This window comes from Triturus cristatus, chromosome 3_2, assembly GCF_964204655.1.
Source record: "Triturus cristatus chromosome 3_2, aTriCri1.1, whole genome shotgun sequence".
Classification (NCBI taxonomy): Eukaryota; Metazoa; Chordata; class Amphibia; order Caudata; family Salamandridae; genus Triturus; species Triturus cristatus.
The window spans coordinates 1,155,519,558-1,155,807,915 of NC_140584.1; the positions used below are offsets into that span (position 1 = coordinate 1,155,519,558).

Below are 288,358 nucleotides of genomic sequence, written 5' to 3' on the forward strand. Positions count from 1 at the left end.
ACTGAAACCTGTCATTCTATTTCACTCACAAACACTTTCACTCACTATTTAATTATATTTTTTTAGGTCCTGACGAAGCGCATCTGGGATCCCTTAAGGACCCATTCGTAAGCGCGAAACATGTTGACCATTCACCAGTAGGCTCCCCACTCACATTCCTGAGAGCAGCAGTTACTTTCCAGGATCTGCCCTCTTTTAATATTTTTTTCATTAAGAGTAGCTCCAGGATAACCATTTTTAATCATTTGCCAGGTAGGGCAGTGAATAAAGGTCTGAAACTCTACCCAGCAATTTTTAAACCGCACCACCCATTTGTTTTCCATTAGGCCCACACACACCCATGCACAACTGCGGCGTCTCCAATCAAAAGATCTCCGCCAAAGAGCCCTCTTGCGGGGCCCGTGGGGGACTGCAGCGCCACCCCCACGAGGAGCAACGCCCTATGATGAAGCAAGACACCCGAAAGGGTGTGTGAGGGCACTATATACAAAAGGAGAAATTCCCCACACCACTTTGAGAGAACAAACACAACCATAATTCCTCAGGAACAGTTACCCTCTCGTAATATACTAGCTTGTTCACTCAACCACATGAATTCAGTGCTTCGTAGTCTAGTGTGGACAGGACTTTAAGGGAAGAACCATGGCTGGGCTGGATCACAGCACAATGTTTATTTAGCAGCTCTCAAGATCTGCCAAAGGAAGCCCGGGGCTTATCAGAGCTTGGAAGAACCGGGAGTGCTGGGGTCGGCATTCTGTGGGGAGAAAACGCCGCCGCCTTTCTCCGAGGCGAAGCAGAAATGCCTCGGAGAAACGCAGCGGTGGTTTCAGATTCGGGGGCGTGTTTCTTTTTCTCTCCTCTTGCCATTGGCTGGAGGAGAGAAAAACATGCCTAAAAAAGGGCGTGGCTAAAAAGTGGAAAGAAGAGCACGGAACACGCCCCCGAATCTGAAAAAGACGGAGCCTATTTGGAGGGACGGCTCTCTCCTCCAATGGCTGGCCTCCGTTTAGGAAGCCAGCCAATGGAGGAGAGGCAAAAAGAGAGGCGGGCTAAAGAGCCACTCTCAGAAACATTAAATCTCCGACTTCCGGTTCTGCCTTCGGCAGACCGGACGGTCCTCGACCTAAAAAGAGGGCTGTCAACAAGGCGAGCAGTTGTGCAATTTAGCTATAAAGGATAAGCCTCTCTTTTAAACTAGGCATTTGGCGCCGCTCAGCCAATTTGGTAAATTTCAGCCGTGGTAGAGGTCAAATTACCAGATGACTGGCAAAAATAAGACTGAGTATGCTGAATACATGGAATTCAGCCGAACCTTCTGAACTGTAAGAGGCAAATCCCCTCACGCCTGTTTCTTTAAAGATAATACTGCACTCCTGACAAGTTACAATTAAGAAACTGGTCCAATGCTACAGCAGCGGTGCCAATGTATCGAGTTTCAGGATCGTTCTTTGCAGCATAGACCGTGTTTTTGTTAACGGTGATTGGTGTTAGGGCAAGGCGGTATTTGCGCAACTTACATGTTTATTGTCTGACCATGATTTCCATCTGCTGCTCTCAGTTTACAAAATACTTAGCGGAGACACATACACAATTTTGCACACTAAAATTTGGGAAACTATGTACAATATCCCTTGACCTCCCCGGCAGCTCTGTGCCCCCGCACACCTGCTCCCCTCCACTCTCAGTGTACTTTCCCTCCTAGGGCCGTGTGCAAGGTTTGCTTCACGCTGTGCGTTATTTAATACCTATATGAAGCGCCTACAATGTCTTCTGGACGCACCGTGGCTAGGGTTACATACTTTGGACGACGCTCGGTTTCTCTGCTTCTGAACAAATAGCACTCACCTGCGGGCGGCAGACAGGGGGAATTAAATTATATGGGGTGCCGTTGAGCCGCTCTCTTTCCCAGTCCCTGTCTCTCTGGCCTCAGATGCCTCAGCCTGCCTCGACCTCACCTGCCCTCAGAGGAGTCCCGCGCACTTTTTCCCAATGCGCATGAGCATCACTACCAGGCAGCAGACCCCAACCTAAAAAAAACAAGCATTGGCATAGCCAATAGGTCTCGCTTTTGGGACCTTATAAGTATTTAGTTGTGCAGCACAATATCCTTGGTGCAACAACATCAACCGTTTCATGGCTAAACACTTCTAAGGTCCCCAAGGCGAGACCTATTGGCTATGCCAATGCTTGTTTGTGTTCGGGGTGGGTAGGGTATAGGGCGGTTAGGGTGTATTTAGGGTTTAGGGGAGGTGAGAGGTATGGAGTGGTAAGGGTATATTTAGGGTTACGGGGTCCTGTAGAGGTATAGAGTGGTACAAGATTTTCAAGCTTTAGGGGTGGTAGGGGTATAGGGTGCTAAGGGATTTATAGTGTTATGGGATGGTTATATGAAAAACATTACATTTGAATATAGAGGGGTTCACAATTAAGATATATATATATATATATATATATATATATATATATATATATATATATATATATATATATATATATGCCTCCTGTTGCCAGAATCCAATTCCCCTCACAGGCGGAATAAACAGGTACGGACCACAATCGGCTTGGAGGATTTAGTGCTTTATTGTTTTAATGACCTCCACATATATATATACATACACACACACGCACACACAGACCAGGATAATAAAAGGAGGGCAAGAAATTGCCTTATTAATGTATACAAATCAATGTGCAGGACAAAAAAAACCAATAACTAACAACTAGAATGTTTTTTCAGTCCTCCAGTTGTTTAAAACAAATGTGGCTGTATTCCAAAGTAATTGCACACTCCACAGAGGAGGTAGTCTTTAGGGAGGTCTCACATGGAGGACAGCTGAGTCCTCTGTTTTTAGTGCATGCCCAAAGCTTTGCTTAAAGTATTCCACATTGGAAGACTCCCCCAAATGGTAGTGTGTTGCCGAACACACCCACCTCAGTAGGATGTGAGCTTTCTGATCCACAGGAACGACGATAATGTTCCCACACTCCCTAGACCTCTCCACAGCAGAATGATTTAACCACACCCTAGCGGCAGAAAGATAAAGAGAGATGTGGGGACCCAAAACGGGGAACAAAAGGTTTCAGATCCCCCAGCTGGTTTCCGTCCAAGGGTGAGAAGGGAGGAGGGACCTATAAGAGAAGATAACAGGGTATCATTAAAAACTGACCTTCTTTCCTACTCCGTTCACTACTCTCACACTGATGTACAAAGGTGTATGTATGTACTTAGTTCTTGTCTTACCAGCTGGACATCTCATTTAACTGTAGAAGGAATGACTCAGCAGCCGTAGGGACAGAAATTCATCCAGAAAGGGGTTGACTGAATGAAGGACACTTAAACCTCTTCGAGGACTAGAAAAGTACTGGTACTGTCAACTGGGGAATAGACTGCCCTCATGAGTCAAGAAGAACACTAGAAACACTTGTGCCCTAAACAATAACGTCCTCAAACGAGGCACACAAGGCACAGAGAATAAAGGCACTCTCTAAAAGGATTTCTCACAATAAGGTCTTAATATGCAGACTCTGATGTGAAGGCGCTCACCGCGCTTGTCAATGGCTTAAGGAACTGCCAAAAATGTAAAGAAGAAACGAGTATTTCACATCACTCACAGCGCGTTTCTCCACTTTGTAAACACGCAAATATATCACAAAGGCAAAACAATTGTAGAGCGCCTAGCGCGCGTTGCATCAGCCATTTCACTGAACAATACACCTCCAGCTTTTCGGGCACAAATAAACTAAGCAGAGCGCCAAAACATAATCCACTACTATCCGGGAGTCGGGGAGAAATAAACCAGAAACAAACAGCCTTGTCCTTCGTAACACGAGTACTACGGGAAGAGAAGGGGAGGGTTACCACCATAGGGGAGGCGGAATACAGTAGGGAACCAATCCAGGCAACAACGAGAAAAGCAAGCTTACCGCTCGGTAACAAGGAACACCATGAACGCGTTGCCAGCGGAGCAATCCTCTCGCTAACCAAGCGAACACGCCCTGACTCCTCCTACCAAGGAACCGCAATCACCAAACAATCAGGAGCACAGGGAAACAGGAACAGGGAAGCACTTGACCAGCAAGGAGACAGGATTCGGGAAACTGAAAGCCAAGCACTGGCTTCAGGTCGACGCCCATTATTTAAAGCAGGGAGCGTCTGCAAACTCCGCCTCCTAGTCCTCGAGCAGGGAGCGTCTAAAAAGAACATGCCTTCTCAATTAACTTTATTGTTCCCACGAGGCCCATTTGGCAAGACAAGAGGCTCGATGTGTAACATAGTGTCGAAGCGTTTGGGCCCTTTTAACTGTGAAAAAGTAGACACACCCCGGAAAAACGCACCACGCGGGAGTACTGGGTAAAACTACAGCAAAGCCGGAGACAAACTTCAATCCCGGGAGCATTATTGATTGTGTGCAATGCCTAAATAACCAGTTCCACAGGAAAACAAACTAACCACACGTTTGCCATGCAATCGCGGCACTCGCGCTTTAACTGTAAACATCTTAAGCTAAAGCGCGGGTGCCCTGATTGCTTCAAAAGTAAAGAAATAGAAAACAACGTTCCTTTCTATTTCTTTACTTTTGAAGCAAGCAGGGAACCCGCACTTTAGCTTGCGATGTTTACAGCCAAAGCGCGAGTGCCGCGATTGAAAGCAAAAGTAAATAAAGTGAAAAAATAGCGGACACACTTTTTTTTCTCTTTATTTACTTTGGTTTTATCGCCGCACTCTGACTTTAACTGTAAAGATCTTAAGCTAAAGCGGGTGCCGCAAATGGTTCAAAAGTAAAGAAATTGAAAAAAACCGTTTTTTTCTATCTCTTTACTTTTTGAGCAATCATGGCACCGTGCTTTTGCCTAAGATCTTTATAGTTAAAGCGCGAGAGCCGCGATCGAAACCAAGATGAACAAGCATTGGCCGCTAAAGCAATTAATGAGCCATGACGGCTGGTAGATAAGAAAGGCAGATGGCGGCTGGAGCCAAAGCTATGGAGAAGGGAGGGGGGAGTGGGAGCTGAGGAGCCATTAGATGCCAGCTGTGCACGTGCATGTGATCGTGCACTCAAGCTTTAGGCCAGCCAAAAGACTGTGGGTAGCACTTTGAAAATCCCACTTACAAAATATCTCGCACAGAGCAGCGCAAGCGCTAGCTCAGGCGAGACCTAAAAAGCGGCACGCAGACGCGAAGGCCGTGACATCTGGGCGCGCGTCTACATCATCATGGTCAGGTGACAGGTCAGGTGGTGTTTACAGTTTAATAAATTATAATGAGTAGGACGGCGGCCTGCCGCCTGATCATAGCAGCATAGCCTGCCTGTGCTTCCTTAAATGAAATTGATTAGAAATCGGCCGGCGAACACGCGTCGGAGCACCAGCATGAGAATCGTTGTGCTAACCAGGCCTCAGTCAGACCGAAAGGTGGCCTGATTGTGCTTAATGTAAGCTTTGGTCACTGTGTTCTGTTGTTGGGGCCAATTTGGACCGACCTTGACTCACGGTCGGTCCAAATCGGCCCCAACAACAGAACCTGCCCCCTGCCACACAAAATCGGCCCCCACCCCATCCAGCCTACGGGGGATTGCCCGGTGCCCGGAATGACCAGTCCGGCCCTGGGTGGGTCTAAGAAGCATGCTACTGGAAGTCTGCACATACTTTATAGTCACATTTTTTTTTTTTTTAAATCTGTTTTTATTGTTTTAAAGTGAACAAAAGAACATTCTTTGGCATGTGACACAATAGGCAAGCAGAGAGTTGATAGCATAGGCAAAGGAGCTCCCCGCAATAGAACCCCCAACCCCTGCGCTAGGACTTGCAATCAGTCTTGCGTGCGAGCGCCGCCCTCAGCGGAGCCAACCACAGTCTCGTTGACAGTCTCGTATTGGTCTCAACAGGAGTAACAGCATTAACCGTACCTCAACTGGGTTCCGTGACTATGCGTGGGCGCTACCCGCCTCATCCAGACAGTGAAGGACAGGCAAAATACCCGCCAGGTCCAAAGATTATACAAAACAAAACCTCAACAATGGCAGCATAAACTGTACAGACAGGCCCAATACCCTCCCGGTTGTCGTCTAGTCCCCCCGCCCCTCCACACCCCCCCCCGGGAACCCCCGTGTGTGCGTGTGTGTGTGCCCCGGTTGCGATCGGCATTATGCAAGTGTGGGTGTCGTGGCGCCAAGAGAGGCAGGAAGTAGCCGGGGCATGTCAGCACTGCAGGGGGCATCCCCCGTTCCACCCCCACCCGCGCCAGCGCCGTCCGCCACCCCCTGCGACTCCGCATCTCCCTCCGCACCCAGGTGCCTGAGCTTCCCCAGCAGCTGCTTCCAGCGGTCCGCCATGGGTTCCCTCCGCAGTCCCAATGTTTCCTCCCTCTGGATGGCGGTCCCCTCAGCCCCGGCCCATGCCTGAAACGAGGCGATCCAAGCCTGCACGCGCGGCGGGTCATGCGTTTTTCACCGTTTCGTGATGAGTCGCACCGCCACCACCAGCCCCAGATCAAGGAACCGCGACGTCACCTTATCTTTGCGCGGTCGCTTAAAGTGGTGCAGTATGTGTTCAGGCCAGTCAAATGGAATGCTACGACCCACACTCTCTAGTAGCAGCCCACTGACCGATCTCCAGTAGACACCCAACCGTGTGCAGCTCCACAGCATGTGTAGGAAACCCGCCCCCGGCTCGCCACACCTAGGGCACACCGCATCTGTGCGGTGAAAGTACCGATTGATTAACTCCGGCGTGAGGTAAGCTCTGTGCACGATAAATAACTGGATTTGGCGGAATCGCAAGTTTCGGGGTATACGCACTGGGCCCTTGAGTATCCTTTCCCACTCCTTGTTCTCTAGCGGTCTACCCAGGTCCAGATCCCACTTAGCGCGGAGGCGGTCCAGGCTGACGGACGTCAGTTCCCTCAGTGAGGCTGCGAACCAGCGTATCAAGTGCCCTCCTCTCCCCATGACATGCAGGTATTGCATGGTCAGATGCAGGGCGGGTTCCGAGGTCATATCCCCCCACTGGGCAGTCATGCCCGCCAGCAGCGAGCGGTGTTGCAGGAACCCCCCGGGCGGGAGCCCGTCCTCCGATACCAGGGTCTCGTATGGCACCAGCTCACCCTCCCGGTAGAGGTCTCCCAACGTGCGCACATCGGCCCCCCACCAGTCCGCTAGCATGTGAGCCGTGAGCACCCCCCCTCCACCAGGGGAGCCCTCAAGTGGTATCGCCGGCGCATACGGGATAGCAGCACGCGTGAGGAACAAGGCCCTCCGAAAACACCTGTGCGCCACCTCCAGGAGGAGTGGCAGCGGGCGCGCGACCCTGTGAAGGGGATGGAAGTTCCTCGTTAAGTGTTCCAGTGTGCAGGGTGCCAACCCCGAGGCCGTGTCATCCCTGCCCTTATCAGCAAGCCAGCGGGCCACCCATTGTAGTTAAGCGGCCAGATAGTAGTGCTCGAAGCAAGGGGCGGCTAGACCACCTCTGTCTGTTGGTAAATACAATTTCGCGAGCGCCAGCCTGTGCCGGGCACTACCCCAGACAAAGTCCCGCAGCAGCTGACTAAGCTTGCCAAAAAATGCGGGGGAGATGTACAGCGGGAGATTGGCGAAGTAATACAGGAGGCGGGGGAGCATGACCATTTTGGCCAGCGCCACTCTGCCTGTTATCGTCAATGGGAGCGCGCTCCAGAATCGTATCTGCGACCTGAGCGCCGTGACCGCCCTCCCCAGGTTCCCATCAAAGAGGTCGGCTGGGCAGCGGTAGATTTGGATCCCCAGGTAGCGGAAGGTGTCTGCCTTCCATTGGACCAGCGTGCCATCCAGGCAGTATCGCGGGTCGTCAATGCCGGCGTTAAAGGCATACAGGCATGACTTGGCGGCATTCACACGTAACCCCGAAATAGCGGCGAACTTCCGCAGCAGCCGCGGCAGCTCCTCCGGGACACGCCCCACATCTTGTACATAGACCAGCAGGTCATCAGCATAGAGCGACACGTGGTGGACTGCGTCCCCCAACTGTAAGCCATCTCCCAGTGTCGCCCGCAGAGCCACAGCCAAGGGCTCAATCGCCAGGGCGAACAAGAGCGGGGAGAGCGGGCACCCCTGTCGTGTGCCCCGGCCCACCGGTATCGCCTCCGAGACGTGAGGGCCCAGACGGACGCGGACCGTGGGTCGCCTGTACAACAGGTCGACCATCTGCAGAAATTCCCGGTCCAGCCCGTATCGCAGCAGCACCTCGGCTAAGTAACCCCACTCTAGGCTGTCGAATGCCTTCTCTAAGTCCAGGATAAGGCACCCTGCCCTGGGCCACCTGTGCACTGCCTCAGTCGCCACCCTGAAGTATCGCCGGAGGTTCAGGGACGTTGACCGCGCTGGGACAAAGCCATTTTGGTCGGTGTGCACCAGGTGGGGGACCACCGGCGCCAGCCGCTCCGCCAGCACTTTGGCGAGGATTTTATAATCCACATTCAGCATCGCTAAGGGTCGGTAGGAGCCTAGCTCCGTGTGGTCCCTGTCAGGTTTGGGCAGGGAGACCAGGAACGCCTCCCGCATAGAAGGAGGGAGCGACCCTACCTCCAGTGCCGTGTTATAGAGCTCTCTCAGCACTGGCGCCAGGGACTCGCGATACGCTTTATAATATTCCGCGGGCAGGCCATCCGGCCCCGGCGTCTTCCCAGATGCCATCGATCGGATCGCCTCCCCTATTTCCTCCAGAGAGGGGGGTCCGGCAAGATCCTCATTGTGTGCCGCCGTGACCTCAGGGAGCTGGATAGAGGCCAGAAAGTCCCCAAGAAGCACTTTATAGTCACATTTTATTAGGAGTATGTGACATTACTCAACAAAGCAAGAAAAAAAAGTCGAGGCAGAGGAATGCAAATCAATAAATAACTTCAGCCAGTGCTTGTCTGGGAGACAAGAGTGTGTGACCTGAGTTCAAGCCATAAATATGCCAAGGACAACAAGCACACAGGAGTAAATTGAAGCTCTGTCTATTTACCAAAAATAAGTAAAAATCTGTTCTCTCAGCTCTCCCATCCCTTCCCTCCCCCGCATCTCTAAGTGGAGGTGTCTCTCTAAGGTACCATCGGTTTCAGTAATTTATCATGGCTAGAGATGTTTGTTTTAATTCCTCTGCAGATTAATGACTACATATGATATATCATATCAAACACATATTAAACAATATGCAGGTTAAATAATACAAACATTAACAAAGTCTTTATGTATAGCGTTTAATCACTGAAACTGCTGGATAATGAACGGTGAGGCTATGTGCGTTTGTGTGAATGGATGAGAGAATGATTGCAGGAGTTGACTGAGATGCTGAGTAAATGTGGGCGGCTGGGTATACGAGTTGGGTGAATGACAGTGGCTACTGTAATGTGGATGAGTGAATGGGTAGGTGACAGAAGGCAGTGGTTGACTGAATTGTTGAATGCAAGTGGATGAGTAGTGAATGACACAGCATTTTGAGGAACACCTCAACCACATTTTTCTCAGGAGCCGTCATTACTTGTATCCAGTCTGTGTCTTTGGAGCGTCGTTAGATTTGGTGCTCGTCATTTTGATGTTGGGAGGACAAAAACATGAGTGACTGAGCCGAGACTCAAGCTTGTGACTTGGAGGCTACACACGAGATCGATGCAGCACATTGAGGTAGAGAGCATGGAGGCACCTACAGTTGGTGCCTGGAGTGGCACTGTCGCCAGAAGTAGGCAACAGTGGCCCAACTTCTAATAGGAAGGCTATAGCAGCCATGTGTAAAGCAACTCTTTAATTTATTGCCCGACTAGTCCTTTCTTTGATCAATCCGTTTTTATCATTTTTAACAATTCTTGCTACTGAAGGGCGTTACTTGGTTGGAAATAACATGTTAGGGCCTGGTACCCCCACAATGCTTGCGTATCAATGGATGTAGGTGTTTAGATTCAGTTTGTGCACTCCTGCCTGGGCTGTAGGGTCACACGGTGAAGTGAGAGCAGCGATCCTGCATTGAGTATGATGGCTGTGATTGAATGAATGAATGAATGAAAGGGCATTTGTAAAGAGCATGGCTACCCGGAGGCCACCCAGCGCTGAATGTGACTGCTCGGGAAGGGCTGAGGATGATTATGGAAACAGGAAAGTTTCCAATTGTCTTCAGAAAACTAGGTGGTTGGGTTCCCTCCGTAACTGGAGGGGCAGGGCATTCCAAAGTTTGGCAGCATTAAAAGAAAAAAGACGGCCGCCCCTTCTGGCCCTCTTGACTTTAGGGATCGATACCAAATGAAGGTCATTGGATCGGAGATTCCTGTTAACTTTATGTGGGCGAATCATGGGTGCCAACAGTGGAGGACCATTCCCTTGAAGGGATTTATGAACAATACAAAGGGCTTTAAAATTTACCCTATCCTTTACCGGCAGCCAATGCAGTGAGCGAATAGATGGTTTAGCTGAGGTACGATTGGATACGCCTGACAGCAGTCTGGCTGCACAGTTTTGGATCTTTTGTAGTTCAGTCATAACTAACGCTGGGGCACCCAGAAAAAGGGCATTGCCATAGTCAATCCTTGAAAGTATCACGGACTGGACCAGGAATTTCTTGGCTAGAGGAGGAAGGAGAGGAAGCACTTTCTAGCCATTCTAAGCAGGCCGAAACAGGTGGCCACTGTCTTGCTTGCCTGCACCTTGAACAACTGATCCTGGTCAAGCCAAATGCCCAGGCTCTGTATTTCAGTTTTAAAGACAGGAAGAGGGCCCATGCATACTGGCCCGGAGGACTCCAGTATAGCTGGGGAGGGGGGGGAGGGGTTGCCCAAGATCATAATCTCTGTCTTATCCCCATTCAGCTTCAGCTGGGAGGCAGTCATCCATTTAAAAACCTCAGTTAAACAAAAGAAAAGGGCCTTGTTCTGGTGGGTAGTTTGGTTAAGAGCCACAACTAATTGGGTGTCGTCGGCGTAGGTAACCATTTGAATTCCGAATGGTGCTATAATTGCTGCCAAGGGGGCCATATATATATATTAAAAAGAGTCGGGCTTAATGAAGATCCTTGGGGGACGCAACATAGCAAAGGTTGAGGTAGTGAGCTCACATCTCCATCAAAGACCTGGAAGAAGCGATCCTCTAAAAAGGAACAAAGGCATTTTAAGGCCGTATCAACTATTCCTATTTTTTTGAGGCGGTGGATAAGAGTAGGATGGTTTACCATATAGAATGCGGCGCTTAGGTCGAGAAGAATAATGGCTGCCGACCCTCCAGCGTGCACAATCTTTCTACCTTCCTCCACTACAGCCACCAGAGCGGTCTCCGTGCTCTGTCGTGGGCGGAACCCAGTCTGAGAGGGATGCAGAACACTATGAGATTCCCAAAAATTGGAAAGTATAGAGTTCACATATTTTTCTGCTATTTTGGCGATCCCAGGGAGAAGGGAAATGGGGCGGTAGTTACCTAACTCTTCCGGGTCTAGGTTGGGTTTTTTTCAACAATGACTTCACCATTGCCCTTTTCCACTTCGGGGGCACTATTCCTGTGTTAAGTGAGGAATTAATCACATCTACAACAACAGGGGCGACTGTAGATACCGCCTTAACCAAGATGTTCATGGGAGCCGTGTCCCTAGGTGAGCCACTTTTCACCTGAGAGAATAAGGTCGAAAGAGGTTCTGGAGAAAGAGGGGGGAGGGAATCCAGCGTATGACTAGTGGGATAGGCAACTTGATCATCGCGTACGTCCTCAGCATAGGGCATCGATTACAATATGTTATGAATTTTAGAGCTAAAGAATTCTGCCTGTTTATTACATCGTTTCCCTGACAAATCGGGGGGACAGGGATTTTAATTATCAAAAAGGCTTCTCTAGGGAAGTTAGAAGCCTGTAGAATTTTTACCTCATAAAAAGATGCTTGAGCCTTCTTTATTCCTGCTCTGTATTTACAGATGGCTATTCTAAATTCATTCTTCTTACTAGCAGAGAAATCCTTCCTCCACCTTCTTTCATGTACTTTTCAACATTATTTGAGATCCCGTAGTTCCGCAGAATACCAAGGGGATTTATGGGAACTACTTTTTTTCTTCATCAAAGTTTTGGGTAAGACCTGATTTAATGAGTCTTCAATCCGGTTGCAGAAGTCTTTATCCGCTGCAATTGGACAGGGATCGGGTACAGGTCTGGTCTTCTCCAATACCTGGATCCAATTATCTGGAATGAACTTAGACCAGGGTCGACTCAAAGTCATTAGAGGTTGGACTTGCGGGATAAGGCTCCTGGGAAACCAGGAAAGAGGAATAAGGAAGTGGTCGGACCAAGGGACAGGAATAGGATCATCTCCTATGAGGTTCTCCACGTTGGAGAACACAGCGTCAAGGCGGTGTCCTTTCATGTGTGTGGCTCTTGAGACCTTTTGCGGAAGCTGCAAAGTCGCAAGATCTGCTACCAATTCAACAGCAGTTACCGCTTTTGGGTCGTCGAAATGTAGATTAAAACCGCCTACGCGGATAAAATTGGCGGACATGTTGGCTAAGTTGATCGCTGTCTCTACCAAAACTTTGCAGAAGGAACCTTCTGCTCCTGGAGGACGATAAATCAAGATGCCAGAAACTGACAGTAGGGGGCAGAATTCAATTGAGAAATGCATATTCTCACAGTCTATAAGAGGGTTACCTAGTAGACGACAGGTGAAACAGTCTTTAAAGAGAATCGTGATGCCTCCACCCTTGTCCATAGCTCTGTCCACCCTCTGTATTAGATATCCCTGGGGGAGTGTCTCCACAATGTCTGGGTCTGAGCTGGAGTAAAGCCAGGTTTCGGTTAGAAATATTACATCTGGGGCAAGTTCCTGGAGCAACATCGAGATCTCCGTGCGATGTTTAGACATAGATCTACAATTAAGTAGATACATTTTATAGTGGGCTGGACAAGCGGTGGGAATAGAAGTAGGGGGGGAGAAAAGTAAAAGAACAGTGTGAGCAGCACTTAACAAATTTATCACACCGCATCTGATGGTAGCATTTGGCTATAGGTGCCCTATTAAGCTGGTGGAGCTGTGCGCTAGTATACTTAGTCTGATCCTTAGAAGAAGATACATGGGTCCTGGGTCCTGGGCCCGTTCGGGCCCGGACGGGCTTGCCGTAGGCGCGCCCGCTGGGTGCGTCCGCTGCGCGCTCGCGGCATCGCCTCTTCCGGTGGGGTGTGTAGAGGCTAGCCCGCAACCCTACCTAAGATGGCAGCCGCGCCTGTGTGCTGCGGGGCCCCGGGATTACCTAGAACACCCTCCTGAGAGCGAAGGTGAGTAAAGGAAGGCAGCGAGGTCCAAACAAGTGCAAATATTCTGAATAAGTGCAAGTAGAGTACAGTAAAAGCACTAATAATCAGTTTAAAAAACAGCGAAATTAGTAAAAACCACCTCTGCTCCCGGCTCAAGCCTCAGGAGTATCCGGCAGTCATCTGCGCGCTCACCTGTGCGACACCTGGTGTTTTCCTGACCTTACACCATGAGTGTGATAGAGCTGATTGTCAGGGGAACGTGCTGGGTCCCAGTTCAGCTGAGTGGGCTTGGGGCAGGCATGCTACGGGTTCCTGCCCCTAGGTCTGCTTAGTGGGCTGGACATTGGTGCCATGGAAGGGCGGTACTTGCAAGTGATGCTGTTGCGAAGCAGAACAAGCACCCCATATCTCCTGAGTGGCCACGGCCAGTGGTGCCAACGGTGGGTGGGCTTCCTGCCTGTGATGTATGTTGATTGAAGCATATGGGGCCCATTTCTAATACATAAAGTCAAAGGGTAGGTTTGTCTTTCTAAAGTAGTAGATGATCGCCGAATATGTCTACCAAATCCTAAGTTTGGATTGGTAGTATGTGTATTGCAGACAGGTTCTTAAGTTTATTTGTGGATTTTTAGTTTATTATCAAGTTTTTCTTCGATTCATCATCTCAATAACGACCGATAAAACCTGCCAATCTTAAACATTCACTGTGCTGTAATTAATTTGTTACACCATCATAATACACATTTTAAGATGCCTCTTGCAAGTAACTGGCAATTCTTTGTAAGAATGTCCTCCATCTGAAGCCAGGCCCCAATGTGTTAAGCTGATTTATAACACCAGGCCTGTGCCCAGGCCATGGGGCAGCCTAAGATAACTACTTTTTCTTAGTTTCATTTCATTATTCGTTTACTATGCAAATTGGCTTGTGTGTGGTCTAATTTTGTTACTTTCTTCAGTCTTTAGTATTATTTGCCCATATGTTAAACATGGATGTTCACTCGCTGGGAGCCTCTTGGCGCTATAGATATGAAACAGATAACAGATTCAGCTTGGTGGAAGGAAATATAGAGTGAAAATACAGGTTTTTTGTTTTTTCCGTTATTTCAGGTGGGATAGTGGTCTTGGTATGGAATGATCTAACACCTAACACAAACACACAAGTACAAAACACTTGAAAGTCTAAGTTTATTAAATGCAACTTTATTCTACATATATTACCTTCCCTATCCATATATATATATATATATATATATATATACACCTTTCATGTACTTCTGTTTCTTTATATTAATCACTTTGCTTCGATTTCAGCTTATCTAATCCACTACCCTAGATTTCACCCTATATCTCTTGCAATATATCCTCTACCTCCTCTGACTCATCTCAAACATCGCTCTACTACTCCCTCTAATGCACTACCCTGTTTCTCACCGTATACCGCTATCAATATATCCTCTACCTCAAATCTCTGACTGGTCTCAAACCTCACTCCACTACTCTCTCAAATGCACTACCCTATTTCTAACCATGTACCTCTATCAATATATCCTCTACCTCCACTCTTTCATTCATCCTAAACCCATACTCTTCCTTCCTCTACCCCTCTTTGCATCATCACTTACTTATTTTACTATTCAGATCTCCCAAACAATCATTTCTAAACCCTTCCCTCTGACTCTTCCCCCTCCACCTCACTCACCCTAAACCCCCTCCTAATGGTATGAACCCTCAAAAGAAATTCTAGACCCTTCCTTCTTCTATCCCGCCACTATTCCTTTTCAATACAAATAAAAGACTAACATCTCCACCACTCAAATAATTTCATTTTTCCCTAAGCTAATTCCCGACTAATCCTGTTTGGGTTCCGTAGTGCTGTGCTACCGCCAAAAACCACTTCAATACCTCATCAGGAGTAGCAAGTGCTATATAAATGCAAAGCCTTCCCTTTTCCATTCCTTCACTATCTTTTTCAATCCAAATAACAGGCCAACATATACACCGCTCAAATTCATTTCATATTTCACTTTACTAATTCACCACTAATCCTCTTTGGGTTCCAGAGTAGCGTGCTACTGACCAAAAAAGCGCTTTGATGCCTCGTCAGGGGTAGTAAGCGCTATATAAATGCAATTACAATGGGAGCTGCACCAGTTAACGAGGTGAAGATTGGAACTTTGTGACAGGGATATAATTACCAAGTTCCTGGCATTTGACCTGTCTTTTGCAGAACCGCAAATGTAACATGATATTATCAAAATGTAAAGGCTTTATTATTTCTCATTCACCCTACGAATTCAAGTATTGTTATTTGGGGAGTGCTGCTGCAAGGCACCTCACCCACCCCTGCTTCAACTGCCTATACATTTAAGCACCATGCTTTATTGGCTTTACTGCCAATAAATTAATGTTTATTAGTGCTATAGTTTGTAACAACACTGCAAATGGGCAGATTGCAAAATCTGAAATTCCTTCTGTGTCTTTGGGGGTTGGACAAGTACATGACATATGTGCCCAGAGTCCCCTTTTTTGTGTGAATTATATCTTTGACCAATCTAGGTTTTCCAAAGAGTAGCATGTTTTTCTGGGCTCTTTTGAACCAGTTTCATGAGCATTTCATTAGAAAAAAGGGTGCAATTTTAACCATTTACATAATATTGTTGTGTGACAACATAATGCGTTTGAGTGACACTATACAAGATGAACAAATCCCTTATGTCTGTTATTATATAAATGGTTGACATTACCCTCTGTTCTCCAATTCATTTCTTATAAAACTAATTGTTGTCCAGTTTCGAATGCAGAATTTGCCACTTCTTTTTCTTAGCTTGAGCATTACCCGATCCCAATTGTCTGCCATTTTAGCCCCGCCCCATTGATTAACATGTTAGCCACGCCCCTTCCTTTGCCATGTTAGCCCCCGCGAAGTTAAAGACCTAGTTGTGCCCCTGAACCACACTATGTGGCTGATACGGAGTAGTAGGCCGCGAGGACTCCAAAGTAGCAGACGCCCTCCTCTCGCTTCAATTCAAGAAGTTCAAACAGAAAGACTCATCACGTTCGAAGATTCTCCAGCACGGAATGATGGACTATGCAACATTGCTATGGAACTCGTTCCTCTTGAACCTGAAGTTCATATTGAGAATCAAAATGAAGTTCAAATTTCAATACGACCAAATACAGATGTCTACATCAACATGCCTCAACAATAGCAAACTACGATTTCCAGAAATCCTGATGCAATACCAACAACTGATGGAACTGCTTCTGGCTACTACATAAACTTTGATACGTTTTCTTTGGATCCAAGTGAACCTGAAACGATGCCAGCCCAAAATTCAAGCAAGGAGCAAGTTAAAGACTTTCTGAACTTTCTTAAAAAGACTTACCTGGTGTCACATTGGGTAGAACTATGGGAAATCGCTGGTATACTTTTCTTTCTTTTCTGGTTAGGCTTAGTAATAATTTTTAGCATGCTTATTAATGAGAAATACCTTCGACAAACCTCTGCAGCCCAAAAGGTGAATTTAATTTTATAACCACATCAATCATCTCATTGAGAACAAAGAGACTTGTCATCAGTGAACATTACAGCAGTTCTTATACCTGATGGTATAGTTTGGGACAAGGTTGATTTGGATATATTTGGCCTGACCGAACATTTAAAAATTCCTCATTTATTTAAAATGTCGTTGAGTGATATCATTACCTCAAGTACATTTTCTGATGATTGGGACTTTGAAACTGTAAATAACATTGTTTGATTTAGAAAAATCTGCTGCATTTTCGAATAGTGAAGCATTGGAAAACACACCTGATTTCAAATCAATGTATTGTTATCAACATTATGGTCATCATTATCTAAGGGATATTGAAGTACAATTTTATCTTCCCTATATACCGTGTCTATTTTTAACCATGTCCTAAGACCCTTTCAATAAAGTTGTTCACTTGGGCACTTCTTAGAGACATTTTTAATCTCACCACTCTCCGAGTACCCAACTCACAAAGCACTCACCTCACAAAAAAAAAACGCTCCGCTGTAATCCGGCATTGTAGCACAGCTGGGTTGCATTCGGCAACCCAGCTGGGACCCCAATGATGAAGCAAGCCACCAACTAGGTTGGTGGGTGAGGGGTCTTCTTATAAATCCACTGGATGTCTGTACTCTGCTACTAGAAATTGAGTCACCTGAAGTGGTAACGCTTCTTGTGGGTTCGTCCAAGTTGTTTCTACAATTATTTTGGGGAAGAGGACGCATCCCCTTCTTTTTTTCCTCACTCTCTTGTTGTTTCCTACATCATTTTTTGCATGAATCTGCTAATACTAGAAATGTTTTCACATATCACCAGTGGGAACATTGTCCAACACCGCCGAAAGGCAGTTCAAAAACATTTACACAAAAGTTTCCATATTTTTCAGGGTTTAATATGTCTGACCCAGCTTCATATTATTATAAGGTTGCACCAACATCAGCACAGAAAAATATGTTAACCAACACTAAACAGATTTACTCTGCTTCCTTTATTGCCCAGTTGTCTGAACAAGGTTACAAGTTATAGAAGGACACCATAGACTTAAAATCAGTCTGTGGTACTAGAGAATGGCACGTTCAGGGAATGGAAGCTTTGTTTAGACTAGAGCATAGGTACTCACAAACATTCTCTCGGGGGCCACATTTTCAGTGTGGTTTGTGGCCAAGGGTCGCATCTGTGGGGGCGGGGCTAGAGCAAAAAAAAAAAAAAACTGCAACCATGAATTTGAACACAGGCCCCTGCAGCGGACACATTTGCCCACTGAGCCACCAGACCCGGCATACACACATCACTCTCTCTCTCTCTCTCTCTCTCTCTCTCTATCTTGCTCTCTCTCTCCATCTATCTCGCTATCTATCTCTCTCCATCTCTATCAATCTCGCTCGCTCTCTATCTCTCTCTCTCTCTATCTGACTCCATCTATCTCTGTCTCCATCTGTCTGTCTGTCTGTATCTGTCTCTGTCTGTCTGTCTTTATCCGCCTCTATATCTCTGTCTGTCTCTATCTCTCAGTCTGTGTCTATCTGTCTCTGTTTCTGTCTATCTGTATTTGTCTTTATCTGTCTGTCTCTATCGGTCTCTATCTCTGTCACTATCTGTCTCTATTTGTCTCTCTCTGTCTGTCTCTATCTCTCCCTGCCTCTATCTGTCTCAGTCCAAACAGGAAGCTTTCCAAAAAGCCCTTTAAAAGTCAGCTGTGAAAGCGCTTGCAGCTGACTTTTGAAGAGCCTTTTGGAAAGGTTTCCGAGGGTGCTGTGAGGTCACAGATGTCGGAAGTAAACACAGAATATGGCTGCAGAAGCATACGTAGTGAATACCTATTTAATACGCAATTCGTATGCTCCTGCGGTCATCTTCTGTGTTAACTGCTGACCTCACTAGAAATGTAGACACGTTAAGGTAAGGTCCGCGGGCCGTACTATGAGTACCATGGGTTTACAGCATGCCTTATCCCTCGATTGATCATGTTTTTGAACGAGACAGTGCAGGATCAAGTCAACCCTAGGTAAAAAGGTTGACAAGATCCTAGAGGGATTCTTGGCATAACACTTGCTAGGTACATTCAGGTACATCTAGTTATGTGCTATCATGTGTTTTATGGTGTTATATATATTTATGATTACTGCAAGATGGTAGAACTTTACCATCCCTTTACTTTCGTAGTACTTCTAATCATATATCTCGGCTACTGTCTACTGGTTGTTGCAGCTCATCTATTCTACACTAGAATAACAACTGTTCAATTAATTCTTATTGAAAACACACAGCCTGTTTATTCTGTGTATCTCTCTGAGACAAACTAAGTGAGCACGAGTGACTGAGCGAAAGGTATCATATTGTTTCCACGATTCAGAAGGATCAGGGTTGTCATGTTCTGAGGTTGCCAAGAACTATTCTCTCCCCGATAAGAGGAGACTGTGGTGGCAACGTGAGCTAGCTGATACAGACAGGGAAACGTATCCGGTGGGGGTGCACCGAATCAGTCTACCACCAATCCCACAGTTTATGTTATCCAAACGCACAGATCCTGTATAGGTTATATAGGAACTACACAACACAAGTAGGTGTTATGATGGGAAATGTGTTTGTATTTTGAAATGTTTTGGTTGCCTTCTTGGTGTTTACAGAAAAGGAAAGAGAAGCACAATCCTCACCTCTGTCTCCTTAAGAGAAGTGAAAATTCTTAATGGGATAGCTAGAACTATTCCCTTATAGTCTTGTCTGCAATCTTTTGGCAGCTCTTTCAATAAGATCTTTGTGCCACCAGAAACTAGATGATCCTAACCACTAGCTGGTGTTGGCCCTGCAGTGGCATTGGTGACTCCAAGGCCTAAGCAGATCTCCAGACCGCTGAGACAATAGTAAAATCTGGCTTGGGGGTTTGGCTTTGGAACATCAGGGTTTTGTGGTCTTGTGGTGAATCCACTTTTACCATGGTAGGAATTAGTATTTTTTCTCTGCCAACTCAATTAAGCCTGGTATTAATAATAGGCTTTGGTGAGGCTCTGGGTTACATAATCACCATTATCATTTTCACAGATTCTTGAGTGGTTTCCATTTGAATGTTGAGCTTCAAAGCACCTTCTGCCGAAACATTGTGAAGAGCGGTGATGTTACCTAGCAGGGAGAACCCTGAAAGAGAACCTGTCAAAGAAGTTGGTGTGTAGAAAGTCACACAGTTTCCATCAGTCAGAGAAGAAGTTGGCACATGAGAGAGAGATCTGAAACAGCTATGCTTCTGTGGCATATGAGGTGGATCCAAAACCTCAGTTGAGTAGATTTCTTAGGCATTAAAACATCTTTCTTAAAGGTGATATGGATGCGTGCCTAGATACCATCTTAGGAGCTGTTAGCAGATTCAGAGAATGCAGTGGTATTTCTACAAAATCCTCTGGTGGGATGACAATCTTGAGAAACTGAAAGCCTCAATCGGCAAGGAACTCACTTCAGGTTAAGAACCTTGACACCAATTTGTAGATATTGATTGCAACCCTGAAGGCAATAATGCCAACATCGAACAATAAAGTGACGTCAAATGGAACAACAGTGTATGTGAAGGAGACATCAGACAAGAGTGTTTCGAAGTTGATTACTTGTCTGCCTGGTGCTGACACTCATGTTTCAATGGCAATAGCTTATAAATTATAAAGCAGGAGTGGGGTGCCGGACTATCCTAGCATCAGGCCACACCCCCATCTTAGGCGAAGAAAGGGCATTTTAGATGGTTTAGCTGCAATCTGTGTTCAGGGGAAGAAAGCCCACTGGGTGTTGGGGCCGACTCTTCCTTGCATCGGGTGGCCTTCCAATTCCCTGGCCCTAGAGAGTCTTTCTGTCATATAGGAGTGAGGAGAGGCAGACACCAAGAAAAAAAATAATCTAAACAAAAAGGAATATCTTATGCAACAGATGCCGGACCGGACTCCAAAACTATGGCCCTAAAAGTTCTTGAGGAAAAGGTAGTCTTCCTGCACCCATCCCTCACATCCTGCGGGTGCATCTGAAATGGAGATTTGGGGGTTATTCCAATTTGCCCAATTCACAGAGACAGAAAGCCAACAAGACATCTGGACGACATATTTTTACTGGTTTTAGACATCTATCCACTTAAGTCCTGCTAACCAGAGGGTTAAGTACTTATGCTCCCCCTTTAAACATGATCGAAATTGCATATTCTTAATTAATATATTTAACTTATGTATAAATCCCTAGTACATGGCACAACATGTACTCAGGGCCTGTAAGTTAAATGTCACTAGTGGACTGTAGTACCTATTGTGCTATCTACTACAGTGACAGTGGAAAACATGGCTTCAGGACAACCATTGCAGCCTAACTGTGCCAGTTTAAAAACTGCAATGTAATCTGTCAAAATAAACCCTTTTACTCTCAAAACTTCCTTTTTAAATATTATTAAGTCATCCCTATGTGGGCCTTGTTGCCCACAAGGCAGGGTGCTTGGTGTTTAAAAGCACGGCATATAGAAAATGAATGTTTACAAGTCCTTACAGTGACTAACAACCAAAATGTTTTCAATATGACAGGCCTAGCTTTCGTATGTAGAGAACCAGAGGGCAGATTAAAATACTAATACTGTATCTTGCGTATGGGATAGCTAGAAAAATAATTGTACAAATATTTATATAGTAAAACAATTTCAAATCAATTGTGAATTTGGATTTTTAATAAATATTAGGGGACAGTACTTTTAGAAAGTTATCTTTCCTGTGTCAGAAGTTCCTGGAGGCTAAATTTGTATTTGCTCTCCTGCTTCTACCAGCTAGTAGTAAGCATTTGACTAGGAATGAAAAAGGTATGAATATGCAGGGTGGCTAGGTAGCATCTTTTTTGACATTACAGTAACAAAATCCTTTTTGAGTATCAATCCTGCTTGACAGGTCTGCTGGGTTTACATCCAACACTAGGGTAGCACTTAAAAAGGATGGGTAACGGGATGCCAAATGAAGTCTTGTGTATCCACTGTCTGGTTAATGAAAAACCTGCCTTGTTCTACTTGACTTCTGTCTGAGTTTAATATGCATACAGTGACTGCCCTATGCTGAACTTTAGTGTTAGATGTCGAAGGGAACTAGGATTGCCATAGTGCATTCCCCACACACACTCACAGCTTTCAGAACCGAGGTTTATTGCAGCTGAGAACTTTCACCATCTTGAAAAGTGGTTAAGATTTGCCCCAAGAACTTTTCCCCCAATGTTTAGGGCATGTCCAAGAGTCATTCCCACCCGCTAGCTTGTGCCAGCCATAAATGTAGTACCCCAGACACCCACTTCAGAATACTACTGGAAGGAAGCTCAGGAAGAGGACAGCAGATTAAGGATTTGATATGCTGTCTGCAGTCTGAGAAGAGCCCTGAAGGACTAGACCTGCTCCCTCTTGTACCCTGGGCAAAGATGTGGACTCCAAGGGCCGTAAGGCTGCCCCCTGTTAAAATTACACAAAAACAAGCTACAAGAGGTCTTTTCCTGCAACTGTCCAGCTAATCAGTGGCCAGTGCTCCTGGGCTTGACACTGCTGCTTGGCCTCTGCACAACACTCTGTGACCCTCCAAGTACTTCCCCTGAATACCTGGAGGGTTTAAGAAATGTACTCCTGTGGGTGATTGGGATTTAAGGGACTAAAGTCAGAAGGTAAAAATCTTTGACCAGAACAAACCTTGTTGGTGTATCCGACCCACACTCAACTGTGGCGAGTGTCAACTTGTGATTAGGTCCCGGTCTACCGCAACCCTTAACTATCATTGGCACTTTGTGCTTCTTGGTGCTATATATAGTTTAAAGAAATCATTTCTCCAGTCCCCGTGGGATTTTTTGTCATTTGAGTGTCATTTTATTTATTAAATAGTGCTCTTTATTTCTGTTTCAGTTTGAGATTGTTGTTGTTTTGCATTTTGACTACTACTGTTTTGATAATGCATACATACTTTATATATTGCCCTAAGTTAAGCCTGTCTGCTATGTGCCATAGCTATGTGGGGATTCCGCTCAGGTTAATTAAGTGACTTTAAGGCTTCACCCTGACAAGGGTTGTGGTTATACCTTGAGGTGAGTAGACACTCATTCCAATTAATAATCCAATGTCTTACATTACTCAATCCTCAAAAGCCACACACCCTTGGATTTCCCTGTGTCTCTAGTTTTAAGAAATGTCTAGGGTTAGAACTTTTTTACCTTGGTGCCGGCTGACTGAGCCCAAATACCACAGCTACGCTCATCCCAAGCTTTGAATGTTTCCACCTGATGTTTTTGGGCCTTTTCTGTCTCGTGCGATAGGTCCACCCATACATGTGATACTGTTTTTATAGGAAAAATGTATGGGAATGTAAAATAGTACATTTGTTCTCATATGCTGAATTTCTCTAGAATTTTGGCTTCCAATTACAAGTCAGAGGCAAACGAACACATTTTAAAGACATGCTTTTACAAATAGCTGGAAAACTTAGGAGTAGTAACGGTAACCCTTACCCCTAAACTCAGATTCTTAGCTACATCTCAAAAAGGCATAGCTTTCCTTTTTTATGACATTTTTCTGAATAAAGTGATGTATGGTCAGTACACAATGACAAATTACTGTAAGGAGCTTTGAGTATTGTGGACTTTGACAAAAATGATATATTAGTTAGAAAGGTGTAATGATATATTAATTTTATTGCTAGGCCTTTAGTTTAAAAACTTGCAAATGAAAATCTGATGACGTTATTTCTTGTTTTCTACATACCTTCGTCACTTTTCTAATTCAAAGATTACTTTTTTGGAAAACCCAATATCAACCTGCATAAATGACCCAATGCAAAATTCAAATGTGTGTCTATTTTTCAGAAAGTATAGCTTTCCCACCTCTTTTGCCTCAGTAAGGTAGGTATGACTGCACGAACTAGAGATACTGACTACCTCTGTTGATGCCATTTTTAGAAAATACCTTCCGTTCTTGCACAACATTTTTCCCGCATGTTTTGTAAGGAATGAAATAAAAAAAAATTAAAAAGTACAACATTTTGGCCCAGTAAATCACAAACCATAAATACCTTTAAAATCCCCAAAGAGGACACATACTTCACTTAGCTTTCTTTTGTAGAAAAACGGCTATGAAGGCTAAACCACAAACTGACATAATTGTCAAAAAAAGGCTCTGGGGAGTAGTCCGCATTTAAGGGGTTAAACAGATGAGAAGTGATGTAATGGCATATGTAAAATAGGAACACAGTTGTAATCCCAGATTTCCCACTTAACAAAAACAGTTTGATCCTGGGAAAATCACTTATCACTCTGTGCCAAGTTTTTTTCTCTGAGAAAATTGGGAGCAGTTAAGACACTGGGTGCGCACCAGTTTTGGGTGGTGGGCAAAAGAACTAATCTTTCTTGTCCCATTTATTCGGTCTGTCTAATCCAATGAATTAATCACCTTTTTTGTTGGCAGAGAAGGTGAATAAATGAACTCTCTGGTGATACTGGAGGCAGGCCATGGAAAGACTAGATGGTCCTGGTGTTGTTTGTTCACCTTTACTGACCCTGATTTTACCAGACAAAAATGGAGAGCAGGTAAGTTATCATCGAATTACTAAATTCGAAGGCATGTGAAAACAAGAGCCCATGCTAGCTAGATTCCAACACATATTAGAGAGTATCATTAAGGTCTTTGTTAAGGTTTCTTTTGACCAATTATCCTAGAGCTAAGGTGTTCATAGTGCCGTTTGACTTTTCACAGTTGTGGGGAAGGCTAAATAATGAAAAATCTGTAAATAATGTATTTGTTTAACCATGGTTACCCCTTTACCATGCATCATTTTGTTACCCTCATAGTTTCGTATCAAGCAGGTGTCTCAATGCAGAAGTTTCCTTCTTGGATGCGACAGGTTCCTTCTTAATCAGTCACAGTGTGTACAGTATTTCTCTCACAGCAGTGTGATCAAAGGAGCGCCTGTACACTTCTGCTCACACGTCTAGACATATTCCACAACAGTCCTGTACTTTTCGGTAACATTTGATTTCAGTGGCCACGCAATCGCAGAAGAGTTTGCCCAGGTCATCTGCAACGAGCTTCATCTTCCCCTTCATCGCATGGTTTATGGCTTCCAGGCTCTGCTGCTCCAGCTCCCTCATCTGACGGTGAAGCGCCTCACTCTGCTCCTGTGTGCAGAGGACACATGTATCAACACGTATAGAGCAACATCTGCTAAATCTAGGCTTTTGTATCGGTGGTTGAGATTCTTCATCCACTTTCTCAAGACTCATACAACGTTCCAAATCCCAAACGACTGTCTGAGGCACCAGAAAACAGCTTGCACAATAAGAATTAAGGAGAAGCATGTGCATGGCAGATTCCAGCCATATCCAACGGCACACAGAGGGGTGAGGAGTAGGTGGGGCAAATGAAAGAAAGGGTCTGGAGACTATTAACTACCAGCACCGGAGATGTTAAAAGTGCATAACCTTTCCCAAATTACTAATCAAGCATGTCAGTTAACAAAGCTTTACCAATCTTAGTCTCAGTCTGAGGGAACAGCCATGCAGTAGTGAAGGGCACATCTGACAAAGCCCATGTGGCTGTCTTACAAAAAACATAAATGAGAATAAGGCAATAGAAGGCAACAGATATTATATTGGCACTCATTGCTTGCGCACTGAGCTCCTTGGTGTAAAGTCAAGCAATGTGGCAGAAATCAGATCTGTGGGAGACGATGGACTGAAAAAGCACATTGGCCTGCTTCTCCCTAAGAAGTGTTGAGAAGAAGTGGGAAACCCAATATACCCTGGACGGCTTGGGTGTATTCGATTCGTGAATAGAATAGTCAGGCAATGTTTGTTGAATATAACATTTATAAAATAGATTGCAGTTTAAATAACGTTTATTTAACCAGACGTATTGATAAATAAGATGTTAAGCGCAGACTTTGTGATCAAAACTAATTATCATGAGGTATAGTGACCACTACCAATGCGAATGGAACCTTCTCTTCGTGTTTGTCTATTGTATTTGGGATTGTTTCATCTCGCCCAATATACAGTTCTGAGATGAACTATATCACATTGTATTGTGTCCTATCATAAAATTACACAAATACACCGACTACGGATATTGTGAATAGTCCGAACTATGGTTAACATCCTTATTAATATGGAGTACCATAAGGGTGTCTCACTAAAACCAGGATTATTCCTCAACTTTATCCAGCAAATAGTCTTGAGGTGGATTACACCGCTTCTCATTATAAACCCTTATCAATCTTCTTCTTTTCAGCATTCATTGCTGGTAGAAGTGGGAGGCCGCTGAGCCAGCACGTTTTTTGATTGTGGGCTACAGAATAAAGTTTACATTTTATCTACATCACTTCTGAAGTAAGTGTAAAATGTTTTCTCTTTCCTCACTTTTTTTCTCTCTTTTTCTTTAAGCACATTTCGAGATGATGTAATTTCTTTTGGAGTTGCGTTGAGCTTTTCATCCCCTCTATTCACACAGATGTACCCTAGGTGGATACACTTAGCTTCTATATTCGTCTTCTTTTTTCAGCTACATGGGTGTTATTCTTTATCTTTAATCTAAAATCTTGATGAACATACGGTAATTGCTGGTTCATTCTGTGTTTATACAGGGGTCATTCATCTTTATACCAAATGTCCTGAAGATAGCCTAGCGGATGCATACAACATTAGACCGAAACGTCGACAAACACACCTATTTTTTAGGTCTCGCCTGCGCAACGCGCATGCGCTGCTTGGGAAAGAGACCGTTAGTAATCGGCACAGCTTTCCCGGCAAAAAACGTGCACACGTTGCATTGCTTCCAATGGCAACTCGTGCACGTCTGCCGATTCACTTGCGGGAGCGAGCAGCTGGCGCCATATGTTATCAATTATCGCGCCTTGCTGCTCGCTCCCACAAAGGAATCGCGCAGGCCCCCTCCTCTCTCCCCTCGCCCTGCTGCCGCGCGAGGCACGCGTGCTTGTGCTTGTTTTCGAATCATGTTTATTTCTAAATAGATTTGGAATTATGCCATACGTTGGTTTATCTCTTGACCCACAGGTGTAGTGGCCTTGCAGATTAATCCCTGGTTTTGGCGCTGACCCGAGGTGTGGATGTCCTGCTGAGCTGTCTTTACCAACACCCACTCAGTGGACAAAAGGCATGAATTGGCTGCAATTAAAGAGGGGGTTTGGGACTATTTCCTTTCTTTAACAGATGCAATGAGCTGCTTCCCAGCATCGATCGAGTGAGCTCTGCAATTGCCCATCTACTGAAGGAGCAAACCCCTCTGGCAACAGCATTCTTTGTGCAGCCATCCCTTATATAAATGCTGGAGGTGGGGGCGAAGGGGGGTGTCTCCGACAGTTTTAAGATCACGTCTCTTTGTTTACACCAGTGAATGGACAGGAATGTGCCCTGGGCAGCCACCATATACAATGGGTTCACTGCAGACATCTAAGGAGGACTTCCCTTTTGCAGGACCTCAAAAAAGGGACGTTTTGGGAGAGATTTTGCTGATTTTGGACTCTGTTTGAGGCATCACGCCTAAAGTCTGCCATCTTCCCATATCCCTGGGGCACAGTCTGGTCATGAAAAGACAATTTAACATGTGCAGGACTTACAGTTCATTGGTGTGAGAGAGAGCGACTGGACCCTGGTTGGTGCTGCCCATCCAATGGACTTTTTTCAACATGTGAACTAAGGTGACCGCGGCGGGAATGAGTTAAGCAGGGAATGAGTTCTGCAATGCTGCAGCGGTAGAGCAGTAGGGCGCCATGGCTGGCAAACATTTTCACCAGTTCTCGCTTCCTCATTCGTCGTGGTCTGGAACATTACTGCACCGAGGATTCTTGCCTGAGCAGGGCCGCGTTGCGTGCCTTCAAATATCTATCTACTGCCTTCACCAGATTGTTCTCCTGCATCAGCGTGTTTACAGTTGTAGGGCGCTATTCTGTTTCCTGGAGGGAGACGGGGCCAGGTCCCGGACATCTGGTGTGCGATTGCGGCCGATATAGCACATGACGGTGACAAAGCACTGACAGCACCGCCGTCGCCCAGCCATGGTTAGATGATAGCGCCGCCCTCTCAGATACAGCACATCAGAGGGCCTGCGCGGATCCTCGTTATCTACTGTTTCCGGGTCCCCTCTATCTAAAAGCACGTACCCCAATGTTGAGGGAAATAGACGGCCGCTGCGCAAAGTAGGATAATGCAAAGCGAGCTACGGAGCCTCTGATCGGAAGTTGTCACGCATCAGTATCGATTTAAATGACCTATGATGCAGCAGGACGACCCTCGCTCAAAGCCCCAGAAACCTATTACTGAACTTAATCAGCCTCCAATTGGCCTGTGGTGTAGGCCCTTTGGTGGGACGTTTTTTGTGCCTTCTTGGTTCCCACTGCAAGGACACAACATCAAAGGCTGTTAAGCCCTTTACATACATCTAAGCACCTTGACACCATGCACATTAAGGTCAGGCTGCGGCCCTGATAGAGGCAGAATGACAATGGCTGCTCCCAGCATGAGGTATGCCCCTCCCTCCCGGTGTGACAGAGCCCCCAAGGAGCTGCTGATGTGAAGTCATCAGCACTTTCTTTGCAGGGACCTGCAGCAGGGGAGAGGCCTGGAGCAAGTGTGTGGGGGACGGGGGCTCTTCAATTATTTTTGTCTCCTCCCCTGCATGGAACAGGCAGGGATAAATGAGTACCTGCTCTTATGCTTTGCCTTCCAGAAATCAATTCCTGCAGTCGAGGGCGAGAGGTTGTGGCCTTAACCCATTTGAAACTAGGAAACTGGGTTTGAGTCCCAGCATCGGCTCAACATCTGGGCCCCAAAAAATAATCTGACCGTCTGCAATGTTATCTGGTGCTCATGGAAAGCACTCCGATGTCTCCTGCCCGATTTTGTGCTGTATAAAACTGCCAGTATGTGGGGAAAGCAACACTTTTTACCCCTTATTTTTGCATTTACACACTAGCATCACTCCATTTGTCGGAAAGTTCTGTGTGATGCTAGCAGCAGGAAAAACAAAAAAAACAGATGCACTTTTCACCAGTCTCAGAGCAGTGAAGGGCCCCATCTTAAGTGCTGAAAAAACTAAAGTGAATATCTGAAAAGCCTAGGGTGAGTGTTAAAGGCAGGCTAGGTCTGTGCCATGTCCAGTTTCCCAGTGGACATTAATGAAACCATCCACAGAAAACTCGGGGATAAAAAATGTATTTACCATGAGTTCCTAGTATTTTTCATAATTCTGAGCTCCCAATGTATATTTTTCCATTTGAATCTTAATTTTCAATTAAAGTACTGGATCTATGAGCCCTTAAACACTAATTACTGTAATTGTTTAACAATATTTATCTCCATGATCCTAACTAAGCAGTGTGTCGCGAAATGTTGCGATCTGCGAATGTGGGTCACTTTTTTGGGCTGCCCGGGCCTAACTGTAACCCCAAACCTTATCATAATCGCCACATAAGGCCTACTACACTTTTGTTTTCAGGAAAGCTCAACTGCATGTATGCAACTTACTTGCGCTGCAGGTTGAGACGGGCAAGCGAACAAATGAACAGAGAGCAGAGCAAAGGGTCACGAGCCAAGGGTCAGCTCTGGCTCTAAGAGCTCGTGAACGACCAGTGCCCTGGACATGTTTGGCACGAAAATCATGCAACAAACGTGTAAAAACTTGATAATGTATCTTCAAAATAAAAAAAAGGTGTTTTTCTTTAACTGGTGGAAGTGTTTTAGTTTAGCACATCAGATTATATATGTGCATTGAGAAGTTTCCACTAAAAATGAGAGTTTTTAAACATGAACCGAGAAACATTCCTGCCCCCGGCCTGATGGCAATGCTATGACTGAAGTATGAGGCAAGCCACCGGTCTCCTATATGAAGCCTAGATTCTTAATATAGCCTGCAGTCTAGCATGCTCGTAAATTGCAACAGCGCATGCGTGTGACAAGTCCTGCTCCTTGTAAGCTAGGTCACAGATGATGGAACAATTGTGTACAAAATGTACCGACATCAGAGATTCAAAGATTTCCTAGCTGTGTTTTAATCTAGTGCAGACTGTTAGGTGTGTGCGGCATCGAAGCGCTGTAAGTTACATCTTTGAGTTACGAGTTACCCAAACTTAACTTTACCGACTTTCTCTAACTTGTAAGGCTGGCTTTTTAGGACATTGGTGATTTGCAGGTTGATTAGAGCAGGGGGCAGTCAAGGCGCCGAGAAATCTTTCCTTCTTTTCGTTTAAAATTGTTTTATTTTCAAACATCCAGAACTGTGAAAATGCGCGAATAAAAAACTATTCACCTAACGCACAGATTTAGAACTTCATAAGCCTCGACGTCTCCATAGACTCTTTAATGAACCTGCTACAGAAATTGGAGTGAAACCTGCAGTTTCAAATCCTGCAGGGCATATTCCGGTTTTATGTTAAACACACAATATCGAGTGAGTTGCATAATAATTCAGCAATTTTTCAGCTTGTCAAGGCAGTGCGCCTGTTAAAGTAAGCACTATAAAAACACACTTTAGTATAATTTTTAAGTGGGATTTTTTTTTTGGTGCCCAGAAATAGTATTGTATTACAGTTACTCATATTAAGATTTTATGAATGGAGACCGCATCAAAGTGGCACATTTGCAGAGCATCAATTAAAGACAATGGATGCTAATTACTTGTATCCTGCATGCAGGTAACATGTAATTTAAGAAAACCCCTAGTCTTTTCAGAGTTTTAAAGATTATAGTTCTCAGACACTGTACTTGAAGTAGTAAGCTGGGGTTTTTAGGTCTCGCCTGAATCAGTGCATGCGCTGGTCTGGGAGACATTTAGTGAGTGGGGGCTTTAGAAATGCCACCACAAGCTTTTGCTTGTGGCTTAAGGCTTGCTGTTACGCGCGCGTGCACGCGCACAGCCACCATCTGGCTTTCCTCGCGATCAGGCGCCATCTGGCTTTCCTCTCGCTTGCTCTCCAGACCAGCGCATGCCCCTCACCCAACACAGAGCGCGCCAATGCTTGTTGTTTAAATAGCGATTGGAAGGTAGATTGTTTATAGCACCATAAATATCCCATGTACTTAGAGCTAGACAGCATTCTTTTTCTCGAACTCGGGAACATGTAGGGCAGTGTCGGCCATACATTGTTTTACCAAAATATAACCGCAGCGGGTGTATTACCCAATTGAGCCTCCTCAGATGCTGTGGCATACTTGGTATCCGAAAAAAAGGATCTGAGCAACTGGGCGTTTCAGTGGGCGGTGATGTAAACTTTTCTGCTGTGGATGCCGTACCGTGCAACTTATTTGAAACTGAAAAGGGATGGCCAAATCACAATGTTATTTTAATATGTATCTTGTTACCAAAGGGCTTTGCACCTAAGCTCTTGCTTCCTCAACTTGTGGTAACTTACATACCATTGCCAGTTCTGGCTCGATCATACATTTACGTAATGTCAGACTCCTGTTACGTCTCCAAACGCCATTTGTCTATCCTATATGAGAGTTGTAACAGGAGGTCCATGTGTTAATCACGCCCAATAAAACAACCCAGATCCCTCCCTCCCTCCCTCTCCCAAAGTTAACTAACTGGGCATCACAGTTGGCATCCACACTGGTTGAGAAAAAGCAAGTATTATAGTACTTGTTGACAGGCAGCATTTACAATCAATATTTTCACTTTTGCACTTCTAATTCCCAGATCAAGGTACTCATTCTATCTGTTTGTCTCATTTCCACTTCCTTGGGCCGCGTAATGGGTATGATGTGGCGTGTTAATTGCACAAGCGACAAGCCCCTATCTATGCAGTAGTGTCTGCCGGGTCGACTGTCGTTTGTTTGATCCAGTCCCATGATTTAAAGGACTCCAGCAGCATATCCCAGGTCATGGCTACAGGTATTTTTCGAAGCCCTCGCAGTACCTCCTTGTGTATTGCTGCGCTCTCGGTAGGACTCCACTTCTCTACTTCCTATTTCAATGCCTCTATTGTTGGTGGCCTAGCAGCTTTCCACCTCCTTGTGAGGAGTCTTTTAGCAAGTATTCCCAGCAGAGACCACTGGACCAGAGTACTACACCACAAAGAGCAGCAAAGCGGATCAGGACCTCCTAAAACAAGCATTGGCATATGTAGGAGAGTAGGGTCTGCTATCCTATGGTCACCCCAAATTTTTGCTTTTTTGCTTCACTGGTTTTTGACATATTGAGGCTGTGGGCCTGCCAATCAGACCCCCAGTCTGCTGTTCTCTCTACTAAATTAAAACTATGCACCCTAGGTGCATAACCAATTGGAAGTGGATCACCCTGTCAGCCCCTGTACCAGTGTACACTAGGTACCCAGAGCATTGGTGTACCCAAGGCCTGCCAAGGGCTGCAGCATGTATTATGCCACCCCAGGCTTGGCCTAACAATTTGACACAACTGGCTGATCACTCAGCTGGGGTAAGTTGGTGTAATCACCTCTTACTTAGGTGTAGTATACCTATACCTAACCTTAAATGGGACACCTGGTAACCTATAAGTCACTCCTATGGCAGGCCTTAACAATCCTGAAGGCAGAGTGCTTGGTTCCATGTGAGATGGTGTTCTGGCATGAGCTGAGCCTGTCTGCAGTGGTCGGAACAACTTCCCTCTACTGTTTCCAGATATCGTCATACCATATACTCTTAAGTGCATTATGAACCTCGCGGTTAAATGCTATCTTTGGTTTGGCTTTATCAAAACATGTCGAGTAAGGTGTCATACGAATTGGAATACTAACCCCTCGCCAATTCTGGCGACGGGGTTAGCATTCCACCCTTCTAGAGGGACACGACATGTACAGTACCTGAAACCCGGGTAAAATCAGACATAGCCTCAGCTCCACAAAATGGATGCTGCCACCACAGACACAAGTCTGCCCTCCTGCTGCTGGGAGTCCTTCCAGCTTGGGAGGTGTGGACAAAGGGTTTCCTGCCAGGGGAGGTGCGTGCACCACCCCAGACAGGATTTTGTGTATTGGTCAGGTAGGGCTTGAAAGAAACCAGACATGCCTGTGGCTCACAAGGAGCCTCGGTGCATATGCCAGATCAAACCGGTCCTGGGGCACACCAGTCCCGGGCCTGGGGCGAGCTGGACAAAGGATTGGGGGTGTAACCACCCCCCTTCCTGGTCCCACCCATAGGGAGGGACCTAGCAGGTAGTCCGGCCCCTAGAATCCGCTTAAAGGTAGGAGCTGTGTCCTAAGACTTCAGACATCCTGGAATCAACTTAACACTAAGAAGAAGACGGGAACTTCGACGCTCTGCTGCACAGAGGACTGAAGCCAATCTCCCCTGTGGTCAGGGAGTGACCACCTTGCTAACGCAAGCACCATCCAGCGAATCAACGTCTGCTTTGCCGCCGCCTCCCGCCGGAGCCCGAGCCCAGAGACTGACAAGACCTGGACCTCCAGACCTCTCACCGCCCGATCCACAGTCCCTGAAAAGAGGAGACCCGTGGAGGCACCGAGACACGTGGAGCCAGCCATCTTGGAACGACTACGACAAGCTGACAAGTGCAACAACCGAGGCTCCCTCCAAGTTGTGCTTTGGGATCTGAGAAGCCCAACACCCGAGCAGCATCTGCACCAAAGGTGAGCCCTCCAGCATCTCCACGATCTGCGTGGGGCCCTTCTGCATTTTGCCACTCGACGCGCCTAACCGGTTGCTGGCCCGCTGGCTAGTAGCCATCTTGGCGACGAACTCTACGAAATATACCGCTGGTCTGGTTGCTCCAGACTGGCCCTTGCTCCCCTCCGAAGGAGCAGTCCCTCTGACCTTGCTGGTCAGAACCATCAGCTTATCTTGTTCTCCACAACAATTGCTTTTGCCAAGGCTTGTTTGCTTCGATCAAGTCGCCGACACCGCCGACAGCGAGAGCCTGCGTGGGACAGCTCGTGAACCGACTCCTGGACGTCGTCGACCACCAGGGACCACGTGGCTGCAGAGACAAGCTACACCTTTCTTCCTGTTTACACCCGACATTGCCTGGTACCCACCTGGTGCCACGCTGGTCACTGGCTAGTGACTGTGAACACTGTCCCCTCTGCTTACAGGTCTTCAACATCTCCGATCCACTCTTGGATCCACTGCATCTCTCCCGGACCGACCGCCTGCAGCACCTTTGTCTTCAGGCTCCACGGAACAGAGAGAAGAAACCCGACGCACTTCGAGGCCTATGCACCCGCTTCCTGTGGGTGAGGTAAAGCTGGCACCCCTGTGCCCAAGTGTAGTAATACATCTCTAGTGCCTGTGTTCCAAATCTTGAGTTCCTAGTCCATCCGGAAGATCCTCTTTGCAGTAACTTTGTACTTTTTACCCACCCATTGAAACCTATGGGAGCACGCGTGTGACTATCTGCTCTGCACACGCCACCCGTGGACCTCCTGGTCACTAACTGACGTTAGCTCCTTGTAGGCCCAGCGATTCTAGAGGCCCTAGGCCTTTTCCCTTTTCTGTTCGTGGTACTTATACCACTATTTTAGTATATGGTTCGAGTGGCCACCAGGGCCTATCCATATAAAGTGCAACTTCTGTGTATTCTGTGATAATCTTGTTTGACGATTTGTGCTCCTGTGCTCATAAAGAGACTAGGGGTTACTTTGAGAAATAAATACATATATATTTTGAATATATATCTGTGTGGTGTCCTTTCATTGGTATAAAAGGGGGTTACATTTGGTAAAACAGCTGGCTTAACACGTTTCAAGAGTTTAGCCTCAAAGACTGCTTAGCCTGCGCTACCACTAGGGCAGCTAGTCCGAAAAGGTTGACTTACAACCACACCATAAGGGTTGCTTGGCATGGTACAAGGTGATCACTTTAACTAGTGAGCATCATATACCAGGCCAACTTCTCACATTGGTGAGCAGCGGTTGGATTTGAGCTTGCTGTGTTTTACCATTGTAATCTCTTGGTTACCAATTGAAAGATCACATAGGTACCTGTAGGTACATATAAAACAAGATTAGATATACTTAAGTTCTACTGAACTTAGTTGTTGTAGAGCAAAGGGAGTAGCACACCCTGACTACAACTACTAGATAGGTTTAGTAGGTAAACCCAAGTGTAGGTAGATTGCAACACATCCACCCACACTTAAGAGCAATGGCCGGGGCAGAGGGGTCCACTGTACCCACCTCTGTTGAGAGTGACCCCCAGAGGGCACCATCCAGCTTTGCTACCCTTAATCAGAATGAGCTCAGGCATTTGGCAACTCTTAGAGGCCTTAAACAGCCCAAGAACCCTACCTCTGCTGAGCTCAGAGAACTCTTACAGAATGATGAGAATCAGAGAGAACTCAAGAAAGCTTCCCAGTTAGCCCCCTGAGGGTCAGGAACAGGAGGCCCCCCTTCTGAAGATGCTACAGAGGTACCCAGTTCCAATAGCCATCCCTTAGATGAGAATCATACTACAGGGGAGGAAAGTGGTGAGGATTGAGGAAATATGAATTTTGTGATCAGTTATGTCCCCTATCGTAGACCCCAACGGCTCCATGTACATGCTACACGTACATGTATGTTCCCTCTTGCTCCAGTTTTGAAGACGCAAATATATGTGCGTCCACCGTCAACATGTCCTCTTTCAGATCCACTATGAATGGGTCAGATATTCCTTTCCTAAGTATGAAAGGCCACCGACTTTATGTGGTTCACTTTCCACATTTTACAGATTCAGGCGAGTAGGCCCGAATTCTGTCATCAAGCCTTTTCCTGCCTTCTGCCTCTGAAAGCTCCAGTCTGAGCCTGCATCTGTGACCATGAACTTTGTCTTACTCCCTGCGCGGCTCACGGTGCCTGATCCAGCCCGTTGCCTGCCAAAAACTGTATTTCACCTTCAAGATTATCTTCTCCGCCCCTCATCCGATGCATTCCTGTCTAGTAGTTTAGGTACACATTCCTCCAGCTACTGTGCAAAGGGGCCAGGCTTCGCTGTCCTCATGCAAGTAATTCATAGCCCTGTTACCATGGAATATTCCTACCCCCTCGCATCTAGTATAGACACTTAGACGCTTGTACACGCACTAGTCAGTATAGTCAGTATAGAATAAGATTCTATCCTAAGAGACCTCTCTTTTTGGATAACACAGTTCTTTAAACATAGGATATTAGATATGATTTGGGATTAGGTTGACATAACCCCAGACTTTTGTCTCCACATGTAGAGCTAAATGTCAAGTCCCTTTCTCCCTCTAGTTGCACGTCAATCACACGTCATGCAGCTGCGCACGCATCTCTGCCAAATATTTCTGCTGACATTGCAGGATTCTCTTATGGATCCACCCACGTATGACCTCATGTATGATGACGTTGTCTAGTTACGCCTATTCTAGTTACACATGCATAGTTTATTTTTCTTATCAGTCGATACGCCTACTGCATTTGTTTCATTGTAATGTATTTTCTATAAAACTGCTTACCTGTCAATAATATATGTTCCTTCCTTCCTGAACTTTCGTGGTGATGGAATAGAAGGCCCACAATTCGAATTGTGTTCCTTTGTATAGGAATAAAGCCTTTTTAAACCCTCTAATACCACGGATTCTGCCTCTCATTTTACTGAGTTATATTTAATAGACTTTACCGCATAAAAAATAGTACCGGTTACGAAATATTTACCACATAAATTGGCGCCCGAATAGGGACACTTTCTCATCTCACGCGCCGGCGGTGCGTTGCAGGCCCGGTCTCCTGCCACAGCTGAACGGACAACAAAAACGCGTATCCGCAGGATTTCCTGTATCTCCCTCCGGCCAAGCGGGGACGACTGAGGCTGCGATCAACACCCAGACGAGGCGGTGAGAAGTGCGAAGTATCCCGACCAGAGCCTAGCTGAGAGAACAAGATCCGAGGTATCCAGAGACCCGCCAGGTTCCGAAGTTCCGAAGCCAGTCCGGTCCAGTCCAGTTTCAGTTCCGTTCCGAGGCCTTCCGTTCCGAGCTACCCGGTGAGTACCATTACCGGGGAGGCATTTAACGTGCACATAGTCTGTGCCGGTCAAGACGGGTTTGGGTACACTAATCCGGTCTGCACTGTTTTAGCAGTGTATCTGTACTGTTTAGCAGTATATATAGTATGTTGTGCATATAAATAAATATAAATAAGTATTATCTAGTATCAGTATAATGTCAGTAACTAGTTTTCTATTAGTTATCATTGTTCGTAAAACTGTTAAGTGTTAAATGTTTTAAATACGTTCTATATACTGTGGTGTGAATGACTGTTCATTATTGTGTTTTTGTAAAGTGTGTTCTAGTAATAAGGTCTAAAAATGGCACTCTTTTCAAAACTAAGACAGATCAAAACTAGAAAAGGTGTACTCGAAGAAGCCGTTCCTATCCCACCTAGGGACACTCCAGGGTACTTTATGTATCATAAGCATGGCCTAGATGCCGTATTATTTCTTGATTTATGGGTGGACTACACCAAAGAATTACCAGAGAGTCAGAGATGGCCCGCAGCTGGGACCTGGGATGCGGATTGCATCATGAGAGTAGAAGAAGAATTATGGAAAAAGAAAGCCAGACAGTCACAGAAAGATGCCATTGAATTATGGCGTAAAGAATCCTATAGACGCACGGAAAAAGCACTCAGACAGGAAGATAAGAGTAAGGAGAATTCAAATAAAGTCCGAGAAAATCTATTACTTGAGGAAGGTACCCGAGTAAAATCAGAACAAGTAGACAGACAAAGAAACGCTCTTATGAATGGTATGTATCCACTTCTGGCCGAAGGGTTACCTAAGGCTACTCCGGAAATACCAAAAGACTTGCCACCTACATTGTTTCCGATAAAAGCACATCCCAAGGGGCATCCTAGAACCGCAGAAGATGTTTTCCTTTCGTCCTATTTAGATGACGCAGCTCCCGAGTATGCAAATACCGCACCACATAGACCGCTTGCCGATGATGTGCATCGCCACGATTCTTCGTCTGTACCTCCACAACAACAAGCTTCGACACACATTCCGACAAGCATATCTGTTTCTACAGCTTTTCCCGCAACAACGGTTGCTGTCTCACCTTCAACAAATCCTTTCACGTCCAGCACCCCAGATGGTGCTACAGGAGGTACAACGGACATTTTCTCTACGCCACCCAGAGGAGATAAATTTTCCCTTAGAGAATTAGCACACCAACGTACGCCCAAACCAGCAACCCCCGACATGCTCAAGGAACTTCTAGTAGATTGTAGATATGATCCTGTGCCCGGTAAACGGGACGAAATGCTGCTGTCGTCATTACGTATTCGACGAGCTGCAATATATTTAACGAAGCTACCAGGAATGGCTACACATTTAGAAAATATATATCACTTTGTTCAGTCAGGACGAGGTCCTGAAAGTATTAGCAGAGCCATGGAGTACCAGAAAGTGGAGGTACAGGGACAACTGTTACGTTTCCTCATAAACTGTCTAATCAGAAATCAAGACCGACCAGGGGTAAATCCGGAAGAAATGCAAAAACTTGTCACTTGGGGTAAGAATATATCAGAAGGGAGACATGATAAACTGTTATGTATAATAGCTATGTACCGAAAGATCCGCAAGGAAGTAGAAAGAATACACGAAGAAAGATTAGAGGTAGACCCCACTGACCTAAACAGAGAGGAGGAGGAGCAAGAATCAGACCAAGTAGATACAATAGCTTATGTAGGTAGAGGAAGATCCCATAATAATACCAGAGGTTTTAACGACCCAATACGTCCAATACGTCCAGAATGTAATAGACATCTTCCAAACCCCATGCTACATACGAAATCTCCTGAACACTTATTCCAAGCCGCTGATAAATTACTCCGAGATCGAAGGGGATACCACGTGCTCGATTCCATGGACGAACAAGAATTAGCCAGGTCAGCAGTACAATGGGCAGACAGTCCCGGCGAATACAATGATGATGTACTTGCACACACATTTCTGAATCTAGACCCATATGAACAGCGTTTAGCTAGTATATACATGATTCAACACCTCCTTATATTATATAAAAACCAACACTCCGATCCAGGACCCTTACCTGACATATTGACAGAACTGCTCACGAATATATGGAGAGGGTCAGGTACTGATTTGATTAAGGAAATTCTAGAATCTCGAAATCAATATTTAAATTTCGTATGCCCAGAACACGTTCCAGTTCCCATCATGGGGAGAAAAATGTATCACATAGATAGACAGAATCCGTTACGCGAAGTACACCCAATTAGAGGTGCCGATGACAATTTTACACGCGTGTTTGTATACACGCCTATAACTAAACTAGAATTATTAGAAATGAAGAAAGTAGTACCCAGCCATGACAAAGACCCAGCAGGTTTCCACCGTGAGATAAAAGACATGTTACTCATGGGAGAGTATACCTACCCCGATATTATGAAAATATTAAAAGTCCTATTACCCGCCGGTGTTTATGAGAAACTCAAAGAAAAGGAATGGGAGGTGGGAGACCAAAAGATAGATTGGACAGCATTAGAAAACGAAGAAAAGGCCCGAGCTGCAGGAGCAGGGCTTGGGGATAAGACTACAGCATTAGCAGGATTACTAATACAGGTACTGCCACGTTTATTAACTACGAAAAAGGAAGACTGGGGTGCAATCTCAGCCTGTAAACAAAAACCAGATGAAGACACTAGTGATTTCTATTCCCGATTTGAAAAATGTTTTAGTATAAATAGTGGTATAAAAGCCAGTAGTGAGTCATATCCACATCTGTTTGTGACAAAATTAGTTGAAAATTCTCTGCTACAAGTCAAGAATAGAGTATTGAAATTCGAAAGTACCTGGCAAGGTAATACCCCATCACAGATGCTACAGATGTTACAATATCACCACAATAGAATTAGAGAAGAACAAGAACACGAACAAAGACGTATGAAAGACACAAAGATGAAAATGCTTGTTGCACAGTCAGTTCCAGCCGATAGTCATCAAAAGGGTGATTCCGCAGGTCCTGCGAAAGGGACATGCAACTATTGTAAACAACCAGGTCATTATATACACGATTGTCCAGTCCTGAAACATAATATTGCCACAGGTCGAACACATGAGAGACCACGTCCACCTAGACAGGATCAGAATCAACAGCAACTGCCTCAGCAGGCACAACTTAGGTTGGCTCCGCAACAAATAGCTCCGCAACAGGCAGCTCCACAACAGATCGTAGCACCACCACAAGCGCAGCCTGTCGCTGCAACTCAAGCAACAACACAACAGATGTATCAGTACGCACAAACAGATTATCCCGATTATCAACGATACTCATGAGATAGCCTAGAGAGGGAAGTTGGCTTACCCCTTATAGAGGTTCCTGTAGACCAAGAGGGACCTTATGTACATAGTGAACTATTAGGGGAAGACAGAAAATTTTTACTTGATACAGGGGCAAGCAGAACAACTATAAGACGCAGTGAAGTTCCAGGGGCACCCCTCTCAGGCTCACAAAATATTTCCCTTGGATTCTCAGGAAAACCTATAATTAATGACGTAACACAACCTCTTCCACTTACAGTCGGTCCATTAACACGTACTACAGATTTATTGCTTACTAAATCATGTCCAGAAAACTTGTTAGGTATAAAAACATTGAAAGCTCTAGGAGCCATAATATGTTGTTCTCCGGAAGGAGTGCGACTATTTTTACGTGACTTTAAAGGTCACTACGTATCCAGAGACATGGATCACCGACTGCAGAATTTACCTACACATTTATGGGCACAAGGCCCCACTGATGTTGGTTGCATGAACATTACACCATATCGAGTTACACTAAAGGCAGGAGTGGTACTACCACGAATGCGACAATACAAGTTACCACCAGATGCTGTAGTGGCTTTACTGCAAATCATTGACGAACTCATTACACAAGGAGTGGTTGTCGAAACTGACTCCAATGTATGTAATTCCCCGATAATTCCGATTCTTAAAAGAACGGATCCAAAAGCACCACCAGTATATCGATTGGTTATTGATCTGCGCGAATTAAATAAATGCATTGTACCACAATACCCTGTGGTCCCAGATATCTCCTCATTACTCACAGCTATTGACTCAGAAGCAACGTTTTTCACTGTAATCGATCTCAAGAATGCTTTCTTTAGTGTCCCAATTGATCCAGAAAGTCAATACTTATTCGGTTTTAGTTTAAATGGACGAAGTTTTAAATTCACACGCGCACCTCAAGGATTTACAGAAAGCCCCAGCATCTATAGCCAAGCACTGAAACGAGAACTTGACAGTATCCACATGCCAGTTAACACTGCCTTGCTTCAATATGTCGATGATCTGCTGATCACCGCCCGAAGCGAACATGAATGTGAAACAGCGTCACTGACGGTTTTGAAATTTCTGGCTGACAAGGGGCACAAGGTGTCCCCTTCCAAGCTGCAATTCTGTGTCCAGCGAGTTGTTTATCTTGGGCACTCGCTGTCCAAGGAGGGAAGGCAGCTTACACCCGATCGCATTCAGTTAATTGCTAACATGCCACCACCCAAGACACAAAAGGAGGTGCGGGCTTTTATAGGCCTCACTTCGTACTGTAGGCAGTGGATCCCTCAATATGCATTCCTAGCAAAACCACTCATCCAGTTGACAACACAGGAGGCAGCCACATCGACTGTCCTCCCTTGGACTCCAGAACATACACATGCCTTTGAAAGCTTAAAGAAAGCTTTATGTCAAGCACCTGTCCTAGCAACACCATGTTACAGTAAACAGTTTACACTCTTTGTTACAGAACGCGAAGGTACTGCTTTGTCAGTACTCACTCAGGAACAAGCAGGATCACACAAACCATGTGCTTATTTCTCTAGTACATTAGATCCAGTAGTGCAGGCACTTCCAGCGTGCCTAAAATCAGTGGCAGCAACAGCTTTAGCAATCCGACAAAGCGATGCCATAGTGTTACGACATCAATTGACAGTACAAGTACCACATGCAGTAGAGGTTCTCCTGAACCGCACACAAACACAACACTTGACTATAGCAAGACTCACCGGTTACGAATTGACATTGTTTCAGCCACACATAGAAATCAGACGTTGTAATACGTTAAATCCTGCCACACTGTTACCAGTAGGCGGAACAGATCCATTGGCACATGATTGTGTCGAAGTCATTACTATCACGACGAAACCCAGACAAGACTTGACAGACATCCCTTTGACAGATCCAGACTTGACATTATATGTAGATGGGTCATGTATGAGAACAAGTACAGGAGAGTTGGTGGCCGCTTACGCAGTCACAACAGACACTGAAGTCATTGAAACAAATTGTATTAACACTTTGTCAGCTCAAGCAGCAGAGCTCACCGCTCTGACACAAGCCTGTATTCAGGCCACAAATAAAAAAGTCAACATATACACAGATTCACGTTATGCATTCGGAGTCGTCCATGACTTCGGCGTACTGTGGCGAGAGAGAGAGGTTATTTAACTTCTCACGGTGCCCACATCCAACACGGACCCCTCATTCAAGCCCTATTAGACGTGATTCATCTACCTACTGCAATATCGATTATGAAATGCAAAGCCCATACAAAAGTTACCGATATCATTTCTCAGGGTAATGACCTAGCTGACAGAACAGCTAAACAGACTGCTCAGAATCAGACTCACACAACTGACATGACAAAGACAATAGTCCTGACACCAACACATTGCATGACAGTTAAGGATCCCGCCCTTGATGTAATTGACATACAGACACATGCTACACCAGAAGAAATAAAGAAATGGACTGAATTAGGAGGGATCCAAACAGATCAAGGATGGATGACGAAGGAAAAATCTATATGGTTTCTTCCCGACTCAATGGTCCAAGTCATCATTAACACTATACATAGTCCAGCGCACCTAGGAGAAAAAGCTATGCTAGACAGCATTCAACACATTTGGTTCAACAAACATTTACGAGCCGCAGCTAAACAAAAAGTTCGTACCTGTATGATATGTTGTCAGTTTAATCCAGGTAAAAGCATCCCCGTAGAACAGGGTGGATTTCAAACTCCCGATCACCCTTTTGAAGTCCTCCAGATGGATTATATCCAGATGGAACGATGTCGAGGATTCAAATATGTTCTCGTAGTTGTCTGTGCTCTTTCCCGTTGGACAGAAGCATACCCGGTTTCAGATTACACTGCCCCGACTACTGCCAAACAGTTAGTTCGAGAATTCTTCCCACGGTACGGTTTACCACGTGTTGTCTACTCAGATAACGGCCAGCCGTTCTCATCCGAACTAATGAAACACGTTTCCCTTCTATTAGGATATCAATGGAAATTTCACTGTGTCCGACATCCCGAGGCAGCAGGTCTCGTGGAACGTCATAATCAAACTCTGAAAATCAGATTGTCCAAAATATGTAGAGAGAAAGGAGTCGATTGGATAGTAGCCTTACCAGTTGCGCTCTTTTACATGAGAATGGTAGCACATTCTCGAACAGGGCTATCCCCGTATGAGGTGATCTTCGGTAGACCACCAAATATGTGGGGGACGCCTATACCTCGTAAAATAACTGACGTTGACTGTAATATGCTGACAGATTACCTGGCTTCCTTGATGTCTGCACTACAATCTTGTCGTTCACAGGTATCCGCAGCTTTTCCCGACAATACTGAGGCGAAGCCCCATGACGTGGTTCCCGGTGACCTGGTGCTGGTCAGGAACTTTGACCGGAAGACCCAACTGGATCCTAGGTGGAAGTCACCGAAGTTAGTTTTACTCACCACAAGGACAGCCGTGAAAATCGAAGGAAGAAAAGGGTGGTTGCACTCGAGTCATATCAAGAAATTTTATGGACTACCATCCAATGTAGAGACTCAACCCTGTATTCCCTCACAGACAGACTCTAAGCTCCCCTTTGTTGAGCAATCGAACTCAGAACTATATAAACTAAAATTGAGGTCCAGTAAGTCAGACAATTTGATTGTTTAAGTCCTCTCCAAGGTGAATCGGTTGAATTTGTCTCTGACATGTATCCTCTGGACCGGAATAGAGAAAGAAATAATCAAATGCTGCTCAAGAAGCATGCGTATTGTAAATCATTTCGTAGTCATTGTACAGTAACATTATTAATTTTGTTTTTTCTAAGTCTTTTGATCATCATTGTCAGCATCCTATTGCATATGTATTACCCTATTCCTAAGCATGCTTATAATATAACTGCAGAACATTCTTTTAGTGAATTACCTCCACATGAATTGTCCTATAGATTTGCGCTGCGCAATAACACTTTCATTAGTATGCTACATCATTCTCATCAAACCAGCAATGCCACAAATTGTTGGATATGTGGCCGACTCCCTCCCTATCAGAACTATAAGGGAGTTTTGCCCCTCTTTCCCTATCCGTTCACACACAATGGCTCCTGTGGAGCATGGTTTAGTTTGATCAATTCCCTAGATTCAAATTCCGCAGTTTATCAAGACAACTGGGTATGGGGAAACCTGAACTTAGTTTTGCTTAAAGTCTGCTACCCTAACAAGGAGGGACTTCCCAAAAGAACAGGAACTGATCTAGAAAATGAAGTATATGGATTAGGTAATTTTACGCTTAACCTCATGATCCTGAACGTTGAATCTGAAGCTACACCAATCTTGCCCGCCATGTCAGTATTCCCAGTAAAAGGGGAACTATGTATAAGAAAGAATGGCTCCATACACATGGGCCATAGTAAATGCACCACTGTAATAAAATTCAGTGATCAAGGCAAGTCTACATTTAGAGCTTCTCGTCATTCCTACTTTATATGTGGCCAGACCGCATATATACGCTTACCTTTAGATTGGGATGGTACCTGTTACATAGCATTCCTCCTACCACCTGTTTTCCTAGCTCCTCCTGATTATTACAGAAATACCCATTTAGTACACAATAGACAGCAGAGAGATCTCCCAATTGTTGATTACACTGAAACAGCATGGGAAAAATACACAGATTTCAATAAAGGTTTCTTTCCCTATATAGGTACAGTCACTAATAGTAAGCTGATACGTAGATTAACCAGAACCCTTGAAGCAGTAGTGAACGAAACTATTTCCGCCTTAGGCAATTTAACAGAAGAGCAGTCTGCTATGCGGATTGTTGTGCTTCAAAATCGTCTTGTCCTTGACGTCATCCTAGCTGATAGGGGCGGAGCTTGTAGGGTCATCGGATCAAGTTGTTGTATTTTCATACCAGAAAATTCGCCGTCAGTATATAAAGCTATAACCCGCCTTCATAAGATTGTAAGCCAGATACACCAGAGTCCAGGCACCTGGACTTGGTCCGGTTGGTTCTGGGGCGTGTTGTCAGCCTGGGGATGGAGAATGCTCTCCTTCCTAGGTATTGGCTTTCTCATACTATTCAGTTGCTGCTTATGTTTACAATGTGGGCCAGCGATTTGTGGTCTGTGTGCCACCTCGTGTATCCCACATCCAAGTTTTCGTTCGAGATCCCGGAAGAAGAAAGAAGAACAAATGATGCTATATGAACAGATCGATGGATTGATGAAGATCGATATCTCCTAAGGGTCCGAAGGGGACAAGGAGGGAATGAGGAAATATGAATTTTGTGATCAGTTATGTCCCCTATCGTAGACCCCAACGGCTCCATGTACATGCTACACGTACATGTATGTTCCCTCTTGCTCCAGTTTTGAAGACGCAAATATATGTGCGTCCACCGTCAACATGTCCTCTTTCAGATCCACTATGAATGGGTCAGATATTCCTTTCCTAAGTATGAAAGGCCACCGACTTTATGTGGTTCACTTTCCACATTTTACAGATTCAGGCGAGTAGGCCCGAATTCTGTCATCAAGCCTTTTCCTGCCTTCTGCCTCTGAAAGCTCCAGTCTGAGCCTGCATCTGTGACCATGAACTTTGTCTTACTCCCTGCGCGGCTCACGGTGCCTGATCCAGCCCGTTGCCTGCCAAAAACTGTATTTCACCTTCAAGATTATCTTCTCCGCCCCTCATCCGATGCATTCCTGTCTAGTAGTTTAGGTAAACATTCCTCCAGCTACTGTGCAAAGGGGCCAGGCTTCGCTGTCCTCATGCAAGTAATTCATAGCCCTGTTACCATGGAATATTCCTACCCCCTCGCATCTAGTATAGACACTTAGACGCTTGTACACGCACTAGTCAGTATAGTCAGTATAGAATAAGATTCTATCCTAAGAGACCTCTCTTTTTGGATAACACAGTTCTTTAAACATAGGATATTAGATATGATTTGGGATTAGGTTGACATAACCCCAGACTTTTGTCTCCACATGTAGAGCTAAATGTCAAGTCCCTTTCTCCCTCTAGTTGCACGTCAATCACACGTCATGCAGCTGCACACGCATCTCTGCCAAATATTTCTGCTGACATTGCAGGATTCTCTTATGGATCCACCCACGTATGACCTCATGTATGATGACGTTGTCTAGTTACGTCTATTCTAGTTACGCATGCATAGTTTATTTTTCTTATCAGTCGATACGCCTACTGCATTTGTTTCATTGTAATGTATTTTCTATAAAACTGCTTACCTGTCAATAATATATGTTCCTTCCTTCCTGAACTTTCGTGGTGATGGAATAGAAGGCCCACAATTCGAATTGTGTTCCTTTGTATAGGAATAAAGCCTTTTTAAACCCTCTAATACCACGGATTCTGCCTCTCATTTTACTGAGTTATATTTAATAGACTTTACCGCATAAAAAAAAGTACCGGTAACGAAATATTTACCACAGGATACAGAAAGTAGTGATGATGAAGGGAGAACTAGCCCAGTGCCAAGTATTATACTTGGCCCAGCTAAACTAAGGCTATTGGGGACTGACAATGGGTTTACCCCATTGGATCTCCCCAGTGGACTTAACACAGGGATTGGGAGGCAAAGGAATCGCTCAGGTGACTCCAATGCTTCTCATGGCTCTAGAGGCTCTCAAGGTCACTCCAGGAAAAGGATGACCACCCCTCAGAGGAGGGAACATGAGGCCAGAATGCAGGAAGCCTAGCTGAGGATCAGGAAGCAGGAGCTAGAAGTAGCCCTGATGGAAGAAAAACTGAACAAGGCTAGGCAACCTAGAGAGAGTGGGTCTATACCCACTGGTGGCAGCATTGTCCCTAAGGACAAAGATAGGGTCTTTGATAATAGGAACCTGTCTAAGGTTGTGCCCCCCTACAAAAGTGGGGATGACATCCACAAATGGATAACTGCTCTTGAGAGAGCCTGCAAAGTACAGCAGGTTCCTGAAGACCAGTGGGCAGCAATCCTCTGGCTCTCCTTTGAAGGAAGAGGCAGAGACAGACTCCTCACTGTTAGAGAAGAGGATGTCAGAAATTACAGAGTCCTGAAGAGTGTTCTGGTAGATGGGTTAGGCTTAACCACTGAACAATACAGGTTAATGTTCAGAGACACCCAAAAGACACAGACTCAGGACTGGTCTGAATATGTTGAATGTGCCACTAAGGCTTTGGAGGGTTGGTTGCTGGGAAGTAAGGTATCTGATTTTACAGGATTGTATAATTTGATGATGAGAGAACAGATTTTAAATAACTGTCAAAACCAGCAACTGCGTCAACACTTGGTTGACTCTGATCTGACCTCTCCCCAAGAATTGGGAAAGAAGGCAGACAAATGGGTCAGAACCAGGGTTAAGCAAAAGAACCAGAACCAGGGCCAAGGGGGTGATCAGAAGAAAACAGACCAAAAGGGTGGAGATCAGAAACCTAAAGACCAGAAGTCTTCAACAGGGCCCCAAACTACTGCTAAGGAGGGTGGGTCCCAACAGTCCAAAAAGAAGAAAGAAGGTCAAAAGAAACCCTGGTGCAATCATTGCAAAAATACAACTCACTGGACTAGTGATTGCAAAAAGGGTGGAGCCCCCAACACTGTTGCCCCTAAGGCACCTGCTCCCAGTACTACTGTTAGCAGTGTTGGTCCCCAGACAAAGGGTGTAGTGGGAATCACTATGGGAACTGAAGGAGATTCTGACTTAGACAGAACCCTGACACAGGCAGTCTTGATCTGTGATGGGGACATTGATTTGTCCCTGACTGTGAGCCCCAGTAACCTGGGCAAGTACAGACAGACTCCTTTAATTAATGACAAAGTGGCTCAAGCCTACAGGGACACATGTGCCAGTGTCACTATGGTGACACCAGGCTTTGTGGACCCTGGACAGTACATACCAGGTGAGAACTACCTGGTGACCAATGCCAGCAATGCCACTACTTCACATAGTGTGGCAGTTGTTAACTTCTCATGGGGAGGGGTAACTGGCCTCAAAAGGGTTGTGGTTAGTGCAGACCTCCCAGTAGAATGTTTGTTGGGCAATGACCTAGAGAGTTCTCTATGGTCAGAAGTGGAGTACAGGACTCATGCAGAGATGTTAGGTATATCATCACATGTCCTTGCTGTGACCAGGTCACAGGCCAAAAAGTGCCTCACTGAACCTCAGGTCTTGGATCCTGGAACAATGGACCAAGCACCTACCAAGAAGAAGAACAGGAGGGTCAAGGCTGTGCCTTCCCCCCTGCCTCGGAGTGGTGATCAGCCTTCCCAGGAAGCTGATCTAGAGGACCCTGAAGGAACTGTCCCTGAAGAGCTTGAACCTGATCAGGTTGAGTTTCTGGGGACAGGGGGACCTTCAAGGGCTGACTTGAGGCAGGCTCAGTTATCCTGTCCCTCTCTTGAACCCCTCAGACAGCTGGCTGCTGCGGAGGCTGCTGGGAATGCTCAAGGTACCCATAAAGTGTATTGGGATGAAGGGCTCCTTTATTCAGAGGCTAGAGACCCCAAGCCTGGTGCTACCAGGAGGTTGGTTATACCTCTGCAATTTAGGGGCTTCCTTCTTACCTTGGCCCATGACATTCCTTTAGCAGGACACTTAGGCCAGAACAAGACTTGGGACAGGCTTGTCCCTCACTTTCACTGGCCTCACATGAATGAAGATACAAAGGAGTTTTGTCGCTCCTGTGTTACCTGCCAAGCCAGTGGCAAATCAGGTGGCACAACAAAGGCCCCCCTAATACCACTACCTGTGGTGGGGGTCCCCTTTGAAAGAGTGGGAATAGACATAGTGGGTCCCATGGATCCTCCCACTGCATCTGGGCACAGATTTATACTGGTGGTAGTGGATCATGCCACCAGGTATCCAGAGGCAATTCCCCTTAGGACCACTACAGCACCTGTTGTGGCCAGGGCCCTGCTGGGAGTATTCTCCAGAGTGGGGTTTCCTAAGGAGGTAGTATCTGACAGAGGTACCAACTTTATGTCAGGATACTTGACAGCTATGTGGAATGTAAATGTATGTGTCTTGTAAAGCGCACTGCTGCCCTGAGGCGTCGTGGCGCTGTAGACCGCTGGGGAACCCGTCCTGGCTATCCCTGTGAGATGGTCCTTCCTGGGTATCTCCAAGGTGAAACCAGGCATCCCCGGCGAATGTGGGGGGCCGTTGTGGAGATGAGGCAAGCTAATGCCCAGAGTTGCCGAGTGTGTTCCTGGTTAGAGTAGGTACCGAGGCGAGAATTATCGAGTCCGTTTTGACCCTGGTCCACAACCCTGCCGCGTCGGGAATTGAACCCTGGTCCCTGGCCGATTCTCTGCTTGCGGATCTGCCGCCTCTAACCAGTGAGCCACACCTCTCCACGTGGAAGGAATGTGGTGTCAACTACAAGTTCACCACCCCTTATCACCCACAATGCAATGGGCTTGTTGAGAGATTCAACAAGACCCTAAAGGGTATGATCAAAGGATTACCTGAAAAGCTCAGGCGAAGATGGGACATCCTTCTACCCTGCCTTCTGTTTGCTTACAGAGAGGTCCCACAAAAAGGAGTTGGCTACAGCCCCTTTGAATTGTTGTTTGGGCACCCTGTGAGAGGCCCACGGTGTTTGGTGAAGGAAGGATGGGAGTTACCTCTCAAAAAGCCTAAGCTAGACATAGTGGACTATGTACTTGGTCTCCGCTCCAGGATGGCTGAGTATATGGAGAAGGCATCCAAAAACCTTGAGGCAAGCCAGGCCTTACAGAAAGCTTGGCATGACCAAAAGGCTGTCTTGGTTGAGTTTCAGCCAGGACAGAAGGTATGGGTGTTGGAGCCAGTGGCCCCAGCAGCACTCCAAGACAAATGGTCTGGACCCCATACAATCCTGGAAAAGAAGGGAGAGGTCACCTACTTGGTCGACCTAGGAACTCCCAGGAGTCCCCACAGGGTACTCCATGTTAACAGGCTTAAAGCATATGTTGACAGGGCAGACATGGGCTTGCTCATGGCTACAGATGAGGGACAGGAGGAAGAGAGTGACCCTCTCCCAGACCTGTTGTCTCAGAACCCTGAAGATGGCTCAGTTGAAGGAGTGACCCTTGGAGGCAACCTCACTGCCCATCAGCAAACTGAATGTAGACAGGTTCTACACTCATTTTCACATATGTTTTCCTTGATACCTAATCAAACTGACTGGTGTACACATGTGGTGGACACTGGTGACAGTCTGCCTGTAAAGAACAAGCTTTACAGACAACCTGACCACGTCAGGGACTGTATAAAGGCTGAGGTACATAAAATGCTGGAATTAGGTGTCATTGAACCCTCAGAGAGCCCCTGGGCTAGCCCAGTGGTTCTGGTCCCCAAACCTCACACCAAAGATGGCAAGAGAGAGATGAGGTTCTGTGTGGACTACAGGGGTCTCAATGCTGTCACCAGGACAGATGCACACCCTATTCCAAGGGTAGATGAGCTCATAGACAAACTAGCTTCTGCAAAGTTTTTGAGCACATTTGACTTAACAGCTGGCTATTGGCAAATCAGATTAGCTGAGGAGTCTAAGGCCAAAACAGCATTCTCAACCCCAGGTGGGCACTACCAGTTTGTGGTGATGCCCTTTGGTCTGAAGAATGCACCTGCCACCTTCCAAAGGCTGGTGAACCAAGTCCTTACTGGGTTGGATGACTTTTGCGCAGCATATCTGGATGACATTGCTGTCTTTAGCTCCACCTGGGAGGATCACCTGATCCACCTGAAGAAGGCTCTTGAGGCTCTGCAAAGGGCAGGCCTCACTATCAAGGCTACTAAGTGCCAGATAGGGCAGAGTAAGGTTGTATATTTGGGCCACCTTGTAGGTGGAGGCCAAGTTCAACCACTGGAGAGTAAGATACAATCCATCAAGGACTGGTCCCCTCCAACCACCCAGACTCAAGTTCGAGCTTTCTTGGGCTTGACTGGGTACTACAGGAAGTTTGTTAAGAACTATGGGTCCATTGTGACTCCTCTTAATGATCTGACATCCAAGAAGATGCCCAAAAAGGTTCAGTGGACAGTAAGCTGTCAAAAGGCATTTGATGACCTGAAGGAGGCCATGTGCTCTGCACCTATCCTGAAAAGTCCTGACTACTCCAAAGAGTTTATTGTCCAAACAGATGCTTCTGAGTTGGGTGTGGGAGCTGTGCTGTCACAACTTAATGTAGATGGTCAAGACCAACCCATTGCTTTTATTAGCAGAAGGTTGACCCCCAGAGAGAAGAATTGGTCAGCTATTGAGAGGGAGGCCTTTGCTGTGGTGTGGGCCCTGAAGAAGCTGAGGCCATACTTGTTTGGCACTCACTTCAAGATTCAGACCGACCATAAGCCCCTCTTGTGGCAAAATCAGATGAAGGGTGAAAACCCCAAACTGCTTAGGTGGTCCATTTCCCTACAGGGGATGGACTTTACAGTGGAGCACCGGCCAGGTACTGACCATGGGAATGCAGATGGTCTCTCCAGGTACTTCCACTTAGGACATGAAGACGAGACTGGTCAAGGCTAGTTTAATGTCCCAGCGTTTGGGGGGGGGTTGTGTAGGAGAGTAGGGTCTGCTATCCTATGGTCACCCCAAATGTTTGCTTTTTTGCTTCACTGGTTTTTGACATATTGAGGCTGTGGGCCTGCCAATCAGACCCCCAGCCTGCTGTTCTCTCTACTAAATTAAAACTATGCACCCTAGGTGCATAACCAATTGGAAGTGGATCACCCTGTCAGCCCCTGTACCAGTGTACACTAGGTACCCAGGGCATTGGTGTACCCAAGGCCTGCCAAGGGCTGCAGCATGTATTATGCCACCCCAGGCTTGGCCTAACAATTTGACACAACTGGCTGATCACTCAGCTGGGGTAAGTTGGTGTAATCACCTCTTACTTAGGTGTAGTATACCTATACCTAACCTTAAATGGGACACCTGGTAACCTATAAGTCACTCCTATGGCAGGCCTTAACAATCCTGAAGGCAGAGTGCTTGGTTCCATGTGAGATGGTGCTCTGGCATGAGCTGAGCCTGTCTGCAGTGGTCGGAACAACTTCCCTCTACTGTTTCCAGATATCGTCATACCATATACTCTTAAGTGCATTATGAACCTCGCGGTTAAATGCTATCTTTGGTTTGGCTTTATCAAAACATGTCGAGTAAGGTGTCATACGAATTGGAATACTAACCCCTCGCCAATTCTGGCGACGGGGTTAGCATTCCACCCTTCTAGAGGGACACGACATGTACAGTACCTGAAACCCGGGTAAAATCAGACATAGCCTCAGCTCCACAAAATGGATGCTGCCACCACAGACACAAGTCTGCCCTCCTGCTGCTGGGAGTCCTTCCAGCTTGGGAGGTGTGGACAAAGGGTTTCCTGCCAGGGGAGGTGCGTGCACCACCCCAGACAGGATTTTGTGTATTGGTCAGGTAGGGCTTGAAAGAAACCAGACATGCCTGTGGCTCACAAGGAGCCTCGGTGCATATGCCAGATCAAACCGGTCCTGGGGCACACCAGTCCCGGGCCTGGGGCGAGCTGGACAAAGGATTGGGGGTGTAACCACCCCCCTTCCTGGTCCCACCCATAGGGAGGGACCTAGCAGGTAGTCCGGCCCCTAGAATCCGCTTAAAGGTAGGAGCTGTGTCCTAAGACTTCAGACATCCTGGAATCAACTTAACACTAAGAAGAAGACGGGAACTTCGACGCTCTGCTGCACAGAGGACTGAAGCCAATCTCCCCTGTGGTCAGGGAGTGACCACCTTGCTAACGCAAGCACCATCCAGCGAATCAACGTCTGCTTTGCCGCCGCCTCCCGCCGGAGCCCGAGCCCAGAGACTGACAAGACCTGGACCTCCAGACCTCTCACCGCCCGATCCACAGTCCCTGAAAAGAGGAGACCCGTGGAGGCACCGAGACACGTGGAGCCAGCCATCTTGGAACGACTACGACAAGCTGACAAGTGCAACAACCGAGGCTCCCTCCAAGTTGTGCTTTGGGATCTGAGAAGCCCAACACCCGAGCAGCATCTGCACCAAAGGTGAGCCCTCCAGCATCTCCACGATCTGCGTGGGGCCCTTCTGCATTTTGCCACTCGACGCGCCTAACCGGTTGCTGGCCCGCTGGCTAGTAGCCATCTTGGCGACGAACTCTACGAAATATACCGCTGGTCTGGTTGCTCCAGACTGGCCCTTGCTCCCCTCCGAAGGAGCAGTCCCTCTGACCTTGCTGGTCAGAACCATCAGCTTATCTTGTTCTCCACAACAATTGCTTTTGCCAAGGCTTGTTTGCTTCGATCAAGTCGCCGACACCGCCGACAGCGAGAGCCTGCGTGGGACAGCTCGTGAACCGACTCCTGGACGTCGTCGACCACCAGGGACCACGTGGCTGCAGAGACAAGCTACACCTTTCTTCCTGTTTGCACCCGACATTGCCTGGTACCCACCTGGTGCCACGCTGGTCACTGGCTAGTGACTGTGAACACTGTCCCCTCTGCTTACAGGTCTTCAACATCTCCGATCCACTCTTGGATCCACTGCATCTCTCCCGGACCGACCGCCTGCAGCACCTTTGTCTTCAGGCTCCACGGAACAGAGAGAAGAAACCCGACGCACTTCGAGGCCTATGCACCCGCTTCCTGTGGGTGAGGTAAAGCTGGCACCCCTGTGCCCAAGTGTAGTAATACATCTCTAGTGCCTGTGTTCCAAATCTTGAGTTCCTAGTCCATCCGGAAGATCCTCTTTGCAGTAACTTTGTACTTTTTACCCACCCATTGAAACCTATGGGAGCACGCGTGTGACTATCTGCTCTGCACACGCCACCCGTGGACCTCCTGGTCACTAACTGACGTTAGCTCCTTGTAGGCCCAGCGATTCTAGAGGCCCTAGGCCTTTTCCCTTTTCTGTTCGTGGTACTTATACCACTATTTTAGTATATGGTTCGAGTGGCCACCAAGGCCTATCCATATAAAGTGCAACTTCTGTGTATTCTGTGATAATCTTGTTTGACGATTTGTGCTCCTGTGCTCATAAAGAGACTAGGGGTTACTTTGAGAAATAAATACATATATATTTTGAATATATATCTGTGTGGTGTCCTTTCATTGGTATAAAAGGGGGTTACATTTGGTAAAACAGCTGGCTTAACACGTTTCAAGAGTTTAGCCTCAAAGACTGCTTAGCCTGCGCTACCACTAGGGCAGCTAGTCCGAAAAGGTTGACTTACAACCACACCATAAGGGTTGCTTGGCATGGTACAAGGTGATCACTTTAACTAGTGAGCATCATATACCAGGCCAACTTCTCACAGCATAGCCAATAGGTCTCGCCTTTGGGACCTTTATAAGTATTTAGCGATGCAACAGTTGATGTTGTTGCACCAAGGATATTGTGCTGCATAACTAAATACTTTTAAGGTCACAAAAGCGAGACCTATTGGCTATGCCAATGCTTGTTGTATTATTGGATTGAAGGCAATGTTGTCTGTCTAGTCGGTCACATTTTCCTATGAATGTTTTGAAAAGGTGTTCACAATTGTAACAATGAGGTATTTGTAACATCGAATCATTGTAACTTCTGGTTGCATTGTGCTTTTTATGGAATATCATTTATCTTTCTGTACCCTTTGCAATTTTTGGCTAATATAAATTCATCCTTTGAATACATATACCCGTGTAAAGATTCTCCCTAAGAAGGGCAATTGTAGGCGACAGTCTACCAGAGGCTCTAACACCCAAGTAAAATTTATCGCAATGTCTTCTACTTGGAAGAACCCAACTCAGCATCTGGCATGTGATTTGTTAAAAAGAAGCAAAGCCCAATCACCTGATGGCATGAAAATTTTACAGCGCCTTAGGAAGGAATGACAGATGATCATGAAGAGAATGTGGCCCAAAGCTGGAAAGGGCATTGGAGAGAATCCTTGCTCCTCAGAGGGAAGCCACCATGTGGCTTGCTACTATTTCCACCCTGCCTATCCATACATCACATTGTTTCCACAAAGAAAAACATTCGCACAGGTGCAACACAAGTATTCAACTTTATGTACGTTAACACCCATGACATGAGCAAGAAAATCTGATTACATTCTTCCCTAATTCTCTATGCACACACAAACAAAATCTCGCTCAAGTCTACTTACAACTCCATCGATAAGTTAATCCTAGAGAACTACAATATCATTCTCCAACCTAATGCACACAAAAGGTGTGGTGGACTTATTATTCAGAAACCCTGTTACCACTCTCCCCTCTATTTGAATACCTCTCACCAGCCTCAGTTTCTCCACCGCCCACTACCAAGGATTTTACCATATATACCGGCCCTATTCATGATCAAGACTTACTAGAGCGTGGGGGGCGGAGCTAGTCGCAGCACAAGATGGCCGCGTGAAAGACGAGCTCCGCGAGCCATTCACGCTACACACTAATTATCCTCACATCCCCAACTGATATTACCTTATGAGCGAGTGAGAAGAGCAGAGGACTCCGGGGGCTGCTCTCCGGTGCTGCCCCTGCGTGCTGCACAGAAGGGGAAGATCATGACTGCAGCCTACGCCTCCGGCGATCGTGCTGATCTACACCCACAGGGGACTTCCGTGGCTGGCCGAGGACTATGCCTGGCGTGTGCTGCGGACACTATCGGAGGCTCCCACGCTGGGACACCACGTCGCGCTTTGATGGTTCTGCTGCCGGTGTCTGCTCCCCTGGGTGTCCCCCTCGGACCAGAGCCCGCTTCTCAACATTTCGGGGGTCACCTGCAGGCTGGGGCTAGCGGCGGAAGGGCCTATGACGGAGTGAGCATCCTGCACGGCCTGGTGTGCTGTTCCGGCTTCTCTTACAAGGTGAGGCAGGGTGCGGTTCCTTCTGGTACCTGCACGCTGGGAAGCCGACTGGGCTGCGCTCTGACACCGCAGCTGCGGGCGGTGCTCGCACTGAGGGGTGTGCTCCTGCGTATGGCCCCTGCGAGCTCGATAGACTCCTCCAGCCTGCTGTGGGCACTGTTTATGGCGGATTGTGGTCCTAGTTGTTTCTCCCTTCACCATAATACCTGGCTGCCTGCTTGCGGGGTGCGACCCGCTACTTAAGAGTCCTGCTGTACACCCGCGTCCGGCGGCTGCATTTCGCGGTACATCCTACGGGCCTGGGCACTACTTGACGGGCTTAAGGCTGGGTGTGTCCTGGGCCTGGCGGACGGATAGCCCACAATAGTGTGGTTTGACCTGGGGCAGCCTGAAACCTTTGCTGAGGACCCCCGTGGCATTGACTCACCGCCTCTCTGCAGGGGGATGAGCCGCGGTGTTCCTCCGCTGCTGGTGGCTGTCTCTCGGGACGCGGTCCCCCAGGCCGGATCCATACCCAATAAGTGGACGGTAACCTGGGAGACAGAACTAACGGGCAGATATCCCGCAACAACGTGTTGCCTTGCAGCTTACTGCTGTGGTGAGCGAGTCCCGCTGAGTCACTGTGGACTGAAGGCAACAGAGTGATCCCTAGCGTGTGCGCTGGTGTTTGCGGGGGCTTAGGGCCTATAGACATTCCAGAAGAGTAGTGTGAGAGGAGTGCCCACAGTCCTGCATCCCGACTATTGACTTGGTATAAGAAGAGCTTCCCAGCTATAGGTGGGAGTCGCTTTGAACCTTCCAGACCTATGGGAGGCTGTCACTTAAGCTTGCCACGGATTGTGCTACCGCAGGCCTGGTGCCTCGGGCTGAAAACCATACTTGAGACACCGCAGAGACCCCAGGCAAGATACTGAGCTAGAGTTCATCGAGAAGTGGAGTTTCCCCCGGGACGACCAGATACATTCCTGAAAGTGGGGACCTGGACCCGGTGACGCAGGCCTCAGGCAAACTCGACACCCTACAACACAGCGCTGCAGTGCTCTAGCAAGGTTCTGCACCCCAAATGGTGACACCATGGGCAATGTCGATAAGTTCTAAACAAATCTGCTCTTTGACCCAAAGAAAACCAGAACCAGAGAGACAGCAGCCTCCCGCTCGTCGGACGATCAGGCGGATGCTCCGGATGAAGAGCCTGGCGATGTGAAGCAGATGTTCGCAGCAGTGCAAAAAAGCCTACTAATGATTGACGGCAAGATTGACTCGCTTGTCTTCCGCATGGATAGAATGTCGGAGCGCCTCGACAAACATGCGGAGCGGATTGATATTCATGACGCGCATAGTAACTGATGTGAAAGAAGCGCAATCGGAAACGGACTTTATCCAGAAACAAATGGCTAAAGTGCTCTCGACACTCCAAGACAAAGCAGAAGATTTGGAGGCTAGGTCCCGTAGGAGTAATATCCGCATTACAGGCCTGCCGGAGTCTACCTCGATGGGTAATGCTGAACAGTTCGAATAAAAATTCCTAATATCCTTGCTGGGCCAAAATACCTTCTCCGACATCTCTGTTGTGGAGCAGGCCATCGGTCTCTTGGTCCTCGTCTGCCTCCTGGGGCTCCTCCACGTCCGATCATAGCGAAATTGTTAAATTACAGGGACCGCGATGCTGCCCTACAACGTGCCAGGGAACTGGGGGAGTTACGTCATGAGGGTTCTGCTATCTACCTTTACCCTGACTTTACTATGAAGGTCCAGGAGGCCAGATGACAATTTAGTACCCTTAAAAGGCGGCTTTGTGACCAAAACATTGAGTATGCACTGCTCTACCTGGCCAGGCTCAAAGTCACCCTAGACTGCAAGGCCCGTAACTTCTCGGACCCTAAAGCGCAACAAAAAGCCTTGAAGGATTTATCAAAGAAGACGGACCGAGATGTGGAGACGGAGCGATGCGACGCGACGAGGTTCCTGGAGAGGCGGCGGTTGGCGGCCTTGACGAGCAGGAGAAACCCAACTGTGGCGTGCTGGGGGTCCCCGGCTCTTGATTTGCTAGCCTCGGCCGATGGAGTGTTTGGCTGTTTGAACCTTGCAATGAACGACGAATTCTGGGTGGGTTTACTCTTCGACTGAATAAAGTCCGATACGGCAGCACGAAGGAACTTAAACTCTCGCAAGTATAGCTGTTTGCCATTTCATTGGCTTGATAACACTCCACTGTTGTTCTCACTATTATCAATGTTTCTTTTTTTGTCCCACTATTTTTCGAATCGATTGACCTACTGGGACAATGGGGCTCCATGCTTCCTTGCTGTGTTTAATGATTATTGATTGTCCAGGTAGTTTCGGATGCGCCATATAAGTTCAGATGGCGTGGCTTACTGTCAGTAGCCACTAGTAGTGCTCAGGTAACATCTACCCCTGCGTGTTACACACTACATGGCCTGTTGCCTTATTTACTTAAGGGGCAGGGGTGCGGGGTGGCTGATGTGCTAAGTTTGGGATTGCATGGCGTGGGTGGTGGGCGGGTCCTCTGTTTTGGGAATTGTTTTTGTTTGTATGTTTTAATTTGGTCACAGTGAAACGTTTGTATCTGGACTTTGCATTGAGAATAACTTACGCTATTGCGTTAGGCATGGGCCACTACACTACAGGTTTCCTAGGAATCCTTGCTGAGCTTTTGTGTCACTATGTAGTATATAGGTGATAGGGTGAGAATGCTGACTTTGGATATCAGATGGCTAAATGACCAGGGTAAAACTAGAAAAGTGATGGCGTACCTAGCTAGGCATAAAATAGACATTGCGTTAATACAAGAAACTCACCTCCCAGCTGATAGCCTAGCGCTCGCCCGCAGGAGAATTCACTGTGCATTTCACGCTGCTGGCTTCACCTCACATGCCCGGGGGGTACTCACGTGGGTTAACCCTAAAGCTGATTTCTCCCTAGAAGAAATACATACAGATACGGAAGGCAGATATACAATTTCTAAATGTAAGGGGAAAGGCATGGAATGTCTCCTAATTAATGTTTATGGCTCCAATTATGATTGCCCGCAGTTCTTTCAAAATCTCCTTGACTTAGCACGCCACATCCCACCTTTACCGGAAATCTGGGGAGGGGACTTTAACTGTGTGCTGCACCCAGACACTGACCGCTCAGGGGGGCCTGTCAGGCGACAGTCATTAGCTGCTAGATCGATAATAGCTACAATAACCAAACTGGGGTTGATTGATGTTTGGGCTCCCACTCGGGCGATGCGTGGGGGTGTTTACACATCACTCCGCTCCACATGATCTTCACACCAGGATAGTCTACTGGTTCCTGGCAGATTCACTGAGACACGCTATAAGGGGTTGTGAGGTACTTCCTCATTCGTAGTGACCACTCACCAATACTGCTTGATCTAGAATGCACTGCTAAGCGGCCACCTCCATTCACTTGGAGATCCCCCCCTTATGCATTACTGGACAAAGTCTTTAGAGGGGAAATGTTAGAGGCCATAGATGTTTTCTTCACTACCAACGTTGGCTCAGTCCTGCAGTTTACCACTATTTGGGAAACTTTCAAGGTTTACATCTGCGGAATCGCTATATCTAAGTACTCAGGGGTGTTGCGATCTATCAGAGGGCGTCTAGCCCCATTCAAATGGGAGCTGGCGGACTTGGAGCATGATGCTCTAGAGAGAGGCAATGTTCAGTACATGGATGAACTTAAAACTACGTTAGAGGAATATCACGAAGAGGCTGATCGGGAAGTTAAGCTAAGCAAATGGGGAAATATGAGATAGAAAGAACATATGGGGAAGGCGAACGCCCCGGTGCTGCGTTGGCAGCAACAATGAGAGGAAGGTGGGATAGTGCAAGCCCACTAGAGATCAGCCTAGAGTCAGGCGAGAAGACCAGTGATCCCAATGCAACAGCTGAGCGATTCAGGGATTATTATTCTGCATTATATCGCTCCAAGTCCCACGGCACGGACACTAACATGCAGTCCTATCTGGACTACATCAAACTGCCCTGGCTGTTAGACAATCACAGAGAGTACATGATGAGGCCTCTAGAGGCCTGGGAAATTCATGATGCGCTTACAACAATGCGGTCAAATGGCGCACAGAGCCATGACGGGCTTATGGTGGCCTTCTACAAGGAATTTCGAGAACAACTAACGCCTCATTTGATTTCTTTATTTGAGGAAATGGGCGAATGCCGCCCACGATGCGGGAAGCCCTGCTGGTCACCATCCCTAAGCCGGGAAAATCGCAGCTTGATTCCGCTTCCTATCGCCCCTTTCCCTTTTAAAAGGGGACACAACCATTTTTGCTAAGATTCTTGCGAATCGTTTGGCCCCCCTCATTCCATCCTTAGTTAGCCCAGAACAGGCAGGTTTCGCCCCCGGGCGCACATTAACACAATCTACGTACAGGCACTATTCAACACACTTAGCTCGATATTAAAGCAGCCGCGATCTTTTTAGACGCAGAAAAAGCTTTAGACTCTGTGGAATGGGATTTTATGTTGCTGGTGCTGGAACGTATGGGGTTAGTGAGCCTTTTTATTTACCTGGTGTAAATTCTGTATACTGCTCCGTTGGCCCGAGTGCAAGTGGGAAATATTGTCACCGCCCCACTGAGGATCTCCAGGGGTACCCGCCAAGGTTGTTCGTTATCCCCGCTCCTCTACGCGCTGGTCGCGGAACCTTTGGCTTGCGCCCTACGGGAGTATCACAGCCATGAAGGATTCGGTTCCCTGGTTATAACTTGATAATCTCATCTTATGCTGATGATACGCTCTTGTATATCCGAGATGCGGAAGTCAATCTCTCCACAGTGCTACGAGAGGTAGTAAAATTTGGGAAATTTTCAGGACTCAAAATAAATTGGCCAAAATCTACTATATTACCTCTTAACCCAGCAATGCTTCCTGTGGTACTGGATTACCCCTTGGCCTGGTCTGCTGACCCTGCCTGCCACTTGGGGATCCAAGTGCACACGAATTCGGAAATAGTTTTCAAGGAAAACTATGGTAGAGCAATAGCTAAACTTGAAGATGAGGTAAACAGATGGATCCGGCTCCCCCTCTCGCTCCTAGGTAGGATATCACTCATGAAGATGGTAGTTCTCCCAGATTCCTCTTTTTATTTTTAAATATCCCAATTGTCCTCCCAGCTCATTTCTTTCAGCACCTTAAGTCTCTGCAGGTTAAATTAGCTTGGGCCGGGTAACAATCCAGTGCCCAGTGGGACATTATCACTCTTCCTTACTCGATGGGGGCACTGGGAGACCCGAATCTGGACCTTTACTATCGAGCGGCTCAATGTTTGCATGCTTATTATTGGCTTCACCAACTCGCCCTCCCCCTCTTATCTACACATAGAGAAAGTTGCGGTGGCACCAGCTCATTTGACTACAGCGTTGTTCCGTGCAGCGACACGACGCACTGTAACTTTGGATTCCATAAATGCGTCAACACACGCCTGGCATAATCGCGTCAATCGCCAAATGCTCTCTATCCTTTACTCCCCTCTCATTCCCATTGAATGGTGCACTTGGCTTCCAAGTATTACAGAACTGGAGGTAGTGCGAGCCATGCATCACCTAGATATAGCAGAATTTGGGGACTTTTTCGCAGACGGGAAGGGGTTGACTGGGAAGAGCTGGCTGCAAATAAACCCAACGTCACCCCCCTAATAATATTCCATTACTACAGAGCCCGTAGGGCACTGCGGGAACTGCTAGGGGATGAACTGCTAGAATCACCGGAGATAGTACCCCTCACCACAATGTTACGCTCTGACTCCTCCTACAGACTAGTATCGCACATATACAACAAAACACAGGAACTACGCCGGAACCACTATGTTAAGCCTAGGTTGGAGTGGCAAATGGACTTAGAGGTCCAATTAGATGATGATACCTGGAAATACTGCTGTGAGGCTTCGCAACGCATTTCCTTGAACGGCGGACATCGTCTTATCCAATTCAAATTCCTTAACAGAATATATCATACCTCAGTTAGGTTACATAGGTTTGGCCTGCGTGAAACTGATAGATGTGAAAGATGTGGGAATGTGTGGCTGGCTTCTTACACTTAGCAAGGTTATGCCCCTTAATTGCTAACTTTTGGGTCTAAATATTGTCCAAGTTAGGAGAGATCACGGGCGAACCTATTAGACCAGATCCACTACTAGCTTTACGGGGCTTTTCCAAACGAGTCCGGAAAGATATAAGGCACCTAATATACATAGGTCTCCTCATAGCTAAACGAGTGGTAGCAAAGCATTGGGCGCAGGGGCCCCCACCTACCCTAACCCAATGGTCAAAAGATATGCTGTTCTGCAATACGCAAACTGAATTGTACAGTGAACTGCTTCCTCCAGGCCTCGAAAAATCATAAACCTGTTACCAGACCTGCAGGTCTAGTGACTTCAATAATCTACTTGACTAAACTGTAATGCGCTTGACCTATAAAATGGTCTCAAATTGCATGAGCCTAGGTAAATGTTATATCTCACGGAGTCACCTTTTTCTTATCACATATGAGAGCACCTTCAAATAAGTGAGTTCAGTATGTCTGCTTTATAAAGAACTAGGAGTGATTTAATAAGAGTAAATGTTTTCTCCATATATAATAAGTATCTGGTCTACATATAGGATACACATGAACCCTGACTTACTTCTTCACTAATTGCATTGTCATCAGGATGGGGTCAGGAACGTTTCTTAGTTCATGTTTGCATACTCTCACTTTGTAGTAGAATACTGTCATTTACAGACAGCACATTTTCCATTAAAATTACCACAACCTTTTCCACTGACATTCAGTTTTACAGATAAAACTATATAGGATACAAACTATTTGTGGAAATTGTGTTTAGCACACCACCAAGTAAAATGTACTGATTAGTATTGATCCTAATAACATTTTAGTTTCCATCACACTTCAGAATTAACTTTCCTAATTTGGAAACATTTGTATAGTTCATTTACAAGTTATTTAAATGTTGTGTCTTGGAAAAACCCAGACATTGTACTGCCTTTTTCCCCCCACTCTCTGCACCATTCTCAGACAATCCTCCAACTTTGCACTCAGAGAAAGAAAGGTAAAAAGGAAACCAATGATAAAATACGCAGCCATTTGTATGAATACATAAGCTGACTTTTGACGTATGTCTTTGAATGGGACAAGACAAAAACAAGATATAAAGCCATGGTTATTATTAATTCACTTTGCAAATGAATAGAACACCTGTTCTTGTCAGAACGTGTGAGTCGATTTTTCTAGGTCTGGTCACATTCCTTAAGCTTCCCAATTTACTACCTTCAATATCTTTCACATGACTGGATGGACCACTCGGCAGCACTACAAAAGCCCCAAACAAAGACAACACAAGCTTTCCACTGTCTACTCCGGATCCTTCAAAAATTGTTCCACAGAAAGTCTTTATGTCCATCATCTCTGTCCAACTAACTGTGCTGGCACTCTCCTTCACTCTCCTTCACTCTCCTTCACTCTCAGAACGATTGCTGAGGCCGAGAATTCCCTTCACATAAGGACAAAACCCACCCTACACCAGTAAGTGTATTATCCGGGAGGAGATATGGTGTAGTGGCCGTCAACTTTGAAACCTAGGATCTGGTGTTCGACTGAAAATTGTATGTTTGTGGGTAACCCACTTATTCATTCTTTCGTCTAGAACTGCAAATATGTTTAAAATGTAATAGACATGTTACATTTCAGGTCACTCTGCAATTCAAAGGTGTAAATCCCCAACTGTACTTAACTGCTGCCCTAATCCCCAATTTTATTATTAAAAGTCACAGAGGTGCAGTTACCTGTATTATGAGGTCAGAAACCCTTAACAAATATGTTTTTAGATATTTATAACTACATTTTTATTAGTAACCATGGTTTAGTCGCGTTAAACATACACCATGGGAAAATGAGGAGAAAGGTTCAAATCTGCACATAAAGAACACAGGAAACTATACAAATTAATGTTTTTGCCTATTTCAATGCACCCAAAATACGTTATTTGGAAGGATCCACTAAACTAGGAGTTGAGAATGAGGAGGGAGAGGTGATCTAGAGTATTCAAATAGGAACAGTGCTATTATCACCCAGCCGGAGGATGGAAACTCCCTGACACACTAGCTTTTTGCGAGTTTGAGGGTCCTCTTCCTTGCCCATCTCCGCTACTAACCTACATATCTTATTTAATTTATTTGAGCCACCTTTCTCTAGAACCTTTTCACTTATTCTGGGAAGGTTGGTGTTTCTGCTTACATTTGCAGGGACCAGCCATGATCTAGTACAGGATCCTCCTGCATTGCCTGCCCCTCTTTTATCTTTTATTTTGCTTTTCATGTTCCTTTTGTTTTTTCGGTTTGTTTTCTTCTGGGGGAGGAGGGAGGCCTTCCACCCTAAATACGCTCCCACCTCTTTTTTCCCTTTTATTCCCCACCCACTTCAAAAGCACTCTGTCATCCAGCGTTGAAGTGCAGGAGGGGAATTATCTGGCTGTGCACAGGACCCAAAACAAAGCTGCATATCCATGGAATTCCATGAAGGACCAGATTTCTAAAGGGGAAGGAAAAACAATGGTCTGTGGAAACGTCAAGCTAAGCTGGGCAGGGAGAAGAGCGCAGGATGTAATCAATCTTAGGAGCAGGGAGAATGAAAGAGGGAGGCCAAGGTATCCCAAGGTAAGTGCCTATAGTTGGTGCAGCCATCACAAAATGATTGAAAAAGGATGTGGTTGCTATTTGTTGTCCATATTTGTAGATCCCACTTATCTGGATATGACCCCATCAATGTGAATTTTCAAAAAGTAAGAAACAGAGATACCTTTGGTAGTGGACAAAAATGAACCCTTGTGCCTTCTAGAAGAGTCAAAATATGTTGATCCTCCACAGCACTCAACATCTACCTACAGCAACACTACAAGTAAAAAAATGACTTGTGGTTATGGCTCATCAGTCCTTAATCCTCATCCCCCGGGAGGTTGAGGCCCTCAACAAACTATAATTGGGCAAACGTCAGAACACTGTCCTCAAGGACCACTCTACAACCAGATAAAGTCCACAACCACGTGTTTCAATTCTTCTTTCCTCAGTTACTACATTTCCTGATGCCTGGTGATGGTCATTAATCTATGGAGAGCAAAATTTGGTTCTCATGTGTCATCTACGCCTTCCAACTCATGCAGCGTGTCCCTAACTGTACTCATTCAGCTGGCCATCTGGACCCCATCTTCTCCAACCTACCTGCTCTGACAGTCAACATGCCCCTCCCTATGACTTGGTCTGACCACTACCGGAGCTCCATGGCATTACAGGGAGTTGGACCCCCAGGACATCCCTCGTAAATCTATCTTAAAACACCCTTGGCATAAATTGGATACCGAGCAGTTCTGTGCCCTTCTGCTGAGTCAAACCCCTAGCCTCCCGGACAACCCCAAGAGGGCTGATGGTATTCTATCTGATTGGCTCACAAACTCTCTTGACACCTTTATTCCCGTCAGATGGACCCAGAGCAGCAGAATCTAGTCGGCCCATTGTACAACAATAATCTGGCTGCAGGCCGGAAAACGTGTAAAATCTGGAACGGGCGTGGAGACGGGACTATGATTTAGCCCTGAAAAAGCAATACCGAGCAGCTATCAAGAGCTACCATAAGGCTATCCAGAAGGAAAGAGCTGCATATTTTGCAGAAAAAATCTGAAACCGCAGCAACCCTACAAAATATATCTTTGCCTTGATTAAAGATTTATAATACTCAGGACAACCTACAGCATCTTCTCCTTCCTCTAATCAGCAATGTGAGGCCCTCGCTGCCTTCTTTATTAAGAAGGTTGACAACATCTATAAGAATTTCCCCCACACCCTGTTTAGTACAGGTCCTCCCCTCGGCCCAGTGGTGCCCCTATACTTTGTCTTCCCGGCGCTCTCTCAAGAAGCAATGTGCACCATCTGCAATAAACTTAAATTAGGATCACCAGTGGATTAAACCTGAGTGTTTTCAGAAACTTCTACCCCAGCTTCTCTCTCCTTTCTGCAGTCTTATTGATCTATCCATGTCCTCTGTGGTAGTCCCCCTGGCCTGTAAACATGCCAAAGTGTTTCCTTTGATAAAAAAAACCTATGTTGGATGCCTCTAAACTGGAGAATGTTCACCCCATCTCTCTCCTCCTGTTGGTATCTAAAATCACCGAAGCCTACATTAATTCCATCCTCACTGCATTTATCGAAGTTAACAATCCGTTGGACCCCTCTCAAAACATCTTCCGTCCGCGCCATAGCACTGAAACTGCCCTCTTGGCTGTAACAGAACATCTGAGGTGCTCTTTGGATGTTGGATGAACCTCAGCTCTGATCCTTTTGGACCTCAACGCTGAATTCGATACAGTATTCCTTCAGATCTCACTGCAGCGCCTGGAGGATATTGGCATCGGCTGTCCTGCCCTGGACTGGCTCGCCTCCTTTTTAGGTCTCGGATTGGCAGCGCATGCGCTGCATGCGCTGTCTCAGCGAGACTTAATGTAATGTGTATTGTGTGTGAAACTCTGTGTGATTTGTCATTCTGCTTGTGATTGGTTTAACCATGGCATGGTTGTTGTTCTCTTGCTTTCTGTTGGTTGGTGGTCCCATACCTCACTTCCGTTTTCCTTCCATTTAGCAGGAAGCAGCACCGACCAACTACAGTGTAATTCCGCTGCTGGCTGTTATCTACTCTTGTAAGCACTATTTTCGGGATTGAGTTTCTCCCCCTTCAGGCACAAGGACGTTTGTAGTCATGCTTAATGCTTCAGGTCGCGTCGTGTGCTACATCACACACTGTAGCTGCCACGTTTAACATAATACATCACACACTATGGCATTCCGCTGCTGGCTGTTATCTACTCTTGTAAGCACTATTTTCGGGATTGAGTTTCTCCCCCTTCAGGCACAAGGACGTTTGTAGTCATGCTTAATGCTTCAGGTCGCGTCGTGTGCTACATCACACACTGTAGCTGCCACGTTTAACATAATACATCACACACTATGGCAGCCACGTTTAACATAATACATCACACACTATGGCAGCCACGTTTAACGTAATAGTAAACGCGTTACTGGATTCTGTCTCCTCGCATGAATGGAGCTGCAGCCAGCGCCTCGCTCCTGGTGACGGTCTCTTGCATTCCTCGATTCAGCTGAAAAGCTGTGGAGCTCAGGTTACATAGCCGGAGGGCGAATGGGTTACTGTGCCCCACAGAAGGCCAGCAGGGCGCCTGTCAGCTCTCTCCATGACCGGCCGTGAGTCACGATCAGGCAGCCCTGGGCTTTTCATGTTAACTTTCTGCTGCTGAGATGCGTGGCTGGTGGCCGGGCATTTCTCAAGAAATAAAGGCTAATCTAAGCGGAGATCAGCTTCAGTGAAACTGCATCCATCCAAAAACCCACATCATGCGCCGTAGTCCAGACAGAGACCCACACGAGCTATAGTGAAGAATTCTTTCTCATAACTGCAAAACACTGAAATCTGTGACATATTCACTCTCTATACTGATCAGACTGCTCTCCTTTATGACGGGAGAGCTTTATCCCCCCTTCTGTATTATACTTTTCATCCTGTTTGCAGGACACGCTCTCGCTATTGTTGCCATTGTTTCATTTTTTTTTGTTTTGTTTGTGTTCTCTATTTAAACTGTATTTCCCCTGGTGTGGTCCGTCTGCTAGGCTGCCGACTTTAGTGCTGGAAACCAGGGTTCGAGCCTCGGTGTCGCGTCCACATCCTGTGATTCTGGGCAAATCACTTCATCTCCCCGTGCCTGAATATGTAATGTAAATACGGTGCTCATGTACAGCACTCCAAACCTTGGGTCGAGTTCGCGCTAAATAAAAGATGCAAAAAAAAAAGCGTCTCATCCGCAATGTGGGCACTTCGTTCTGCTGCCTCCGCCCCCAGTCCCATGAGATCGGCTCCAACAGAAGCCAGATACACGGCAGCTTGGAGCCTCGTGTTCCGGGAGCTGTCTGTGTGATTTCAGAGTCTTTGTATTCTCTGCTCAGTTAATTTGGGGGTTTAATGTTCATCTGGCTATGTCTTCATCTGGTCCCCTGGATACCAGTGCTCTGGTTGGCTGTTGAGGGGCTCAGGTGCACCAGCTCGACTCTTCAGTTTCCTGTATTCCAATGCCCTTACAGCTCAGGCGACAAACTGGAATGTCTTCTTTCTTTTTTATCGTATTGTGAAGACAGTTTTTAAGATACACAACATTGTTGACAACATAAGCAGGAAGACCCATTAGTATTTGGATACAATGAATAACATGTCCATCAATTCTCACAGAAGTCTGTCGTTGTGAGGAGGAGAGGTTTAATTTGGAAGGTTGGTGGGTATGGAAAGTCGACAGGCGAACAGCGTCCCCTGCAAAAATACAGCAGTTGAAGCGCAATTTTTTAATTTGCTTTCTTAAAAAAAGCCTATCCCGCTTTGTTCTCCCATGTGTCGAAACATCTTAGAGACATAGAAATTACACAATTATGCAAAATTATCATCTTCTGCCCAGTACATGCTGCACAACAGATTAGCACCATTGGTTCTGTCACTTCGCTTCACTGTATGCTCAATTGAGTCTAAGCACCTTGTCTACACTTATATTTTGTATTATCTACACTAACACTACACACCACATACACTCCATAACACATGGATTAAAGATTTAGGGACATATGTATGAAGGCAATTTTGCGATCGCAAACGCCGAAATTCGCCGAATTTCAGCGTTTGCAATCGCAAATCAGCAGTGTCCAATGTATGACACAAAACACCCCTCGCAAAATAAGGAATCGCAAATTTTGCGATTCCCTATTTTGCGATTACATTTAAGGAATCGCAAATTGTGATTCCTTAAATGCAATGTAAGAAGCACAGAAAAAGTGCAATTTTGATTTAAGGAATCGCAAATTACCACCAACTCATTTCAGGGGTGCAACAGGGTGTCCTTTTGACACCCTGGCACCCTTGAAATAGCATTCTCAATTTGCGATTCTCTAATTGAGAATCCCAAATTGAGAATGTCTTCCCATTCATTCCTATGGGCCTCTAGGCCCATAGGAATGAATGGGGAGGTATTCCTTAATTGCGAATCGCAATTTGCAATTCGCAATTAAGGAATATGTAGGATTCGCAAAATTTATTGCAAATCCTACATACATAGTGTTTTGCGATTCTCAAATAGCGATTTGCAAAAAATCGCTATTTGAGAATCGCAAAGTGACACTTTCATACATAAGGCCCATAGTCATTTACAACGACAATAGCTCTTAATTATGCAAATTCGAGACCTATTGCATTTCCAATGCTTGTTTATCTGAGAGGTCCTTCCAAGTATCTGTCCCCCCTTCTGCTCTCAGGTGCATGCTGTACGCCAGGGGGTTCCTCAGGGCTCTGCCCTGAGACATACTTTAACATCCACATCCAACCCCTGGCAGCAGTAGCCAGGAACAGAGGATTAACTGTGGTATCCTATGCGGATGATACACAGTTGGCAGTCGCACTATCTGACGACTCAGGGTAGGATGTGCTTAAATTCAATTATGATTTAACAGCTATCGCTAACTGGATGACTGCCAAAGGTCTCCAACTTAACACCAGTAAATCCGAGATCTTGCTGGTGGGTAAAGATCTGTTGAGTGAGCTTTGGGGGCCTTCCACTCCGCCTGTCCTGAAGCAGACAGTTCAAATTCTTTCAGTATGGCTAGACACCGCCCTAACCTTTCAGGCTCAAACGAAAGCGGTTGCCGGAGTCTGTTTTGGGTTCTTACGTGGACTTAAACCCTTGCTGGGCTTGTCTGATCCTAATATCTGACAGGTGATCATCCAGGCCACCATTCTATCCAGGTTGGATTATGCAAGCTCTCTTTATCTTGGGGCAAAAAGAGTAGAGGAACTCCCTCCCTGTGAGCATCAGAAGTATTCAAAGCCACGCATCTTTCCGCAAAGCCATAAAAACCTACCTCTTCTCCATATAATTGTTTATGCGTTCACCTGCTCTGCCTTTGACAGTTGTGTCTAGCGCTGGGGAGCCCCTTTGCTGGGGCAGCCGCGCACTTTATAACATTTACAACATAAAATAACATCTCGTTTTAGGGTGAAAAGTGCCATGGCTCTGGATTGACCACTCTTTTTCTCAATGGCTTCATTATTCCAAGAGGAAGGTCTCCAATGGGAATAAGGTCCTGGTGAAGGTACACCTCAAGGAGTTGTAACTATCATCAAATGGAAACAACCCCATGACCATCACAATGTTAGATTAGCAGAGATTGCCCAAGTGCTGCACATGTTCCTCTAGGTTAGTGCTGGAAAGTAAGATACATGACTGTAGGGAAAAACTCTGCTTTGTTCTATCCATCCCATCCTTCTGTTTATGACTCTAGCAAACCTTCATCCATCGCTGCTCTGGCAGAAGGATAATTGTCCAGTGAAGGACTCTGACACCACTTCTCCCCAGGATCTTGCACTCCTAACCCAATCTTGCTCCCACTGGAAGCACCAGAGTGCACAAGGATCAATGGTGGCCAGTGGACCCTCAACCACCTTCCCAGGCTGGTCAGCTTGGTCGATCACTCAACGAGAGCACCAGCATGTTATCTTCTCATTTTATTAAAATCTGAAATTTGTAAAACCTCAACTTTGAAAATGGCAGGAGAGGGCATTCCAAAACAACACTGCTGTCCACTTTTTAACAAGAAATCACCCATTTTTAATGAATTTGCCCTTTCTTTAAAAAAACACTATTTAAATAGCAATATTTTCTTTTATTTCTCTTGATGTGCATGGACATTAAGAGAGATAAAACAATCCATCACAGTGCCCCATCACCCATCTTGGGACTCTGTGGGGAGACCCATATGGGAGATAACTAAAACCACCCAATTGCAAGTTGGAAATGAGGAAAAATACAGCCCCTATCTTGTTTGTGTGCGCAACTGAGTGATATTAGTAAAATTTTTACTAATTTCTAGTGAGATTATAAAGGACATCTCCTTAAACATTTAAAAGTTCAAGAGTTCCTTGAAAGCACAATACAGCTAAAATCTTGCCCTCAGGCACATACTCACCCTGCACTCACACAGCACACTCCTCATCCTAGACTTATAAAGACTCACAGCTTACCCTGCACTCACCCAGACACATTGCTCACCCAACATTCAGGCACTATGCTTACCCAGTATTCAAATGCACTCATAAACGCACAGACATTCTGCATTCAAGCACATTATTCACTGTACACACACTCTGACATACTGCTTATTCCACACTCACACTGACACAAGTCACAATACATTCACACACCACTCAGTCTAAACTCTGTAAGCAATCACCTTGATCTCCCTATGCACATCACTCACTCTCCCTCACATTACTCTCACTGCACTCATTCAGGCAAGCAACTTAGCCATAAAGCCACACCCCAACAGTGCACTCACAATACATACTATTCAACCTGCACTCAAAATACGCTTTGCTCGCCCTGCACAGACTGAACACTTCCTCATTCTCACACAGGCGCACTGCTGGCGCTACATTCACACAGTTTACCTTGCACTTATCCAATCACTTCACTATGCACTTCTGATGACTCTCACTCCTTACAGCATGTACTATACACATTACTAACCCTGCACTCACTGTAAATTCACAAAGCTACATCCCTCACCCTACACTCGAGCTGGTATACTGCTCATCTTTACCTCAACATGCACACTGCTCGGTTATGCAAAGGAACAACTCTCACCCTACACTAATGCAGACACACCCATATCCCTGTACTAACAGAGGCATACAACTCACCATGCACCATGTCAGGGACATTGGGGAGGACTAGAAACATAATGACTCCTGCAAAGCCCAACCTGTCGGAGTAGGAGGAGAGCTGCCAAGGAGAATTCAATCTCACCCCTTTCTCCATTCTTGTTAGACTTAAAGCGACCCTTGACCTTACCTGGTAGGTCGCCCCCCCCCCCCCACTGCAGCTCCGCCTGCACCCCGCTGTCGACTACTGCCGCCGTTGAAGTCGAGGCCCTCCACCACCCGCAGGCTTCCACCTGCGCCTCATCCCTGGTGGCCAGTGGTGGCCTTAGGTTTGTATCCGCTCTGTTGTGCCTGTAACTGTCTGCCCGCTCCTCTTCTGTGCCCCCCTGGCCCCCGCTCGCCGCTTTGCTTCTGTGCCCCCTTTTGATTCTGTACCCCTTGCTAGCTTCTGTGCCCCCTTTTGATTCTGTACCCCTTGCTGACTTCTGTGCCCCCTTTGATTCTGTGCCCTATTTGCTGACTTGTGTGCCCCCTTTTCTTGATTCCGTGCCCCTTGCCTGTCTCCTTCCCCCGTCCCCGCCGCTGCTTCACCTGTGGCCCCGCCCCCTCCGCGCCCTTTCGCTGCACCTGGCACACGCCTCCCAGCTGCTCCTCCCTCCCCGCCTCCCCATATATGGCAGCCGCTGTGCGGCCGTGCCGCTGGCGCGCTGAAGGCGCGCCTAAGGCAAGCCCATCTGCGCCCGTCCGCGCCTGGACTGCGCCCAGCGCCAGAACACCTGCCCCCCGCACCAGCCATGAAGACCGCCTCCGCTACAATGCCAACACCCTCGTCGCTCTCAACCCAGGAAGAACCCACACCTGCTGCAAGGCCGCACCGAAGCGCACACACGGTCCCTTCGCCTGTCAGAACTGCAGCTTCTCCTGCCTCGAAGGCGCCGAGACACCCGCAACGACGGATCCCAACCAGCTCAGATGCATCCTGATCAACACCCGCTCCGCACACAAACACGCCGTCGAGCTCTGGGACCTACTCGACACCGCATCCCCGGACGTTGCCTTCCTGACCGAGACCTGGATGAACGAAGCCTCCTCTCCAGACATCGCCATAGCCATCCCTGACGGGTACAAGATCACCCGCAGAGACCGCGATGCCATCTTCTCCTCAAGCCCCCACATCGCCTTCAGCCACGCCTCTAAACTCACCTGGACAGACCACCACTGCATCCACTTCTCCTTCTGAAAACCCCTCACACACCACCGCACCCTTCAGATCCCCCGCCGCTGCTGGGCAAAGTGACTGAAAAACAACTACAGATAAGCCTCGCACTCAACCCACCGACCAACCCCACCAACCCCGACGATGGTGCACTCACCCTCTGACGCTGGATGTGCCAACACCCTAGACCCGCTGAAAAAGCACACAAACAGAGACACCAGCAAAAGAGCCAGCTGGTTCACCCCGGAATTTCTCGCTTAAAAGCGCACCTGCCGGGAATTGGAGAACATATGGCACAGAGACAAGACACCGGACAGCCGCGCTGCCCACAAAGACGCCATCCGCAACCACCACCACCTCATCAGGAACGCCAAAAGGACCTCCTTCTCAGACCGCCTTGACAACAACGCACACAACAGCACCAACGACATCCCGCCATCGCAAGCCCTGCGCGACTCCCTCACCACCTTCTTTCACCGCAAGATCACCGACATCCATGACAGCTTCAACCCCCGGACGACCCCTACAGGCCTTGACACACCGGACCCACCGCACCACACCAACCACGACTCCCTGACAACCTGGGCCAACGTGAGCATCGAGGACACAATCAAGACCATGGGCACAATCCACTCCGGATTCCTATCCGACCCTCTCCCACACCACATCTTCAACAAAGCCGGCAGGTCCATCGGCCCCACCTGCGCAACATTATCAACCTCTACTTCGAAACCGCTACCTTCCCTGAGAACTGGAAGCACGCAGAGATCAACGCCCTACTGAAGAAACCCAAGGCGGATCCGAGCGACCTCAAGAACGTCCGGCCCATCTCCCTGCTTCCGTTCCCAGCAAAGGTCATCGAGAAGATAGTTAACATCCAGCTCGCTCGTCACCTAGAATACAACAAAATCCTGGACCCCTCCCAATCAGGATTCCGCAGCAACCACAGCACCGAGACAGCCCTCATCGCTGCCACAGACATCAGGATCCTGCTAGACAACGGCGAGACGGCGGCCCTCATCCTCCTGGATCTCTCCGCCGCCTTCGACACCGTCTGCCACCGCACACTACGCACGCGCCTCCACGACGCAGGGATCTGTGACAAGGCCTTGGACTGGACCACCTTCTTCCTCACCCGCAGAACTCAGAAAGTCCACCTCCCCCCGTTCCGATCCGAAGCCTCCGAGATCATCTGCGGCGTCCCACAGGGATCCTCCGTCAGCCCGACGCTGTTCAATGTCTACATGGCACCACTAGCACACATCGCCCGACAGCACGACCTCAACATGAGCTCCTACGCCGACGACACACAGCTGATCCTCTCCCTCACCAAGGACCCTCTCACCCCGCCAAATCCAACCTCCACCAGGGAATGAAGGCCGTCGCCGACTGGATGAAGGAAAGCAGTCTTAAGCTGAACTCAGACAAGACGGAGATCCTCATCCTCGGGTCCAACCCCTCAGCATCGGACGACTCCTGGTGGCCCGCAGCACTGGGGACACCCTCGGCCCCTACCAACCACGCACACAACCTGGGAGTCATCCTCGACTCAAAACTCACCATGACCAAACAAGTCAATGCAGTCTCCTCCACCTGCTTCAACACCCTCTGCATGCTCCGCAAGATCTACAGATGGATTCCGACAAACACGAGGAAAACAGTCACCTAGGCCCTAGTCAGCAGCAGACGCGACTACGGAAACGCCCTCTTCGCCGGAGCCTCGTCCAAGCTCATCAACAGACTGCAAAGAATCCAGAACGCATCGACACGCCTAATCCTCGACGTCCCGCGCCGTGACCACATCACCCCCCCACCTGAGGAACCTGCACTGGCTCCCCGTCGACAGAAGAATCTCTTTCAAGCTCCTGGTCCACGCACACAAGGCACTCCACAAAACTGGCCCAGCCTATCTCAACAGTCGACTCTCCTTCAAAGTACCCAACAGGAAACTCCGCTCCGCTGACCACGCCCTGGCTTATTTGGTCCTGTGCATCCGCAGAACCACATCCGGAGGCAGGTCCTTCTCCCAACGCGCCGCCAAGACCTGGAACACCCTCCCCCTCAACCTACGACAAATCGAAGACCTGCTGACCTTCAAAAGACAACTCAAGACCCAGCTCTTCAACCAGTAGCAGCAGCACCCCCCCCCTCCCGCACCCCCATCCCCCCTCAGCACCTTGAAACCTTCACGGGTAAGAAGTGCGCTTTACAAATTATTTGATTGATTGATAAATGGGTGCAGGAGATTTGGAATTAAGAGAAAACAATGCAATCCTTGTAAGTGAAAGTATAGAGCATCTTTTATATTATGGGCAGTAATGAGGACACCATCAGTGAGGCAAGCAGGTAATTAGAAGCAAACCTAGCAAACTATGTGAAGATAACATTACAAAAAAAGAAACTGTGCAGGGAGGGGGATCCCTGGTTGGACACCGGCAGAAGAAGGAATTGGGGCCAAGAGAGCTGTGCAGAGAAGAAAAGAGCCTGCCCAGAGTGTATAATTGTCAAAGTAGACTGCAGTGATGGGGCAACTGAAGATAAGAGCAGTGGCGGCTGGTGACTGCAAAGAGTTGTGGGCCAGGAATGTAAACACAGATATTCATTTTCACCCAACACAGTAGTCTTCTTTTTATTGACCTTAAGAGGATGAAAGACTGAGTGGGGAGCTGAAGTTCAAACAATAGAGTCAAATACAGATCATTAGCCTTGTCAGACATCTTCGTGAATACAGAAGTCCAATGAGCCTTCAGAATCAGTTAAGAGGCAAGATTCCTGCGACTCACTAGATTCCCTTCAAACCTTCACCAGTATTACCCGCTTATGCTTCACACAAAATCTCATGAATGCACATTCATCTCTCCACCCATACACTCTCATTCTTCCACAGAACCATCCACAAACTCACCCATTCTGCCATTCACCCTCTTACTTGGACTCATTCACATACTCAATCAAGAATTCTTATCCACCACACCACTCATTTCCCTAATTCACTCTGCCTCACCCAGTCACTGTTGTACTTTCATTTATAAAAATATATTATTGTAGGCAGCAGGTTTATATCAGTCAATTCATGGTGTTTTAATGACCTTTCGTCAACCCACCTTATCATGCCTAGTCATCAGCTCAGTTACTTACTCAACCACTCAAGATCATTCACTAACCTACACACTTTACACACTAACCTATTCACATTCAACAATTCATTCACTTCCACCCACCTTACATAAATAACCTACCCACTCATATTCATCCATGCACATCAAGCTTCGCCTATCATTCACCCAATTCAATAACCAGTCATCACATTCACCTGCCCACTCGGTCAACCCTGTACATTCAATACCTCGCCCATTTACAGAAACACGCGAAACGCATCACTCATTGAGTGACCAGGTACACTTAGTGGCTCTGCTAGGGCTGGTTTTATTTTCCCAGCAGATTCAATCCAGATGTCCAACTGTCCAAACAATAAACATAGAAAAGCTGCACTGGAGATAAAAACAACCACATGTAGCAGTGGCAGGATAGAGTTTAACGCGGACCCCATTGTTGCTTCACAGGAGAGAGAGCAGCAGTTAGAAGGGGAATGCAGTTGTTTTAGAAGCCGCTGCTTATTTGGTCATGTTGCTGAAAAAGGTCAACTCACGTCAGCACGATCAAATCTGGGATTCTTGTGTCTGCTCGTACTGATTATAAAAGGGGCTCCGTTTCGGGCTTGAAATACACTAAATAAAAGGTGACCTGACACCACAGACCGATGAAATATTTGTCTGTGGCGTCTTTCGCGTGCTTCCTAAGCCCACCCTTTCCCATCACACACAGGGTGGATGTGGTCTGTGAAGCTTGTGGGCCACACCTTACCCTGTGGGGAGATGGCAAAGGGTGGAGTAACTCCCGCTGAGTGGCATGCAGGGCCGGACTGGGAACCAAAACCGGCCCTGGCAAAGTGCTCGAACCCCCCCCCCCACCTCCGGAGCTTGGGGGTGCCGCCCAGCTCTATGCCAGGGCCGGTTTTCGGCCGATTTTGTTACTGGGCCGCTTTTACAGCCATGCTGCAAAAACGGCCCTGTAGCAAAACTGGCCCCCACCCATGCGGCGCACCGGGGGATTGACCCGGTACCCGCTACGGCCAGTCCGGCCCTGGTGGCATGCAGATTTGAACAGCCCGGGCTTAAAAAGAAAACGCCCAAGGCCTGTTTTTCAAGCAGCGCTCTAGGGGAAGGTGGGCAAATGAGACTGACGTGACAGCGCTTTGCGAAAAGACAAGGGCTGTGCGTGGGTAAGCCCTAGCAGGGCTCAATCAGGCACATGCCCACACAGGCGCAGAAGGCCTTTAAAAATGCCAAACAATTCCTACTTTTCGGTCCTTCATTTTACTGCTGTTTATTTAAACAAGCTTCTATTACGAAGCCATAAATGGAGTGGGGGCACAGCCCCTGTGCCCTTATACAGGAGCCACTGCTAGATAAGAGAACCTTAATTGAAAGAGACTGTTGCACTAAGAGAATGAGACTACAACGAAAGAAACGGTGCCAGGGAAGTAGCAGTGAGAGGAAGGGAACAAGATCTGATATAGCTGTGACCATGGGACGCAGAAAATGCTGCCTAGAGTGGATGACCAGGAAAGACAGCAGTTGACAGAAAAATAACTGGATTGAAACAGTATTTATTGAGAGAGACTGCTGGGCATGAAAAGAGTGTCTTCCTAGCTCAGCAGTTTAAGAACTACCCCCACAACAATGAATTAGCAGTGCACAGCACAATACAATACTAAGTAAATATGTGGAGCATGTGCCTATTTTTTGCTTTTATTTTTTGGGGTGTTTTGTAAAGCGTAAATTGTTACATTATGATAACTCTGAAGCCCATTTCAGGGTAGATTAAAGGTGTGTTTCTCAGATTCTGATTAATCCCTAGCTGCTCCAGCATATTGTATGATTTGTGCCCCACCAGTGGCAGGCTTATTCATCATGTGCTGCACCGAAAGCGGAGGGTCTTTTTCGGGTTACACACGTAGTCCCATCAGATTAAAAACTGCCTGATCTGATGAGACATAGAAAGAGATGACATGAAATAGTAATGCCTATGTGATTTCAGTTCAAGCACTGCTCAAAAGTAGGCGTGAATGAATTTGGAGAGAGCAGCCTAGGCCGGAAGCCGCAGAACCCCTTAGTGGTGTTAGCACCCCACTAACATTTACACTGAAACATATACAAAGGTAAAACATGTCAGTTAACTGGACTGCACACTCGTGTAATCAACACTGGTGTTCCTGGTCTTTTAAAAATGTATGTTTTTCTACATTGCACTGTAAAGAAATAGGTGCTTTGAATTACTAATGTGGCTTCTCGGAGTAGTGCTGCACACATGGCAATCATTTGCTTTGGTATAAAACAATTTAGGAATTTAGGACTCCCTCTAAGACCTCCTTACCGGCAACACTCTGAATTTGCAAAGCTGAATCTAGCCCATCCCCTTTTAATTTTTGGACTTCTGATATAATTGGAATTCTGCCACCCTTGCATCCTGATTGTGCAGAGAGGACCCACCACTCCTTCAGCATCGTCACTTTAGTCCAGTGCAGAATCCCAATCCTAGACCAACGTCACTCTGTTACCAAGGAGCCCTAAAATATAACGCAGTGCTGTCTGCATCAAGCATGGTATCCGCCATGAAGCGGGAGAAGCAAAGAAAATTGTGGGAAAAAGGTATGGAGAGAATGCAGGTTCAAAGCACATCAGACTGTATGCCAATATTTGGGAGAAATGTGTACCAGATAGGGAATTATTACATGTATTTGTGAAATACACGTTTATCCAAGGGTTTGTTGGTGCCATATTACAAATGCTTATTACTCAACTCAGTGGTACACATAATCTGGTCACTTCATTTTCCTTAGGGGTTTTTTTTTTTAACTACAGCTTAGATTTACTTCTGCTCCTGTTCAGCAATCATGGTATTGCTGTCTTTTGAGTATTTGTTTTATGTGATTTGGTTTTCCGAACTGCTTTACGCCTGCCAGTCACAGACAGGAACTGTATAATTAAGAGCAATTTGGAGAAATCACACGTGTGTAAAAGAACAGGAAAGCGGCTTTCAAATGTGCACACAGGGAAGAATGTAATATGGAAAACTTTTCAATAGAGTTGGTTTATTATTATCTTATTTACCTTAAAAATGTAAGTAGTGAAATGTCCTTCCTATTGAATTGAATTGAATTGAAGAGAATCTTATATAGCGCATGGCTACTCGAAAGCATCCCAGCGCTCAACAAAGGGTAACCCAAGGACAGTAAGAATGCCATTGACTAGTCCAGAAGCGCGACTCTAAGTCCTCGGAAAGAGCCAAGTTTTCAACTTCTGCCGAAACACAAGTAGGCAAGGCTCCTGGCGAAGGACCAGAGGAAGAGAGTTCCAAAGTTTGGATGCATTTAATGAAAAGAGACGGCCACCAGATCGAGATCTATTAATTCGAGGGACCACTGCCAAGTTCTGATCATTGGAGCGAAGATTTAGGGAGGATTTGTAGGGAATGACCAAATTTTCCAAGATGGGAGGGCCTTTCCCATGGAGGATTTTATGTGCCATACACAATGATTTAAAAAGGACCCGCTCTTTCACCGGAAGCCAGTGAAGAGTTTTGAGAGCGGGTTTAGCTGATGTGCGGTGGTTGACACCCATTAGAAGTCTTGCCGCCGCATTCTGAACGACTTGAAGTCGTTTAGTCATGGAGGCTGGCGCTCCTAAATAGATGGCATTCCCATAATCTATCCTAGATAAAATCAAAGATTGTATTAGGATTTTTCTGGCCTTTTCCGGCAGTTGTGGGAGGATTTTTCGCATGGTTTTTAAAAGCCCAAAGCAGGTAGCAGTAATATTTCTAGCCTGAGTTCTAAACGTTAGTTCAGCATCAAGCCAGAGCCCCAGGCTTTTAATTTCTGATTTAGGAATAGGGCCCGGCCCCATACATGAAGGCCAGAAGATCACATTATCAAAACTGGCCTGTCGTCCCAGCAACAGCAACTCTGTTTTTCCGCCATTCAATCTGAGATGGGACTGGTCCATCCAACACGCCACAGCTTCTAAACAGTTGCGCAGCAACAGCGGCGACTGTCTAAACTGATTCAGGGAAAACACCAGCTGGGTGTCGTCAGCGTAACTCACCAACTGGACCCCGAAAGGGGGCACTATTTCCGCCAGAGGAGCCATATACACATTTAACAATGTGGGACTAAGGGAAGACCCCTGCGGAACCCCACACTGCAATGGAACCGGACCAGAGCAATAGTCATCCTCAAAGACCCTAAAGAATCTGTCCCCAAGGAAGGATTCCATCCACTTAAGAGCCTTGCCCGTGATTCCCATATTGCTGAGACGGGAAACCAGAATATGATGGTTGACCGTGTCGAAGGCGGCGCTGAGGTCCAGGAGGATAATGGCTGCGCTGCCACGAGCATCCAGAATCCTCCTGGCCTCTTCCACCACCCTCAACAAGGCTGTTTCCGTTCCCTGTCCTTTCCTGAACCCAGTTTGCGATGGATGAAGCAAATTATTTGTTTCCAGGAAGGAAGCTAATTGCATATTGACAAATTTCTCAGTCAATTTACTGATGCCCGGAAGTAGGGAAATAGGGCGGTAGTTGGAAAAGTCCCCTGGATCCAAACTGGGTTTTTTCAGCAAGGCCCTGACCATCGCTATCTTCCATTCTCTAGGCACCACAGCTGACTCCATGGAAGCATTCACCATGTTCACAATTGATTTGCTGATGGTGGGCAAAGCTGCATTTAAAATACTCATCGGGGCAGGATCGCGCGGGGAGCCACTCTTTATAGCATTCAGCAAAGTAGGCAGAAGATCCTCCCTAAGAGGAGAGAAGGAGGAGAGCCTGGGATGATCCAATTGATACTGAATAGCAGGTGACACTTGAAAGTCGATTGAGGATATTGGAGGAAGCGTATCAATGATCTTTTTAATCTTAGTGCTGAAAAAAGTCGCCAATTCTTCACATCGGCTGCCTGCTTCGTCCGAATCAGGCCGCGGGTCGGGAACTTTCATCAACGACTTTACTATTCTAAATATCTCCCTGGGAGCATTAGCGGAGGACTCAATTTTGCTAGCAAAGAAAGCAGATTTAGTGTTGGTCAGGGCGGTCTTATATTTCTTTAGAGCCGCTCTGTATCTGCTTTTCTTTTCCTAGAGGTGTAGAAAAGCATGTCTGGGATGCAGATTATTTTATGTCAGTAATTTTCAACCGATCCAATTTCTTTTCCAGCTCGGCATTTCTCTACCTCCCTAATTAAAGTTTGAACATGGCACTATTTTCTTATAACAGCTGAGGCTTTTGCAGTAGCAACATCTTTTAAATACAAGCATGCAAATAAAAGTTTATGCTTTTATTATAAAAATTGTAGTACCCGCACAAACATGCTTGCAAAGTGTGTAAATCTCGTCTGCTATTGCCGTTTCAAAAACAGTTTGTTACTTGGGTTTCTTCTGCAAATGGAAATAGTGGGGCGTGGGAGTCGCACCTTCAGGAAGAGAAATATCACACTTACTCTAGGCAAGCCATCAGGAGCGTTTCTCCTGTGAGCAGGAGATTCCTTTGTTTTGCGCGTTCCTTAAGGCCCCCAGCGCGGTGAAAATTACACTGTGCGCGGCAGCCCAGGAGCGCGCTCAGATGAAACATAGCCCCTAACCTTTTGCAAAGCAGGGCAAATAAATATCTCCCCCACTCTTTAGCAAGGAAGGGCAAACAAACTCTCAAAGCCCTTGGTTATGGTGGTGACCACATAAATACCTCTGTGCCTTATGCCTAGGTGTGGTGGTAAAGACAGACACTAACAGATAGGGAATGACACCACGGGCCAGATAACGAGTTTGGCTGTGCGACGCCAGGTCTGCGCTGCCGCCAAAGCGTGGTCAGACCACCAGCCAGATTTGGAGTTACCTCATGTCTGGCAGGCTTTGTTTTAGACGTTGGTGCGACGGTGCCCTGAAAATGGACACCACAATAGGAATGCCACAGGGTATGAGGCAAAAGTGGGCCATAAGACCCCCCCCCTTAGTTTAGTCCCCGCCATGTAAACCGTGGCAGAGAGGAAACTTGTAATATCCTTGACGGGAACGCATTTTGCTGCCGCCTGTTGCAACACCGTCAGGGAACTGCGGTACCCTGGCGGCTGCTGCAGGGCTGTGGCTGGTCCACATTCTGTGGACCAGCAGATTCGTAATCAGGGCCTAAATATTTTGGCCTTTGTGCAAAACACGAGGCAAACAAAGATGCTCCTCTCACACTTTGGAAAGACTGGGGTTTAGCAATAACAATCACAACGTTCAGTCAAGGTGGAGTGGCTTACATGCACACACTGGGGCAAGGCAAGAGGTAGAACAAAATATGCCCTCCAGTCCTTATGCAAGGTGGGGGCAATATACAAAATCTTCACACTTGAACAAGGTAGGGATGGCGAAATACATTCTATGTCTGAAGAAGAAGGGGGAGGGAGTTAAAACCAGCTGCCCAACCACCCTCTTTACAATAGTTACTATTTTGCCAGGGCATGTAGTAAATGCCCATGTCCCCTTTTGGCCACTGTATTTTGCAGCACAATGAGGTCCTGGTCAGGTAACCACTACCCTAATCACATGTCTCCAAGATACTAACGGAACAGCTGGCCAGCTGTAATTCTGTTTTTGTCCGCATTCACCCAAGGGTGTAATTAACGTAAAGGAGACCTGAGACAGGTATCTCAACACCCTATTCGCTTCAAAATTACAAGAGCAGGGAATGTAAAAAAATAAAACAGAATAAAAAAACGATTTATTTACAAAATTCAAGTTAAAGGGGGGTTTTAGTTGGCAGCGGTAATATATGTACAATCCCAAACTAGAGAGAAGTGAAATTAACAAGTTATGGTATGGCCTTAACCTGAGTGCCTATCCTAACCATCTAGCCTTGTTCACTCAACCTCCAACCACCCTGAAGGCAGCGTTTCCAACATGAAACGTTTCCACACATACAGTAAAACATCACATAATGTACGATATCACATATTACATCTATAATCACCAAACATGCATCCACATACATATTCAGTCTCTCATTTACATCTCATTTAAACCTGCCGCAAGTGACAGTAGGGTTATAACTTAGGATAGGACCTTACCTACCGTAGTTGCTCATTAAACCTATAATACAGTTCCACAGAGTTAGATGGTACACCCCCGGTCACAATGATATCAACAATATGTACATACATGAAACAAGAACCCTTTTAACAGCACCAGGGGCAAGAGCCACAATGTCAAATGTATTGTGCTTTTGGTACAAAATCAGCATATAATGCTGCACCGCTGGCCAGTGTTATGAGTCATAGGCGGTCCGCACACTATCACTCACACTCCCACACTCACACTGCACCGCTCTATGGTGAGACAGAAAACCAGCAAACTCCTTACGGAACGCTCTTGCATACATACGCACTCGGCACCCTAATGCGGTGCCACTGGTACCCAGCAGGTCAATGGATAACGCACTCTGCAGACTCCATGGCCTCAGCCTCCCCCAACCCTCAAGTTCACCCCAATTGTCCTATACCCCTGGATAGTGAATAACCAACCCCACCTCCCAGACACAAGACTGCACGCGGCCAAAGTCACTTAGTCTGGGTCCTCGGGAAGCAAGTTGGAATATGCAGCAAGTTTAATTAAGAGGTAGACAATGGGAGTTTGGCAGCCACTCGAGAAGTTCCCAAACAGGACTCAAAACACAAAGGAGTCGCGCAGTCTCTTGACCCGCTTCCAAACTGTCTTGTAAGCGTTCTTGCAACCCAGTCAATCTCTCTTGCTACTACCTGGCGCCAAGATGTCTTCAGGAGGGCCCAGGTGAGGAGAGGGCTCTTGGTCCACCTCCATGAGGGGCTAAAAGGGAACAACCGATGAATGGAGAGTAACACAGGGGAGCCTCTCGATAGCATTAGGCACCCCAACAGGTACACAATGATAAGGATCGTGCCCAGGCAATCTGGGCACAGCGTTGGGTGCGTGTTGGTATGAATCACACCAGACACTTCAGATCCCAAATCAGGATGAGGTTAGGGGGTGGAGTAGGGTTTTCCCTTTCACCACAAATGTCTACCCTAAATTGTAGGTCTGTCTGCCATGGGGCCGTGAAATGTAGTTTTTAATCTTTAGCGGGCCATGATCCGGGCCAGGAGGCCAAGTGTCAAAAACCTTGATCTCCTATCTATTTCACCCGACCCACAAATGGCAGAGGTCTGTTGTTCACAGTTGTTCCCATTGTATGCCCATGGTTTATGGCTGTTGCTGTGGAATGCACAGATGTGCTCCCCCAACCTCTGGTGTCCACTGGAGCCAGGAACAATGGAACACGAGACTCTGATAGTACAGAAATGCCCATGTTCCATAAGTAAAACAGAGTTGGAATGCACTCCAGTTCAGCTCAAGGTATGCAATGTAGAAAAAATGTTCAAGATCCATGTTTGCGTGCAGACCAGAAGAGTGCTAAGTCCCAATAGCCTGTGTATATGATAGAATTGTCTTGTGCATCGTCACGCACCAGCTTCAAGCTGCACTGCCATTCGACTTCCATTTAAAAAAGTCACAAAACAAGAAACCACTATTCGTTCAAGTAATCCACATTTATTCAATCTTTTCCATTCCATTTCAAAACACAGGCTCCCTGGGAACATGAGGTTTCATGAACTCTTATCAGAAAGAAATGTTGGACAAATCATCTGACGTAGAAGACTGTAAACTTTCACCAATTCATATATATTCTATTTTTGTTAGGATATTAATTTTGATTATATTTACAGTCTACTCGTTAGCATCAATTAATTTTTCTTCTTTTGTAGGAATGTGTTGGGAATGAGCCGTTGTTGTATGTGTATACGTTTTATGTATTTTCTTTATGTTTACTTCTTTGGTTAGCTATTGAGGGAGGCTTTTAACTTGATTGGTTGCCTCTGGAGTGTTCACGATGGGTTTAAAAACGAGCATTTTTTCTCACTCACATCCTTGTTGGTTTCACGAACTACAACACACCTGATTACAGCGTGGAAACACCGTGACGAGAGATTGCATATCGGTGACCATGTGAGTTGATCATTAAGTTTGTTCACAAAGTTTGGTTTGGCACGGGTTTTAGAAATACCTTATGTTTCTTTCTTTCACATTTAGGATATTATTTATTTTCGTAAGCATGGATTCTTTTATACTAAGCACGTAGCACGCTGGTGTTAGGCTCAGTGCACGAGGGTTATTGTGAGTTCAAGTTGTAGCATATGTTTTAGTTTAATACACAACAGATGTCTTTATTTTAGCTCGTTTTTCACATGTAGCGCGCAATCGTTTTTGTAAGCATGGATTTTCACACGTTGAGCACTCCACACGTTTGATTAATGAGGTGAAGTGCATGACGGTTGTTGTAGGCACTTTTGAAGCACAGGATTCTCTACAATTCTGATGGGCTTTCTTTCACGTTACAGCTACCCCCGAGGAAGGGCCCCTGGCCCTTAATGCATTGGGTTTTTATAACAGCATGGTCCCAGAATGTAAAGCGAATTCTGCCGTGTTTTGGGGTAAAGGCTGGGCATTTCTCAGGCATTTGATGATCAGAATTACGCTGCCTCTGTTTTGAAATTGAATGGAAAAGACTGAATAAATGTGGATTACTCGGACGAATAGTGGTTTCTTGTTTTTTTACTTTTTTAAATGGAAGTTGAATTGCAGTGCAACTTGTAGCTGGTGCGTGATGATGCACCAGACCATTCTGTCATATTCCATAAGTGGCATTTCTAAGTGAGTTATGCCAACATCACCTTTACCATTGGAAAGGATTTGGCGCAGCAAATCCATCGATAGGAAAGATCATGGATGCTGCTCCAATGCAATCCACTATTGCTGCCCGAAGTAGTGTCAACCACTTCCCCCATGTTAACCTTAGAGGAAGAACAGGCCTCATAGGTAGTGAAAACACATACAGGTAGTCCTCATTACCTGGGCCATGTGCGCTATTGCGCACACTTACCTACAATGGCAAGTCAGACACATCTTCCCCAGCACCAAAGGTTCACGTGCGCCCACATTAGTAAACAACTGCAGGCTGGACACGGGTTTAACATATATAGGGGTCGGTGTGCGCACACGCCTGCGAAGGTAGGCTGCACAAGCGATCTCAAGAACCATAGGTACAGGTGCGCACCCACAGCGCATTGCACTGGCAGGCCGCTCATAAGTTTACTCATTATAAATGCCAGTGCGCACACGCTGGTCTGCGATGGCCGACCGGCCCATGTTAAAGAACATCGAGTCCGTGCCACTTCCCAGCACTGGTAGGACGCGTGTTTTCATGCTGCATTTACAGTGGGAGTTTGTCCAGAGCCCGGAGGCCACACAAAAGAATCAACAAAACCCAGGTGGAAAAGCAAAACGTTTAGGAAAACGCTACCAGACGAGTATCAGGTCCAACAGCCAGCTCCTGCTGCACAAGGTAATCTCTGGTGCCCTACCCTGCTGCTTGCGACAGTACATATATCAGAGAGAAGCAAGACCCAAGATAAGTTTATCTGCCAGTTGAAATGGAAAGCATTCTTCCTAGAAAAACCTCACAATAAATACGAAGAATTAATTAAGTCCACACCTAAATCCACACAAAAAGCTTCAGTTTCAACAAAATAATTAGGATCTGTGAAAAAGCTGCAGAATTGAAAGTAATTTACCAACTACCAAAAAATCACAATCTTGTGGAAAACAGTTGTCCTTCTGGACAAAGAATGGTACGTGGAAAACATGTCATTGCTGATACACGAAAAATAATATCTAATGCTTTTGGAAAACCCTGCTCCCGAAATCAAGAAAGAGAGTGAGCTCTTAATTAAAAGACCTCAGAGTACATGGATTGATGAAGTAGGATATTTCTAAGACAACTAAAGGACTAATCCCAGGACTGTATGGCGTACTGAAAATTCAACTTTAACAGTAGTTCAGAACCTTTTGACTTGTGAGGACCCCCACTCAATCATTACTGTAACCCGGGGACCCTAACTGGATCACTATTGGAATCCGGGGACCCTGGCTTAAGCATATTCGATGATTTGAGCAGCAAAACAATACTCAAAAATAAATACCAAAAAAAGCATTTATCATACAAATACACAAATGATAAGATATTTGAGTTACTTCACAAATATAAAAAAAACAATCTTAATAGAAAGGTTTCTAAATTCAATTGAGGCCACTCATCGTCCATAAGATATTCTGTTTGATGCACTTGCACTGCCCGCATGAACCAATCTGAGGATACTATATACATTTTTTGCCTCCAATTCAAATTTGTTCACATTTACAGACTGTTTTAAAAATTCAATTTGTACAGTTTGCTTCTGTTTTATATACACTATAAATCTGTTAATATTATTTAATTTTCTAAGCATTTGCGGCTCCCGAGAAGGCATTACAGACCCCCAGCGGTCCATGGACCACAGGTTAAGAACTGCTTTATACTACTAGCCAAATATCTGGTTGATCATTTGAAATGGGGTATGAAACGGGTGCCCTCACTAATCAAAGATACAACAGATATCCTTTTGAATATTGATGACTGACCAGTCGCTAATGGTTGTACACTATTCACATATGATGTTGTCAACCTATATGGTCCCATACCACATGAGGGAGGAAAGGGGGTAGTGGAAACACTGATTGTAGAAAATCCTGAATTTTAAGAGAAAGGAATGTTTCTGATACAGTTACTTCATTATATTATATACAATTCCCAGCTCAAGTGTGCTGATTAAGTTCTATTAACAGATAGTCGAAGTTGTGATGGGCAGCGACATGGTCCCAATGAATGCAAATGTCTTCATGTACCATATCAAACAAAAACTGATATCCAATCAGCAAATGAAAGATCACTCAGCAAAATGGTGGCAAACTGATGACTCCTTAGGGTTATGGAGTGGCACCAAAGGGGAACTAAGAGTTAGAGAATTGCTGAATGCAAACCATGGCACGATCAAAATTATGTTAAACTCTGGCCAATGGGATGTGGAATAAGTATTAGTCATAAGAAAATCATCACATAACTATATATGTAGCCAACAGATAAAAAGAGTATACTGAATGCTGGATACTTTCATCCAAAAATCATTAACTGCAAATTTACCTTACAGCCAACTAATTGTGCTCAAATGAATTATTACCACAGTGAACAATATCAGTTAAGAGAAAAAGAAACATGCAATAAATTCTACAAAAGACAATATCCTCAAGTTACTGTTTTACAATAAGGATAACTGAAAGAACAAGAACACTACAGTAACGACCACAAACATTGCACTAAATGGAGAGAAAATTATTTTACCATACTCCAGACATGGTAATATAATAATATGGATAATGACGAGAAAATGGAATATTCGAGAAATGACAAGTTTAAATGACTTATACCATTCGAAAACATTAAACAGTCGATTTTGAAGGGGAATGCAACTTTAAATTTAACTAAAACAACAACTAGATAAAAATCGAAAGACACATTCCAATGTTTACAATGAGCACAACGCAATAAGGTTATCAAATACAACACCCCATCACTAGCAAACAAAATCAAAGTAAACCACTATGAAACAACTGCAACAAGCAATATAATCTATCTGTTGAACGTGTCTGGGTGTTAAACAGCCAGGATGGTTAAAACAAGAATCTCAGAGTGTAAATTAGATATACGAAACAAAAATGAAAAGTTGTCAGTAGCAAGAATGTTTGCAATAATGAGAGATGAAATCATACAACTGAAATAACAAGTCTCTGAAATTCTGGTTCAATCTAGAAGAGGAGTGAACACCAGAAAGAAATGGTAGATAAACATTTTGAGGCACTTCATCCAAAAGGTTTGAAAGATAAACTGTGGAAATGTGCTTGTCAAATACATAGGTCTTAGATGGAAGACTGTTACTTACTGAGACATTTTCCTGAGGCAGAATTTATTAGGATTTTGTAAACAATTGTATATATTTTGTAGTACAGTTTATAACTGGATTCTAATTTAAAGAGAAAAAAAAAGACTCTTCAAACATGACAATTAATAAAGAAAAATGATCTGTCCACTCTACACTATGCAATTTGTAAACCAGAGGTTTTCATTTATAATTTTTAAGCTGTCTGGCGAATGTAAAGTGAATTTACATTTAGATTTCTGTACTCCCCTTAATCAGGAGGTCAAGTGCTAGAGACATAATCCGGGCAAAGTGCAAACACTGGACGACACCTGACAATGTAGAAAACAAGAGGTAGGCTTTGAAGCCGCCAATGAGTAGACTGGGGGCACTAGACATACAGGGTGAGGACGGGTTGGTACAGACATACACTAGATAGACCGTTTTGTAAGTGAGGACTTGTATATATTACCTGACTCCCTTTTATAGCCTCGTAAGCTTTTTGATGTTCTCTGTACAGCTCGTGTCGGCGATCGACTGCTGTCTGAAAACGAGGCAGCTTTCTTGCAGGGTCGTCTGCCCCAAAGTTAGGAGATATTACCTGGGGGGCACATGTGACATTGTCAACAAAGACAAAGGGTTTGAACACAGATCTGTGGATGAAACACAAGTACAGCATTCAGGTTCTCAACTAGCTGACAGGACAGAAAGACAGGCACAGACTGTACGGTCAAGCAGTCTTCTCATATCTACAGGGTGCACTCATAGTGGACAAACCCACAGAACCTCCATCTCCCAGCGACTGGCAGAACTCAAATCTCCACACATTTACAGGCATAGGAGGCTCCAGCAGCTTGCCAAAGATGGCACGCCCATTTATTTCCCACTACTTTCTTTAAGTAAAAAAGGCATTTTTACAGAAACAGTGGTCTTTGTTGAATACAAATCATTGGCAGAAGACTGGGCTTGTTTGAACAATAGCAGCTTGATTTCAGTGGTGGAAGCTGATTTAGAGTAGGGTCAGGGCCCTCACTCATCCGCTGCTCCTGTTGGGTGCAGCGACAGAGCAAATGAATGGACTTTAGAATTGGAAGCATAGGTACTCATCATTCTGGACACCGCCAGCAAGCCCAATGTCTGCTTACCTAGCCTGCCCTCATTAATCAATAACCTGATGCTCCCAATGATCATAACCAGAAGAACATTCTATGTCATTATTTTCTTCCTGCAGCCATGTCTCTCCGTAAACAGTTCTACATGCACATACAATCACATAAGCACCTGTAACAGTGAGATAAATCGCATAGGCATGCAAGTTGACACACTCTCTGATAAGGATATTTAAAAACAGCTACATAGAAAGAAAGATGCAGATTTAAGCTGCAAGGCATATGTGTAGTGGGCTGGCCCCACATGTTCAGGTGATGAAATAGACGTAGCCGAGATGATTTTATGTAGTTTATTAAATCCATAAGTAGAAGTAACAGCAACCTGGAAAAGCACCACCAGGAGCAGCCTCCTAGCTGCTCAGCCCATCTTCCCAACTATCTCACACACACACACACAGGCACCCAAGCATTCCACTCACACTAACATTCTACGCGGAACACTCACACTGGCTGAGCAGGTAGCTACAGGATGAAAGGGAACATATTAACATGACCTGTTGATACTACACATCCTCTCCCTTTTACACTGAAAATGAATAGGACCCAAACTAAAATGAAAACAACTATACACAGAAATGTACAAAAGATAAAAACAGTCCATAAACCCAGGGATGAATGGTGAAATACATCACGAGAGGGAAAACATACACACTACAAAAGATGAAAACAGTCCATAAACCCAGGGATGCATGGTGAAATACATCACGAGAGGGAAAACAGACACACTAAGGAGGAAAGAAGGATGAACGGATAGAAAAACACACTAACACCATCCTCCTCCTTTAATAGTGAACAAATAAAAATATAAGAAGACTAAGAAGAGCTCACATACAACAAGTGAGCATAACACACATGACAGAAGAAGAGAGGAAACATAACCCAGACTAGAATACAATGGGTGGAACGACACCCAAGGAAGTACTCCTCACGTGACAAGACTGTGGCAAAAACACTATACACCACCCCTCATGTGAGGGGCACTGTGGGACTAAAACCCAAGTGAAAAAAAAAAAAACTATGTTTGGGGCTGAAACCCAAATGTACAGATTACATCACATGGGACTAACCCCCAAGGACTTGTGCAGCATGGGAATACAGATGCAGCACAGTGTGGCATCACACGAGGACTACCCACACACATGACAATGTAAAAGGAAGTATAGGGACTGACACTAAACACCAAAATAACAAAGGTGGGACTGACACCCCCTTTAAATTATGCAAATAGGACTAACACCCATTACTACTGACATAGGTGGGACAGTAATCCCCTATAAGCTGCGTAAATGTGAAAACACCCCATAACTCCACAACAAGAGGGTTGACCACAAAGGTGAGGAGACTAATAACAAGGAAATGGGGCTGAAATCCATCCCAAATGTAAATAACTGTGAACGTGGGGTCATGGGACTAAAACCCACTCCCATCCCTAGACAGGGATAAAATATCTGAAACATGGGGACATGGGACTAAACCCACTCCCATCCCTAGGCAGGGATAAAATATCTGTGACGAGGGGAAATGGGACTGAGAACCCACTCCCATCCCAAGACAGGGATACTATATCTAAATCGAGAAACTGCGTAAATAAGAGAGATGGGACTAGTACCCACTCCCATGCCAACAAAAATACACGTGTGAAAAGCAAATTAACAAAGATGGCATACAGCAATAGCAAGACATAGTAAATGCATAGATTACTTTTTCCTGTAAAATAAAACATTTTAGGATTAAATACAGTAGACATGCACCAAAAATGACAATGGTGTGCCTGTCACAGCAAACGTGGTCAAAGTAGGCAAACAGAAGTGTAAGTTACTGGTTGGATTAATGACAGGTAGGCCATATAACAACAGAAATAACTCCACTGTCACAACACTGGTGTTATTCAAAATCGATAATGTGCCATAAGTTGTGGCAATAAAGATCCTTTGAAGTGTGTACACATTAGGAATGGATATTCCTCTGTCAGAGCTGCACAAATATCTCTCGCGGCAAATACGCTGCACGAGGAGTTACATCATGAAAAACAACAGCACTAACAAGACTAAAGCTGGCCCACGACTAAGTGCAATGCTTAAGATTGTAACTGTGGTTACAAGCTGATCCCCAAAGACCAACAAGCAAGAAGCAAAAAGCCACGAAGAGAAGATGTTCCTCGCCCCTCGGGGTTGCCGGAAAGCTTCAACGTTATATAAACTTTATTGTACAGACAGGATAATGGTTGGCAGAATAAAGAATCATGGTTGGCAAGACACAGAAGAAGCCAGAGAATACATCGCGGTCTGCAGCAGGAAATGTAGTGAACCTTAAGATGGCAGCACGCACAGGAGACATATGCCGGGTGGCTCCTGGCACGCTCCTGCTTTAAAAAGTCCCAAGTCAGCTTTGAAGTCGGACATCACGAAGGGCTCTGTTCAGCAGGGAACAAAGACATCATGAATGGCTTTGAAGCTGATCCGCGCGGCATTGTGCTCAAGTTAAGTTGCACGTGGCAACTTTGAATCTTTAAACGAAGCGCAACTGTCATTTGTACTTGCCACGTAGTAGGAACAGCAAACACCAATAAAAACAAATTTAAACATACTCTTTCTTTAGCATGTAGTTCTCACATTTGCAGTAGGCAAAGAGACCTGGCGAAAACACTAGGCGCCAGTATTTCAAAATTAAATCAGCACACACACCGGTGCAGCGCTGGCAGGAGAAACGTTAAAAATGTGACACATCCAATCTCTCAGGAAGGCAAATGGTAGCATCTTAAAACAGTCACAAATTAATCTTACTGTCACTAGAAAGACTGCAATTAGCACTGGAGGCAAAAAACTGAAGAAGCCACTGGTTACCTTTGTTCAAGAGGCACTATAAATATTTTCAGAGGCACTGTAGACATTTGTAGATGAAATAAAAGTCTTGAAAAAGCGCACAGTCACAAATGAAAAACTTGGTGTCTTTCGCCAAACAGAATCTTTTAACCCCGCACTGGAGGCAGAAACATAAGCAGCCACTGACGATTCATGTGGCGTAGGTTCGTCTGCAAGGTGTAAGCAGGCTTGAAATCGTATTTACCAGTGTTGTGGACACAGAGATGGAAACACAGCACGCCTGGGCTGGGGCTGTCCGGTGTATTGGACACTGGTGGGGCTGCGAGGCATGCTTGACTGGTTTCCTGCTTGACTGGTTTCCTTTCCTTGAGTTTCTTGATACTTGTTTTTTCTTTTTGTTAGTAAATTTAGTAGGTCCTTTCCTACACGTAGTCTTGCTGTACTTCACATCCTTAGTTGGTATCCAACTACCTTTAGCGTGAGATGAGCTCCAGATCGTCGCTAAAAATGTAGTGGGCAGGCCCCACATGTTCAGGTGATGAGGTAGACGTAGCCGAGATGATTTTATGTAGTTTATTAAAGCCATAAGTAGAAGTAACAGCAAGCTAGAACAAGCCCCACCAGGAGCAGCCTCCTAGCTGCTCAGCCCATCGTCCCAACTGTCTCACACACACACAGGCACCCAAGCATTCCACTCACACTAACATTCTACACAGAACACTAACACTGGCTGAGCAGCTAGGTACAGGATGAAAGGGAACATATTAACATGACCTGAGAATACTACAATATGTTGAGCTGCAACATAATGGACGCAGAAAAGCAGACCGGCACAGACCATTGCACTTTTATCCATACAAATGAAAAGACTCACTTTTATGGACAAGAATATTTCACATGCAGAAATATGGAACACAAATATTTATGCACAAGAACTTTCACTGAATAGGCTTTGCATCACGTACAATAACGTCTCATTAAATGGGAAGAGCTTGGTTCACACCTAGAGGGGTCTGGTGTGGCAGTGAAGAAGTGCACGCATGGCAGTGCGGGGTCCTGGGGGAGCAAGGACACCATGCTGCCCGTGGTCTGGAACCCTCCAGAATCCATGCAAATTCCACTGGCCTTGTTTCGTAGGATATCCATGATCGTCTGCACAGTGATGTGACCTGAGGGGGCGAAGCAAGAGATCAGTCAGGAATTTACAGACCCAACTCCCAAGTATGTGCGACAGAAAATCTCAGTAACAGAGGAAACTAAAATTACCTCAGTAAGGGATTCAGAACTAGTAAGGGAAAGGGCATTGTTCCTATGCTGAGAGATTTCCAGTAGACTGTCCAGGACACCCTTGGCTGGTGCATGTTATAGAGGAGGGGTAATCCCCAAAAGGAGGGGTACAAAGTTCTCAAGTGTATGCATTTACTGGGCTTATCCATGTCACACTGAAGAGAAGACTTCCATCAGATCACAAGAATGCAAGAAATAACGTTTTTACCCTAATATGGAATGCTCCACTTTCCCCATGACCTATGTTGCGATGAGGGAGCAGGAAAGCGGGTGTCCTAGGATGGAAGTGGAAGACACAGGCTTACCTTCGTGCTCCTTGAGTAGTTCCTTGCCAGCACGGTATCTCTTCTTGGCTGCCTCCATACGGACTGGCTGAGAAACCAAGGAATACACTGCTGAGAAGTCAAAGACCCCTTGTCCATCCCACCAGCCCTGCTGCTGGGCATGGGACTTTAGCTCGTCATGTGCTGCAGTGATCTCGGTGTGGATTGTTAGCTGGTTGGAAATGTTTGTGGCTCCTCCTGAAAATTGATAACCAAACAAGTAGAAAAGAAACTGAACAACATCCATCTATCTGGCCAATCCCACTGCACACTTTACATCTAGACCTGTGCAGGCACAGGCAAAAGCACAGAAGCAAACAAGATGGAAAGGAGTCCTAACTGCCTTCTCCCTCCCCCTCCAAACTACATGTTGAGAGATCAGCAATTAATCCCAACGAAAGGGCGGTCTTCATTACAGAAGACATCAAGTATACCACAATAGAAGAAATGATTACTACTGGAAACATAAGAACCATGCTAACATGGGAGGAGCTTAGCTAAAGAAGAAGGCACAATAATTCTATCACAGAAAGATCCTTATGTCACAACACCACAACTCTAAGGAGAAGCCTTCTATCTATGGCAACCTCGATACCAAAGCCTGGATACACCACAACACTTCCACCATTAGAGAAAAGTTACAACAGGAGTGTCACAACAGTTCCACTATGGGGGACAGCCCAATTACAGAAGAGACCACATGCTGCCAATGAGGGAAACCTTACTACAGAAAAGCCATCAGAGAAACATTATCACAGGCGAGATAAAAACAGTGATACCATGGAGAGAATCTTTACTACAGAAAACAATGCACCCTCAGGCAAACCTTAGTACAAAAAGGCACAACAGTAACACGGGGAAGGAAACCTCATTAAAAGAGATGCCACCACAGCTCTATTATGGGAGGAGCCTTACTACAGGAAACATGGCAGTAATACTACAATGTGAGGAGCCTTACTACAGGAAACGCCGCACCTGTCCTATGGTGGTAGGAACCATATTACAGTAGACACAAGTTGGAAGCCTTATTCCAGGTGAGGCTACAACAGCATGACCATTAAAGTGTACATCCTAGTGACTCACAGACCCCTTTCCTGGTGGGTGGTGTTTACCTGGGATCCTCTTTGCTGCCCAGTACTTCCCCATCGTCTCCATCACCCAGGCTTCCCTTCGGTCAGTCAAGAGGAAGGTGTTGTGGTAAATGAAGGGGGTGGGCTCCTCGCGACAACTTCCCCCTTGTCCATACTTCTGCAGGAGGGTGGCGATCACATTGAGAGCCTCACTTGCTGAAGCTCCTCTTTCTAATCCCAATCTAGAACAGAAAAAAGCAGCTCAGGACACATCGACGCCTTCCTCCAGCACAATCCACTCTAGACACTAGGTGAAACTATCACCACCGTGGATGATACAGGCAGATCCTTCACCCCAGTGTTACAGGCAGAGCATTTACCATATGAATACAGGTATAGCCTAGAACCCATAGATAACTGCAAATCCTTAATACATGAATGATGCATACGTTCATTTTCATCTAAATTCCATGGATGATAAAGAAAAGGTTTTAATGGTGCATGAGTTTCCGTGTATGGGTAATCATAACACTGAATTATCTTGTCTTTAGATACAAGATGATAATGTGGGCCCTGAAAGTACAAAAGTATCTGTGCTTCTTAGGGATCAGATATGGAATCTAATAAGAGGGCACTCTAGTTAAACTCTAGAAAGGCTGATGGCCTACCCTCTGTAAGACCTTCGTGGACTATTTGTTTAGAACAGAAGGGCCATTTTATTCTGTTTAGACCGGCAAGCATAATTCTATTACTGCAGATTAAGTTAAGGAAAGACAGTTATCTTGTGTAGTCAAAAATACTGAGTAAATGTACATAAAAAAAGCACACAGAAAAGGCTATATTTTATTAGAATTGTGTTTGAATGTTTTATTAAAATATGCAAACATATTAGTAATGCACAGCAGGGACGTTAAAAAAATGCTGCAAAATGGAAGAAGAATAGGTGGTAGCAAAGATAGGTGGACAGTTGTTTAAAAACCAATGATGATGGTGTGAAATTTACAGTTCACTCAGTTTTGTAGTAATGTTCTACACATCATCCTCGTGATGGTAGGATGTCTACATGTTCCAGCTGTGGAAGAGACCTCAAAATAAGGCCTTTTTCAGGGCAACATTACAAGTTCTTTACAAAGTTACTGCATGCTTCCATGCACAGTGCTATGAACGCTAGTTTGGGTGTCTGGCTTCTAACAGAGGACCACAAGGAGCATTAGTTGAGAAAATAAGACACAATGGGTGTAATACATATTAAGGAGTAGTTTCTTTTCTGTAACTCCAGTTCTGTAGTAGGGGTATCTCTGTTATAGTCATAATCTAGTGAAAAGTCCCGCCCATGTGCATGGACCCCGGAGCAATAAAAAATAATCTCTAAAGGTGACAAATCATGCAGACCTGCATACACCTTTAAGAGAGAATTTAATTTAAAGACAGATAATGCAGCCTATACCCACAGGCTACACTGTCCAGTACTTCAACTAGAATTCCACCAACATCCACAAACAGCACTGCCTGTCTAGCTTTTCTCCACATAGGAAAAAACCCTGCCTCTACCAGCAAAAGCCTCTGGAATGATAGAGAGGAAGGAGTGGACAGACAAGCCCCATAGGCTGCCATTATGTGGCTTAGAACAGGATACTGTGCCTTTAAGAAAACTTTCCAGATTTCCAGAACTTTCCCCAGTATCCCAGAATGCCCAGCAGGTCCCATTTACTTTCAGTTCTTTTTGAAGGCGTAGCACGCCAGACCTGTAGCATTCTTCATATGAATAATTATCTCTCCACCGGGGAGGAGGGCGGGCGCTTATGACTATAACAGAGATACCCCTACTACAGAACTGGAGTTACAGAAAAGAAACTACTCCTTCTGTAGTAGGGGATCTCTGTGTATAGTCATAATCTAGTGAATAGAATGGCAAGCCCATCCCCACACAACAACAGCGGTGGAGAACAACAAGACAAAAAACCACTACTGTGCGAACAAATTTCGCAGCGAAGCCTGCCCAACCTGAGCATCTGCCCTGGCATCCGAGTCCAGACAGTAATGCGCAGCAAAGGTATGGACCGACTTCCAAGTGGCCGCCTTGCAGATTTCTGCAATAGGAACATTACGCAGCAAAGCCGTCGTGGCAGCTTTGCCCCTGGTGGAATGAGCCTAAGGCTTACCCCCTAAGGTCTTATTAGCCTTTTGATAACACAATTGTATGCAGGACACAATCCACCGAGAAATGGACTGCTTAGAGGTCGCAAGACCAGTCCTGACTGATCCATAATTAACAAACAATTGGTCAGACCTACGAATATCCTTGGTCTTATCCAGATAAAATTTCAACACCCTCCGAACATCCAGGGAATGGAGAGACCTTTCCGCTGGCGAAGAGGGATTCTGAAAGAACGTAGGTAAAGTCATGGTCTGGTTGACACGAAAGTCAGAGATAACCTTAGGAAGAAATTTAGGGTGAGTACGCATCACAACCTTAGCAGCATGAAATATAGTATAAGGTTCTTGACAACATAATGCCTGAAGTTCACTCACCCTGCGGGCCGATGTAATGGCCACTAGGAACGCCGCCTTCCAGGATAGCTGCTGCAATGAAGCCTTGTGAATGGGTTCAAAAGGCTCCTTCATCAGTCTGGACAGCACCACATTCAAGTCCCAGGAAGGCGAGGGAAGTCTGACGGGAGGAAACACTTTCTTCAAGCCTTCCAAAAAATCCTTGACCACAGGGATCTGAAAGAAGGAAGTCTGTGAAGGGCATTTCCTGTAAGCAGTCAAAGCAGCCAGATGAACCTTAATGAAATGGAAATTAAGGCCAGACTGCGCCAGATGTAAAAGATACGGAAGGATGACATCTTCCTTACATGTCGTCGGATCAAAGTTCTTGGACTTACACCAGATACAGAACCTCTTCCACTTGTGAGCATAGGATGTCCTAGTGGAAGGTCGTTTAGACTCCTTCAGTATGTCCATACAATCGTCTGGTAGATTCAGATGGCCATATTGCACTATTTCAGGAGCCATGCCGCCAAACTCAAAGACGAGAGGTTGGGGTGCACCATCCGCCCCCCGAACTTCGTGAGAAGGTCCGGCCTGCACGGCAACCGCATGTGAGGAAGGAGAGACCGGTGAAGTAGGTCCGTGAACCACCACTGCCTGGGCCACTCCGGGGCGATCAGGATCATCCGCTCCCTGGACTGGGACAGCTTGATGAGCACTGCCGGAATCAGGGGGATGGGTGGAAAAGCGTACAGAAAGCTGTTCGACCAATCGATCCATAGCGCATTCCCCAGCGTCCCCCGCTGGTAGTACCTGGATGCGAAGTCTCGGCATTTGCTGTTTTCGGCGGTGGCGAACAGATCTACGTCTGGAGTCCCCCACCTTGCGAAGACTTCTCCTAGTACTTCGTCGTTTATGACCCATTCGTGGTTTTCCTGAATCAGCCTGCTCAAGGCGTCCGCCTGAGCATTCTGCACCCCTGGCAGATGCGTGGCCGTAATCGTCAGTCCTCGGGCCAGCAGCCAGCGCCAGATCGCCTGCGCCTCCTGCGACAGAGTGCGCGATCTCGACCCCCCCTGCTTGTTGAGGTAATACATCGTGGTTGTATTGTCCGTCTGTATCAGCAGCGAGTTGGTCTGGAAGGACGGAAGGAAGGCCTTCAGTGCCAGGAAGACAGATCTGAGTTCCAGGAAATCGATGTGGTACGTCGATTCCAAAGGAGACCACTTTCCTTGAATCTGCAAGTCCCCGGAATGCGCTCCCCAGCCCTGGAGAGAAGCATCCGTCACGACACTCGTCGTGGGCATGTCCTTGTGGAAGGGAACCCCCTTGAGGAGGTTTTCCGCCGAACACCACCACTTCAGAGACTGAAGAGCATGCAGCGACAGTCGTACCTTGTCGTCCCAAGAGCCTGTCCTCTGATCCCACTGATCCTCCAAGCACTCCTGCAGTGGTCTCATGTGTAGCCGTGCGTGAGGCGTGAGGAAGATACAGGAGGCCATCGATCCCAGTAGAGAAGACACCTTCCTCACTGTCGTCGATGGAGCAGTCCTGAGGTCCTGGGCCTTCCGATAACCGTCTCTCCTCCGAAGGAGACACGCTTGCTGACCACGTATCGATGGAGGCTCCCAGGTACTGTATGCACTGGACCGGAGTCGGGACCGACTTGGACATGTTGACGTGTAACCCCAGCTTGTGCAAGAGAGCGCACGTCCATCGGAAGTGATCTTTCGCTTCCGAGAAGGATGAAGCCTTGATCAGCCAATCGTCCAGATACGGGTAGACAAACACCTTGTTCCTTCGCAGATGTGCCGCCACCACCGCCATGCACTTCGAGAAGGTCCTGGGCGCAGACTTTAGCCCTAAGGGCAGTACTGTGTATTGATAGTGATTGGCGCCGACTTGGAATATCAGGAACTTCCTGTGCTTCAGTGCTATGGGCACATGGAAGTACGCATCCTGTAGATCTATGGCACAGAGCCAGTCTCCCCGTTGCAGCTGAGGGTAAATCTGGTGCAACAATAGCATGCGAAACTTCTCTCTGCGAATCCATTTGTTTGCCTGTCGCAAATCCAGAATGGGCCTGAACTCGTTCTTGTCCTTCTTGCGAACGAGGAAGAACCGAGAGTACAGACCTCTTCCCCTTTGAGACAGAGGTACCTCTTCTACCACCTTTTTTCTCAACAAGATGTCTGCCTCCGCCTGGAGCTCTCTCAGCTGGAACCGAGAGCTGACCGGCGGAATCGCTGGAGGCGGGCTGATAAACCGAAGACTGTATCCATTGCAAACAATATTCAGCACCCACTTGTCCTGAGTAATTTTTCTCAACTCTGCCGGACAAAGTTGAATGCTTCCCCCCACTGGAGTGGGTAACGGTTGAGGGGGAAGTAGCCGCTCAGGGCCGAGACCCGAGACCCGGCCGGGCCCTTGGTAGTGGTAGTAGCCTGCTGGCCTCCTCTACCCCTCTGGCGCTTCTGGAAGGGCTTCCGGAACTGCTGCTGTTGGTGCTGCTGCTGTCCCGAACCCTGCCCACGCCCTCTGCCCGAAGACCCGAACCGCCTCTGGAACGGGCGCTTCTTCTTCTCGGCCTTCTCCAACCCGACGGCCGTCAGGGTTTCCGCCTCCGCCTTCATGCGGGGCATCTCATCATCCGCATGTTTCCCGAACAGGGTTTCCCCCGAGAAGGGCAGGTTGGCCACTCTGTGCTGCGCCTCTGGTTTGAGGGACGTCAGGCGCAGCCACGAATGCCGCCTCTGGTGGACGCCATGACAGTAGGCGTGGGCGGCCAACAAGGATACATCCGCCGCCGCGCCGATCACCTGATTAGAAACCAGCATGCCTTCGCGCACTGTTTCCAAGAAGTCCTCCTTCCTGTCCCGGGGCAGCAGGTCCGCATACTGCTGCAGGGACTCCCACAGGGCCCGGTCGTAACGGCCCAACAAAGCCCCTGCACTCGCCGCCTTCATGGTGGTGGCGGCGGTCCCACACACCTTCCTGCCCGCAGAATCCAGCCAGCTGCTTTCTTTGTCAGGCGGGACCGTCGATGAAGGGGCGGTCGCATGTTGTTTCCTCACCGCCGTCACGATGACCGAATCCGGCTTCGGGTCCACCCTCAAAAAGGTAGGGTCCGACTCCGGGGCCCTATACTTTTTCATGAGCTTGGAGGGGGCGGCCTTCGTCACCGCGGGCGTGAGGAACAGCTCCAACGCGGGTTCCACCAGTCCTGGTACCAGGGGCAGTAGAGGGCGAGACAGATGTTTCTTATGAAGTGTCTCGAATATCACGGACGTCGTGGGTGTTGGAACCGTCACCGTGATACCCAACTTTGCTGCCCCTCTCAACAGCACCTCTTGGAAAGAGACCAAATCGTCCACCGGAGACACCCTAGTCCCCGGCGAGTCCGACAGCGTCGGGGAAAAATCTCTGGTCGAGGATCGTGTGTGCGACCTGGACCTGTGCCTCCTACGGCGTCGTCCTGAGTCCGACGATGACCGTCCATGGCTCCGTGATCTTCTCCTCCTGAGAGAGCGGGAGCGCGACCTCTTCGGCTTTGGTCTGCCCGCCGGTCTAGCCGGTCCCGGCGACCGCGGGCGTCGTGGCTTCGGAGTCCCCTGCGGCGGAGTCGGGTACCTCGGAAGGGAAACCGACTGCGGGGGAACCGCTGGCAGCCCCAATGGAGTGCGTGGTAACGACCGAGGTGGGGGCGGCGGAGGCAGTGGCCACGGCTGTGGAGGCGGTGGTGGCGGTGGAGGTGGTGGTGGTGGCGGCGGTGGTGTTGGCGGTGGTGGTGGAGGCGGAGGTGGTGGGAGAGGAGGCGGTGACGTAGGCATCCGAGGAGGCGTATACACCACAGAGTACACCGATCCCGATGACTCCCTCTTCCTCGACGTCGATCTTCGCCTCGACGTCGACCTGCGCCTCGACGGCGACCTTCGCCTCGACGGCGACCTTCGCCTCGACGGCGATCTTCGCCTCGACGGCGATCTTCGTCTCGACGGCGATCTTCGTCTCGACGGCGATCTGTGCCTCGACGGCGATCTGTGCCTCGACGGCGATCTTCTTGACCTCGAGCGCCTCGACGTCGATCTCCTCTTCGACGTCGACCGTCTCCTCTTCACCGACGGCGAACGGCGATCTCCCCTCGACGGCGAGCGCCGACGCCGGGTCCGATCTCGACGCCGACTGCTGGACGGCGCCGTAGACGGCGTCGTCGCCGAAGATGCCGATGTAGTCGACGGCGGCCTATTCAGGTCCCTCGACGCCGACCGTCGACGCCGCTTCTCCCTAGAGCCCTGGGGAGACGGCGAACAGATGGTAGTCATCCTCCTCGACGCCGCCGTCGACGCCCTCGACGTCGGCGGGGAGTGGGAACGCTTACTGGTCTTCCTGCCCCTGGGGAGCCCCCCAGAGGCCTCAGTATGGGCCAAATCAGCCCCTCCAGACCCACCTGGTGCCTTCAGCCTTCTCTCCTCCAGAACTTGAAGCCTGATTTTCATTCTGTCCCTCAGGGTCCTGGCTGAGAACGAGTGGCAGATATCACAGTTTTCAGGCACGTGGGACTGGGGATGGCAACCTATACACACCTCGTGTGGATCAGTTTTAGCCTTTTTTCTACCACATTCCGGGCACTTGTCGAACAAGCCAGGCATGTTGACAGTACCAGCCACAAAGCACTTGAAAAAGTGACAAAAATTGACAAAAACTACAATAAACCCTTGAAAAGGGGAGAGCTCAATGCTCCAGGGTCCTGCTAGCAGGAGCCGGAAAAAAGAACTGAAAGTAAATGGGACCTGCTGGGCATTCTGGGATACTGGGGAAAGTTCTGGAAATCTGGAAAGTTTTCTTAAAGGCACAGTATCCTGTTCTAAGCCACATAATGGCAGCCTATGGGGCTTGTCTGTCCACTCCTTCCTCTCTATCATTCCAGAGGCTTTTGCTGGTAGAGGCAGGGTTTTTTCCTATGTGGAGAAAAGCTAGACAGGCAGTGCTGTTTGTGGATGTTGGTGGAATTCTAGTTGAAGTACTGGACAGTGTAGCCTGTGGGTATAGGCTGCATTATCTGTCTTTAAATTAAATTCTCTCTTAAAGGTGTATGCAGGTCTGCATGATTGGTCACCTTTAGAGATTATTTTTTATTGCTCCGGGGTCCACGCATATGGGCGGGACTATTCACTAGATTATGACTATAACAGAGATCCCCTACTACAGAACCTTAGATGCTATTAACAGCTATTTAAAGTAAATGTTCTATGAGGTCTAGCTTATGTTAGAGAAAATATTAGTGTGTTAATTTTTTTATGTGGCTCTTTGAAAAAGAAACGTAACTATTAAATACGGGAGCACACCTACTATTATTAGACTTCTGTCATAGGGTAAAGGGGTATGTAGTGCAGCATTGGAATTCTGGCAAGGAAATAGTACAGCTTAGCATAGATACTATAAGCTCAGTAATTTTCCCCTTTTACCCAAGGTAATAGTAAAAGATTGCATGCAAAATTACATTAAGAGTGCTCGTCTTTTCCAAATAAGTGACTCAAGGGGGTATGCCATCATTCTAGGTGGCACAAGCAAAGCTGTTGGATTTTGATTTTATCAGATAATGTACTGTTATATCTGCAACTAAGACTAAATAAATCATCTTTAATTACAATTCGGCTACTGGTGTATCTACTGAAAATAGGTAAAGGAAACTGAAGATTGAACTACTGATGAACCTAACAGCGCTAAGAAATATGATTTCAGACAGTAACAGAATGCCTTGTTGCCCCACAAGTGTCCTCTACATCGAATGGCCCCATCCAGGGCGTGCTTCTGTTATTTACATGGTTTGGTTTTCATGAGAACCTGCAGTGCACTGAGCATGACCATCTATGTTGTATTTTGAAGGATCGGTCAGTGCTTGGATGAAGGAACTGGCAGCGTTTTATTTACAGAACCTAGCAAGTGCTACAAGAAAAAGTATCTTCACAGCGAGTTATGTCAGCACATCACCAGTGTCCTATCTCATCGGACAGCCTACAGGCAGAGTATGGTTAACAGTCAGCTACATGTGGAAGATTAAACCTGAATTTAATTGGTAACCTGATGTTTGACCTGCGAGGTTGGTGGAGGTGGCACGCACCGACAGTATCTGTGTTCGGTGGCCTGAAGTGAAATATGGGTATGTTTCACTGTAGTTTAACCAGATTCTAGGATCGCCTGCAAGTATGAAGTGTATTGGAAATGGAGTTTTGGCTGACGCATTGTCTAGCAGCTGTTACTGATGCTCGAGCCGTGTCTTGCTTGGAATTTGATGCACAAGCCTGCAATTTTCTATCTTGTGAGTTGGCCTAGAGGGTGCGGGCATCCCCTTAAAGTTGTCATGAGGTTGTGTGAAAGCGCTGCGTGAACTAGCAGCTGCACCTCCCCAGTGCTGTCCACAACGCATGGAGTGCAACGACGTTTAGTGCACGCAAGCGACTGGAGCCAACCAGCACAGATCTTTCCTACGTGCCGCCATATTTCTTTCCTGGCATTTCTCAACCTCGCCGGGTACTGCGTAGTGGAAAAATATTTTATGATGCTTCCACGACGCACCGAGATCTCGTTGTCATAACTTACAATAGCACATTTGGCGAATGGTGAGACAGATGAGCCCTAAAACTGGATAACAGTGTTATACGTTGGCAATATTTTATGAGCCTCAAGGTCTAGAGTGTAGTAGCCACTTGTCACCGGGATGTCGTTTGGTACCCGAAATGAAAATTATGTGGATGATGATATGTGAGAGCCCTAGAATAGGCTCTTAGTGTTAAGTGTTTGGAACTTGGCCATATTCGGCAAATGGTCAGGCTCTGCAGCTTTTTCGATGTGTGATGTTGCATGTAGTTTCAGAACAGATTGCTGTAATTCATGTATGCTATTTAATCTTTTATTTTTATGTTGGCATTCTAAAGTCCATATTGCTGCCCAACAGTATGCTCACTTTGTGCCATGATGTCCAGGACATTACATACTGTTCATATTTGCTGCCTTTTTCTCATATTATTGTTTCCCTCAGTAGTATGCTTATTGTACCATGTTTACTTGAGTGCTGAATTCCTATGTGCATGTGATTTCTTTCTGGTGCATAGTTTGAAAGTGTGCAAGGACTATGGCTTGAAAGTTATCTTTTCTAAAATTCCCTGTGAGTGGGAATGTGGTGGTTAAAGATACCAGGTTATATGTTACATCCTCGCATGCGACCATCATTCTACTTGTTCTGATGTATCACATAGCTGTGCATGTTATGATCTGTGTTCTTATTCCATTCTGGAACTACGGGGTTGTGTCAGCTTGGGAGTCAGTTGCACTGGACATTCCTGCTGACCAGTCTGGTATATGTTGCTGTGCTGCTGAATAAATTACCTAACTCTTCAACTGGATTTTTTACTTGCAATAATTGGTGACGAGGGTGGGATACGCCTGTCAAGAACCGTGTGCAGCACAGGAGCGGTGTGTTCCTGAACCCACAAGAAGGATATGTGAGGTGTGCAGTGCTTTTTGACGCAAGGAACTGTGGTGTGCAATTTATCCACTTCGTTGCGGTTGAGGACTGGACTTGCGGTGGAAAATGTATACTGTTTGGCCACTGAGGGGAATCAGCGCATAAAATAACCGTAAGTGTGGAGCGAGCGCATTTTTTTTTTTAAAAAAAACAAATACCTGAATTTCATGTGCGAAAGCCTGCAAGGAACTAGGAACACGCAGCGCTGACAGAGAATTCCAGCACTGACTCTGTTTGAAGAGCATCAACGAGACGTGACGCACGCAACGTGGTGACGTCAGACGCAACGTGGCGGCCATTTTGGTTGCATTTTTGTGTATTTGAGGCTCCATAGCAACACTGATTGTGCACCATCGGAAACAATTCAGAGTTTCCTTTTTGAGGTAAAACTGAAAGAGTATTTCACAACTACAACTGGTATTTGAGGGTAAATACAGTGGAAAATGGTCATCGTGGTCCAAAGTTGAGAGATTTGTCCCTGGCTGGCTGGCTCACAAATAAGCTTTATTTTAGTGGGGGCCTCACTCAACGAAAAAGACAAAAAATGTTGGTATAACTATTTTAAAAAGTTATCCACACATACTTACATGTGTTATACCACATATTTAAGATGTTGTGATACTATTTAAGATGCAGTTTGGTCCGCATGCAACTTTTTTACCGTGGACAAGGTGGAAGGAAGAGTTTCTCAATATGAGGGCTATTGATGGAGAACGCATAGGTGCAGAGAGAAAAAAAAGTATTTTTTTACATTGCTTGGGATCTGAAGGACAAGTTATTTTTAGAGCTTTACCTCGAGTTACAGCTGCAGAGGGTGATGTTGAAGCCAATGTTTATAAAGAAGCTCTGCTAAGAATGGAACAGAGATTCAAGCCTACCACAAACAAAGCACTCAATAGGTTCAAATTTTATACCAGGGCACAAACTGAAAATTATTCTTTTGATGACTTTTTAACTGCACTAAGATCTCTAAGCATGCAGTGCAATTTTGGAAATATGTATGATGAGATGATCAGATTATTGTTCATTGTAAAAGCAAAAAAAACCAGGAACAATTATGAGTAATGGGCAATCCAAAACTTTCGGAAGCTTTTTCTACAGCCAAAGCTTTGGAACAGTCTCAGTCTGAAAAGTGGACGCACACAGTAAGGAATGTGAACAATAAGACTGAGAAAAGCGAAGAAGTATGTGCAAACGTTAAAAGGATCAGTGCAACAAAGCTTCCAGGTCAGGATTAAATACATCTCGCATGAGTAACAATGGGGGTTTGAGAAAATTTGACAGGGATGACAGAGCTGGAGCTTGTTATAGGTGTGGTAGTAGGACACATATGGTGTCTTATGGGGAACGTCCAACATTAAATAAGGAGTGTAGAAAATGCGGGAGAATGGGACACCGCACGTGTGTGCAAGGATCAAAGGAGAGGCGCACCACAAACACGTGGCAAAGTATCTTGCACTTCAGAAAGATGTGACAGTAGGTAGAAGTGTGAATGTTGTCCTGATGAACAACAAAGGTTTTGTGGTATCCATTGTAGAGGAAGTATCTAACTTAAATGACAAAGAGGATAAGTCTATCAAGAAAGCGCCCATGTGTACAGTGGAAGTCACAGGGGTAGAGGTAGAGCTCATGGCAGATTCAGGATCTCCATGGACCATAATTTCAAAACAATATTATAAGGAAAAACTTAGTGAAGCATATCATTTTAAGCACATTTTACCACCTGACATTGTAGTGGAGAGTTTTGATGGCTCTAAGATCGATATGGAGGGGTATTTCAAGATTTCCCTACGTTTTAAAAGCTGGGTTGCACTAGTTAAACTGTATATTGCTGTTAAAGGCGTGAATGTCTTGGGTTGGATAGGCCGATGGAAATCGGGTATCATTCCAATCCCAGTTCAAAAGATCTGTTTTGTTAGATGAAGGTGTTTATCTAAAAAATGCAGCAGTCACAGGGTGTGAAGACAAAAACGTTTTCATCAAGGAAAAGTTTAAAGAGGTTTTTACAGACGTACTAGGTAGATTGAAAGATTACTCACATAAAATCAAACTTAAAAACAACAACATACCTGTTAAGCAGAAACGTAAGAGGGGTACCCATCAATGTCAGAGAAGAATGAGAAAATATGCTAAATGAGTTGGTTAGTGAAGGCATCATAGAACCAATAGACTCAGCTGAGTGGGTTTCACCCATTGTTTTGGTTCTCAAACCGGACCAAAAATTGAGTGTGTGTGGATTTCAGGGCATTGAATGCTGGCATTGTGGTGGATTGTCACCCCCTCCCGAACATACATGAAGTAGTGTCAATGTTGGAAGGGGCCAAAGTTTTCTCCACCCTCGAATTAAGGTCAACTTATCACCAGATTCTGTTGTCTGAGGAGTCTAAGATGTTAACAGTGTTTATTACCCCGCAGGGTTTGGATCAGTAGACTAGGATGCCGTTTGGGTTAGCTTTGGCTGCCTCGGTATTCCAAAGGGTCATGTTCAATATTTTCAGAGCCGTAGACATGTTAGTAAAAGGTTTCAAGATGACATATTAATCTTTTCACCTAATGAGGAGAACCTGAAACATTTGATGGAAGTGTGTGACAGCTTAAAACAACTGGTTTGACTCTTAAGGCACATAGATGTAAAATGTTCAAAGATGCTGTAGAGTATTTAGGGCACACCTTAAGGTAATGGTGTGGTTCCAAAAAACATCCAATGTAGATGAACTGTCAATACACCCGCTTCCACCAACAAGGAGCCACTGTTGTCATTTGCAGGTATGTGCGAATACTACAGTAAGTTTTTTAGCAACTTTGCAACAAAAATAGAACCATTAAGGAAGTTGTTGACGTAAAGCGCCATTTGAGTTGAAAGAGGAGCAGCAGAAAGCTTTCATGTCCATCAAAGAGGATATTCTCAAGGCTTCCACCTTGAAACCGTTCTGCATGAACAAAGTGTGTGATTACAGTGGATGCAAGTTTGTACGGCATTGGTGGGGTGTTGTCGCAGAGATGTGGAAAAGAGGAATTGAATGTAGGTTTTGTCTCCTGTACTTTGAACGAAACGGAGCGCAGGTATGCAGTTATCGAAAAATAATTATTAGCTTATGTCTGGGCGATTGAACACTATCGAAATTATGTGTGGGGGAGTAAGTTCTTTCTAAGAACAGACCACAAACACCTTGGTAATATCTTCTCTCCAGGGGGAGGATGGAACTCTACTGCGCACATTGTAAGGCTCACTTCCAGGTTACAGGAGTATTGTTTTAAGACCGAGTTTGTTCTTGGCAAGAACAATGTGATGGCCGATTTCATGTCGCGTCATCCTTGTCAACAAAATGAATTTGAGAGCTTGAATGAGTCTGATGTTGTTACCACTATCCAAGATGTTGTTTCCGGTGAGTTTGAAGATATTTCAGAAGACTTGTGGAGATTGCGTGAGAAGGAAGATTCGTTATGGCAGACTATCAAACAGTACATCCTGTGGGGATGGCCAAGAAGGATCTTAGTGCTGAAGTCATGCCCATGTTTAAGGTTGCAGATGAGCTAGAGTTGGATGGAGAACTTATGTACAAAAGTGGGAAGTGTGTGGCACCCACTGGAGTGCAAGATTTGATCTTGAAGTTGGCACATAAGTCTCATCCAGGCATGTCTGCCATGAAACGCCTGGTGAGGAATTACTTTTGGTGGCCGGAAATGGATAGCATGGTTGATCGTACAGTCAGGGAGTGTGATGTGTGAATGTCTAGTGAGAAGATATTATAACTGAACGTTCCTCCTTTAAAAAAATCTGAGTGGCCTGATGAGCCATGGTAAAAATTGGCTTTTGACATTTCTGGTCCGTTCATGTGTTTGCCTTTTGATTCACGGTATGCATTGGTCCTGGTGGATTATCATTCAAAGTGGCCGGAGTTGAAGTTTGTGCCGCACTCTACAACTAAGATTGTTCTAGAATTCTTTAAAGAAGTATTTGCCAGAGAGGGTTGTGCGTCAGTTCTTGTTACAGATAATGGGGTGCAGCTCACTTCAACGGAGATGGAGGAGTTTCTGAAATGTCATGACATCAGACATGTAACCACTTTATTATATGAACCACATGAAAACGGTCAGCTTGAGCGCTTCAACCGAGTGTTGAAGGGTTATGTGTCTGATGTTACCAAGTTGGGAGGTGATTGGAAAACATTTCTAAGAGAAAGGTTGTGGTTTATATCGCATCACCCCACATACTAATACTGAGGTTAGTCCTTTCGGCCATTTAAAGGGAAGGAATCCTGCGTTCAAGCTATGTCTCCAGTGGTTCAAGGAGAAGTGTAAAAAGGGAATTGTGTTTGAGAAGATGGTGAATTGTGCTGTGGAAAGAGTGAAAACTAAACAGTGTAAAACAAAGTTGTGGTATGACAATAAGTGGAAAACTAAATCTCATGATGTTAAGGTAGGGGACTGGGTGAAAATCAGGAAACCTGGCCTCATTAGTAAGTGTTCAGGAAGATTTAGTAAGGTCATAAAGATTACTAAAGTATTTGCAAACAGTGTTATCACTCAGGATGGCAAGTTGTGGAACGTTAAACGTGTTGCTAGATGTCCTAATGGTTCCTGTACCTTTAATGTTCATGATCGATCTACAGAATATTCTTAGGTAAGGATGGGAGTTTCTGTTCACACGTTTGACCGGGATATGGCCACCAGTTCACGCTCTGAAGCAAACAATTGTTCTGAAGATACTGTTGGTTCTAGAGTCAAAGATCCATGTTGCATGTGGAAGAGGTGTGGCGCAGCAGCCAGGGTGCCTGACTGGACCACAAGGTTCTTGGTTCGAACCCCGGCTCCGGCGGCAGGTGAGCCCAGCACCATGTGACTCTGGGCAATAGCTTGCTTAATCTTCCCGACCACCCCCAGCGCCGGGACACCTCCGTCGGAGGTAGCTGTGAGCTTTACAAATGCTGGCCTTTACATTAGACAACTTTCCAGAAGGTTGTCAGATTTTGTTAAATACGTCCTTGCTCTCTCTTCTGCGTCCCTCTCCTTCCTCCCCTGCCTGGCCTCTCTTTTCATTATATAAGGGAGGTATGTTACATCCTCGCATGCCCCTGCATGCGACCATCATTCTACTTGTTCTGAAGTATCCCATAGCTGTGCATGTTATGATCTGTGTTCTTATTCCATTCTGGAACTCATGGGTTGTGTCAGCTTGTGGGTCAGTTGCATTGGACATTCCTATTGACTAGTCTGGTATATGTTGCTGTGCTGCTGAATAAATTACTTAAATCTTCTACTGGATTTTTTACTTCCAATATTATTCTTATGGGTTGCGTTGCCTGTGCGTGGGTATCTTTACTGTGTTTCTGCCATGATGTTTTATTTACAGTGTGTTTGTCTTTTCCTTCCAGTATTCATTTCTGGTGCGTGATGAATTCCTTTCGATGGTCAAGTTTCCTTTATGCAGGAGTCACCACTTATTTTACTATCATGTTGCATTGCTACATTTCTACAGTGTATACTATATGCCTTTACACGAGGGATGACTGTGTGGGGTGGAATTCATCCAATATTACACTTTACACTTGATGCCCTTACATGAGGGATGAAGGTTTGGAGTGGAAGTCATCAGTTTCTACATTTTGCAAGAGATGCCCTTGCATGAGGGATATCGGTTTGATGTGGAAGTCGCCCATTTCGACGTTTTATACGAGTAGCCCATGCTTGGGGATGAATGAGAGGGGCGAAACTTACCCATTACTTCTGTGTGAGAACAAGTGTTCTTTGATTCAGTATTTGACTTAAGAGTTTTTTTTTCCAAATTGTGTGAGTGTTTGCTACTGTTGGTTGATGTGTCGTGCTGTGTTATGTATGCCACCTGTTGTGCTTGTCTGGCTAGTTGGTGTGGTCTGTGGTGGTAATAGGAGCGGCATTGTTTGTTTCTTTCATTTTGTATGGTGATGTAGGACTGATAGGATTCTTCCTCAGTTTTTTGTTCAGCAACTTGTGATTTTAAAGTAAATGCTTTGTGACCAGGTTGCATCCGCTATATTTTTGTGTTTTTGATAAAGGGGAAAGGTGTGTTACATCGCATGTATTTTCTCTTTGCATGAGCCCTCATCTAAAGGCTGTATTTCATCTTGCATTCCTATATCTTATTGTGTTTTATAAAAGGGTGTTATATCTTATCTATGCATCTTCCCTGGTACTTTGGTCCTTGCAGTTCAGCCAATGTGAATGTGCTGTGTGGAATGTTGGAGTGTTGGTTATGCATGGAAAGTCTGAGGTTGTCTCATCTTCAATAAATTACACCTCGACTACCAGACTTTCATTACAATGTGTACCGTATACTTTTATAGTGGGAAATTATGGTGGTAGGTTCAATTACCATTTCTAAATGCAACTCTATTTCCTACCAGAAGCCACTGCAGGCATTGCTTGGCCTTTCCTCTAGCATATAGACATCCTAGGGGTCTTACCTGACTAAGTCCATTCCTAATAGGGCATCCTTTTCGGCCACAGGCTCCTTGGTCCACACCGCCTCATTGCCAATGCACACCCCATGCTCATTTGCTCCCATTTCTGCTCCCCAGATCCATGCTGGGCGGCTGAGGATCACTGCATGAGTCCTGGGGACTTGATCCACTTCCACATATGTGCACTAGAAGAAGAGGAGATAAACCCTTTCAGGCAAAAGAACTGGGAGAAAGATACAGTACCTGTGGAGAGCTAAAGGAATGAGGCTGCAGATTGGAGCACATTCATTTTTTTTTTAAAGATAGTAGTGGGGATCCAGGTCCCATTTAAGAAAATTAGAGAAGTCAACATCTGGTGGAGTAATGATTCCTGATGGTTACAGAGTGGAGTGTGGAAATTACTGAAGGCTGTAGGGGGGAATTGCAATGAGCAGAGGCTGCTTTTAGTCTCCCAAAGTCCTGTAAGGGAGGTCCAGAGAATGGGATCCAATCCTAGGAGAAACCGAAAGAGTACGTTGTTATTTTAAGTGACGTTTATTGAGCGCATGTTCACGATTAGGTTTCTTGGTGCTAAGAATTGCATACTTAGCACAAAAACAAATGCAGATTACTGGATTTTAGTGTTAGATGTGGGATAGCACTAGGATTCATATAGTACACTACCCATACACACCCCAAGCCCTCATAGCCCAAATATAGTGCGGACGATGATATTCACCATCTTGAGAATGTCCTAGCGCATGGAATTTTGGATTAGTTTGCAGTAAGGCAAACAGGAATTTTTGCAAAGGTAGATCAGTGCCTAAGATCTTTTACCCCATTAGTTAGGGAGGGGGCCCCCTTCCACTAGCTAATGCTAGGCATAAATGTGGTACCTCGTTGGTGTAACCAACCTTAGTTGGTGTATCTGACCCTGTTTTCATCACAGTCAGCCTGAAATTGCAGCTAGGGCACGGTCCAAAGTGACTATAGGCTTTAACTGGTGCCTATCTCTTCTTCATGCTATTTCTACCTAAAATGTGAAAAATTCATACCTCCGGTTACCCTTGTTAATTATTTATTTTTTTTAAAGAAATTTGGTGGAATTTTGTTCATTACATTTTACCCTATTTTTCTAGTTTGGTCTGGGATTTATATTGTTAGGCCTTTTTACTTTATTTCTGTTTTGGTACTACATAAATAGTTTACACATTACCTTAAATTAAGCCTGTCTGCTCTCTACCATAACTACCAGAGAGGTGAACTCGGGTTAAACTTTTGTGACTTAAAGGGTTCACCCTGACAAGGCTGTGATTATTCCTTGAAGTGGGCATGACTCTTTGCCACAGTCCACAATTGGCCACAAACAAGTGCTAGGACATCTCTTTTAAAGGTCAATATTGTGCTATAATACCATAGCCATCCATTCATTAAAAAAGGAGCCGTGGGTGAGCCTACCTAGTAATGTTTCTGCGGGTGAGGTGCGACCACTATGATGAATGAGATAAAGCGTGCAGGTGAGGGGTCCGTGTCTTACATATGTCAGAGTAACACTCTGTTAACCCTACTGCAGACTAAGTATTCGGTTCAGTGACTTTACTGTGGAGGAAGCTCTAGGGTACTCTATAAATTTCTCTCTCTCTCCCTCCTTACTTTTGCTCGTTCCTCTCTTAAGCCAGACACTTACTAATGCTCATGGATACATTTTAAACGAACAGAGAGCCGCCAGTGATTTTTGCATGAGAAAAAGGAAGCATTCTTCTACCATATTGCAAGGAAGTTAGCGACATTGCAGAGTAAAATGCTTATTTGTTTAGGTGTGAGGGGAAGGGTGTTTGGAGTTGGATTTCCCCCACACATGAATGTCCTGCCTGATGTGGGGTGTGACGAAACAAATGGTTACATTGAACTGCAGGGTTGCCTGAACACTTGGGAGGTGGGTGCCTCATATCCTGCCTGCGATAACGACGCAAGAATGTTTGCCTAGAAATCTGATGTGACTATGAGCATTTTCGAACAATAGTAAAAAAAAAATAGCAGGACACACAGAGCAGAAAAATAGAGTATACTCACCATGACCTTTTCTCCTAATCCGTGATCAGCAGCAGGAAAGTGAACCACCTCCTGCACCTCATCTCTTGGCCGATCTGAGTTCTTACCAAAGACCACCACTTGGGATGACGTAGAAGGAGGGAGGGCAACAAAGCAGTCACATGATTTGGGTGGTTCTGAGCAACAGGAGCCATGAAGTTCAGAGCCTGCACTGCCCCACACCTCTAAGCCACACGCCGCCATTCTGGTGAACAAGAGAAATATGTCAGGAACCAGGTCACCGTCCCATACCTTGTTATAGAAGTAAGTACGCTGAATGATTTTTCAGAATGTTACCCTATTATTATTCATTTCACCAAGGAACCTATTGTACGAGACTATATTTCTTCCTAACAACTGGCAAAACACAAAGGCACAAAGTGCCACTTTCGGGTATAAATAAACTCAGAATAAAGGGAAAGATGTTGGGGAGCTCGGGAAGCCTGGGTGGGGATTAGTGTTAGAGAAGGAAAATAATCTTGTATACAGAGACATTCTGGAGGTCCATGGCTTTTACAAGGCACTCTCATCTCCACAATGGTCCAATAAAAACAATGTTGGTTTTCTGATCATCAATACTTCACAGCGGTATTTAGACAAAAATAAAGTTTTAAATATCGAGAGCCAGAAATATCAGGAAAAAATATTGTGATGCAGAAATATTGTTGTCAAGAATATGGTTTTTTCAGGTAAGTAATATCGTTATCAAGAATATCATCGTTTTTTTGAATATTTGAATATTGGGTAGACACAGGTGATCGGTTCTCCTCCCCTCGGCAATGGAGACGGCAGAGCAATGTGCGCCCGCTGAACGCCGCTGAATGCCGAACGGGAAAACTCGATTCTGGCGGTCTGTAGCGCTGGAAATTCACCGTCCCTCGTGCTGTAATCACCTTCACCGCCTCTCGAAGTGTGGACCCGCATCAAAGGAGAGAAAACGCACTGAGCGGTGTTGAATATATATAGCCACAAACACAATCCCGGCTGAACTTCTGCTGGCGCTGTGAGCGGAAAAAGCTCGTAGAACTCCAAGGTGGCTCTGAAGGGGTTCAGAGCACGGAACCGGCTGACGGCAGGCTGAGCGCGAGGAACCAGCAAAGGGAGCTGCTGATGGTGCCCATGGGAGCCGGCAGGAGATTAATCTGAGCGGTGAGGCGAGGCGGCAACGTGACATTTGGTGTTTGGAGGTTGGGCAAAATCACGGAACTTCTAAGGAACTGTGGCAGCTGGTTTGGTTGAAAAGGAAGGAGAGACAAGCATTGGCATAGCCAATAGGTCTCGCTTTTGGGACCTTATAAGTATTTAGATAGGCAGCACAATATCCTTTGTGCAACAACATTAACTGTTGCATCGCTAAACACTTATAAGGCACCAAAGGCGAGACCTATTGTCTATGCCAATCCTTTTTATTTATTTGTAAAGGACAAGCAGTGCGATCAGGCTCCGGCTGCCACTTAGAGGTAGACAGAGAGAGGTGTGGAGAGAGAGAGAGGTGGAAAGAGAGAGAGAGAGAGAGGTGTGGAGAGAGAGAGAGGGGGGTGTGGAGAGAGAGAGAGAGGGGTGTGGAGAGAGAGAGAGAGAGAGAGAGGGGTGGAGAGAGAGAGGGGTGGAGAGAGAGAGAGAGGGGTGGAGAGAGAGAGGGGTGGAGTGAGAGAGAGAGGGGTGGAGAGAGAGGGGCGGAGAGAGAGGGGTGTAGAGAGAGAGGGGGGTGTAGAGAGAGAGGGGGGTGTAGAGAGAGAGGGGTGTGTAGAGAGAGAGAGAGAGAGAGGGGTGTGTAGAGAGAGAGAGAGAGAGAGAGGTGTGGAGAGAGAGAGAGAGAGAGAGGTGTGGAGAGAGGTGTGGAGAGAGAGAGGTGTGGAGAGAGAGGTGTGGAGAGAGAGGTGTAGAGAGAGAGAGGTGTAGAGAGAGAGAGGGGTGTAGAGAGAGAGAGGGGTGTAGAGAGAGAGAGAGGGGTGTAGAGAGAGAGGGGGGTGTAGAGAGAGAGAGGTGTGGAGAGAGGTGTGGAGAGAGAGAGGTGTGGAGAGAGAGAGGTGTGGAGAGAGAGGTGTAGAGAGAGAGAGAGGTGTAGAGAGAGAGGGGTGTAGAGAGAGAGGGGTGTGGAGAGAGAGGTGTGGAGAGAGAGGTGTGGAGAGAGAGGTGTGGAGAGAGAGGTGTGGAGAGAGAGGTGTGGAGAGAGAGGTGTAGAGAGAGAGAGAGAGGTGTAGAGAAAGAGAGGTGTAGAGAGAGGGGTGTAGAAAGAGAGAGGGGTGGAGAGAGAGAGGGGTGGAGAGAGAGGGGTGTAGAGAGAGGGGTGTGTAGAGCGAGAGAGGGGTGTGTAGAGAGAGAGAGGTGTGGAGAGAGAGAGGTGTGGAGAGAGAGAGGTGTGGAGAGAGAGAGGTGTGGAGAGAGAGGGGTGTAGAGAGAGAGGGGTGTAGAGAGAGAGAGGGGTGTAGAGAGAGAGCGGGGTGTAGAGAGAGAGCGGGGTGTAGAGAGAGAGCGGGGTGTAGAGAGAGAGCGGGGTGTAGAGAGAGAGAGGGGGGTGTAGAGAGAGAGAGAGAGAGAGGGGTGTAGAGAGAGAGAGGGGTGTAGAGAGAGAGGGGTGTGTAGAGAGAGAGGGGTGTGTAGAGAGAGAGGGGTGTGTAGAGAGAGAGGGGTGTGGAGAGAGAGAGAGAGAGAGAGAGAGAGAGAGAGAGAGAGAGAGAGAGAGAGAGAGGTGTGTAGAGAGAGGTGTGTAGAGAGAGGTGTGTAGAGAGAGAGAGAGAGAGAGAGAGAGAGAGAGAGAGAGAGAGGTGTGTAGAGAGAGAGAGAGAAAGAGAGAGAGAGAGAGAGAGAGAGAGAGAGAGGTGTAGAGAGAGAGAGGTGTGTAGAGAGAGAGGTGTGTAGAGAGAGAGAGAGAGAGAGAGACAGGTGTGTAGAGAGAGAGACAGGTGTGTGCGACAAGCATTGGCATAGCCAATAGGTCTCGCTTTTGGGACCTTATAAGTATTTAGATAGGCAGCACAATATCCTTTGTGCAACAACATTAACTGTTGCATCGCTAAACACTTATAAGGCACCAAAGGCGAGACCTATTGTCTATGCCAATCCTTTTTATTTATTTGTAAAGGACAAGCAGTGCGATCAGGCTCCGGCTGCCACTTAGAGGTAGACAGAGAGAGGTGTGGAGAGAGAGAGAGGTGGAAAGAGAGAGAGAGAGAGAGGTGTGGAGAGAGAGAGAGAGAGAGAGAGAGAGAGAGAGAGAGAGGTGTGGAGAGAGAGAGAGGGGGGTGTGGAGAGAGAGAGAGAGGGGTGTGGAGAGAGAGAGAGAGAGAGGGGTGGAGAGAGAGAGGGGTGGAGAGAGAGGGGTGGAGAGAGAGAGGGGTGGAGAGAGAGGGGTGGAGAGAGAGGGGTGGAGAGAGAGGGGTGTAGAGAGAGAGGGGGGTGTAGAGAGAGAGGGGTGTGTAGAGAGAGAGAGAGAGAGAGAGGTGTGGAGAGAGAGAGAGAGAGAGAGGTGTGGAGAGAGGTGTGGAGAGAGGTGTGGAGAGAGAGAGGTGTGGAGAGAGAGGTGTGGAGAGAGAGGTGTAGAGAGAGAGAGGTGTAGAGAGAGAGAGGGGTGTAGAGAGAGAGAGGGGTGTAGAGAGAGAGAGAGGGGTGTAGAGAGAGAGGGGGGTGTAGAGAGAGAGAGGTGTGGAGAGAGGTGTGGAGAGAGAGAGGTGTGGAGAGAGAGAGGTGTGGAGAGAGAGGTGTGGAGAGAGAGAGAGGTGTAGAGAGAGAGGGGTGTAGAGAGAGAGGGGTGTGGAGAGAGAGGTGTGGAGAGAGAGGTGTGGAGAGAGAGGTTTGGAGAGAGAGGTGTGGAGAGAGAGGTGTGGAGAGAGAGGTGTGGAGAGAGAGGTGTAGAGAGAGAGAGGTGTAGAGAAAGAGAGGTGTAGAGAGAGGGGTGTAGAAAGAGAGAGGGGTGGAGAGAGAGAGGGGTGGAGAGAGAGGGGTGTAGAGAGAGAGGGGTGTGTAGAGCGAGAGAGGGGTGTGTAGAGAGAGAGAGGTGTGGAGAGAGAGAGGTGTGGAGAGAGAGAGGTGTGGAGAGAGAGAGGTGTGGAGAGAGAGGGGTGTAGAGAGAGAGGGGTGTAGAGAGAGAGAGGGGTGTAGAGAGAGAGCGGGGTGTAGAGAGAGAGCGGGGTGTAGAGAGAGAGAGGGGTGTAGAGAGAGAGAGAGAGAGGGGTGTAGAGAGAGAGAGGGGTGTAGAGAGAGAGAGGGGTGTAGAGAGAGAGGGGTGTGTAGAGAGAGAGGGGTGTGTAGAGAGAGAGGGGTGTGTAGAGAGAGAGGGGTGTGTAGAGAGAGAGAGAGAGAGAGAGAGAGAGAGAGAGAGAGAGAGAGAGAGGTGTGTAGAGAGGTGTGTAGAGAGAGGTGTGTAGAGAGAGAGAGAGAGAGAGAGAGAGAGAGAGAGAGGTGTGTAGAGAGAGAGAGAGAGAGAGAGAGAGAGAGGTGTAGAGAGAGAGAGGTGTGTAGAGAGAGAGGTGTGTAGAGAGAGAGAGAGAGAGAGAGACAGGTGTGTAGAGAGAGAGACAGGTGTGTAGAGAGAGAGAGGTGTGTAGAGAGAGAGGTGTGTAGAGAGAGAGAGAGAGAGAGAGAGAGAGAGAGACAGGTGTGTAGAGAGAGAGACAGGTGTGTAGAGAGAGAGAGACAGGTGTGTAGAGAGAGAGACAGGTGTGTAGAGAGAGAGAGAGAGAGGTGTGTAGAGAGAGAGAGAGAGATGTGTAGAGAGAGGTGTAGAGGTAGACATGGACTGCAGGAGAATTCATTTCCTTGGATGCTGGGAGGCATGGAAGGCATGGCAAAAGCACCCCACTATAAGTTGCAGAACTCCGTTTGCTATTGTCCCCAGTGACTCAGCCATCATGCGTATTCTTTTACTCCTTGAGGCAAGCCTACGTTTTAGCATCTGCGAAATTTTCATTTTGGCTTTTTCCTGAAAATATGAAAGTTTACCTGGCATAAGGGAACGCTTTTTAAGTACTCACAAAGAAAAAAAAACTCTGAAAAAATACCAGCCTGTTCTAGTGAGCACTAATCTAGGGCCACCTGAATGTACTTGCATGTGCGGACCGTTTATTGGATAAAATATGAAAACTCAGCTTCAGACGAAACTCTTAACCAGCACATGCAACATCCACACAGAATAGTAAGGAGCTGTGAACTATGACACGCCACGCCGAGGAGGCCCAGGGTGAAGATGCAACCTTTCTGCGGCCTTCTGGGCCTGTGCGCTGTTATTTTCAGAGGCCACTGGTGAACTTTGTGGAGTAAGACGATCCATTTCATAGCACCAGTCCTAGATAACACCAATATTAGTGTGTGCAGGTTCTTCTCGGGACCGTAAGTCCAAGGTAATATTTACATTGGGTGTTCCATTAAACAAAGACAGCTGTACCCTTCCTCACACGTGGTTAAATATTAGAAAATGCCATACCAGCACCATAAGTGAAGGTGCCCTTTGTAGTCTTCTCTGTACCCTCCCTCGTGAGGCTGACGTCAGCTAGGCACTCTTCAGAGGGAGGCAACTTCACATGCCAGTGCAAAGACACCACACGCTGGGAAGCTCACACCCTGGGGAGTGGAGGAGGGAGGCTATAAACAAAAGGCATTCGACATCCAGCGTGATAATCACATCACCACCAAGTTGGACCCTGGGCACAGTCCAGCCAAATTTTTAAAGCCAGAATGAACTTAACCATTCCCAGAGACACCCAGCTTCCAAGGCTGAAACTAGACGGAGGACAGGACAGAGGAAGACATAGGCTTAAAGTAATGAAACTTAGTGGTAAGACTAAAACACTCATTCAGCTGAAAACGCTTGACTTTGACGACTGTTAACCAGTGGCAACGTCTGTGATCCATGGCTTGCCTCTACTACCCCTTGTACTATGCACTGTCCTCTCAACCCCCTCTCTCAGGAGTCATGAAGGCAGCAGCGAAAACATAAATAACCCGGATCTCAGTGCCTGAATACTCTCTGTAGCTTCCACTTACTGCAGTTTCTTCAACTCTCAGAAGCACAAGCAGGAAGTGGGATACGGGAGGGGGTGGCACATGGTGATCACTTTCGCGGCAGTTTTGATGTTCTCAGTGGCCGCGCGGCTCACTGAGAACATCAAAGCCGCCGCGAAAGTGATCAGCACGCAGACAAATGGTGCGCGCGCTCGACGCACATGCACTGTAGTTGGCGGCCTGTTTGCACTTCCAAATCTCGCTTTCTATAGCTCTCGCCAGAGCAGCGCTAAAGCGCTGGCTCAGGCGAGACCTACAAAACCCTGAAAATCTGGCAATTCGAGTTTCAGTGCTATACAACCACTCTACAAATCACGCCCTCGCACTGCATAATCTGCCCTTTGCTTTTTTTTATTGTGGAGTTGCCGTTTGGGGGCAAGGACTGGACCCAGAGTATCGCGGCGCGGGAGACTACTGCTCCCAGAGCGGCTGACAGAGGCTGGGCTGGGCAATCCCCCTGACCCGTGGTCACCAGTATGGGTAAGCGCAAGTCTACATGCTTAAACGACCTGCCTAAAACTAAAGCGAAAATACCTCGAAATTGTGCATCCATAATGTGATATTTAACGAATGCTGTTGGTGCTATTACGACGGAGATCCACAATGTTGAAGCCCAACTGGGGATGGGAGATGTGATTGAGTTGGTTGGTACTTCCCTCTTGTTGACACCTTGTACTATCGGGTCGGCCAATCTTAATAATTCTATGGAGGCCCAAGTTCTTGAAAATGATGGTATGTTAGGAGAAGCCTCTGTGTTGCCCCCCCTCTTTGGAGATGACATCGGGGACTATTACTACCAATATGCCAGGGCCCACCCTAGTTGAACAGCCCTGGACTGTAGCAAAGGCTAAAAGAAAGAAAGGTGTCAAGGGAACCAAAGGAGGTGCCATGAAAAAAACTCCTGTCACCCAGGCGACGCTTGACAGTGACTTAAATACCGCAGTTCGGCCCTCCGTCACTTCTGGAGCTATCATCACAGGGCATAATACTGACTCATATTGACACTTTGTTTGAGACGTTAAGACTTGAATTGGTTAAATGTATGAAACATGGGGTAGATGGCATTATGAATAAATGATCTCTTGAGAAAACATGGACGGGGGGGCCTGCAGGAATATCTCTCAACAAAATGAGAGAGATAAGGGTCAGAAAAGTCGGAGTGAACAACCTTTAGGAATTAATAACCCAAATAGATCAAATGTGGTTAGTGGGAACTTTGGAAGAACAGATTGTTCTACTATCTCTGGTTCTGGCACTGATCCCCGGAAATCAACATCCTGTACTCAGGAACTGAATACTAGAAGTAACTCAAATAGGCAAGGAAACATTGAATCTTGTGAGAAAGAGGATATAATTACGAAGGTTAATTTGCCTAGGTTGCGCAGTGAGATGAGTCAGACTAGAGTTCATTTGCCCCCGGAAGCGACCCCACTAGTCGCGATTCACACTAGGGTTCCACACCTTAAGTTAAATCATAAAAAAACCACAGAAGAGCTAATCCGCAAAGCAAGATACTGGTGCTCGAGACACTCTGAGGGAGGTTTATTAGCATCTAATCATATTATAATGGCAAGACGCGTTGGCTGGATCGGCCAAGGTCCTAAGAGTATTTAGCGGGATTGTGTGGTAATCAATCTTAATAGAAATAATGTAGCAAGCTGGCTTTTTGATGACAATAAGTTAGGTAGTTTGGAAGGAATCAGAGCTTTACCGTTGGGAGCATTTTACCCACCGAGGTTACCTGAAAGATCTTGTAATTTAGAAAGGCTATCTGGTCGGCTTTTGGATATGAATAAGCAAAGCACAACGACCGAATCTATTCCTGAAGAGAACCATCGCCTGCTCAGGGGGTCCCACAAGGATACCCAAGGCCCCAAAAAAAAATATATTTTTTTTTATATCGCGGGATGCATTAGGATCCGCGCATCCCGCTCCCCGAAAAAAAAATGAAGCGCGGTCTCCCGCGCTTCGTTCACAATTAGCCCCCAGGGGGGGGGCCAAGTCCCGGGGGCAATATTTTATAGTAATGGGGGGCCCAGAGGGGCTTTTGTGAAATATGTGGGGGGGCTCTCAGCCCCCCCAGCCCCGGGACCGCCACCCCCGGGGCTTGTTTAATAAATAAAAACCCTGTGTGGGAGGGCTCGAGCCCCCCCCACACGCCCCAGGGACTGCCACCTCCCCGGGGCACTAAATATTTAAAATAGGGGGTCCGTTACGGACCCCCAAGCCCCGGGGACCACCACCTCCCGGAGCTTTAAATTAAGTGGGAGGGGGGCCGCGCGGCCCCCCCCTGGAGCCAATGATGGCCCTGGTGACCGCCACCACCCAGGGCCGGCTCCTGCAGTGTCCCGGGGTGCCCACCCCTGGGACACTGTTGTTTGCAATGACAGGGCGGGAGCCTCGCGGCACCCACCCTGCCATTGCAAACTGCTTTGCTTCATTGAAGCGAGAGCAGGGAAACCTGCTCTCGCTTCAATGAAGCAAAGCAGATTGCTTTTCCACATGGGGAGCAGCATGTTAGCTGCTCCCCATGTGGAAAAGCAATGCCGGCTCCCGCAGTAAGCGGGAGCTGGTTGGGACCGTGGGGGGATTAAACAAGGTGGCCAGGCACCGGGGGATTAAACATTTTTTAAAAAGGGCTGACCACGGGGGATGTGGTCCCCGGGGAAGATTAAGGCCTCAGGAGGGGGGCCACGCGGCCCCCCTCCACAGTTAAAAAATAAAAATTAAGGGGCAGGCCCTGGGGGATAGGGTCCCCAGGGCCAAAAAATAAGAAAAAGAAGGGGGGCTACACAGACCCCCTTCTTAAAAAAACATTTTTTTTTTTTACGGGATCGGGGAGGAGGCCCCGCCCCCTCCTTTCATCACACTGCAAACGCGCCCCCTGGCGCGTTTGCAGAGGGGGAACGAATTCCCCTTCAATACTGGGGGTCCCTGGGGCCAACTAGCCCTCCAGAATGCGCCAGGGGGCTGAGTTGCTGAGAGGTGTTCTGAGGCCACGCCCCTTTTTACACCTCTCTGCAACGCAGCTCTGTGGCGCTTAATGGAGGTACCTGGTGGGCTAGTTGGACCCCAGGGACCCTCAGGATTCAAAGGGACTTAATCCCCCAACTTAAAATGCGCCACGGGGCGCGTTTGTACAGTGGTGAAGGTAGGGGGCGGGGCCTGAGGTGATATGTGTGCAAACACGCCCTGTGGTGCGTTTTAAGTTAGGGAATTAATTCCTCTTCAATCCTGAGGTCCCCTGGGGGCCAACTAGCCCACCAGGTACCTCCAATAAGCGCCAAGGAGCTGCGTTGCAGAGTGTTGTAAAAAGGAGCGTGGCCTCTGAACACCTCTCTGCAATGCCGCTCCCTGGTGCAAACTGGAGGTAACTGGTGGGCTAGTTGGCCCCCAGGGGACCTCAGGATTGAAGAGGAATTAATTCCCTAACTTAAAACGCGCCACAGGGCGTGTTTGCAGCCATGTCACCTCAGGCCCCACCCCCTTCCTTCACCATTGTGCAAACGCGCCCTGTGGCGCGTTTTAAGTTGAGGAATTCATTCCCCTTCAATCTTGAGGGTCCCTGGGGGCCAACTAGCCTACCAGGTTCCTCCAGAATGCGCCAGAGAGCTGCGTTGCAGAGAGGTGTTCAGAGGCCACACCCCTTTTCACCTCTCTGCAACGCAGATCTGTGGCGTTTACTAGAGGTACCTAGTGGGCTAGTTTGACCCTAGGGACCCTCAGGATTCAAGGGGACTTAATCTCCCAACTTACAATGTGCCATGGGGCGGGTTTACACACTGGTGAAGGGAGGGGACGGGGCTTGAGGTGATGTGTGCAAAACGCCTTGTGGTGCGTTTTAAGTTGGGGAAAAAATTCCTCTTCAATCCTGAGGGACCCTGGGGGCCAAGTAGTCCACCAAGTGCTTCCAGGAAGTGCCACTGCGCTGCGTTGCAGAGAGGTGGTGCAGGCCCTGCGCCTTTTTACATCTCTCTGCTACGAAGCTCTGTGGCACTTACAGGATGTACCTAGGGGGCTAGTTGGACACTACAGACTCTCAAGATTGAAGGGGAATTATCTCCCCAACTTGAAATGCGCCACAGGGCGTGTTTGCACAGTGGTGAAAGGAGGGGATGGTGTAGGAAAGTGGCTCTATATATACACTGGACCGAAGTAAAATCAGCTGAACTACGAATTCCGATTTACTCACTTGTTCGCAGGAGAGACCTCAGTGCTGCATGTTTGAGCCCAGTACAGATCCTGAAAAGTAATTCTAACCGTACTTACCAGTAACTTCAATTTCCTTCCATAGGATATCATTGCCTGCTTTTTGCTGAAAAAGTTTCAAAGTGTCGATTTTTGAAACTTAAAAATATTCCTCTAAAATCAGCCAAACTACGAATTCCAATTTACTCACCTGTTATCAAGAGAGACCTCAGTGCTGAATCTTTAAGGCCAGTACTGATCCTGAAAAGTAATTCTAACCGTATTTACCAGTAACTTGAATTTCATTCCATAGGTTAACATTGACTGGTTTTACTTGGAAATTCTTCTAAGTGTGAAGTTTTGGAACTTACAAATATTCCTCTAAAATCAGCCAAACTACGAATTCCGATTTACTCACCTGTTATCAGGACAGACCTCAGTGCTGCATCTTTGGGCCCAGTACTGATCTTGAAAAGTAATTCCAACCGCACTTACCAGTAACTTGAATTTCCTTCCATAGGATATCATTGCCTCCCACCCCTGTTCCTGTTTAATAGTAGTTCCGTGAGTCATTGAGCTGATGAGCTTGTGGATTAAGCAACCGCATGCCTGTGAGAGGTACATGGCGAAACACTCAAACACTTTTGAAGCAAGCAAGTAACTGAAACTGCATTTACTACAATGCCAGAGGCGAACCTTGCTGGGACTTGAAGCGGTGTGCTCCCACCCCTGTTCCTGTTTAATAGTACTCCTGTGAAAATGGAGAGACCTCAGTGCTGCATCTTTGAGCCCAGTACTGATCTTGAAAAGTAATTCTAACCGTACTTACCAGTAACTTGAATTTCCTTCCATAGGCTAACATTGACTGGTTTCACTTGGAAATTTTGCTAAGTGTCCAGTTTTGGAACTTTAAAATATTCATCTAAAATCAGCCGCACTACAAATTCCGATTTACTCACCGGTTATCAGGAGAGACCTCAGTGCTGCATCCTTCAGCCCAGTACTGATTTTGAAAAGTAATTCTAACACTTATAAATTCACCCAGGCACTCTCCTTGCAGTACTCTAATCATTCAGTCAGTATCCAAGTACTCATGCAGCGAGCCAGGCATTAGCACATGGACTGCCTCAAACCCCTATCCACTATGCATGCAGTATCCTAACTAACCAACACACTTATAGTTCCGCACTTATATATTCAACAAAAAAAACCCCAATATTTCAGTTTCAATATTTTAAAAAACATTTTTATTTCCATTTATATTAAAAATATATCATGTAATTTTAAAATTAAAATTTGTAAAAATAAACAGTTAAAAAACTGTAAAAATCATTAGTAAAAAAAATACATATAACTATTATTACATTTAAAAATGATCATTTAAAAACCTTCGAAATTCACTGAAAAAAACATAGGTTTCAGACATGTTATAGTTAGGAATTAGCATTTAAAAAATCTTAGAAATTCACTGAAAAAACCATAGGTTTCAGGGCTGTTATAGTTAGCTGGACATTTCACCATTGAAAGTCATCCATTATAGTTAGTTGTACTCACTATAACTCGCGCGCCCGCAATCCACTGCTGATGATGTCACATATTACATCATTCATGACATGGTCAGTGACATCACTGATGACATCTCAAATGACATCACTGATGACATCTCAAATGACATCACTGATGACATCTCAAATGACATCACTGATGACATCATCCACGTGGCAATCAGATACACCTCGTCATACACTAGTATAACCATTCATCACTCACTGTAAAATACAGAGTACCATATTTGAATCCATTGACACACCAATACACGTTTCTAAAAACCCACTCAGTGATTCCAAGATCTACACACACATCTAATCACTTACCTATAGATTCACACATACATGCTGTCAATGATCAATAGAACACTATCAAATATACTTATACACCTATATCGACATTACACACCAGCACACATCCTATTCACTTATGCAGTCATCCAACTCATTTATGCAAACAACGAATCCTACTTACATTTACTCAGCTACACACTTATACAAACACCACTTAATTTATTCATATAGATAGTAACTCATACTTAGTGTGTTATAAAATCACTATTACAAGTATACAGTTATCCATACAGTCACTCATACAATCACTGAGTCTTATGTATACTTATTTATATACAACAACTGTCACATACACTGCCTTTTATTTTTCTAGTTTGTTGGACATGTACCATTAAGAGATATATTTGCTCATCAGCACACCCATAAAGATATTCACTCACCCAAACAACTGTTATAACATGTAGTCTTAACCTCATATACCTACTGAATCAACTATTCACACATCTTTCAGCAGTCACACCCCCCCACCGAACCACACACACATTCACTCTCCCATACAAATACTCAGTTAACTAATCAACAACTAATATAGACTTTCACATAGCTAGTAACCAACTGGTACAGCAGTTTACACAACAACTGACAAAGTGATACAGATATTCACACAGTTTAGTCACTATCCAATATATTTAGTGAGACACAATAAAATAGTCAGGTAAACAGTCAATCACACTGCTATAAAATCCTCCATGCAGATATTTATATTTATAAATCCACTCATTCTTCAATGCAGATTGCTATATATATCATACATTTTTAACTAACTAACCAAACCACATTCACTGGATGATGTCATCAGTGATGTCACTGACCATGTCATGAATGATGTCATATGTGACATCAGCAGTGGATTGCGGGCACGCGAGTTATAGTGAGTACAACTAACTATAACAGTGGAATTTCAATGGTTTTGTACAAGTGAAATCTCCAGATAACTATAACAGCCCTGAAACCTATGGTTTTTTCAGTGAATATATATATATTTATATGCCTCGAACCAATCGCAGCGAGGCTGGTTGCTTAAAAAGGAGGGCGGGAGAGGCACTCGCACTGTTCCTGGCGACACTGAAGAAGTTTTCCCAAAAACAAAACGTGTCTGCGCCTAATTAAAGGAATATTTTGCTGTCCATTGAAGTCCCGTGTGTGCTTTCTTCCTCTTCAAGGCAGGGGATCTTGGTCCTACATGTTGGGATGCTGCCACGAACATCCCTTGAAGCGCCCACCCCCTTGAGAGTCCTGTGTTATTGGTGGCAACTTTTGTGACTACTACAACTGCTGTGGTATGCCAGGACACGCCGCTTACCTGCTGGAATCACAAGCGGAGGGGTGAGAGACACAACGATCCGCAAAAAAAACGCCCGCCTGAAAGAACTTGTTGGCCATTGAAGGGAGAGGAGCGGACACCGCCCACTGGGGCTAGTACTAACGCAAGGCGTCTGCTCCGTGCGAAACCGGAGTCCTGGTTTTGCATTCCTCCGGTGCCTTAACGTCAGCAATGCCTCGAACCAATCGCAGCGAGGCTGGTTGCTTAAAAAGGAGGGCGGGAGAGGCACTCGCACTGTTCTTGGCGACACTGAAGAAGTTTTCCCAAAAACGAAACGCGTCTGCGCCTAATTAAAGGAATATTTTGCTGTCCATTGAAGTCCCGTGTGTGCTTTCTTCCTCTGCAAGGCGGGGGATCTTGGTCCTACATGTTGGGATGCTGCCACGAACATCCCTTGAAGCGCCCACCCCCTTGAGAGTCCTGTGTTATTGGTGGCAACTTTTGTGACTACTACAACTGCTGTGGTATGCCAGGACACGCCGCTTACCTGCTGGAATCACAAGCGGAGGGGTGAGGGACACAACGAGCCGCAAGAAAACCGCCCGCCTGAAAGAACTTGTTGGCCATTGAAGGGAGAGGAGCGGACACCGCCCACTGGGGCTAGTACTAACGCAAGGCGTCTGCTCCGTGCGAAACCGGAGTCCTGGTTTTGCATTCCTCCGGTGCCTAAACGTCAGCAATGCCTCGAACCAATCGCAGCGAGCCTGGTTGCTTAAAAAGGAGGGCGGGAGAGGCACTCGCACTGTTCCTGGCGACACTGAAGAAGTTTTCCCAAAAATGAAACGCGTCTGCGCCTAATTAAAGGAATAATTTGCTGTCCATTGAAGTCCCGTGTGTGCTTTCTTCCTCTGCAAGGCGGGGGATCTTGGTCCTATATATATATATATATATATATTCACTGAAAAAAACCATAGGTTTCACACACGTTATAGTTACGAATTCACATTTAAAAAACCTTGCAAATTCACTTAAAAAACCATAGGTTTCACACATGTTATAGTTAGCTGGACATTTCACTCGTAAAAAACCAATGAAATTCCCCCGTTATAGTTACTGCAGGCAACTATAACTCACGCGACCGCAATCCTCTGCTGATGACGTCAGATATTACATCACTGTATTTAGACACTTATTTACCCATGTCTTCTTCCATTAATCTTTAGCTATACATATATTACAAATATTTATTTTTCAGAAAGACACATATGTCATCAGTGATGTAATATCTGACGTCATCAGCAGAGGATTGCAGTCGCGTGAGTTATAGTTGCCTGCAGTAACTATAACGGTTTTTTAAATGCTATGTTTTTTTTTTTTTTTTTTTCAGCTTTTACACCGTGCGCGCGCGCACGGTGCGCGCGTATAGATATTGATATGCTTTTAAATGCTATTTTCTCAGGAAATACTGAACAGATTTACACCAGACCAAGTAATTCTGTTCAGCCGTTCAGGCTGTAGCTGTGTCTAAAGGTCCTATGGAAAAATGCATGGGGAAAACGCGTTTTGGGACCCCCCTTTTTTCTCGGCCCCTGCTTGACGAATCACCCCGAGACTTTCAGGGTAGGAGCTGAACGGAGCGCCCCATTAGTTTTGAAAATTTCGCGAGGATTCGTCAACCGGCGCCAAAGTTATTCAAAATAGAATTTTGAGATTTCCTATGTAAACAAGGTTGTAACTATAACTATCTACTGACGACCGCCAGTAGATAATATATATATATATATATATATAACGCTACAAACCGGCAGAACATTTGGCCCTCTCTAATGGGACTTCCACTCCCATAACACTCTGCGCTGTCTCATACAGAGCAATCAATCACATGATGCGCAATGATGTGGATTTAAGTGTGGCGAGAACCCTGACTGTGCTTACCTGTTTCACTACCACCAGCCTTTGAGAAAGAAGTTTGGATCTTCGAAACGCGTCAGGCGTATGTGGTGTACAGCTGCTCAAGGTATCAGCAGGCGATGGTACCTGTACCTAATAAAGGACTTGAAGTCAGTGCCGGTGTTAGAGTGCTTCTCACTGTTCGGGCAGTTTGTAGCGTTATATTTTGGCGGCAGCCCCGCCGCCGAGAAGCACCACCCCGGGAACCCAGGGAGCCGTCGGAGTTGTGATTTTACAGATCCGATATGCGGAGCACCGACACCAGGATAAAGGTACCCCACCTGCTGAGGCTCATCTACGGGCTTGCAATCTTCCGGCAGAACATTTGGCCCTCTCTAATGGGACTTCCACTCCCATAACACGCTGCGCTGTCTCATACAGAGCAATCAATCACATGATGCGCAATGATGTGGATTTAAGTGTGGCGAGAACCCTGACTGTGCTTACCTGTTTCACTACCACCAGCCTTTGAGAAAGAAGTTTGGATCTTCGAAACGCGTCAGGCGTATGTGGTGTACAGCTGCTCAAGGTATCAGCAGGCGATGACTAATAAAGGACTTGAAGTCAGTGCCGGTGTTAGAGTGCTTCTCACTGTTCGGGCAGTTTGTAGCGTTATATATATATATATATATATATATCCACTGAACAAACGCTCCGAAGCCTCACCTCGGACCCTAGAGAGGTGGTACGTACATCAGCAGAGCAACCGGCAGTAACATTCACAAAACGTCCCTGACCAAGGCTGTTTACAGCCGAAATGCGTAGCGGAGAAGCATAATAAATCATCCTTCAGTTAGAATACAATTTGTGCTTTGAGAGTACATTTATTCGCGTATTTGGGAACTTCTACTGAAAAAAAATATATACATATATATCGAAAATTTGCAGAATGGTGCATTTTGGGAACTGTGGTCTGAAGAAAAGCCCACATGACCACTGGGACCAGATACAACTCAGCTGTGACCAAGGCGCTGGGCGCCGAAACGTGTAAGGTATAAAAGAGTTGCTAAAGCTGCCACGTGATTCAGACAGAATAAAGATGTCAGTTTGTAAAGTTGCTGAAGCTGTGGGCTCTTCCTTTTTCGTGGAGATATATATATATACACACACACTTCTTATCCTTTCTCGCTCCCAGGAAAGACACAGCACTCACGGGGAGAGAGTCTCCAGCTTTGAGACTCTTCAACGCACCAGACGCGTTTCATCAGTCGCCTTTCTCGATGGTACGAGGGCGCGCCAGAAACGGCCATTTTTTATACTTTATTTACACACCACATTTCCTTTTCTCCAGACAGTAACAACATGGAAGAGGGACCAACATTCAGGTTACAATGTGAGCCCCATCTTAGCCTAGGCTAATATTATGTAGCTTCTGGCACATTTGGAAGTACAACGCCGATATCGGCACAAAGTTCACTAAAAACGCATTTAATAATGAACTGTCAAAGGCAAATCAGCAAAATCTAGCCCTGAATGGGCCAATGCATTGCCATTTCTATAACATCATAGATAAGACTATCCTTTATGTGCCACACTTTCATAATCAAGCCCTAAATAGGCAAGCTCATACACAGTGATTTTAATCTACCGCCCTCACATACCCAGTGGTCCCTCCCCTAACACTTCCCCCACACTTCACCCAGTGACATTCCCAATTCCATCTACGTGTTCATGATGATTATGCTGGAGATCACAACTCTAATGAAAGTAGAAAACTCAATTAATCCATTATCTAAAATATTCAATTATACATTTCTTCAAACAGTTCCTTCACCAGAGTACTTAACATATCCATTAATCCATTGATTATTTGATGATCATTCCCAATTCTAAACAAATTGGAATAGAAAATAGGACCACTGCTAGGAAGAGATCCCTCTATCCTTGATGTACTGCAAGCTCCTCCCTACTGTTCAGTCCCCCTGGGGCCTTTGAACCTAGATCTATAATATACCTTGGCTCCAGCCTTCTTAGTTTCATCACTCTGTCTCCTCCTCGCAAATTGGCTGGAACATGGTCTAGTGCAAAGTAGGTGAGTAAATCTCTATTGCAATTATGTGCAGCTTGATAATATCTCCCTACAGCAGGGGTCTTCAAACTGTGGGGCGCGACCCCCAGGGGGGCCGTGGAGTGATGCAAAGGGGGTCGCGCCTTCCCAGTCACACTTCCGTCCAGGCCCAAGGGCTTCAGCCCCCACCCACACTTCCCCCGTCCTGTGTCTCAGGCTGCTGCAGTGAAACTTGAGCTGCTGGGGGCTCAGCTGGGCAGTGTCTGGAGTCTTATCTCCGGCACCCCAGTGTTTTTCACAGGTCTTTAAAGACCATTTGCATTTTTACATGCCTTTGCAAACTGGTTACAGAGGCTTAGGTTTTTTTGCTGGTTCCAGTACCCCCTGGATCCCCACTCAGCCTATTCCTTACATTTGTATTTTACATTTACTGCTGTAGAGTGAGAATGCATTTCATGGAGAGGAATACAAAGTAGGCTTGCCAAAAGAAAAATGCCTGCTGTGTTTTTTGTTTAAAGAGCCTGCAAAGATCTCCTCTTGGTACTAAAAAGACTTAGAAATATAAAAATATGTATGCATTTGTTATGTGACTTTTCTGTCTATGTTCTCTTTACTTATCAGTCATGGATCATTGAGGCAGCCCTAGAACACAATTCAAAGTGCTTTCTATTTATATTTGCTGTTGGAAGTATGCACAGATAAGCGCTGAAAATACCGCTTTAGGTGACTGCTTTTTTTTGTACCGACTGGGCCATCAAAATAATCTGCTGGCAACCCTAACCATAGGACTGGAATTTTGTTGCAGGATCAGTACATTATTTATTTCCTTCACCCTCGATCTCCGATTAATGCCGCAATAGTTTAACTTAGATCTTAAACTCTACGCCGCCGTCAATAACATGCTTCATTACTTCATGGGTCTGGGAATGCACCCTCCATTCAGACAACTCATTCCTTATTCTCGCCCTTCATTTTCACGCTCACCCTGCAGTCACAGCGATCACAATGCACTCACACTGATCACCATGCACTTGCACCATTCACCCACTCACCTTGCACTCATAGTGATCACTCTGCACTCATAATGCACTTGTGCTGCTCACCCTATACCTCAACCTGCAGTCACACGAGTAAACTACTCATCTTGCACTCATGTGACACTTCACTCACCTGTCCCCTTCACTACTCAATATGCAACTCACTCAAACAAGCCCATAAGTAATCATACATTCATTCATCCCATTCTGAACTTGCATTCGCACCCAAATTCATACGCCACCTCACTCACCCTGCAGTCACTCCTCTTGTCCTACTCTCACACAGTTGCATCGCTCACCGTGCACTCACATGGGCACTCTTGTCACCCACACAGTGCAGAGGGTTAATGTGCCTGCTACAAAGAATATGTACCATGCAGATCCCACAAATGAGTGTGAGTAAACTATGAGTAGTGCTATAAAAAATGAAATGTTTGTCAGAAAGGTGCTATAGATAGATGCGGTGCATTGTTGGTGAGTGGCAGTGAAGTAATTCATGGAGAAGGAGGAAACGAGGGTGGGGCATCAAAAAAGACTGATGCACCGGGTGCGACCAGCGTTAGGACCAGCCCTGACTGGGAGTGTTAGCCCCCCCTCTGAAGTTCTGGTCTAGTGGCTACCCTGCTTCTGCCTATTATTTACATTTGTAGTGTGCTACTGTTACCAAAAGAAGTCCTGGGGATAATAACTATCTACTGCCTGAAGGCAAATGAGAAACACATAGAAGGAGAAGGAGAACCAGCCAAATGGGGTAACCTACAGAGCATAGAGAAAGGTTTTTATATCTTCCTAAAGGATAATATATTCTTGGTGGAACGAAGCAAAGGAGGATGCAAGTTCCATAACTGCGCGGCCTGCATCAAAACAGCGAGACAGACAACTCATGCCTTCTTGAATTAGGGAACAATAAGCAGAGTGGCACCTGCCGAGAGGAGCATACGGGTCCGACCCGTATGCTTGGTGATGAGAGGATAAGAGAGGACAGCAAGGGAGTGAGAGAATTTGATTGAATAGGTCAGGGATGAGGAGAAATGTGAATTGCCGAAGAGAAGTGTGGACACGCAAGAAGTGAGTGTGAGCCAAAGGTGAGGGCTTCTGTTAGAACAAAGGGGAGATGTGAAAGATGAATGGGGGGACTGGAGATGTGTAAGATACAAATAGACAAAAATTTGAATGGAGAGACGAGGTGAATGAGAAGTGCTGAGGGGCACGGGAGGTGACAGGGCCAGAGAGGCCATGAGATAAATGTGAGAGACTGTTAGAGATGAGGGCATTGAAATGACAGAATGGCAAGAGGTGATTAAAGGTGGAGAGGTTGAATGGGGAGAATTCAGAAGTTGTAAAAAGGGGTGAAAGAAAATGGCCTGCAAAATGAGAGAGGGATCCGGGGTTAGGAGAGGAGAGAGGGATGGAAGGGAGGGAGGGGGTGAGAGGAAAGCTGCATGGGTAAACTGCTTAACTCTGCACAAAACCGCCAGGGTTTTAAGGGACCCCTGCTTCTCCCGGTCAGGGCCAGGTGAGCTTCTAATGTGGCAGAACGTATTGCTGCAGAGTGGAAGGCCCTTAACAAAGGTTGACTTGAAATCTTTCTGATGATAATTGCTGTATTTTGGTTATAAATGGGTACTGATTGGGTGAAATCTTTCCTCAGTGTTACTGTGTGTAACAAATGTCAAAATAATGAAGCAATGCTATCCCAAAATACGTGGCATCACATAACCTCACTTACATTTTCATCCCACGCAATTTAGTCAACAGGTTTAGACATTTTTGTCAGGAGGGGGTCCTTACGCCTCAAAATGTTGACAGGGGGGTCTCGGCATCCAAAAGTTTGAAGACCTCTGCCCTACAGGGTATGTTATATCTCGATTTTTTATTGCTCGCAGATGTTCTAAGATCCTCACCTTAGTTTGGTGGATCGTACTGCCCACATATCTTAGCCCACAGGGGCATGTCAAACAATATAGTGTAGAGGGAACTACAAGTTAAAAACTTCCTGAGCCAGCGTGGTATATCACTCCCCTTCACTAAGTATGACAACACCTTTTTACTTGTACTACAGGCTTTGCATCTTCCACAGGGGAAAAAACCATGAGGAGCCTCGCCGAATGGTTTTGGAACTGCTCGTACAAAGTGAATCCTCGTAAGCGAGTCCCTTAGTGCCCTCGCTCTTTTAAAGGTAAGGATTGGACGCACTGGGGTATCATTATCATTCATTGGATCCGATCGCAACAGATTCCAGTTTTTTCTCAGTATGGTTCTTAGCTCTACCGCCCCACTAGAGAAAGTCGTAATCATTTTAAAGTGTCCCTTTTCCTTAGTGATATTCTTAGGTTTCAATAGATCCTGCCTCGATTTGGCTTGTACTTTGGCCAGCGAGTCTCTTAATGACTGCTCTCCATAGCCTCTAGCTTTGTAACTTTTTATGCTTGCTTTCTGAAAGTCATCATTGTTGGTACAATTTCTTTTTATCCTTAGTAACTCCCCATAGGGGATACTCGAGATCAATCTGGGAGGATGATTGCTATCAAAGTGTAAAATAGAGTTCCCAGCCGTAGGTTTACCATACAGCTGAGTACAAATTTTCCCTCTGTAATAAACACGTCCAAATCAAGAAAATTCACCTTTGTCATGCTCATCTCTGCTGTAAACTGTAAATTGTTAATGTTTTGATTTAAGGTCTTAACAAACAAGGATGCAGTTTCAATAGATCCCCTCCATATCAGAAAGAGATCATCTATGTACCTGTACCAGGCCACTATCCTCTCCGTCCATTTCACATTGTCAGACGACCCGGCCACCTGCTTCTCCCACCAGCCGACGAAAAGGTTCGCATAGCTGGGGGCGAAGCAGGTGCCCATGGCCATTAGCTATTGATAGTGCTGGTCCTGGTACAAGAAGATGTTATTCTGTAAACAAAATGTTAGAAGTTCTAGCAACATTAGATTATAGTCCACAAATTTCACAGATTGTGTATCCAAAAATGATTTCACAGCTTCTATCCTATCATTATGTGCTATATTGGTGTACAGGTTAGCTATATCCAATACTACCATACAGTCACCATCCTGCCAGTCCATTTGTTCCACATGTCCCAAGAAATCCTTAGTGTCTCTAATATAGCTACGCAAAGATTTCACAAAATCAGTTAAAAAATGGTCAATATACACAGATATATGCTCTAATAGACTCCCTTGTGAGCTCACAATTGGTCTACCAGGAGGTTGCATGCTATCCTTGTGTACCTTAGGTAGGTGATAAAAACTCGGAGTCAATGGATTTAAGCACCTCAGATATAGATACTCATCCGAAGTCAGCATCCCCTTTTAGTACCATTTCTTTAATACCTGATGACAAGTGGAGATGCTGTTCAGGTAGACCTTTTTCTCCACCTTCTCATAACTTTGGGCGCCCGTTAGTTGTCTTAATGCCTCAATGTTGTAGGCCTCATTCGTCTGCAACACTACGTTCCCCGCCCCCTTGTCAGATTTGCCTTTGACAGTTCATTATTAAATGCGTTTTTAGTGAACTGGGAGTGATCTTTGTGCCGATATCGGTGTTGTACTTCCAAATGTGCCATAAGCTACATAATATCAGCCTAGGCTAAGATGGCGCTCACATTGTAACATGAATGTTGGTCCCTCTTCCATGTTGTCACTGTCTGGAAACAGGAAATGTGGTTTGTAAATAAAGTATAAAAAATGTCCGTTTCTGGCGCGCCCTCGTACCATCGAGAAAGGCGACTGCCGAAATGCGTCTGGTGCGTTGAAGAGTCTCAATAAAGCTGGAGACTCTCCCCGTGAGTGCTGTGTCTTTTCTGGTAGCGAGAAAGGATAAGAAGCGGCAATATTGGCGGAGGCACCTTCCGCCGTATCAGCACCCGCTCGCGAGTGCAGGAGTATGGTGCAGGAGGAGCGACAATATAATTTCTCATGCACCGCTGACACACAGATGTATTGGACTGTGACGGAAATACGCATTGACACCCCTGCAGGTAGGGGGCGGCGTAATATACAGTGTGGCAGCAGAGCGAGGGGGTACCCGGAGATAGCATTTGGTCTCTGGAGAACGCAAAGTGGGCAACGCTAAAGGATGTATAGCGATACTGATCGCCAGGAGGCGGCTTTAGAAATGTTTTAAAAAAGACAGCATGGTGTGACAGTCAGTAAGACTGGGGAGTCCCGTGCTTTACCAACAACGCTAAGCACGCAGTTCTCCAACTTGGAAAGACTGCACGAGAGCGAAGATCGGAAGTGGTGGAAAGCCACTTTCTTACAAAACTACGTGGAGGTGAACAGGGTCCCGAGGGGCCTTCGTATCTACACTGTCCCCACGTATGAGAATACGGACCCCCAGCTATTAGAAGAGTGGGCAGAATATACGGCAGGATCATGCAAAGACATGCTGCTGATTTTGATCAAGTTTGCAAGGAGTGACCAGGAGAAAGTGCGGAAAGCAATTGACGAATTGGAGACTGAGATTGCTAAAGATGGTGACAAGAAACGGCAGGATGAGTTAAGAATGCAAATGGGCAAAAGATGGTAGGCCTATGAAGGAAAAATAAGACAACGTAAGCAAGAAAAATTTGAACGCGATTATACTATGGGAAGGGTGTTAACCTTTGCTAAAAGGTATGAAACATCAAATAAAGCTCTGGAAAATAAGAAAGGATTACCCAATATCAGCGATCAAGGGGACACAACAGAATCAGATAATTCAGATATAGAACAAATGATCAATACAAAGGAGGGTGCATCGGGGGTGACAGTAGGAAGAAAGCTCCCTTTTCACGACGAGTTTCAAGTAATCAGACAGTCATGGCAAAAAGGTGCGAGGGGCAAGCCACCCGAAAACCTAAGAGGAGACCAACGCGGAGGGGAGTGGCACAAAAAGCAATTTCTCTCCACCCACAACAAGAAGCAAGCGGTACAACAAGAAACGATGACTCCGGATTTGGAAAACAATCTAACAATAATAATAAAGTCTTAAACGAAAATGTGGAATCGGTGTTAAAGCTAGGCTTATCCTTCTGTCTCTTGAACAACTTGGAATATACACAGACTAGAATTGATTTAAGTTCTCACACAAATTGAAACTGCACACATTTTTTAAACTGAGACCGAAAAAACAAATGAGTAAGACTAAATCTATGGAGAGCACGGATATTTTGGTGGGACGTGATCTTCCGGCACTACAAGCCTTGAAGGAACTAGGAATGGAAAGTGAGGGAACACAGGAAAGGAACAATATTTCGGCATTAACAGGAATAAATCAAATTGCCAGTGAGGGTCCTTTCAAGCCGATCTCGTCCTTTTTACCAGAGATGCCGAGTGATAACAGATGCATTTGTGGATGCAGTTCCTAATGAATTGATCAAAATGAGAAAGAAACCCATGGTGAGCAAATGGAATTTGACACAAGACCAATGGCAGGCACTTGAGAATCTTAAAATGGATGCGAGCATTGTTAAACCCTCTGACAAGGGGGGGGGGGGGAACGTAGTGTTGCAGACATATGAGGCCTACAACATTGAGGCATTAAGACAAATAACGGACCCCCGAAATTATGAGAAGGTGAAGAAAAAGGTTTACCTGAACAGCATCTCCAATTGTCATCAGGTATTAAAGAAATGGTACGAAAAGGGAATGCTGACTTCGGATGAGTATCTATATCTGAGGTGCTTAAATCCAGTGACACCGAGTTTTTAATCACATATCTGTGTATATTGACCATTTTTTAACTGATTTTGTGAAATCTTTGCGTAGCTATATTAGAGACACTAAGGATTTCTTGGGACATGTTGAACAAATGGACTGGCATGATGGTGACTGTATGGTAGTATTGGATATAGCTAGCCTGTACACCAATATAGCACATAATGATGGGATAGAAGCTTTGAAATCATTTTTGGATACACAATCTGTGAAATTTGTTGACTATAATCTGATGTTGCTAGAACTTCTAACGTTTTGTTTACAGAATAACATCTTCCTGTACCAGGACCTGCACTATAAACAGCTAATGGGCACGGCCCTGGGCACCTGCTTCGCCCCCAGCTATGCAAACCTTTTCGTGGGCTGGTGGGAAGAGCAGGTGGCCTGGTCGTCTGCCAATGTGAAATGGACGGAGAGAATAGTGGCCTGGTACAGGTACATAGATGATCTCTTCCTGATATGGAGGGGATCTATGGAAACGGCATCCTTGTTTGTAAAGACCTTAAATCAAAACATTAACAATTTACAGCAGAGCTGAGCATGACAAAGGTGAATTTTCTTGATTTGGACGTGTTTATTACAGAGGAAAAATTTGTACTCAGCTGTATCGTAAACCTATGGCTGGGAACTGTATTTTACACTTTGATAGCAATCATCCTCTCAGATTGATCTTGAGTATCCCCTATGGGGAGTTACTAAGGATAAAAACAAATTGTACCAACAATGATGACTTTCAGAAACATGCAGAAGCGAGTATAAAAAGATTCAAAGCTAGAGGCTATGGAGAGCAGTCATTAAGAGACTTGCTGACCAAAGTACAAGCCAAATCGAGGCAGGATCTATTGAAACCTAAGAATATCACTAAGGAAGAGGGACACTTTAGAATGATTACAACTTTCTCTAGTGGGGCGGTAAAGCTAAGAACCATACTGAGAAAAAACTGGAATCTGTTGAGATCAAATCCAGTGATTGACAATGACATCCCAGTGCGTCCAATCCTTTAAAAGAGCGAGGGCACTAAGGGACTCGCTTACGAGGAGTCACTTTGTACGAGCAGTTCCAAAACCATTTGGCGAGGCTCCACATGGGTTTTTCCCCTGTGGAAGATGCAAAGCCTGTAGTACAAGTAAAAAGGTGTTGTCATACTTAGTGAAGGGGAGTAATAAACCACGCTGGCTCAGGAAGTTTTTAACTTGTAGTACCCCCGTACTGTATATTGTTTGACATGCCCCTGTGGGCTAAGATATGTGGGCAGTACGATCCACCAAACTAAGGTGAGGATCTTAGAACATCAGCGAGCAATAAAAAAAAATTAAAAATAAAAATAAAAAAAATCGAGTTATAACATACCCGGTAGCGAGACATTATCAAGCTGCACATAATTGCAATACAGATTTACTTACCTACTTTGTACTAGACCATGTTCCAGCCAATTTGCGAGGAGGAGACAGAGTGATGAACTAAGAAGGCTGGAGTCAAGGTATATTATAGATCTAGGTACAAAGGCCCCAGGGGGACTGAACAGTAGTGAGGAGCTTGCGGTACATCTAGGATAGAGGGATCTCTTCCTAGATGGTCCTATTTTCTATTCCAATTTGTTTAGAATTGGGAATGATAATCAAATAATCAATGGATTAATGGATATGTTAAGTACTCTGGTAAATTAACTGCTTGAAGAAATGTATAATTGAATATTTTAGATAATGGATTAATTGAGTTTTCTACTTTCATTAGAGTTGTGATCTCCAGGATAATCATCATGAACACATAGATGGAATTGGGAATGTCACTGGGTGAAGAGTGGGGGAAGTGTTAGGGGAGGGACCAATTGGTATGTGAGGGCGGTAGATTAAAATCACTGTGTATGAGCATGCCTATTTAGGGCTTGATTATGAAAGTGTGGCACATAAAGGATAGTCTTATCTATGATGTTATAGAAATGGCAATGCATTGGCCCATTCAGGGCTAGATTTTGCTGATTTGCCTTTGACAGTTCATTATTAAATGCGTTTTTAGTGAACTGGGAGTGAGCTTTGTGCCAATATCGGCGTTGTACTTCCGAATGTGCCATAAGCTACATAATATCAGACTAGGCTAAGATGGCGCTCACATTGTAACATGAATGTTGGTCCCTCTTCCATGTTGTTACTGTCTGGAAACAGGAAATGTGGTTGGTAAATAAAGTATAAAAAATGGCAGTTTCTGGCGCGCCCTCGTACCATCGAGAAAGGTGGCCTGCCGAAACGCGTCTGGTGAGTTGAAGAATCTCAATAAAGCTGGAGACTCTTCCCCGTGATTGCTGTGTCTTTTCTGGGAGCGAGAAAGGACAAGAAGTGGCAATATTGGCGGAGGCACCTTCCGCCGTATCAGCATCCGCTCGCGAGTGCATGAGTATGTTGCAGGAGGAGCAACGAGATATATATATATATATATATATATATCTTCGGAACAACTCGGCAGTGTCCCCCACCAAAGTATCCACAGCACAGAGGGATTCCACAGCACGACAAGTGATTTAATTTATGTTTATTTCATTTTCTTCTGACACCAGGTGCAAAAACAACAGGGACGGTCGACGCGTTTCAGCAAATGCCTTCAACTGGACTATCTATATATATATATATATATATATATATATATATATATATATATATATATATATATATATCGAGAGAGAGAGAGAGAAACTGTGCTTTTTATAATAGTAAATGTAAAGAACTAAACATCACAATTAATATAATGTAAAACATTTTTAATCATGGTTACATTATATAAACATACAGCATATATATGTGTGTGTTTATTTAAGTATATATTTATATATAGCATTAAATATTAGAGAGATTTATTTAATCAACATTATATTGATGGTATATATTAAAATATTCAAGGATTTACTACATTAACACACACACATATATATATATATATATATATATATATTTGTATGCTTTTTAATATTAGTGTGAAACAATATTGTTTCTCAATATTTTTGTACTTACCATTATAAGTCTAGGGAAACGGCATTTTTATAAATTATATTTTTGACACAATATTTTTGTTACACAATATTGTTGATTCTGATATTGTGTCAGTGATCCCTTCACACCTGCTGAATAAGGGTTATTGTGTCCTACATTCTTAACGTAGATCACAATCTCATCCTAGCAGCATAACACAAACATCCAATCCAGTGACAGGGAAACATGAAAGAGATCCATGTCAATCCTTTAAGCTAAAATTATGCCTCGTCAGAATGATTAGATCAACTCAAAATGCCACAACATGGGGCACAGAGAAGCCATCAATAGCCATAACCACGGGGCACACGCATGATCATATCCCTGAAAGAGCAATAATACAAACGATGCCCCACCCAATTTTAATTTCTTAGAAGGGAGTAGATTTAGCTGGGCTAGGCATCACAAACCTACTGCCAACTTTCCCAACTTCTACAAGTGCTACATCTCTGATCTAAAATGTATCTGGGCTTAGTGTTGACCCTAGGTTTTCTTCACCGTTTGTGAAAACATCCAAGCTCAAAAGCCTCACTGAGTTTGTTCTGCATTTCTTAGCTGAGTTGGTGGCTACAAAATGTGAAATTGTGCATAGAGATAGATGGGAAGTTTGAACATAAACCAATAATCGGTGCTATTAAAAACAGAGTGTCGTGAGTGTGCTCCTATCAGCGTGCATTTTTTCCTTCTGACTACATGAAGAATAGATTATCAATATCTATGACTGCTGCCTGCCATACTTTGTAATGTGAATCCTCCAAAAAGGTCATCTAAAGTTACTCTTCACACCTACAGACATTGGACTCTCCGTCTGTGTTACCAATTTGCCTATTACTGGCTAACATCGGAGGTTGGAGGCGGGAGAAAAAATGTACAAAAGCATATACAAGTACAGGAAGCAGTACTACAGGAGTACACTTCTACATTAAACTCCCTAAAGGTGAAAGTGTAAAATTTCCAAGAGGGCACAGTCCGTTCTATATGTACTAAATGTATATGAATATTCCCATGTACAATTTTGGGTGTTAATTCAGGAAGGCATGGAAAAGTATGTAGTGCAGGACTCTTAGTGTACGTGTTGCAAAATGCATTTGTGAATAGGCCCCACAGGGTGTTACGGTCACTTCTCGTTCAATATCGTCCAATCAGCACAGCAGCTTAAGTCAGAGAGAAATTGTGGCCCTCCTACAGAGAAAAATTCTACCAGGATAAAATCTAGCCCTCACACCAATACAAAGGAATTTTCCTCACTAGGCTCAACTTGCCATGTCTTTTCATATTGATAGAATTTGGTCGTTGGAAGTATCATCCTCAGCAGGTTGGATTATTCTAACGCTCTTGTAGGAGAGTAGGATCTGCACTTATGTTGCCCCCACTATTTTTCTGATGTTAACCCTTGTTTCTGGCTATAGTCTGGCTGGGTCCCTGCTAATCAGGGCCCCAGTCTGTCTGTTCTCTCTAAACAACTTGGAGTGCATATTAGATGCACTAGTGATTGGATACTGTGGTACCTTATGAGCCCCTAGTATATGGTACCCTAGGTACCAAGGGCATAGGTACTTCACAGGCCTACCAGGGGCTGAAGTATGTATTATGCCACCCCTGGGAAGCAGACTAAATCTGACACCACAGGCCTAAGGCAGGCCCTATCAATCCTAAGGGCAGGGTGCTTGGTTTACAATGTGAGGGGGTGCCTCTGCATGAGCAGGATCCCTCTGCAGCTGGCAGAGTCTATTCTCTGTGGCTGTTTGTGGATGCGGTTAAACCATATACTCTTAAGTGCATTAGAACCTCCCGGTAAATGATAACTTAGGAATGACTGCATCAAAACATGTCGTGTTTGGTGGCAGACAATTTGGAACCATACCCTCACACCAGTAACTAGTGTGGGAGTATGATCCCACCCTTCTAGAGGGGACGACATGTACCCACTGTGGAAATCTGAAAGAGCCCTGGCATCACAAAATGGATGCCACCAGCACAGACACCGGGCTGCCCTCCTGCTGCTGTCTGAAACTCGCAGTGGAGGAGGCCCAACAATAGGCATCCTGTCACAGGGAGGTGTCACCACCTTCCAGACAGGATTTAGTGTATTGGGGCTGGGTGGGTGCACTCCTAGAGTGCTTTGAAGTCCTGCACTGGGGGAGCAGTAGGCTCCTCTGTGCATATGCCAGCTCAAACCGGTTCAGGGGCTACCTGTCCCTGCTCTGGCGCGAAACTGGACAAAGGGAAGTGGGTGTAACCACCCCCTACCCTGACCCTCCCAGAAGAATGGTTCTAAAGCCAGTCCTCCCTTTCTTTTAGTATAAGATAGGGAACCCTTGCCATTGCAAACTAGATAACCCTGGATGACGCTTTACAAGAAGAATCCTAGCCCTTCGACGTTCCACTACCTTTGGAAGACGGAAGAATCTCCCTTGGAGTCAAGGAGTGACTCCCCTGCTTGGCAGGCACCAAAAACTCTAAATCAACGGTCGCAAACTTTCCCACTCCTGCTGGAGTTCGAAGTCCCTGCAGCCCCGGATGTGGATTTCCTGACTTCTCGACGGCTATTGTGAGTCCCCAGCAGAGCGGAGGCGAGTGGACCCCACGAGTGACGAGGAACAGCAATACCCGGGTACCGTGCACTATTGTCGAGTGCAACCCCTTCACGACGTTATACGAACTTGTGCATTGGACCACGTGTGGCCCAAGCCTCCAGCAGGATTTCCCTCAAAAATCAGAGGCCTACCTCCTCCCGAGTGACTGTGGGCTCCTGTGAAGTGAATCCTCACGAGGCGTCTTCGCGATCCCTTGCCCGTTGGCTTGTGGCTCCCCTGAAGACTTTTTCATCAAACCAAAGGGCTCCCCTGGTTGCTCCAGGCCTGCCCTCACTTACCCTCGCTGGGTGAGTCCCTCAGACCTTGCTGGTCTGCACTGCTGATGTTCCTAAATTTCCACAAGACTTGCTGTTGCCAAGGTTTGTTGGCTCCAATCCGGTTGCCGACACCTCAGAAAGCTGCAGACTTCATGGGACACTCCAAATCCAGCTCCTGGTCATCCTCAACGCTTCCTGGACCTCGCGGCTGAAGAGTCAAAACACCCTTGATCACCTGAAATCACCCGACTTCCGTGGGCATCCATCTTCCTGGCCCCAGGTCACTGGCAAGTGACTGTGAACACTGTCCCTTCTGCTTTCAGGTCTTCTTCATCTTGAATCCAGCTTCTTCAATCTTCACAAGCAGCAAAACTTCTTCGGCTTCCATAAAAAACAACGACGCTACCCGACACCAAAAGACACCTATGCACCCGGCTTCCCTGGGTGAGGTAACTCGTGCACTCCGGTGCTCTAGTGGGGGTTGGCCCTCGAACTACTTACCTTGTAAGTGACTTGCTTGTAGACTTCCTAGAAGTACCCTTAAACTTTAAAAATCCAACTGCGACTTGCTCCATTGAAATCATTAGGGAACCCGCGGCTGTGTTGTCACACTGCACGCGTCTCCCGTGGGTCTTTTACTTACCTGCCTTGGGTGGATTAGTGAAGCCCCAGCGATTCTACAGGCCCTAGGACTTGTCCCTCTGCAAGTTGACATTCCTAAACCTCTTTTTTAGTATATGGTCTGGTACGCCCCTAGGGCCCCAGCCATATTTGTGCTTAACTTATTATGAAACGTTGATATTTGCATATGTTCCTGACTTCTAATCTCATAAAGAGATTAGTAGAGTGTGTCTAGTAATAAATACATATATATTTGATATATATATACCTGTGTGGTGTCCTTTCATTTGGTAATTCAAGAGATTATAAGGTAAAACAAGCTGCTTTACATTCCTCAGAGACTTAGCCTGAAGGCTGCTCTCCACAGCTACCACTAGGATAGCTTTCTTTAAAAGGTTGTCTTAAACCTATCTACCATAAGAGTCGAATTGGACTGGTGCAAGGTGGCCACTATAACTAGTGACCAGCATATGCCAGGCCAACTTCTCACAGCCCTACTATTGGAGGCCCCAAAATTCCTGGTTGAACGTCTTCAAAGAGTCCAAACCTTGGCGGCCAAACTGGCACTGATGAAACCACGTCACTCATCAGGCTTTTTGGCCCTTGCAGAGCTTCATTGGCTACCAATAATGCAGAGGGTTCAGTTCAAGTCTCTCTGCTTGGTCTTCAAGGCCCTTTATGGTTTTGGACCCAAACCTCTTCAGGAGACCTCCATCTAGGTGTCTTCGCTCCTCCACTGCCTGTCTGGTGAGAGCTCCTAAAATTCGCAAAGCCAAAACAGGAGGCAGGGCATTTAGTTTGGCTGCTGCCAAACTCTGGAATAACCTCCCTTTGGAAATTAGACAGTCTCATGATTTTCTGCAGTTCAGGAACAATGTTAAAACATGGCTGTTTCCTAGAACTCGACAGTTCGGAGGACTTCCTTGCTAAACCCACTTCTGGTACCTTCCACTGATTGATGATCCACGTACTATAGCGCCAAGATACACGTTGGGTGATAGTTGCGCTCGCTCTACAAATACCGCATACAATACAATTTGATCTACCAAATAGGTTGCTTTTTTATATAACTGTAATGCTTTTTACTCTTACTCCACAATAAAATGTCATTTCATCCAATGAACGTTATCGGAAATTAAATAATTTCCAGAATTTGCAATCTTAGTTTGGAAGGTTTCGAAGAGAGAATATGCTGTCAGTTTCATTTTGTTTTCTGTTAGTGCCTTTTTTAACAATACATCCGTAGGATGGGATCACCTATATTCCCACAATAATTATGTGCATGGTCTACAAACACATACGAATCCATACATTCCGCATTCACACACACCCTCACAGTTCAATACATACATGAAAAAGACTACACTTTTCTTTTTTGATTTACTTGTTTCAGGCAATGTAATAATCCAGTAATGTTTAATGTTTCTCACATAACTTAAAATCTTTCAAGTGATGGGTTGCCTCTTGTATCATATGCTTGCTGCTTGGCTAAATTGGTGACCACTCATAATGCCCATAGGGAACGTTGTAGTATAACACACTCAATAGCCACTAGGTGCTTCCAATAAGATGCTGGAATTGAGTCAACATGATCCGCTCAGAGGCACAGTGCGTTCAAGTAGGGAAGTTGAGATTGAAAACACAGGTCTTCTAATGCTCAAGTCTACAATTTAGAGAAGCAGGCCTCAAAAAATTGTGAAAATGTTACCAGACCTGCAGGTCTAGTGACTTGAATATTCTACTTGACTTAAATATTTAAATGTAATACACTTGACCCATAAAACGGTCTCAAATTGAGTGAACCTAGGCAACTATTTTATTTCACAGTCGCTTTTTTCTTCCCCATCACATATGAGAGCACCTTCAAATATCTGAGTCCAGCATGTCTGCTGTACAAAAATTATTTTGTTTGACTCAACAGGCTAAACTATTGTGCAGTAATAATAAGAATGTAGCCCACACATGACCCCTAACTTGTCTTTTAGTTCTCTAATAGCGTTGCCATCAGGGCAGGGGCAGGAATGCTTCCCAGTTCAGGTTTTGAAACTCTCACTTTCAATAAACCTATACTAAAACATGATGTGGTAGAGTACTGTCATTTACAGACAGCAGTTTCAAAGATTAAACTATACTGCGTACAAATGATAATCTGTGGAAATAAAATTTCAGCAAATATTCATCATGTGCACAGCACCAAGTAAAGTGTTCTGATTTGTTTTGAACCAATTAACATCTTTGTTTCCATCACTCTACAGAATTACGAACAAATGTGCTTTCCTAACTGCTAATTTTTAAAATATTTGCGCAGTGTATTTACAAGCTCTTGTGTGTTAGAAAAAAAGGACGTCCTTTAGTCTTTTATTTCACACTCCTTGTTAAATAGTTCAGTTTACAAAATTATTTGCAGTCAGAGAAAGAAAAATAAACAGCAGTTTCCAAGATAAAATAAACAGCAATTTGTAAGAAGACAAACTGACATTTAACCTGTCTTTGAAAGCACAGCAAATGTAACAAGATAAAAACAAGATGGAATGGCCTCTTTATTGTTAATTCACTTTCTGTATGAACAGAACACCTTTCTTTGCCAGCTCAAGCATTCTCGCCAGAAAGTACCCGTGGGCCCTAAAAATAATGCGCCCTGATAACATTTGACAAGCCATAGCAAGTGGGCGGGTAGAATTTTCTAAGCCTGAGAAGCTCAGATTGCAACACAGATCTTCTGATGTTGTCTACAACTTTATCACCATACAGATCTCCTTCTCCACTCCACTCTCAGCACACTCTTTACCAATTGTGAAGTCAAAAGGACAGTTTGCCTGCTTAACTAAGTGAACGTGGGAAAAGTGGTTAATATTACTTTTTTGGCTGCAGAATTTTTTAGGTGTGCTGCCTCTTCTACCATTGCATTAATCTCTCTGGCTCGGACACATTACTGATTTGCTTGATCAAGTAGGTGAGTAAAGGCAGACAAACACTGCACGGGGCCTGAATATCTCAGCTCTCCAGTGGGAATCACGTGAGCAGAACACAGGAGAAATGACTGAGAGCAAGGAGTGTTGGGGCAGAGTAGGACACAGCTGTTGTAAGGCTCGGCTAAACACCTTATCTTTGAAGCCAGAGCTGTTTTTTGGGATTTTTTTTGTGCAGATATATATAGCGCGACCCGAAGGTATTGGAGCGCTTTACATGAGCACCGGTTACGTTACACAAGGACACATTCAGGCACGGGGAGATTAAGTGATTTGCCCAGAATAACAGGATGTGGATGTAACCCCAAGGCTCGAACTATGGTTTCCAGCACCAAAGTCGGCAATCTAGCCGTCAGACCACATCCTCATCCCAAGGGGCTGAGACCGCATAAGGCCACATCGGAGGTCCTCTGGAGGGCCGCAGAGGTGGCTTGGGTGTTTGTGCCGCGGCCAGTGCAGTTTTATTCACCTATCTCTGCTGAGTGGCACTGGTCAGTCTATTTTCTCTCCCCCAGCAGCAGTGACTGCATCACTCCGCCCAGCCCCCATCAGCCCCATGACACAGCTCTCTCCCAGAGTTGTCGACACACAGCAGGCGTCTTTTGAGTCTGGGCGTCCTCTGGGGTAAATGTAACGTGGTGCGGGTGGTGGCTCCTGTTAGTTGCATGGTGGTTTCGTTTGGAGATGAGTGCTCACCGAGTCCGTGTGGTCAACTGGTGGCTTGGGTGCAGCTTGTGGCAGAAGCACTCTAGCATTTTTCTGCTCTCTATCCCACCATTCCTACTCCTGATTAGGAATGACTCTGTCCCAGTAAGAGTCAAGCTCTAGTATCATTGCAATCTAGTCCATACAGATCCAGGTGGTGAACAGCCTAAACAGTCAAGATGCAGCAAACCAGAGCAAGAACAAAGCTCCTAAAGTCTGACCAGGCATCACACAGAGCCTGGGGGGTAAAGCATCCCTTAAAAACTACTGGATCCCGCGTTACTCCAGACTGGCATTTACCTATTCGGACGCTTTGCAGATGCCACGGGGGGGGGGGGGTGGGGGGGGGGGACTGGGGGTTTGGGGGGACGGGTGGGATATCGGCGGGGTTGGGGGGTGATTCCCAATGGCTGGACATGGAGCATCTGTACCACCTATGGAGCATCTTATGGACACCTAAGGCCGGGGACACCCTGCAGTTAATAGTTATTGTATGGTTGTAACTGTGAACTGATAATGATGATGTGAAAAAGTCAATAAAAAAACGATTTACAAAAAACTACTGGAAAAGTGCAGTGTCCACATCAGCAAGAGCAAACAGGCAAGTAAGAGCAATCTGGCAGAGAAAGCAACTTCATAGCGAAGTGGAAACTGACAAATGTACTCCTCAGTTAATCAATATGAGCCAATCTATCTCTATTAGGGGAATGACATCCCTAAGTGCACTTACCTCGTCTCTCCAGCTCAATATGGAAGCACCGTCTAACATCAAAACCACCATTGGGGAAGAAAATAGAGAGCAAAAAATGGTCTTATGAACACGGCTCCGAATTAAATATGGAGATATTGCAAACATTTCAGGACAATCTGTTACGGGCATCTAGATCGAAATCACATATGCATCCGTAAGCCAGGAGATGATCAATTTAAGGCTAGGGGACACTATTGCTAAACCTGTCCCTCTTGGCCAATCAAGACCAGTGGTCAAATGGACCCAGCATACTCAAACATCTTATTTCATGCTAAAGTGTACAACATCAATCCTATTGATCAGTTACTGACCACCCTGGTCTCAACAACAACCGGGTGAGATCACCCAACTAGAAATATATGGAGTGGATAGACGTTTGATAAGCCAATCAATACAATCAAACAAATCAGTAAACACATGAAGACAAAAACCTAGATGTTACTCTAAAGCAAGTTGGTACCTCAAGCAGCCTGATAACAAATGGGAGGCATTGAATAATACTGTTATGGAAACCAATTGAGGAAAGAAATTCTCGTGAAGCAGCTGAGAGCACAAGTGTAATTAAAAGAGGATATAGTGAAAAAAGAAGAACGTTGAAACTGCAAATAGCAGCATAGTGAGAGTTCATAAATCAAAATCAAGGCAAGGAATAAGCCTGGTCACCACTAAGACATCTGGATTTGGCAAGCCTTGGTTGCTCTGAGAGTGAAAAAGGATCCCTGCGGTGGATTGAGGAAAAATCAGATCTCTAGCAGGGACCTTAAATTCTATTACAGCACTACTGACCCAGGTGGCGGAGGCATTGAACATGCAATCCCTTACAATGAATGCCCAAACAGACATTCTTTTGAAAACAGCAGCTCAATTATGAGAATAAGACAGCAGACTGCTGGTGGCTATACCAGCAGCCAATACCTGCCGTGCCAGAAATTACGGAGACATTGTTTCTGTAGTGACATCATTGAAAAACTAGGGACACAACCAAGCATATTACACACTGTAATATCAGAATGGATGAAGATGAAAAGGGATCTCAGGAGACATGTAACAAACAGAGAAGGAATTAAATAATCATAATACTTGTTAAGGAACTTTGGAACAAAGTGATATTTGGCCCCAAAACAATCAACCAAATATTCCATCTGGAGAAGAGATAATAAATTATTCATCAAATTGGAATATGGCAAAATGTATGAACATCCCACTTCGCTCATTAAGAACAAATCTTCACCATGATGAAAATTCACCATGGGAACAGGGGAAAGGTTTGCCAATGGAGCATCCGGTGTAGGAACAGGAAGATAAGAATCTGGAAGGGGCCACATGTTGTAGGGTGATAAAGTACAACCAAGCCTCTTTAGGAAAAACAAAAAATACTTAAACTCTTCAAAAAGAACAAGTGCTATGTCAACAACAATGTATTAAAGTTATTTTCTACAGACCACGGATGACCAGGCACTAGAGACTGGACATATAAGTTACAAAGACAGCCAAGACAGAAGGTGCAACTTCGCGCCAATCTTTACCCTCAAATCCAGTACCACCTATCTTCGAACCAATGACAACGCACTTGTAAAGACCGTGGATGTCGCATATCATGGAGATACCAAACTTATCAAGCAAGACAACTCCAAGAAAGGATAATAAGTCAGAAGTAACAAAATAAGCCATTCATTCTGGCAACTATTGTAAGAACAGAGTGGCATCTCAACATGAAGGGCTAAAACATGTTATCTACAAATCCACAGAATACGAGACAAAATCCTGAAACACAATGTGACTTTAAACAGGCTATTCAGGTGTTTTAGACCTTATTCACTGGTAATTCAACGAAGGTCAAAGAAAATAAAATTATCAGTGTTTCAAGTACTGGTACTTTGACCCCTATTGGTGTCGACAAGGATCAATCCCTGCCTAACAAACTCAACTTGAAGGGAAAATCTAGCAGGTTGAGAGCACCCAGAGATTACTAAAATAAGCTGTGTCCAGCCAGAAACAGCTAATCACATTAAATGCCAAAGAGATATTGTTTTAGAACGAGGTATTGAAATAGCCTGTGAGGTTGAGGCTAAATATACTGTGCCATTAAGATTCCACAAACCTAAAAGTGTCGAACCAAGTATTCTGAAAAACACTCGTGGAGCCCAACAATAAATCAACAAACTAGGGAACACCTCAATTATTCAAAAGAAGAAAGGGGATAGATGATCTGAGCAGAGGACCATTCATTACATTGGATTACATGAAACAGAATTTGAAGGCTGGGATTGGCTCCCAGGGATACTTATGTTCACTACTTAAGTGTTAGCTGGGTGAGGAACTATGGCAGAAAAGTACAGACAACAATCAGCTTACACTACTATTGTGGAACATGGCAGATGCAAAAGATCTTAAAACAGACACTGAACTCACAAGATGGTTAAATACATTTTCCATCACTTGTCTGCAGGAAACTTGGATCAAGAACAATTCGGTTCTAAAAAGCTTCAGTTCAAAGATAAAACCAGCTGTGAGGCTTTCAGAGCATGGAAGATTATAGGGTGGTCTTGTAACATACATCATCCCATGGTTACCTTTACATGGTAGGCAATGGAGATTGCCTCGAACATTCTAGTAACTCCACATTGCATTTCATAATGGAAACAAAGCTGAATCTTCCTCTGAAACATATATATTCCCCCCGAATCCGGTAAGAAAGATATTAACCCCGGAGACACTGTCGGAGCACCTAATGCGACAACAGTTGGTTTATCCGGATCAAGAAATTATTTTAACAGGTGCTCATGCCAGTGTGTCTGCTAGAGCCAGCCCTAAGAAACCTAAAGCAACATTATATGATATTGGACATACTGCCTCACACTCCCACAAAGCAGAAGTAATAAGAAGTTCTGGGCAACATTATTCAACTGGAGGCTGGTACCTTTTAATGGTCACTTCTTGACACATTTAGAAATTCCACCAAAATGTTGGATTATAAACTCGTTGCACATCATGTTTTTGAATTGACTCTTGTCTTTCAAATAGTATCCTGCGCCAAAAGCAATAACTATCCACAGGTGACAACTATTCACTCCAATCTATTTAAGGCTATTTTCTCTGAAGATGAGAATGCTTGCTTGCGCACAATAAGATGGAATATACATTCACAAGAAAGGCACGGTAAGTAGAAACTTTCTCAGGGGAAAGATCTATTAATTGCATTCAGCAATCCAAATGGTGATTCAGCAATAACTACATTTTGGGACAATTTTATTACTTCATCGGTGGGTTACTATTAGCCCAAGATCAAAGGAAGATTGCAAAATCCTAATGAACAGGCATTGTAAAAGGATGGATAAACTTACATGGTACACAGAGGAATTAAGAACACTGAGAAAAGAAATAATAAAACTAAATTACAAAATATGGACAAGCAGCTGGCAACCCAACCGTCAAGAAAGAACTAAAGCACAAATATAGAGTAAAATGTTGAAAAGATAAGACAGCACTCGAAGCTAGGATATGGTATAACAACAGTAAATGGGCCAACACACTGGACAACATGGCATACTGGAGACTCCTCAACAAACTAGAACTTTTCCAAATTACAACAAATAATATAAAGGTGGACTCTTGCCCTACTACAACTTTATTATGAAAAGACTTAAGGAGCCACCAGGATGCCCCACTGCCAGTCCCATACTCACTAATCTTAATGAGGAAGTCCCTAGAACGAATGCAACCGAGGTCCACCAGCTGAGGAAGGATCAGTTACACGATACCAACCTATCACTGGCATTGTTAAAACGGGTTATAGTAAGAACTGTATCTGCCGTGAGAATCTGTGGTGAACACGGCCCGAATGGAGTTCTGCTGTCAGTTTTCAAAACCGATGCAGATACCTTGTGCTCTCCCCTGTTAACCCCCTTCAAAGGAATTATGGTTACTGAAATAATTCCAGACATTTGGTGGGGCTCAATAATGTACCCTATTCATTAAAAGTGCCCCACAAATAATCCTTGGAACTGTAGACTGATAGCTCTCCTAAACACTGAAGCAATGGCGTATGCGACATTTCTGCTGGCCGAATTGGAAGATTGGGTTTACAATCTTCCAATCCTGCCAACCTTTCAGACTGGCTTAAGGAAAGGCTGTGAATCTCTGTCAGCAAATAAGGCTGTGGCCCATAAATCTTCCCTTTCTGTGTGCTTCTTAGGCTACAGTGCAGCTTTTAACAAAGTCAACCGGGTTACACTATGGACAAAGCTGAAGAAGGCCTTAAACATACCAGAACAACTTTTTACTGCAATTGGACTCTTAAACACTGACACTTGGGACAGGGTAAAATTGAGCAATGGTTCAACGATCTTCAAACAAATGCAAACTAATCGGTGCTTGAAACAGGACTGTGTGTTGGTACCTGTGTTTTTCAATCTATACACTGCTGACTTGTTACCACCATGGTCAATTTATAAACATTTCTCTCCAAAAGTAGGGGCGTAATATTTGGCTCTCCTGCAGTATGCAGACAACGTGTTACTGCTAGACCGAACAGCAACGGGCCTTCAAAAGGCCTAAACCGTCTCAGCAATACAATAAAAGTGAATTAACTAAAGCAAAATCTGCCACACAAAAAAAATGACATTTGGTTATTCTACGATATGTGACAATAGGATATTCACTACAGACACATACTTCTACTTAGGAGTATGGTTCGACGCCAAACTAACTTTGATTCCAAACAAACGTTCAAAAACCAGCTCAAGGCGAGGCTCACTTGTACTTGCCATTTGCAAAACCAACTGAGTAAATTAATAAAAGCTTAAACAGTCCTAGAGTCACTAGTATGCCAGATGTATTTATAGCCAAATGTATTTATCGCTGCATTTTATATGGGTCTCCAATCTGGGGCTCAAAGCTTCAAGGAGACCTGGAGAAAATCTATACAAGCCCAATAAGGACAGTGTTTGGTTTATCAAAAAGCACACCAGTCTGTCAACTTAAGTTGTAATTTGGCATGGTTAACCTAACAACCTCAGCAGATACACAATTCAGCAAGTACTTCTTCAGACTGAGGAGTGCACCGCCAGAGTCCCTAAAACCTGATCTAGAAAGAACAGCAAGATTACTCTACGATTCATAATACCTTTCGTGCTAAATATGAAACAATTTTTATGAGCCAAATAAGTGTTTGCTGCTACCTCTAAACACACTTGAATCCTGGAAATATTGTAATATCCTATTGATGATTAGGAGAAAGGTTCTACGCCCAAGCTTAAACTGGCTCAGGGTAAGGAAAATTAAGGTAGCAATTACAATATGTCTGTTAGGGGACCTACAGTTAATGAGCTGATTATTACAATATTTGGAATTAACAACATCAAGGCTGCATAAAGTGAAATTGGTCACCCATGCCCTTTCCAGTTCACTTTATTGAAAATGTTCTCTCTTTGGGCTCTGCCTAAAGAATGTGATTTAGAATTAGGACCATGAAATCAACAATGGTTAAGAGAGTTGAAAATCAAAGTCCTTGGAATGCACAAGCATATGGCACATTACATCTTAAGTGACTTTTTATGCCTTTTCCTGTCCATTAGATCAAAGGTCGGTGACTCCGGGCTCATGGAACTCAACAGGTACTGTTTAAATCTATTCCAGCACTTCCAAAATGGCTCGTGGGGGCATTTTCAGCTTTTGGCATTTAAAAAAAGGAATTTAAAAGGATTACACAAGCACAAAGTAATTTATGTACTATTTGATGCGTCTAAACAGATTTCCAAGAATTGGTATGTAGCATTTGAGCATACTTGGGTCATTTTAAACATATTGCACATTTTTAGACTTGGAACTGTCATCAATAGAAACAGTACGCTTATTTATTTATTACCGGTGCAAGGTAAAATCCGAGCACAAATGCTGATTAAGGAAAATGGATACCGGTATGCAAAACCACTTAGGGTGAACACAAAAGAGAGGTGTCTGCATGATAGTTCTTGTATATATTATGAACACGTGTTTTCTGTTACTCGGTTTATCAGGTGATTTAATATTCTAATACTTTCAAGACATATAACTAGATTCCTATTCCTTGATAAATTAGATTAGTTTAATAATTTGTATTCCATTTTTATATGCAATTTGAGGGGAACAAGAAATAAAGTGAACAGTCACAGCTTCTCCGCTTAACCCCTTCGGCGCTCATGACGGAACGGTTCCGTCATGAGCGTCGGTTGAGCTGTGCTCATGACGGAACCGTTCCGTCATGACCACGCCCGCGCAAGAAACGGTCAGCGCTCAGCGGGAATCGGCGCCGCATGGAAGGGGTTAATCAACTTGTGTGATCCTAGCTATTTACTTGAGATACGTCAGTTCAGGGGGTGCACTGTAAAAAAAATAATTTTTTGTACTTGGTTTAATCAATCATTCAAGGGTTTATAAAGCGCGCTACTCACCCGTGAGGGTCTCAAGGCGCTGGGACGGGGTGTGAAGCTCAGGATGGAATAAAATGTTGCACCATTTTTAGTAATACCCTAAGCTAAATATAGGGGACACATGACACCTAACATCATGGTTCGCGAATGGGACCTAGTAAGGGAAGAAGGGGGTGAGCCCATATATACACAAATAAAGAAGCTGTGGGTAAGGATTCTGTTATATCTTACTTGTATCTGTCATTTCCCTGGCATTGACTTTCCTTTTGCTGAGCTAGTAAGTGTAGTAGAATGCCTGATGACATCATGGAATGTTTGGTATATGGCTTGTTTGTGGAGTGGCAGTTGATGGCAGGCGGGCTGAGCAGTAGGGAGACTGCTCCTGGTGGGGACTTCATTTCCATCTACTTAATTCTTATAATTAACTTAACCTGGAACTAAGCTTCGATAAAGCAAACTTATTTTATACAACTGGATTCAGGGACTTTCAATTGCTACATTTTGGCGACGATTTAAAGAACTTGCGCGTGGAGAAAGAGACTGTGTTTAATGGAACTGCAACTAAGGAACTTAAAAAAAATATTGGAACTACTTAAACCTTAGAAGGAAAAAGAAACGTAAAGGAAACGCCTTGGTCAACCCCACCAGCGTCCTTTCTCATCTGGACAGCCTGCAACCCAAGGCGTTTGTCCTTCTACAGCTGTCTTCCTGCAACTACTGTGGATCCTGTTGTCTTTATTCTGCCTGCTTCAAACAGGGCATATGTTTCCTTCTACCTGCTGCCATATTTCTTGCTGCCTTGACACCCTGCTGCCTTTAGAGGTGTGGACCCAGCATCTTCGAAATGTGACACTACATCCAAGAATCCAGAGACTGAGCTATGATTTGAATTGCAAGCGTTTATGCAGCATTTACTTGTGCGTCCTGGTTTTATCTTTAGCAGCGAGACCTCTTTGGGAGACTGTTTAAAGTGGGAAACAGTATTTCCTCTTAACGTGTGGGGAGCACAATTTTTTTTATAACCCGTCGCATGTGTTTAATGAAGTAAGCACCATGGCTCTGCGAAATCCGGCCAGTGGGGGTACTTTATTTTGCCTGTTTGGACACTTAATATGTTACCATTGCACTTTAACAGTTGAACCGCTGTCATTCAATCCGCTCCCGTGCCCTACCGCGCGCATACACTCAACGCGCGCAGTCTTACCTGCCTCCGACGACCTCCCAGATCGTCTTTCCTTCAACTGTGACGTGCGGAGTCTACCTGTTTTCTGCCAACTTTTAGTGCATCATGATGCCTGGAGCCACTCAGCATGGCGTAACCGAACGTGCAGCCATCTTGGAATTGGCTACATTTTTCAATCTTCTGCAATGTGTTCTCATCCAATGTGTACCTTCTTCATACATGCTTTGCCAGCCACGTTTTTTTTTTAAGCCGCAATAAAGTTCGAACAAGCCGAGTATCAACGTTTAAGACCAGATATAGTCCGGGACAATGTGAGGAATACGTCTTTGACATATCTAATTGTGAAGAAGCTCGGAGTTGCGGTGTGATATGCTGTTCCTTTTTCCATTGGTATTCTACATGTCCTTCTAGCCCAACATATTTACGGACCACAGTGACCACATTATTTGTTTTAATTTATTGTTTTGGACATTTGGCTAACAAATTTAATGTGTTTATTTTTCCTAATTGCGAATTAAAAAAAAAAAAAAGTTATTTCTATTTCTTTACACCTTGCTATGCTTTCATCAATACTGCCAATTTTTTTTTTCTTGCAGAGTGACTTTTTAGTTTCTGATTCATTCATGCTTTTATTTGGTTTTACAGAGACTTGTTGCGTACTTAGTAGTGTTATTACTTACCTTATTGCCAGCTGATGGAAGCTGTGCTGGATTGCTGTTGTTGCTGCGCACTGCAATTACTTACCCAATTACCGGGTACTGGAACTTATGTTGGGGTGCTAAATTTTATTTAATTCTACTGATTAATTGCAGAAGCATTTGATACTGCTATGCTTGTTCGTAGTTTCATTCTTTTCGCACTTTAAGGTGATGAATTATTTTGATCCTCATTTTATTCTTTATTTTAATGAACCACGTTTCTTAGTGCTCTATTCCATTAGAGGGGTTCACATACTTACTGTGAGGAGTCGTTTACTGTGAGAAGTCATACAGGGGCTAAATGTTCTTTTATTAGTATTGAACCACTTTAGTGCTCAAAGTGTTTTTGTGGTGTTCATTTCCATTTTGAATTTTCTGAAGATTAGTGAAAATTAATTGTTACGATGTTTGGACTTGTTTAATGCGTACTTGTGAGGAGCCACATTGGTGTTCACTTTATTTGAAGCGCTCCATTCTTTTGAAGTTTAATGTTAGAGAGCCGTATTGTGCTCAGTTCATTTCATGCTCAGTTTTATTCATTCTTAATATATATGAACCACGTAAGTGCTCGAATGTTTTAGAGGAGTTCAAATTTGCTTAATAATATGAAAAGCTGCAGGTTGCTCTATTTTGTTCATATGAACCACATAGTGCTCTAATGTTTTAGAGGAGTTAATATTTCAATTATTAATTTATGTGGAGGTTGTGGGAGCAGTGTTCTCCACTTCTACTTAACAAGTTTTGGGACTTGAGTGTCCCAGTTCTGGATCATAGGGACATTTGTTTCCTAATACATGGAGGTTGAGGGAGTTTGGTGCCAATAAGGGGCAGACATCTTTAATTTAATTTTCCCCAGAAGGGGGATGGGGATAATCTCAATGGGGAAATCTCAATGTCGTTATATTTGAGAATGCAATGTAATGTTTTCTTTCAGGTTGCATTGTGTATATTGATTTTTATATTTCATTCCTTAACTTCAGTTTTGATGTTTCTCTAAGGAAGGGGGATGTGTTATATCTTACTTGTATCTGTCATTTCCCTGGCAGTGACTTTCCTTTTGCTCAGCTACTAAGTGTAGTAGAATGCCTGATGACATCATGGAATGTTTGGTATATGGCTTGTGTGTGGAGTGGCAGTTGATGGCAGGCGGGTGGAGCAGTAGGGAGACTGCTCCTGGTGGGGACTTCATTTCCATCTACTTAATTCTTATAATTAATTCAACCTGGAACTAAGCTTCGATAAAGCAAACTTATTTTATACAACTGGATTCAAGGACTTTCAATTGCTCACAGACGCATCTTTGCTCGGTTCTCTGACCCCGACGAACTGCTCTCCCTCTCAGTCACCTCTGCACCTATACACTGTCCTTCACAGATACTGTCACATTGGAAGGCTCCGCATAGGTTGTAAGCGTTATGAAAACGCAATTCAATGTATACTCCGGCAGCTCCTCACCCACAACCAACTGTCACCAGCCTGACGCTCCAGTCTTCGACTTAAACCGCGGAGACAGCGCACCTGGTGGTAAACTGAATGAACTGCTATACAATATTCGGAGGCAGAATACAAGGCAGCCGCCATCTTGAAATGGAGTATGTTTTGGCAGGCGCTAATCATTCAGATTTGCACAGAGATCCGAACAGATAGGAATTGCATTTTGGTATTTACACGTGCATTTAGAACAAAATATTGATTGTTTTCTTGCAGCGTGAGATGTTGACGCGCGACCTTAAATTACAGCTGTTGGCAACCATCCTGCAAGATGAAGTAATTGAGAATGAATGTGTGTGCATGAACTTCGCCTTCAATATAATCACCCAGGTGTCTTTGGCAGTCATTTTACAATATTTTGAGGCTCACCGTTGAGGTCCATAGTCATAAATGGTAGAAATCTTTGAATTAAACTACTAGCAGCTCACTAAATTGCTGTACTTGAAACGGGCTACTGGTGGCAGGGGTTAGTGTGATGAGAACCGCATCAAATTGTATTGTAGTCGGCCATCTTTGAATGCTGAATCGGACCCTCTATCGAGGCAACTACTACTGAAAAGTCTACAACTTTGTTAGATTTAATTTGTTTGGAAAATTGCTAGTAAAGGCTTGAAACCTTGGCATTATTCTTAAAGTGGCAGACCTCCAAATTTTTTCTATCCTGGGGGCATATCAGCAACAACCGGCGATAATTATCGCTAAGCGCACTTAGCGCTAGGATAATTATCGCCGGCTAGCGTGGATTTTTATCGCTGAGATAGCGTGCTATTACCAACGCTTATCTCAAAAGCGATAAAAATCCTAGCGCTAACTGCCAAACATGAGATTATCGCTGGAATCCCAGCGATAATCCCACGAAGTTTGGCGATAGCTTGCTGATAGGGCCTCACATACTTAGTCATGATATCCACCTTACATAGGATATCATGGCTAAGTCAGTTTCAAAGCAGGCGTAAAGAAAGTAGCGATAACAGAGGTTATTGCTACTTTTCTTGTCGCTATGCTGCTTTGCGCGAGACTTGATTTTAGGAGAAATGTCGCTTAGCGACATTTCTCCCGCTATCCTGAAGAGGAACGCCCACTTTGCATCTCATTAGAGATGCAAAGGTGGGCGTTAGGAATTCAGGCGCGATAGCGTGACCTTGCTGATATAGCGATAAAATTATCGCCGCTTTTCGGACAAAAATGGCCACAAAAGCGGCGATAATTTTATATCGCCACCTTGTAGATATGCCCCGAAGTTCTTACCGAGTACCCTTTTCCATTTTTTGGGCGCAGAATTTAACTTTCAAAAGCTCCATTTGTTGTAGTGTATGTTTTTTGGCAGGTTTATATGATAGCTCGAGCTCAATTCGAAGGTAAAGGAGAATAGAGCTCTTCACATAAACAGCAGTTACGATACACAAGGACACAGTTATGTTTTTAGACACGGTGGGAGATTAAGGGGCATATCAACAACGAGGCGATAGAAAATTATCGCTGCTTATGCGGCCGTTTTCGGCCGTAAAGCGGCGATAATTTTATCGCCTAATTAGCAAGGTCACGTGTGAAACCTTGCTTTAGCGTACGAAATCTTAACGACCATCTTTGCATCTCTAATGAGATGCAAAGTGGGCGTTCCTGACCGGACATGACAGGAGAAATGTCGCTAAGCGACATTTCTCCTATCATCAAGCCCCACGCTATGAAGCATAGCGGCAGGAAAAGTAGCAATAACCCCTGTTATCGCTACTTTCCTTACGCCTGCTTCAGGACTGACTTATGCATAAACAACAATTGATGGACAGAATGCAGAACAATGTCATACATTCACCCCAGTACAGAGATCTGGGCCTAAATCCATCGTTTTTTTGCTCACCATGCCATTCCAGTTTGAACCCAGCCATATGCAAATCAGTCTTGACCCTGTGCCTCATGGGAACAGTCCAGCCCGAACTGCCAAGCCAGGTCCTCTCTGGACTGGAAACAAGCATCCTAGGACCGGTTTCGGGGTTTCTCCCTCTCTTCAGCCAGGACTGACTTAGCCATGATATCCTATGGAAGGAGGATATCATGGCTAAGTATGTGTAGCCCTATCAACAAGCTAACGCCACATTTCGTGAGTTTATCGCTGAGTTTCCAGCGATAATCTCACGTTAGGCAGTTAGGCGCTAGGATTTTTATCGCTTTTGAGATGAGCGTTGCTAATAGCACGCTATCTCAGCGATAAAAGTCCACGCTAGTCGGCGATAATTATCCTAGCGCTAAGTGCGCTTAGCGATAATTATCACCGATTGTTGATGATATGCCCCTTAGTGCTTTGCCCAGAATCACTGGATGTTGAGCCGTCCCTGAGACTCGAACCTGGTTTCAACAAGCCCTGGCAAAGCCAATTGTCAGGGCCACTGGAATTATGCAGTCACTGCGATTCATGCATAATTATAGATTTGCTGCATTTGACACATATTTCATCATCTGCTGCGTAATCTACAGATTTTAACAAAAAAAATTGTTTCTAGCTCATACGGTTTAAAAGTTAATAACAATGAACAATGTGTTGCTGCGCAGTAGAAGGCCTTTTGCAAGAGTTGACTGGTCACATTTGTGTTGCTTATTGCTGTGTTTGGGTATCAATCTGGTACTAATGAGGTGCAACCAAAGCACAAACAGCCTTAACAAGTATCTAAAGGACAGAAGAATGAAGTGATAGTATCACAAAATCTGCTGCATTAAGCAGCATTTGCCCCTTCTGACACATAATTGGGTGACCAGATGTCCTCGATTTTACCGGACGGTCCCGGTTTTTGGAGAAGTGCCCTGGTGTCCCAACACTTTTTTTCCAATTCAGGAAATGTCCCAGTTTTTGTGTAGAGTCCAGGTTAAGCAGAGAAATGACTAATTTTTAGGTCTCGGCTACGCAGCGCGCATGCGCTGCGTAGGAGACCTTTAGTAATCGATTAAGTTTTGGCCCCAAAAACGTGCACGCGTAGCATTGCTTACAATGGCAACGCGTGCACGTTTGGCGATTCCCTTGCGGGAGCGAGCTTTGACAGATGGTTCCTGCTCGCTCCCGCAAGGGAAACAGGCGCAGGTCCCCTTATCGCTCCCCTCCCCCTGCTGCCTCCTCCTCCTCTCCTCGTCAGCGCGAGGCGCGTGCGCTTCTTGTGTTTATTTGGTTCCTGATAATACTCATGTGCTGCTCCTTTACTGCTCCTCTGTATCCTGAAGTTCGCCGCCAGTTCCCGGTTGGTGCAGGAAGTATACACAGCTTCTCCCGCCTTCAAGCTTGGGGAGTCAAACTCATTTTTGGTGTAAAAGGTTTATTAATTATACCTACTCATTCTTACATTTGTGCTACCTTTCTCTTGATCTGCTAACAAAGGCCATGAAGGCCCTGTATACAAAGTCCCCGCGCCCAGTTCTTCCCACGCTCACAGCCAGCTCCTGTCTCTCATTCCCTTCCCTTTTTCTCCCTTACATCTCTGCTAGGTGTTTTTACAGTAGAACATCTTTTTCAGAGAACGGGTGGGAGGACTAAGACTCTCAAACGATCCATATCCTTGGTCCAGGCTTGACACTGGTCAAGTACTTCATTGCCTTTAAGATCTTCTGCCGGACCATTACTTGTCTAAACAGACTAAAGTCTAGTTATCCTGCTGCAAAAATAGTTAATCCAACCCTAATTTGTGAGCTATGTAGTCAACATTTTCTAGGACTAAAAAAACGTAAATTTAACTACCCCACACATGTAGATGACCAATTTTCTGTACAAGCGCCATTGTTCTAACTGAAATTTTAGAAATGCTTTTAAACTGTGTTTAGAACAGCGCCAAAACACTCAGTCACAGTGGAGAGCGCTATAAACCCGTTGCCGTTCATGCAGATGAGATATGGCTGTAGCAGTTCAGAGTGAGGCTTTGTGGGGCAAGTCGAAGACTGTGTAGTCCAGAGTAAAGGAGGGTCACAGAGGTAAAAGATGACGTTCAGGAGAGTGCAACTGCAGGGAGCATTTCCTCATATGTGTACTAAACAAGCTTATAGTGCATAGGTAAAAATGAGTTGTGAGCCTCTATGTTTTGTTTTCCGTTCGCTAGACCTAATCCCTTAATAAGTCGATGTACAGAACATGCTTCTGCGCTGAGCACATGTGCAGACGGCGTCCTTCCGCCGAGAGAGGCATCCCAGCTATCCATTTGTTTGGTGGGACCACAAACCCTTTGTGCCCGAAATAGCCCCCTTCGGGCACTTGTCCAAACATGCACATTGATCTCAGGTTACAACCATTAACTTATTGAGACATGTCCGCAGTATCAGTTATATATTTAGCACCAGCCTCCATAAAATTATCTCAGAGTGATCAAGCATGATATGACAGCAATGTCCTTTGAAAACTTGAAAGCACATATCAGAGTCATCATTATCAAACTCGAGGCTCCATTATGCGTTGCACACTGTATGCGTCTGTGCATTCCTTAGTAAACTATTCTTGGCTGGAGAGTGCCTTGTACAACAATGTATTGTTTAAAACTTGGTCTGTGATAATTCTGTATCTTATGGTTGGCCCTGGGCAGGCAATTCCTTACCAAACATCACTCATCATTTGTAATGAGGAGGCCACCAGCGGTGCATAGTGCCAAGGGCTTTACCTCAGTGTGTCAAAAGAGTAATACATCTTTCGAATGTTATGGGGAGTAAACCAAGAGGAAAACACAGACACTTAAGCCGACAGCGAGAACCAACCTTCTCCCCTCCCTGCTCATGGAGAGCTACTGCTATGCAGAAATGAAAAAAAGCATGTTTTAGCACCATTTTGTATTGAACAATATCTCTTTTACTTTGAAACTTGATTAGAAAGTGGGCAGCGCTTAAAAATAAAGTGATTCTCAAGCTTTCTGCGCGAGCCCTCCTTGGCTCTAGAGTAAAACACCTTCCCCACCACTGAACAAGGCACTTGGGTAGTAAGTTAAAATATTAACCCTTTGAGTACTGTGTCAGTTTTGTCGCATAGAATTGCTTCTTTATCTTAAAAAGTTATCTGGTCCGGCCATCAGAGAAACTTCGTTGAGAGAGGCAGAGCTGGGAGTCCATGTTCACTAATGCTTCAACCAATGGGGACGCTTGCCATCCCTTCACCCGACGCCGCTTGGAGGTACGGAAGCCAGGAAGCGACAAGATTGAACTCAGTGCATGCAAACGTATTCATGACAACAAAGTCATTGTTTTAGCCGTGAACTCTTGGCAGTCAAAGAACAATATATCAGATGTGCTAAAGCTTATTTCATGTGTAAACGAGGGCGCAGACTCCCCTGGGCGTTACAGCTCCGGAAGCACGAGCACTCTTTTTGGACTGCCTAAACCTATCAATAGCTCACTTATGGAATTTACACTTCCTGGTTAATGCGGCGTGAGAAAAACTGCAGGACCTTTAAGGCAGAGTAATTCTTTCCCCAGTGACAGTAACTGAAGGATAACACAAGCCTCATTCTCTGGAGACAAACTGGGATCGATGCTAACGAGATAGCGGCGACCCACCTCCATTAAATGGAAAACTGGGTCTTCTTAGGTAGCCAAGATCAAGGACTACACACAACATTCATATTACTTTTGGATGGTGATGCTGGTCCCAGCATGAATACATGTTGTTGTTGTTGCTACCTGGCTGGAGTACCTGGAGTTCAATAGACCTTGTGCTGGACAAAGCACTAGCAACAAAGTCTGACGAAGCGGAAAGAGGCTAACACAGTGGCAGAGGAGATGAAACACTAGCAGCATGCACACAATTGATAATACCAACAAGCATTGGCATAGCCAATAGGTCTCGCCTTTGGGACCTTATAAGTGTTTAACGATGCAACAGTTAATGTTGGTGCACCAAGGATATTGTGCTGCATAACTTAATACTTATAAGGTCCCAAAAGCGAGACCTATTGGCTATGCCAATGCTTGTTTAATAGTGCCTCGGTTGAGCATGCAAACTGGTGTAAAATAGATGTGCACATGCTCACATCTCACTGCTGGAGAAGTTACAGTGTGACGTCACTTAGGTGAGCCTTGTAGCAAGAAAGGAAATCCTTTAAAAAGCGACATTTTCTCTGCATTTCCCTTCTCTTTGTACAACGCAGTGACAATGTCATCATTGTGCCAGCCACAGGGACAACAGCTGGTTGGAACTGATCCAGCACAAAACCGGGAAAAGGGCAAATTTACAATTATCCTCCCTGCGTCGCAGACCCGACGACAGTCTAGCTCATTCACACACGCATTCATTGTTGGGGCCCATAACACCAACACTCATACGTTTCTCTGACGAGCCTGCACACAGGAGGGATGATGGTTTACACGCTGGACATGTGGGGTACCTTATTACCTATAAGGAAGAAAAGTTATATTACAGAATATACATTTGCATTACCTCCTATAGGATCATAACCTTAACATCAAGGCACTCCACCACTTGGTCGATGGACCAATTAGTTGGACTGGTTGATGGTGATTTAGAACCAGCTAAATCACGCATAAGCTTCAGAATCCTCTAATCTCTTCATTGAAAAACCACAAACTCGTAATTTCTGTTAATAAATTCTTTGTTTATCTAGATATTGTTTGCAATTAATTTTAGCATTTTGGTCAATCAAATGTAGAATTTTAATAAATCAGCATAAATCGCATGACATTTTATATTTACCTATTCTTGCTAGCGGGCTTTTCTAATTCAATTGGCTCTGCATAACCAAATTTAGCCGTTTAATTGTCCCAATAAAGCAGGCCAAGGCTCAAAGTCCGGAAAGTTCTTTGCTCAGCACGTTACAGTCCCCAAATCTCCAAAGGACCTAGAACCGTGCAAGCATCTGTCATCGCCTGTGGGGTCGATAGGGTTGTGCGGTCATCGAGAGAAAGAAGGCAGCCTAGCCCCTCCCTATTCTACTACCCTTTTTATAATAAAATAAAATTTGGGATAACATGAAACATTCTTGGACTAAGGAGACAGATGATTGGTCAATTTGATGAAGTTTGTAATATCGTCCGATTTTCCCACTTGCTTGGGTTCTCATGGATTTTGCTGGTTCACTTCCTCTGTTCATGTCATCCTCATGCAACAATGTAAAATCTTGCTTGTATGTCTTTATTGCTCATTTAGACCAGTTTTTTACTGACTGAAGTTTGGCAGTCCTCCATGTTCCTATCCTTGACCAGGAACACTGTGCTCTGACTTGAGGTTGCCTGGAGGTCCACGGAGCCATCCGAGCCTGCACAGTAGACATCGCGCTCGCGAGACGGTGTCCACTTCTAAACTCCATTTTGGATGCCATGATTTGGTAGGCCCAAATGACAACTTAAGCAAAACAAACACAAAAGAGTAATTAATACACAGAAATGAAGATTCTAATGTTAAACCCTCACTAATCCCTTTATGTTTTAGTATTTTCCTAGCTTTTAGCGACACTTAAAGCAATAAAACTCACCATTCGGTCCAAAACGGGAACGCAAACATCACAAAAGCGACATCAATCATGCGATAACCTATTATCACACATACTACTATTAATAGGCGTACACAATTTATTTATTAGTGTTATTCTGCCATGCAAATAGCAATGAGTCCCATGTGTAATTGGTGTTTACCTAAAGGTGCAATTGGTTGATTAATATAACACATCAAACAGTTAATTCAAATTATTATATTAGTCGGTTAAGTGATTAGTATTTCCATGCGAAATAGAGGAGGTATACAAAATTTTGCTTTACCTGCTCCATCAATCCTCCCTTTGATGATTTTTAATATCACCACAATCACCCTCACATTTTTATAAATTTGCAATTGAAATGAATTCAGTTCCCTTTACGTTCTGTTAGATCACATAATTGTTTCCCCTGTCTCTTCCTCTCTTGTTTTCTTATACACATTCCATTTCCATTCTTCTAATTCTACCTCTTCCATTTCTTTCTTTCTCTCTTTTCTTTGTATTTTCACTTTTTATGTTTTTGTAATTTTCTTCTCTTGTTACATAAGCATCCTAGTCTCAGAATTAATACTAGAATGATCACACATGTTACTGGAAAGAAAATCCTACCAATAAAGGTAGTACCTAATTTTAGTAGAAAGTCCTTAATAGTAGAAAACTTTTTCCCAATCTTTTCCCAAATACCTTCAACCTCCAGTGGAACAATCTCCTCATGCAGATCAGTTATATTCTTTATGTATGTCTTTAAATCTTCACTTTCGTCAGGAATACAAGTACAACAATGTTGAACATTCAGCATTCCACAGACTCCACCCTCTTTGCCAAAATTATATCAAGGGCAAGTCGATTTTGCATCACCATGGCTCGCATGGCCACCATTTCTGTGTTTACCAATAGAAATCCTCCAGCAGTGCTTGTTGACAAACGGTCCACTACTGTTGATAATTTTCTAATTTGATGTGCATTCAGAGATATTCCAAATGCTGGTATCAACGCTCCAAAAATGCCTTCTACAATTTCCGCCTAAGATTCTCTTCTCCTACGTGTTAGTTGTCTACCTATCTTATGTGCACCATCTTTTCCTCTTCCCACATGGAATATCTTTGGGAAAACCAGGCCTAGGTAACATGTACCATACCAATGATCAGGTAATCGCTAATATGCTTTGTTCCCGCAGATAAAATATAATCCAGGGAATACCGGATCATTTCCTCCTTTAAATCCCTATCCACCCATGATTCTATAAGTATCATGGCAAACACTTGCACCTATGAAATAGTTATCATACACAGTTTGATTTCTTCTAATACACAATTTCCCTTTCTGCGGCCAATCTAAAGCCATTGCTGGACTAGTTTCTCCTTTTAAATGTTTTTCTCTTTCAACATCCCAAACTGTCTTTTCTTGTTTTCCCTCATGTACCTTCTTTTGCATTTTTATTCTCCTTTCTTCTACCATATCTAAAAAAGTATTTTCTTCTCTTTTCAGACTACAAGTGAGATTATTTTTGAATACTGATTCTAATGTTAGTTCTCTAGTTTCTAAGAAGAATTCACCTAACACTTTACCTGGTTTTACCTTATTCAATTTATGAACTACAGGTACTTGTGAAAATATGTTATCTACATCTGAAAAATAGTATTCTAGCTTCCCTGTTTTATAAAACAAACTTGCTAATACACTACATGTTATTCCATATGTTACTGGAAGGTGATGGTACGTCACTCCCTCAGACACTGATGCAGGCAACTGCATGCATACATAGCAATCTCTCACATCCATTGTTTTTACATATTCGGACAATAATTTTGAGAAAACATTGTTAGGCAAAATCAGTTATGGACCTATCTTTATGTAAATAATTTCTATCTATTTTAGTCGGATAAATCTTCTGAATCTTTTCTACATCAGTCTTATTCTCACTATGACCTTCTATTGTCTCTAATGTAACTTTAAAAGAAACCATTAAAGACAATGCACTCCACAGAAGCATTAGTAAACCTGTACAACAACACATTTTGCACCATCTTCGAAGGAACACACATTTAGATTTTCTACTTTCTGTGTTTGCCATTTCGAAAAATTATCAGTGTCTTTGCACTTAGCCTCGTCTACTTCACAACTACTTTTGTCTAAACCCAAGGCTCTAAGCACCTACTTGGTACTTTTCTGTTATGTCTTTTATTCAGTAAACTTCAAGTTTTTCTTCTGAAGAACTTTTGTCTCCTCAGTTTGGCATTTGATCGTCTTTCACTCTTTTCTCACAATCTTGATTCAGAATTTCCTGAACATCCGTTTCTTCCCCGATGTCGGACGAGATAACTCTCAGGATTTCCGATTGTTCGTCGTCCTCAACCACTTCTGGTATAGTCACCTCTGGATCTCCTTGGCTGTCAGCTTCCTCTGATACTTCAGGAAGTGCCACATACGACCATTCTGGTGACTTATACTTCTGGTTAGGTTTCCTAGTCCGTTTGTTCTCCTCTGATGGTGTCTGTTCAACGTCTTTTGATTTCTCTTGATTGACTCAGAACTGGTTTCAGATTCTTCAAAGTATTCTTCTTCTCTGTTATCTACTGGATTTGGAATTCGCAAGGCATGACTAGCATGAATCCAATTCTTCACTCCTGCACATTTCACAGCTGTCGTCGTGGTCAGAATCATCTGACGTGGTTTACCCCACCTTGGGACCAGACAATTTCTTCTTCTATGCACTTTGATTCTTAATCAGTCACCTGGGCTCAGATCATGAGCTGGCTTCTTTTCAAGAGTGGTTGCATCCGATCCAACCTGATGAAACACGGGATGAACGGAATCAGCCAACCCCTTGCAATAATCCAACACCAAGTCATCAGATATAGGCAATAGCTTGTTGACAGGAATGTCTCATTGCTCTCCCCATCACTATCTCATGAGGACTCAAACCAGTATTCCTAGCCGGAATAGATCTAATAGTCATGAGTACCAGAGGCAAGACATCAGGCCATTTCAAACCTGTGGCTAAACACATTTTTTCCAATCTGTTTTTAATGGTGCCATTTACTTGTTCCACCACACCAGAAGCCTCTGGGCGATAGGAACAATGCAGTTTCTGTTGTACATTCAATGCTTCACAAATTAATTTCATTATGGAAATGTTTTCCTCTATCTGACTCGATCGTGACTGGAAAACCAAATCTGGCAATGAACTCTCTTAATAGTAGCTTTGCTACTATAATTCCATCACTTCTTTTAGTTGGGTATGCTTCCACCCATCGAGAGAACAGACAAACTATCACTAGAACATACCTCAATCTATTGCACGGGGGCATTTCAATGAAGTCAATCTGCATTCTTGTGAAAAGCCCTCCTTCTCGTCCTATAGTTCCTAGACTTAGCACTGTTTTTCTTCCGGGATTGTATTGCTGACATATAAGCCATTCTTTGACAAAGGCTCTCAGCTACAAGTCTGAACTTTGCATTTTACCATGTCTGTTTGAAAAGTCTGATCATAGCATCTCTTCCTACATGTGCTTGTCCATGATACATCCGTGCCATGGTAGAAACCATGCTATCAGGCATGACTGGTCTTCCATCCCGATAAACCCACACATGATCGGTCTCCTGTGGTGCACATCCTGCTTTTACCCACTGTCTCCTTTCCTCATCTCCTGCTTCTTCTTGTAACTGCCTCACTTCTTCCCATGTATTCACAGTGTTAGTAAACAGCAAGGGACATGAATTCATTTCTTTTTCCCTACCACGATTAACAGAAATCTGATTTCGTGCACAATACTGTGCTATGTCGTTAGCAAACTCTTTCCCCGCTGATATATAATCAGCAGACTTCGAGTGTGCAGCACATTTCACTACTGCCAATTACTTAGGCAGCTGTATTGCCTCAAGCAACTTTCCAACCACTTCAGCATTCCTTATAGGAGTTCCGCACGATGTCAAAAACCCTCTTTGGGACCAAATTTGCCCAAAGTCATGCCCCAGACCAAAGCCATAGTAACTATCGGTTATCACAGTCACTCTCAGATTCTTTCCCAACTTGCATGCTCTTGTTAATGCAAAAAGGTCAGCAACCTGGGCTGATTTGACTCCTTTCAGACAAGATGCTTCTAATACAGCTTCTACCGTACACACTGCATACGCTGCACTCAAAATTCCCTCGTCCGTTCTCAGGCATGATCCATCCACAAACATCACATAGTCACTTTCTGTCAAAGGTACATCTTTTATATCAGGACGTGGCTTGGTACAAAAATCAAGCACTTCCAAACAGTCATGATCAACATCATCTCTGACTTCCACATTCTCAGCATCAGGTAACAATGTTGAAGGGTTCACATTCAGACATCTCACAAGGCTCACATTTGTTGCACCTAATATGACTTTCTCATACTTAGACGGCTATGTGTCATAAACTGGGTGCGGCTCCTAGTTAAAATGATCGCCACATCATGAGGTGCAAACACTCTCACAGGATATCCCATCACAATTCCTTCACTCTGTTCCAGACTCTTACAAGTTGCTGCTACAGCTTTCAAACAACCAGGCAATGCCACAGCTACAGCGTCTAACATAGCTGAAATATATGCAGTTGGTCTTCTCAATTTTCCGTGTTTCTGTACTAGTACAGAAAGTGCACATCCATTTCTTTTGCTGCAATAGAGTTCAAATTCAGGCATGCCAAGAGCTGGGGCTTCACACAAACCATATACCAACTTTTTATATGACATTTACGGGTGGGCGGGGGATTCAATGCTTAATTGTTTAAATGACTGAGAGGGGGTTATGACTTGGAGAAATGTGAAACATGTAGTTTGAACAACAGATGGGAAAATATTTGCATGAGATAAGTTAAACGGCTTTCGCAAAGCATTCTGGGACCTGTAGTTTGGTGCATTGGTGGGAAGTAATTGGAAGTTTTATTAAAAAAAAAAAAAGGGGTGGGACTACCACACAGGTGTTTAAGATGGAGTGAGGCAGTGATGAACAAAGTATGGTTTTCGAGAGGATGGAGAGCAGGAACTAGAACGTTTTTTACTTAAGGTACGAGCTTGTGTTTGAGGCTAGAAGAGGTGGTTTATTCATATTCATGGAAACAGAGTAGTGGGCGTTTAAGTCGAGAAAGTTAAAATAAATCTAAATGAGAGAGTTGGGAAAAGTTGGAATCAGCATTTATTCAGTGTTCAATTGAATTCAGAGGGCAAAAAGTTGAAGGCGGGAAGAACGAAAGTTTTATGTATATATTAATCGCAGTTTTATCTTTGGATAATAGTCAACTGACAACAATTTGTTAATGCATAGTCTAACAGATATGTTTTAAATTTGTAGATAAACCCCTGACGAAGAGCCGAGAGGGGCTCGAAATGCATTGGGTGATAAAGATTATCCTAAGAGTAATACTTATGCTACATACCGTGCTTTAGGACAAGGCTACATGCATACATACAGCGTTTAAAGGAAATAATGTATTCATAAGTGTCAACATGTGACGGAGCAACAAGAATTAAATGCGTCTGTCTTTTTAAATTGCTCTTAAGAGAAATTCCTGTGTGGGTTTTGCTCCTCTGTTGTATATTTACAATTTCCTCCCCGCTGCCTTCCCTGTACTTCTCAATGCATATCCTGTATTTATTTTTGGTATGTTTTGGCTTTTGTTTTGGGGCGGGTGTCCACCTCTCTGCCCTTTACCTCCAAACAACCTGCAGAGATGTATCCAGAAATCTGTGGAGCCACTTCGATTTTAGGGAGAGAGATTCCTCCTATCTCAGGTTTACTGCCTTTCTCGCTGGCGGTTCCCCTCCCCACTGCCCCTCCCGCACAGTACTGAATCCTACAGCAGCCCGGCTCCAACGCTCCGTTCCTGCCGCTACGATGAGCTCCTCCGGCGGCTCCTCTGGAGGCCCCTCCTCCGCCGCCGCCTTCTGCAGTGGAATTTTCTCCGCGTCCTCCGCCACCATACACCGCCGCAATGATCACGAAAGCGGCCGAAACCGAAAGACGAAGAACGCACACCACGTTAACAATGCTTGTGGTCAGGTATTCCGAATTTCCTTTTTCTCGCCGCACACGGGTCTATTCAGCCTTGCAACACGCCACCTTTCCCGGCACTCACGACCAGACTCCCTAGCTGGCCGCCATGTTTTCTCCCAAAAAAAAAAAAACGAGGCAAACTAACAGGACGGGAATACTAGGCAAGAAATTCACTGTCAACCCTTCTTTAAACGCATACTTTAAACCAGTCCCTAAGACACTCATACTCTCAAGAGGTCGTGATCCAACAGATACATTGCTGGGTGAAGCAGGGGAAAGAGGGCTAAAGTCAGCCGACCTGACAACTGGGCTTAACAGTAGCTGGGTAGACTGGGCTGATCATTTGAGTCCAAATAGGTATAAGGTTTTAGAGATGGAAGAAGAAAATCAAGAGGGGCTGGACGCAGATGGAGTATTGGGTAGCCCACTGGGTAGTCCAGGCAGGGGGGGGTCCCTCCGCCACGGCAGAGCCACTAAGGTCCGAGGGAGTCCTAGAGAGTAAAGGGAGCGAAAGTTTGTCGGGAGAGGTCCATCCGGATAGTGTGGTTATCGCCCTGTTAAAGAAATTAGATTTGGACATGCATAGAGGCTTTGAGGAGTCTAAAGCAAAGCAAGATGGGATTAGGGAGGCAGTGGGGCTATTGGAAGCCACATTTGATGAGCTAAACCTGCGCACAGAAACACTTGAGCTGGAGGTCAAGGAGATTCAAGGCAAGGTTGATGAGAATAGCAAGGAGCTAGAGGAGGTCAGATTCAGTGAGAGGGCCTATGAGGAACGCTTGGAAAAGTTGGAAAACATGCAGCGAAGGAATAACTTAAACATTTTGAAGCTTCCAGAGGGAAAAGAAGGGGATGATATAAAAGGTTTTATTGTCCATCTATTGAAAACTGAGTTACAGCTAGAAGATACAGAAGAGGAGATTTCTTTGGATATCCAGAGGATACACCGATACCCTTTCAGACTGAATCCAAATCGCTTAAAACCCAGAAGGATCTTGATAAACTTCTTAACGTATGGTTTAAAAGAGAAGATCCTTGCGGTTGCGCTGAAGAAGGGCTCATTAACTGTTGGGGAAGCAAAAATAGAGGTTAGGTCAGATCTCTCTGTGGTAACTGCAAACAGACAGTGGGAGTTGGGTAAAAGAATTGAGCCTCTGAGGAGGTTGGGAGCTACGGTACAGCTGAAATTCCCAGATTTTTAAAAGTAATGTGGAATAACAAAATGCACACCTTTAGATTTGTGGAAGATGTTGATAGTTTTTTTGTAGTATTGTCAGGGCGGAGGTTCATAACTTTGGGGTCACCACGGGTCACGGAGGGTAAAAAAGTATAGTGGTGGGATTAAACACGTCCACTGAAACCGTCACTCAAAAGGCCTAGGTTGGGCCTAAGGATATCGGTTGGGTTTTCCCGGGAGGGGGGTGGGGGGCTGAGGGGCAGAGCTGTAGGAAAGGGGGTGGGGGGTTGGGAGGAGGGGTTGGTGGGGGAGGGAGGTGGGGAAAAAAAACTTTAAAAAAGTTCTCATGAGCTACTTTTCACCTGGGTGTTGAAGAGATGGAAGTGGGTGTGTGATGGTGGAGGGTAGGATAGCGGCGGTGACTTGGATGTCATGGAATGTAAATGGCCTAAGGGTTAAAGCCAGGAGGGATAGTATTATGAAATATTTGAGAGATGTCCCAGCAAATATTATGATTCTTCAAGAGTCCCATTTAACAGAGGAAGAGAGCAAGAAATTTATGGGTTCACTTCGGTGGTTAAAACATGCTTTATACACGCCACAGACGGCGGTAACTAAAGGTATTGCTTTGCTGGTTAGAAATGGATTAGATTGCCAGGTTGAGGGTAAGATGGCAGATACTAAAGGCAGGTGGCTGATAGTAAACTTGAAGATAGGTGGCCTTATGTATAATGTTATAGGATATTACGGCCCAAATCAAGACGATGTTGGTCCGTTGGACGAATTAGCTAAAGAGATGATGGGCCTTACAGGCTTTATAATTTTTGCTGGGGATTTTAATACAGTGTTGGACGCTAAGCTAGATAGATCGGCGAATAGTAGAGCCCAGGCAAATAGTAAAATGGCATCTAGATTAAGGGGCTTGATTGATCAGTTTGGACTGTGTGATGTGTGGAGACAGAGGGCAGGGGAGAATGTAGGCTACACCTTTTATAATAAAAGGTATAGCCACAGATCTAGAATTGACTATTTTCTAATTGACGCAAGATTAGTGGATAAAGTAAAACAAATCATGCATGTAGGAGTACACTTATCTGATCATTCAGCGGTTACTTTAGAACTTGCGATAGGGACTCGCAATTTGGATTCAGTCTGGAGGTTGGATCGTACAGTTTTGTATGACCAGGAGGCAATGCAGAGCCTTCAGCAGGAAGTTAAAGCATTTATTGAACATAATGTGGGCTCGGCTAGGATAGACAGTGTATGGGAGACGGCTAAGGCTTTTCTTCGGGGTAGGTTGGGTGCTATGGGGGCAAGTAGAAGAAGAGCTTATTTCTATGAAGTAGAACGCCTGGAATTTGAAATCCGGCAGGGTGAAGCAGTTATTGTAAACAGGGGGAGAGCTCCGAAGGAAGAGATTGTTCAAAAACTGGTAGAACTGAAAGAGGAACTAGCCATTGTGGTGAATAATAGGGTAAAAGAAAAATGGGAGGCCAGTAGACTGGCCCATTTCAAATATGGAGAGGGCACAAGTAAATTATTAGCCTGGAAAGCTAGGAAAGACCGGATAAGGAATATGATTAAAGAAGTGAAAGCAGGTGAAGCAGGGGGTATGGCTACAGAAACAAAGGATATCGTGGAGGCTTTTTAAAAATATTTTGAGGAGGTGTATAAGGAATATTTGATTCCGGACAGGCAGCGGATAGAGGACTGGGTAAAAGTTCTAAAGCCTTTAACTGAAGATTTCCAGAATTTCTTGAACCAGGAGATAAGTCAGGGAGAAGTAGAGGAGGCCATTAGACAAGCTAAGAAAGGCAAGGCACCTGGCCCAGACGGCCTTCCGGCAGAAGTGTATAAGAGTTTATCTGGGAGTTTGATATCGCTATTAACTAAGGTGTTCAACAAGGTTTTTCTTGGTAGCACAGAGCTTCCTGCATCTTGGAATCAGGCAAACATAATTGTTATTCCAAAACCTGGGAAATCACCAAAATATATGGAGTCGTACAGGCCTATCTCACTTTTAAATAGTGACTATAAACTGTTCGCAAAGATCATGGCAGATAGGCTGGGTAAGGTGATTCCATATATTATTCATGAAGATCAAAAGGGGTGTATCAAGGGTAGGTATTTAAAGGAACTAACGTTTTCTCTGATAGGAAGCATTGATGTTGCTGTCGAACAGAAGCTTCCCTTGGCGGTTGTTGCTCTTGATGCCGCCAAGGCGTTCGACCGCGTAAATTGGGTCTTTCTGAAGGCCTTAATAATGCACCTACGGTTGGGGGAAAACTTTGATCAAGCTCTAGTACGTCTCTATCAGTCACCTACCTCTAGAGTATTAGTCAATGGAGTATTAACAAAGCCCATAAAGGTAATGAGGGGTACTAGGCAGGGATGTCCCCTATCCCCTCTTTTGTTTGATCTTTATATTGAACCGCTGGCTTGTACGATCAGGGAGGTGGATAGTATCCCTCCTTTTAAGTTTCAGGGATGGACTAGAAAGATCGGCCTTTACGCGGACGATATAGTTATCTTAATGTCTGATTTGAAACAAACATTGGCCACGATAGACACCATTACAAAGAACTTTGGCGAAGTCTCAGGGTGTTGCTTAAATACTGATAAAACTGAAATCATGTCCTGGAACCTGGCAACGGAGGCTGCAACTTCTAAAAAGCAGATCAGATATTTGGGGTCCAAATAACTCAGGACATAAAGCATCTCTCCACAACTAATTTTGTTAAAGCCAGGAAGGATATTTCCATGCTAATGAGGGGCTGGAGTCATCTTCCATTAACCATCTTCGGTCGTGTTAACTTGGTTAAGATGATGGTGTTGCCGAAGATAACTTTTTTATTTGATTCTATGTTTGAGAAGGAGGGGTTGGCAAAGCTGCAGAGTGAGATTGGGTCATTCATCTGGTCATCTAAGGGATCACGAATATCATGGAAAAAAATTAGGAGAAAGTGTCTGAAGAGAGGTCTGGCAGCCCCGGATTTTCAGATATATTCTTGGGCCTTTCTGCTCAAGAATTGTAGAATGCTTCTGGGTACTCCAGGGAACTCGGTTATAGGGGAATTACTTTCTAGTTTGTTGAGAGTTGAGAAGATCAAACAGGCTGGTTTTATGTATAAATTTTCGCACCCAAAGTATTTAAAAAAAGTAAGACTGAAGGTCCCAAGAGATTTGGCTACGGTCTGGTATCGGGTCAGGAGGGCAACAAAAATTCCATATTTTAGTGCTGGAGCACCAATCTGGGAAACTCCAGGCGCCCCAAGCTGGACGGAAGATGCATTGGCAAAGGCATTAAAAACAGAAGGTCCTCAGAAATGGGACGAGTTATTTGTATACGGAAGTTTATTGCCGTGGTCTGTTTGTGAGTTGCACTGGGGTCGTAAGTTTTCTAAATTCAAATATGTTCAGATTCAAAGCTGGGTAGCCGGGAAAGAACATCTCATTGGGCGGCATAATGACTTTGAAGAAAAGCTGGCATCGGATGTTCGTATTAAAAAAGAAGTGGCGATGTGGTATTGGGCTATTGTGGAGATGGAGGATGGCCCTTTTCTACTGCCGGAGACCCTGTGGGGAGAGTGCTTGCCGAGGATTGCTACAGAAGAACAATGGCAAGTAACTATGTTGATTCTATATAAGGTGGTAAAGCCTGCGAATTTAAAAAGGAACCATCTGTTCACTCTCCACAGGGCGTATTGGGCTCCAAAGAGGTTGGCCAAATTTAAGGATGGTGGAAACGTGAGGTGCCCTAAATGCAATAGCCCAAATGAGGATGACATTCATATGTTTGCCATATGCCCGGCGATCAAGGATTTTTGGGGAGCTGTGAGTAATTGCCTATCAGTGGTGCTGGAGCAAAGTATTAAGGTAAACCCCGAAATGATTATTACAGGAAGACTGGACCTACAAGGGAAGGGCATTGATGATAAAATTAAGTTGGTGTTCTATGCTATTTTGTTGGCCCGGAGGGAAATTTGCAGAATGTGGGTTTCGCCAGATCCTCCGACAGATTTGACCTGGATTAGAGCTATGAGAGGTATAGGTAAATTGGACATGGCGGGTCAATATAAAAAGAAGTACAGATTTTGGCAGGGATATAAGATGTTTAAACCGTGGCTCATTGAAAAGAGAAAAAGAATGGTCCTATGATTAAGCTGCTTCGAAATCTCTTGGAGGAAATTTGCTTTGGTAGGCTTGGTCATGGCATGGTACCCCCTCCGCCTCCAAGTAAGCAATAACTTCTCATATATGAGACGAAAATCACCCTAGGGCGCTATAGAGAGAGAAAGGGTGGGAAGTGGCGTATGAGGACTAAAAAAAAAAAAAAAAAGAATTCAATGCGTAAAAAGTGGATTAATTTGGAATAAAATTTGATGAAATGAAATTACTTTGGCATTATTGTTATGCACAAATCAATGCTGTGCATCTGGACTGGGACGTCAATACGCCCCAGTGATTGAAGTGGTCTCTTTTATTGGGGCACTTGGTGTCAATAACATGGAATTTGGTTGATACGGGGGAGGAGTTTTATAAAAGATGTCCTCCAGTACATCATCCTCCGACTCATGCACACCATATTTGTAACCTTCTGATCCTGTATTATTTTTCTTCTCTGTACATTTTCTATTATTAGTCTCATCAACATTTCTCATAGGGAACATCCCATCAGCCATATTTGCACTTCGCCACATCCTCATTCTGTCATCATGATACTCTTGTCCACACGGTCTACCAAACATGTATTTATACCTTCCGCCACTTCGCTGTCGTTCTCTTTCATACATCTCATCTTCCAATTCTGTCAATGCTTCAAACTGAGTATGTCTAGGTCTCGATTCTAATCTCATCGTTCTTTCTCTTAAATTCCTTAATACCGCTAAATTAAATGAACGATGTTCTGGAAATGCTAAAACTCCATCATCTTTTGTATACTATGCCCAATTGTCTAGCCAAATACATGTATGATACCCATATTTCACAACCATAAAAGATGCGGGTGATTTCGGTGGAGGAAGCAACTGTCCCTCTCTAGTCACAATCGGTTTGTCCTTCTCAAGTAAATTCTTGATCTTCCCGAACCAGGACTTTTTCTCTTTCTCTGGTGGATCGTAATACATCATTTTCTCTTTTCAGTATCGCTAGTTTTCTCCTATTACCATTCTGTTGTCTTATCCAATCGTAGCGCGACTCACACTAACGCACCAATCCGGAGCGTCTATGTCACTTCTGTTACTCTCCAATCCCAGCGCGACTTACCCTAACGCACCAATCCGGAGCGTTTTCGTCACCCTGTAACTCTCCACTCCTAGCGCGGCGTACACTAACGCACCAATCCGGAGCGTCTTGTCTCTTAATCCCAGCGCGGTCTTTTCTGAAGTCAGCTTTTCTCACTACTCCTGCTTCTGCTAACCCCTCCTTCACAAAATTTATCGGCAAACTTTCTCTTACACTTTCTTTACTCAAAATCTGTTAGTAACGACATAAAAAAACCACCATATTCTGTTTCGCTAACAAAAGAGATAGTCCTGACCTGTTTTTACAAGAATTCCGTCTTTCCAGAGAGCAGCGCTTACCACTGCCCTACTACGGAATTATTACATTAGCCGATAAAGTAGCACTTTTCTCTACCTTACCCTTCTAGCAAGCATTAACTAACCGTTTCTCTGGAGATAAAACACCTGTTGGAGACTACACTGCTCCTGAGAATTAAGACCAGAGTTTCACAATTAAGCCGAATGCCATTTCATTTACACACATTCAAACGGCAAATGTAGTTCATTCACACAGAATCCTGTCTTTCCAGAGAGCAGCGCTTACCTCTGCCCTACTACAGAATTATTACATTTGTTAATAAAGTAGCACTTCACTCTACTTTACCCTTCCATCAAGCTTAGGGAACACGTATTACCTTTCCAGTGATAAGCGTAATCAGAGCTCACAATGGACTCCTGTTACTTTAAGACCAAATTTTCACAGGTGGCCATCGATACCCATACACCTCTTTCACACAGAAATGTCCCTAACGATAACACACGGCGATGTTACCAATTCAAACCCAGACAATGCTTCGTGCAACTCCAATCGTCACACGTTTTCCCCGTGTACCTACAGGGCAACAAACAATTCACCACGTGACTTCACTTGCCACAGGCCATCCGACTTCCTACATCCCAGAAGTCTTCAAAAACAACATAGAACGCAACGCAACTCAACATAGAATGTTAGTACATAAATCAATACTCATCCAAACATCTGCAATCAATAATCATTAATCAAAATCAGAAATCAATAAGCAATAATCACCAAACTAGTCAATAATAACCATCATTCTGCTACCAGAAAAACTGATCCAGCGCAAAACCGGGAAAAGAGCAAATTTACAACTATCCTCCTTGCGTCGCAGACCCGATGTCACACTAGCTCATTCACACACGCATTCATTGGTGGGGCCCATAACACCAACACTCATATGTTTCTCTGACGAGCCTGCACACAGGAGGGATGATGGTTTACACGCTGGACATGTGGGGTACCTTATTACCTATAAGGAAGAAAAGTTATATTACAGAATATACATTTGCATTACCTCCTATAGGATCCTAACCTTAACATCAAGGCACTCCACCACTTGGTCGACGGACCAATTAGTTGGACTGGTTGATGGTGATTTAGAACCAGCTAAATCACGCATAAGCTTCAGAATCCTCTAATCTCTTCATTGAAAAACCACAAACTCGTAATTTCTGTTAATAAATTCTTTGTTTATCTAGATATTGTTTGCAATTAATATGAGCATTTTGGTCAGTCATTTTAATAAATCAGCATAAATCGCATGACATTTTATATTTACCTATTCTTGCTAGCGGGCTTTTCTAATTCAATTGGCTCTGCATAACCAAATTTAGCCGTTTAATTGTCCCAATAAAGCAGGCCAAGGCTCAAAGTCCGGAAAGTTCTTTGCTCAGCACGTTACAGTCCCCAAGATCTCCAAAGGACCAGAAGCGTGCAAGCATCTGTCATCACCTGTGGGGTCGATAGGGTTGTGCGGTCATCGAGAGAAAGAAGGCAGCCTAGCCCCTCCCTATTCTACTACCCTTTTTATAATAACATTTGGGATAACATGAAACATTCTTGGACTAAGGAGAAAGATGATTGGTCAATTTGATGAAGTTTGTAATATCGTCCAATTTACCCACTTCCACTTCATCCTCATACAACAATGTAAAATCTTGCTTGTATGTCTCTATTGTTCATTTAGACCAGTTTTATACTGACTGAAGTTTGTCAGTCCTCCATGTTCCTATCCTTGACCAGGAACACTGTGCTCTGACTTGTGGTTGCTTGGAGGTCTACAGAGCCATCCGAGTCTGCGCAGCAGACGTCGCGCTCGCGAGACAGTGGCCTCTTCTGGACTCCATTTTGGATGCCATGTTTTGGTAGGCCCAAATGCCAACTTAAGCAAAACAAACACAAAAGAGTAATTAATACACAGAAATGAAGATTCTAATGTTAAACCCTCACTAATCCCTTTATGTTTTAGTATTTTCCTAGCTTTTAGCGACACTTAAAGCAATAAAACTCACCCTTCGGTCCAAAACAGGAACGCAAACATGACAAAAGCGACATAAATCATGTGATAACCTATTATCACACATACTACTATTAATAGGCGTACAAAATGTAGTTATTATTGTTATTCTTAGGGGAGGGCGGAATTTGCGAAATTCACTTTCGCAAATTATCGCGAAAATGTTAAAAATCTCCGCAAACACGCGGAAATATCGCGAAGATGCGGAAGTTTTTTTCCTGCCCGTTTGCGGTATTTTCTGCATGGTCGCGGCTCGCCAACTTACCCATGTGGTTGCTCGCGGGCGCGGCCATCTTGTTTTCAGTTGTCTCGCGGTGCATGATCGCGAGAAGAAAGACGTGATCGCGCGATGCATGACGTCACTGCGGGCGCGAACTGTCGCGAGACAGCGCAAATGGCTACCAACAATCCAACATCTCATGGAGAACGCGACCGGATCGGGAAAACTTGTCGGCGAACGCGGGGATTCAGGTAAGGCGATCGCGCGCACGCGAGAATGTATTATTTTACAGCGCGAGCAAGAAACAAATTATCGCTAAGCTGCGGAATGCGGAAAGTTTGACATTTTCGCCCTTTCCGCGGAACGCGAAAATGTCAAATTATCGCAATTTCCGCGACCGGAACGAAATTTTAGCCCAGGCCTAGTTATTCTGCCATGCAAATAGCAATGAGTCCCACGTGTAAGTGGTGTTTACCTAAAGGTGCAATTGGTTGGTTAGTATAACACATCAAACAGTTAATTCAAATTATTATATTAGTCGGTTAAGTGATTAGTATTTCCATGCAAAATAGAGGAGGTATACAAAATGTTGCTTTACCTGCTCCATCAGAACCACCAGTGACCAGCATGCCCCTGCTCTGCCTACAGGAGACAGAGGTCACCGTCTGCAGCAAGATACAGCCAGCGACCAGTGTGACCCTGTTCTACCCTTTAAAGTGAGCAAGCATGCGGTCTGCAACAGAATCAAGCAGCAGCCAAAAGCGAAACCAACCTGCATGACGCTTCCCCAGCCCTGAGAGCACCGTCGGGACCCTACCTCCGCATTGGAGCTGCCCCAGCCAGGATCCTTCAGCAGCCTTATGAGACTTGCCCTCCCAACTTGCAAACCAGCACAAGACTCACAATGTGAGTATTTTAATCGCTATGTGACATTTTCTGTTTGTTGATTCCCTGTCTGCGGTTGCGGGCCCTAGAAGAAACCAGGCTGCTGCCTAAAGTCATTATTTAATGGTTTGGATTCACACCAGTAGCTGCCTCATCTCCTCAGTGTCAAGCACTACACAAACAAAGACTACAGCCATGATATCATAGTATTTCACATCAGACTGCTCAAATGGTAGTATATTCTTACCCCTAATTATTACGAAAAATGAAAAAGTATTGACAAATACATAAGGTGCAAGGAGTGAATTGCTTGTAAGATATTTTCTTGGTTGAACTCGTGGGGTGCTTTGTAGATAGCATAGGAAACATTCAGCTGTATTGAACACTCGATTGTCGAGCGATTTGACTCCGAAATCAAAGCCAAGGCAGAAGCATGGAGGTTAGGATCAGTAAACAGGACTCTGAAAAGTATTTTGATTGTCCAAGGTTTGATCTGTGTTTTTGAAAGTGTTCATTCTCTTATTGAGAGTAAGTTGCATGTAATTTATGTATTCCCAGCTATACATTCAGTTCCCTAAGGCTGGGAGCAATCTAGACTTCCGAAGTGATTCTTTACTTTCGGACAATCATGCCTACTCACCAAGGAGTCTGCAACTATTAAGGAAATGAAATAATATCAGCAGACTAATAATGTATATACATAAAAAAGCAAAACTGTACTTTTAAATTGCTCTGTAAACATCCAAAAATTTAAAATTGTGGTCAAAAAATTAAGTTGGTGTTTTTAGCTTGCTTTGTGAGAGCAGCACAACTGTAGCAAGCAGAGTCTAGTAAACAGTGGCAGCTGGTGAAATTTGAAAGTGTTGGGGATACAAATTGGACAACTTTTCATCAAGTTATCAGCCCTGTGATTATGTTTTACCGCTTCTATGTGTGTATATATGTGTGTGTGTGTGTACATATATGTATATATATATATATATATATGTAGTTCACACACATAATTGAGGTGCAAAAGGCACCTATGACCTCTGCACCTGCTGTACTTTGAGTAGCCATGCCCTTGATTGGATATAATTAAAACCATTGATAATTCAATTAAATCTCATTCACTCAAATAAGTGTAAGATCCACTTTTAAAATACGTAGGCCTTTTCTTCTGTTAAAATACCAGCGAAATTAATGATTATATACCAATCTCATCACCATATCTGGGTGTATTATCAGGTATTTCTTGACCACTCCATTTTAACTACAAATAAAAATTAAGCTGCTGACAACTCAAATAAATTTTCATTTATCCAAGTAAGTGTAAGATCTATATTTTCGTTAAAACATGTAGCCTATTAGAAAGATCGAATTAAATGACACTGCTGGGCTACAGGATGTTCCACTGCTATGGTGATAATATACTACATCTCTATGCCTATCTAGCGTCGTGTTTTTTCTGTACAATTTTATAATCAGAGCAGTCGCTTTAAAGGGTACATCGTTAATACTTAACAGAAATATATATTATAAACGATATACAGCAGAAATAAGAGCGATGGTTGAAAATGGAATATAAGGGCTGAAGAGAACCTTTCTAAAATGTCGTTCTTTTTTCTCCTTTAATTCTTTTTGTTTCTATTTTCTAAACGTTTATCTTTCTTCTTTTCTTTTATTTCTTTAAAAAGTTTTTCTTTAAATAAAATGTGAAGAATGCACAAAAAATAGGGAATATGTATATCGTTAAATTGAGATATGCCCATATATTTTGGAATAAATTGAAATAAATTAAGAGGAAATTAAGAAGGTTTGTTTATACCATAAGACTGTAGAAATCAATGTCATAACATAAGAACTATACGTCTATATATTTATTATGAATAAATGAAAAAAACGTGTTTGCTGTGTAGATTATCAATGTATAATTATGTAGTTTAAGTAAACATGTATACTATATATTCTAGGTGTGAAAAGGGAGAAAAAAAGTTTTAATGTAATATAATGAACAAATCTAACAGAATATAAAATTGAAAGAAAATAAATTGAAAAAATATATTTTTCTAAAAACATTATGGGTTCTTCATATTTTTACGGGTACGATTGATTATGGGTAGTATGTTGGTGCACCTAGATTATGGTTTTTGAAATTAGAAGCTTGCTATTGATTCTCTTACATAAAGTGGCAGAGAATAGAAGCCATGATAGACTCCGGAGCCACAGGGCTTTTTGTAGATAGCTTGGTAGCCAAAGAATTAAAGTTAGTTTTGGTAGCTAAGGACAAGCCTGAAGAAGTACTCACGGTAGACGGGACAGAATTAAGTACCGGTCCTGTTTGACACCACACTGAGCCCTTAGTAATGCGTTGTGGGAAAGACCATTCTGAAAGTGTAAGGTTTAATGTGATTTAGGCCCCTCAATACGGTGTCATATTGGGCCTGCCTTGGTTGGAACACCACAACCCCACAGTTAATTGGGAAGACAGAACATTGGAATTTCATAGTCCCTGGTGTCATGTGCATGGATGTTTTCAGATCACACCACAAGGGCAAAGTGTAAGCCTTGTTCATAACATCGCCACCGCTGCAGAAACCGATGTAGCTTTGCCGACCTGTTTCGCCGAATATAGAGATGTGTTTTGTGAGAAACAGGCAGACACACTCCCCCCACATAGGCATTATGACTGCTAAATTGATTTAGTTCCAGGAGCAGTCATTCCCTGTGGTAGGTTGTATGCGTTAACAGAACCGGAAAACACACATCTAAGAGAGTACATCGACAAATATTTGGAGAACGGATTTATACGTCCGTCCAGGTCACCTGCAGCCTCTCCTCTTTTTTTTATTCCTAAGGCGAATGGTGAAAAGGGGGCATGCATAGACTTCAGAGCCCTAAACAATGTCACCATAAAAAATAGATACCCTTTGCCGTTAATCCCCGTTTTGCTAGAACAAGTCAAGACTGCCACTATATTCACCAGGTTGGATCTAAAAGGGGCATACCACTTGGTAAGGGTAGGGAAAGGCGATGAATGGAAGACTGCCTTCCGTACCAGGTACGGACTGTATGAATATACAGTGATGCCCTTTGGACTATGCAATGCCCCCGCAGCATTTCAGTATTTTGTGAATGAAGTGTTGCGGGAGTTCTGAGATCGATTTGTAGTGGCATACATCAATGACATTTTGATATATTCTTCCTCAGTTGGTGAACATGTACAACATGTCAAGCAGGTGTTTGACGCCTTGAGAAACAACAAATTGTATTGCAAACTCAGTAAATGTGAGTTTCACGTACAAAAGGTGAAATTTCTGGGAGTAATGCTATCCCCATGCGGACAGGAGATGTGAGAGCGCAAGATCCTAGCCGTAAAAGAATGGCCAGACCTACCAATGTTAGAGACATACAGAGTTTCCATGGATTCGCGAACTTATACTGACAATTCATAAGTCACTTTTCTAACATAGTGGCCCTGATCACTAAACTCCTGCGAAAGAAGGCTTCCTTCAGTTGGGATGATGAAGCTTTGTTCTAAACACTGAAGCAAGCTTTCACGACAGCTCCTATTCTGGCTCACCCCGACCCTGAAAAGCCCTACATTGTGGAAGCCGACGCGTCAGACGTGGCTATAGGAGCCATACTATCCGAAGAAAAGAGGACACCGGCAAATTGCACCCGGTTGCTTATATGTCACGAAAACTGAACAAGGCTGAAGTTAGATACACCACCACCGAAAAAGAGCTTTTAGCTATCAAAGCAGCTTCCAATGATTGGAGACATCTGTTGATGGGTGCTAGACAAGTGGTAACCGTGTATTCGGACCACAGAAATCTACAGTTCATGAGATCTACTAGAATTCTCTCCCCCAGACAACTCAGATGGATGCTCTTCTTTTCTGAATTTCATTGTATGGTAACCTATAGGCCAGGAACAGAAAACAAAAAGGCAGATGCTCTTTCAAGGCAAGAGACAATCCCAGGATGTACGTTTGAGAAAACTCATTCTATCCTAAAGCCATAACAAGTAATAGGGCTTCTTCAAACTGATTCCTTCTTACAGAGGGTAGCGAAAGGTGACACATACCCAATGGACTATGGTCAAAGGACTACCTATGAAAGGTAAACAGATGTTAGTGCCTTCCTTGGCCTTAAGAAAAGACATTTTACAATGGTGTCATAACTGTCACAGTGCAGGACATAATGGGATAGAAAAAACTCTTGACAGGATACGATGCCAGCTCTGGTGGCCTTTGATGGAAACAGAAGTTAAAGATATGATCCACAAGTGTGAAACCTGTGTACAGTTCAAAGTAGAACATGGAAAAACACAAGGATTACTACAAACCCTTTCAACCCCGTTGGTGCCTTGGGGAAACTATTTCCTTGGATTTTGTTGTGGGACTCCCCAAAGACAAAGGCTGTACAGCCATCTTGGTGGTTGTGGACAGTCTTACAAAAATGGGCCATTTCATTACCTGTGCACAGGAACCCACCTCAGGACAACTGGCAGGGTTACTGATGCAGCATGTGTTTCGGTTACATGGTCTCCCGACTAATATCGTCTCCGATAGGGAACCACAGTTCACTTCTAGGTTTTGGAAAACATGGTGTAAGGCTCTACATATGAAGTTCTCCAAGTCAACCAGTTTTCACCCACAGACGGAGAAACCGAAAGACTGAACCAAACACTAAAACAATACTTAAGGTGTTAGGTAACAAAGAACTCAGATGAGTGGATTGAGTTACTATGTCTAGCTGAAGTCGCCTATAATAGTGCAAAGCATCAATCCACTAAAATAGGGCCTTTCTACAGTAGTTATGGATTCCATCTTCAAGTTATACCTTTGAATCATGCTGCAGCCAACCTACAGGTGCCTGAAGTGCAGAAACGGATAACCCACTTACAACAAACCCTGACACAAACCTACAAAAACCTGAAAGAAGCCAAGATCCGACATAAGGCAACGGCCGATAAATACCGCCAACCTAATCCTAAGTATCAAGTGGTATGGCTATCCACTCGAAACATTAGTTTCCGTAAATATAGTGTTTTTAATCCATGGTTCATTGGCCCTTACAGAATAAAAAAAGGTTATCTCGCCTGTTGCGATGTTATTGGCTCTTCCAAACACCATGAAAATACATCCTGTTTTTCATGTATCCCTCTTGAAACCCTCTTACAAGTCTGTGAAGAAAAAACCTTGTCCCATTTGGGTCAATAATGAGCCGGAATATGAAGTCCGCGAAATATTGGATTCCAAAATGAGAGGCTCAAAACTATGGTATTTGGTGTCCTGGAAAGGGTATAGGGTAGAGAAGAATTCGTGGGAACCAACGGCTGGAATGCATGCTCCAAAGAGAATCAAAGCCTTTCATGCGAAATATTCCAACAAACCTTGTTCGTGTAAGCGGTCTTAGGAAGAGGGATGTGCTGTCACGTACCTGGACTCAACAACCGCTGTACACTCCCCTCAGCTCCAACAACAAAAGGAGGCTGTTTGGTGGAAATATCTCACCATCTTCCAAGGGTTACAAACGAGTCAGAAGGAACAAATCGGTCGTCTCCATGACGCGCCAACACAAGAAACTACATCTTCCAGAAGCCTGTGCGCCGCGTTGCGCGCACACAGGAAGTGATGCAAGAAACTCCCAGAAGGCTATGTAAGCCTGTGGCATTGAGGAAGACGCCGCAGATTATAATGTTCGGGTCGGCGATCCCTACGTTTTGGAATCGGACCCGTGTTTCCTTGATGTGCGGTAAGGGGGTCAGTGACACCAACAAATCCTTTCTTCTGAGCCTGATGACCGCGCAGAGATTAAGAAGCCTTTATTTTGAATAGCGCATGACATTTTCTCGAGCATTCTTTTCTCCTTGGAAACCCGGGTACCTGCTTCTGAAAAGAGAGCAGGGGGGGGGGGGGGGGTTCACATAGAAGTATCATCTAGACATTCTGAATAATGCTGCAATTATACCACGTGATATAAATAATGGTTGTATGAATGTTCTTTCTATATGTGTGTGACGTAACACGCTGTTCTCAAAATGATTGCAACCAGAGTACTATGATGTTCATTACGTTGGTGTAAATATATGTGGCATGTGTCTTGCTGTTCGTCTTCTAGCAGTGGGGAGCAGTGAGAGGTGGAAGTTAAACCTTCCTCCCTTGTGAAGCCCGAACAAACACCACGTATGGTGGGTATGAGTGGTAGTGTGACTACGGGTGTGATTGTCTCTATGTATATCCTGTGCACAAACCGGATATGCTGATTTCTGTTTACAGTATACACACTGTGAGTCATTCAAAGCTTGGTGACTTGAAAAGACATGGTATTACCTTTTGGAAGGTTTTGAAGTGACTTAATCATCCTTCCTAAGGTGACCACAGACGCCAGTTATTTTTCTTTACAGGTATATCAGAAAGAAGGTTCTCATAAACGATCAGTGCTTTAGATGTTGTGAATGTACCAGTTGTTTTAAATATTTCTTTTTATGCTCACAGGTCTCCCTCCCCGCTGTTTCCATCCTTTCCTTCCCTCGATTGACCACCTTAAGCTTCCGTGCTACTTTGGTTAATCGGAATTGAGGGTGTCAATAGGTGGACCCATTTGAGCAACGAACCGATCCTGAGGCGCCTCCGAGGGACATACGACAAGCGCTATCGCGCTGCAATGCTAGGCAAGATCTAAAAGAAAATAGTGTCAGGAGTAAAGGGGCCAATAGCCGTGGAAGGATACAAATGATGAATGAGGAGGAACTAACAAGCCTCAAACCAATCGGAAGGCAGCATTTAAGACAAAAGCCAATGGGCAGAGAGTGGGCGGAGCTTCCACACTACTGTATATATTGCATGCCTCGCAAAGCGATGGCAACGCATTCACGCTGCAACGCTAGGCGAGACCTAAAAACTGCCTGTGCTCAGCACCGGTGAGACCCGGCCCACTTAAAGCCATATTTACACTCCATGAAACACAATCCCACTCCATATAATTCAACTACACTCAAAACCACATAATTACTATCCACATAATCCCACTGCACACCATGCCACATAATTCCACTCCACACCACACAATTCCAAGTTACACAATTCCACAACAAACAATAACACTCTCTGATATGGTTGACTTCAGGTCTACAAGCACAGTTTCTTTCCCGTACCTTTTCAAGGATACCGTCCCTCAAACCCACACTATCCTCCTCTTCTTAGGGTGTCTTCTATGTACACAGGTGCTCCCACTATATAAGTCTGTAGCCTGCTCTCCCCTACTTTCTCTCTTTCTTACACACTTTCTGCTCCTCTGTCAGGAGTTCATTCACATCTTCCTGCACTAACTTCATATTCCCATCTAGCTTCCTTTCTATCTAATCTGTGCAGCTCTCCCCCCTATCTATTCACCATGCCACATAATTCCACTCCACAAATACACTCCACACCACACAATTCCAGAACTAACAATTCCAATACAACCCACATAATTCCACTCCACATAACATACACCCACTTCAAACAAAAACACGTAGGTAAAAGACGTCATTTACAATGCCAAAAGCTCTAACGCTTACAAATGCGAGACCCATTGCATTGCAAATGCTTGTTTTTATATGCATTCACATCTGATACGTATGAATCTCTTATAGATCCTCTATCATTTATTTCATCTTCTAAATGTCATAACTCACTGCTATGACATGGAAACACTTGATAACACACTGATGCTATGACATAAAGGTCTTCTAGACCAGGCTGACAGGTCTCTCTGAGAGACTGTCTTCACAGCCCTGTTTGTCTGCTTAGATTGGAAGCGGAAAGCACAGCTGTAGCTGTTTAAATTTGGGACAGAGAGGAGAGCCGGTGTTATGGCTTCTTTTTACTCCTCTCCCCATGCACACCATATGTAAGCATGGAAATATGATTCTGGGGGTCAATAAGATACAATTATAGATACATTAAAACGAAACGAGGAATCACGACTGTATAATGATGTACATGAGTATTTTTCACTAACAGATTCCTGTGTGGCAACCAATACGCAATTAAAACTCTGTGCAAACTTGATATTGACGTGGTACGAAATTTTTATTGCAGATCTTTGCGGTATGATAGAAGGTTGTTGACCTATTGCTGATTTATTTGCTTCCCCATGGAGAGAATTGATTTTACTGTTGACATAGTGCTCTGTCCCCTTGGTCCGTGGGGCACCTCTCTCTTGTCTGGTAGACTTGATAAATAAAGTAGACGAGACAGATATGCCATGGTAAAAATTAGTGCAGACGAGTTTATATAAAGCTCTATTTCAGTATCACACCCAGGTCTCTGCAGAACCTTAGAACATTAACAAATGGCTGGTATTTTACTCAGGGAAAGATGCCAACTGTAGTAACTTGGTTTAGACAGATTGTAGTGTTTCAGGAGTATTTATTGTAGTAGATACAAATCCAGTAGTTCAGCCCAGGACAAGCCCCACCAAGAGCAGCCAGCATGCTGCTCAGCCCTTCTCCAACTGTAGTCTCTGACCTCCCACATTCCATTTTACATCATTCTAGGAGGAACTCACTGGCAGAGCATGAACACATTAAAAACAGTATACAACATATCCTCCTTTCTTCCAAAAGGAAAACAGAAAAGAACACCATAGCGGATATAGGGAGAAAGCAGAAGCTAAATAAGCGGAAGAGAGTAGAGAAAGCCAGGGAGAGACAAGAAGAGCAGTGGGAGACAATTGAAATAAGAACAAAACAGATAAAGATAATCCATTACCCATCCTCCCTTCTTTATATAACCAAAGAAAAGAAAAATACAGAACAAAATAATGAAAGAGTAAATGGAGAAAACCATCAATGACTACCACCTGCACACCCATTGGCCAGAAAGGTATGCAAGAAGCAAGTCAGAGCAGGAAGAAACAAGAAGACGGAGAAAAGGAGAAATATGAATTATTACACTTACTTCTCCATCACATATTGAAGACCGAATCAAAATAGAGAACAGCACTGGGCTATAGTGTTGAGAATGAAACATGAAACATAAAAAACAAACGCCCAGTGTAAAGTAAACCATGCACTATGGAAATGGGACTGGAACACAAACCATACACCCAATAAGGGTAACAACTCGCTTGTGCAGGGGTAACCTCGAGAGGAGGTAAGACATTGTGCATTGTTGCAATAAAGGAACACCCACACTGTAAAACGTGCACTATGTTATGAAGATAAGAGACAGTGCAAGACCAACCTCGAAAGGTCAAATGTTGTGCACTGTGTAATGGGACAATAACACACGCTAGACACCTTGCGTAAGGTAAAAACATGTACTAAATAGTGAAGGTAAAGGTAAAAGTAAGCGTATGAATGTCCAGGAGAGGACGCACCTGGAACGGAGGTCATGTGTTATGCACATAACGATGGGAGAAGACCCAACAGACACCTCACGGAGAGGTAAAGAGTTGTGCATTGTAGCAGCGGGACTACAGTCCACGCGACACACCTCGTGTACTTTGAGGGAACACATTGTGCACTGTAACAATGGGTGTAAGGCACACCCTGTGTAGGGTAACAGAACAAGAAACGACGACCTTGTGTGAAGATCTGTTGTTGTGCACTGTAGTGGCGGGAGTGTACTTTGAGGTAAAACATTGTGCACTGTAACAATGGGCGTAAAGCCCGTAAGGCACATCCTGTGTAGAGTAACAGAACGAGAAACAACGACCTTGTGTGAAGGTCTGTTGTACACTGTAGTAACGGGGAAGCAAACAGGACTGAAACCTAGATGCATAATTCCCTTGAACGTAGCAACCAAACTCAGACCAGTGGGGAAGTGTAGTGCATAAAATAACAGAACTCACAGCCACCTTCGGACAGACCCACACCAGCACCATGTGTATCTCTGATGATGCTGAAAATTCGCAGATGCTGAGAATACATTGCTCCCGAAACTGAATATTCCAGAATATCACTGCTGCATGCTGAAGTAATCCAGGAAAACTCCAAGGAAATTCCAATAGCATTGATGACAGAAAAAAAAACAAAGGAACCCAATGTGTGAAGAGACGACTAGAGAATACAGGCCCCCACTCGTGGTCAACGCCGCACCCACTGATGAAGACGTGGTTGACAGGAAGTCAGAGGACATTGAAAACATAAGAGGCAGGTCCAACCTCAAGATGGAGGCACGCAAAAGACGTGATTGCAAGATGGATCTCGGTGCGCTTGTGCACCAAAACGTCCAGAACAGCCATAATCGTCGAAGACGAGAAGACATCCCAGAGGATCCATGTTAGACTCGTTGGAAACAGGTAAGACAGCGCGTGTCCAGTGAATACACGCTGCGGGCAGCTCAAGCTGTATTTTTTTAATTTTGCAGAGCGATAGTACTGACCCAAACGAAATCGAAAATAGCTCACAGGAAAATTGTAGCAAGTGTTCACTAGTACCGAGCAGTGTGCACAACAACGTGCACTAAAGGAAATAACCGAACTGCAATTAGAGCAGTACAAACAGGTTGTGTGAACGTAACATTGAGAATGATCATAGACAACCTGTATTGGTTTGTCAATGTACAGGCGAAAAGCCTGATCAAGAATGGCTCTTAAGACAGGAACACATCACTTAGCGCAAGGAGCACTTTGTTGAGAGGCTAGCGCTTCTTGGTCGAGAGGCTGTAGGGACAGCATGCAGTGTTTGAGCTCCAGAAGAAATTGTGGAGACGCTGTAGGAACAGCAAGAAGTACTCTGAAGTGTGGTTGATATCTAGTTCCAGTGGGTACAGCTATGGAAGTGGCATGAGTTGTAGCTTGAAACTGTGATGAACTGGCACGATTGCGTAGGGGGTGACCAATGGCAAGGTCACTGGTGGGGCTGATAGGTGCCAGTTAGCTTTTGATAAAGTTAGAAAAAGATCTGTACCTTTGCGTTTCTTCAGGCTCTTGATGAGGTGACAGACGCAGGTTCTTTTGAAGATCTTAGCCATAAAATTGTAGTAACTTGGTCCAGACAGATTGTAGTGTTTCAGGAGTATATATTGTAGTAGATACAAATCCGGTAGTTCAGTCCAGGACTAGCCCCACCAGGAGCAGCCAGCATGCTGCTCAGCCCTTCTCCAACTGTAGTCTCTGACCTCCAACATTCCATATTACATCATTCTAGGAGGAACTCACTGGCAGAGCATGAACACATTAAAACCAGGATACAACACCAACCCTAGTGGTTTTTCAACCTGTTTAATCCTAAATGAAGTTTCCTAACAATAGGGGAAGACATCTTTTGGAGAGACTCCTACCAGGTATTTATTTACCTGCATTTACAAGGGAGAGAGGGCTGTAGGACTCACATAGTTCAGTACTTTCTTTTTTTTTTAGCAGAGTTAACAGTAGGGCCTCCTCCACGCATGGTGGAAGGATGCCCCCCATTTTCATCTCATACATCGCATGAATATGAGAAGCCGGAATATTTATGCACTTTTTGTAAACCTGCACAGGAAGACCATCGCTCCCAGGGGCACGAACACTCAGTGTACTTCCTCTATTGTGGCGGGTGTGAGCTGCGGTTGTGGATGCCCTTCCTCCAGCCACGAATGAGCAATTTTATCCAAATACACCTGGAAATCGTTATTATTGTCGCTTAACTGTGAGCTGTATAGTCTAATATAGAGTGTACTGACTTGCTGTAGGGTATTATTGGTATCATAGATTTTATTGCTCTTGTTTTTTTTATATGAATATAATTCATTGCCCAGGGTTGATAGATAATTATAATTAGTGCCAGTGTCTTACTGGGCCTTTTGCTTTGACCATATATTCCAGCAAATATTGACTTTCCTAAACAGGACTTCTCTATCTGCCACTTCTCTGTATTCCTACGCCTTGGAATGAAAGTCTACCAGTATTGTCTGATCCTGTGTCTATATGAAGGGAATCAATTTGCCATCATATATGATAACTTTATAACCCCTCCATCCCCCAATATGTGCTTAGGCTATCCACCATTTTAACTTTTTTTTAACCATACATTTTATAGGCATCAGCGTGCACATAGAATTAGTCAATGTAATAACACGTCTCACTATAAACAAGCGAATAGCAAGTTACAGAGTTACAGCGTTACTAGTAGTATAATGCCTTTTCAGAGGTTTACATTTAGAAACCATCGTGGACTCTCTTTATAAATCCTGGATGCGGTCATTGCTTAAGCATGGCTAAAACATAGAGAGCAAACACATACAGGAACATCTTAAGATACTATCGATTGCATACAGTTGTGTCTGTCCTCTTATATATAAGCTAAGAGTATTTGGGTGAGGGTGGGGGGGGGGTGTTTACAGTTGCCTGGGAAGGAGGAGGATGAACATAGCAGAATGTAGAAGGATACTGATTGTATGGTCTAGAGGTGGGCGGAACTCGTGGAGGTTCACTCCGTGGAGTTCCGCAGAGTTCCGCGTGCGGCACAATGCCGGCCAGTCCAAGTCTTTATACACTGCAAGACCCCTGTAGTTTCTGAATACACTGTGCTTCCTTATGTAGAATGTTTTCAATTATGAAAATCGATTGAATGCTATTTTTGAATTTATGTAACAGACTTACATGTGATGATTTAGGTGTAAACCAATGTATTAGCTTATTGGAATACTACTGAACAATTGATTAATTGGGAAATAAGCAGGAAGGAGTTATAAGAGCTACATAATAAAAATCACAATAAAAAATAAAAATTTATTTTGGAATGGACAATATTCTGTGGACCATTTCTTTTGGATTACAGCATTTATTTGTTTATAGTATATAATATTACTCCGCTCCTTTCGAGTATATTTCATTTGTATTTTGATATAACTGGTAACAAGGTGGAGCAGAAGGTTGGTGGTTTCTGAAAACGTGGAAGTCACCAAAAGTGCCACCAACACAACTGTGACAGAGAAGGTAGAGCGCGCCAGAGAAGCATGCAGGGGAGATAAGAATGGGGGAATATAAACTATAGTGTGTTAGTGCAATTTTCACAGCACAGTAAGGGGGTGGGGAGGACAGGGGATCTTCAGGACAAACTCCAGTTATGACAAAGAAACGTCCAGAGTATGTTTGTTGCAGTGTGGGAATGGTCCAGGGTCTCTCCTCGCCTTTGTCTCAGAGCCCAGCGATCCGGTGAAATAAGAAGCATTCTTTGGAAAGTGACCCTGTAGACACAGAAGGATCCGGACGAGGGTCATCCAGATATGCGGGGCACACAGTACTCATAGCAGCCTCAGGCCCCCAGAGCAGTGTACACCCGCTGCCGAGCACCTACAGGATCTGTCTAGTTTTAGATCTGCGCACATCCAAGATTTGTGCTACCTGAGCTCTGCTAACACCTGCACCTCGAAGCTATGTGTTCCTCCAAGATACGTGCAGTATGAGCTGTGCATCATAAGACGTATGCGTGCACCTGTAAAATCTGAGTGCTGCCAAATGGTGCACATCCTAGATCTCTACATCTCTAAACTAGGCACCTTGAAGATATGTGCGTGACATGGCACTTGGCGATAAACGGATACACAAGCACTTAAGGCCGAAGCTGAATACAATAGAAACACGACAGATGGCATCTTGGAAAGAGCTATTTTCTCTCTGTTTTTGCAACTCTAACTCTGGCTGAGTCAGACAGCTGTAATAACTCTTGAGGGGTCAGGGTGGAGAGGACCTGGCGGGAAGGGTGCGTGGGAGGCCGAGGGGAGTCTTTCTTTCCTTATTTTGCAGATTGTACAGCCACATCTTTAAACAGTTTGACTCCGGAAAGAATATATTGTAATTAGACCTGGTGGCAGATACAAATGAAAGCAAGGGGACAATATGAAAAGTAAATCTTTACCTTTGCTGTGAGTCAGAAGGAGCCAGGGAAACTACATCTGCAACTCTTCTGCCCTGGCGCTGCCTCGTCCATTCCAGGCCACGCCCTCGAGGAGGAGCAGCAAGCAAGCGGGCATGCATGGGGGAAAGGGCAAAGGAAGCCAACAGCCAATTGCAGCTCAGAGGCAGAGCCAGTGCATCTCCATGGCAACCACACGCCAGCCAATCCTTAAGGGACGCAGTATAGTGCGAGCTGAAAGTGCACGCCGGTGTTGTGTAATATCTGGTATCCCCACGGTATCGTGTATCCCCTGCCCTTCGGCACTTTTCGGAAACGAAACTCAGCCCGGGCAGGTTCAGACAGAAGCAGCTGATCACTGCTCGGGCTGAGTTAGGGGATACACGATTCAACAGGATGCCTTACTCGGCTGTGGTGATAAAGCACCTGATTCTTTTGAACGAAGAGAGACAGACAGAAATAAACAGAGAGAATGAATCGTAATGCAAATAGCAATCAATTAAGTTAATAAACATTGTGAAAGCAAATAACTATTGCTGAAGCATATCGAATCGTAACAAAATAAAATGAGGGGCAGAGAATAGAAACAACGGCAGGGGTTCAAATAAGGGAAATAATAATATCAAAACGAGCGAAAGATTAAAGGGTAAAGGTAAAAAAAAAGGCAATGAAAAAAGCAAAGTATTAAAATGGGGCAAGAAAGTGTTTTGATTTTCATATAATGAATATGTTACAAGGTTAATGACAAACATATAACTTTTACAATAAGTTGAATAACAGTGGATGTTTAGTTTAACTCATACAACATACTTGGCATTTTACCAGCTGCCCTATCTTTTTGTGTCCATGCTAATTAAACAAGCAATGGCAATGCAATCAGTCTCATACTTTTGTGAAGGTTAGCGCTAATGGCGTTGTAAATGACACTGTTTTTTACTTATTTTTTAGGTCGAGCCTGGGCAACGCATGCGCTACTCTGTGGTATGATGTATTGGAGCATGGAATAGAAGCCCCGCCCACTCTCCTCCCATATTTGCCATTTTGTGGCTTTTGTCATTGGCCTTCGTAAATACTGGCTTCTGATTCGTTAATAGGCTTGTAAGTCCTTCCTTAGTACCGCCTTGTCTTCATTTGTAACCTCCCATGAGGACTGGCCCTTTTACTTCGGTTGTTACACGGTACGTCTTTTTTAGTCTGTAAGCACTTTATGCGTGCTTTCACTTTCCAAGCAGCCAGGAATAATAACGGCCGCTTCGAATAGGTCTCGCATTTACAAGAGTTTGAACTATTGGCATTGTAAATGATGATGCCTTTTATTCATGTGTCATTTAGCAAAACAGATAAATTAGAGTCATTGTCATTTACAATGTCAATAGCTTAAACTCTGGCAAATGTGACATCTATTGCATTGCAAACGCTTGTCATACATGGTTCCTGGTGCACACTGGTGGCATACATTCTGATGTTTGTTTCTCACATTGCTGGTTTTCGTATGCAGATACTTGTGCACGCTCGTGTCTCAGGCTACACAGCACACATTCTGGGACTAGTTCCCTTACTGCCTTTGTTCGTACACGGTTTTTGGTGCACGCTGGTGGCTCCACGGCATACATTCTGGTGCCAGCTTCCTACTTGGCAGGCTTTTGTACATGAATTCTGGTTCACGCTCATGTCACTCACTGCACAACACACTCTAATGCTGGTTTTCTACATAGCAGGGCAGGTTTTCCTACACAAATCCTGATGCGTGCTTGTGTCGCATGCTGCACAGCACACTCTAATGCTACTTTTCCACATGTCTGGTTTTTATGCACAGATTCTGGTGCACACTCATGTCTCATGCTGCACAGTACACACTAATGCTGGTTTTCCACAGGGGTATTTTTCATGCACTTATCCTGGTGCACTCTCGTGTCTCATGTAGCACTGCACACATTTTGATGCTGGTTTTCATACAAGGATCCTGGTGCATGCTTGTGTCTCAGGCATCACAGCACATTCTAATTCTGGTTTCAATCATGGCTGGCTTTCGCGCACAGGTCCTGGTGCACGCTCGTGTCTCAGGTTGCACAGCACACACTAATGCTGGTTTTTCACAGGGCTGGTTTTAATGCACGGGTCCTGGTGAATGATCATGTCTCGTGCTGCATAGCAAACTCTAATGCTAGTTTCCCACATGGCTCTTTTTCGCACACGTATACTGGTGCACGCCCATGCCTCACGCTGCACAGCAAACTCTAATGCTGGTTTCCCACAGCTGGTTTTCATGCACTTTTCCTGGTGCATGCTCATGCCTCACGCTGCACAGCACACTCTAATGCTGGATTCCCACATGGCTAGTTTTTGCACACGGATCCTGGTGCACTCTCATGCCTCACGCTGCAAAGCACACACTAATGATAGTTTTCATACATGGACCCTGGTGCACGCTCGTGTCTCATGCAGTACAGCACACTCTAATGCTGGATTTCCATAAAACAAATTGATCAAGCCACCGACTCTTCGAAAACTCTATTCAACATAGTCAAAGACTTTGTCTCCCCCCAAGCCAGTAGATTGCCTCAAATGGAGTCACAGGAACTCTGTAATTCCCTTGCAACCCACTTTCAGGATAAAATTAATTTGATATATGCTAATTTCCCCTCTCCATTAGCCGAGACCACAACCTCCCTCACGAGTTCCGCAGTAACTAACCAGAAGACCCTTGGTAATCTCAAACAATTTGAACCCCTCTCTATAACGGAAGTCAATACTTTGCTCTCCTCGGCTACATCTGGTTCCCCTAGTGACATGTGCCCCTCTAGAACTATGGCCCTCATAGCCTCATTTTGTGCTCGGAAATTAAAGGAATCTTCAACAGTTCCATCAGTTCGGGCATAATTCCTTCCATCTGGAAGGAAGCGTTTGTCCGCCCCATCCTGAAAAAACCGACGGCGGACCCCCACGTACTCGGAACTACCGCCCCACATCGCTACTGCCCTTGTTGGGCAAATTACTCGAATCAGCCATAAATAGACAGCTGAGTCACTACCTTGAATCCAATAATTTTTTAGACCCTTCGCAATCAGGTTTTCGTCCAGGATTCAGTACCGAAACTGCAATCCTGGCAGTAACCGACTCACTGAGGCAAGAAATGGACGCCGGAGGATCAGCTATTCTGGTTCTCCTGGATCTCTCCGCAGCATTTGACACTATTGCCCACTCTAAGCTGTCGGAGAGATTGCGTTCCTGCGGCCTTCAAGATCAAGCCCTAAAATGGTTACAAAAGTTCCTATCTGAAAGAAACCAAACAATTATGCTGGGACCGTATCGCTCAGACAAATGCTGTTTGGACAAAGGCGTTCCCCAGGGCTCATGTCTCAGCCCCACCTTGTTTAATCTGTACATGTCCCCTTTAGCTAAAATAGCAGAGTCATGCGGGTTTGAGATAATCTCATATGCGGACGACACCCAGCTTATTTTTAAAATTAACCCAAAAGCAACTTCAGAACATCTACGCTTCGCAGCTGGAATGCTTACCATTTCCAATTGAATGACCGAGAATTATCTCCAATTGAACCCAAGTAAAACGGAAATCCTGTTAATTGGGAAAGCTCCTCTTTTTTGGTCCGAGGAGTGGTGGCCGCGAGAGCTGGGTACCGCACCGGCTCCTAAACAAGTAGTGAAAAACCTGGGGTTTAAACTTGACCAGGCACTCTCTATGAAGGAACATGTAGCAGCAATTTCCAGCTCCTGCTATTTTAGCCTTCGGCTTCTACGGAAGATCCTCCCCTATCTGCCCATCAAACACTGCAGAACGCTAGTCCAGGCCATGGTGATCTGTCGCCTCGATTACAGCAACGCTCTGCTTGCAGAACTTGGCCCGACGCTGCTAAAGAAGCTACAGGTCATCCAAAATACCGCTGCGCGAATGATCCTAAATCGTCCAGCAGGCTCTCCTTCAGCTCCTCTGCTTCTAGACCTTCATTGGCTCCCGATTGCGAAACGAGCACACTTTAAGACCTGTTGGCTTACTTATAAGGCCTTAAACGGTAAAGGTCCCAAATATCTGGCAAACAAACTCACTAAAATGACCACCACTCTCAACCTAAGGTCTAATTCTCTGGAGCTTCTGAAGACCCCCCGAATCCGCCTCACCCGTTCTGGGGGGAGGGCCTTCTCATATCTTGCGCCACGCTATTGGAACATGCATCCTATTTCCATACGTACTTGCCCCTCGCTCACTATCTTCAGGAAACAACTGAAAACCTTTTTGTTCTGATCACTTAGGGTTCTATTTCTGCTGCTGTGTCTTTCCTCTCATACTCCCCCTCAGCAGACTACTAGGTATAGCGCCGAGATGCCCCAGGGTGAGTCGTGCGCTTTAGAAGTGTCCCTAACATAACATAATGCCTTTTTTTAAGGCGCAGGTACTTGTGCACACTTGTGTCTCACGCTGCACAGCACACTTTAATTTGTTTTTTTTTTTTGAAAACCTTTATTGTGCACATTTATGTCATCTTACAACGCACATTCACCGTCCAGGTGGTAAAGCAGTTAAATAAAGTGTACATCACCAGAGATAAGAACACAGCCATTTAGCCGACAACCCGGAGGTCCGGCGGCATTATTCAGGATGACATGCGCGCAGAAGGGGGGGTGTGTGCGTTGTAAAGGGAGTAGGCGCGGAATGTTACGTATGTGCTTTTTAGTTTTAGAGGTGTCGCAGGTGCATGCTATCAACGGTAGAGGATGGCGCTGTGATCTAGCCCACTCCACAGCTATGCCGGCTGCCACCCAAGCCCCAAGTCAGTGACCCAGCGGACGTCACCATGTCCCCAGAATGTAGAGGCCTCCGGGTGGTCGAACGCCAGCAGCGCGCTCGGAGTGCAGGCCGCAGCGCGGCAAGGATAACCCAGTATAGCTCACAGCTACACATATGGCAGCGCATAGAGCTGGCGAGCCTGGTGTGCAGCATCATAGTCCTTATCCATCCCGTGTATGCATAGCAAAAAGATGTGCTAGGGTTAAGGTCATAAACTCAAACAGGGCTGAGGGGGAGAGGGGGAGTGAAGAAGGGGGGGGGGAGATCGGTCTGCGGCAGAGCAGGAGGGTCATTGGCTGTCAGGCTGGGCTCGGCAGGACTGCGCGATGTGCGCGGGGGGTCGCAAGTCAGGAGAGGGGAACAAAAGAGACAGAGGGCTTTCAGGGAGGTCAAGGCTCCCTAGTGTCCGCGTCCGCACCCGCCCACCAGTATCCCCAGGGCGTCAGGGGCAAGCAGGGGCAAAGGGGGGGGGGGGGGGGAGATAAGAGTCGTCTTCCCAGCAGCCCCAGGGCCGGCGCTGTCCCGTCAGCGGGGGTGCAACATATCTCAGGGATTCAGGTTATCCCCCTATCCCGGCAAGCCCTCTGGAATGTCCCAAGGAGAGTGTCCCAGAGGTGTGCGATGGGGAACTTCCGGAGCCCTGCCGTTTCCTCGCGAAGGAGCACCGCGCTCTCTGCTTGCGCCCAATTAACAAAGGAGGCTCTCCAGTGGCGTACGTGCGGGGAAGCTACTGCCTTCCAGTGCTTGGTAATCATGCGTTTGGCCGTGATAAGACCCATGTCCCAAAAGCGTGCCTGCACCTTATTGTTTTTTGTGCGCCTGTAGAGCCCTAGAATGCATGTTTCCCATGTGTGCGGGAGCCGCCCATCTGCGCCGCACGCGAGCAGTGACAGCACCGTGCCCCAGTATGCCTGTATCTCCGGGCAGTGCCATAGCATGTGTAAAAGGTCCGCTCCCGGCAAGGAGCAGCGCGGGCAGGTTGCGTCTGTCCTCGCGAAATATCTGTTAATTTTATCAGGAGTGAGGTATGCGCGCTGTAGGATGTAGTACTGTATAAGTTTAAAGCGGGGGTTGCGTGGGATGTTCGTTGGGCCGGCCAGTATCATCGCCCATTCCTTGTCCGTCCAGTCTCTTCCATTGTCCGTCGCCCAGCGCTCCCTCGATGCTATCGTGGATGGCTGCGAGTGCGTCTGTAGCGCCTGCGCCAGCCAGTGTACGACGTGCGCGCCATGGCCCATAACGTGTAGGTATTGCATAAAGGTATGTGTCGGAGGCTCATCCGTCATGTCACCCCAGGAAGCCGTGAGTGTGCGCAGAATGGAAGCATGTAGGAGGAACTGCCCCGCCGGGAGGGTCGAGTCTTCAGACAGGTTGGCGAACGTGAGCAGTGCGCCATCAGCATATAGGTCGCTCAGCGTGTCCACTCCCGCTTGGTCCCAGCCAGCTAAGCGAGTCTCCGTGAGCGGCCCCGTCGGGCTGGGCATACCCAAAAGTGGTACGCTAGGGGCATAAGGTTTCGTAGCGCGCGTGAGACGAAGGCTCCTCAGAAAACATCTGCGCGCCACTGCCAGGTAGATCTGGGAGGGGCAGGGTGCGCGGGTTATCGGATGGAACAGCGCATTAATGTGCGTTTGCGTCCTTGTAGCCATATGTGTGGCCGTGTCTTCGAGGTGTTTGCCGCTCAGCCATCCCGCCACCCATTGCATCTGCGCTGCGAGGTAGTACAGCTCCAGATTAGGAACCGCCAGACCCCCCGAGCCTGTGGGCATATATAATTTAGTCAGCGCCACTCGTGGCCTTCCCTTGTTCCAGATGAGCGAACGGAGCAGTGCCTCTAGGTCTCGAAAGAGCCTGACGGGCACATACAGAGGCATGTTCGCGAAGTAGTAGAGGAGGCGAGGTAGCACAATCATTTTGGCTAGCGCCACACGGCTGGGCACGTTCAGGGGGAGGGTGTTCCAAAAGCTAATTTGCGCTCCGATAGAAGCGATCGCTCGGCAAATGTTCCCTTCCAAGACATCCGCCGGTGTGCGGTAGATTTGGATCCCGAGGTATCGGAAAGTGGTGGGATGCCATTGTAGCCTGCCTCCCCCCAGCCGGATGTCACATTCCTGTACATCAGGGTTAAAGGGGTACGCCCCCGACTTGGCCCAGTTAACCCTGAGGCCCGATACTCCTTCAAAAGTGCGGAAAACGCCAGCGAGGGAGGGAGGGATGGCGGTTATGTCCCTGACGTACAGTAGCAAATCGTCCGCATACAGTGACACGGCGTGTATTCCATCCGCCAGCGGGATTCCCCATTCCAGCCCGTGTGCTCTGAGGGTCGTGGCCAATGGCTCCATGGCCAGTGAGAACAGCAGTGGCGACAACGGGCAGCCCTGGCGGGTGCCCCTGCAGACCCGAATGGTGTCCGAGATGAGGCGTCCCGTGCGAACCCGGACTGTCGGTCTGCCGTAGAGCAGGCCAATCATAGTCTGGTATCCCCCCCCCAGTCGATATTTCTCTGTAACCGCCCGCAGGTACGGCCACTCCACAGAATCGAAAGCCTTCTCTAGATCCAATATGAGGCATCCCGCTCGTGGCCACTGCCGTGTAGCGTACTCCTGCACCCGGAAGAGGCGGCGTATGTTAAAGGAAGTGTGGCGCGTGGGGACGAACCCGTTCTGGTCACTGTGTACTAAGGTGGGCACATGGGGGGCCAGTCTTCTAGCCAAGGTAGAGGCCAAGATTTTATAATCTGTGTTCAGGAGTGCCAATGGGCGATAAGAGCCCACCTGTGTACCATCCTTGCCGGGTTTAAGAATAGAGACCAGCGTGGCTTCATTTAATGTGGGGGGCAGAGCGGCAGTCTCTGCTGCCGCGGTGTACATCTTCAGCAGCTCCGGAATGAGAATATCCGAGCCGGCCTTGTACATCTCGGCCGGCAGTCCATCCGGACCCGGCGTTTTACCATTTGACAGGTTAAAGATGGCTTCTCGGAGCTCATCAGGTTCCAGGGGGGCACCTAGTTCGTCCTGCTGCGCAATAGTTAGGTGCGGCATTGGCAGGGGGGAGAGGTAGTCAGCAATAGCTATAGGAGGAGCCGCCAAGCGGGAGCGATACAGCCCTGCATAGTGAGTCGTGAAGGCTTCGTGAATACCGGTTTGCGTGTACACTAAGTCCCCCCCTTCCGTCTGTACAGCCGCCACTGGTGTCGAGCGGGTCTCCTGAGAGATGAGCCACGCTAAAAGTTTGCCAGGTCTGTCGCCCAGGTGATGCGTCCTCGCCGAGTGCGCGGCATAGTTTATGTTCCGGAGCCGCTCTAGAAGGCGCGCGTGTTCTGCGCGGGCCTCATGTAGCGGACCCCCGTCGCCAGCCACAGCCCCCTCCTCCCGTGGCAGTAAGTCCGACTCCAAGCTGGTCAGGTCCCTCTCCAATTGGAGCCTTATGTGCCCCTGTGCGCGTAGGCAATGTCCCCTGAGTACTACCTTAAAGGCGTCCCATTCCATCTGTGGAGTTGACGCCGTGCCAGCGTTGTCCTCGAAGTATTGCGCAATGCATGTGAGCAAGTTGTCTCGGAAAGCCGCGTCCAGCAGCAGCGCAGGCTGCAAGCGCCAAGTGGGGACAGGAGGGTGTGGGTGCGCCCAGGCCAGTGACATGAAGTGTGGGTTGTGGTCCGAGTGCGTGCGGCCCATGTATTGTGTGTCCGTCACGTGGGGTAGGAGGGCAGCGGAAGCCATGAACCTGTCCAGGCGGACGTGCAAGTCGTGAGCGCCGGAGTAGTAAGAGTATGTCCGCGCCCCCGGGTTGCGTTGCCGCCAGACATCATGTAGGTCCCACTGTGCAGCCCACTCCAGCAACGCTTTTGTGGCTCCCCGTGTAGAGGCATTTGCGGGGGGTGGGAAGGAGCGGTCCAGCGCTGTATCTAGTGTGCAATTGTAATCGCCCCCTATTATCCACGAGGTTGCGTGCCATGGTGCCATGACCTGTGAGATTCGCGCCAGAAAGCCGCCCTGATCTACATTGGGGGCATAGAGGGACACTAGCGTGAGAGGCTGGCCATCTAATCTGCCCTGCGCAGCCGCATATCTGCCCTCCCCATCCACCGCCACCTCCGTAGTTACCCAGGGGGTCCCAGGGCGGATCCATATCAGTGTGCCACGCGCATAGGAGGAGTACTCCGTAGCGTAAAGCTGCCCCCGCCATCGACGGCGCAGTGCTTGCACCTCAGCACCGTTTAAATGGGTCTCTTGGAGTAGTGCTATGCTGATGCGGTGGCGCTTTAGGTAAGAGTAGATTTGATAGCGTCTGGTTGGTGTGTGCATTCCCCTGACGTTCCAGGTGCATATTTGTATATCAGTCATGTCAGCTACTCATGCCCGTGCGCCATCCCTCCTCCCAAGGTGCGGTCCCCCGGTCAGAGACCCCCCAGCTCCAGTAGCCCGTCCCAGCCGTGCAACTGTCATAGGTGTCATATTCGCAGTACCATGATCTCCAACAGGGTAGTGGGGTAGGGAATAGGGGGAATACAAAAAGCCTTAACATGGCAACAAAGTCCAAATACCAAAAGGTCGGCCACACAACAGGTCGCCGTCCAAACACTCAAGTGAGCTCGCAAACTATACAGTCTAAGGGGGTGCTCGTGGTTGCGTTCAAACAGTAAACAAAACAATGCAGTTACGGGTGTGCCCAGTGTCCCTCCCGGGTGCTGCATGCAAGCCCCCACTGACCAGCGGACGCCCAGCGTCTCCTATTCCATGCTGCGGCAGCTGTGCGTTCAGGTATTAGTCTGGGGTGTGAAAGAGTGTCAGGAGGAGGTGTAAGCCCCCTCCTCCCAGGCTGGTCAAGTTGCTGCGGGCCGGCGCTCCCCCGCGTCCGCAGCGGAGGTGCGTGAGCTGCAGACGAACAAGTAGGTAAAGTACTTACAGTGGCCAGCGCCGCATTTCGGTTCCCCAGGGCAGCGGCAGTGTGAGCGGTGGCAGGTCTAGGACAGCCCCAGGGCCAAGCGGGGCAGTCAGGCAGGAGCCCTGGCGGGTTCTCATTATGTAGGGGGCAGCAGTCAGGGTCAGCCGCCGTCAACCAAAGAGATCCACAGTCTGGGGTGTGACCTCCGGGGGTCCCCCAGAGCTCTGCGTGTCCGGTAACCCATATATCGCCTCGTCATCTGTAGAAGACGCTACCGGGCTGGCGCCCGGGTGGAGCGACGGCGCCGGGGAGTTGCTGATTTCCGCCACTCTGCGTAAAGCATCTTGTTGTTCTTGTTGGACCAGAGCCGCCGGCGGGGAGTGGCGTGCTGCCTCCCCGTGTAGCGGCGGCGTGGATGATCGTCGGCGGCGTCGCCTCCCCGGGCCCCTGGGCTGTTCCATCGCGTTGGCTCCCGGCGCCCTTCGCGGCGCGTCAGGCATACCTCCATCCAGCCAGGCCGCAACCTCCTCAGGGTTCACAAAGAAGTGTGTCTTGTCACGCAGCACGACTCGTAGTTTAGCCGGGAAAAGTAGCGAGTATTTTAGGTTTGCCTCCCGCAGCCTCCGCTTGACAGCCAGGAAGGAGCGCCTCTGTCCCTGAACTTTCGCAGTGTAGTCCGGGAAGCACATCACCGCAGCGTTCTCAATGGTGACCTCCCCGAGGTTCCTGGCTTCGCGTAGGATCGCGTCCCGATCTCGGTAGTTGAGTACTCGAAGGAGGAATGACCTGGGGTTAGAGCCCGGAGGGAGCGGCCGCATGGGCACTCGGTGGGCTCTCTCCACCACAAAGTGGGGGGAAAGTGTGCCAGCTGGAAGAAGGTCTCGTAGCCAGTCCTCGACCTTACGTGCGGGATCCGCTCCCTCCCATTTCTCTGGGATGCCCACGAGGCGAATGTTGTTTCTTCGTGCCCGTCCTTCCGCATCCTCAGCCCTGCCCTCCAAGAGGTCCATTCTGGTTAGGAGGTCACGCACCTTTTTGTCTGTTTGTGCCACCAATGGTTCAACCGCTGCCACTCCATCTTCCAGTGTCTTAGTGCGGGCCTGCAGCTTCTTGTGGTCGGCGCGAAGGTGGGTCAGGTCAATCGCCACGCCATCTATTCTGGCCTCCAGGGAGGCGCGCGTCTGTTGCAGCGACTCTTCCATCCGCTCCATGGCCGCCAAGACGCTGTCCAGCTTCGCCGCCACGTGGTCGGTGTCCATCTTGTGCGCCGTTTTCGTTTGTCTCCCCTTTGCCCCCGCAGACCCCGATCCAGTGCGTGTCCGCGCTCCTCCCGGCATGGGGCTGGTGGCGAGCGCAAGGTAATGACCCCCGGCGTTGTGTGTCAGGGGCCCGTCGGCCGCAGCAGGTCACCCCGGCGTCTCCGGGATCGCCGGTGGAGGCCGTGCCTCACCCGCCGTAGAGCTAGCAGCTCCAAGCAGCGCAGGGCGAAGGTCTCTTCCCAGGGGAGCAGGGCACCTGCGTAGCTCCAATCAGGTCCAATCTCTCGGAGGTTCGTCAGCGCGAGTGTGGCCGCAGGCGGCGCGGCATGTTGGTCTATGGAGAGCCTGTGCGAAGGAGGCCAGACTACGGTGCAGCAGCCCCCAGGTCAAAGCGGGGGGGGAGGGGGGGAGGCGAGTTCCCCGCGTCGCGTCTCGGGTCCAAGGGTCGCCGTCACCTCCTCAGGTTCCCGTGTCCGTCCCCTCTTCGGATCTACCCCGTCGGCCCCCAGGCCCCCGTCCGCCGACCCGCCTGTCCACTGGGCACTGCAGAGGGCATCCACGCAGGCGGCTGAAGCCGCTCCCAGGGGGTCACGACAGCAGTCGCAGGGCGTATCCTAAGTCGCAGCGTGGGGCCTGCGAGGGCAGCTCAAGCCGCGGACTCGCGTAGGCGCCGTCCCCAGGTGTGGGCTCGGCAGCGCGGCGCCAGGCCCGTCGTTGGTGGCAGCGTCGTGCAACGTCTCCAAGGAGCCCCAGGTTTGGCCAGGGCATGTAGCAGGGAGCAGATTAGGGCCAGCTATGTTGTTGGATCGCGGGAGACTGCCGAGTCCCTCGAGGCCCGGCGCGGCGCCTCAAGCCGCGGACTCGCGCCGGCGTCCTCCCCAGGCGCGAGCTCCCCAGGGCGGCCCCAGTCTCGCCGTCGGCGTCGGTGGTGCGCGGTGCCTCCGATGAGCCCCAAATTTGGCCAGGGCATGCAGGAGACGCCGAAGCAGGTCCGCCGGCAGTTTTGGGCCAGAAAAGGAGGTTTTTAGCGGATAAAAGGCCCGGTGTAGGCGAGCTCAGGCAGGAGCTCTACCCGGGCATGTCCGCTCTCGCCGCGTGGTAAGCCACGCCCCCCTGCACAGCACACTTTAATGCTGGTTTCCCACATGGCTGGTTTTCACGCATGGAACCTGGTGCACACATATGCCTCATGCTGCACAGCACAATCTAATGCTGGTTTTCAAATGAGTTTCTCCTACTACAGGCATAACAGGCTTTCCTGCAACATTCGGCAGGCCATGGGTGCTTTCACTTTCCAAGCAGCCCGGGACAATGGCGGCTGCTTCTTTGCAAGGAAACAGGTCTCGTATTTACAAGAGTTTGAGCTATTAGCATTGTAAATAGCAATGTTTTTTTATTTATGTGTTAATTACAAAACAGATAAATAAAAGGCATTGTCATTTACAATGCCGATAGATTAAACTCTCGCAAATGCAAGACCTATTGCATTGCAAATGCTTGTTTTTGTTTGCAGTGAAGTGATCAGTTAGAAAACGAGAGTTATAGCTTTTGGCATTGTAAATGTAAATATTGATGTGTTCTAGAGTAGTCGGTGTATGTGGTGTGTAGTGGAATTATGTGGCTACCATTCAGATAATGGGAGCATTTAAGAAGCAGAGGTGCAGTTAGGATGGATGGGTTGGTGGAATGATAGCTATTTGTATGAATGCTTGAATGGATGGATAGCTGTATAAGTACATGCATGGATGTCTGGGTGATCAGGCGAATGAAAAGATGGTAGGTGATGCATGGGTAGGAAAGTTACAGATGGTTGATATGGAAAGAAAAAGATGGATACATAGGGAAAATATTAACAAAAAGGAAAGTTTTGTACCTTTATTGGACCTTTGGTCAAGACTGGATGATATATCAGGCTACATTGTGGCCCAGATCTCAATAAACATAACATCCCATTTACAAGTCAGAAGTTGGTGGTGGTTTTGTGCCCTTACCCCGAAACTATGCTTCGTTGTCAGCTGCTTGGAAGCCTGCCTAATGTGTAGTCTTCCAACACAGTATTACAATTGGACGTTTTTTTATTTATTTTTTTAACTTTATTTATCATTTTGTCACAAAGGTAACATCATATGCAGTAGTGTACACAGTCATCATCAGTAGTTAATAAAAAGGCCAGTACGGTCAAATAGATGCATGTTTTGGATACAAACTACGGAAAGGTCCAGCCCAGCGTCAATACAGTGGTTATTACATTGCAGTTCATACAATCAGTGGAGTGCAATACCTCATCACAATGTGGAATTGTCACAGCCGAGAACATAATACACAAAAGCTATAAACTTGGTATAGAATACGCTCCGGGAGGCCCGGAAATCAAACATTGCGGTGGTTAGATTGTGAGCTAGAACCCAGGTACCCATCCCCGGTGTGAACTATGCCTTGCTCCAGCAGTGAGGCAAAGTCTCGCTGTCGAGATGTGAGGTATGTTCTGAAAGGACCCCATATGTCTCTGGGACGTGATGAAGAGAGCACTCTGGTGGAATATACGTGTAAGGAGTCCCAGGATTTTCTGCAGGAGCGTCAGGAATCCAAAGAGAGTGCCTCAGCCTTCCCCTACGGCCTTCCGACTCTATCAGACGCTAGAGTATGGGATGACACGCCAGGGGAAAACAGGGAAACAAAACAAGGGAAGGCGGGAAAACTCCTGTAGAGTGGCTGAAGACGGGTCAGGAATGGGTGAGGCGATACTCTGCTGTAAGACAAAGGCTGTGTTATCTCCAGCAGTTACATTATGACCCATATGTTGGATTAACCCTTAGGCCCCACCTACCACTGTTCTGTCACATCCGATCTTATAAGGGGTAGGCGTTAAGTTTCAACATTGAGGATCCTTTACAATAGAAAACACAGGGTTAGAGAGAGAGGTCCCACTGAGAACTTATAACGGACTACTAATGAGAGTAACTCACCCACCCGTCTTATAGGTACATAGGACTGTACTCCAACTAGGGTCCACTATGCTTGAAATGAGAGGAGTTCAGCTAGGGCTTAGGAGAAGATCTGCCAAAAGAACAAAACAACACTAAGTACCCCCCAAACTGTTGTCATGAATCAAGGTAAAGAAAAAGGCAGCGCACAGCGCTGTTACCGTGCTTCTGTCGTGCTGAAATACGGGCACAGTCGTCCACGCTAGTATCCCCAACGAATAACAAGCCTCTCTCCCTTCTGACGAGCAAGGGAATGATACACGTCAATATGTGGAGACCAGGCAGGTTGTTAGGCTGCGAAGAACAGTCAGGTTGATAGACTGCAGAGACCAGGCAGGTTGATAGGCTGAACCCGTAGGTAGAGCCTGGACCGGCAGTGAGGGCAGAGCCTGGTCCGGCAGTGCGGACAGGGCCGGTTGCAAGGCAGAGAAAGATTGGGGCAAAGAACAAGGCCTCCGGCGTAGCGCCAAGGAGGCGCGCTGAACCCCGAGGAGTAGTGTCAGCAGTATGGAAATACAGAAGTACAGTTATAGGTCTCGTGTGATATTATAAACGAGAGATACCGGGCAGTGTCTAGCCAGGCAGAGAAGTAACCCAGGCAGTGGGAGAGGAGCGGGCTGCGGGACAGAACACCGGGATGAGGGGAGTAACCCAGACAGAGGGAACGGAGCAGGATTCGGGACAGAACACCGGGAAGAGGGGAGTAACCCAGACGGGGGAAAAGGAGCAAGCTGCGGGACGGAACACCGGGAACAGGTAATTACTCCATCCGCGTTTGACCTGGCAGCAAAAGAGGAGCTGGCTGCGGGGCGAGTCCACCGGAATCAAGAAGAGACGCGGTAGTTCAATTCCAGCCAGCGCTCTCAACCCGCTAGGGGCCGAAGGCGGAAACAGGAAGCGAGGACACGGAGGTCAGGCAACGAGAATCAGGACGGAAACAGAGCTCAAAGCTAGAACGCTAAGCGCGTTCGAGAGCATCGAGGGCCCTTAAATACTGGAGCGTCGTACGAGTCGGACCACGGGGCATGACAGCACACTCCCCCCACAACGGTCCCCCACGCGTTTGGGCTTATTCAGATGTGTCTGGTGGAAAAGACAAATCAATCTAGGAGCATGCATGTTACCAGCCGGTTACCATGTACGTTCCTCTACCCCATACCCCTTCCAATGCAGCAGATACTGGAGAGAGTTCCCCACTAAACGAGAGTCCACTATGGCCTCAACTTCGTACTCTTCGGTATCTTGAATGGTAACAGGAGCGGGTCTTCTCGGAATTGTGGTACCTGGTTCGACAGGTTTCACCAACGAGACATGAAAAACCGGGTGGATCCTGAAGGAGACAGGCAAGTATAGTTTCAGGGCCACCGGGTTAATCACACTCTGTACCCGGTAAGGGCCTATGAATTTAGGGTTGAACTTGCGTGAACCACTTAGTGCCAGATGTTTGGTGGAAAGCCACACCTTATCCCCTGGTTTGTAGATGGGTTCTAATCGTCTGTGCAGGTCTGCCCCTTCCTTGTATCTTATTTTAGCGATGTCGAGGTTGTCTAGGGTACTCCTATGTATCCCCTGTAACTTCAGTACCAAATCAGTTGCTGCCGGGGTAGGGCCGCCTGGGGAAACCCCTGAAGGCAACAACTTGGGATGAAACCCCGAAGAACAAAAGAAGGGTGAGTGGCCGATGGAGGAATGTGGGCTGTTGTTATATGCGATCTCAGATACCCACACCCACTCATCCCAATCCAAAGGGGTATGTAGGACTTGATTCCTGACATACTGCTCGAAACATTGATTGACTCTTTCGGTCTGCCCATCTGACTGAGGATGATGACTCGAGGACAACCTGACGTCTATTCTGAGCAAGGTGCACAAACTCTTCCAAAAACGGGATACAAACTGGGCCCCCCTATCCGAAACTAAGACAGAAGGGAAACCATGGAGACGAATCACCTGCTGTAAGAACACGGAAGCCAGTTCGACCGCAGTAGGTAACCCTCCCAAAGGGACAAAGTGAGCCGATTTTGTGAACAGATCCACAACCACCAACATAGTATTATTCTTTTTCTTGGTGACAGGTAAGTCCACTATAAAGTCAAGCGAAACCGTATGCCATGGACCAGGTGGGGAAGGAAGAGGCAGGAGTAGGCCCACCGGGTCTTGGCAGGACACTTTGGTTTGAGCACACACATGGCAGGTCTTCACGTATGTTTCTATATCTTTCAGCATGCCCGGCCACCAAAACCGATCTCGTATCACTTGGGTGGTTTTCTTAATCCCTGGATGTCCAGCTAAAGAATGTGAATGGTACCACTCTAAAACCTGTTCTTGTAATTCTCGGGTGGGCAGTACCACTCCGCCTTGCACGCAAACGTACCCTTCTTGGACAGTAGTCACATGAGAACCTACCAATTCCTGCATCTCCACTGAAGATTGGCCCTGTCTGATCAAGTTGTGGAACCCTTTCTCTGTGAGTACCCCACCTATGATGGCCTCTCTAGGGACAATGTTTGGTGATTCCAAAGGTTCATCAGGTTGTAGAAAACCTAAGCGGGATAAGGCATCGGCCTTGCCATTCCGTCTCCCTGGCCTGTATTGGATGGTGAAATCATACTCATAGAAGAATTAAGACCAGCGTAATTGTCTCATTGACAAGGCTTTGGCTGATTTCAGATATTGGAGGTTACAGTGGTCAGTATAGACCGTGGTCTGATGCCGGGCGCCTAATAAATACTGCCTCCACTCTTCAAAGGCCTTTTTTATCGCAAGAAGTTCCTTATCCCCCACGGCATAATTGTATTCAGCCGGTGTAAACTTGTGCGAAAAATAGGCCACTGGATGACTCTGTCCAATGACAGGATCCGTTTGGCTTAGAACACCTCCCACTGCCACCTGCGAGGCGTCCACCTCCACCACAAAGGGCAAGGTGGGATCCGGGTGGCGTAGGACAGGGACTCTTGTGAAGGCTAGACGCAACTGTTGGAATGCATTCTCCCCTCCCTGAACCATGTATATAGAACTCCCTTCCTCAATAGGGCCGTGAGGGGACTTGCCAATTCCGAAAAGCTCCGTATGAACCGCCTTGACTTTAACGGGGGCCATGGCAAGACCCCATGGAGACACAACAAAGCCCAAAAAGGGCACCTCCTTGGTGTGAAATGTGCACTTCTCCAAATTACAATACAGTCTGTTCTCATGGAGGCGTTCTAAAACCGCACGCACATGGAGGATATGCTCCGACATGGAAGCTGAGAAAATCAAAAGGTCATCAATGTAGGCGATTACATACTCATCGAGCATGTCCCTTAGCACCTCGTTAATAAAAAATTGAAACGCTGCAGGAGCATTACAAAGCCCAAAGGGCATTACGAGATACTCATACAACCCGTATTTAGTGCAAAATGCCGTTTTCCACTCGTCTCCCTCCTTGACCCTCACAAGATGGTATGCGCCACGTAGGTCCAGTGTCGTGAAGAACTGAGCCCCACGTACTCTATCAACGAGGGAGGCGATGAGGGGTAACGGGTACCTGTTCTTAATGGTGACTAGATTCAGTTTCCGGTAAACTATGCAGCAGCGAAGACCCCCTTCTCGTTTAGGTATAAAAAACAACGAAGAAGAGGCCGGAGAACGGGAGGATCTAATGAACCCCTTTTCCAGCATGGTATCTAGGTATTCCCTAAGATACGCATTCTCTTTTTCGGTAAGTGAATAGACTCGGCTACAGGGGATTCTGGCTCCTGCCTCAAGATCTATACGGCAGTCGTATGCCCGATGTGGGGGCAGTACTTCTGCTTCTCTGGGGTCAAATACCGCCTTCAAATCCTGGTAGCAGGAAGGCAACTCAGGAACGGGTTCTTCCTTTTCTGAAGCGCTGTTCACCTGAGTACCTGCGATCATGGCCTCCTGTCTATTAGCAGGACGAAACTCCAGGGTGGATTTCTCCCAGTCTATTATGGGGTTGTGGAACTTCAACCACGGGATACCTAAGAGTACTGGAATGTGAGGGGAATGAATCAAATCGAATGAAATGTCTTCACAATGGTTGGGGTCTATGTTCAAGTGGAGCATAACTGTTTGATGGGTGACTGGCCCTGAAATAAGGAGACTACCATCAATGGTGGTGACCTTGTTGGTTACGTCTTTCTCTTGGCATGGTATCGAATTAGCTCTAGCCCACTCGGAGTCCATGTAATTCCCAGAAGCCCCGGATCATTATGGCCACATGAAGACCACGGTGTGCCATTGTGACACATGCGGAGACATAAAGATGCGAAGTGGGGGATTTGTCATACTCGGCGGAGGAGACCGTACATCCTGAACTGCCCGGGATTCTTGTCTCACAGGACCCCGGGCTTTCTAGTTTCCCTGTCTGTTGGATTGACTCGGTTTGATCGGACAAGACTTCAGGAAATGGCCGGCTTTACCGCAATACAGACAGAGTTTATTGATTTGTCTCCTTTGCCGTTCTTCGGGCGTCAAGGGACCCGTCACCACTCCTATCTGCATAGGCTCGCTTTCCTCAATGACTTTAGGAGGGTCACTTTTCTTTTCCCTGGAAGACACATAACGGGGTTCAAATCGCCCTTTTTCCTGTTTCCGCTCTTGTAGCCTGTGATCTATTTTAACCACCAAATCAATGAGGTCTGTCCAGGACTCGGGTAGGTCTACTATTTGTGATAGAGCGTCCTTCAGTTCATCGCGTAATCCCCTGTAAAATAGGGTGCTGCGCTTTTCCTCAGGCCAATTAGATTCAACCACTAGTCTCCTAAATGAGGTAATATACTGTACTAAGTCGTGGTTGCCCTGCTTTAATGCCAACAACTCGGTATCAGCTGAGTGAGTATACATGTGTCTGTCAAACAATTTACGAAACTCCCTCTTGAAGGCTGCATAACTATACCACAAAGGGTCATCTCTATCCACCAAAGGAATGGCCCAATCAGCTGCAGAACCGCTTAAATATGAAATCACGAAGGCAACCCGGGATTGATCAGACGGAAAGCAATTGGCCTTGCAGGAAAAATGCAACTGACATTGGCTAAGGAATGCTGCACACCGAGCAGCGTCTCCAGCGAACCGTTCTGGCGGAGCTAGGGGTATGGAAGGAGGTGTAGTGACCTGTATAATGGGCTGCTGAACATCAGTTCTCTCTCCTGCGGCTGCTACGCCATGATGACGCTGAAGGGTGTCTACTCTGTCTGCTAAGGCCTGAGTTTCGGCCTGCAAGTTGCCAATCATGCCGGCAACGTCGGCCAAAGAGACAGCTCCCAACTCCATGACGCTCAGGCAGAACACACCACTAGGGCTTAGCGTTCTGTAAGGAGTCCCAGGATTTTCTGCAGGAGCGTCAGGAATCCGAAGAGAGTGCCTCAGCCTTCCCCTACGGCCTTCCGACTCTATCAGATGCTAGAGTATCGGATGACACGCCAGGGGAAAACAGGGAAACAAAACAAGGGAAGGCGGGAAAACTCCTGTAGCGTGGCTGAAGACGGATCAGGAATGGGTGAGGCGATACTCTGCTGTAAGACAAAGGCTGTGTTATCTCCAGCAGTTACATTATGACCCATATGTTGGATTAACCCTTAGGCCCCACATACCACTGTTCTGTCACATCCGATCTTATAAGGGGTAGGCATTAAGGTTTCAACATTGAGGATCCTATACAATAGAAAACACAGGGTTAGAGAGAGAGGTCCCACTGAGAACTTACAACGGACTACTAATGAGAGTAACTCACCCACCCGTCTTATAGGTACATAGGACTGTACTCCAACTAGGGTCCACTATGCTTGAAATGAGAGGAGTTCAGCTAGGGCTTAGGAGAAGATCTGCCAAAAGAACAAAACAACACTAAGTACCCCCAAACTGTTGTCATGAATCAAGGTAAAGAAAAAGGCAGCGCACAGCGCTGTTACCGTGCTTCTGTCGTGCTGAAATACGGGCACAGTGGTCCACGCTAGTATCCCCAACGAATAACAAGCCTCTCTCCCGTCTGATGAGCAAGGGAATGATACACGTCAATATGTGGAGACCAGGCAGGTTGTTAGGCTGCGAAGAACAGGCAGGTTGATAGACTGCAGAGAACAGGCAGGTTGATAGGCTGAACCCGTAGGCAGAGCCTGGACCGGCAGTGAGGGCAGAGCCAGGTCCGGCAGTGTGGACAGGGCCGGTTGCAAGGCAGAGAAAGATTGGGGCAAAGAACAAGGCCTCCGGCGTAGCGCCAAGGAGGCGCGCCGAACCCCGAGGAGTAGTGTCAGCAGTATGGAAATACAGAAGTACAGTTATAGGTCTCGTGTGATATTATAAACGAGAGATACCGGGCAGTGTCTAGCCAGGCAGAGAAGTAACCCAGACAGAGGGAACGGAGCAGGATTCGGGACAGAACACCGGGAAGAGGGGAGTAACCCAGACAGGGGAAAAGGAGCAAGCTGCGGGACGGAACACCGGGAACAGGTAATTACTCCATCCACGTTTGACCTGGCAGCAAAAGAGGAGCTGGCTGCGGGGCGAGTCCACCGGAACAAAGAGGAGACGCGGTAGCTCAATTCCAGCCAGCGCTCTCAACCCGCTAGGGGCCGAAGGCGGAAACAGGAAGCGAGGACACGGAAGTCAGGCAACAAGAATCAGGACGGAAACAGAGCTCAAAGCTAGAACGCTAAGCGCGTTCGAAAGCATCGAGGGTCCTTAAATACTGGAGCGTCGTACGAGTCGGACCACGGGGCATGACAATACGTCGCTCTTTGTGTTGCAAGAAGCCAAGCTACCCAACCAACTCTGAACTATAGGCAATGTCTTGCGGCCCCAGTGTATAGGCACTTCTCGCTTGGCCAACAAAAAACTAAGGGCTACAAATTCCCGAACCTTTTTGGGAAAGTTTGCCACGGAGCCCAGTAGTGCAATTTCGGGTATAGGATCGAGTGGCAAGTTAATCATGTCGCCCAATATCTTGTGTACCGCCTCCCAGTATGGTTGCAAGTGAGGGCATGTCCACGCTAGGTGTGCGAAGTCAGCCTGGGGGGCTGCGCATTTGCGGCAGGAGTGGGGTCTAGACAGTCTAGTTTGAGGACTCTGGCCGGTGTGATGTAAATTCTGCGTAGAAACTTGAGGTGTAATAATTTGTGTCAGCTGTTGAGGGAGACATCTTTCGTGACTGCATAGCAGGTAGCCCATTGGTCATCTGTTATCAGGCGACCCAACTCCCCCTCCCAGTCCCTACAGATCTTGTCATCGTCAACAGGGATGAGCCTTGTATATGCTTTTTACAGTTTGGAGATAAGGTGGACACCCAGCTCACTTTCAATGACCAGCGATAAGGGGTTGAACGATTCTGGTTCGAGGGGAAAGCCAGGCAGCGTGGCTCGCATAGCAGATTTTATCTGACTCAGCAAAAACCTGTTCATAAATGTGGAGTAAGGGAAACAGGTGTCGTCACTCACCGTAAAGGCATGGCCGTCCGGGAACAAGTCCCCAGTTTTTGTAATAACAAATTTGGTTAAGGTGCGTTGCACGACCCGCTCACTCGTAATTGGAAGCCAGCGGGCGTTGGGGAGTGGTAAGGCTATTGAGTACAGAGTGGCCGTGTTGGTGACCCATCGAAGCTTCTCCCAGGCCCAACTAGTTGTGGAGGCTGTCTGAATGTCATTTGGGTCTCTGGGGAGGCCTATGGGTAGGACCGTGGATAATTGTTCGGGGAGGACTAGGTCAGACTCTGGGCGAAGAAAAAGGATACTGGCGTCTGGGTGATACCAAGCATATGCGTAGCTGCACTGAGCTGCTAAATAATACAAATGGAGATCCGGCACTCTGTATCCGCCTCTGTCGTAAGGGAGAGTGAGCACTTGCCAGCGAACTCTGGCCCGTTTGTCACCCCATACCAATCGTATCACGTGTGATCTGAGCGTCGAGAAAAAGCTGTTTGGAAGGGGTATAGGAATATTGTTGAAAAGGTATAAAAATTTGGGGAGGACAACCATCTTGATGATGGCTACCCTGCCAGCAATAGACAGCGGTAACCTCAGCCATCTGTCAATTTGTGAACCCATTCAAATCTTAAATACTATGTTCCATTAAACCTTACAAGAGACAGTTACTAATTATGACTGATGAAGGAAAAGTCTGATGACTGGTCCCATTTATAGCACTTGCATGTGGTGTTCTACACGTTGCAAGGACACATTGGCAATGCCCTGTTGATGAACACAATGATGCCACTCTGTGGCATTGAGGCTGCCAAATATAGGCCTATTTGTAAACTCTCTGGTGCATGTCATGCACACAAAAGGCATGCTACATGTTTCCGGAGCCTTGCAACTTGTAACCGTGTGAGGGCAAGGAAGGGTTGGCATGACTGGCACAGCAGGGGCAGCATTACCGTCTTTTTGTTCTGGGTACTGCAACATTTCAGAGTGAGCCTTCACAGCAGCAGCTTCCCAGTATCTCTGTTGCTTACTCGATTGGAAGACCAAACAAAAGATATCATATTCTGGGACCATATTACAGATGACTGCGCCAGCGCTAATTGTCACTGTGCGCCAGATTATGCGCCCAATGGCATTTCAGAGGATCAGTCTGTAATGCGCCGTGATGTTGGTGAAGACTTTGAGCTTGTGTATATAAGCGTTCGCGTCTGTGCGCATATTGTATTAGCGCAAAGACGCAAATGCACGTAAACGCAGACATACTCTGGCACACAGCGACAATTAGTGCTGGTGCACTCATCTGTAGTACGGCCCCAGAATGTTTAATGTACTGCTTTAGTTGATGGGCTAGGTGAAAGTCCTTATTCTCTCACCAAACACCTGACCCATACATTCACTGAAGCACTACGAAGAAGAAATAAGGCTGCACTGCGCTCTGAAAAAACAATAGTCTAGCCTCACAAATCAGAAGTATAATTATACCCAAAGCATGCTCCAGAAACATTTTGCATGCCTTGCAAGGATGCAGATTACAGTTTCAGGTGTTCAGCATGTATTGTATTAAAAAGCACTCCTGCCAAACTTGTGATGCAGTACCTGCCCGGACAGCCCACCACCCTTGCCCTACCTGAACAAATGGAGCTCCAAGGCCATGCGCGTTGCCTGCTCCAGATTTGCCAGGCCCAGTTTCACCTGTGACTGCTGCAGCAGCGTGGACCCCATGGGCTCGTTGCTGCCTTCACCAGTGCAGCACCCGTACATTGTCACCCTAAGGGCGCCATATTAGTTAAGATACTATCAACGCTGAAGGTAATCAGTTTAGGATGCGCTATCTTGGTTAAGGGATCGCAAACTGCGTAATCATGGTTGAGGGCTCGCAAACCTAATACAGCGGCAGCAACACAAAACAAGTACTAGCGAAAGAAGCGAGACGGCTCTTAGCAGAGGCACTGTCACACGGAGGGCAGACTTCATGCATTTAAGTTCACAGCCTCCAGGCAAGCCTCCACTTTTTATTCTCACCACTGACTGATGAGAGAAATGGGGGGTTGTGGGTTGGGAATGAGAGAAATGTAGGGGTGGGTGGCTATATATACGAAATGGGCATTACATTTGTTGCACAGTGATAAAGCATGGCGTGCCGCGCTGCAACAATAAGAAAAAATAGTTCTCCCCAACAACAGATGAAGAATGTAAGCGGAAAGAAACTGTATTTAGGAGGTGCTCCTCCGCGAAAAACTGAAGTGAGGTATCGCTGCATGAACCACTTAGGAGGCAACAAAGAAGAGCGACACTGGACTGAACCAATGGTAAGCAGCAGGCAGGAGCAAACTCATTTATCAATATAATAGGTCATCCAGACAGCACATGTGCGTTCCCTAGGCTCAACCTAAATAGCAATACAACTATGTATTTTTTTTTCCTTTTGAGATTTACACCTAAAACAAGAAGCACACAAAGTAGTCCTTTAAAAATATGCATTTCTTCTATGATTGCAAGAAATTGGATTCATATTCGGGGTGTACAACTGTAGGAGATTGGCATCGACTGTATAGTTGCCCCCAACTTTTTGCTGATGTTTTGACTGTTTTAAGACACTAGCCAGGCTGTGGCCCTGCTATCCAGGACCCCAGCCTATCTGTTTCCTCTATTAAACGATGTGAGTACCCTAGGTACAAGTCAATTGGTTACTGAGGTTACCCTGGCCGTCCCTTGTAGATGGTACCCTAGGTACCCAAGGCATGGGTCCCTCAGTAGGCCTACCAGGGCTGCAGCACTTATTGTGCGACCCTGGGACAGCCATACACACTGACACCACCAGACCACTACTGTAGTCTGGGTAAGGTGGTGCTAGCACCCCTTACAGGGATATAGGTACCTTATATCCCACCCTATTACAACACATGTACTCTCATGGGTCACCCCTATGGCAGGCCTTGCTAATCCTACAAGGCAGGGTGCTGAGGTATGTGTGAGGGCGGACCCCTACATGAGTAGGCCCTCCCTGCAACCTTCATAAAATCATTGCTGGGTTGTTTGTAGTGTAGCCATACCATATACTCTTAACCGCATTATAAGTCTATCGCGATAACGCGATAACTTGAAAATGGCTACACAGAACCATAGCCTGTTTGGTGTCAAACATGTAGGAATCATACCCCCAGTCCAGCCATGGGCATGAGGGTACGATTCCCCCTCTGCTAGAGGGGCGATATGGGAAAAGCGGCAGAATTTAGACACCAATTTAAAAGTGCACAAGTAACACAAAATGGCTAAAACCCGCCACCTACACGACCCTGGCTGGCTGTTGCTGGGGAAAATCCCAGCCTCGCCAGCTGGACAATAGGGCTCGTGTGGCAGGGAGGTGCTATCATCTCCCCAGACAGGATAATGTGGATTGGAACAGGGTGGGTGCACCAAATGTCCTTTCAGAGTTGCACGTAGGCAGCTGCAGAGTCCTCATTCTGCATACACCACTTGGAACCGGTTCAGGGGCATCCTGCCCCTCGCCCAGGCGGGAAACACACAAAGGGGAGAGGGTGTAGCCACCCTTTCCCGCCTCACCAGCCATTGGTGGACACTACTCTGGACACTCCCCTAATCTTGGGGATAAAGGTGAATAACGTGGCCCCAGAGCCTCAGATTAATCTTGGACTTCAAAGACTTGACCTTCGACGAGCTGCTGCCCAGCTGACTGAAGAAATCTCCCTTGGGATAAAGGAGTTATCCCCCTGCTTGGCAGGCACCTGAAACACTGCAAGTGACCCGGTTGGAACTTTGCTGCTCCTGCAGACTTCGACGACTTCCAGCACCCTTGAGGTGGGTTTCCAGCACATCCCAGAGGCCAGTGAGTGTGCTCAACGAGTTTGGGCACCGTGGACCGTGTGGGTGCCGAGATCCCCAATACCCCAGGACACCAGCCACCTCTTGCGTAGCACACGACCCTGACCAGTGGGGAAGTTGTGCTTTGGCCCGTTTACGAGCCAACCACTCTACAGCAATTGTGCCAAAGACCAGCACCCTAGCCCCCTCCGGTGGCCCGTGGGTGCCCTTTTACGCACTCCAATTTGCCGCCTCCCGCGGTCCCTTGTCTCTCGACTTGTGGGCCCTAGCGGAGGTCAATCTCAACAATCAAGAGTTCCCCTGGTTGCTCCAGGCCTGCTCTACAGTCTACCCAAAGGAGACCTCTCTCAAATCTCGTGGGTCTGCACCGTAGCAGATTTGTTCATCTTGCATGGGTTGCAGTTGCCAAGGCTTAGTGGATCCAATCCGGACACTAACACCGCAGCGACCCTCATCTGACGTGAGACAGTTGCCCTCCAGAAGCTGGCCTTCCTTGAAGCCTTCCGGAGCCCGTGGCTGCAGATCCAAGCTACACCACTTTCCACCTAAAGCACCCGACATCGAAGGGCTCTTTGCTTTGAGCCTCCTGGTCACTTTGCCGTGATCCAGACTCTGTCCCCTCTGCTTTCAGGTTCTTCTCTACAATCTTCACATCTTTGATCTTCACGGAATCATCGACGCTTTTGACTAGTAGAACTTTTGACTATTTTCCTATTGAAAATCAGCCCCCGACCCGACTGCAGAAACGACCTATGCACCCGGCTTCCCTGGGGCAGGTAACAGTGGTACCTCGGTACTCTCGTGGTAGTGGGCTCCTCAAAAGCTTAAGTCTAAAGTTTTAACTTTGTACTCCTGCTAGAAGTATTTTTAAACTATTTATTTCCAACCGCGACATTCTCCATAGGCTATAATAGATATCCCGATAGCAGCTACTTCCACTGCACGGGCCTCCCGTGGGTCCCCTTCCTCATAATCTGGGGTGGATTCTTAAGGGGCCAGCGATCCTAAATGCCCTAGGCATTGTCTGTAGAATTGTCGTGGTGCTTATACCACTATTTTAGTATATGGTTTGGTCCCCCCCTGGGCCCAATGTTAACAGTGCTATTTATTTGTATCTATCAATGCTTGTTTGATGTGTAACTTTGCCTCAGCCTCATAAAGAGACTGTGGGATTCTGTTTAGAATAAATACATATATTTATATATATACCTGTGGGGCTACTCTTTCATTTGGTTATTCAAGAGGTTATCTATGGTAAAACAATAAGCTTAACACTCCTTCAAGACTTAGCCTGAAGGCTGCTCTCCACAGCTACCACTAGGATAGCTTTCTTTAAAGGTTGTCTTAAACCTATCATCAATAAGAGTCGAATTGGACTGGTGCAAGGTGTCCCTATAACTAGGAGACAGCATATGCCAGGCCAACTTCTCACAACAACTATACATCTCAAGAAATAATCACAACTCGAGACAGCGTGGATCTTCAAAGTCACTAATTAACCTAAGCTCCACCCGCTGATAGGAATTATGTAGATATGACAGGTTTAATTTAGGGCAATGTGTGACTTATTTATCCACTGTCAGAACAGTAATAAAGTAAAAAACACCAATCAATAAAAATACCAAACCGAATTATAAAAATAGAGTAACATTTAATAAGCAAAATGACACCAAAACAAGACTAATCCATTAAGGGATACAACAGATATGAATTTTAAAGATTAAAGTGATAATACAACTGAAAAGGATTACACACCATTGATGGTCAATGGCCACAGTAGAGCTCTTTCTTGGGACTCAGTCTCTGAAATTGAAGTCAAAATCCTTCAGTGGGTCAAGCCGCCAGGCTGTATCCGACGGTGAGTTCCATGAGGCCAGGTACCTTATCGATCAGGGCCCTCTGATTTGCTGCTGCGGAGAAGCTCCAAGTGGGAGAAACCACTTTCTTCAAACCAGCGTGGCTATGCCGTGGGTGGATAGAATGGGTTTGTATGTTCTGGTCCTCCTGAGAACTGGAAATCTAAAACCTTGTAGGTCCCAACTTTTCAGAGGTTGTATGACAAGTGCAGTTAGACACAGCTCAGGTTTCCAGGACCTGAGAAACAACAGTTGGGAGTCAAGACTCACTCCAGGAGAGGCCATCAGCAGGTTCCAAGTCAGGTCCAGTTGTTATTGGTCAGCTGGGCACTTCATGGAAAAGTCCTCTTGCAACTTGTTGTGGCCCTATAGCTACACAGGACAATAGGTGTCTACTTTTTTGTCCCGGTTACAAGGGAAAGCAAGTCCAATCCTTCAAGGCTCTGCTCTAGTTACAGAAATCAGGTCCGGTCCTCTTTTCTTCTTCCACAGGTCCATAAAGTGTGATTAAAAAGGGTGTCTTGAGGTTCCATATTAATGCTTGGTACTAACTGGTGTATTGCTCCTAATAGCGCACAAAGTGAATGGGTAAAAGTTCCTAGGGGTAACCCTACCCACTTTTGAAACTGTTCCTTTTTGCCCTTCTGTAAACAATCCCACAGTGTCCCCTCACTCTCAAAATCCAAGATGGAGAAATCCTTTTCTCTTTATGCAGAGCCTGTGTGCACTTCCCTCCCAGATGTATGACCAAGGAAATCAACACTCTCCTTCTCTGAGGTCACCCTACACCAGTTCTGGAGGTAGCATTTGGGGCCAGCTTAATAAGAAGGACATAAGCCCGGACATTTCCAGGTGTTACCGAGCATTTGCCTGTTACAGGGGACACCCCTTCGAAGTAAATTAAGTTCCTGGGCCAACCCCACTGGTCTTTCTGCCAGGGGAAGAGAAAAACAACTCCTGATTCCCAAGCCATTGTACCTGCCCTGTGATAATTTTTCATACCATTCATCACAGCTTAGTTCCTGGTTGTGCCACTGCTAATGAGAGAAAGCAAATTAGCCAGAGCAGCTTCAAGCAGGGAAAAGTTTAGTTTCTAAAATATTCCTTTCTCTAATAGTCATTAAAAATACGACTTCACGCCATTGAGTTGGGATTTTAATAACTAATAGAAAATAGTTGTTTCATCATTTTTGTAGCTGGACCCTAACTGGAGATACCAACATTTATTTTTACAATCGCTTCCCAGTGTTTCCCTTTGGGATAGCAAGAGCCTTCTCACAGTAAAAATAGCTTTTGGGTGCTGGTCACTATAAGGGCATGTTAACTGTATATTTCTACTGTTAACTGTATATTTCTACTGTTCTAATTTCACAGACCATGCACACTGCCTTGTGGGCTATGCGGCCTACACAGGAGTGACTTTTTGATATTTAAAAGGAATGATTTTACCTAACAAAAACGTTTTGTTGAATGAATGCACAGTAGGTTTTTACAGTGCAGCAGTCAGGAATACATAGGGTAGGCCTGAAGCCATGTTTGCCCTGCCGCTGTAGTTGCTGGCACTATAGGCACTGCAGTCCTCTAGTACCATTACATTTCCAGACCCTTTGTTCACTTTCTACATCATATAGTAGGGACACCCAAACAAGTGAGGAATAAGCCGAATTAACCATATCTAAGAGGGCACACAAGCACTCTACTAGCAGGGGTAAATTCCACAGAGTTGTAAAGCCAGCAAAGCAGATATGGGAAAAATCTGGAGGGACACCACACAAAATATGGTAAGTTCCTACAATGATTATTAAAAGGAAGAATAATTGTTACAAATGAATATAGGGAATTTTACACAAATACCTTTTTAGGTGCCAACACTTGGCTGTTTCAGAGAAGTAAACATAACCAAATTATATTTGTTTCTGGTGCAGCCCCAGTGTCAAGTCTCTCTTTATTATGAGAGATGTAAATCATCACTTTTTAGTCTACATTGAGCATTCCGGGACTTTTAGCTTCTCTTTTAAGATTGACAGTATGGCTGATAAATTGCAGCATGCAAAGCGCTCCTGTAGTTTATAAGAGAAGACTGACTGGCTTGGGAACACTAAAAGTGCTGTGTGGCAATGAACAGTGTAATGGTCAACAACCCAAAGAGAATCCTGACATTCAAATACCTGCAGCGCAAGCTTCACTTTAACACATAAAAGTTACGGTCAGGTGTACTAGGCGGTTGCTTCAGGTGCAAAGTGAAGGGCATGCCAAATTCAAGGGGAAACATTGCAAATTTAAAAAAAAAATGAAAGCTAAAAAATATCCTTAGCCTCAATATGTTATTTGGTTTTAGGTGGTGGATACTCCCTCTACTTGGTCTGGTTAGTGACTATCAGCCAATCTTGGGTGCAACTGGTTACAGCACATTCTCCCTTTGCTCTATAGCATTTTGTATTTCACATTTAGAAAACATTTGAAATGGGTAAGTAACGAGACATTTCCATATTGGTAAAGTGAACACAATATTTTTTTCTAACAATGTGTACCAATCTTTGTGTTGTCCAATATGTTTTTGTATGGGGGTTGCAAACAAAACTGCTCATGCATTAATATATCTTTGTCTCCACTTTTCAAAGGTTTCCTTTTAGCCACTGACCAGTTTAAATGGCCTTTTATTTGTTAGACGCCTACAGTCTTGTTTTGCATTTTTGATGTAATTTCACAGCTTTCACATTTGGTTCCTTTGGAGTATTCCAAATATAATGGGCTGTACAGCTTATAATATTTGGTAGCCCCTATTTTTCTGAAGATTGAACTTGCCAGGATACAATTTGACATAGCCTTATGTTGGCTCTACAAACACATTACTTTTTCTACCAGATAGAATCCTTGCTTGAGTTTTCCAATATCTTTTCCTAAAGTGATACCACATATTACAGCTCATGCATTTCTGTAAAATCTGATTTCCCCTACTTTTCAACTCAAGTTGCCTTTTATTTGATAGCAGACTGCAGTATCTTTTCATATTTGTGATTTCATTCCACAAGCTTTCACATCAGGGTCCTTCTGGAGATATTAAATATAATGGTTTACAAGGGCTGTAATATTTGATGTTCCCTATGTTTCTCGAGTTAGAGCTTACCAAGATTCAATTTGACATGGCATACTTTGGGCTAAATGAACACAGTATGTTCCTGCCAAATAGCACCCTTTACTGTGTTTTCCATCATCTTTTACTGTAGGGATATCACATATTACTGCTCCTGCATTGCTGTATTCTGATATCGCCTACTTTTCAACGGTTAGCTTTTAGCCACTGACCAATTCAAGTTACCTTTTATATGATAGTAGATGACACTAATTCTTTGCATTTTTCATTGAATCCACAAACTTTCACGTCTGGTTCCTTACGGGGATACCAAATATAATGCCTTGTTTGGGCTATAATATTTGGTATCCCTAATATTTCTTGGGTTAGAGCTTACCAGGATTCAATTTGACATGGCATTCTGTAGACAAAGTATTTTCCTGCCAAATAGCACCCTTCCCTGTGTTCTCCATAATATTTTACTGTGGGGATACCACATATTACGGCTTCTGCAGTGCTGTAATATCTAGAATCCCCAACTTTTCAAGTGTTACCTTTTAGCCACATATCAACTTAAGTTGCCTTTTATTTGCTAGCAGACTGCTATATATTTTCACATTTTTGATTTCTTTGCGCAAGCTTTTACGTCTTGTTCCTTCGAAGGATACCAAATATAATGTCTCATGAGGGCTATAATATTTGGTATCCCCTATGTTTCCCGGGATAGACCTTACGAGGATTCAATTAGACATGACATTCTGTTGTCTGAGTGAACAAAGTATTTTCCTGCCAAATGGCATCCTTCCCTCCGTTTTCCATAATATTGTACTAAGGGATACCACATATTACGGCTTCAGCATTGCTGTAATATCTGGCACCATATATAATGGACTCTATTGTCTATAAAATTTGGTATCCCTTGTGTTTCTCGGGTAAGAAACTACAGTATCTTTTTTACATGTTTTACAATATTCCACAAGATTTTGCTTGCCGTACCTTTAGGGGATACCACTTATAATAGCCTATATGGCCTATAATATTTGTTATTCCTAGTTTTTCTCCAGTTAGAATTTATCAGGATTCAATTTGGCATCACCTTATGTTGGATGGAGGAGCAAAGTTTTTCTATACCAAATAGCACCCTTCCTTTTGCTTTCCAACATCATTTACTATGGGGATACCAAATATTATGGCTCACGCATTGCTGTAATATCTTGTATCCCCTATGTTTCATGGGTTACCCTTTAGCCATTGACTAGTTGAAATTGCCATTTGTTTAATAGCAGGCTACAGTATCTTTTCACATTTTGTACATAATTCCACAAGATTTTGCATCCGTACCCATAGGGGATACCAGCTATAATAGTTTATACTGCCTAAAATAGTTGGTATCCCCAGTGTTTCTCTGGTTAGAAGTTACCAGGATTCAATTTGACTGCGCCTTATGTTGGATGTGGGAGCAAGGTATTTCTATACCAAATAGTACCCTTCCTTTTGCTTATCAACATCATTTACTATGGGGATACCAAGTATTATGGCTCACGCATTGCCTTAGTATCTCGCATCCCCTATGTTTCATGGTTTACCCTTTAGCCATTGACTAATTGAATTTGACTTTTATTTGATAGCAGACTACAGTATCTTTTTACATTTTGTACATAATTCCACAAGATTTTGCTTCCCGTACCTTTAGGGGATACCACTTATAATAGCCTATATGGCCTATAAAATTTGGTATCCCCAGTGTTTCTCCAGTTAGAATTTATCAGGATTCAATTTGACATTGCCTTATGTTGGATGGAGGAGCAAAGTTTTTCTATACCAAATGGTACCCTTCCTTTTGCTTTCCAACATCATTTGCTATGGGGATACCAAATATTATGGCTCACGCATTGCTGTAATATCTCATATCCCCGATGTTTCATGGCTAACTCTTTAGCTATTGACTAGTAGAAATTGCCTTTTGTTTAATAGCAGACAACAGTATCTTTTCACATTTTGTACAAAATTCCACAAGATTTTGCCTCCGGTACCCTTAGGGGATACCAATTATAATAGCCTTTACAGCCTATAATATTTGGTATCCCCAGCGTTTCTCGGGTTCGAAGTTACCAGGATTCAATTTGACATCGCCTTATGTTGGACGTAGGAGCACAGTATTTCTATACCAAATAGCACCCTTCCTTTTGCTTTCCAACTGCTTACACAATGGGGATACCAAATATTATGTCTCACGCATTGCTGTAATATCTCGTGTCTCCTATGTTTCATGGGTTACCCTTGAGCCATTGAAAAGTTGAAATTGCCTTTTATTTGATAGCAGACTACAATATCTTTTCACATTTTGTACATCAGTCCCCAAGATTTTGCATCCGTACCCTTAGGAGATACCAACTATAATAACCTATAGGGCCTATAATATTTGGTATTCCCAGTGTTCCTCGGGTTAGAAGTTAACAGTATTTAATTTGAATTCACCTTATGTTGGATGCGGGAGCACAGTATTTCTATAACAAATAGCCCACTTGCTTTTGCTTTCCAACATCATTTACTAGGGGGATACCAAATATTATGGCTCACGCATTGTTGTAATATCTCGTATCCCCTATGTTTCATGGGTTACCCTTTAAACATTTACCAATTGAGTTTGCCTTTTATTTGATAGCAGGCTACAGTATCTTTTTACACTTTGTACTTCATTCCACAAGATTTTGCATCCGGTACTCTTAGGGGATACCAAATATAATAGCCTATACGTCCTATAAAATTTGGTATCCCCAGTGTTTCTCGGGTTAGAAGTTTCCAGGATTCAATTTGACATCGCTTTATGTTGGATGGAGGAGCACAGTATTTCTATACCATATGGCACCCTTCCTTTTGCTTTCCAACATCATTTACTATGGGGATACCAAATATTATGGCTCACGCATTGCTGTAATATCTCGTATCCCCTATGTTTCATGGGTTACTCTTTAGCCATTGACTAGTTGAAATTGCCTTTTGTTTAATAGCAGACTACAGTATCTTTTCACATTTTGTACATAATTCCACAAGATTTTGCCTCCGGTACCCTTAGGGGATACCAATTATAATAGCCTTTACAGCGTATAATATTTTGTATCCCCAACGTTTCTCGGGTTACAAGTTACTAGGATTCAATTTGACATCGCCTTATGTTGGACGGAGGAGCACAGTATTTTTATACCAAATAGCACCGTTCCTTTTGCTTTCCAACTGTTTACACTATGAGGATACCAAATATTATGGTTCACGCATTGCTGTAATATCTCGTTTCTCCTATGTTTCATGGGTTACCCTTGAGCCATTTGACAAAGTTGAAATTGCCTTTTGTTTGATAGCAGACTACAGTATCTATTCACATTTTGTACATCGGTCCCCAAGATTTTGCATCCGTACCCTTAGGGGATGCCAACTATAATAGCCTATACGGCCTATAATATTTGGTATCCCCACTGTTTCTCCAGTTAGAAGTTACCTGGATTCAATTTGACATCGTCTTATGTTGGATGGAGGTGCACAGCATTTCTATATCAAATAGCACACTTGCTTTTGCTTTCCAACATCATTTACTAGGGGGATACCAAATATTATGGCTCACGCATTGCTGTAATATCTCATATCCTCTTTGTTTCATGGGTTACCCTTAAACCATTTACCAATTGAGTATGTCCTTTATTTGATAGCAGGTTACAGTATCTTTTCACATTTTGCACTTCATTCCACAAGATTTTGCATCTGGTACCCTTAGTGGATACTGTAACGCCCTGAACGTCTCAGGATCGTTTAACAGACACGACAATGAGGACGCAACCACTTGTGAAGGGTTAGTTCTTTTAATGAAGGCAAATAAAATACAAAGAACAAACAAAAGTTATAGTCACTGGAATCCTCCAGGCTAAGTACGTTACCAGCCCACAGCACGGATGGTCCTAACCGTCCTCTGCATATACGCCGATCCCGGCGTATGCCAACAGAGGGCAGAAATGAAATGGCCGACAATGCCAATCGGTAGGCTGTGAGGGGCACGAAGAGTGTTGGGGAGAATCGAGGAGTCAGGGAAACACCCAGCCGGGGTCTCTACCTGAAGGGAGCAGACGCTCAACCTCTTCCTCAGACTGCACCGGGACGCGGAGTCACCTCCTGGTGATGCGTCACCGATACCCCAATCACAAGCAAGAAGACTGAACCGAGAGCAGCCGCTCGATCGATCCTGTGGACTTCCGAGTCTGTAACGCGGCAAACACCTCCTGGTGTGCGTTACAGCTGGCAGTCCCTGTGTCTCTGGTCGGGCTGGGAGTTACGACTCCAACCAGCAAAAGCGCCACTGCGCTTGGACTCAGCCGAGTCAAAAAGCGAAGCTCAATGGTTGACCGGTAGAGCTTCCGGGTCCTTCACAGGTGACGATGGGGCAAGACACGGCCCAGGGAGTAACGACTCGACCTACCTCCGTTCTTGCCTTACTGGAGCACCACTCCGGAACACTGCTCTTCACGAAGCAGGTACGTCGGTGTAAACACAATATCCGACAGCCTTGTACCTCCCGGTTCCTCCCTTTATAGGGCGTGTTTTCCTTGAGTTATGTAACAGCTCTCCTGTTTACATAAGGGCGTGTTTCCCTTGAGTTATGTAACAGTTCTCCTGTTTACATAAGGGCGTGTTTCCCTTAAGTTATGTAACAGCTCTCCTGTTTACATAAGGGCGTGTTTCCCTTGAGTTATGTAACAGCTCTCCTGTTTACATAAGGGCGTGTTTCCCTTGTATGACAGGAATTCTTGACAGTACATCCTCCCTCTCAGCGGCTCCCCACGGGTCCAGCGCTGGCAGGAAAACGCCGATGGAACAAGGAGACCAAGCGCGGAGCATGAACCCCTTCAGCCGGTTCCCATGAATGCTCCTCCGGGCCATAGCCTTTCCACGCAACCAGGTACCACAGCTTCCCCCTGCGCCATTTGGACGCCCGTATGCCCGACACTTCATACTCCACCTCCGACTCCACGCATACCGGCCTAGGTGTCCCAGACGGCTTGGAGGGTGCTGGTTTGATCAATGATACATGAAAGACAGGGTGTATCCGCAATGACTGGGGCAAGCACACCTTCACGTTCACGGGACCCATACACTTGGTAATTCGATAGGGGCCCATGTACTTGGGATGGAACACACTGTTCTTTCGAAACCTCATGTTTCTTGTGGATATCCAGACGTAGTCTCCAGTGCGGTACAGTGGCCCGGGCCTTCTCTTCCTATCTGCCGCAGCCTTGTATCTTCTCTTGGCCTCTATTAGGACAGCCCTTGAGCGCATCAACGTGTCTTTTATGTGTGCCACCCTGTCCGCTGTGGCGGGAATCCTGTCCTCTCTGAACGGATGTAGAAATGGCAAGAACCTGGGATGTTGGCCATAGTTGCTATAGAACGGAGATGACTGTGTGGAGCTGTGAGTGGCGTTGTTATAGGCTATCTCTGCAACCCATAGCAAGTCGACCCATTCTTCCCTGCCCTGGTCCACAAAACATCGCAGATACTGTTTGAGCGTTTGGTTCAGGCGCTCGGTTTGGCCGTCCGTTTGAGGGTGGTAGCTGGTGGACAGGGCGGTCTTAACATGCAGCGCAGTGCACCAAGTCTTCCAGAATTGCGCAGTAAACTGCGACCCCCGGTCCGACACGATCACCCCAGGTAATCCATGCAGTCGTACCACGTTCTTTAGGAGTAGTGACGCCAATTCCCCGGCCGTAGGGACTCTCTTGCAGGGGATGAAGTGCCCCATTTTCGTCAAGTAATCCACCACCACCAGTATTGCCGTCATCCCCTGGTCTACCGGTAGGCCCACCACGAAGTCCAGTGATATGCTATCCCATGGTCTATCCGGGGTCGGAAGTGGATGTAAGAGCCCTTGGGTTCGGCCATGGTCGGCCTTCATGGTAGCACACGTAGGACACTCCTGTCCCCACCTCCTGACATCCACTCTCATGGTTGGCCACCAGAAATGCCGTCCCATGCTAGCCACCGTTTTTTCAAAGCCCAAATGACCTGCGCATGGAGAGTCATGGCACCAGATGAATGCTTGTTTCCTTAGCCTAGGCGTGGGTATCAATAGGCACCTGCCCTTCAGGGGTATCCCGTCCTTCAGCTGCCATTCTCTGTGACTGAGGAGCCACCTCCGCCATGCGAATGACCTGATCCCTCTCTTTATTCCCCTCAGGAAAGTATCCGGTTGGATAACCCCCAATACCATCCTCGGGGAAATGAAGGAACGCTCGGTTGCAGGCAATGGTTCCTTAACTGCAGATTGACGGGACAGGGCGTCCGCCTTCCGGTTTTCAGTCCCCGGCCGATATGTGATGCGGAAGTTGAACCCCGCAAAGAAGATCATCCACCGCAGCTGCCTGGGAGAAAGGTGTCTAGTGGCCGTCATGAACTGTAGGTTCCGATGGTCCGTGTACACCGATACCACATGTCTTGCCCCCATCAACCAATGCCTCCATTCGGTGAAGGCGTCCTTGATTGCGAGAAGCTCCTTCTCCGCAATATGGTAGTTGCGTTCGGCGTCGTTGAGTTTGCGGGACATGTACGCAACGGGATGAAGCACCCCTGTGTCGTGGTTGCGTTGGGACAAGATAGCCCCCAGCGCCACATCCGACGCGTCCGCTTCCACCACGTAGGGGAGATCCGGATCGGGGTGAGCCAACACCGGCGCCTTACCAAAGGCGCTCTTCAGGGCCTCAAAGGCTTTGTTCGCTTCAGGGGACCAGACAAACTCCTTGGACTTCCTCAGTAGCTGTGTGATTGGGGCCACCACTCCTGAAAATCCATCTATAAACCGCCTGTAAAAGTTGGCGAAGCCAATGAAACTTTGGACGTCCTTCACGCTTTGGGGCACCGGCCATTCTTTCACCGCCTTGATCTTTCGTTCTGCCATCTCCTGTCCCTCTGGACTCAGCATCACTCCGAGGAATTCCACGGATGTGACGTGGAAGTCACACTTGCTGAGTTTACAAAACAGCATGTTTTCCCTCAGCTTTTGGAGCACAGCTTTGACGTGGTGTACGTGCTCCCCCACACTGGACGAATAGATGAGGATGTCGTCGATATATACGACCACGTAGATATCCAACTCCTCTCTGAATACCTCATTCAAAAAGTACTGAAAGGCTGCCGGGGCGTTGCACAGACCGAACGGCATGACGAGGTACTCAAAAAGGCCGAACCTGGTCTTAAAGGCGGTCTTCCACTCGTCTCCGTCCCTCATGCGCACCAGATGGTATGCCCCTTTCAAATCCAACTTGGTGTAGATACGAGCTTTCTTGACCTGTTCCAGAAGTACACTGATGAGAGGCAAGGGGTACCGATTTTTTATGGTTATCGCATTCAATGCCCTAAAGTCCACACAGGCTCTCAGCTCCCCATTAGCCTTCGGGATGAAGAAGAGTGGCGAGGCGGCCGGAGACTTGGACGGGCGGATGAATCCTAGCCTGAGGAGTTTATCCAGGTACCCCCGGAGATGCACGTTTTCAGGCTCCGTCAGGGCATACAGCCTGCCGCTGGGAACGCTGGCCCCTGGCACCAGGTCGATCTGGCAGTAGTGGTAGCACTTCCGCCTTCACCTCATCAAATACATCCTCAAAACTGTGATAAGCCTGGGGGAGAGCCACATCTTTTTCTGCCGCTGTAGCCACCGTCTGACTCCCGCTCTCATCTGCGTCAAGGGATTCCGTTCTTATTCCACAATGCAGGATGCAATACGGTGACGTCATTTCGATGCGATGTGTTGGCCAATCCACAAAGGGGTTGTGTTTCTGTAGCCACGGCAATCCCAATATGACGCCATATTGGGGCGCTCGGATGATGTTAAAATCGATTTGTTCCAAATGGTTCCTCCCATATCTCATCGGAAGGACCCCCGTGTGCTGTGCGATGGGCCCCGTCACCAATCGCCTTCCGTCTACCGCATAGACGTCTTCGGGTACTGCTTTGGGAAGAAGCACTAGCCCTAGCCTGCATGCCTCGTTGTGGTCCATAAACATGCCAGTGGCCCCTGAATCCACCATGGCCACAACGGGTATCCACTGGTCATGCACTCCCACGTGCACCGTGATAAACAGGTGTCGTTGTCCCTTAGTGACCGAGTTGGAAAGTGAAGGGATGGATGAGTGACTCCGAGATGCCCCTTCTCTGGTCTTGGAGTCCTCTAGTTTTCCGCCGGTATGTCCACCACGGCTGTTACCGACCGGTTGGCCCGATAACGTGACGTCTTCGGTTTGGCAGGGCATTCACGTACGTAGTGGCCTTTTTTGCCACAATATAGGCACAATCCTTGTTTACGGCGTGACTCTTTCTCCGTGGCTGTGAGGCTCGCTCGTATTGCGCTGATGTCCATGGGTTCTCCCTTGGATGCGGTGGAAGTTTCAGGACTTCCCACCGTCACATAGTATGGAAGGGATTTTCCTTTTCTCCCATGATCCCCCTTTCTTTCACTTAGCCTATGTTCCAGCCGTAATACCAGGTTGATAAGGCCCTCACATGTCTTGGGTTGAGGGTCAATATGAGCCACGGCGTCCTTGAGCTCATCGCACAGCCCTTGATGGAAGAGCGCCGTCTGTTTAGCAACAGGCCACTTGGTTTCCGCAACCAGCCTTCGGAACGCGTTGAGATACTGCACCAGGTCGTTGGATCCCTGTCTCAACTCAAGCATTTCACGGTCCGCCGTGTACGAGTCAGCCCTTCTGTCGAATACCTTCAGGAATTCCTCGCGAAAAGCACCCCAATCACATAAGAGGGGGTCGTCCCTGCTCACCAGAGGTACGGCCCATTGTGCCGCGTTTCCAGCCAAATAGGATATAAGGAAAGCCACACGAGCCTGACTCGTGGGGAACGCCTTTGGTTTGCACGATAAATGTAGCGCCACTTGTGTGAGGAATACCTGCACTGTGTTAGGATCCCCACTGTACCTCTCTGGTGTTGCCAAGGGGATGGCTACCGGCATTTCCACTACTACCGCAGGGGTCTGGTTCGTGAGGGAGGTGCTGGGCGTGAGCGGGTCCAATTGGATAGCATCCAGTCTGGCTTTTACATCGGCTGTTTCTTGCCTAGAGGCAGCCACTTCAACTTGCATGGCCGCTAAAGCAGCCAGCACATCATCAAGTGTTGCCATGTCTGTTATCGACCGGGAGACAGTTAGTGTTATTAAGGTCGGATATTTTGTAACGCCCTGAACGTCTCAGGATCGTTTAACAGACACGACAATGAGGACGCAACCACTTGTGAAGGGTTAGTTCTTTTAATGAAGGCAAATAAAATACAAAGAACAAACAAAAGTTATAGTCACTGGAATCCTCCAGGCTAAGTACGTTACCAGCCCACAGCACGGATGGTCCTAACCGTCCTCTGCATATACGCCGATCCCGGCGTATGCCAACAGAGGGCAGAAATGAAATGGCCGACAATGCCAATCGGTAGGCTGTGAGGGGCACGAAGAGTGTTGGGGAGAATCGAGGAGTCAGGGAAACACCCAGCCGGGGTCTCTACCTGAAGGGAGCAGCCGCTCAACCTCTTCCTCAGACTGCACCGGGACGCGGAGTCACCTCCTGGTGATGCGTCACCGATACCCCAATCACAAGCAAGAAGACTGAACCGAGAGCAGCCGCTCGATCGATCCTGTGGACTTCCGAGTCTGTAACGCGGCAAACACCTCCTGGTGTGCGTTACAGCTGGCAGTCCCTGTGTCTCTGGTCGGGCTGGGAGTTACGACTCCAACCAGCAAAAGCGCCACTGCGCTTGGACTCAGCCGAGTCAAAAAGCGAAGCTCAATGGTTGACCGGTAGAGCTTCCGGGTCCTTCACAGGTGACGATGGGGCAAGACACGGCCCAGGGAGTAACGACTCGACCTACCTCCGTTCTTGCCTTACTGGAGCACCACTCCGGAACACTGCTCTTCACGAAGCAGGTACGTCGGTGTAAACACAATATCCGACAGCCTTGTACCTCCCGGTTCCTCCCTTTATAGGGCGTGTTTTCCTTGAGTTATGTAACAGCTCTCCTGTTTACATAAGGGCGTGTTTCCCTTGAGTTATGTAACAGCTCTCCTGTTTACATAAGGGCGTGTTTCCCTTGAGTTATGTAACAGCTCTCCTGTTTACATAAGGGCGTGTTTCCCTTGAGTTATGTAACAGCTCTCCTGTTTACATAAGGGCGTGTTTCCCTTGTATGACAGGAATTCTTGACAGATACCAAATATAATAGCCTATACGGCCTATAATATTTGGCATACCCAGTGTTTCTCGAGTTAGAAGTTACCAGGTTTCAATTTGACATCGCCTTATGTTGGATGGAGGAGCACGGTATTTCAATACCAAATAGCTCCCTTCCTTTTGCTTTCCAACATCATACACTATGGGGATACCAAATATTATGCCTCATGCATTGCTGTAATACCTTATATCTCCTATGTTTCATGGGTTACCCTTGAGCCATTATAAAATTGAAATTGCCTTTTGTTTGATAGCAGACTACAGTATCTTTTCACATTTTGTACATCAATCCACAAGATTTTGCATCGTTACCCATAGGGGATAACAACTATAATAGTTTATACTGCCTAAAATAGTTGGTATCCCCAGTGTTTCTCTGGTTAGAAGTTACCAGGATTCAATTTGACATTGCCTTATGTTGGATGGAGGAGCACAGTATTTCTATACCAAATAGCTCCCTTCTGTTTGCTTTCCAACATCATTAAGTATGGGGATACCAAATATTATGGCTCACGTATTGCTGTAATATCTCATATCACCTATGTTTCATGGGTTCACCTTGAGCCATTGAAAAGTTAAAATTGCCTTTTGTTTGATAGCAGACTACAGTATCTTTTCACATTTTGTACATAATTCCACAAGATTTTGCCTCCAGTACATTTAGGGGATACCACTTATAGTAGCCTACACGGCATATAATATTTGGTATCCCCAGTGTTTTTCGGGTTAGAAGTTACCAGGATTCAATTTGACTTCACCTTATGTTGGATGTGGGAGCAAGGTATTTCTATACCAAATAGCACCCTTTTGTTTTCCTTTCTGAGATATTTACTAAGGGGATACCAAATATTATGGCTCACGCATTGTCATAATATCTCGTATCCCCCATGTTTCATGGTTTACCCTTTAGCCATTGACCAATTGAGTTTGCCTTTTATTTGATAGCAGGCTACAGTATCTTTTCACATTTTGTACTTCATTCCACAAGATTTTGCATCCGGTACCCTTAGGGGATACCAAATATAATGGCCTATACGGCCTATAATATTTGGTATCCCCAGTGTTTCTCGGGTTAGAAGTTACCAGGATTTAATTTTTCATCGCCTTATGTTGGATGGAAGAGCACAGTATTTCTATACCAAATAGCACCCTTCCTTTTGCTTTCCAATATCATTTACTGTGTGGATACCAAATATTACATCTCACGCATTGCTGTAGTATCTCGTATCCCCGATGTTTCATGGCTAACTCTTTAGCTGTTGACTAGTTGAAATTGCCTTTTGTTTAATAGCAGACAACAGTATCTTTTCACATTTTGTACATAATTCCACAAGATTTTGCCTCTGGTACCCTGAGGGGATACCAATTATAATAGACTTTACAGCCTATAATATTTGGTATCCCCAGCGTTTCTCAGGTTAGAAGTTACCAGGATTCAATTTGACATTGCCTTATGTTGGACGGAGGAGCACAGTATTTCTATACCAAATTGCACCCTTCCTTTTGCTTTCCAACATCATTTACTATGGGGATACCAAATATTATGGCTCACGCATTGCTGTAATATCTTGTATCCCCTATGTTTCATGGGTTACCTTTTTGCCATTAACTAGTTGAAATTGCCTTTTGTTTAATAGCAGGCTACAGTATCTTTTCACATTTTGTACATAATTCCACAAGATTTTGCATCCGTAGCCATAGGGAATACCAACTATAATAGTTTATACTGCCTAAAATAGTTGGTATCCCCAGTGTTTCTCTGGTTAGAAGGTACCAGGATTCAATTTGACTGCGCCTTATGTCGGATGTGGGAGCAAGGTATTTCTATAGCAAATAGCACACTTGCTTTTGCTTTCCAACATCATTTACTATGGGGATACCAAGTATTATGGCTCACGCATTGCCGAAGTATCTCGCATTCCCTATGTTTCATGGTTTACCCTTTATCCATTGACTAATTGAATTTGCCTTTTATTTGATAGCAAACTACAGTATCTTTTTTACATTTTGTACATTATTCCACAAGATTTTGCTTCCCGTACCTTTAGGGGATACCACTTTTAATAGCCCATATGACCTATAATATTTGGTATCCCCAGTGTTTCTCGGGTTAGAAGTTACCTGGATTCAATTTGACTTCGCCTTATGTTGGATGCGGGAGCACAGTATTTCTATAGCAAGTAGCTCCCTTCCTTTTGCTTTCCAACATAATTTACTAAGGGGATTCCAAATAATATGGATCACGCATTGTCATAATATCTCGTATCCCCTATGTCTCATGGGTTACTCTTTAGCCATTGACTAATTGAGTTTGCCTTTTATTTGATAGCAGGCTACAGTATCTTTTCAGATTTTGTACTTCGTTCCACTAGATTTTGCATCCGGTACCCTTAGGGTATAGCAAATATAATAGCCTATATGGCCTATAATATTTTGTATCCCCTAGGTTTCTAGGGTTATAACTTATCAGGATTCAATTGGGCATGCATTTTATTTTGGCTTGGTGAGTACAGTATTTTACTGCCAACTAACACCCTTCCTTTTGCTTTCCAGCATAGTTTACTATGGGGATACCAAATATTATGGTTCACGCATTGGTGTAATATCTTGTATCCCCTACGTTTCATGGGTTAGTCTTTAGCCATGGACCAGTTGAAGTTGCCTTTTATTTGATAGCAGACTACTGTATGTTTTCACATTTTTAAATCATTGCACAAGATTTTATATCCGGTAGCCTTACGGATACCATATATAATGTCCTCTACCACCTATAATATTTTGTATTCCCAGTGTTTCTGAAGTTAGAAATGACCAGGATTCATTTTGACATAATCTGATGTTGGATGTGTGTGCACAGAATTGTTCTTCCAACTGGCACCCTTCCTTGAGTTTTTCAACACCTTTTACTATGGGAATACTGATATTACGGCTCATGAGTTCCTGTAATATCTTGTATCCCCTACTTTTCAAGGGTTAGCTTTTAGTCATTAAGCAACTGGAGTTGCCTTTTATTTGATACAAGATTGCAGTTTTTTTTTGCAATTTTGTTTTCATTCCACAATCTTCCACATCTGTTTATATTGGGGGATACCAAATATAATGGTACATACTGGCTATGACATTGACATCCCCTATATTTCTCAGGTTCGAACTTACTAGGATTCAATTTGATATGGTCTGATGTTGGTTGAGTGAGCACAGTATTGTTCTGACAACTGGCACCCTTCTTTGGGTTTTCCGATACCTTTTACTTCTGGGACACAAAGATTAGGGCATATGCGTTGCTGTATTATCTTGTATCCCCTACTTATCAAGGGTTACCTTTTTGCCATTGACCAACTGGAGTTGCCTTTTATTTGATACCAGATTGCAGTCGCTTTTCGCAATTTTGATTTCATTTCACAATCTTTCAAATTTGTTTCCTTTGTGGATACCAGATATGATGGCCTATACAAACGACAGTATTTGGCATCCCCTATGTTTCTCTGTTTAGAACATATCAAGATTAATTTTGACATGGTCTTATGTTGGCTGCGTGAGCACAGTATGTTTCTGCCAACTGGCATTTTTCTTTGAGTTTTCCAACATCTCTTACTATGGTGATACTGAATATTACGGCTTATGCAAGGCTGTAATATCTGTATGCCCTACTTTTTATGGGTTACACTTCAGCTATTGAATAACTGAGATTGCCTTATATTTGATAGCCAATTACAGCATCTTTTTGCATTTTTGATTTCATTCCACAATTTTCACATTAGTTTCCTTTGGAGATACCAAATATAATGGCCTATATGGACTATAGGATTTGGTATCCCCTATCTTTCTCTGGTTAGAACTTATCAGGATTCATTTTGACATGGTCTTATGTTGGCTGGGTGAGCACTATATTTTCTGCCAACTGGCTCCCTTCCTTGAGTTTTCTATCTACCTGTTGCTATGGGGATACAACATATTAAAGCTCATACATTGCTGTAACATCTCGTATCCCCTACTATTCAAGGGTTACCTTTTAGCCATTGACCAACTGGAGTTGCCTTTTGGGTGATACAGATTGTAATCTCTTTTTTACATTTTTGATTTCATTCCAAAAACTTTCACATCTGGTTCCTTTGGGGATACTAGATATAATGGCCCATACAGACTATAATATTTGTTATCCCCTAGGTAGGGTTATAACTTACCAGGATTCAATTGGGCATGGGTTTTATGTTGGCCTGGTGAGTACAGTTTTTTCTGCCAACTAGCACCCTTCCTTGAATTTTGTAACATCTTTTAGAATGGGGATACCAAATATTACGGCTTTTGAATGGGCTGTAATAAATCGTATCCCCAACTTTTCAAGAGTTACTCTTTAGCCATTGACCAACTAAAGTTGTGAGAAGCCGGATCAGTACATGGTGCTCACTAATGTAAGTGTAACACCCTGCATTAACCTGGGTGACCCTTATGGTGATTTTAGGTGTTTAGATAACCATATAAGGCTCTGTAAGTGGTAGCTGTGGAAAGCAGCCTTCAGGCTTAATCTAGGAGGAGTGCAACGCAGCCTGGCTCACCAGTATCTAATACTTTAGTATAGGCTAAATAAAAAAGAACCACACCGTGTACTTATAAAAATAGATATTTAGTAAATCACTCACTAACATGTTACACTATCTCCCACCTGGAGAATTTCACAATGCACACAATACTTTGGACATAGAATAGCAGTTAGCACCAACACACAGTGGGCCCCAGAAGGGAGACAGACCATATATCAAATTAATGGGAAGTGAACCACGACCTAAGGTGAGACTGGACCCAAGAGACGTAGAAGAGTCAGGGACCCAAGGAACAACCCGAGGTAAGAGTTGAGGAACCCCCCCAATGGTCAGACCATACACTCTATACTGATCAGCGGGTACGTCGCGGTTGCAGTCTTACCACAGGAGGACGAAAGAGTCTGTTGGAACTCAGAAGTTAGTTCGAGACGAAGAGTACCTGAAAGCAGAGGGGACAGTGTCTAGGCCACACCGGGACATCCAGGAGGCACGGAAGAAGGCCACTCGAGTTCAAGAAAGCAAAAAGTGAATGAAGAGGCTTCAAGCTTAGGTACACTGAAGTGGTAGCAGAGTTGGTCCGTCCAACCAACTGCGTCAGCACGGGTCACTTATAGCGGGGACAGATCGTCGACAGAACCTCTCGATGTGCACGACTGTGTTTGGCACAAGTCAGTCGGGGTAACCATTGCGGTCACCAGGTGATTGAAGTGCTGTAGAAACACTGTGCACAGGCGTTTGGTTCCAGGACGTTCTACGAATTATACTGGTGTCAAATTGACGGATCGGACAGCTCAGGCCTCGAGGGAATGCAGAACCACCGCCTGTGTTGCAGAGTCTCTTGGAGTCCATGGGAGCCCAGGTTCTTGTTGCGGTGCCTGCTGATGCAGGGGAGTTACTCCTTCACTCCAAGTGAGATTCCTTTGGATGTCTTTAGATGTCCACAGGGCCAGGACAGCACCTGTATGGGGCACGGACACTGATGTTGTAGCGAGTTAGCAGGACGATGAGGTCAGGAGTCGACAGAGTCTTCTCCATTGCAATCTTGGTCCGGAAGCAGAAGGACGATGCCATCAGTTCAGAACAGTCAGCACAACTCCGCCAAGATGTCCAGGCGGTCAAAGAAGAAGTGGATTTGAATCTGAATCGAATCCCACAATGAATCTAGGTGCTCTCACACAGGTAAGCCCTTAAGTACCCTAAGGTGAGGGTTAGGATGATTCAGGAGTCTCTCCCAGAGAAGGGTCAGACAGTGGGGAGGATACTCCCATGTCCTTTGTCCAGTTTCGTGCCAGAGTGGGTAGCCAACTGCTCCCTGATCTTGTTTGAACTGGAGTATGCAAGGAGGGCCACAAATGTGCCCTTCTAGCAGACTATGTGGCGCTGTCAAGCGCACACGCCCCATCCCAATACACTAAGTCCTGTCTGGGAGGTGGTCACACCTCCCTACGACAGGAAACCTGTTGTCCTACCTTACCCTGCCCGGGCTTGTCCCATCAGCTGCAGGGCAGAATCATGTCTGTGGTCGGCAGCAGCCCTAGGCTGCTGTCGGGCTCTGTTAGATAAGTCCCAGGAGCATGGAGGGCCTCCCGGAGGGACCCTACTGTGGATGTAATCATACCTCCAACACCGGATACCATGTTGGGGTATGATTCCAACCTGTTTGATACCAAACATGCCAGGTTCGTTCCAGCCAGTTTAGAGATGGCCATCGCGCAATGACGCAATGCCCCTCTATATGTTACATGGCTGATGCACTTACAACCCGGGAGAATGGATTCCGTAGGGCGTAGGGGTGTCTTGCTCATACGGGGCACCCTCACACTTAGAACTAAGCACCCTGCCCTCAGGACTGAAAGGCCTGCTAGAGGGGTGACTTTTGGTTCTCAAGTGCAGTGACTTAGAGATATAAGGAAACCTATATCTCTCGTGAGTGGTGCATGCACCAACTCACACAGGCTGTAATGGCCAGCCTGTAGTGGTGGTTTTGAGGGTCCCGTCTGGTGGCATAATACATGCTGCAGTCCATAGGGGACCTCTGGGGTACCCATGCCCAAGATACCTTAGTACCATATACTAGGGACTTACCAGGGTGGCCCAGTAGCCAAATAGGGATGTACTGAGGTACTTACCATAACCATTTTAGGGAGATAGCACAGTGATTGGGGTCCTGATTACCAGGATCACAGTCAGACTAGTCAGGAAAAAGTTGAACACCAGCAAAAAGGGGAGTGACCATGAAAGCAGATCCTAATTTCCTACAGCAGTTTATAGAACGTTTTTCAATTTTTTAATAACAGTACACAAGCTTTCACATTCAGTTGCTTTGAGGGGGCCCGGCGGACACCACATGCAGCTCCAGCACTGCACATCGCACACCCGCAGCCCGAACCTGGTGGAGAGTCGGGGGTGATGGTGCACTGTCTACAACCTGTTGGAGCTTTCACTTGGGGTTGATACCAATGCTACCATAATTGTGGAGCCCAAAACTGCTAAGAACCCCACCCCAGGCATTAGGGATACAGCTGGCCCTTCCGCACCCCCCTGATAATGGAGTTGGCACTCTGAGCCACTCTCCACAGTCACTCTGTCCACTTTGAATAGATATTGCAAGCAATTCTGGACACATAAGCTGCGCTGAAAACCAAGGTCGATGTAGTCTTCTTGGATGTGAACCTGCACTGTACGAATCACAGGAAACTGGTGGACCACGTGGATGTTGCTGAATCGACATTAAACATGATGCAACCTACATAGGAGGAACACCAAACCGAACTAAAGGACATGAGGGCAGAGGTGAACATTCTACAGTGGAGGATGCAGAGGGCTGCTCGGGGCATACTAATGTATACTTCTTGGGATTTCTGGAGTGCTTGGAGAGTCTGAGTATGGAACTCATCCTAGAAAAGTGGTTGATGACCAAATTGCTGACAGGCAATATACCCACGTTCTTCTCTGTGCAGAAAGCACATTGTCAACCTGGGAGGTCGCCACCACCAGGGGCTCAGCCAAGTCTTGTAATTGCGAAACTACTTAATTAGAGGGACAGAGACTTGATTCTGCAGTTATTTTGGATGAAAGGTCCCTGACACTTCATGGGCAGCAGCATCATTGCTTACCCAGATTTTACTGTGGAGTTGCAGCATCTTTGCAACTCGCATAAGATGGTCATGCAACACTTCCGGGAGCTAGGCCTGAAGTATGCTCTTCTTTATCCTGATAAACTGGTGATCGATGATGAGTGAACCCATTGTTTCTTGACTCCTGGATATGCATATACCTGGTTTCATGCTAAGGGAATTGCGAAACCTATATCGAATGACCGGAACTCTGGTAAATAGCTGACGTCGCAACTGAGGCATAGGAGGAGCAGGAACCCAGAGCTTCCCCTTCAAGGCATGGGCAGCCAGGGAGAGAGCACAGGAGAAGTGGTGCTGCAATATGGCCAGATCTCTTTTGAGGCGTTGCCGTCCAACCGTGACTCTGACAGTCAGATACTAATGGCTCCATGGCCTCTGCTGGAGAGAACTCCCAGGAGCCTGAGTTGACGCCATGGCTGGTGGATGATATGCTATGAGGGGTGAGGGTTTGTTCTTTGCTGAGGGGCAGAGGTTTGTTCTTTGCTGTGTGATTAGTGGTGTTGAGGTTCCGTGAGGCTCGTAACAACATTTTGAGTTGCTCGAATATGGACGAGTTTGGTATCTACGAACCGCAAATGACGAGTCTAGTGGGTGTACGTGTTTTCGCTACGCTACTATGTATGGTTCGTCTCATTCGCTTGTGTGTCCATCTGAACCCTCGGGTTCCATTTTAGATGCGGCATCCATTTTGTCCCTTGCCCTCAAGTAGTCCGCGAACGGACACTGTCCGCTTCGTGACCCTGGGATTCCCAAGCTTTTGCGGAGGACACGTGTTCCTTTGAAGGTGTCTTTATGGTGAGGGGGATGACGCGGCAAGGGCGGATGGCTCCGCTCGAGGCTCATCTTGCCATGGTAGTCTATTGTTTCAGTCATGCATGCATTAGGCACGAGTCCTTTGATCCTGCAATCAAGTTTCCGATATTGCTCTCTACACTCTTATTCAATCTGTTGTGCGTCCTTGTTTTTCCCCTGCATCTGTTTCTGTCTCTTCTCCTAATTCGTTTACAGTCAGAATGGAATGTGCTTAATGTGGGGATAATGTGCTTTTATAGTTGGGAACCGGCAATGTTGCTGTAATCATGCTCCGGGTTTCTGAAAACATGAATACGACCCTTTTGAAGTTTACTGTGGGAACTGAGTTGTAACCTTTTGTTCGCCATGTTGTGCAATGACGAAAATGTGTATAAAAGGAGCGATCCACTTTGGCAATTTGAAGCAGTCTCCCAGAACCTACACGCTGTGTACTTCTTGCGACTTCTGTATCCCTGCAGTAATAAATGCTGATCTTTGACGCCGCAGGAAGTGTCCCGTGTCTCTGTGTTTTGTACGCCGGAACAGGTAACCCACGAAGGTTTCAGGTGTTGTCCCCTGGCACCGCTGGGCCTTAGAATAGCCCAGTCCTTCAGTTGGCGTCCAACGTGGGGCGACATCAGCGGTACCGGTCCAAAGCCCGACGATCGTGAGGAACTTCGTGTGAAATCTCCGAGGGAAGGTGCACCCCGCTTCATCGATCTCGTTGTCGAAATAAGTGGTCCGAAGACTTTTCCCGCGAAGATTCCTGCCTCCTGACGGCTGCGACGGACTGATGCCCTGACTGTCGACCTGTTTTGGCGCCTGGCGTAGTCCTTTGTACGGCGAGACGATAGACGGGCCTTCCTGGTGACGCCATTGCTCTTTCAGTTAAGTATTTGTGGGTCGCTCTCAGAGTCCCTGGTTTTGTAGTTCCTTGTTGGGACGGTTACTTTGTATTTTTGTAAACTTGGTTGTTTGCATGGTTCCATTGCATTTGTGGTTCTTAGTTGTTGATTCTTGGTTGTTGGGGTTTTTATTTGACAATTGCAATTGCCAAAAACCGAGGGTCTTGCATTTTTTTGCGAGGACATCGTAATTCGATAGCCCTTGAAGTTTGGAAACTCGGTTAGTGTGCACGATGCCTGGCCGTAGTACTTTGTTTGGTTTCCTTAAATGTTGCAGCATGGATTCCCGGCTGGAGGATTCATGTCCGATACCTCCGGTTGGAACTCCAATTTATGAGCTCTATAGTCGCCATGGTATAGGTCCTATCGTATATAATGAATTTTGGATTCGTTACACTAAAAATGATGGTGTTCTTAGTTAGCCACCACATGGTAGTTTCGAAACTGCAATATTGGATAATCTTGAAGCTAGATTGTTTAAAAAGAAAGCTAGGCCAGCCATGTTGGATTCCTTTCGGTTATGGCGTAAAGAGGCCAAGCAGAAAGAAATCAAACAGATTAAGAAAAATAAGAGAGAAGGTGTTATTACGGTAATGCGACATGCAGAACAGTATCAGCGGGACAAAGACGAGAAGGAACAGGAAGTTTTTACTAGACTGCATCATATGGCGGTGGATAAATGTTATCCGGTTCTACCTTCTAGCTCTGATAAGATAGGAGAAGAAGCGTAGAGGATCCTTTATTGTCTTATTTATTGAAGTCACCACCTCCCTATGAACAAGATACTATGGTTCCTGTGATCCCTGTTGGTCCTCAGCCTGTTGTTCTGGCGGCTGCTGGTCAGCCCGTCGTTCCTCCAGTTCTTCCGAACCCCCTTGTGCCGCAAGTTGTTCCTCCTCCTTTACCTGCTCTTCTTCCTACTGCTCCTTTGCCGGTACATCCTCAGCCTATTGTTACTACTACTCCTGCTATCCCGACCACTGCACCTACTTCAACGTTTACTCCTAATGTTGTTGCTCCTGTACTTCCCTCTTCTTCCCCTTCTGTTCGTAGTCGTATATTTAATGCTGTCGCTAATCTCTATTCTCCACTTTTTGGACCGATACTCGGGTCCGATCTTTCTGATGTCTCCCAGAGGCGTAGTCAAATTCCTGATGGTAGAGAAAGTGAGTCGTTAGTGAAAATGGCGCGTAAATGGATTAGGCATCCCGCGAAGTACACTTCGCGTATAGTTTTTGAGACGTTTTCTCAGTTTAATGAGCCCACACAAAGATTCGTGTTCGAGGAAATGTGTAAATCTTTGAGAGACGAGTGGGATACTGATGCGGTAGATGATGTACCGCCCGAGATGACTGACCTTCAGAATCAGTTTTCGAATGGTATGATTGTGGGTGGTAATGTTCGACGTGCTTTAGAGCGTTTGTTATCTTTTCGATCTACGGTACAACCTCGAGCCTTGTTTAAGGACGAAACTGAGGAGCAGGTGGCACAACCTGGTCAGTATCCTATGCAGGAAGTTCCCCCAGTTTGGATGCCAGGTGATCCTGCTGCTAATCCTGTTATTCTGCCACACTTTCAGAGAGTTTGGATACACCTCCCATGGAAACGATCGGAAGTTCTACAGGTGAAGCAAACTTTGCCTGGCCCCCGCAAAAATCCGACGGGTTATTATAAGGAGTTATCCCAACTAGTGGATGCTACTGTTATGAATCTCGCCGATATCGACATGTTGTTCGGTAATGTAGTACTTCAACCGATTTGGGCGAAAATCCGTCAAGAGAATCACGTAGCTGAGTTAGGCGGTGATTGGGCTGCTCTTGCGGCGGCCGATGGACGACAAGTTGGTGAGGCTAAACCTGAACAGATCATTGAGAATCTGCCCCAGAGGATAATCACACTTATGAAGACGCTTATGCCAGCAATAAGAGTTAACTGGGACAAATTGTCTGCGTGCAAACAAAAGAAGGGCGAGAGTGTCTCCGATTTCTTTACGAGATTTGAGGAGGCATTCATTGATCACAGTGGTCAGGATATGAGCACTGAGGGAGGTCAGCGATTGTTTGTTGACAAGTTCGTATCGAATTTGTTGCCTGAACTAAGCAACAAATTAAAGAATTCTGAAAGTTCGTGGGCTGTTTCTACCACTGCTCAAATATTAGCCACGGCCCAATATTACGAAAATAGAGAGAAAGAAGAAAGCGAACGTGCAGATAGGAAAACGAAGGATCTTAAAACTAAGGTCTTATTGCAGCAAGCGTATCCTCCGCGCTCAACTCAAAATGTCTCGCAACAGCAAAATCGATTACAAACACAGTTTTCTAGGTCGCAGTCGCGTACTGACTCCACCACACCACGACCTATGCTGGGGTATAATCAATGTGCATATTGTAGGGGTGAGGGCCATCTGAAGTTTAATTGTCCGGTTTTGCGTGACCGAAACAATGGGGTTTCGGCTCGAGGAGGACGTAGTGGTCCTCAACAAGCGTCACGTGGTAGAGGTCGCGGTGTTACTCAGAATCAGAGTGAGCGATTTATTACTTCATCGGATTCGCAAAATTGCTTTGATCGGCGCGATTCATCATTTGGTAAATCTGCACAGTATCATGTGGATGACTATTATGTCGAGCATGATGTTGATGCTGACGGTAATTACTAGGACAGCCATAGACAAAGAGAGGGAGTAGTATCAGTTCCGTTTGATCAGAGAGGGCCTTATGTCGCAGTTGCAACATTGGGTGTAGTTGAGCCTTTTCTGTTGGACACTGGTGCAGCAAAAAGTTCCATCATGTATTCGAAACTCCCTGGCGCACCTTTGTCTGGCTTAACGAATGTTTCCGTTGGATTCTCTGGCGCCCCCGTTAGCAATCCAGTTTCTAGCCCTTTGCCCCTTACAATTGGGTCTCGTGAGTTAGAAGCTCCGTTGATTTTAACTACTGGTTGTGGTGAGAATCTGTTGGGCCTGGATTTGCTGAAACGGTTACATGCGACTTTGTACTGTTCTCCTGCGGGAGTGGAGCTTACGTTGGGTCAGAGAGTGATCTCTCCAATGTATTTGTCGACTGATAAACTCCCACCGGAATTGAGTTCTCTCCCTGAGTGTTTGTGGGCGACAGGTCCCAATGACGTGGGCCTGCTGGACATACCACCTTATGTTGTTCAATTGAAATCAAACGTGCGCTTACCACGCATTCCCCAGTATCGTATCTCTCTTGATGGTGAACGAGCGCTATTAGCAATTATTTACGATTTGATCGATAAAGATGTTATCGAAGAAACTCGGGGTAATGTGTGTAATAGTCCTGTGTTGCCTATTTTTAAACAAACTGATCCATCCAAGCCTCCCGTGTATCGTTTTGTTATTGATTTAAGAGAGGTAAATAAAATTGTGATTCCGCAGTTTCCCGTGGTGCCCGACATTACAGCTTTGCTGACTCTGATTCCAGCTTCTGCATCATGGTTCTCGGTCATCGATTTGAAGAATGCTTTCTTTAGCATTCCGATTGCTGAGGAAAGCAGAGACCTATTTGGTTTCTCCTTAGGTGGTCGTAGCTTCAGGTTTAAACGCGCACCTCAGGGCTACTGTGAGAGTCCATCGATCTACAGCCAAGCTCTCAAGAGTCAACTTGATGCGTTTGTGTTACCGGCTGGTGCGGCCTTGATTCAGTACGTTGATGATCTGTTGGTAGCTGCTGACACTGAACAGATTTGCAAAACTGCTACAGTATCACTGTTACAGCATCTCTGTGACTTACATCACAAAGTGTCACCTTCTAAACTACAATATTGTTGTCAAGAAGTAACCTATCTTGGTCACTTATTGTCAAAGGAGGGAAGAAGGTTGACCCCAGGAAGAATTGCAGCGATCGCTCGAATGACTGTGCCAACAACTCAGAGAGATGTGCGTGCCTTTCTAGGTATCACGTCATATTGCAGACAGTGGATCCCGAACTTTTCACTGTTAGCGAAGCCATTGATAGCTCTCACGTGCAAGGATGTTTCCACTCCTTTGCCGTGGACGGAAGAATGTCAGAGAAGTTTTTCTGAACTGCGTGATGCGTTGTGTTCGGCTCCTGTGTTAGGTACTCCTGATTACAGTAAATCATTTACACTATACGTTCACGAGAGAGAAGGTTGTGCGTTGAGTGTTTTGACGCAACAATTTGGTGGTAAGCAGCGTCCATGTGCATATTTTTCCTCGACCTTTGACCCGGTAGCTAGAGCATTGCCGAGTTGCTTGAGAGCGACAGCGGCAGCTGCGGTGTCTATTCGACAATCCGCAGGTTTGGTCATGGATAATATGCTCACAGTGATGGTTCCGCACGCAGTTGACACTCTCCTGAATCGTGCAAAAACTCAACATCTGACAAGTGCAAGGTTGTCCGGTTATGAGTTAACACTTTTGGCAAGTCATATACAGATCAAGCGTTGTAATGTGCTGAATCCGGCGACATTGTTGCCGACTAATGTGGAATCAAATGATGTACCACCACATGATTGCTATTTACGAACTGAGGAAGAAACAAAGGGTCGTGTGGACCTGAAAAACACTCCATTGATAGACCCCGATGGCACTTTGTATGTTGATGGTTCATGTTTTAAGTTGTCGAATGGTGATGTGACGACTGCATATGCTGTAGTGACGTTGAGTACGGTTGTGGAAACTGCGAGATTGAGTCAGAATTCAGCACAAGCGGCAGAGTTGATTGCGTTGACAAGAGCGTGTGTTTTGTCTAAGGGAAAGCGAGTGAACGTGTTTACTGATAGTCAATATGCGTTTGGCGTCGCACATAGTTTTGGTCGATTCTGGAGAGAAAGAGGATTTATGACATCGCATGGTACGAAGATCCAACACGGACAGCTTGTGAACAACCTTTTGGATGCACTTACATTGCCTAAACAGGTGGCAATCATTAAATGTAGGGCGCATCAGAAGGTTACGGATGATGTTGGTCGTGGTAATGCATTTGCGGATGAGATTGCTAAGGAAACAGCTAAGAATCTTGCGACCCGAATGTATGTTACGAGTTCAGCGAGGTGGCCGACGGAGACTGGTATGTGTGAAGACACTGTTGAGAGCGTGAAGGCAATTCAGAATGAGGCCACTGAAACTGAGAAGACCAAGTGGAAAGAAAGCACGGGAAAGTTAGACACGCATGGGTGTTGGGTTGACTTGTCGGAAGGTCAGAGGTGGATGTTACCGGATGCGTATGTGCTAGCCGTTGTGACTATGGCTCACGGCTTGTCACATATTAGCGCGAAAGGTATATGTAAGTTATTGTCCCCTGTATGGAAAAATGATGGCATTGCTAAATGTGCTGAGAGAGTGGTTAAGAATTGTATGGTGTGTTTGATGCATAATCCTGGTAAGGGCACCCCCACTCCACCTGGCCATTTTGGTCCTCCTACATGTCCCTTCGAGGTTATCCAACTGGACTTCATCCATATGGAGAGATGCAATAACCTGAAGTATGTTTTAGTTGTGGTTTGTGCGTTCTCCAGATGGATCGAGGCCTATCCTCTTAAGGATAATACTGCCCTGTCCACAGCGAAAGTCCTACTGAAGGAATACTTTCCTCGGTATGGAATGCCACGGATTGTGTGGTCAGATAACGGAAGTGAGTTTGTGGGTAGCGTGATGCAGAGTGTGTGTAAGGGCCTTGGTATTCGACAAAAATTCCATAGCGCCAATCATCCCCAGGCAGCGGGTTTGGTTGAAGGGTACAATGGTACTCTGAAACTGAAACTTGCGAAGATACAAGCTACGACTGGTTTGTCATGGCCTGATGCCTTGCCTCTGGCTCTCTTATAGACCAGGGCGACTGTGCACTCTCGAGTAGGGCTTAGCCCATATGAGATTGTGTTCGGCCGCCCTGCGAACATTTGGGGAGTCCCGAGGCCTAAGGCCTTTATTAGTCTTGAGTATCCAATGTTAATCGATTATCTTCATGATCTGACTGCTAAACTGAGGTTAATTCATCAACAGGTTTTTGAAGCTCTACCGGCACAGACAAAGGGTCCTGGACATCGGCTCCAACCAGGTGACTGGGTTGTCACCCGAAATTTTGGCAGAAAACGCAACTTGGAGCCGAGATTTGTGGGTCCCTTCCAAGTATTGCTGGCTACAAGGACTGCAGTTCGGTTGGAAGGTAGAAAGAACTGGGTGCATGCCACCCATACCAAAAAGATTCCGATCCCTTTACCAGCAGATAATTGGGTGAGAACTGGTATTGCGGCGACGGAAACCGAGACCCCTCTATGTTTCGTGCCGTTTAGTGATGCTCAACCTGTAGGAAACAATTCATTGCAGCCAGACACATCTGTTGAGTCATCAGTTTTGGAGAACTCAAGGCCTGAATTGTCATCTGATCGACTGAACACTGTTTCACAATCTGAACAATTATTTGAAGAGCAGACTCGACCTGGAAGAAGTCGATATTTTCTTCGTTCACATGACAAAGACTAATGAATTTTTTGAACTTATGTTGTACTGATTCTCAAGTTCATTTTCATGTGTACTTTTGACAGCTAAGAGACTTTTGTATTAAATTGGATGTTTGTTTAAGAAAACCTATCATCCGGGTTGACCGTAGGGCCGTGCGGGTACTTCCTTCTGTTTAGCAGGTTCCTGACACTAGGTCGGTTACTTTTTGTCGATTCCTGGGAACCCCTGGGAATTGGTAATCGCTACTCAGAACGAAGTGCGTCAAGGACGGTTTTTAGAGGATGGTGTTCTCTGAGCTGTTGGAAGTAGAAAGGATGTCGGCGCAAAGATCAAAATTGCATAGGATCGCACGAACAAAATGCTTTTTGTTTCAGGTATTCCTGTTGTTTCTGACGGTTTCTATGCTATTGGTGGGGGGAGTGTATTTTGGAATACAGTCGTTATTGCCTGCCATTTCACCTATTTTTTCTCCTAAACTAAGTTCTCTTACCACTGTTTCCCCACATTCCTTTCATCCTCTGCCTCAACATGAACAGGTTAGACGTGCGGAATTCATGAATAACTCCTTCGTTCAACTCCTACATCAGCATCAGTTGGTGATGAATACTACCAACTGTTGGGTGTGTGGGTTAATGCCACATACCATGGATAGGGGTATTCCGTATTTGGTTCTTCCTTACAGCTCCCAGGGGTCAGTTCGAGCATTCCAAACTATGTTCCGTAGTGCACTAGATTCCTACCTCAGTCGAGAGCCACGTTCCGCAAACTCTGGTTCTGGTCCGTACCACAAGCCTTTGGCGATAGCTATCGCTGACTTAGATAGGGATATTTTTGATGCCTCACTTATTCCAGATGAAGAGGTGCAATCATATAAAGATCTGAGTGAGGCCGAGTATAGCGTGTCAGTGGGTGATAGACAACTTAGGAGCTCGTCTCCAATATGGGTCGTGCCCCACCTCGGTAACTTCTGCTTGAAAGGTCTTGGTCGAAATCCGAGAGCCCAGCTTGGGAAGAGTGCTTGCACTGATACGTATGTTCTACCGATGCTCTCTTCCCCTGTTTTCCTGACTGCCAAGGGTACCTATTTTGTATGTTATGAGCGTGCATATACATGGTTGCCCCGTGACTTCTCGGGTACCTGTTATATTGCGAATCTTTTGCCACCGACTTTTACGGTTGCCTCAGACTATCACAAGACTAGAGTTGTGAGAGGCGTTATTAGCAAAGAGGACACTGCCGGTCAAGAAGCAGGAGATTTCTTTAAGGGTTTCTTGCCGTTTTGGGGACCTATGGTTAATAGTAGGAACCTGAGACAGTTGACTCGTGTGGTGGAATTGACTGCTAACATAACTGCAAGTGCCCTTGGTAATTTAACAGCGGAAATCCAGGCGGATAGACTTATGACGTTGCAGAACCGTATGGTTCTAGATGTTGTTCTTGCAGATAGAGGTGGTGTGTGCAAGGTGATCCATTCGAGCTGTTGCATTTTCATCCCTGACAACGCTCCAACTGTTTATCAAGCCATCTCGAAGTTGCATAAGATTTCCGAGTCCATACACGTGGACGAGGGTAATTGGACACTTCTAGGATGGTTTTGGGGCCTGATATCAACTTGGGGTTGGAAGATTCTGATGATCATAGGGGTTGGTGTAACGTTTCTGTTCACGTGTTGTCTTTGTGTGCAGTGTGGTCCTGCCTTATGTGGCCTTTGTGCTACAACGTGTATAAGACGGCCATCTGTTACCAAAGAGACGTTGATGGATAGAATGCTGTTCCAGCAACAACTGAACGATTTGATGAATATAGAAATTGACTCTGATCTCGACTAGTGCTTGCCTACATGAGGGCAAAAGGAGCGTCTGAGGTTCCGTGAGGCTCGTAACGACATTTTGAGTTGCTCGAATATGAACGAGTTTGGTATCTACGAACCGCAAATGACGAGTCTAGTGGGTGTACGTGTTTTCGCTACGCTACTATGTATGGTTCGTCTCATTCGCTTGTGTGTCCATCTGAACCCTCGGGTTCCATTTTAGATGCGGCATCCATTTTGTCCCTTGCCCTCAAGTAGTCCGCGAACGGACACTGTCCGCTTCGTGACCCTGGGATTCCCAAGCTTTTGCGGAGGACACGTGTTCCTTTGAAGGTGTCTTTATGGTGAGGGGGATGACGCGGCAAGGGCGGATGGCTCCGCTCGAGGCTCATCTAGCCGTGGTAGTCTATTGTTTCAGTCATGCATGCATTAGGCACGAGTCCTTTGATCCTGCAATCAAGTTTCCGATATTGCTCTCTACACTCTTATTCAATCTGTTGTGCATCCTTGTTTTTCCCCTGCATCTGTTTCTGTCTCTTCTCCTAATTCGTTTACAGTCTGAATGGAATGTGCTTAATGTGGGGATAATGTGCTTTTACAGTTGGGAACCGGCAATGTTGCTGTAATCATGCTCCGGGTTTCTGAAAACATGAATACGACCCTTTTGAAGTTTACTGTGGGAACTGAGTTGTAACCTTTTGTTCGCCATGTTGTGCAATGACGAAAATGTGTATAAAAGGAGCGATCCACTTTGGCAATTTGAAGCAGTCTCCCAGAACCTACACGCTGTGTACTTCTTGCGACTTCTGTATCCCTGCAGTAATAAATGCTGATCTTTGACGCCGCAGGAAGTGTCCCGTGTCTCTGTGTTTTGTACGCCGGAACAGGTAACCCACGAAGGTTTCAGGTGTTGTCCCCTGGCACCGCTGGGCCTTAGAATAGCCCAGTCCTTCAGTGTGGACTGCTCACTGGTGACTATTGGAGACACCTTGGGGCCTCATGAGAGAGGGTTGGGCAGCCAGCTCATTGGAGACGGCCCTTATGTCCAGGAGCCCTGAACTCTCCAAAGAGGACATGTATTTTATTCCACATTTCTCTGTGGTTGTTTTTCATTCGTTCAATGGTTATGGCTGGTTACTCAGAGGAGTCCTGGTCAGGGAGGTGAGTTTACAAATCTTGTGTTTTCTTATGGCACAGAGATAAAGTTTCCTACATATAATTCTGTGGTATGGCCCAGTACTGTACTGGTCTCTTGATTGTCGATGGGGCATTTGTTTGGACCCGCACACTGGAGTTGTGGGGAATGGGAATCATGGAATACGATTGTGGGGATCGCCCTCCCCGGGCAGCGTAAATAAGGACGCGAGTCTAATGAGTATCGAGAGGTTGGTTTAATTATAGGTCTTGATAATCGCTCTGGAGTTTTACAGTCCCACAAGAGAGGGAATTGACAGGATTCCGGCCTTCGGGCTTTTTTCCCATGCGTCGTCTGTCTTCTAGGGTCCCCCAGGTTGCCTGGTTACTTCACCGGTAGGGACGTAGGCTCCGCACATAAAATAAACAAAAAGAAAGAGAGTCCTCTCAGTCTCAAGGAACGAACTATCAGTCTGGGGTAGAGTTTGTGTGGGACACCGCAGTAAGGTAGTAGCGTGCGAGTGAAAGAACGGCCAACACCAAAAGCTATACCACAGGACGGTAGCCGTAGATGAACCGTCCACTGACTACCAAGAGGTGTCCCCCGCTTTAGCCAAGACCCGCCTCCCTGAACCCAGGATACGACTTCGTACCTGTTGCAGCCAGGAACCTGCGGGTCCCTGGCAGGGCGCAGCGTGGTTCCCGCCTCCTGGGTCCTTCTCCGACTCTTCTCCGCCTTCCGTGGTCCTTCGTCTCTCGGTCTCTGCGGTCCGGTCGCCTTCCTCCTGCTCCGTCATTTCTCCTCGCATCTCCGGTCCTCCACCTGCTTCCGCATCTGCACCCTTTCTCCCGTAGGTCAGCCAATCCTGTGCGACGTCGTCACAGGGGGCGTGTCCTTCGTCTGCCGGGGAAGCCCATTCCTGAAAGGGCCAGCGCTCCACATTCTCGTCCGGTGACATCAGCGTGGACCCTGTTCGGGTCTCCGGGGACTGTGGGGCATAAGAGGGAGGTGACACTGGTAAGTCCGGGCTCGGGCGCTGAGGGACAGGAGGTACCTCCCGACAACGATGCAGCACTACTCACTACCATACCCAATGGGCACACCTACAAACCACACTGCCCCACACTATAAATTGCTGAAGTCAAATGGAAAGTACATGGCCACAACTACAAAGAAGCACTGAGTTCATACATATCTTAAGCGCCACTGCAAACACATAGCTTTTTTGCAATGGATGCATTTGACAGGCAGAGTTACAAAAAGTACATGCAAATTGGAGGGGACAAGTATATGGCACTATGACACTGACATATGGAAGGGGGTCATGTTATGGATTGCCCTAGGGGTCCCATTTGTGAAAGACATACACAGACTTGACACTGAGGGTAGGTACATGATGGTGTAAGGACACTTGGACTGTGCCCCTTCATGCTGGTGGTTGTTTATGCCCCAGCAGTAATCATGCTGCTTTTTTCAAGTCTCTTCACCGAGCTCTTTTCTGGAACTCACACAAACACAGCATAGCTGGCAGAGACTTTAATTGTGTTCCGTATGTTTTCCGGGACTGCTCCACCCCTCCACTGAATGACGCTATGTGTGTCAGGGTGTCACAATACTTTCGGGACTAGATGGTTAACAGTAGCGGGTTCGATATGTGGCACTTGCACCATTCAGACACCAGTGACTTCTTGTTTTATTTCCTGGTCCATGACCTCCAAACCAAGCTTGATCTTTTTCTCTGCAGTGAACCATTGGGCACGCAGATAATTATGACTGAGTTCTTGGCTTGAAGCCTCTCAGATCACTGCTCACTGCTGATGACGTTACAGACTTGGAGGTTATAGACCAAGGCACTACAGAACCCTCCCTTCAGGGAAGCACTATCAATACATATTACCCAATATTTTGAACTTAACACAGGCACCACCCTCTCCAGAGCATTGGAGTGGAATGCCTAGAAGGTGGTCATCAGAGGACAATGCATTGTCACTACATGAGGGGGGGGGGTCATAAGGCCCTGCACATGGAGCTTCTTGACATGGAGCAAGAGTTGAGACTACTTAAGACTGAGGTGTCATGGTGGGCTGACGGGACAGAAAGACGCAAGCAGCTGAGAAAGAGTCACAGAGATCTAAAGGCACGGTTGGGGAAACATGACTATAGGCACTGCCTTGCCCTTCTCATTGCAGAGAGGGATCGCTCAGGCAGGTTATTGGCATGGCTGGTTATGGATAGGAGCAATCAAGTTGGAAGGTGGTATGGTGGTTACAATGCAAGTGGCCATTAATGCTGCTTTTGCAGAGTACTATTGCTCCCTGTATGCAGACATAGACAGCCCCCCCCCCGTTGACAGGTTCAAGGGGGTTATTCATGGTCTACCCTTACCCTGGTTGATTCTGCTTCAAAGTGCCGAAGTGGATGATGCCCTTCAAATGGATGTGATATGGGTGGCTTCACCCAAGATGCCTGAAATAAAACTCTGGGTACGGATGGACTCACAATAGAATATTATGCCACTTTCAATGCACACCTTTCCCAGAATCTCTTGGAGGTTTTTAATTAAGAAAGGTAGAAGGGTCAGCTTCTAGACTTGCTCCATGAGGCCCTGATAGAGGGATGAAAACCAGGCCGAGATCCCCAGAAGTACCCTTATATTAGCTGATCTCCCTCTTAACCGTAGACTATAAGATAGTTGAAAAGGCCCTGGCCAATAGGCAGCTCCCTGTGGCTAACACCCTAGTGCACATAGATCAATGTGGGTTTATTCCAGAATGCAATACCATCCTCAACATACCACGACTACTTCATCGGATGAAAGCTGCCTCGAGTGAGATGAGTGAACAGTTGCCGGTTTCGCTTGACATAGAACAGGTGTTTGACATACTGGGGTAAGATTACCTACTGGCAACCCTAGAGGAAATGTGCATTGGGCCAGGCCACCTTAGCTAGATTAATGCCCTCTATAAGAACCCAACAGCAACAGTCGAGATGGGACAGTTGATATCTGACAGCTGTGACATACATAAAGGCACCAGGCAGGGTTGTTCCCTGTCCCTGTTGATTTTTTACTCTGGCCATGGAGCCCCTGGCCTGTTGCCTGCACTTGTAAGTGCAGCTTTGGAGTCTCCTAGAACATAACGAACACCATATCATCTCTTTATAAGCAGACAATGTCCTTATTTATCTGTGTGATGCCACTGTCACATTTCCAGCCCTGAAGGAGACACTGGAGGAATTTAGAATCATGTCAGGCCTAAGAGTAAATTGGTCTGTCTTGCCTGTTCGCCATGTGTCCGGTTCCTGAGGATAACAGGAGGACCCTGCTGTGGTATTGTCTGGAATGGCGCGTGGACATGCCCAAGTTCTTGGGTGTACAGATCTACCACTTGGACAAGGACCTTGTAGAGGGTAACGTTGTAGGAAGCTTGCTCTGTATATACTATACCAAAGTGAGGTATAGTCTGCACAGAGTCCAGAGGAACCCCAAAGGTAGGCAGAGCTAAAAGTAGATAGCACCTTACTCTCTATTTGTGATAGTGTGGCAAAGCAGTAAGGCTGTATCAGAAGGTAGTGTTAAGTGTTTGTTGTACACACTGAGGCAGCAAATTATGGCACACACTCAAAGACTGAACTCAGACCAATTTGTTTGTACAAACAACATTATTTCGTTATTTTGTTTCTAGAACCAAGCCAAGCGTGGTGCAGGTAAGTGAAATAAATGCTTTTTAAAATCTTATGCAATGTTTTAGAATTGAATTCAGGTTCAAATGCAGTTGATTGAATTACAGGTAAGTCAATGTTTCTAACTTACTTTTCAGTTACTTTCCAGATTACTATGTATGTTACTTTTTAGATTACTTTTGCTAATCAGTGTGATATGCCTAGATATCACACTGAGACATCTCTTAGACAATAGGTAAGAAAATCAATTTTAGAACACAGCAGTTTTCAATGTTCCATACATGCCAACTCCACGCTTAAAACAATTTTCAAGGAAAAACAGTCAATGTACACCTATAAAGAAAAATGAAGTAAACGGTTTGCAAGTAAGTTCTGGTTTGTGGGAGTTGGTAGTCTGGGGTTAAAATCGGGGTTCCCCCAGGGTCAAGGATGCACTCTCATAACACCCTCAGCTGCACTAGGGCAGCCAGGTGCAGAGTGCTGAGGCCCAATGTTATCCAATCGGGATAGGAGCCCTCCGGTTGGTGGCTGCTCACGAGCAGGCCACAAAGTTCTGGGAGCAAAGCTGCTGGGGTTAGTCTCAGGGAAAAGGGGGATCTGAGTTAGCACCCAAAGTACACCTGCAGTGGTGCAGGGGTGGCTGGGTGCAGGGTGATGTTTTGGCATCCGGTGCCCTGTTGTTTTCAATGGGGATTCTCCGGTTGCAACAAAGACTGCAGGCTCAGGGACGAAGATCTTCTGGAGGTGACCACTGGTTGGAGAGGTAATTTGGGATGCTTGGGGATGCTGGGACAGCGTCGGTTGGGCCACCCAAGGCCGTGGGACGTCGGGTGCAGGGGTGTCTTTAGGCGTCAGTTTTCCTTTCCAGGTCTGGTGGCAGGGATCCTGCAGAAAGGGGCTGCAGGCTTCGCTTGGAGATTCGAGGCAGGTCAGAGATCACCAGATCATCAGACCAATGGCTGGGGAGACTTCCTCGTGGTATTGGGCCACTCAAACTCTGTCCGTTGGCGTCGGGGGCAGAGTGGTGCAGACTCGTGGTTTTGGCTGGGGCGTGAGTGTGTGGGTGAGAAAATCCGGTGCTCACAGGAGACAAAGTCTTTGGCTTGGAAGGCAGGGGAGGTCCTCAGGGTTCTTGAGGTTGCTGGCTGCAGCACACAGCGGGATTTCGCTTGAGCAGGTTCGAGGTGGGGACAGGCCGGCAGGGCTGGGGTCAAGTCAGTGGGCATCCTCCTCTTGTTAGTTTCCGCACGGCTTCTTCAGTCCTTCTTCTTCTCTTCTTCTAGACGAGTATTATCTATTCCTATCTATTCTTGTATGAGGAAGCGAGGTTCAGGGTTGCTCCTAAATACTAGATTTAGGGGCATTACAGGTAAGTAAAAGTTGGGACCAATGGGTCCCTTCCTTAGGGTGGGTACACCCCCTATTATGCCACCCTCCAGTGGGAGGTGGGCATATGCCTCACTGTGGTTGACTGAGTCCCCCCATCTGCAAGATGGTGGGGAATGAGAGTTGTGCTTCACCTTGCCTCTCTCACCTGAAGGGTGGGGTTGGCAAAGGTAGGCACACCTCCCTTCCTCACTTGGTTTTCCCGCGATTCTCCTGCCCAAAGTGGGGTCAGAACCAGTGGAGACCAGTTGCTGAAAGCATCAAGTGGCTTGGGGAAGCTCACAAAGGTGGCAAGCCTTTGAATCTTCCCCTTCGTGTACCCTGTCCATCCTGGGGGAGGAGGCTTGGCACCTTGTCCCAAGAGGTGCATTGTTTCAGTCCCCCAAGAGCAGCAGGTTCTCGACCCATTGGTCCAGAAACATGTCTGGTGGTGGCAGCTGAATTCAGCCACTCAGCCTGGACACTAGTGGTAGATTAGTTTTCAGGGAGCATCTCTAAGATGCCCTCTGTGTGCATTTTCCATTAAATCACACACTTTAATGTACTGAGAATTCAGTGTAGCCGTTATGGTGCTCTGGAGTTCGTAATGACAAACTCTCAGCACCGTATACTATTAATGACAGCAATGCACTTACAATGTCTGAGAATGCTGAGAATGGACTAAGACACTGCAGGGGTACAGGGCTCATGCACCTGTACCCTCACCACCGGTATAGTGCACCCTGCTAGAGGGGGTGCCAGGGCAGTGGGTTGGAGGCATGGCACACACATCGACTTTTCACTTTGATCTCCACCAAAACACGCAGCCTGCAAAGGCAGTGTGTGAGTGTGAAGGTACAGGACGTCTAAGGGTGGCACAATAAGTTCTGCAGCCCTTAGAGGCCTTATCTGGTCACAGTGCCCTGGGTACCTGTGGTACCATTTACCAGGGGATGATCTGTGGCCAGAGATGCAAATTGGGTTTGGGTTTGTTTTGATGAAAGAACACAGGCCCTGGGAACCTGATTGGCAGGGACCCAGGGCACATCAAGTCAAAAGGGCATCAGTAGTCTGGCAAAAAGTGTGGGGGGGGGTTACAGCAACAGAAACCCAGCTTCTCACAAAAGCCCCCCTCTCCCAGCCCAAAGGCCAGGAGACTCAGCCAGACCTGGGAGAGTCTTCCTAGTCTTTCAGTCGAGGAAGAGTAGAGGAAGTGGTTTGAAAGTTGCATGGTCTACTCTGCCTTACATCGTTCTGTCCAGGTCAGTTTCTTTGGGGAGCTGGCCTACCTCAACAGGCACAGGACCTAATTCCCAATGCTCCTTTCCTAGCTCTTTAGTGTCTTCACCCCATCTTTTAAGTTTGGGTTCAGCGGTGCCTACCTCTGCAAATTCTAACTTAGCTATGGCAAAGCCCAGCTTACCCACAGAGGTTACCCACAGCTTGAGCAACCCCACCATGACCAATAGGGTCAGGGGGCCTAACTTGCTATTTGGCAAGGGGGCTAGGCCATCATGCCAAGGTCAGTGCCGCCATGAAGGCTAACAGCCAGCAGAGGCTACTAACAGCTATCAGTACCCAGAACCACACCTTTAGCTCTTCCCTGGCAGGTGAAGGAGCTAACTAGCAGGCTTCTTTGGGTTCTGGGGGCCTATCATCTGTTTTAGGGTAGGGGTCCGTGCACTTGGTAGTGAACACCCTACTTCCACCCTATGTTCTGCCAGCTGAGGAGCCACCAACTCAGATTGGACAGTTGCCTGACTAGTCAGGCCTTTTTGTTGGCTAGGAGGGACTTCGCCAGTGCCAATTTTGGAGTTCTCCCTTACTGGGATAGAATCTCCCTGGCCTACTGGAACTGTGGCTAACAGTTGTCCACCTTTCCTATACTGTCTCTTCTTTTTCTTTTGGGGCTTAGCTGCACTAACTGCAGGTTGAGCCCCCCTCAGGTTTCTTGGGTGAGGTCTGGCATTGGACCAGTGCCTCTCTTTGGCTTAGACCAACCTCTGGGTGGTGGAAGTACCTTCTCCCCTCTGGAATCTGCAACTCACCTTTTGGGCCCAGTTTCCAGTTGAAGGCTAGGAGGACCTCCTCATCTGAGGTATCACCCTCCAAAGCTACACTGGTAACCCCCGGAGCTACACTAGGGGCTTTGTTTTTAGGACAGATAGGGTCCTTGGTGTGGTGTCCTGCCTTTTGACAGTTGTGACACCATCCCTTGTTGGGATCCCAATTCGTACCTTGGTACCCAGTTTTGGTTTGTGAGATGTCTTTGGGCCCACCCTCCTGGACAGGTTTTTTGGGGGCTACCATTGACTCCTACCTTGTATCTTTAAGTGGTTCACTGTCTTTCCTCTGGGGAGGTTTTGTAACCTCTATCTTTTGGTCACCCCCAGTGGACGTCCTAGTTACCCTTGTCTTGACCAAATGGTCTGCCTTCTTTCCCAATTCTTGGAGAGAAATTGGACCTAGGCATACCAGATACTGATGCAACTTTTCATCAATGCAATTACTTAATATGTGTTCTTTCATAAACAAATTATAAAGACCATCATAAGCTTGCACTTTGCTTCCAGTCAACCAGCCATCTAGTGTCTTAACTGAGTAGTCGTCAAATTCCACCCAGGGTTTTCTGAGCCCCCTGAATCTAATTCAATCCTCGAATTCAATACTCCCTCAATCAGAGTTCTCTTCATGAGGTCATGAGACCCAGCATCTGTCCCACTTAGGCTCAGAAGTCTGTCTCTGCCCTTACCAGAGAGCAGTTCCCAAAGGAGGGCCCCTGAGTGAGTTTTCTTCACCCTTCTGGCTTCACAAGCCCTTTGAAAGGCTGTGAACCATTTGGTGATATCATCACCCTCCTCAAACAAGGGACAATCCATTTGGGGATCTTGGGATCATAGGATCCTTCTTTTTGTACATATTTTTTAGATTGCTGCCACCATTTATGGGTGCTAGCCCCATCTCTGCTCTTTCATTTTCTAGAGCTAGGTCTAATCTTTTGGTCAGCCTGGCTAGCAGGATGTCCTCCTCATTGAGGCTTTCCTCAATGTCCTCAGTAGTGCCTGAGCCACCTGTGTGGGATTTAGGTACTGAGAGGTTGTTTCTTCGAGTCAGGGCCACTGGGGCACTTTTCTCCCTAAGAAGTGGGGGAGGTTGATCGACCTGGTCATCCTCTCCCTCTTCTTCCTCATCTGATTGGTCTTCACCATTTTCAGATGGGTGGTCCTTAGCATGCCCAGCCAACAGCTCCTGTAAATTTTGTATGGTGGTATGGGACCCCATGGCTATGTTTTTAATTTTACATAGGGATCTTACCTCCTTGAAAGACAAGTGAAGGTAAGGGGTGAGGTCAAGCTCCTCAGCCAGGTCCTGTTCATTTTATTTGTTTATTTGTTTATTTGAAAGGTTTTATATAGCGCTGGCTAGAACCGGGGGTATCAGAGCGCTTTACATGAGTATCAGACCATAGTTACAGGTTACATCGTTACAAAGTTTACACAGTTATTAGAGCATAGCTATATAGTTACATGTTAGGTCGAGACAAGCAATAAGGACAATATGCATAAGGGAAAAAGCAGGCAAGGGGAGAGATTCATTGTAGAGGGGGTAGGAGCAGAGGAAGTGGACAGCTAATGAAGGAGGGAAAGAGGAGGGGGAGGGTGAGAGACACAGCATGAACGAAGAGGGGTAGGTTGAAGGGGGCACATACAGGTAGACGAGTAATAGCTGCGTCCAAAGTTCAGTAAGCTGTGATCCCAGGGGAGTGGTATCATTCCCCCAACTCCGTTGCGAGAGGCTCCCTTTACGCAAAAGACTCTCTCAGAGGGGTCTCTGAGACTCCAAGGCCTACCTACTGGATCCCTCCCTAAAAAGGGGAGAGGGAGTGCTTTGGCAAGGAGCGCCATACCGTATCTCAACTGTGAGTGGCTCCCTTGGTGCTGTGGACTCTCTAAGAGGGATCGCTGAGACTCCAGAGTATAAGTAATTGGCTCTTTCCCCAACAAGGGGAGAAGGAGTGCTTAGTTAAAGGGCACAAGGGACAGGGGGCTAGGCGGCGTAGCAGGCAAGGGGAGGGATTAAGGGGAGGGGGGATAAGAGGAAGTAGACAAAGAATGAAAGAGGGAAAGCGGTAGGGGAGGGTGAGAGAGAGCATGAAAGGGGGAGGGTGAAGGGGGCACAAACCGGTAAACAGGTAAAAACCTCGTCCAAGGTCTGGTAAGCTGTGATCCCAGGGGAAGTGGCATCATTCCCACGTCTTCGCTGTGTGAGGCTCCCTTTATGCAGTTGACTCTCTCAGAGGGGTCTCTGAGACTCCAAGGTCCAGTATTGCATTGTTGTTATTTTCAGCTGGGTTCTTTTTTTGAGACATTGTTAAAAAAAAAATCTAACCCCACTAACCCTAGCTAAATTGACTTTTTATTTTTCTAAAGTTCTGCAGGGACTTAACCAAGGTCCTAGCCAGACTTTTAATAATTTTGCAAAAAAATGCCAATTTGAAAAATCAGAATTCTAAAGACATTTTAAGAGTTTTGTTGTGTGATCAGGTGGTAAAAAAGTAGTCTAACAAATGCAAAGTTGTATATACCACCGCTGATCCACCAATGTAGGAAGCTGGCTCTGTATATACTGTACCAAAGTAATTTTGGGATTTAGTCTTTAAGGAGTTGGGATAGGTGGCTGATTTAGCGCTCTCCCCGGAGCCTGCACTGGCCCTGTTGGGCTACTCCAAGCCGATACCTAAGGTGGCTCGTAGGTTGGTTGACAAGGGCTTGCTGCTAGCTAAGTGCAGGGTGGTGATGTGTTGATTGTGAGGACCGATCCCTACGATAGCTCAGTGGTTGAGCGACATGCTTTACTGTAGCACGCAAACAGAGAATTTCAGTGACCTTCTCCCACCACCTAGTAGACCTAAGAACTTCTGGGCGTTGTACAAAACATACCTAGCAACCAGAGATTGGGATACTACATCAACTGAAGTTGTGAACCAAGAGTTGAGAGAGAACAGTTCTGATGAATAGCTGCTCAGGGTTGGGCCTATTCTTTACAAAACGCCATGTGTGTTGCATGCTGATGTTGTGAGGGAAGCTTTCGTTTGGTATCTCCATGATTTAATTGTAAGTGGGTCCAAAGCTGGGGTGCTGGAAATGGGGCGGTGGGTGGTGTGGACAGATAACAGGATGACATCGGATATAACCTGTCTGCTGACCTTTGGAATTGTGCTGTATGTTCTTTGATCACCCTGTGTTACTGTAATTGCCATATCAAAGGAACTGAGTCTCATGTTTGTTTTGTATAAAAAACTAAAAAAGTCTTTTAAAAAAAAAAAAGGCCTCCTGCAGCTTGTTGTCTGTCTGGATCCTCACAGGAGGTCAACCAACTGACCCATGGAGTCCACCTTTTTGTCTTGGGTACAAGCGAAAGTGGGTGCAGTCCTTCAGGGCTCCTCTCAGGTCACAAACAAATGGTCCAGGCCATTTCTGATCTTCCTCAGGTCCAGAAAGTGCTCTTAGAATTTCAATTCTGTATTAGGTTTTAAAAATATTTTTAAAGCTTGGCCAAGCATGGTTATCAGAAATGTATAAACTCAAAGTACAAAGAAACAAAGGAAAACATTACCATTAAACATATTTCACCTTCCTCCACTTACTTAAGAGAGATAGAATTGTTCAATGGTATCAAACGTCCCTAACATACATCTTATATAAATCTTCTTTACCTCCTCAGCACTTTGAGCATATTCATTATTCAAAGTCTAAAGTTCTGGTTGTGACTGTCAACCAAGGGCTGTTCATATGTTCAAAAGAAAGGAAAATTAGGAGATAGACAGGAAAAGCCAGGCTGACCATATAGATTACAAAATAGATTGCTGGTCCTGCAGACAATAGATAATGCATTCATAAGATGCAACTATAAACAGACATTGGGCCCAGTCATTATGTCTAGGTGGGTTGATTATTTCTATCACCTCACATTTTGGCTAAAGAAGTATCAGTCCAGCGCTTCAGATGACGGGTCAGGTCTGATAAATCATCTGCTTAATGTAACAGGATAGAGTGTGAAGAGAAACACAATGGTTCTAAGTGGCCTAAAAAGGTCCAAGTTAGAAAAACCTTAAAAATGGGTAAGCGTATGAATAAAGGTTTTTTGAAATTAATTTTAAAGAAAAAGAGCGATAGTTAATATAGAGCAGGGACAAGAAGGTCAAGGTATAACAAATATTTTATTACACAATGAAACAAATTCAGGTGCTCACATACTCAGTGACAATAAGCGTGACATAGAAAGTGAAAGTGGACTTTAAAAGAAGACATCGCATTGACAACAAGAAGTGAACCACTTTCTTTTTAACTTAATATGATGGGTTCATGTTGTAAGCGGTCTTATAATGTAACAGGATAAGCTTTATAGAAAAGCCTAATTGGGTAGAAGAGTTGATTCATGATAACAGCTACCTTATGACAAAAAATATGAAGAGCATGGCACGACCATGATAAATGTGCCATATGTCCTCCTCTGTTACCGAACCTCCAGCAATTAGAGGAATTCAATACATTTGCATGGTGAAATCTGTGGGGAGGCCAGTTCCAGTTATGCAGAATCTTGTAATAGCTACATTTTAGTGTGGTTTCTCGCATCCCTCAGCCATGGGAGTACAAGAGGGATGGCCATGCCTCACTGAAATACTCCGAACCCAAAACAGTTTGCCATCTTGTCTTAAGACTATTCCTCATTGCCTGAGAGTGAATCTCGTCCAAATATGTTGAATAAAGTCTGGAGATGACCCCCTTAAATTCAGCAATGAATAGAAGAGTCTAACAATGGCTGTGTAAGAGAGTTTTGAACTCAAGCAGTGCTTTAATTGTAGGAATCTCCAAAACTGAGACGTTCCAAGGTGAAATTATGCTTCTAGAGCTTCGAAGGACTTTACTTTGTCATCATCTATTAATCATCTCAAGTGGACCTTGCCTTTTTTAGAGGGTTATCCACAAACGTTTAGCCTTCGTCCTTCTATTTTTTCTGATGTGTTTTTGTCGGTTTTTAGGACTCTGGGCACTTTACCACTGCTAATCAGAGCAAAAGTGCATATGCTCTCTGTCTAAATTGTATTGTGATTGTTTTATCCATGATTGGCATATGTGATTACTGGTAAGTCCCTAGTAAAGTGCATGGTGTGTGCCCAGGGTCTGCAAATCAAATGCTACTATTGGGCCTGCAGCACTGATTGTACCACCCACATCAGTAGCCCTGCAACCATGACAGACCTGTCACTACAGTGTCTGTGTGGATAGTTTTAAACTGCCATGTCTACCTGGAAAGTGCACCCACTTGCCAGGCCCAAACCTTCCCTTTTACTACATGTGAGGCACCCCTAAGATAGGCCCAAGGTGGCCCCATGGGCAGGCCGCAGTGTATTTGAAAGGTAGGACATGTACTGGTGTGTTTTACATATCCTAATAGTGAAATACTGCTAAATTTGTTTTTCAATATTGCAAGGACTATCTCACCCATAAGTTATCATTGGAGCTGCCGTGTAACCTCTAACTTCCAATCGGGAAGAGATAGAGGCTTGAAGTTTATGGTCCCTGAACTCACAATTTAAAAGTACATCTTTTAGAGAAGTTGGTTTTTAAAATTGCTTGTTTGACAATGCCACTTTTAGAAAGTCGGCATTTTCTTGCTTTACCATTGTGTGCCTCTGCCTACCTGTGGCATCCACGTTTGAGGGAGTGTGACAGTTGGGCTGTTTGTGCATTCACTTCCGACAGCCACACAAAAGGAGCTGAGTTGGGCCCTGCATATCCTGATGGCCCATCGCCTGGCAGATTGGTCTTCCCGAGCTATAGTAGTGGGAAGAGTTGTCACTGAAAACTTGAACAGGGCCTCACACAAAGCTGTCTCCATGCCCCTCCCCCCCATCCCCTGTAGCGTGCCTTGAGCCAGGTCAGGTAAGGGCAGGGCCTTCTGCACTACAAAGGCTTTCATTTGAAGCTTGCCTACTTCAAAGGGAGAAGCTGGTATTAGTACTGGAGCTGGGACACCATAACTTCACAACACTTCTGGACTAAGATGACATTCTCCTAAGAAAAAGAGCTGGAGAAGCTTTCAAAACGGACTGCCACTTTGCTGTCTGCTTTGGTGTTTTGGCCTGCTGCTTGCTGCTTTTATTTTGGGCAATGAAAGGACTGGACTTTGCTTTCTACATCCTGTTTGCCAAGGTTTTCCAAGGGCTTGTGTGTTCTTGACTCCTGTTAAGATGTCTCAGGGCCATCCAAGACTTCATCTGCAGCCCCTGAACTCCTGTGCTGGGAGTTCTCACCTGCCAAGTGATGACAACTCCAGTTCTGGGCCCTTGGAGGTAATTTTGGCGTGTGCGGCCGCAGAATCGACGCAGTGCCTGCCATGCGGCAGAAGCATCACTGCAACTCGAGTCCCAAGTCCCAAGCATCATTTCACAGAAATCCGTGGTGCACGCTCTAACTTTGACATGGGCCCTGCTGTGCTGCTGAAGAAAGCAACGCATCACCTGCTTCGTAACTGGGAAATCAAGCGCCTGTTCTGCCACTGCCTCATCGACCCAGTGCATCCGGATTTTCGGCGCATTGTCCCTGTGAGCCAAGTTCTTCATTAACGTGGCCCTGCAGTAAGAAATTAAGGGCATGTGTCCGAAGATCGACGCATCCCCTATCTTCACAGTAAGGAATCAACGGATCACCTCCCCTGGAAGAAAGGAATCAACTAGAGCAGGACTCTCTTGCGTACACTTACCGTGTTGGGAGTCCTGCTCTGGTTGCATCTCGGTTCTTACTTGGGGGCATAATTAATTCAGAGATGTGCTAAATTTGGCAGTGCAGTGCTCTGACGTTATCACAGAGCAGGGCTGTGCCGTATTCACAAGAATACAGTGCACCCCTGTGTTTTCCCTAGCGATGCGCTAAATTTAACTGCCTAATGCCAATGCAGGCACCCTTGCACCATAGTTCAAGCAGTTCAATTATTTTTTTATGTGTGGAAAGGTGTCCCTTCCTGCACATAAACAATCACTAATAGCAATGTGTTACTTCTATGTGTGCTGCAGAATCCAGCACACATAGAAGTAGAAAATCGTCATTATTCATATATCGTCATTATTTAATGATTGTTTATGTGCAGGAAGTGACACCTTCCTGCACATAAACAATCATTAATGTTATTTTACTCTTTCTATGTGTCCTGCATTCAGCAGCACACATAGAAAAATAAACGGCAAGGAGAAATAAAAGTATTTCTCCTCGTTTTGCCATTCAAATCCTGCTAATGGATGGCGTTAGTTTTTGCCGCTGCCTCAGATTTACACCTCCTTGTAAATCTGGGGCAGCGTCAAATGCAATGGGTGTTGTGGTTGAATGCCCACAACAAAATCCATTGCACACCCCTTTCACACTAAATGATGCCTGTAAAGGGGCCTTATTTACAAAGCGGCGTTAAGCCATGAAAAGTGGCTTAATTCTGCATTGTAAATATTGAAAAGGGTATATCGCCACCAGAACACTGCTGAAAGTTATGTTCTGGTGTTGATATCCCTTTCAAATATACCCCTGGGTTTCTCTTCCAGCAGCGTGGGAGGCCCTGTATCACTTACGGAGTGATTGACAGTGCAAGGGCATTTGAAACAGCAAACCACCATGTGGCTTGAGCTGCATGGTGATTGGTTGAGTAATCACATTGTGAGTGTGATAGAGGGCCTGTAATTTGCTTTCAATCGCTGACATACAGCGAGCTGCAGGCTATGTTTTCAGACCAATGATCACTAACAGAGTGCAAGTGTGTCAGCGATCTATACAACACAAATAGTGCATGTGTGATAGGCTGAGCATAGCCTGCCAATCATTCAAACAGGCAGTTTTTTTTTTCTGTCACTATGAGGGTCTGGTACTGTGGTGCTAAGCAGTTCTGTACAACTTTAGACTATTGAAGTGAAATTGGAACACGTCTAATGATTTACTTCATGACGGCTATGGAGTGAGCCATCTCTGTTTCAGAGCTTGTGGCTGGAATATCTCAACAAGGCCAGTATGGAAATATATGCTTTGCAAAGTGAACAATGACTCCCAGAGTGATCTCTTGATACTGATGCCAATGTGTACTGTTAATTAACTCATGGGTGCTCATTTTATTTATTTGGGCAAAAGGTAGGCAAGTGAAAAATGTTGTTTACAGTGGCATAATCGAAAAACTTTCCTGCATTTCAAGTCAGACTAATTCCACAAAATGCCCATGATTAAAGTATTACACCATGTTGAATATTCAGCTTTCATTTATTTAAAAATGTGATTGTGGGAGCACAGGAACAATGTGAATGAATAAAACATGAGTGGCTGTTCACATCACATGCAAGTGTTCACTTTTTTAATGTCATATGGGCCATGAAAATGAATGTGAGGAAGAATTTCAAGCTAAAAATAGCACAATATGCCAGATCAGCATTTTGCATCATTTCTGAAAGGAAAATTGTTGGGGCAGAAAAGTCCTCTGCATGGTAATGGACGTGTACCCCTACCCTGAGTGCCCAACTGTACTGTTGTCTGGATCCCTATTGCTGATCTTTGCTGTCATAGGCAGACACGGATCACATGTGCATGCCATCACATAGGCCTGTCTCACAGATTGTGGTCTTGTTGAACTTGGGGTTCCCAAAGCTCTACCCTCATAGTGGTGAAAGGCTACCACGTTCACCAGGAGTAAAACAGCCCTACGCGGTGGTGGCAGTGTACCGTGTAGTGATCAGCAGTAGTTAACAGGTACTTTTTACCCTGTCACTGGATTGAGGCCTACAGGTTCACTCACCTTTTTAAAAGTTCCACAGCTATGTGCTAACTCACCCTTACCCTTCATCAGGTAGATGTGGAAGTGCTACACAGCGCAAGAGTTGTGACTCGGCTCTGGGTGTATGTGTGCCTGGGAAGGGTACAATACAGGGATAGGGCAGCACTGAGCAATGCTTCATGAAATGTGTATGTGCTGGGTATGTGTGTACCTGCGAGGAGAACAGAACATGAAGGATGTAGTGTTGTGCAGTGCATGCATGGTGAATGCATGTACTGGGTATCTGTGTACCCACGAGAAGTACAGTACATGAACGAAATGGTGGTGTGCAGTGTGCACATGGTGAATGTATGTGCTGGGTATATGAGTTCCTGTGGAGGCACAATACATAGGGGTAACAGTGTTGGACAGTGTGTGTGCTGTGGCTGTGTACGTGGACTGAGTGCTTGTTTGTCTGTAATGGAGGACCTTGGGTTCCCTTTTGGAATACCCAGGCATGCGTGGTAAAGATATGAGGTGGGAGAGAAATCTTCACAGACAGATTTGTGTATTTCTGTGAACTAGGTAGGACACACTTGGGAAAGGAGAGCTAGGCCCCACAAGGGTGTTCTTTGATTCAGTGAGACTAATACTGTATTTAGACACTTATTTGCCCATGTCTTCTTCCATACATTTTTAGCTATACATATATTACAAATATTTTTTTTTCATAAAGACACATATGTCATCAGCAGAAGATTGCGGTCGCGTGAGTTATAGTTGCCTGCACTAACTATAACGGGGGAATTTCATTGGTTTTTTATCAGTAAAATTTCCGCTAACTATAACATGTGTGAAACCTATGGTTTTTTCAGTGAATTTGCAAGGTTTTTTAAATGCTAATTCCTAACTATAACGTGTGTGAAACCTATGGTTTTTTCAGTGAATTTGTACGGTTTTTTAAATGCTAAGTTACTTTACGCCATTCGTGGCGTGCGCGCCCACTTAACGCAGTTCGTTCCGTGCGCGCACGGTGCGCTTCGCGCACCGTGCGCTCAGTGAGCTTCGCGCACCGTGCGCTCAGTGAGCACGCGGTGCGCTTCGCGCACCGCGCGCCCACTTTACGCAGTTAGTGCCGTGCACGCACGGTGGGAACGCGGTGCGCTACGCGCACTGCGTGCCCACGTTACGCTAGATGGGCCATGTACGCACGATGCGCTTCGCGCACCGTGTGCACATGGAGGACATATGATGCACTTCGTTTTGAAAGGTAATATTTTAATTTTTTGTATATTTTATAAGCCATGCACAAATGGTGCCCTTCGGGCACCATTTGCACACGGGGTGGAGAGAGTGTGGATAATTTTTTTTTTTATTATTATTTTTTTTAATATTTTAGTTTATCTCAGGTGTACTAAGCCATGCACAATTGGTGCACTTCGGGCACCAATTGCACACGGGGTGAAGAGAGTGTGGATAATTTATTTTTAAAAAAATTTTTTTACCGTACGCGTACGGTAAGCGTAATCGGCGAAATTACCGAAAAAATTAAAATTACGTTTTTGGCCTTGGGGGATCTTTGGGGACTCCCTGAACATGGCTATGTGTGTGGGAGCTGTCTAAACAGCCCCTTTACATGTTTTTGGGCTTTATATTTTAAAAATCACTCTCAGTGCGAGAGAGAAAATGGCGGCCGCCGCTTCCTGGTTTCGGCCGATTCGAATGTTTACTTAGATCTAAGAGCCAATCAGAATCGCGCTCGCGCACGCCACCGTACGCGTACGGTAAGCGTACCGTAAGCGCACCGTAAGCTGGCTCAGATATATATATTGATTTAAAGGCCATTTTCTCAGAATCTACTGAACAGATTTACACCAAACCTACAAAAGGCACTTCCTTGACCTGAGGACTACCTCTCTGCCAAATTTCTAGTAATTCTGTTCAGCCGTTCGGGCTGTAGCCCTGTCTAAAGGTCCTATGGAAAAATGCATGGGAAAAACGCGTTTTGGGACCCCCCTTTTATCTCAGCCCCCGCTTGACGAATCCCCCCGAGACTTTCAGGGTAGGAGCGGAGCGTAGCGCCCCACCTATTTTGAAAAATTCGCGAGGATTGGTAGAGGGACAAAGAGAGAGTGATAAGATAGAATAGGTGATATGATGAATGAAAGAGAGACATAAGACAGAAAGTTTATTACTTAACTTAATTACCACAAAATACCTGGGAGCATGAGAGTTAAGGTGGGGTAGGTGGGTATGTGGTTTAAGATTCTCTGAAGTGTGTATGCCCCTCAGACAAACACAAATCTGTTCTTCTGGCTATCTTGATCATTTTACCAGGGGTCCCTTTGGATGCTGGAGGTCTTGGGCAACCGGGCAATTTGCCCAGCCCTACAAATTACCCTGCAACAAGCACCAGAAATCCAAGAAAGTTCAGAACTGGTGCAATTTCTCACATAATGATATGGAAGAACATGAGTGCACCCAAGAGCAAGGGGCAAAAGCTATGTTTATCGGGGAAACGTAGTGTGGTGTGCAACAAAGGCTTAAAGATGATATGCAGCAAAGGACTGACTGGTATTCTGCAAGATGGAAGTGCGGGATAGCGTGCTTCAGCCCAGGAAAGTGCAAGCCGATGTACATTGGGAGCAATGAATGCTGTGCATTTAGGAGGACAGGGTGATTGACAGTAAGGAGCACAGACTTGTATACATTGGAGGACATAGTGTGATGTGGAGCAGTGAGCACAGGCTGATGTGCACATGCTTAATGTCCATTGGTAGATGGGCACATGGTGATATCAGAGTCTTCTGCAGAACAAAATAGTATGTATGGGTGTTGGTCTGTGCATATGGAGCCTGTGTGTCTGAACGCTTGCGTGCATCAGTGTCTGTATATTTGGTGATCAGCAGCAAGCATAAATACCTTCTCTCATTGACAGGAAAGACGGCAGCCCTCCATCAATTACATTTATTGGATTTTAACAGAGAAGAGATTTTAGCTCTGGGTTTTTGTAATATCGAAATCCATAGATCGACAGAGGGATCTCTAACTTTAAACCAACACTCCCCAGTATGCATTCTTTTAAAACAACGGCTCCATCCTTTGGAAACAATGACTATTGAAGGCTTTTAAATACCACTTCCAGTTCTACAAGAAAATGCTACCAGAGGCAGTCTATATACAGTCACACGGGCACACATTGATTAGGCTGTTGACAGGTGTGCATGTGTCTGTTAGTCTGTCTGCATGAGTGGTATTTGTGACTACATATATTGCATGTTGGTCTGTGTGAACGGATACCTTTATGTTTGTGGTTCTGTCCATACAGGTGGCTTTATGTCTGTGTGCATGGTCGTCCATATCTTCCTTTATGCAGATGTCTAAATCTGGTGTCTCTAGGGAAAGTAGTACAGAGGTTCCGTGTGAGATAGGGAAGTAAGATCAAAAGATGTCAAGCGTGGCTCTTGCTCAAGCATATTGAGCTGAGGTCCAGACCCCAACCCACCAGCCTGACTGGGATCCTTCTGCTACTGCTGTCAAAGATGCCTGCCTGCCTGTTTTATGGCTGAGCTGGTTTAAGTATACCGTTTGCGTGACATCAGCAGAGTGAGCGTGGGTTTCTTAAGGCCTGTGTACATGTGCACTGTTCTTCCATTGTTGTCTTGTAGTTCTGGCTCTTTAATGAGCCTGTCTACAGACCAAAATGCAATCTGCACAAGTCTTACACCCTTAATAGAAACATAGTGCACATACGCAGCACAAAATGTCAACCCTTACAATGGCTTTACAACAGAGGGTCAATGCCAGTATTTTATTTGATCTGTTTTGTTTTAGATCTACTATTTTAAAACATACGTCTGTTTCATAGAAAACTGATGATGTGGGTCTGTCCCGACCACATATCAGGTAGCCACCCTGTGTGGGCTCTGGGCAAGTGCCCATTTTGACTATGCATTGCATCGTCCCCAAGCATTGATGTATCCAAGGTACTGTCAGCGGGTCTGCATGACTCCTGTCTCCGGCCCACGCTCCGTCGTGGTCGGAGAGAACTTTTGAATTTGCACCAGTCAAGGGCGACTTGATAGCCCCAGTTGGAGTTGTTGCCCCGGTTACTTACCGGTAATCTTCATTACTATCAGTATAGTCTTACTCCCCACATGAGTTATACAGTGAGCTGCAGCTCCACAACCGAACCCTCCAAGCAATTTTACACTCCAATCCTCCCATCCCTCCGCAACATGGACGACCATCTTCACCCTTGACCCAGTACAAGAGGAGGCACAACCCACCCCACTTCCTGTGCACCTACCATGCCCAGCAAGCAACCACATGAAGCTGATAGTCAAACAGGGAGGGAGGGAAGGGAACTCATGTGGTGTGAAAGACTACACTCAAAGTAATGAAGATTACTGGTAAGTAACGGTGGCATTACCTCCTTGTAAGTCTTCCTAGCCACCGGAGTTACACAGTGAGCATATACCAAAGCCAAGTGGCCTTATGGTCACCAACAAGAAACCACATACCAAAGGTTGTGGCAACCAACACATTTTTAATGAAAACAGCAAAACAGAGGAAAAAAAGACAAAATGACCCCCAACAGAAGGAGCGCCAATCAAGTGCAGAGCAAAGCCAGCCAGTAGAACAGCCTCAGCAAAATCCCCAGCAGCAGGACCTCCAAACACCCCACAATAGTCGTCCATGAATATGTGTGGAGAGGGCCACGTAGAGGCCCTACATATATCCTCAATCAAGACCCCCTTGAAAGAGGCCCACGAGAAAGACAGACCCTGAGCAGACCGACCCTGGATCCGGGCCGACACCTCCAACCCCTGGGAACCATTGGCCAGAAGGGTCATCTGCTTAATCCACCTACTCCGGGTGGAAAGAGAAGGCTTATGACCCAATCTCATTGGGCCAGGCACCGGGGAGAAAGTCAGCAGAATGACTTTCCTGGAACGGTTGGCAACTAAGGGGACCTTGGCCAAGAACTTAGGAAAGCGGCAAAGGACAACACGATCCGGCAAGACACGTAAAAAAGGAAGAGAACCCAAAAACGACCCCAACTCTCCAATCCAACCAGCGGACACAATGTCCACCAGAAATACCAACTTCGTGGTCAAGAATTTTATGTCCACGGACTCCAAGAGCTCAAAAGGAGCAACATGAAAGACCTGTAACACCAACAGGAGATCCCGGCCTGGGGCAGTAAAATCACTCCAGGCCCAACGCAAAACCATGCGACAGAAAATCCAGAACCCATTGGGTCCACTGAAACAGACGCCAGCCCTTTAGAAACACACCACCTCGAAAAGGACCTCCAATGTTGGAAATAAGACTGAAGAGTCCGCCAGTCATTGGGAACCCTAAAGCAAGTCAACCACTTCCTCGGAGTAGGAACGGGACAAGAGGCTCACCCCCTGAAGACTTGAATCCATTAGCGGACAAGGAAGATCAGGGATCACCCAACACTCCTGAATGGCCAGCTCCCTCAGAAGAGGATACCATGGGTGGTGAACCCAGTCCAGCACAATCAACAGAACACATGCCTTGTCCAGGCAAATCTTGCAGAGAACCCGGGCAATTAAAGGGATCGGAGGAAATGGTAAAGCAGAGTGTTGGGCCACCTGAATGACATCGCATCCACCCGCCATGCCTCTGGACAGAGAATAATCATGCAGAAGCGGGGCAGCTGAGCATTGTCCTTGGCTGCAACAAGTCCACTGTCGGGCACTCAAACTTAATTTGCAACATATGGAACACCTCCCCTGACAGTGAAATCGAAGACATGGGGGGAAAATCATGCTCAGTGGATCTGCCCCACAATTCTCTCTCCCTGGGAGATACACCACTCACAGAGACAACACAGTGGCTTCCGCCCAGGTCAGAATCTCCTGAGCCAGGAGCCACAGGGACAGAACTCTGCAGCTCCCCTGGGGATTGAGGTAACCCATCACCACCTGATTGTCCGTCCGGACCAAAACATGATGCACCCGAATGGCCGATGCAAACTCCAGACAAGCCATCTGAACCACCTTTAGCTCCCGGAAGTTGGACGAGCAACCAGCCTGCCGGCGATTCCAGAGACCCTGTACAGACCAGGGATCCAACATGGCCCCCAGCCCAACCGGCGGGCATCTGTCGTCACCACCTGGGAAGGGGACATCTGAAAAGAAGACCCCAGGTCAGTTTATCGCTGCTGACATCAAACCCTGCACCCTCAACCTCTGATGCGCCAGGGCAGAATCCAATGCCAGCAGACAACCCAGGTCCCTCCTCACGGCCTGCAAAAACACAAGCCCCTTGACCATGTCCAGGTGACCCTCATTGGTGGTGGGAACCAGATTCAACTCTTTGTGGTTGATCAGGAAGTTGTGCCTCTCCAGAATCTCACAGACCCTCTGGACGTGAGGAGTCCCCTTTGAAAAAGAAGAGGCAGAAATCAGCCAGTCATCAAGGTACGGGAATACCCAAATTCCCTCCCTATGGATGAGCCCAACCAAATGAGCAAGGACCTTAGTGAAGACCCTCAGGGCAGAAGACAAACCAAATGGCAGTACCTGGATTTGCAAATGCTTTGGTTCCACACAAAACCTGAGGAATCGCTGGGACGCAGGATGAATGGGCACGTGGAGGTAGGCATCGAGCAGATCTAAGGACGCTACCACATCCCCCTGAACCAGTAAGGGAAGAATCTCCAGCAAAGACAGCATCCTAAACTTAACAAAAGGGTCAAATTCAGCACAGGACTGAAGTCCCCGGAAACCTTCATTACCAGAAAAAAAATGGAGTAGAGCCCTTGACCCCTTTGACAGGCTGGAACAGGATGAATGGTCCCTTTCTCGAGAAGATTCTGAACACCCGCCAAAAGCACCTCCCTCTTTGGCGCAGCTGATGGCGAGGGAGTCTAGACAAAAAATTCTGGGGGTGGAGAGTCGAAGAAAATCGAGTAACCCCTCCTGGCAATTCGCAGGACCCATTGGTCGGAGACCAACCTTTCCCAAGTCTCCACGAAAGTCAACAATCAACCCACCACAGGGGGCTGACCCACAAGGCCACACCGATAGTCGGAACTTTCTGTGAAACAAAATGGTCAGGAGTAGGGGCAGTAGGGGGGACACCCATGATGCACGGCCCCTACAACCCAGAATGAGCCCACTTGAGCAGGGTTTCCAACCTCCAAAAATAGCTTGCTCTGCCTTACGTCGCCGGAAAGCCCCAAGAGCACGCGTTAGGGCTGGATAAGGCACAGCCTCACCCCACTTACCTGCAAATTGCGCTCAGAGAGTCTGGAGCGCAGAACCAAAAAAAAACAGGAAGTGGGGTAGATTGGAGGAATGAAGCTTAAAATTGCTTGGAGGGTTCTGTTGTGGAGCTGAAGCTCACTGTGTAACTCAGGTGGCGAGAAAGACTTACGAGGAGGTTATGACTTCTAAGCACTGCATTTTGAGTTAATCTTGATAAATTGACTTGTGATTGTTGGATGTATGTTGTTTTGGTCTTGTTTTTCTCAGATAAATATTGGCTATTCATCTAAACTGGTGCAGAGTACTTTTTGCGATGTTTTAGCTGTGTAACTGTGTGTGTGCATAAATTATTTACACATAGCCTCTTTAGTTTAGCCTGACTGCTCTGTGCTAAGCTACCAGAGGGGGAGCGCAGGTAAACTTTAAGTGTTTACTACCCTTACCCTGACTGGTACTGTGGTTCCTGCTTGAACAGGGTGCATAGCTCTGGCATCCAGAAACCCAATTTCTAATAGGATGGAAGAAGCATGTTGGCTTCAAGCTGCAATGAAGAAAATATTTTAGTGTAAGAATATGGATTGGTCATCACCCTGCTTCTTTAGAAGCAGCAGTAGAATGTTTTTTAAAATACTGAGTTACTATACTATAAGAACTAGGGTTATTATTTGAGTGGGATGAAATGCTACTCAAGCAACAACCAGAATCCTTGTCAGCATGAACCACAACAGTCACTGAAATAACCTGTGCTTAGCCATCTGGTAGCTTGGTGCAAAAGCTTTCAGGCTTAACTTGGAGTCACTGGGTAAAGTTTTTATGCAGCAAACAGTAATAAAGTGAAAACCCAACCCAATTTTGAAAAATGAGATACATTTTAATAAATAAAATAAAACCAAAACAAAATGAAATCCTAGCAGTACAACCAGATTCTTTTTAAGTTTTCAGTGAAATCTAGCAAGTAAAAGATAAAAATGCCAACCGCGCGTATCTGTTTGTGTGAGACTGGGACAAAGTCAAAAGTTAATATTGACCACGATGGAGCACAAGACAGATACACAAGGTGGATTGGGCCTGGTCTCGGCTGAACTTCGGACTGAGATTACACTTTGAAGAGAAAGTCCAGGAGATGGTAGAGTTCACCAAGGCAAGGAAGTAGGCTGCATCCATAGAGGAGTCGTCATTGACAGGGAGCGCTGAATGAAGTCTCTGTGAAGCCATTGATAATGGTAGGAAAAAGCTCTGAGTAGAAGAAGCAGGATGTTCAGGCTGAGGAGTTTGTCGTCATCAATGGGGAGCTGGTCACCATCAAGAATGGTGAAAGTTTTTACCTTCGGACTTAGACAAGGTTTTGGAAGCCAGAAACATCCAGTGTGACAGAGCTACAATCTGTAGCAGAAGAGGGCTCCATGAGGCCATACACTGTCACTGAGAGGTCCTGGTGAGCAGAATTTGCTTCTGAGTGTCAGGTAGCTCCTTGTCTTCTGTCAGTTCTTCTAGTACTTTCGGTTAAACGTTTTCAAAGTCCCACGGTTTAGGGCTAGGCAGGAGCAGGACCTTTAACACCAATTCCAAGAGTGCAAGACCTGGGAGGCACCATTTTGTTGGGGGGGGAGGGTTTAACACTCACTCCAGAAAAGATGAGGTATAGATTTCAAGGTTTCTGGAGCTTGTTATGCCCCTGAAGCTCACACAGAAGGCCAGCCAACTATCCCTTGGACTCATGTCTAGTGATCCTGCGGTCATGGAGATGGTCCAGTTCTCCTTCAAGGTAGACCACTAGCAGCAGGGAAGTCCTGTGGGAAGCAAGGCATTCCTCAAGCAGCAGAGCAGTCCTTTGGTAGTAGCAGTTTAGACCTTTGGTAACCAAGGCAGGCCTCAAACAGCAGGGTCCTCTAGGGGTCCAGGAAGTCATTCTGAAGTCTTCCATAAGTTCAGAAATATACTGAAGAGGTGTTATGAGGTGTAACATTTATGCCTTGGGCCAGCCTTTGAAGTGGGGGATTTTCCCATGCAACCCCTAAATCTGATTCTGGAATGTTCTTCCCTTAACCTACCAAGGTTCCAAGAAGTCTGGGGTGAAAAAAGGCCAGTGCCAGGTTCCTTAGTGTGTGTTCTGGAGACAGCCCTTTGAACTGAAGTTGGGCAGGGAATAGCTCTGCCCCCAGCCATACTGGCAGGGTGGCCAAGTCTGCCAACACCTAATCCCCTTTTGTCTCACTGGGAGGAATACACAAAGACCAACAGCTAAGTAAATCGCAGTCTTGTGACCAGCCAGCCAGGTAACACGCATCAGGCATTAGACTAACGCATGTCAATGTGGGGGTCTGCATCTCTGCACTGAGATGCATTGTTATGCATTTACAGTGCCACCCTAGCAAGCTGGAGCTGAACACTGCAAATTGAACCACACTAACAGAGTAAAGCCTGTTAGCTAGCAGCAGTGCATCTGCACTGCTTGTGGCAGGCTTAGGGGCAGATACAACTCACTCATCTGCCTACAAAGTATAACATGATATTCACCCGACAGCACCTCTGATTAACTCAGGACGTCACGAGCGCAATTGCCCAATCGCTGCTGCTGAGAAAGCCTTGAAGGGCACATTGTGTGAGACCCACACCTGTAGGCCGCCAGCGCAGCATAGTTTAACTTTGGAAGCCTGCCAGCGCAGCTGGGAGCCTGCTGCCAGTGCTGCAACTCCCACCGCATTGTACCTCTAGGGCCGGACAGGACCCAGCAGCGTAATGTTCACCCGTACGGACTCCCAGCTTACTCGTGGCGGTGGCTGGAGTGGTGGTCTGGTGCCTTAGCACTGCATCCTGGACTCCAGTTCCCTGATTTTCAGTCTTCAGAGCCTGGCAGCTTTTTGTAATGTAATTCCTTTTGTAATTCACATCTTTTCCTCTGATATCAAGGTACGAGGTCCTGTGTCTTTCATAAAGCTACCTATTCCTTTGGGCAAGGCTTCCTGATGTGATTGTGGTCACTGTGGGGCCCCAATACACTGCAGAGCCCTTGTGGTGAGCCCAGAAGAAGAAGGAGCCAGCGACAAGTGATCCTTGGGAGGGGACGCAGTGCGTGCAGCCTCTGTTTCCAAATCCTCGGTGTAATGTAGCACCCCCTCATTTTGTCGGAGTAGGGGCTGCGGGGGCAGAGTGCATGATCCTGTAAACTAGTCCAGTGCCATTCGATGTCTAGAGGAACCCTTGCTCTCCTCTGAGAGGCGAGAACCTCCACTGTGGAGGACTGAGTCCCCTGCAGCCTGGCTCCACCTGACCGAAGCTGTCAGCAGAACTCTGGGCCAGTCCGTACACATCTGTAGCCCCCTAACAGCAGGATCCCTCTACAACCCCTAGAAAGGTGAGATATGCCACAGATGTAGCAAGAGTTGCAAGAAGTAGCACCTATGTGTAAGGACAGTGACCTGTCTGTGATGTTATATGTGCAGGAAGGGAGAACGGTGTACTCCAATTAATAACACAGAGACCTAGTGGGAGATAATTTGGTAAATAGGGTCCATACATGAGCAATAAGAACATGCTGGGTGACTTCTTTCTCAGAATAAGGGATACGGATGCTTGAAAGAACCAAAAATGTAGCTACAATGCACGGTGTCAGCAACATATACAAATAGCCTCTCTCATGAGTAGACAACGTGTGGAGCCTCATGTTTCAAATAAGGGAATACATTACATGTCTTCTTGTCTTTAAAGCAACTTTTATTTATCATTGCATAATCTGTCGTATCAAACATCTTCAGTAAGGTCTAGCTTTGTAGTCAAAAGTACAAAGAAAAGTTAAACTATATGTCCCAGAATGCAACTTTATAATGGATAAGAAATGTAATAAATGGCTGAAAATGTAACGCATTATGAGGCTACTTTTGGAAAGTAGTTTACCTGCCTTGGCACAACTTAATGTTGCTCTATAGCTATCAGCTCAGGCCTCCCTGCCCTTCACATGTGTGAACCCTGCTCCCGAACGTATTCTAAATCAGCAATGCAGCTTTTGTTTGTACTTTATGCTGTAGTTCATATTTGCATTTTTTAGAAGATTTTTTTTCCTTCTGCTTGTGCTCACATCACCCATACTGCAGTCTGTTAATATCATGTTTATACACTTAACTACAATGAAGTTGCAAGGTCACTAATGCCCTTCCATTTCTGGTACTTTATGGTTTAAATCTTTTTATTTTTTTTAAAGAAAAGTATACATTATTACCCGTGTTGCAATGGACATCAATGCTAAAGCCCTCTGCATTCTTTAAAAGAAGAGGATAGAGAGGCAAGCAGAGAGAGAACAGTTCTACATATAAAGGAAAACAGAAAAAGAAACATTCCCTTCCAAGCCCACCCCACCCACTAAGTTTGGTTGAGTGCATCTGTTTTTACTTTGGTATTCGCTTCTGAGAGCTGCAAAAGTCTTAGCTATTTAGGGCACGTCAGTTCTCTAAAGTCTTGAGATTGGAGGGATATATAAGGGCACCATAATTTCTCAAAGGCCTCTCCTTGGTTTGCATGTGTCAAAGATATCCTTTCCATGCCCAGTATATTCAATTACTTATGTACCCATACTGCAGGAGTTGGCAGTTGCGACGTGCCCCAGTGTGCTAAAATATTCTGTGTAGCTGCATCCAGCACTAACCCTATCTATCTGCACGTCTAGACTTTAGTGGATATGTTAAGGGGTTTGGTAGCCCTAGTAAGATGTAAGCCAGAAATCTAGGTATTTGCGTTTCTAAATGTTTGGCAATCTCATCTAATACTTGAGTCCAGTATGACTGGAGTCGGGGGCAGTCCCATAACACATGCACCAACATCCCAGGAGCCCCACAGCCCCTCCAACACCTGTCCTTGCGGTCCGAATACATTTTGTGTAATCTGGATGGAGCGAGGTATCAATACGTGGTAATTCTGACAAAGGTTTCGGTGAGGGAAGTGTTTGTGGCAGTGTGTCTTGCTCTGAAATATATCTCACCCCATTCCATCTCTGTGAGCTGTCTCCCCAGTTCAAGCTCCCATCTATGTTGATTGGTTTTGTACGTGTGTTTAGTACGTTGGGTAAAAAATGCATATATATCTCTGAAATTAGCTGCCTACCTGTGGTATGGGTGACTAGCCAGTATTCGTAGGCTGGTAGGGTCCTCTGTATGGCAGATTTATTACTGAGATGTGTTAACCAGTGACGGAGCTGTAAGTAGTGTAGTCTTTCTGTTTCAGGAAGGGAAAATACCCCACTCAATTGCTGAAAGGGAATCACCCCTTCTTCGTCTCTCATGTGCCCCATGGAGCGACTCTCAGAGCGTTTCCACTCCATGAATGCCCCGGGATCGAGCCCTGGAGTAAAGTCAGGGTTCTCGAATAGTGGCGTCAGAGGAGAAGGGAAAGAAGTCAGACCACATTTGATATTTGCCTGATCCCATGCGTTCGTTGTCTCTCGAGTGACGGGGGAAAGATATAGGTTCCTGGGTCTGTGGGCTTTCTTGAAACAGACGTACCCGCTACCGCTTTATCTTGAAAGAGCCAATGTTTCTTTGACTCGGACTAGTACCATTCCACTAGGTACTGCAGCTGTGCCGCTTGAAAGTACATGTGTAGGTCCACCATTTTTAGGTGACAAACAGCACACTTTTTCCTGGACCAGATGTACTGGGAGGTTTCAGCTTGTAAGGTTCCAATTATCCCTTTAGGTGGCTCTAGGGGTAGTGTCTGAAATAAATAGAGGATCTTGGGGAGAATAGTCATCTTAACTGCTGCGATACGACCCAGCCATGAAATCTGATGATGTTTCCAGCTAGTTGTCTCTTTCCTGATTTGTCTTAATAAAGTGTGGTAGTTTATTGAGGAGATTTGTTGGAGGGTGGGCGCCAATTTAACCCCTAGATAAGGGAGTGCAACCGACTGCTACTGAATGGGTTATAGTGTTTGTAAACTTGTCACCAATTCCTGGGGTATTGATAGGTTTAGTGCTTGTGATTTCTCTACATTAACCTTAAACCCTGATGTCCATCCAAATGCTTCCAGTTATTCCAGGAGTGTCGGCAATGTGGAGGCAGGACAACCCAACGTAAAAAGTATATCTTCTGCGTATAAACTCAGCTTATGCTGTTCCCCCCCCAAAGGTAGCACCGACTATCTGTGAAATATCTCTTACTCTTTGGGACAGAGGCTCCATACATAGAGCAAATAGGAGAGGGGATAACGGACAACCCTGTCTCATGCCTCTGCATATTTGAAAGGATTCTGAGGTGTGGCCATTTACGCTCACTGTCGCCACAGGGGAATGGTAACAGTTCATAATTTGCGTTTTGAATTTATCACCTAGGCCGAAATGCGTTATTACTTGTTTTGGATAGGGCCAGTGCACCCTATCGAATGCCTTTTTGGGATCGATGGCTAGCAGCATCGTCTCCTCTGGGGTCCTAGCAGCTTTTTCAATTATATGTAAAATACCCTTGGTAGTGTCACTGGTTTGTCTGTGTGGTATGAACCCCGCTTGATCTGGGTCTATGATAGTGGGTAACAGCGGACTTAGTCTTGGTGCAAGAATGCTGGTGAATATTTTTTTAAACTTTATGATTTTTGAACAAGGTATAACAAGGCAATGTTATATCAGGCAGTGCAAACAATCCCATACATGTATAATCAACCTCCATTTCCACATACAATGTCGATATTCATATCCAGACAGACTGAAATTCACAGGTGACGGGGACGCCCTAGTAGCGCCATGAAAATCCAGATCTTATATGTTCACCAGTCCATAAGATCACATACCAGTAAAAGCTACCTATTACTCTCGAGTACAGTGCTACTCATGCGGTAGATGTGGTTTTGGAATCCTGGGCTAGTAGATAGCATTGCAATGGTACCCATATATCTTTGGGCTTAGAGGCAGGAGGCAATAGTTCAGCATACGTGGTAGTTTGCTCTTGACAATACACCAAAACTGCAAGCCAGTCCTTAAACTTCGGTGCTCGACCCCTTCCCCATCTACATACCACCCTTCGCTTTGCCAACAAAAAGGATAACGCTATGAATTTCCTACATTTGGCAGGCAACTGTTTTGTATATCCTAATAACGCAATAAACGGGTCTCTGACCATACTGATATCAACCATCTTCTCCAATGCTGTGAACACCTGTTCCCAGTATTCCTGTATCGTCCCACATTCACAGGCTAGGTGCATAAATCCCACCCCCGGCTGCTTACACCTTTCACAGCGGTCATTATCTGCCAACTGAAATCTGAGCTTTTTCACTGGCGTGTAATACAGTCTATATAAATATTTATAATGTAACACTCGCAGCCGACAGCTGGCCGAGATCTGCACTGTTTGGAGGCAGCAGTAGCGCCACTGCTCATCCGTAATGTCCTGACCCATGTCCTCCCCCCAATTCTGCCGAGCCGAGCCAACAACACGCCCTCCATGCTCATGTATCGCGCGGTATAAGCTAGATACAAGCTGTTTTCCATCTTTGGACCCCAACATCTGATGTAGTGGCCCCAAACATTCCGGCTCCTGCGGTAAGTCAGGGAGGAGCGACCTCATTCCTTGTCACAGTCGCACATACAGAGACACATCTAGTGGCATGTAATGCATCCCCTGCATGAAGTGGTCTAGTGTGCGCAATTGTCCTGCGTGAAAGAGATCTCCCCATGTGCTGACTTGAGCTCTTGTACAGAGATCACGGAATCCCTTCTCCTGCAGTAGAGAGAGACTGGGATTATAAGTTAGGGGTAACCTAGAGGAATATAAAAAGGGAATACCTAGGTGCTTTGCTATCTGGCACCACGCATCTACTGTGCCAGTTATTGTAGTAGCCTGCTCCGCTCGAGCGCGCATCGAGCCATGTATGAGTCCATTAAGCGGTATTGGTTCCACAAGCCATTCCTCCACTGCCACCTGTGGCATATAGCGGGGGGGATAGACCCAATAATAAGCATAATGCGCCTGGGCACTCAAAAGGTACACCACAAAATCAGGAATATTAAGCCCTCCTTGGTGATACGGCCTAGTCAGTATTGACCATCGCAATCGCGATTGCTTCCCTCCCCAGAGCAACCTAGTGAGTTCAGAGCGTAATTGTTGAAAGAAATGTTTCCCAGGGTAGTAGGGTATATTAAGAAATAAATAAAGAAATTGTGGGAGTACTATCATTTTTAAGATAGACGCCCGTCCTGCCAGCGAAAGGGGCAGGGAAATCCAGCGCGTCACATTTGTACTTAAGCGTTCCATAGCTGTGCCATAGTTCGCCCTTATAGTCTCCTCCCTGTCCCGGGTTATCTGTACCCCTAAATACTTTAAGTCAGCATGGCACCACTCCAGCAGAAAATTGAGTGGGAACGGGGTGACCGCCTCCGTAAGTGGGAACACCTGGGATTTACCGCAATTAATACCCACTCCAGACAGCCGGCCAAATCGTATGAACTCTCGTAATAGGGGATTTATGTTGTCCTGGGGATCTCTTACATAGAGCGTGATGTCGTCCGCATGGAGTGATATCAATAACTGTCTGAGGCAACAACGTAACGCCTTATCCCGATGAACTTGCCGCAATCTAGAGGCTAGAGGTTCCACCGCGATGGCAAATAATAGCGGAGACAGCGGACATCCCTGACGAGCCCCCATAGTTATCAGGAGCTGTTGAGACAAATAGCCATTAATCAAGATTCTGGCCGAGGGTCGGTGATATAATAACTGAAGCCACGATAAATACAGACACGGAAAGCCCATCCTCTGCAGTATCCCAAATAAATAATCCCACTCCACCGAGTCAAACGCCTTGGTGGCATCCAGGAACACCGCGGCCAACGGGAACTCCGGTGCCACCGTCTGAATCAGTGAGAACAGGGTCCGCAGATTGTGAGATGTTGCTCTACCCGGCACGAACCCGGACTGATCCGGGAGTATCAATTTATCCATAAGAAGGGACAAACGATTTGCCAACACTTTAGCCAATATCTTGGTGTCGCAATTCATCAGCGACAGTGGTCTATATGAGTCACATGACTCTGGGGGTTTCCCTGGTTTCAGCAAATAAGTGACTACAGCCTCCCTCATTGAAAGAGGCAATATCCCCACCTCCAGGGATTCTTCATAAACCACTGGTGCCATGATATCTATGTAACTTTTATAAAATTCAGCAGGTAGCCCATCTGACCCCGGCGTTTTACCATTTTTTAACTGCATTATTGCTTCCTTTATTTCGTCCAGTTCGAACGGAAGACATAGAAACTCCCGTTGTGTATCACTAAGCCACCCTAGTGCTACTTCCCCCAAAAAGTCATCTAATTCGAGCAGCCCCTGTCTCTGAGAAGTATATAGGTCCTTATAATGGTTCCAAAACGTGTCTAAAATATCCATTGAGTCTCGTTTTGGCGGTTCACCTGGAACCTGTATTTCCAATATATGCGAGGCAAAGCGGGGATGTCGGGTTATCTCCGCCAATACCCTCCCTGGTCTTTCCCCTTCTCCATATCTACGAGCTACCCAGTGGCGCCCTCTGTGTTTCCCTTCTCACTGTGCCGCTTCCTCATATTCTGTTAGTTTCTCACGAAAGGTTTTATGTATTTGTCCAGCCTCCCCGCCCTTCATATGTCGTTCTAGACCCTTCAATTCCTGTTCTAGCTTATGTAGTGTCCGCTGCAAGTCTCGTAATACACCAAAGCTTTTGGAAAGGCAAACACCTCGTATGGTCACTTTGAACGCTTCCCATATTACTTCTACACTATCGACCGAAACTTTGTTCCTCCTAAAGAAATCTTGAATCTCCTCCCCCAGTTCGACTTGAAAGACCGCATCCAATAGGGCCGTGGGCTGCAGCCGCCAGCTCGGTCTAGGAGTGTCATAGCCCGGCATGGACAGCGTCACCTTCAACAGACAATGATCAGAAAAGGTTCTAGCTAAGTGTGCCACACTTCGTATACCCGACCCTAGCCCTCTCGACAGCAGACAGTAATCGTTCCTTGCCCAGGTCCCCCTATACGAGGTAAAATGGGTACCTTCCCTCCCCTGTGGATGTAGGTGTCGCCAGCTGTCTATTAGTCCACCTTCCCCGATAATGCCTTGCAGCGCCTCCTGCGCCCTATTGTAGTGGTGTGGCGCTGAGTTCGATCTATCCAGAGGGGGCTGAAGTACAGCATTGAAATCCCCTCCCCATATTATGTGTATGGAACCGCTGGCCAATATCCTGCCCCACAGGCCAGTAAA

The 288,358-nt window shown here is 45.9% G+C and overlaps 1 protein-coding gene across 1 annotated transcript; it reads right to left on the bottom strand.

Moving 5' to 3' along the window:
* Positions 1-23,404: 23,404 nt before the first annotated feature.
* Positions 23,405-196,085, bottom strand: SCRN2 (secernin 2). The gene is made up of 8 exons (XM_085649979.1): positions 195,934-196,085; positions 113,989-114,211; positions 111,940-112,121; positions 95,521-95,720; positions 94,391-94,606; positions 93,802-93,967; positions 89,280-89,460; positions 23,405-24,901 (listed from the first exon to the last, which is right to left on the bottom strand). The coding sequence occupies exons 1-8, from the start codon at positions 196,050-196,052 to the stop codon at positions 24,707-24,709; spliced, it is 1,482 nt and encodes a 493-aa protein (XP_085506105.1). The 5' UTR covers positions 196,053-196,085; the 3' UTR covers positions 23,405-24,706.
* Positions 196,086-288,358: the final 92,273 nt, after the last annotated feature.

What these genes read in the sequence shown, in the direction of transcription:
- SCRN2 (XM_085649979.1), bottom strand. Translation starts at nt 196,052, where the DNA reads ATGCATGCCCGCTTGCTTGCTGCTCCTCCTCGAGGGCGTGGCCTGGAA. An exon ending in CCTTCTGACTCACAGCAAAG is followed by an intron (nt 114,212 to 195,933) that starts GTAAAGATTTAC and finishes CTTGTTCACCAG; the next exon opens with AATGGCGGCGTGTGGCTTAG. An exon ending in GGCAGCAAAGAGGATCCCAG is followed by an intron (nt 94,607 to 95,520) that starts GTAAACACCACC and finishes ATCAATTTTCAG; the next exon opens with GAGGAGCCACAAACATTTCC.